This window comes from Bos mutus, chromosome 11, assembly GCF_027580195.1.
Source record: "Bos mutus isolate GX-2022 chromosome 11, NWIPB_WYAK_1.1, whole genome shotgun sequence".
In the NCBI taxonomy this organism is placed as follows: domain Eukaryota; kingdom Metazoa; phylum Chordata; class Mammalia; order Artiodactyla; family Bovidae; genus Bos; species Bos mutus.
This window is the reverse complement of record NC_091627.1, coordinates 80,292,883-80,538,819: the sequence shown is the minus strand read 5'-3', so window position 1 is coordinate 80,538,819 and position 245,937 is coordinate 80,292,883. Positions and strand designations below refer to the sequence as shown.

At 39.9% G+C, this 245,937-nt stretch overlaps 4 protein-coding genes, 3 non-coding genes and 1 pseudogene across 8 annotated transcripts; 4 read left to right on the top strand and 4 right to left on the bottom strand.

The window, feature by feature from the left end:
- Nucleotides 1-3,606: 3,606 nt before the first annotated feature.
- DYNC2LI1 (dynein cytoplasmic 2 light intermediate chain 1) lies at nucleotides 3,607-41,736 on the top strand. 2 transcript variants are annotated; one of them, XM_070379658.1, is made up of 13 exons: nucleotides 3,607-3,750; nucleotides 5,511-5,628; nucleotides 16,328-16,362; nucleotides 17,568-17,637; nucleotides 19,783-19,871; nucleotides 25,483-25,669; nucleotides 26,866-26,934; nucleotides 27,526-27,603; nucleotides 31,185-31,261; nucleotides 31,848-31,918; nucleotides 35,689-35,786; nucleotides 36,421-36,513; nucleotides 41,441-41,736. In XM_070379658.1, the coding sequence occupies exons 1-13, from the start codon at nucleotides 3,743-3,745 to the stop codon at nucleotides 41,501-41,503; spliced, it is 1,056 nt and encodes a 351-aa protein (XP_070235759.1). In that variant the 5' UTR covers nucleotides 3,607-3,742; the 3' UTR covers nucleotides 41,504-41,736. The 2 variants fall into 2 exon arrangements, with proteins under 2 accessions (XP_070235759.1, XP_070235758.1); XM_070379657.1 differs by having other exon boundaries at nucleotides 25,465-25,669.
- An 8,398-nt stretch (nucleotides 41,737-50,134) lies between these two features.
- ABCG5 (ATP binding cassette subfamily G member 5) lies at nucleotides 50,135-81,044 on the bottom strand. The gene is made up of 13 exons (XM_005910380.2): nucleotides 80,908-81,044; nucleotides 80,113-80,234; nucleotides 71,041-71,177; nucleotides 70,849-70,947; nucleotides 66,233-66,365; nucleotides 64,370-64,509; nucleotides 63,255-63,384; nucleotides 62,575-62,788; nucleotides 62,287-62,492; nucleotides 61,321-61,459; nucleotides 57,117-57,302; nucleotides 51,313-51,425; nucleotides 50,135-50,502 (listed from the first exon to the last, which is right to left on the bottom strand). Exons 1-13 carry the CDS (start codon nucleotides 81,042-81,044, stop codon nucleotides 50,309-50,311), a joined length of 1,950 nt encoding a protein of 649 aa, XP_005910442.1. The 3' UTR covers nucleotides 50,135-50,308.
- A 379-nt stretch (nucleotides 81,045-81,423) lies between these two features.
- On the top strand, nucleotides 81,424-99,316 carry ABCG8 (ATP binding cassette subfamily G member 8). Its single transcript, XM_070380164.1, has 13 exons — nucleotides 81,424-81,486; nucleotides 86,753-86,854; nucleotides 87,734-87,884; nucleotides 91,935-92,173; nucleotides 92,634-92,766; nucleotides 92,858-93,127; nucleotides 94,687-94,849; nucleotides 94,937-95,014; nucleotides 95,867-96,066; nucleotides 96,484-96,560; nucleotides 97,219-97,486; nucleotides 98,538-98,665; nucleotides 98,750-99,316. Exons 1-13 carry the CDS (start codon nucleotides 81,424-81,426, stop codon nucleotides 98,885-98,887), a joined length of 2,010 nt encoding a protein of 669 aa, XP_070236265.1. The 3' UTR covers nucleotides 98,888-99,316.
- Nucleotides 99,317-101,564: 2,248 nt separating this feature from the next.
- Nucleotides 101,565-101,636, bottom strand: TRNAY-GUA (transfer RNA tyrosine (anticodon GUA)). The gene has a single exon. It is a non-coding gene; the product is annotated as a tRNA-Tyr (tRNA).
- An 8,379-nt stretch (nucleotides 101,637-110,015) lies between these two features.
- LRPPRC (leucine rich pentatricopeptide repeat containing) lies at nucleotides 110,016-209,443 on the bottom strand. Its single transcript, XM_070379656.1, has 38 exons — nucleotides 209,248-209,443; nucleotides 197,501-197,700; nucleotides 196,045-196,167; nucleotides 192,089-192,210; nucleotides 191,925-191,983; nucleotides 191,172-191,258; nucleotides 190,378-190,504; nucleotides 189,699-189,843; nucleotides 189,240-189,385; nucleotides 188,885-188,990; nucleotides 188,696-188,803; nucleotides 181,247-181,365; nucleotides 179,691-179,784; nucleotides 176,446-176,512; nucleotides 170,158-170,185; nucleotides 167,603-167,660; nucleotides 166,410-166,516; nucleotides 166,110-166,187; nucleotides 165,735-165,779; nucleotides 165,286-165,390; nucleotides 164,181-164,311; nucleotides 163,389-163,474; nucleotides 161,760-161,967; nucleotides 154,124-154,248; nucleotides 153,501-153,607; nucleotides 142,343-142,411; nucleotides 141,449-141,539; nucleotides 135,361-135,503; nucleotides 135,119-135,224; nucleotides 130,396-130,522; nucleotides 124,667-124,755; nucleotides 120,852-121,056; nucleotides 118,922-119,061; nucleotides 118,677-118,792; nucleotides 116,177-116,251; nucleotides 114,912-114,996; nucleotides 112,280-112,422; nucleotides 110,016-110,174 (listed from the first exon to the last, which is right to left on the bottom strand). The coding sequence occupies exons 1-38, from the start codon at nucleotides 209,394-209,396 to the stop codon at nucleotides 110,118-110,120; spliced, it is 4,176 nt and encodes a 1,391-aa protein (XP_070235757.1). The 5' UTR covers nucleotides 209,397-209,443; the 3' UTR covers nucleotides 110,016-110,117.
- On the top strand, nucleotides 132,197-133,931 carry LOC102285455 (heterogeneous nuclear ribonucleoprotein A1-like; annotated as a pseudogene).
- Nucleotides 144,506-144,592, top strand: LOC138990045 (small nucleolar RNA SNORD35). Its single transcript, XR_011466219.1, has one exon. It is a non-coding gene; the product is annotated as a small nucleolar RNA SNORD35 (small nucleolar RNA).
- Nucleotides 209,444-225,161: 15,718 nt separating the features above from the next.
- TRNAS-GGA (transfer RNA serine (anticodon GGA)) lies at nucleotides 225,162-225,234 on the bottom strand. The gene has a single exon. It is a non-coding gene; the product is annotated as a tRNA-Ser (tRNA).
- Between the last annotated feature and the right edge of the window lie 20,703 nt (nucleotides 225,235-245,937).

Genomic DNA, 245,937 nt, shown 5'->3' with positions numbered 1-245,937 from the left:
AAAATTCCAGAGAAGGATTCTGATTAGCTCAACTCATGTTTAACTTTAAACACTCATATTAGGAGAGTGCTTAATTATTAAAACTCTATATAGTGGAAGCTTATGCAGCCATCAAAGCTGTGTTTATTATGCATTTTTGAAAAATTGATACAGGAAAATACATGTTGAAATCAGAATGTTAATTATACAGTAAAACGTCAGCTCTATGAGCAAAAGAGATTGGAATGAAAAACATCAAAATGTTGTTGTTACTTCTGGCATTTGCTTATTATACCCTCTTGTTTTTTCTGTATAGTATTTTTTTCTACAAAAAGTTTATGTAACTTTGAAAAAAAGGAAAATATATTAAAACTCTGTCACTTTCTGGGCTATTGTTAATAGCCTCCATACATGACTTCCAGACTCTGAAGCATCCTTCACACAGCTACAAAAAATTATCTCACTGAACTAAGGTCTAGTCATGTTGTTGTTATTGTTCAGTACTAAGTCACATCCAACTCTTTGTGACCCCATGGACTACAGCCTCACTGTCTATCACTGTCTCCCGAAGTTTGCTCAAGTTCAAGTCCATTGAGTCGGTGTTGCTTTCCAACCATCTCATCCTCTACTGCCCTCTTCTCCTTTTGCCTTCAATCTTTCCCAGCACAAGGGTCTTTCCAGCTTTCAAACTGTGGTGCTGGAGAAGACTCTTGAGAGTCCCTTAGATAGCAAGGAAATCAAACTGGTCTTAAAAGAAAGCAACCCTGAATACTCATTGGAAAGTCTGATGCTGAAGCTCCACTACTTTGGCCACCTGATACAAACAGCCAACTGGTTGGAAAAGTCTAGTCATGGCACACCCCTATTTGAAATCTTATTTGGTTTCTCATAACCAACACAGTAAAATCCAGATTGCAAGATCTTTCATGGTAGCCCAATCTACCTGCCTAGCTTACTCTCCCACCTTAGCCCCACCAGACACCTCTACCCCAAACTATTCACAGGTCACTGAATATACTCTGCCCACACCTTTACCTTTCATATAATTGCTCATTTCATTCAGCAAGCAGCATGAAATTATCTCCTCCTCCATCACCACCACTGAAATCTGTGAGTCTTCTTGGGCTGATCCAGAAGAGCAGTTCTAATCTTTGTATACTCTTGAACAATTTTCATCTACCCTAGAAAGTCACTTTATTTGTCCCCTAATGGCACAAAGTGAAGAACAACTATAGAGCCTCTTGATGAAAGTGAAAGAGGAGAGTGAAAAAGTTGGCTTAAAGCTCAACATTCAGAAAACTAAGATCATGGCATTCGGTCTCATCACTTCATGGCAAATGGATGGGGAAACAGTGGCTGACTTTATTTTTGGGGGTTCCAAAATCACTGCAGATGGTGATTGCAGCCATGAAATTAAAAGACGCTTACTCCTTGGAAGGAAAGTTATGATCAACCTAGACTGCATATTAAAAAGCAGAGCCATTACTTCGTCAACAAAGGTCTGTCTAGTCAAGGCTATGGTTTTTCCAGTAGTCATGTATGGATGTGAGAGTTGGACTATAAAGAAAGCTGAGCACAGAAGAATTGATGCTTTTGAACTGTGGTGTTGGAGAAGACTCTTGAGAGTCCCTTGGACTGCAAGGAGATCAAACCAGTCCATCCTAAAGGAAATCAGTCCTGGGTGTTCATGGAAGGACTGATGTTGAAGCTGAAACTCCAATACTTTGGCCACCTGATGCGGAGAGCTAACTCATTTGAAAAGGCCCTGATGTTGGGAAGGATTGAAGGCAGGAGGAGAAAGGGATAACAGAGGATGAGATGGTTAGATGGCATCACTGACTCAATGGACATGAGTTTGGGTAAACTCCAGGAGTTGGTGATGGACAGGGAGGCCTGGCATGCTGGGTTCATGGGGTTGCAGAGTCGGACATGACTGAGCGACTGAACTGAACTGAACTGATGAAGTCTCAGGAGGCAAAAAGATAGAAAACAGAATTCATCTTAATTAAATCAAGGTGAATCAAGTGACTCACTCCTGAATCAATGCTGGTGATTAGGGCCCAGCCAGATAACCTTCACCTGGTTACCATACTCACTTCCTCAACCACCTGTCCCGGTTATGCAAACCATTATAACTAACTTGCTAATACTGTGCCTCGTCCACAGAAAACATTTGGAAAAATGTTAGCTGCCGTTATTGTTATCCATAGCAATAGGGCTTCCCAACTAACATGCAAAAGGCATATAAAGTTCCAGAACCCCAGCCATCATGATTTATCACAATTTGTCCCACATCAGTTTGTGAGTTTATAGATGGGCTAGCTCCAGCATTTATAATAGATACTGACTCCATGATGCATCAGCCTCCCTTGCTATCATCCTTTCTCTGTTGAACTCCCCTCCATTACTTCCCTTCCTATGTGTAACTGTAGTCTTCTGTGTCTCCAAAATGCACCTAAATATTGGGAGAAGTTTGTCCCCAAAGATTTTATCAGAAGTTAATGCCTTTTATTTCCATCTGTTTTATTTCCTTGTGTTTCTTCAAAGCTGCCAATCAGCCACTTACCTTACCATAACAGATATTAAGCACTTAAAACAATGTTTCAGACACACTGTAAGTTATGTTTTACATATATTTATCTCATTTAAAAGTCATAATTTTTTTTCCTGCTTTACCGGATTGGAAGCAAAGTCTCAGAGAAATTGAGTAATTTATCCCTAGTGGCAACTTAATGTGGCTGAGTCAGGACTTCAAACTATCTTACTCCAAAATTCATATTCTTGAACATCACGCAATAGAGACTAAGCAAATGACAGAACTGTAGAGGGAAATTTCTCCTTCCAACAGTCAGCATTCGAGACAGATTTAGGCCTCGTCACTTGTTCTTATGTAAATCGTACCTCTCTGCAATAGTTTATATCTTTGGCTTCCTTTAATTAGTTTGTGTGTCATATAGCAATGTTAATAACTCAGAGTTTGTTATTAACTTGGATATAAGTAAATGAAGTATTACAGAGATGCATTTGCTTTACTAACTTATTCATAAACAATGTGCTGGGCTTCCCTGGTGCTCAGATGGTAAAGAATCCACCTGCCATGTAGGAGGCCTGGGTTTGATCCCTGAGTCAGGAAGATCCCGTGGAGAAGGGAATAGCTACCCATTCCAGTTTTCTTGCCTGGAGAATTCCATGGACAGAGGAGGCTGGCAGGCTAGAGTCCGTGGGGTCGCAAAGAGTCCAACACGACTAAGCGACTAATATTTTCTCTCACTTTCAAACGATGTACTATTCTACAAAATCTGAAACAACCAAACAAACAGAAGGCTGGAAAATACTAAAATCTTTGTCTCTAGTAAATCACTAGAAAACAGCTCAGGAGATTGTTTCTTCCTCCACTCCCAAATCACTGTTATTGGGGAGAGAAAAGTAATTAAAGACAGAGACCCCGGCATATAAATAGTCGGTACTCAGGAGAATAGTTTTTAAATAAAAGAACATTTTCGGCCCAGAGTTTTTTAAGTCCCAGATTTACTGCCACGAGTCTCCTCTCCCATCCAAAACGGCTGAAGCTGAGACGAGACAAGAACGCTGAAAACTACCTTTCCCATGATGCCTCTACCCTGCACGCAACCCATGATTGTGACGTAGCTACCATGGCAACGCAATACCCTGCTTCAATCCGGCCTCTCTCCGAGTTCGCCGTGCGGCTGATTGTAGGCTGGGCCTCACGCGGCGACCAGGACACTGGGGCGGCCAAGCCACGATGCCCAGGTATCCCTGCAACCCTGCTTGGGCCTGGTTTATGCAACCCTCGAGAGCCTCCCTTCTTTCTCAACTCAGCCTGGATGGGGTGGAGGCGGGGAGCGGCGGTGGAGGGAGAGGCCGCTGCCAGTACATGTGGGGAGAGGAGTTACAGCGAGTCCCATTGTAGGGTTGTCCTGTTTGCAGTTCCTGTCTGGTTGGTCAAGGTACTATCCTTGAGAGTATGGATTCTGCCAAAAGCAAGTAGAAAAGTTCCAGAGGTGGAAAAGTTAAGAGATGTTGAAAGATGATTCAACTTTAATCATTGTTTAATGTTTAATCAAGAGTTTTTGGGGGGGCCGGGAATATTCTAGGAACAGGATTTCAGGCGGTGAGCCAGACCACAAACCCACTTCCTCAGGGACCTCCTGTCCGGGTGCAGGGGTTTACGACAAAGATAAAAGAGGGGAAACTAGTGAAGACACTGAAAAATGTAAGGTCACATTTTAAGGGGAGGGGGTGGGATTTTAATCACCTATCAGATACATTTTAACTCTTCTCTGATGTTTATTTTAGTTACTTGTTCTCAAGATCATGCCTAAAACTTCCCTGAACGACTTGTAAGGACATCAGGAGAGTAGGGTACTGGAGTCCATCACAGAGCGAGATTTCTGGGCTTTTTTTTTTCCCCCATCTCTGTTGAGTTTATGAACCTTAAGCTTCCCATCACGGTAAATGGTTACAACCCTCTTTCTCTTTACTGTTGGGAACTTCCAAAGGAGATAATCACATTATGAAGAAATGGGTGTAATTGAAGAGCAAACAGGCCCAGACTGAGTTCTTAGGGGCTCACCTGTGAAGTAAATGTGTGAATTTTAGTGCAGACCCCCTTTTCCTTTCCAGATTCTTGAAAAATAATAATTATAAACACTCACTAATTTTAGGTGATTATAATATAGGCCAGGCCCTAACCTAAATGAATTATCACATTTTACAATCATGGCAATCCTATGAAGTTGGTGTTGTTTTTTAGTCAGTAGTTAGACGAGAAGAAACAAAAGTGAGCCTGGGGACTAGCACAGAAATGTGAGTATATTAGGTGCTCAATAAATATTTCTTGAATGAAGGATCCAGAGAGGTTAGGTAATTTACTCAAGTTGGCATACTCTATGCAGAAAGTAGTAGATTCAGGTGGATAAAACATGAAATCTTACTCATATTTTTTAGTTCAGTACTCCATAATTTATTTAGGCTTTACTTAAAAAATCTTATCTGTGTAGAGAGGTGAATGAAAGGATGATTTTCAAAAGGAATTTTAGGTGATTTTCTCCCTTCTTTATATTTTAAAAAAGGAATCTGGAGCCAAAAAATGTATAATTTTAAAAAACTAAAACTATTTCAGGTAGCAGAGGTTATGTGGTAAACTGGTTTTACATGTTTCCGCCTTTTCCTAGATGGTGGTGGTTTTCCAGTTGTATGTTTCCAAAAGGCATTGAACCTTCATGCATGTCTGAGAAGCTAACACATATAGCTTTCAGCCCTGGCCGGGAGTCCCCAAATAAGACAACTTCAGATCTTGGCAATAAAGGCTCTGTTTATCATTTCTTCTTCCATCTAGTACACAGAAAATGACTAATCCTGCAAAGTTTTACCAGCTCATTGTCCTCCCCACAAATGATATTGATTTGTTTTATAAATCTGATTAAAATGAAATTTCTCTGGGCTGGAAAGAAACTTTTGTAAGGATTCTTTTTGTTTTTCTGAATTTTGGTTATCTTTCTCTCACATAGTGAAACTCTCTGGGAAATTGCAAAAGCTGAAGTGGAAAAACGGGGAAGTAGTGAAAATGAAGGTGATGGAGCTGAAATTGGAGAAAAGTCTGTTTTCTTCATTGGCAGTAAAAATGGGGTAATGCATTTTTTCGTACTTTTTTCACCACAAGCATTGTGATGATTTAATAGCCAATGGTAACATTTATTTTATTACTTTGGTAAAAATTTAGGTATTTCAACTCTTTAACCAGATGACCAAGCTCCAGCCTGCTGGTTACTTTAAATCTGGTTGGGCCCTGCTCATGGAAGGATGGGAACTAACACACCCAACCTGCCTTTTCTTGTCAAGTGGTGTCCTGACCTGGGCCACAGGAGCCCAGAGGAAGGGGTACTTGTTTCTGACTAGACAGCCCAGAGGAGTCATCTTTTCCCAGTTTGCACAAAAGCACCGTAAATACTATTCTAATGGTCATATTTATAGATAACTTGTATAGCTAAAACAAGCATATATAAAAAACATGAACCATATAGAGTATAATACATTTACTTTCACTTATCTTAAACTAGTGTCACAGAAATGGAAAGAACCCTGAAAATAGTCTGGTCTTCTGCAATAGGGATTCTTACCCTGGGATCCATGGAATTACTTTTTGGGGTCCATGAGCTCCCTAGAAATGTATGCAGAATTGTGTGTGTGCACTGGTGTTTTTTTATGGGGAATTAGGTTTCCCCAGGGTTCTAGTACCTTATCAAAAGGTTGAGAGCCATTCCAGACAGTGGTTGTATAGTCTAGGTTTGAATATTTCCAACGATGGGGATGCTGTCTTTCACAAGGCAGCCTGTCTTAGGGAACCTCTCACTGATCTTTCACTTTGGAGGAAGCAAGCTGCCATGTCGTGTGCAGGTGCAGTCCACGTGGCAAAGAACTGAAGCCTGTGGCCAAGAGCCAGCAAGGAACTGATTGCCTCTTGCCAGCAACCATGTTAAGGAGCTTGGAAAATGATTCTCCAGTTCAGCTGAGCCAAGAGATAACTTTTGTCCCAAATGACGTCTTGACTACAACTTTATGAAAATTCTTAAGCCAGAGCCATCCAACTAAGGTACTCTCAGATTCCAGACTCTGAGAAACTGGGTGAAATAATGGCTGTTGTTTTAAAACTTGATAAGTTTGGGAGTAATTTACTATGTAGCAATAGATAACTAACGCACATAAAAGCTACAGGAAATTCCCTGGCAGTCCAGTGGTTGCGACTTTCTGCTTTCCCTGCCAACAGGATGAGTTAATCCCTAGTCTGGAAATTGGCATCCTGCAGTCCGCATGGCTATGGCCAAAAAAAAAAAAAAGGTACATATAAAGACTAAGCAAGTGAAAAACAAAGAAGTTTTAAACTTTGGGGAAAAGTTATTTGAGAAAGGAAAAAAGTATACTTCTGCACTTGGCATGGCAGAAAAATAAAATACACTTAACATTTTTTTTTAAAGATTATCCAAAAGATTATCCAATGGTGTGTAAAGCAAAATAACAAGCCTCTGTACACAGTTCAGAATCTCTCCTCAAAGCCACCATTTTCATATCTTTTACTGTTTCTTCTATAATTGTACTTCTTTACTTCTGAATAATGTGCTTATGGGCTATTTCCATAAACACAATGTTAGACATTACCTGTTGAGTCTCTGATAGCAGACTATTTACTTCCACATCTCTCACACTTGCACTTCTAGTAATGTTGTAGTTATCATTTTGAGCTAAATCAGTATTTAGGGTTAACTTAAGTATCCCTTTCACAAGTAGCTGTATGGCTACTGTCCCTCCCTAACCTTGGGGATTCCCTTTGCATCTTTGTGTTGGAGCTCCAGTTCCTGGATCCTGTGTCTTCTTTTTTCTTGGTTTACTCAAATATGTCTTTGTGGAGTATGTTCTTTTGTAGTTTTCTGGGAAAGTATACATGGGAAGTAAAATTTTTGAGACCTTGCACATCTGAAATATCTTTGTTTCACCCTGACTTTGGATTGAAAGTTTATCTAGGTATAGAATTCTGGGTTGGAATGAGTCACTTAACCTCTAACCCTAGTTTCTGTGTGAGTCTGTTATTATCTCTTTTAGGAGTGACTGAAAATTCAAACTGAGTTAGACACTATCTTGAACAGTTGGTATCCCCTACGCATTGTACTTGATCCGTACTACTCTTGTGATGTGTGCCGTTAGATACCATATGGTCAGGCTGCAATCTCCAGTATACTGTCACAAGTTTCATGTGTTCATTTATTTTCATCCAAATGCATTTGTTTATGCTGTCACCCGCTGCATATTTGTCAGTTACCATACAAATACACAAAGTGTGCTGCGGTTTTCCTCCTCTTTTTGTTCTTTACAGTGATATATTGCACTCACTCATGCCACAGGCTTTGGTAATATATATGAGGTCATTTTGGTTTTTTGTGATGATATTGTACTTATTATTACTTGCACAGTTTTGCATCTGTGGCTGTAATGTATTATTCTAAGGCCTTGTCTCAGCTGCTTTGTTCAGTGAATTACATGGACCCTCTTCCATAATTCTCTTAAATTTTTTTTCTTAATGGTATCTCCGTTTATCTGGACCTTTCTCTCTTGTTTTCTCTAATCTCATTTGATTGTCAAGTTTTTAGGCATGATCTTCTGATCCTCCTGACATATGTTTCACCTCTTATCAAGGTATAGTCATTTTGTGTAAACTATTATATACAGAATGGATCAACAAGATCCTACCGTATCACACAGGAACTATATTCAGTGTCCCATGATAAACCATAATGGAAAAGGAAAAAAATAAACGTCGCAGAAAAATTTTTTTCAAAGGGTTAATCATGCTAGTATTCTTAGACTGTGGCTCAGAAAACTTTATCACTGACTAGTCTTTCACTTCCCAGAGCTTATTTTCTCACCCTAAACCTCAATCTCTAGGTGGCAGGAAAGAGGAAAGGAAGCTATCTAGACCTCCATGTTTTTGCTTTTCCAGTTCTCCATTGTCTAAGATCTGGTTATCATCAGATCCTTTCCATGGTTCTGTAAGGGATAGAAAATAGTAGGCACACATCTTCTACACACATTTTATCAATTATGTTCCCCTTTTCTGCTGATCCTGAAGATGACAACTGATCCATAGCATTCCAGGAAAGTGTTGGCAGTTGAGATAAAATCTGTTTGTCATTTCTTCCTCTAGTAATGTCAGTTATCTCCACACAGATGAGCAGAAGTCAGCCAAAATCCATGGGTTGATGTGTGCACAGGTTTAGCAAACCCTTAAGATCAACAGAGAGATAATTTCACATAGAATACCACATTATATCTTTTGAGAAATTTAAGTATTGTGTACCATAAGGGGCGGAGAAGGCAATGGCATCCCACTCCAGTACTCTTGCCTGGAGAATCCCATGGACAGAGGAGCCTGGTAGGCTGAAGTCCATGGGGTCGCTAAGAGTCGGACATGACTGAGTGACTTCACTCTCACTTTTCACTTTCATGCATTGGAGAAGGAAATGGCAACCCACTCCAGTTTTCTTGCCTGGAGGATCCCAGGGACGGTGGAGCCTGGTGGGCTGCCGTCTATGGGGTCGCATAGGGTCGGACACGACTGAAGCAACTTAGCAGCAGCAGCAGCAGTACCATAAGGGGAAGTTAGTTAAGAAGAATGTTGACTATAACATTAATGTTCTCACTGAGACTTGATTGGAAAATACCCAGGTGAAAGAATTTTACATATAAAATAAGTTATTATTGTTTTTATCACCTAATATTAGGATAATTACATTTTGAAAATAATATTTAGACATTTTATGCAAACTCATGGTCATGGAACCATTGAGTTTGAAGTTAATGAGCTAAATTTATACTTAGCTAATACCATATTTCAACATTCAGAAAACTAAGATAATGGCATCTGATCCATGGCAAATAGATGGGGAAAAAGTGGAAGCAGTGACAGATTTTATTTTCTTGGGCTCCAAAATCACTACAGATGGTGACAGCAGCCATTGAAATTAAAAGACACTTGCTCCTTGGAAGGAAAGCTATGATAAACTTAACATATTAAAAAGCAAAGATGTCACTTTGCCTACAAAGGTCTGTATAGTCAAAGCTATGGTTTTTCCGATAGTTGTGAGAGTTGGACCATAAAGAATGCTGAGCACCAAAGAATTGATGCTTTCAAACTGTGGTACTGGAGAAGATCTTGAGAGTCCTATGTATGGCAAGGAGATCCAACCAGTCAATCCTAAAGGAAATCAACCCTGAATATTCATTGGAAGGACTGATGCTGAAGCTCTAATACTTTGCCCGTGTGATGTGAAGAGCCAGCTCAGGGAAAAGACCCTGATGCTGGGAAAGATTGAGGCCAGGAGGAAAAGAGGGCAACAGAGGATGAGATGGTTGGATGGCATCACAACTCGATGGACATGAGTTTGAGCAAACTCCAAGAGATAGTGAAGGACAGGGAAGCCTGGTACACTGCAGTCCATGGGGTCACAAGGTTGGACATGACTTAGCAACTGAACAACAATACCATATTTAGTGTGAATTGATCTAGGAAAAATTATAGTAGTAAATATAATTTAAAACATTTTAACTATATTTTTATTTCATAATTTGACAATATTAAGGTCTTCTACCTCAACTAAGTATAAAAGCCAGGATCCATTTAAATAAGTCAGCATCTAAGTCAATAAGGCATTATCTTAAATAATATTCATTTTTTAAATTCAGTTACTTCACTTTTAGGAATTTCATTTAAGGAATGATTGAATTGTGGTAGCTCAGATGGTAAAGAATCTGCCTGCAGTGCAGGAGATCAGGTTCAATCTCTGGGTCGGGAAGATCCCCTGGAGAAGGGAATAGCAGCCCACTCCAGTATTCTTGCCTGGAGAATTCCATGGAGAGGAGCCTGGTGGGCTACAGTCTGTGGGGTCGCAAAGAGTCATTCATGACTGAGTGAACACACTCAATGATGTTTGTCACAGGGTTTCAAAGGGTTATTTATTGTTCTGGAAAATAAAGGGGAAGAGGACAGCATATCCATCAGAACACTTTAGTAGCAAGAGACCGTGTCCCACTCGCTGTAAGTTTCTGTTGTATAGCCAGGGATGCAAAAAGGGTTTGGAAGTAGCCATACAGAGCAGGAACAGATGTATCATATCTTCATGCAGCTCTGCTTGGATTACAAAGTTCTGGCCAGAGACACAGAACTGCTGGTGACACTGTCTAAAAAGGTCATGACTTGCAGATCCAAGATGCTGATATTCATCCTATTTGGGGTTTATATTACAGACCTTCCTTGACTTATGGTGGGCTTACATCCCCATAAATATTGTCAGTCAAAAAGTGCATTTAACACATCTGACCTAACCGACATTATAGCTTAGCCTACGTGCTTGTGTGCTAAGCCACTTCAGTCATGTCCAACTTTTGCAACCCCGTGGACTGTAGCCCACGAGGCTACTCTGTCCATGGGATTCTCCAGTCAAGAATACTGGAGTGAGTTGCCATGCCCTTCTCCAGGGAATCTTCCTGATAGCTTAGCCTGCTGCTGCTACTGCTGCTAAGTCGCTTCAGTCGTGTCTGACTCTGTGCAACCCCATAGACGGCAGCCCACGAGGCTCCCCCGTCCCTGGGATTCTCCAGGCAAGAACACTGGAGTGGGTTACCATTTCTTTCTCCAATGCATGAAAGTGAAAAGTGAAAGTGAAGTCACCGAGTCTTGTCCGACTCTTAGCGACCTCATGGACTGCAGCCCACCAGGCTCCTCCATCCATGGGATTTTCCAGGCAAGAGTGCTGGAGTGTGGTGCCATTGCCTTCCTTAAATGTGCTCAGAATATTTACGGCAGCCTACAGTTGAGCCAAGTTACCTAGCACACAGCCTATTTTATAATAAAGTGTTGAATATCTTGTGCAGTTAGTTTATTGCATAACATACTGAAAGTGAAAAACAATGGTTGTAAGTGTACTGCTTGTTCCCCTCATAATCGAGGGGCTGACTGGGAGCTGCAGCTCACTGCTGCTGCCCACCATCACAGGAAGAGTTCATTAGTACGTATCGCTAGCCCTGGAAAAGGACAGTTTCTACTGAGTGTATATCAATTTTGCACTTTCATGAAGTCAAAAAATCATAAATGGAACTATCCTAAGTTGGGGACTATCTTATTTTATGATATATATAATCTTACATGTATATAATAGAGATAGTTGTTGTATATATGATACTATTTTATTTTTGTGCTTCATGTGTCTACCTAAGGGCATGTTAAAGGCATGATAACAGAAGTTAGTCAGGAACTAACTTCTGTGTCAATGAGGCTACATCTTTACCAGGCGGCGTCAGTGCCCAGGTAGCCAGAGCACCCTTCTGTGTCTGCCGTGTGTCCCAGAAGGATACATGGACTTTGGAGGCCTCTCAGTAAAGCTGAAAAAAGTAAAGTTCTGAAAAAAGTGCTTAGAGAATGTGTTGTTTGTGCATGTGATTTTGGAAGTGGTACAGTTTCCAGTAGTGAAATGATTCAAGATAGAACCCCGAAAGTGACATGTGGCAGAAGTGGAGTGAAGGAAAGAGTCTCTGGAGGCAAAGGGCACCTGGAGGTCGGGGTCATAGGTGGGTTGCCCATGCCCATGTAGGGGTGAGGTGAACAAGACTAATGACAGTAGCTGAGAGGGGAAGGTAGACTGAGGAAGAGATAACCAAGAGGGTGGGCTGATACAAGCCTCTTAAGATTCCTGCAAGAGGAGAGAAGTAGAGTAGTTGCCTCTAGGTGGCACTGGAGAGCAGGGAGGGCCCTGAAGTGTGTGGGGGTGATGAAGAATAAATAGCCTTCTTTAATAGGACCGCAGAGGAAGTGTTCAAGAGATAGTCATGTGTTAGTGCAGGCCAACAAACAGAGTTCTGAAGAAGAAGTTGAGGATTCAGGGCAGCTGGATTTTAGAAAGGAGGAGATTATTATGCCCGATGAAGGGGGATATGTAGAGGATTATGGAATTAGAGTTGCAAGGATGACAAGTCAGAGGGAGGCTGGACTTCTGCTGTGATGGATGTAACGGAAGGGAATGTGGGTTCATTCTGATAGTCACTCAGTGAACTTGTACTGTGTCAGTGCTTCTTGGACTCGGAAACCCAGGAGTCTGTGGATGCCTTCTCAAACGGCCACAGTTTACTAGTGAATTTTTAAAGTTTGGATTGTTATTTTAATGATAATCTAAAAGCTGATTTCAGTGCCCCGAGTTGAGTTTATTTTTATTTGAAATTCCACCAGGTACTCTTATACATTAATATGAAATTATAGTAAAAATAATTTAAATCACTGCTGTGGAACCATGAGAATTTGAGAAGATTGGCTAGATATTCTCTAAGATTCCTACTTCTAAAATACAGTAATTCTGTATACTTTCCTGCACATTGAATACATTTATTTTTAGGTGTCATAGTCCTCATTATTTAAAAAAGTTAAAAATACACTACACGTGATACATGTAAAGTGTAGGATAATTAGAAAATCCTTATTTTCTTTAGAAAATAAATTACCTTTAAAGTTATCACCTGAAAACATTCACAGTTGACATGTGATGTCTCTCTGGATTTCTGTTTGTTTCTCTATCTGTGTGTGTGTGTATATGCATCTCAAGGAAGAGATGATTTTTAACTGAAAATAGGGTCATGGTAATCTATTATGCATGTCTTATCGTGTCAATGTGTCTCAGTTCAATTCAGTTCAGTTCAGTCGCTCAGTTGTGTCCGAGTCTTCACGACCTCATGGACCACAGCATGCCAGACTTCCCTCTCCATCACCAACTCCTGGAGTTTACTCAAACTCATCTCCATTGAGTTGGTGATGCCATCCAACCATCTCATCCTCTGTTGTCCCCTTCTCCTCCTGCTTTCAATCTTTCCCAGCATCAGGGTCTTTTCAGATAAGTCAGTTCTTTGCATCAGGTGGCCAAAGTATTGGAGTTTCAGCTTCAACATCATTCCTTCCAATGAACAGTCAGAACTGATTGCCTTTAGGGTGGACTGGTTGATCTCCTTGCAGTCCAAGGGACTCTCAAGAGTCTTCTCCAACACCACAGTTCAAAGCCATCAATTCTTCGGCACTCAGCTTTCCTTATAGTCCAACTCTCACATCCATACATGACCACTGGAAAAACAGTAGCCTTGACTAGACAGACCTTTGTTGGCAAAGTAATGTCTCTGCTTTTTAATATGCTGTGTAGGTTGGTCATAACTTTTCTTCCAAGGAGCAAGCATCTTTTAATTTCATGGCTGCAGTCACCATCTGCAGTGATTTTGGAGCCCAGAAAAATAAAGGCTGACACTGTTTCCACTGTTTCCCCATCTATTCGCCATGAAGTGATAGAACCAGATGCCACGATCATCGTTTTCTGAATGTTGAGCTTTAAGCCAACTTTTTCACTCTCCCCTTTCACTTTCATCAAGAGGCTTTTGAGTTCCTCTTCACTTTCTGCCATAAGGGTGGTGTCATCTGCATATCTGAGGCTATTGATATTTCTCCTGGCAATCTTGATTCCAGCTTGTACTTCATCCAGCCCAGCGTTTCTCATGATGTACTCTGCATATAAGTTAAATGAGCAGGGTGACAATATACAGCCTTGACATACTCCTTTTTCTATTTGGAACCAGTCTGTTGTTCCATGTCCAGTTCTAACTGTTGCTTCCTGACCTGCATACAGATTTCTCAAGAGACAGGTCAGGTGGTCTGGTATTCCCATCTCTTTCAGAATTTTCCACAGTTTCTTGTGATCCACACAGTCAAAGGCTTTGGCATAGTCAATAAAGCAGAAATAGATGTTTTTCTGGAACTCTCTTGCTTTTTCCATGATCCAGCGGATGTTGGCAATTTGATCTCTGGTTCCTCTGCCTTTTCTAAAACCAGCTTGAACATCAGGAAGTTCACGGCTCATGTATTGCTGGAGCCTGGCTTGGAGAATTTTGAGCATTACTTTACTAGCGTGTGAGATGAGTGCAATCGTGCAGTAGTTTGAGCATTCTTTGGCATTTCCTTTCTTTGGGTTTGGAATGAAAACTGACCTTTTCCAGTCCTGTGGCCCCTGCTGAGTTTTCCAAATGTGCTGGCATATTGAGTGCAGCACTTTCACAGCATCATCTTTTAGGATTTGAAATAGCTCAACTGGAATTCCATCACCTCCACTAGCTTTGTTCATAGTGATGCTTCCTAAGGCCCATTTGACTTCACATTCCAGGATGTCTGGCTCTAGGTGAGTGATCACACCATCGTGATTATCTGGGTCATGAAGATCTTTTCTGTACAGTTCTTCTGTGTATTCTTGCCACCTCTTAATATCTTCTGCTTCTTTTAGGTCCATACCATTTCTGTCCTTTATTGAGCCCATCTTTGCATGAAATGTTCCCTTGGTATTTCTAATTTTCTTGAAGAGAGCTCTAGTCTTCCCCATTTTATTGTTTTCGTCTGTTTCTTTATATTGATCACTGAGAAAGGCTTTCTTATCTCTCCATGCTATTCTTTGGAACTCTGCATTCAAATGGGTATATCTTTCCTTTGCTTCTCTTCACAGCTATTTGTAAGGCCTCCTCAGACAGCCATTTTGCTTTTTTGCATTTCTTTTTCTTGGGGATGGTCTTGATCCCTGTCTCCTGTACAATGTCACAAACTTCCATCCATAGTTCATCAGGCACTCTATCTATCAGATCTAGGCCCTTAAATCTATTTCTCACTTCCCCTGTATAATCGTTAAGGGATTTGATTTAGGTCAGTATGTCTATTCCTACATTATACCTGTGATCTGCGTGTTATTCATTATATTGATGGTCATAATTTAGTCAGTCCCCTATTTGGAAAATTTAGATTGTTTCTGATCTTTCACTTTGATATAACACCTACCAATAAGTATCTTTCAATTATGTATTTTAGTGCTATTCCAATGATTTATTTATAAATCTTACTACCAAAAAAGTCATTCAGTTTAATCATAGCCCAGATGTAATTTGGAGTCACAATTTATCTTTTTGGGGGTAAGTATTGTAGGTTCCTTGGCTTTAAAAAACACATATATAGTGAAATAATCTGTGTTTTTGGTAGTCCAGAGTTTTCTAAACTGCTTTCTTTGAATCCTAAAGGTCTCCTCTGGTAAACTTTCCCTGATGCTCTTTTATTTATATTCCTGTAAAAGATTGTCTTAAAAAAGTAAAGCTTCACTGTTTAAAAAAAAAAACAGTGACTTAAACCACTAGATCAGTCCCTGGCTCAGATGTGAGGTTAAGTTTCATGATTAGTGGCTGACATGGGACCAGAACCTCTATTTTCTGACTCCTAAAAAGAAATTTAAAGTACATCTTCTAGAAATAAGACAAACCAAAAAAAGTATTCTAACCGGTATCTGGATTGCTTACTTGGAATATGTCTTCAACATGTCCTATATTTGTGTGTTATCCTTTTTTATTTCCACTTCAACAAATTGGAATTAAAACATTTTAGAAGACACTAGTCATCAGCTTAACCAGTAATTAGCATTAACGAGTAGAGAGAAAATTTAAGACAGCTGCCAAGTTGACCACTAAAATGAGGTTTGATTTTCTAGTATTTGTCATCTCTGGTACTTTATAATTATAATAATAGCAGTGTAGTTACACTCTGATGGAAAGTTGACAGTTAACTTTTTCCACTTATCAAACTTAGGAGCAATTCTGAAAGTTTCTAGTTTCCAGGTAATTTATCATTCAAGTGATTAAAAGCTATTTTGGGCCACAATTATGAACAATAATAAAATTTTACATGTGGATGACATTAACACAGTATTCTTTCTTTTTGAATTTCTAGGGAAAGACTACTATTATTCTAAGGTGTCTTGACAGGTAAGTGTTATATTAAACTTTAGAATACATTTTTGCTTATTCTTATTTTAAGGCTGCTGCTGCTAAGTCGCTTCAGTCATGTCCGACTCTGTGCGACCCCATAGACGGCAGCCCACCAGGCTCCCCTGTCCCTGGGATTCTCCAGGCAAGAACACTGGAGTGGGTTGCCATTTCCTTCTCCAATGCATGAAAGTGAAAAGTGAAAGTGAAGTCGCTCAGTCGTGTCCTACTCTTAGCGACCCCATGGACTGCAGCCCACCAGGCTCCTCCGTCCATGGGATTTGCAAGTTAGAATATAAAAGACATATTTCCATTTTGTGACCTAAACAAAATATTCTAATTCTTATGAATCCATATTATGGCTTTTACAGTCTTCCTTTAAAGATGAAACCAACAATAAGCAGAAAAAAATTGTATAGGATTAATAATGGATTTCCTTATTTGAGGGAAGAAATTAGCATAATTACTCAATCTGTAAAAGCTAGTACTTACTTGTTTTGGCTATGCTAGTCTGTATTTAAACTTTTTAATTTTATCTAGTTCATGATCGTTTGAACATTATAATCTTTGAATTGCTCATGGGTATGCTTCTGAAGCACATTATTGGTCATCAAACTGTACATGTTGCCATTTGTTTTATGTACTTCTTAGCCTTCTTTACCATGGAAGCATGCCAGCAGGTTACAGTACATGTTTCAGGAAGTTTTGGTAAGGAAAGTCTTGTTGGTTTGCAGCTCTCATTAGCTAAATGATGCCCAGGTTTGAGCTATGATTTCGGTTGAGAACTGTATAAAAAATCTTTTATTGACGTCTCCATTAAATTGAAAGTCATTACGTTCCCAGCTCCTCACATTGAGGCTGAGCATAAACCTATTCTCTTTGCTTCCCACGTGGCCTGGATGCAGAGAGCGTATGCCCTGACGCAGCCACCAACACGGCCAGCTCCTTCTCTGCTCCCCGAATGGTGTCACTAGGCGCTGCCACTAAACGCAAGTGCCATTCCTCACCTCTGCAGTTGCTACTGAAGTCTGTTAAGATGCTTTTTTGAAGGCTTATTTAATTTTTGTATAAATTCTTAATCATTTTTATCTCAATGTGTTACACACAGCGTAACTTCTCTGCTAATAAAGTTCTTAAGAAGCAAAAATAAGGTAAGATGATAGCTTAAGAAAATGATGGTAATAATACTTGTCTTCACTGTACAGGGATGAGCCACCAAAACCAACCTTAGCTTTGGAATATACGTACGGAAGAAGAACAAAAGGACATAACATAGTGAGTGTCTTTTTGGTGATGTTCTTCTACACGTGTATGGAGAAGTAAGGATGCTGACATTGTTCTACATTTTCCATCTTTTCCACAATCAATAAACACATCCAGGAGTATACTTCCTAGCTATGTAATACTTTTAAAGTCAAATGCAACTGAGCACAGAGGAAGCCACCCAAACTGTGAAAATATTTCGGCCTTCTCATTTGTTATGTCTTAAGATGCTTGAATAGGATTACTCTGTAACTTCAGTGTACAGGCTTTGGGCACATTTTCTCCTTTCAAATGAGAATAACATTGTGAGTTATCTTGTCTCCTGAAAAAATCTGCTAAAAATATACATTTGACCTGTTGGATATTTATGAAAATATACTACTTAAAATCCAAATTATTAGCATTTTTACAAATACATCTTAAAATTGGTAATCCTATTTGAGACCACAGGCCCTAACTGGCCATAATCCTATTTTCACTTGTGTTAGTTTATCTATAGAGGATAGTTAGAAATTGTTCAGGATAGAGGGAGAACTTATAGTGTATATTAGGAGAATAAAAAATTCTAAGTAGAATTCTCTTTTGGTGTTCCCATAAGGAAGAGGTCATTTCTTAAAGTTAGGTGTATGGAGAACAATCTAGAATAAAGAAGGTCCCATAACTCCCATAACACAGGCAAATTTTTATAGGTTGATCCAGTCTAAGTGTTTGATCATTAGACAGTGTATAGAGAGTTTAAATGGTCTGTTGCTGCTTCCTGGATTCACCAGTGCAACTTGGTTATTAAAACCATGAAATTGAAAAGAAAAAACAATATATTGAGATGTGGGAGAACTTTGTTTTTGTGAATCAAAACAAAGTGAATAAATCAAATCAATTCAAATAAAATCAAAACAATTGTGAATACATTTTTGCATGGGTGATAAGCCTAGAAATACCTCACCCTCGTTGTGGGAGACTCTGAGTCAACTTTCATAAGCTTAACTTTTGAGAAAAGCTCTAAAAGCTTTTCTTCATCCAGTTGTGAATCAAGGGAGATTGTCCACTGAAAACTTATTTCTCCCCCCAAACATTAGAGATTCAAATACCAACTGCAAAACAGTTTCAATGGTTGAGATGATAACCTGTCAAAAAGCAAAATATATTTATCTAAAACTGCTGTAATGACCATTTGCCTCTTCCAAGTTCATGGTATTGGGTACATGAAAACTCATGTGGTTTGTTTTTCACCTGCTTGTTTCTGCTAAACTTTATGCTCTCAAGTTGGGCTTTTCTGTATTCATTCTAGAAGATTCATATCTTTCTCAGATTGAAGGTCTCCTAAGAGTTCTAAATGGAAGAACTTTATCAGCTCCTCACACAATCATATCTTGAAGGCTCTCAGTATCTGGCCGGAAGGAGAAATGCCATCAGCTAGCCAGCAATCTAGGACAGTTGTCATGGAATAGATGGTCTTTTTTCCAAGCTACTGGACTACTGCCCAGCCCTTTTAGTCCTCCTATAGTTTGAATTCTCTGAAAAGGGAAGCAGTTGCAGAGAGTCCGTGTCCCCCACCTACCGCTTGTATTGCCAGTGCCAGCCTGTCACTGTCCCCAGGGATGTCAGGCCCAGACCAGCTGCTTATACTTCTGCCCAGTCGATCCTGATCTGCAGGTTGGACTCCTGTCTGTTCTCCCCGTTTCCTCTGGTCTTGTCTTTATGTCTGATTTATTGTGTGAGCTTCTGTCTTCTCCCTCAATTAGGATGTTTTCCCGTTCAGTTGTTTTATTTCTACCTAAAATTATAACTTTTTTCACAAAGATAATTCCAAATGTGTTCAATTTGTTAATTTTATTTCTAATGTGAGTGTTTGCTACCTGTGATATTTATAGAGTTGGGGTGCTGTTTAATGTCTTCTATTAAATTAGGGTAGAATCAGGGCATTTAGTACCCGTGTATATTCTTAATGTTTCATCTTTGTTCTTTGGAATAGATGTTTTAGTGTATTTTGAGGGATGGGATCAATAAAGGAGAAAATTTTGACTGCCATAAATGGTCTTGAGGACTGTAATATCTTGTATCCATAATTATTACTAGCTGGTGCTAATGAACTATAAGAACTATTTAAAATGTAAAAACATCAAAGAATATTAATATGAAAAAACCTGTTTTTTTCAGCCTAAAGATATTGCTCACTTTTGGGAGCTAGGTGGAGGAACATCTTTACTGGATTTAATCAGCATACCAATCACAAGTGACACCTTACGGTAAGTGGGGCCAGTGAGGAATAGCAGTTAGTAAGTATCCAGTGGAGGCCACAGGATGAACATGAGTTTTTTGTGAATCAGAATTGCAGGGACAGTTTTATGTTGCTGAAGGTTTACCTTAACTTCCTTTCTATGTGCCTAAACTGTAGTGCTCTCAGAGATTTTGAAAGAACCAAGGTTCTGGTTCCAAATCAGGAAAAGAGTATGTCAAGGCTGTATATTGTCACCCTGCTTATTTAACTTATATGCAGAGTACATCATGAGAAACGCTGGACTGGATGAAGCACAAGCTTGGAATCAAGATTGTCAGGAGAAATATCAATAGGGAGAAATAACCTCAGATATGCAGATGACACCACAAGTGAAGAAGAAGTAAAGAGCCTCTTGATGTAAGTGAAAGAGGAGAGTGGAAGAGTTGGCTTAAAACTCAACTCTTAGAAAACTAAGATCGTGGCACCTGGTCCCATCACTTCATGGCAAATTGATAGGGAAACAGTGGAAACAGTGACAGACTGTTTTTCTGGGCTCCAAAATCACTCAGATGGTGACTGCAGCCATGAAATTAAAAGACGCTTGCTCCTTGGAAGGAAAGTTATGACCAACCTACACGGCATATTAAAAAGCAGAGATGTTACTTTGCCAACAAAGGTCTGTCTAGTCAAAGCTATGGTATTTCCAATAGTCATATATGGATGTGAGAGTTGGACTATAAAGAAAGCTGAGTGCCAAAGAATTAGTGCTTTTGAACTGTGGTGTTGGAGAAGACTCTTGAGAGTCCCTTGGACTGCAAGGAGATCAAACCAGTCCATCCTAAAGGAAATCAGTCCTGAATATTCATTGGAAGGACTGATGATGAAGCTGAAACTCCAATACTTTGGCCACCTGATGCGAAGAACTGACTCATCTGAAAAGACCCTGATGCTGGGAAAGATTGAAGGTGGGAGAAGAAGGGGATGACAGAGGATGAGATGGTTGGATGGCATCACCTACTCAATGGACATGAGTTTGAGTAAACTCTGGGAGTTGGTGATGGACAGGGATGCCTGGCATGCTGCAGTCTGTGGGGTCACAAAGAGTTGGATATGACTGAGCGACTGAACTGAACTGAACTGAAGGTTCTGGCCTGTGCTGAAATGAGATAGTTGGCATCCGACTAGTAACATATTTTGCAAGCCTACAAACAAACAAAATATGTCAAATAACACTTGGGCAATATATTCACTTGGCAAAAAAAAATACTTCAAAAAATAAATTTGAAAACTCAATTCTTTTGAATACCCATCCAAGCATGAGCTAATTCAGCCCCTGAGTTTTTCCTGCAACTGGATATTATGTTTCCTTTAAATTTAATGGCTTCCTTGGTGGCTCAGGTGCCTGCAATACAGGAGGCTTGGATTCAGTCCCTGGGTCAGGAAGATCCCCTGGAGAAGGGAATGGCTACCCACTCCAGTATTCTTTCTTGCCTGGAGAATTCCACGGACAGAGGAACCTGGCAGGCTACAATCCATGGGGTCACAAAGAGTCGGACATGACTGAGTGACTAACACACACTTGAATTTAATACTAATTTAATACTGATGTTAATATCACTGAGGGGCTTCCCAGGTGGCGCTTGTGGTAAAGAACCCACCTGCCAGTGTAGGAGACACAAGAGACTCGGATTAGATCCCTGGGTCAAGAAAATCCCCTGGAGAAGGGCATGGCAACCCACTCCGGTGTTCTCGCCTGGAGAATCCCCATGGACAGGGTAGCCTGGAGGGCTACAGCTCATAGAGTCACAAAGAGTTGGACACAACTGAAGCGACTTAGCACGCACACACACCAGTAAAGCCTCATGCAATGAAAGTTTGTGAGTTAGAAGAGGAAGAAGTGTCTGTTTGCTGACCTTAAAGAAAAAGAACCTGGGGGAAAACCTCAAGCTCTTTGGTGGTGTTTTCCTGAGAATGATTCCCACATGTTGGCCAAATCAGATGTGGAAAATTGTGACATTTCTCACAATGTTCCTGGGAACCCATCTTCGCCAAAGAAAACAGACTTAAAAAATCTGAAATATCTTACTGTTGTCAGAGTTTAAAACAGACCATTGCTGCTGGACCAGATACAAAGGGCTTGACAATAATTTGTCAAATTTCAACCATTAAGATCTTTAGAATTTTTTCTTGTTAACAGGATAATTGTTTTTCCGTAACTAGCTAGTAATGTTGGCTTTCTTCGTCCAGTGATTTTTTTTTTCTTTTAAAGAAATAAACTTTAGTGTCTTTTACTTATCACAAAAATCTTTTATGATCATAAGGAAAACTTGGAAAAATAGCGAAACGTACATGAAAAGTAAAAGCATCTGTGATCACATGAAAAAAGGACTATTCTCAACATACGGAGGTATTTCTTTCAGTGTTTTCAGGGTTGTCAATATACTTTGTACAGGTATGAGATATTGTGTATACACATTTAGATCTTGCTTTTTCACTTAAAACCACCATTTCCCCCGACATTATTTTTTTAGAATCATGGGATTTTTACAGCTGTGTAGTTCTCATTTGTCCTTCTTTAACAGAGACAAATAATTGAAGCTGCCTGGGAATTAGGGCAACTCATGGTGGTGTGGCTGAGAGGAGATGACAGGGGCGGGGAGCAGCTGAAGGAACAAGAGCTGCCGGCCAGCCTGGCAGACAGGAGTAAAAAGGCTGGGAGCAGCTCTTCCCAGACTGTGAGCTGGCTCCGGTTCTGGCCCTGTTGTCACATCACCTTTCTGTATTACCTCACTTCCCTTCTCTAGACCTTATGGGCTTGTAGAAATTCTGGTTTCTGCAGGAAGCCAAATCTTTCCACAGTTTCACTGCCTCTCTTTGTGAGTTCCTGGTCTTCTTTCCATGGAATCCCAGAGCAGCTGGAGCCTGCCTTAGGAGAGAAGAGGGGTCAGGGTGATGATGAACAGAGGGCAGGGGCGCCACAGGCCTGGGTCCAAAGCAGCTTGCTGAGTGCTTGACAAATTCATGGAAAACATTTCACTCCTCGTTAGTCGCAAATCTCAGAGTGTTTTGTGACTGGAATTAATTCGACATGTAATTCCCTTGAGTTGGACAGAGCCCAGCCACCTTACCAAATGCTGTTAGATACTGTTTTTCTTTAAAATGACTGTTCATAGAATAATTATAGATGCATTGAACATTTCCATAGACCTTAGATAATTGGTAAGAGAGCATTTCCTGTGGTCCACTTCCCTGTTTTCAGAGGTAGTGTGTTATAAAAAAATTTTTTAGCTGTCATTTTCTATGAAGGCAAAAGTAACACAAGTATTTGGAGTGCAGTGGAAACATAAATTTTAACCTTAGAAAAAAGTTGAATAATCCATTTTCCCTTTGGTTAAAACAAAGTTATTTTCATTTGGAAAAAATGATACACTTTATATATATTTTACCACAATAAAAAAAAAAGCTAAACTATGGTCTTTTTTTTTTAACATTAACTCATGCTAAAACTCTGAAAATAAAATTATTTTCCTTTATATGTATATATATATATATACACACACACACACATTATAATTAAGAAAAGCTGTTTCTGAGCTTATTCAAATGAAAGATATGGTTGGCTAGACAATTTAATGGCATAATAACTTTATAGAAAATCTTAGGTAATGTCTGAAAAGACTACTTTCTGGATTTAGACCTATAGTATAGAATTTAGCTATTGTTTTGCTTTACACAAAATAGCTGATTTGCTCAAACTAAACAAAATAATTGTTGTTTAGTCACTAATTTGTCCAACTCTTCTGCAACCCCATGGACTGCAGCCTGCCAGGCACCTCTTTTCATGGGATTTCCCAGGCAAGAATACTGGAGTGGGTTGCCATTTCCTTTTCCAGGGGATCTTCCCGGCCCAGGGATTGAACCTGCATCTCCTGCCTTGACAGGCGGATTCTTTAGCACTGAGTCACCAGGAAAGCCCATATAACTTGACTATATTATAGCCAGCCTATATTATAATTCCTTGCTATTTCTGCTAGCAGAATGTTTGCTCTGTTGATCAAAGATATATTGGCCCATGATTATGGCTATTCAGACTTATTATAACCATGTTCTGTAATACTTCTAGATTTATGTTTGTTTTTTATTGTAAAATAACATAAAATTCACCATTTTAGCCATTTTTAAGTATACAGTTAAGTGACATTCAGTATTATTCATATTGTTTTGGCACCATCACCCCCACCCCTCTCCAGAGCGTTTCATCTTCCCAGATTGAACCTGTACCCATTAAACAATAACTTCCTACTTCCCCCTCTTCCAGCCCTTGGCAACTACCATTCTAGTTTCTGTCTCTATGATTTGACTACTCTCGCTACCTCATGTAAATGAAATCATCCTTTTGGGTCTAGTTTATTTCACTCAGCATAATGTCTTCAAGATTCATCCATGTTGTAACATATGTCAAAATTTCCTTCCTTTTTAAGGCTGAATAATATTTCATTGTATTCATTTACCACATTTTGTTCAGCTGTTAACCCACTGATGAACATTTGGGTCATTTCCACTCTTGCAATCGTGAATAACGCTGCTATGGACATTGGTGTACAAATACCTGTTTGAGTCCCTGATGTCAAAACACCCAGAAGTGGAATTGCTGGATCCTCCTATAATTTTTTGAGGAACAACTGTGCTGCTTTCCACACTGTCTACTCTGCTGTTTTATATTCCCATTGGCAGTGCCCCAGGGTTTCAATTTCTCTCTATTCTTTCCAACACTTATTATTTTCTGGATTTTTAAAATTTTTTATTGTAGCTATCCTAATGGGCAAGAAGTGGTATCTCATTGTGGTTTTGATTTGCATATCTCTAATGATAATACTGAACATCTTTTCCTGTGTTTATTGGCCGTATGTATGTCTTTAAATACAGAAATATGTATATGAGTTCTTTGCCCATTTTTAAATTGGGTTGTTTGTTGTTGCTGAGTTTAGAGTTATGTTTGATATACATGAACATGAGCATGTGTGCGTATGGTCATGGTGGTGGAGTGTGTGGTGGCCTGGAGTGAGGCAGCAAGGCCTTTCAGAGAGGTAGCAGGGTACAAGCAGAAAACCATGTGGCTCTGGGTCTAAATACCAGCTCTACAGTTCACTAGCTCTATGAGTCTGTGCCTCAGATTTCTAATCCGTAGAAATGCCATCGTAACATTTTCCAGGAAGTCTTGTTGGGTTAGGAGGAAATAAGCTAGGTAGACTCCAGGCAGGGTCCATCAGTAAATGTTTTCTTCTGCCTCACCACATTGTTGTATTGTTGCTGCTGCTGTGATGATTATTTTTGCTTTCCTTCTGTGGGACACACAGCACAACTGAATCTAAACATGGCACTGTTGGATCCAATTGCACATTATGTGACCTGGGTTGTTATTAGTTCAAACAAGAAGTTTGGTTGTAACACTTAAATACCGCTAGGGAAAAGCACTGGAATAAATAAGGCTATAATTTTGGCATATTTTTCTTAGAAAATTGCTATGTTTTTTTTCTTATAGTGTTACTCTTAGAAAATACATTTCAGTATAGTAGGGTTTCAAATGGTAATTATTTTGAGTCTTTTTTTTTTTTTGAAAGATATTTTTATTTCTTTAGGACGTTTTCTATTGTCCTTGTTTTGGATCTTTCAAAACCTAATGACCTTTGGCCCACCATGGAAAATCTGTTGCAAGCCACAAAACTTAACATAGATAAAGTGATCATGAAACTGGGGAAGAAGAATTCTAAAGCAGCTTCTGAAATGAGACAGAAAATGTGGAGCAATATGCAGAAGGACCATCCCGTGAGTTGCTGCTGGGATTATTCTTGGAATTCTTAGCCCCACACATAGTTAAAGATAACATCACAAACAATTTCTTTAGATTTTTATGCATGAGTTGAAATTCACTTGATGTGGATGAACCTGTTCACTGGAAAATTACAGCAATTTAATAAAACCTCAGAGCAAAACAAGGAAAAAGATTTCATATGTCTTCTCGTTAGACATCTACCGTGATTGTTATGGCATATTACACCAATCAAAAGGAACAGAGTTTTAAAGTAGTAGTTTGATACTGATTTTATAATCTCTGTGAAGTGAAGATACAAAACCAGGTTGTACAAATGTCACCTAGCAAAGACCAGAAAAGGATACAGTTTTAAGCAAGGAATAGAGTTTCAACAGCCTTTACTGTCATTCTATACATTCATTAATTGTCTGTCACATAATCAGTATCTTTTTATCATCTGATAATTAAATTATCAAGTTGCAATATGGTAACACAAGTCTTTTATGTACAATCAGGAATGTCATCATCTAAAAAACTAAGAAAGGTATTTTATATTGCCCAAAGTTTATATAAGTGTTTTACAAGAGGAATATCAAACAAAACTGATAGTTATGGTTCCTGTATATGCAGTATAAATGTTATTATGCTGCTGCTGCTGCTAAAGCGCTTCAGTTGTGTCTGACTCTGTGCGACCCCATAGACGGCAGCCCACCAGGCTCCCCCATCCCTGAGATTCTCCTGGCAAGAACACTGGAGTGGGTTGCCATTTCCTTGTCCAATGCATGAAAGTGAAAAGTGAAAGTGAAGGCACTCAGTCGTGTCTGACTCTTAGCGACCCCATGACTGCAGCCCTCCAGGCTCCTCCATCCATGGGATTTTCCAGGCATGAGTACTGGAGTGGAGTGCCATTGCCTTCTCCAAATGTTATTATAACAAACAGTTAATACAAATAACTAAAAAAAAACAGGAAGGCAACATATAAGAAAATAAAAGAACAGAACATGAAGAATAAATATGGTAGCTTAGGGAACTGTCATTTCTAGTTTTATGCTTGAGAAATGTAGCTTCAAAGATTAAATACTGGAGCAACCTCTGTCAAGCCGACAATGTTAACACTGTGGGCAGATTTAAACTGACCTAAGTCATAGAAATTGCTGAATACATAGTAGTAAACAATTACAGTGAATCAATGAAATATGTTTGTTAACAGGATCGTGAATTACTTGACCCATTTCCAATTCCTCTGGTCATAATCGGAAGTAAATACGATATTTTTCAGGTGAGCTTTTCCACTTCTAGTTGAGCTTGTGGTACACACTTGTCTAGCCTTTATAGGAGAGAAACAAAAGTAATAATGAAATGAGAAAAATGACTAGGGGCAGGGGAGAAGTCAAGGAGTCACACATCTTAAAGATTTTGGAAAAGGGAAAGAGAAAATAGGTGAAGAACAGTAAATACAGTGGAATAATGGGGATAAGGCAGAAGATTTAGAAACTGAATCCAGTCCAGTCACCAAGGGACAGGACTTATGTCCCAACTTTTAAATTGAAGAAAGTAGAAAATTGGTTTCTTCTTATCTTTGCTTGTCAGAGAATCCTTGGGGTATTCCACTTGATAAAATGTATGCTTGTATCTAAATTCTACTGGGCTAAGCGTTTAAACAAGGAAAGATCTGACAGTGTAGCTCTAGAAGGCTGCAGCTATTGCTCAGCTTCTACAGAACCAAATGCCAAAGTAATGGAATCCTACTCAAGGTACATTTCAAAAAATAAAGAAGAAAGAATCTATTTCTGTATTTAATAACTTGTACTTTTCTGCTACAGATACTAGTTCTCTTAACTTTTTTCTTTTTAATAACATACGTCTTTAGGATTTTGACTCTGAGAAGAGGAAGGTAATATGCAAGACACTTCGATTTGTTGCACATTATTACGGAGCATCATTAATGGTTTGTATGTTTCCTATCCTTTGGGTTTGGACAGTAACAAATTTGGAAAGATTACCAACTTGGTGCAGAATAATGAATGCCGATGCTTTTACTAATGCTTGTCATTCTCTCCTTTCCATTACCATTGCCCTCAAAGCCTCTTGTTACAGAGCGTTCATAATTTATTTCTGGAACACACTGCTAGATAGCCTACCATTTGCTTGAAGTGAAAGTTCTACGTTTTTAATAGCCATAAATCCCCATCTGTCTTAGAGATAAATTGGTTATTTATCTATTCATCTTTTAGTTTTCCATTAAGAATTAGAATCTATATTCACTTAAAAAAGACTAACAATTTTTTTTTTTTTTTCAAAAAACCTTTAAAAATGCTATTTGTTGTAGAGGTTAAAAATAATGAACTTGGGAGTCATGCTGCCTGGATTCAAATCTCAGGGCAACCATTTACTAGATAAGGGGTCTCAGATAAGTCACTTAACCTCACTGAAGCCTTAGTCTCCTCCAGGGTAAAATGAACAAAAATAGTCCTACCTTCATAGGGTTGTTGTGAGGGTTAGTAGCAGGAATATACCTGAAACCGTGAAACCCTTAGCACAGGGCCTGACACAAATCTCAATAAAGGCTGGTTCTTGTAACTGTTAGCATTATCTCTTCCACAGCAGGACCAAATGTTGCTAGATATCCTCTAATGCAATAAAATATAAAAGCATGTTTATTTCTTTAAAAATTCCTCCCATTTGAACGCTCTCTTTTGCCCTCTAAAGCAAAGTGCTCAGAGGAACCTGTAGACATGGCCTAGTCCCCAGCTTTCATGGCTAATATATTAAGACTGAAAGTAACAAGTATGATCTGTATTTAAAATTCTTATACTTTCCAGAATACTCCAAATACATTTTATTATGTATTTTCTTAAAAATCATCACCTTTTATGTGTGTACTGTATCTACCTACTTGCATATTAGGTTGACAAAGTATTTTGGAAATATTCTTTTCTAAAAAATATTTTTCATATTTTTTTCCATTATGGTTTATTACAGGATAGTGAATATAGTTCCCTGTACTGTACAATAGGACCTTGTTTATCCATTCTGTATATAATAGTTTGCATCTGCTATTTCCAAACTCGCAATCCAACTTTCCCTCACCCTCTCTACTCTGCCTTGGCAACCACGGAAATATTCTTTACTGTTTTGAAAAGATATGGAGAATTCAAACTAGCTTACTCATTCAGGGTACAGAAGCAAAGATCATGGATCTTATAGTTTCTTACTTTCGCTTCTAGATAAAGCTCCACATTTACTTCTGTTTAGTTAGCTGAGGAAAATCCCTCTCTTTGTTTAGAAACAGATTACATTTTGATGATCCATCAGTGCCCAGTCTGGTCTTATCAGTAAGAATGTAATAACAGATGAAGTCAGATCAACCCAGGCCACAGCAGACCTGCAATTAATCATGGCTCTCAAGACCCTAGAAGTCCAGGGACTGAGGAAAGGATCTGAGAATCTTTCATCTCAGCTGTCAGTAAATCAGAGGTTGGCTTTAGAAAAGCACTCTGGACCACCATGGAAACCATACAGCTTTTCTAGCTTCCCAAATCAAGGAGAGCGGCCAGAGCTAACAAGGCCCCACCTTTCAGTTTCACTTCCACTCTGACTCTCGAGTCCAGACTTTGGTACTTTCTGCTTTCCAAGGTTCAATGATATGCAGCAGTTTTGTTTTGTTTTGTTTTTAAACATAGTTTATCCTTTATAATTCAGTCAAGAATACTAATTCAGTAATATGAGCAATCTGATCAAGTTAATTAAAAAGAGAAAAACATTGGTAAGTAGGACCAGATTCAGTGGAGAGACCCCAGGATGGATGGTAGGGAACTTAAAATTATGATATATGAGGAACAGCATAAAATGATATTCTGGCATTTGGAATGTGATAACAGTCTTTAAATATTTGAAGGACTGATCCATGGGAAAGGGGTTAAATGTATGCTTTCTTAGAGTCAAGAACAAGGAATCAATGGGGTTTAATTCAAATTAAGAAATTTCTAATACTGCCATTATCTGAAAATGGAATGAGAATTCCCAGGCATTGAGTTCATAAGTAGAACTCTACATATATTTGTGGAGGATATTTTCGAGGCAACTGATGCAGCAGATAGGGGTAGGGATGGGGTTGAATTAGAAAAACTTCTCATGTCCTCCCAGCCCTGCAGTCCTATGAAATACACTTGTGATGAGGTTTTTTTTCCTCACCATATAGGGAACATAATAGAGAATACAATGATGATGATAAAAAGTTGTGTTTTTAAAATTCAACTGAAGTTTTCATATTAGAATATTGTCTCAATAGAAGCATAAAATAGTTTCAATTTTTAAAATGTATCAAATCTTATATAGTCACATGAGTGTTCTCCCTTGAATAGCTTCCCCCTGGGAAGTTAAGTGTTCGTCGCTCAGTCCGACTCTTTGGGATCTCATGGACTGTAGCCCGCCAGGTTCCTCTGTCTGTGGAATTTTCCAGACAAGAATACTGGAGTGGGTTGCCATTCCCTTCTCCAGAGGATCTTCCCAATCCAGGAATTGAACCCAGGTCTTCTACATTGCAGGCAGATTCTTTACCTTCTGAGCTACCAGGGAGGCCCTTTCCCTGGGAGCCTGTTCTTAATCTGAAAAGTGAAAGTGAAACTCAGTTGTGTCTGAATCTTTGCGACCCCCCATGGACTGTGGAATTCTCCAGGCCAGAATACTGGAGTGAATAGTCTTTCCCTTCTCCAGGGTATCTTCCCAACCTAGGGATAAAACCCAGGTCTTGAACGAATCTTATTCTGAACACTGATCTTTTTACCTTATAATTACATTTCATTTTGGTTCAAGATTGTTTTTCCTACTTTCATACATCTTAGTCATTCTGAATTGGCTGGGTGACCTTTGTATTTCCAAACATTCAAAATTAGTCTTAAAAGGTTTTGTAGGGTAGCCATATGTCCTGGTTTTCATTTGATTTCTCAGCTTAATGATTAATAGCACCCATGCAGTTTCATTCTTCTAAAATATTCTGGTTATGATCACTTGGTTATAGACCACCACTGAGAATAGTCAGTAGCCTACTTTGCAAACTTTAAAGGCAAATCTGAAGAGAAGTTTTAAAGTTGTTTTAGTGAGTATCAGTATTGTTAGACTAGTCTGCAGCTCCCACATTAACTGCTTTGAGGACAACAGTATGCGTTTGGATGGAAAAGTTATTTATGATACATACCTCCTATTTTTTAACCAACCAGATTGCATTTTGGTAATGATTACAGTCCATTTGTGGGAGTAGCTGAAATGATCAGTGCATAAACACAAGTACATACAATAAATATATCGTGCACTCATGAAATTTGAAGAGTGAGTTAAAACAAATTTATCGAGATTTCTTTCTTTTCCTTTATTCGGGTTTTGTTTTGTTTACTCAAACAGATTGTGTTGGGCAAATAAATAGTAATTCTCTCTGCAGTCTGTACTTGTTGAAAGCCATGTTTATTTTACCTCTTTCTGTGATTTGAAAGCTGAGCATGTAATTTATTGTCCTGATTTTTTTCTTTTTAGTTTACCAGTAAATCAGAAGCTCTATTACTAAAAATACGTGGAGTTATTAACCAATTGGCATTTGGCATCAACAAAAGGTAGCATTAAAATATTTTTTAATATCTTTTTACTTTTTATTTTGGTATTCTCTCATCTGATTATTGTTCTCACAAGTCTCTTGTTTCTTGACTGGGAAAAATGCCTCAGATGACTGTTATTAGATAATTTCATATTATCTCTTGCTTCTTATATTATTTAAATATTTATCATATTTTACAACTAAAATGTTATATAGTAGTTGGAAACTAGAATAAAATAATCATACTATTATGCTTATTTCCTTGATCCTGTTACTTCCTTTCCCCTTATTTTAGTAGCTCTCCCACTGTTATCACTATTTTATATTAGAAATGGAATTGATCATTTTAGTAAGTATTTTTCTTAACCTTGCTATCTTTCTTGGTTTTGATTTGAGGTAATTTGGGTCTTTTTTTCTCCTATAATATCTTTATTAGAGCTATACTTTATTTTTTGAATTGGTTAAGTTAATAATCATTCACTTATTTTGAGAAATGCTCTCATAGGGGCTAGATATAAAACTTGGCTCTTGTATTTACAGTAGGGAATGGCAGGATATTTGATTGCTGAACTAAATTAGATTCTTTTTTCTTCTTATCCATGTAGCAAATCAATATGTGTGGATCAGAATAAACCTCTGTTTATCACAGCAGGATTGGATTCTTTAAGTCAGATAGGTTGGTGAACTTATTAAGATTGTTCCATTTGTTTTAATTGCTTATTGATTTTATCCTACTGCCTGTTCACTTCATCTCCAACATCTCCTAACCCTAACCACAGTTTCTGGTTTCATTATTATTGTCGTCATGTCTTGTGTATTTATTTGTATACATTGTATTGATGCAGAATGCATCACATTGACATATTTGTGATGAAAGGGATGTTGGCATATGAGCGACTGATTTCTGATCTCTATACCACTAAAAAAAAATTGCATGTACTTTCTTTCCCTCACTGATTTCCAGGTACTTTTAAATTTTAGCTCCTTGGGTTTAGAAGAAAATCAGAAGGATAGAGTAGTCAGGAAATTCAAAGCTATATATTATAAGCAATGATGAAAAATATAAGAAATTCAAGTGTTGGAATAACTCAAAAGAACACAGTTGCATTAACTAGGTATGCCTTAATTTTTTGTTATGTAAATACTTCATCTAATGGGATGTTGATATGTTTCCTATACTTATCCCTAGACTCACGAAGCAGAAGAAATTTCAAGAGTTTATGTGGTCAAGCTCCCTGTCTTCTCACAGAAGTAATCTCATTGTAGAGATTTTGGGGCCTAGCAACTCTGTACTCTGGGGTTGGCATAGTTTGGTTTTAACACCAATGGACAGTGGTTTTCTTTTTTCCCACCCCTCATTACTCTTACATGCTGAAGTTGACTTCAGATGTAGAGATCTTTGTCATGGGATTATAGATGAATTGGAATGAAAAGAACAGAGGTGTTAATGAGTGATTATAAAGACTGATTTTTATAATTATAATTATTATAATTGCCAACTTAATTTCATTAGCAGTGAGAATCACTGTGTGTAATGATAGAAATGCTGATGGAAATCTTTTGCCCCTGTAAGTAGTCAGAGGTCAGAAAAAGGTCGAAAAATACTGAATTTAAAAAATCATGGAGCTTGGACCTCATCAAAGTTAAAAACTTTTGCTCTTAAAAGCCCATGTGAAAAGAATAAAAAGATATGCTACAATCTGGGAGAAATTTCGAACTACATGCTTTACAAAGGACTAGTATCTTGAATATATAACAGTAAAAAAAAATCCAATTCGAAAATATGTAAAAGATATGGCCAGATATTTTCATTACGGATATACAATAATGGCAAATAAGCACATGAAAAGATATTTAATACATTTTTTTACATGAAGGAAATGCAAATTGAAACTACATTGAGATATTACCACACACTTACCAGAATAGTTAAAATATAGTGGTAACACCAGGTGCTGGTGAGAGGATGTGGAGAAATTGGATCACTCATACATTGCTGGCAGGAATGTAAAATAGACACTCTTTTTCTTTTGAATTTTTTATTTTGTATTCTGGAGGAAGGCATGACAACCCCCTCCAGTATTCTTTCTTGGAAAATCACGTAGACAGAGGAGCCTGGTGGGCTGCAGTCCATGGGGTCACAACGAGTTGGACATGACTGAAGTGACTTAACATACATTAACTGCCTTTTGTATTGGAGCATAGCTGATTAACAGTGTTGTGGCAGTTTCAGGTGAACAGCAAAGGGACTCAGCCATACATGTGTCCATTCTCCCTCAAGCCCCACTCCCACCCAGGCTGCCACATGACATTGAGCAGAGTTCCACGTACTAGACCATAGGTCCTTTTGGTTATCCATTTTAGATATAGCAGTGTGTACATGACCTTCCCAAACTCCCCAACTCTCCCCTTCCCCCAGCAATCATAAGTTCATTCTCTAAGTCTGTGAGTCTTTCTGTTTTGTAAGTTCATTTGCATTATTTCTTTTTAGATTCCACAGATAAGGGATATCATACAATATTTCTCCCTCTCTGACTTACTTTACTCAGAATGACGACACTCTCTAGGTCCATCCATGTTGCTGCAGATGGCATTATTTCATTCTTTTTAATGGCTGAGTAGTATTCCATTGTAAATATATATACACCACATCTTTATCCATCCCTCTGTTGATGGACATTAGGTTGCTTCCATGTCTGGGCTTTTGTAAACAGTGCTGCAGTGAACACTGGGGTGCATGTATCCTTTCAGATCATGTTTTTCTCCAGATAAATGCCCAGGAGCAGGACTGCAGGGTCATATGATAGCTTTTTTTTAGTTTTTTAAGGAACCTCCATAGCAGCTGGTCAACCACTCTTGAAAACAGTTTGATGGTTTCTTATAGAACTAATCGTGTAGCTACCATATGACCTAGAAATTGCACTATTTGACATTTATTTGAGAGAAATGAAAATGTATGTTCACATAAAAATCTGTACATAGATGTTCATGATATGTTTATTTGTAATAGCCCAAAAGTGGAAACAACCCAGACATCATTCAACAGGTAAATGGATAAACTGTGGTATATCCATACCATGGAATACTTACTACTCAGCAATGAAAAGGAACAAACTATTGATATATACAGCAACTTGGTTTACTCTCCAGAGAATTATACTGAATTTTAAAGCCGATCAGAAAATGTTACGTACAGTTCTATTTATATAAAATTCTGGAATGAAGAAATTTTAGAAATGTAGGAAAGATTAATGGTTGTCAGAGGTTAGGGACAGAACTGTAGGCGGGGAGGGAGGGAGGGAGAGGGATTGAGAAGGAGGTGGGTTTGGTTATAGAAGAGCAACACGAGGGATCTTCCTGGGAATGAAACTGTTCAGTGTCTTGACTGTGGTCGGGGATACATGAGCCTACAAAGGTGATAAACTTGTGTACAGCTTAACACACACACACACAAGTGAGGACAAGGAGGAAATTTGGGAAATCTGGGTAAGAGTGGTGGGTGTGATCACTATCTTAGCCACCAAAGTCGTAAGGAGGCCCTGAAAGATAGAGTGAAACAGTGAGCAATGTAGATGCTAGCATAGAAAGAATGAGAAATCTCAGACTATGCATTGAAAATGTCCAAGAAGTGGCAGCATATTTTCAAATTTTTCACATTAATTTTTAAGTTATACAGGCAGTACATATATGATCAAGTTTAATATTCCATTTTCTATACATGTGAATGTGGTACAGAAAAAAGACGACTTGTTTTAATACAGTTGTATTATTCTGTGTCATCTTGAAGTTTTCCTTTTTTACTCAATACACCTTAGTGCTTTCTCCATATTAACGCGGCACATAGGTCTGTCTGGAACTTTGGCTGCTGGAGAGTGTTCCAGAGCATGGCTACGCATAGGAATTTAGTTCACTGTACCTCTATTGATGGACATTTCAGCTGAGGCCATTTTTTCACTAATACAAATAATGCGGCTCTGTGAAATCCTTAATGTGTGTATGCAGGTATTTCTAAGATAAACACTCAAACTAGAATTTCTGGTTAATAGGATGTAATCTTTTTTTGTATTTTAATAGTATTTACTGGTGCCATATTACCCTCCAGTATAGCTGTCATAATTTGCATTCTATTCAACAGCACATAAGAACATCTGTTTCCTTAAACATTCACAAACACATGAGAATGTCATATTTTCTATTTTTCCTGAGCATCTACTTAAGTGCATGGAAAGAGAATTACAATTTACTCATTACTCTGGCTCCTCTCCCTCTGGTACTAGAATCTGTCCCAGTGGCCTTGTTACACTGGGTTGAGGTAAATTTTAATGGTGATTATAGAAGAAAAGGAAATGAGTGATCTAAGATTTAAGTATCATCTGTTTTATTGATAGTAATAGTTTATAATGTTTTAGTCAATGCAGTCATTTGAATTAAAACTTCCAATTCTAGGACCCCCTCCTCTTCCTGATAATGACATTGGAAAGCTTCATGCCCGTTCACCAATGGAACTGTGGAAAAAAGTGTATGAAAAGCTCTTTCCACCAAAGGTATCTATTTCTCATTCTTTTAAAGCAAGAATTTTCAGCACTATTCAACAGTTGGGCTTCCCCTTGTAGCTCAGCTGGTAAAGTATCCGCCTGCAATGCGGGAGACCTGGGTTTGATCCCTGGGCTGGGAAGATCCCCTGGAGAAGGGAAAGGCTACCCACTCCAGTATTCTAGCCTGGAGAATTCTATGAACCGAATAGTCCATGGGGTTGCAAAGAGTCAGACATGACTGAGCGACTTTCGCCTTTTCGCTTTTGCTGTTATTCATCAGTTATTGGGAAATGTTCAAACTGGCCTATTATAGTAACTTTGTTTTCTACTTACTCAAATCAGTTAAACACTTGCTTAAAATCTACTGTCTGTCTGACCCCGTGGGGCTGAAACAATGGGTAAGACACTTTTCTCACTCTGCTTCCAAACAGAGCTCTTTCTGGTTGGTAGAGAAGGGAGAAACAGTATCCAAGAGGGAGAGAGAACCTGGGGAATTTGAATTGGCCTTCAGTGTTGATGAAGGCTCAAAAGATCAGCCTTCACTGGCTGCCCAAGAAACAGGAACTTGGCTTGTGAGGTAGATGATGGTCATTGAAGGTTTTTGGTTATGAGCATGAAGTGACTTAACAAATTGTGATTTCAGAGTATCAACACACTAAAAGATGTCAAGGACCCTGCAAAAGACCCTCAATATGCTGAAAGTGAAGTTGATGAGATGAGAATTCAGAAGGATCAGGTATTATCCTCAACATTTATTTCATCTTGAGTTTTATCACAGAAATATACTTAGAATTCCATAAATTTTTCTCAACTTATTTACTTAACTTTTTCCTTTCAAAATTATTTAAATAGTATATCTTCACTATTTATATATATATAAATTCTGATATGCATAAAGAAGGAACTAAAGATCACATAACATTCTACCACCCAGAGATGACTTAGTGTTCACATATGCTTTTTGGACTTGCCAGTATACTTTATGTGGAAGATGGGTAGTGATTCTTACCTTGCTGTTGGGAAGACACTTCCATAATATTCTTTTATTTGTGGGATTATTAGAAGGTTTTGTTTTTTATTAGGACATTTAGATATATCCATACTTTTCTTGGTGGCTCAGACGGTAAAGAATCTGCCTGCAATGTGGCAGACCTAGGTTCAATCCCTGGGTTGGGAAGATCCCCTGGAGGAGGGCGTGGCAACTGATTCCAGTATTCTTGCCTGAAGAATCCCCATGGACAGAGGAACCTGGCAGGTACAGTCCATGGGATTACAAAGAGATGGACATGACTGAGCGACTAAGCACAGCAGCACACATACTTTTCTCATATCAGAAAGATTAAGGACTGCCTAATCTGAAAGCACATACTTGACAAAACCCAGGAACTCTCAGGAAAGTGATTAAAAGTGGAGACTGCTTTCCATATATGTGCCAGATAGCACCATTTGTGATACACAGCCTGATATAAGAATGTAAGAGTTGGTAAATTTTTATCATGATCCAATATTGAGATTTTCCTGGATCTCCTTTTAGTTTGATAAAGCGAGTCATTGTGAGGAATATAACCTTATATAGTAAGCACAGTAAATGAAACGCCCTGACCACCTCTCAGGTGGGATTTGTAGAGCTGTATAACTGTTGCTAGGATAAGCTGAACACAACCACCCACTGTGAGCAGGGACCAGGGCCTTTTTTTTTCTCAGCAGTCGCCTTTTACCTTCTGGGGCCCTAGAATAAGTAAGCAAAACATTTTAAGTACAGAAGACTTCTGAAAAACATGTCATGAATACTTAGAGGGTATTATAGCTGTAGCAAAATGAGAGGCATGTTGCAGGAACACTAAAATGACTTCATGTAACCCTTACTGTGTTTTGCAGCTTGGCTATAGAGATTAGTTGGAAGTCATCTCTGAATTAATATTTATCTAGGAGTTAGTGACTAACTGCCATTGTTGATAAGATTATCTGTTTATGTTATACAGTGATCCCTTTTATATATTTATTATTAAAGGGCAGGAGTATTTCTGAGCATCTTAAGGTTTCACATTCAAATCCATCATCCCTAACTGACCTAAAACCATATGAGTTTTGAGTAGAACTGGAAAGCAGCCCCACAATACCTGTATCGTTCTTCCCTTGTACCTCACTAATTACCACATTCTCTGGACAAACTTTTTTTTAGACTCACTTGAAAAGTTATAATGTCCGAATTTTGCCTCTGAAGCAGTTTCATTCATGGTCTTTTAGTAGATGAATTGATTTTAGTTTGCACATGTAGTACCCACCTCTGCTTTAAAAGTCATGCTAATGATTAGCAGTTGATACTCAATTATTTTATACATGTTCACTTCCAAATTTTGACATTCTAATATCCACAACTTTATATATTCTTTCACGTTCTTCCAAAGCCGTTTCAGGGGCTTACATTGTTTCCAGCTGTCTACTGATAAACACAGAAGCTGATTTATGTGTGAGAAAACTCTCTGTAGATTAATTTTGAAAAACCCCTATCTCCTACTAAACATTTAACAATACATTTTCATTTTTTATATGGGCAAGATAGTCAATGCCACTTTTATTAACATAGCCTACAAAAGAATTCATCTGCCGTAGGTGAAAATCTAGTCTACAGCTCTTTCTAAAAACACTGCCTTCTTGATCTTTTAATGATTATTGCTATGCTAACATTTTTCAGTGAAAACAGCATTATAATCTTTAGATTTGATTTGCCTATTAGAAGAAGAAGAATAGCCATCTAAAAGGAATGTCTCATTCAAGGCTTTCCATAATCACACAAAATTACGTCCCTACCTAAAAGCAGCTGGTAACTACTTGACGTCTGTACTGTGTGCTGTGTGTCTGCCCTTCAACGCAAACAGTTACTGATTCTTGTCCTTCCTAGGAAGAAAGATGACATCCTATTTCACTGAAAATAATCCAGTGGCATATGAGTGGAGGGCTGGCCCTCGGTCTGTCTGAGTCCAGACGTGATCCTCCATATGACTCCCTCCCATCCCCAAGTCTCATTATTAGTGGCTTAAATAATCAGGCATCAAACAAAAAGTGTGGTACCCTTAAGCTTTGGCAATGAAATCAGAGCACGCCACTTCTAAGATAGGCTAATTCATGAGTCCCGTTCTGAGCCTTTAAAAAAGCCCAAGTCATGTAGAATCATCAGGCAAGAAAGATGTGTCCCTTTAAACCACACTTTACTTAAACCATACTTCTGTTACATTATCCTGCCAGTGAAAGGGGAGGCACTGAGACACAGTATCCCATAATGCTTTAAGTTCTTGATAGTAGAACATGTCATTTATGATCACTGTCCAGAATCCCTTTTGCTCCCAGTCCCCACTGATGCATGAAGATCCTCACAGGGACTGAAATTAGTCCCCCTGGTTTGAGGATCAACGTTAAGACCCCTTTTCACCTTTTCTGCAGACTAAATGTCTTTCCTAATTAGCTCTCTTTTGTCAGATTTGACATGGGCACCAGAAAATAGTTCCTTGGTATTTACTATTTTTTAAAAGTCTTCCAGTTTTAAAGCACTCCTGATTTTAAGGGAGTCAAGTATAGAAAGCACTTGCTGAATCCTTCTACCTCTTTTCTATATTTTTATTGTCAAAGCAAAAAAAAAATGGAAAAGGTTTGGGTAAACAGTTATTTTTAAGGTCTTCTTGGTTCAACCATACATATACATTTTGAATCCCTGTTTTCAAAAAACTCTTTATAATCCCTAGGCTTATAATTTAAACACAGACACACATTGATTGATTTACATTGATTGATTTACATGTTGGGGGGAAATGTTTTTTACTGTCCTCTATTGAAGATGGTGTTTTAAGCATTATATATATTTATATTTGAAAACTTTAGAAGCTTTTAAGAAGCAGGGTAGAAACCCTTTTTGGTTTTGCTTTCTCTTTTAAAGTGACTTCTCTAGAGTGGCCATGAAGAACTGTAGTGCAAAGAGAGCCCTCTTAGTTGCTGTTCCTTTAAAACATCATCACATAATGCTGAGGTCGCATGAAAGCAGTACTAAAGATCTAGTGAACACAGTGAGTTCTGTATCACGCCAGTTACTCTCCATCCTCCTCCTGGTGTAGCTGGGGGACCAGCCCAGTTCTGTCACTTTACAGCTTACAGAAGGGAGAAACTACGAGCACAGCATCTCAGAGCAATGCCCTCACCATTACCATTGGTAAAAAAAAAAAAATAATTCAGCACTTCCAATTAAAGGCAAAGTTTGTGGTAACTGATTATTGTTTATTCTTTATGAGCTAACAATCCTTGAAACCATAAGTTACAGGTAAGATAACTGGTGAACTGAGTTAATGTCATTAAAATTAAACCAAGCTATAAAGACTACTTTGGAGTTAATACTATGGAAAAAATTTTCTTCAAAGTCATTATAGTGTTTTGAAACTTTCAACATTTAAATTTTAATGACTTAGAATATATGTACGAAAGAGATCATCTGCCATTTTTCTGAAAATGAGAGTGCAGTTTTCTTTTCCTGGCAACTATGAACTTCAGTTACATTAGGCAAAGGGCAGGGATTGCCTTATCTTGCAGAGTAACCACTTTTTGCTTATCTGAAACAATGATACACTTTGTACACTTAGACACTGAACAACATGGAAGAAGCCAAAAGCCAATCCCCTTAGATGGTCCCTTTTGCATGTTAGTTGTCTCATGCAGGTTTTCCCACCTCCACTCAAGTTTATCTTTGTTTTATGAATTGTAAAAGTAACATATACTCAATGGTGAAAAAAACCAAGACACAGAAGTATATAATATAGAAAATGGGAGTGTCCTGCCCTCTCTCCACCTAGCTGCCTTTCTCATTTGGCACATACAGCACTATTATTTTTGTTGGCTGCCTACAAAGTCAGGTGTCAATGAGCACTGAGGTATTTAATCAGTCCTTACCGTGAGATATCTAAGCCATTTCCGATTGCATGCCAGTAGACAGTGCAGTGAATATCCTTCTGCTCTTCTCTATTGTACTATATGATGGATGTCTAAAGGTATAATCACTGGGTCAAAGGATATGTACATTTTAAATATTGATACTTTGCTAACTTCAACCACAATTTGACAAGAGTTGAACAGCAAATGTTTAAAAATAAGATCATTTTTGTATTCTTAAAGCATCCATGAATGTGAAAGTCATTCAGTCATGTCTGACTCTTTGTGACCCCATGGACTATACAGTGCATGGAATTCCTCAAGCCAGCATACTGCAGTGGGTAGCTGTTCCTTCTTCAAGGGATCTCCCAATCCAGGAATCAAACCCAGGTCTCCCGCATTGCAGGCATATTCTGTACCAGCTGAGTCACCAGGGGAGCCCAAAGCATGCATATAACAATGCCTAATTTTGTTACTTGAAAAACAATGTGTATGCACTATTTAGAATATAATTTTGTCTAAAATTTTAATTCATCTCCAAGTGCTACTTAGGCTACATAGATACTCTGAAGACTACATTTCTAGAAGATACATCCCGAGTATAGTCATTTATAAAGTAGTTGTCAAGAAATTTTGAGAGTGATAATACTTTTATAAAGGATACACTGTTAAGGCAAAAATGCTAAGGCAGTTTTAAGGCTCCTAGGTTAAATTTTAAAGTTTTTTACTAGTAAAACATGTTTTTGTTTTAGGAACTGGAACAGTACAAAAGAAGTTCTTCCAAGTCTTGGAAACAAATTGAGCTTGATTCCTGAACCTAATTCAACTGTAATGTAACCTCTTTCTTCTTTTCCAAATACAAGTAATATTTTATTAGTTAATATTACAGTAATAAGGGGGGAAAGTTTAGATGTGTAATTTATTAAAGGAAAAGTGGAATTGTTTGTCTTAGTGCAACTCCTGAGATATTTTTAAGTCTCTTAAAAAAATTGTATAATTACATGTAATATTTTTTAAATAAAAAGAATCTTTTGGGACCTACCTTTAACCTGTTTTTAAGTAGTGTATACTTGGTTCAGCATCTATAAGTTTCTGCTCATGTTTTCAGGAATATGAAATTGGGAGCATTTAGTAACAGTTGTAGGTATAAGGTTAAGCATTTATATTAGACACGTCCTTCTCTAAGGCATTCTCAGCTATGTCTGGTAGGAAAGTGGAATTGGGGTCACTTTCACAGGTATCATCATTTTACTCTAATGGTGAGGCATGAGAAGCATCTAAAGTATTTATTTAAAAGGCACATACCTGAGGAGCAGTTAGGATGGTGGTGTGGTAGGATGTGAAGCTCCCCTTTTCCCACAAATGCAAAAATACATCTACATGTGGAAGGGTTCTTACAGAATATCTACTGAACACTGGCAGAATACCTCAGACTGCTGAAAGAGCAAGAAAGTCTCCAGGTAACCGGATAGGAAAAAAGATTAAAAAGAAAATGAGAAAGGAATGGGCTGAGACCTGCACCCCTGGGAGGGAGCTGTGGAAGAGGAAGGGTTCCTGCACCCTGGGAAGCCCCTTCACCAGCGAGATCTGCCGGGACGGAAGGGGAGCTTCAGGGCCTCAAAGGAGAATGCAGCAGCCCAGAGTAGAAGAAAAACTGTACAGATGGTCATGGTGGCAACCTGAAACACCAGTCTGCCAGTGTGGGCAAGGAAGGTGTTAGAACTCAGGCTTTCAGAGATCGGACCTGGAGAGAGGACTAAGATTAGCTGTGCAGAAACAGCCTGGGAGATGGTGTTGGAATCTAGTGTGACCACAACTGAGGGTGTACATGGAGGAAGCCCAGGCCATCTTAGAGGCCAGGTGTCATTGGAGGTGGGATCCACCACTGTAGCCTTTTTCTTTGTGCACAAACTTACAGAGGGCAGGACCCCACCTGCACTGGTTCCAGTGTTGGTGACAAACTACCACCACCTCCCTTGCAAACTCTAGCAATGATCATGAACTGCCTCCACTCCCGCTGCATGCTCCAGGGGCGCATCTGAGCCACCACCACCACCAAGACCCTCAGGACTGGGCACCGGCTGCTGCATCTGCACACTCCCTATCAAGGTGATAACCACCAGCACATGCTGAGGAAAGACACAACAGGCATCCACACACTAAATACAGCCCTCATACCAAATATAGTAAATCCACACAAGCTAGACAAGGACACGCCAACATAAATAGCCCTTCAAGCAACAGTAGATGATTGTTTCTTCTAAACTCAGAGTAAAAGAAGTACAAGTAAAATGAAAACATAGAGGAACCACTCCCAGGTAAAAGACAAGAGAATTCTCCTGAAAGAATAAATAATGAAACAGGCCTCTGCAGACTAATAGACACCAATTTGAAAAAGGAGATAATGAAAATACTAGAGGCAGTAAGAGAAAAACAGAAAAAGAGTTACAAGGGAACTCCTATAAGGTTATTAGCTGATTTCTGTACAGAAATATTGCAGGCCAAAATCAAAGCTACAGTGAACTATCATCTCATACTGGTCAGAATGGCCATCATCAAGAAGTCTACAAGCAATAAATGCTGGAGAGGATGTGGAGAAAAGGGAACTCTCTTTCACTGTTGGTGGGAATTTAAATTGATAACAACTACTGTGGAGTACAGTATGGAGATCTCTTTAAAAACTAGACCAAAACTACCACACAACCCAGCAATCCCACTACTGGGCATAAACCCTGAGGAAACCATAATTGAAAAAGACACACGTACCCCAGTGTTCATTCCTGCGCTATTTACAATACCTAGGACATGGAAGAAATCTCGATGTCCATCGACAGATGAATGGTTAATGAAGTTGTGGTACATATACACGATGGAATATTACCTTGCTATGAAAAGGAACACATTTGACTCAGTTCTAGTGAGGTGGATGAACCTAGAGTCTATTATACAAAGCGAAGTAAGAGAAAGACAGATACTGTATATTAACACATACATATGGAATCTAGACAAGATAGTATCTATGATCCTACTTGCAGGGCAGCAAAGGAGACACAGACATAAAGAACAGACTTTTGGATACATTGAGGGAAGGAGAGGGTGGGATAATCTGAGAGAATAGCATTAAAACATACACATTTCATATGTAAAACAAATAGCCAGTGGGAGTTTGATGTATGATGCAGGAAACCCAAAGCCCATGCTCTGTGACAACCTAGAGGGATGGGGTGGGGAGGGAGGTGGGAGGGGAGGGTTCAAGAGGGAAGGGACATATGTATACCTATGGCTGATTCTCGATGATGTATGGCAAAAACCATCACAGTATTGTAAAGTAATTATCCTCCAATTAAAAAACTATTGCAGGCCAGAGGGGCATGGCAAGATACATTCAAATACTGAAAGAGAAAAATCTGTAATCTAAAATACTCTGCTCAGCAAGATTATTATTTAAAATAGAAGGAAAGAATTTCTCAGACAAGCAAAAACTAAAAGAATTATAGCAATACTAAGCCTATCTTAAAGGAAATACTGAAAGGTCTTCTCTAAATAGAAAAGAAGTAAGAATCTGTAGGAAAGAGAAAATCACAGTTGGAAAGTAAATCACTTAAATAATCCGGTACACAATTTAAAAAATCTATGAAAGTAATGATAACCACAATGAACAGCAAAAGGATGAACATGAAGATATAAAAGAGGACATCAAAATCATAAAATGTGGGGAAGGAGAGTAAGAACATATAGTTTTGTTTTCCCCTAGAATGTGTTTGAGTCTGTACGACTACCAGTCCAAAGCAAGTAGATATAGAAAGGGATTAACGTACTTGAAGAACGGGGTAGCCACAAATTAGAAACATACAACAGATTCATAAAATATGAAAAAGCAGAGCACATAAGTATAATACAAAAGAAATAAAAGGAAAAAGGGAAAAGAAGAAATATAGTCAATAATAAAACAAAGTTTAAAATGGCAATAAATACATAGCTTGAATACATATGTGTCAATAATTACCTTAAATGGCAATGGACTAAATGCTTCAATCAAATGGCACAGGGTGGCAAATTGAATAAAAAACATGAGCCTACAATATGCTGCCTATAAGAGTCCCACTTCAGGGCAACAAACACACATAGATTGAAAGTGAAGGGATGGGGAAAGATTTCATGCAAATGGAAAAGACAAGAAAACAGGGGTCTCAATACTCATATCAAAATAGACTTTAAAACAAGGGCCACAAAGAAAAAGAAGGACACTAGATAATGATAACAGGATCAGTACAAGAGGACTGTACACTTGTCAGCCTAGATGCCCCTAATGCAGGAGTACCCTCATACATAAATACTAACGGACAGTGGGAGAGATAGACAGGAATACAATAAGTAGGACGCTTCAACACCTCACTCATACCAATGGACAGATCTTCTAGACAGAATAAGTAACAGATCATAAGTGATACAATAGAACAGTTAGACTTAATTGACATTATCCGGACATTACATCCAAAAAACCCCACAGAATACACATGTCCCCCGCATTGTAGACAGACGCTTTAGCGTCTGAGCCACTGGGGAGGTCAGTCTCCCAAAGCAATAGAAATAAAAACAAAAGTAAACAAACGGGACCTAATCAAAGTTACAAGCTTTTGAACAGTAAAAGAAACCACAAACAAAATGAAAAAACAGCCTACAGGATGGTAGAAAAATTTGCAAAAGATATAACCAACAAGGGCCTAATTTCCAAAATATATAAACAACTCACACAACTGAACAACAACAACAAAAACAAACTAATCAAAAAAATGGGCAGAAAATATAGACATTTCTCCAAAGAAGAAAAATAGATGGCAAACAGGCACATATATAGATACTTAGTTCAGTTCAGTCGCTCAGTTGTGTCCGACTCTTTGCGACCCCATGGACTGCAGCACGCCAGGCTTCCCTGTTCATCACCAACTCGCAGAGCTTGCTCAAACTCAGTTCCATTGAGTCGGTGAAGCCATCCAACCATCTCATCCTCTGTCGTCCACTTCTCTTCCCGCCTTCAATCTTTCCCAGCATCTGGTCTTTTCACATGAGTCAGTTGTTTGCATCAGGTGGCCAAAGTATTGGAGATTCAGCTTCAACATCAGTCCTTCTGATGAATATTCAGGACTGATTTCCTTTAGGATGGACTGGTTGGAGATCTCCTCGCAGTCCAAGGGACTCTCAAGAGTCCTCTCCAACACCACAGTTCAAAAGCACCAATTCTTTGGTGCTCAGCTTTATTTATAGTCCAACTCTCACATCCACATATGACTACTGGAAAAACCATAGCTTTGACTAGATGGACCTTTGTTGGCAAAGTAATACCTCTGTTTTTTAATATACTGTCATAACTTTTCTTCCAAGGAGCAAGCGTCTTTTAATTTCATGGCTGCAGTCACCATCTGTAGCGATTTTGGAGCTCCCCCAAAATAAAGTCTGTCACTGTTTCCACTGTTTCCCTATCTATTTGCATGAAGTGATGGGACCAGATGCCATGATTTTAGTTTTCTGAATGTTGAGTTTTAAGCCAACTTGTTCACTCTTCTCTTTCCCTTTCATCAAGAGGCTCTTTGGTTTTTCTTCGCTTTCTGCCATAAGTGTGATGTCATCTGCATATATCTGAGGTTATTGATATTTCTCCCAGCAATCTTGATTCCAGCTTGTGCTTCATCCAGCCCAGCATTTCTCATGATGCACTCTGCATATAAGTTAAGTAAGCAGGGTCACAATATACAGCTTTGACATACTCCTTCCCTGATTTGGAACCCGTCTGTTGTTCCATGTCCAGTTCTAACTGTTGCCTCTTGACCTGCATACAGATTTCTCAGGAGGCAGGTCAGGTGGTTTGGTATTCCCGTCTCTTTCAGAATTTCCCACAGTGTTGTGATCCACACAATCAAAGGCTTTGGCATAGTCAGTAAAGCAAAAATAGATGATTTTCTTGCTTTTTCAGTGATCCAATGGATGTTAGCAATTTGATCTCTGGTTCCTCTGCCTCTTTTAAATCCAGCTTGAACATCTGGAAGTTCACAGTTCATGTACTGTTAAAGTCTGGCTTGGAGCATTTTGAGCATTACTTTACTAGCGTGTGAGATGAATGCAATTGTGCAGTAATTTGAGCATTCTTTGGCATTGCCTTTCTTTGGGATTGGAATGAAAACTGACCTTTTCCAGTCCTGTGGCCCCTGCTGAGTTTTCCAAATTTGCTGGCATATTGAGTGCAGCACTTTGACAGTATCATCTTTTAGGATTTGAAATAGCTCAACTGGAATTCCATCACCTCCACTAGCTTTGTTCATAGTGATGTTTCCTAAGGCCCACTTGACTTCACATTCCAGGATGTCCGGCTCTAGGTGAGTGATCACACCATTGTGATTATCTGGGTCATGAAGATCTTTTCTGTACAGTTCTTCTGTGTATTCTTGATACCTGTTCTTAATCTCTTCTGCTTCTGTTAGGTCCATACCATTTCTGTCCTTTTATGAACCCATCTTTGCATGAAATATTCCTTGGTATCTCTAATTTTTCTTGAAGAGATCACTAGCCTTTCTCATTCTATTGTTTTCCTCTATTTCTTTGCACTGATCACTGAGGAAGGTTTTCTTATCTCTCCTTGCTATTCTTTGGAACTCTGCATTCAAATGGATCTATCTGTCCTTTTCTCCTTTGCTTTTCACTTCTCTTCTTTTCACAGCTATTTGTAAGATGCTCAATATTACAAATAATAGATGTTCAGTATTGCTAGTTATTAGAGAAATGCAAATAAAAACAAAGAAGTAACATTTCACACTGATCAGAATAACCATCATTAAAAAGTCTACAAATAACAAATGCTGGAGAGGGTGTGGAGAACAGGGAAACTTCCTACACTGTTGGTGGGAATGTAAGTTGGTGCAGCCATTGTGGAGACCAGTATAGAGGTTCCTCAGAAAACTAAAAACCGAATTCCCATATGATTCAGCAATCCCATCCCTGAGCATATACCCAGACAAAACTATGATTAGGAAGATACATGCACCATATCTAATATATATATGTATACACACACACACACAACTGAATCACTTTGCTGTACAACAGAAACTAACAACATTGTAAGTCATCTATACTTCAGTCAAAAAAAAAAAAAATTGGGGCTTCCCTGGTAGGCCAGTGGTTAAGAATTTGCCACACAATGCAGGGGACATAGGTTCCAGATCCCGCATGCTGCAGAGCAACTCCATCTGTGTGCCACAGCTCCTGAGCCCACATGCCCTAGAGCCCCTACTCCACACCACAGTGGAGAGAGCCCCTGCTCACCACAACTGGGGTAAGCCCATGTGCAGCAGCGAAGACCCACCCCAGCCAAAAAATGAAATAAATCTTTTTTAAAAAAATAAAATACATTCCTGAATCCCCACAGCCAGAGATCCTCAATCCATGGGTCTGGAATGCGGCTTAGTAATCCGCATTTTTCATCAGTACCTCTGGTGATTCTGACATACTTAGATAAGTACAACTTTTTGAAGAACAGACAAATTTAAGGAAATATTCTATCAATAAGCAGGCCAAAACTGTATGAGTTGGTAATAACCAAGATCATTTCCAAGGTGGGATAGCCTTTAAGAAGCCTTCTAACTTCTGGAGATGTATCTGCTAGCCAAGTTCAGTTGGAGTAAGCATAACTGCTGTCATTAAACAGGAAAGTAAGTTATCCCATATTCTTCCATTTCCACTATAAAATATGTTAACTTTTCTATGCCATGCACCCAGCTTTAAATAAACATTTACTAACCTTAAGAACACAAAGATTGATGAGTGGTATCGGAGTGGATAGCAAACTACCCTGTTACAGCAATGAAATACAAGTTCCTAAACTAGTGACAGTCAGTGCGTATGGTTCCCGTCCTCTGGAAAACAGAATTTTCACCATGTCTCCAAGGAACTACAGTCATAGAAACAGGCGCCTTTCTTGAGTGCTGCAAAGAAAGAGCTCCCTGTAACACTGAATGTTATGATCTCAGAAATATTACTGACTTGGTGGAAACAGGATTTTGGATTATTTAATTTGATTTTCTTACACATCACTGTCCATTTTTAACTTGAGAAACTGTCACATGTTGAAAGTCATTGTGTTTTTCTAAGATAGTATCACTAACATTTAATAGCTTGAAGTCACATGCTATGTCAATTTTCCAAATGTTTCTGAGCTAGAATGAAATTCCATCTGCATATGAATAGTAGAAAAATGTTTCCACTTAGATTGTACACCCATATCTTTAGTAAGTTGAAATCAGTGATTTCAAAAGAGGTTCCTGTGGGACTCTCTTTGAACTGCTTTAATAGATTATCATCTCCAGAACTGTCTATAACTGATGTGACATATATAATCTGTAAGGCATTATGTAACTATTATACCATAATCATCAGTGTCAAAGACCTTTTATAAAAATTGACAATACTATTTTGGTAATTTACCAATGTCTCCAGATTCTTGAATACTGTTCTGAGAAATAGAATTTTACCATGGTTTCCTTAATAAAATGATCTTTCTCACTATAATGTGAGATGTTTCAAATACTATAATTTATCATTCTTTACAAGTTAGGTCACAGTAACAGAACAAGTTCATGTACTCTCTAAGATAGTCTCATTCAAAGTTACCATGGTAACATGGAGACAGTTTCATTTCAGACTTGGACATGAATTACTTGAAGATCAGAAAGATAATCCATCATTTAGTCCAGAACCCACTTTTAATAATCTATATACATCATTTGATCCTTAAAAATACGTACTGATCAGCATTCTTTTAATTCCAGAACATGAATCCCTAGCATGTAACCCTGCTTTTCTTAGTGTAAATGTTGTGTCAGTTGAGCATCTTTTCTATGTGGACTTTAAATAACAGCTGCTCTCTAACCTTAAAAAGGTCATTTCTCAGTTCATGCATACACTTTACCTAGTAACATTTAATTTTGTAAGTAAACTAAGTTGACAGTGAAAAATAGCAAACTATTTTTGTCTAATGTGCTGTTTTCAGTTCAGCCCATTCCTGCCACTTTTCATGTTTAACCCTCAATAAAATCAGTGGATGCTCTGTGTCAAGGGCCTTCACTCAGCATCTATCCAACATCCTCTCCATGTGACTAGGTAACTTATCTGGACTTGGACACATAAATGTGGGTTTGGAAATGATAAACCATTCTCACCCAATTCTGTGATGCTTTGCTTCAGTGAAACAACTTTTTCTGTTACTTACAGCTGATAATATTCAAATATTTTCTTTTTTACCAAGTCCTTTGTCAAATGTAAGCATAATCTTTGACCTATTTTTTCTGTGTCTAGAACAAAGACAAATAGTCACACTAGTCTCCCATAACTTTATGAATTATTATTTACATCTTTGAACCTGCTCCGTCACAATTTCCAAATAACACAAGTCCCTCCAAGTTAGAATAGCATTCCAGGCCTGCATGGATCCAGTGGGCACAGATGGAGTCTTAATGGTTAAAAGACTTACAGTTGTACTACTGAGAATCATGTGGCATTCTTACTTCAGAAATTCAAAGCAGTCATGTATATCTAGGAGCTTAAGTTCCATTTTGTAGCAGTGTCCTTTACTATCTGCTAATGAGATAATCCCTTATTTTAAACACAATTATTCCTAGGATGACAAGAGCTGGGATAAATGAATACAAAATGAGAAAGTTTGCTGTGAATCTGGATGTTGCACCTGGGCAGTTTCTCTCAATGAACTGAGCTCCTTGAGTGATGGTACACATTGGGTTAGCTGACACAGAGGCGTTTGAGTTGCCTGCCAGGGAAAAGATCGACAATGTCAGATATGGTACTTCCAAGATAATTGAATCCACATGTGTTTACCAAATGCCCACTAAATGCTTAGTATTCTGCTAAGTACCCTTCTTCATAAAGATACAGGACTTTTTAGAGAGCCCAGAATTCATTATTAGATGAAGCAATAGTGAGTGTTGGGAGCCCTGAAGATGGAAATGGGTTTGTTCCCACTTTGGGTATATATTCATTACCCAAATGAATGAATAATACTGATAAAAATTATGATCACTTAGCACTGAGTATCCCAAGGTTACTAATGTTATCACCTAGAGAGATTTAAAACAACTATGACATTCTGCCTTGTTCTTTCGTTGTCTTCACAGAGTGGCCTGGGATTTCCAAAGGCCAGGAGGGCCTTGCTGTATTCCCACTGCCCTCTCGCAGGATTAGGGAACATTTGTGCCAAAAATGGCTTCACTCAGCTACATACTCTGTACATTTGGGGAGGACAGGAGGCCACTGCAGCCTGTTTCAAGCTAGGTATAGGAACTGATTCCATCCAGAATATATTAGAGTTTACTTCAGTGTATGTTAAATCCGTCATTTTCTAAAAACATCAGAATGCCCCTAAGCTGCTGACCTTGGACAAGTGGTTAGCTTGATGAATGCTTACTATTTTAAAAATCAGAGAAAATGTTAGACTCTTCAAAACAAAGTTTTAAATCTATTTTACAATTACACTAGTTTTTTACTTAAAAAATACATTTCCCTCAAGAAATTGTGTTTTCAAATGAATATGTAAAAATAAATTCCAAAATAGAATACTTACCACAAGTGAAATTCTGTCCATAGAACTCATTGACTACGAGAATCTCAGAGCAATATTTTTGGAATGTAAAATAACCGAGGATTTTAAAAGGAATGGGCATTTCTTGTATGTTTCTTAAGAAAAGACAAAAAGAAAGAAAGAAAAACTTCAGTAGGCTTTGGTAACAGTCCTACCAAAAGAAAGGCAACTCTTATGTTTCACAAAAGGAATGTATATAGGTTTTCATCTCTCATGATAAAAATTATGCTTACTACAAAAAGTTCAAACAACACTGAGAAGTACAGAGAAATACCACTGCCCGGAAATAACTGCTGTTAACATTTTAGTGATATATGTAATACATATATTTATGACATTTTACATAAATGGAATCAAACTACTAATCCTCTTTCCTAACCTGCTTTTTCAAACAAACATGTATCTCAGATAGCCTTTCAAGTCAGTAAGCATAACACTGCATCATTTTTAATCACAGCTTGGTGGTCCACTATAGAAGAAACATTAATGTAACACACCCCTGATGATGGACTGGTATTTAATGTTACTGTTAGGCACCATTGATATAAACATAAAAGAAAATAACATCACATTAGAGGAGGATGTTTGTGATTAAATAGATTTGAGCATGCTAGAGTATGAAGTGAGAACTGAACCGTAACCCAAGGGATGGAGAGAACCAGCAGACACTCATTGTGAAACCTGTTTCAGGAGAAACCTCATGCCGGCCTTGTGCCCTTCTCGGTTCACTCTATAGCTTCTATCAGTCAACAAATATGTATTAAATTCTTTCTGTTTGCAAGGCACTAATTCAGGGTGCTTAAAAATCAAATCCCTTATGATTATACAGTGGAAGTGAGAAATAGATTTAAGGGCCTAGATCTGATAGATAGAGTGCCTGATGAACTATGGAATGAGGTTCCTGACATTGTACAGGAGACAGGGATCAAGACCATTCCCATAGAAAAGAAATGCAAAAAAGCAAAATGGCTGTCTGGGGAGGCCTTACAAATAGCTGTGAAAAGAAGAGAAGCGAAAAGCAAAGGAGAAAAGGAAAGATATAAACATCTGAATGCAGAATTCCAAAGAATAGCAAGAAGAGATAAGAAAGCCTTCTTCAGCGATCAATGCAAAGAAATAGAGGAAAACAACAGAATGGGAAAGACTAGAGATCTCTTCAAGAAAATCAGAGATACCAAAGGAACATTTCATGCAAAGATGAGCTCGATAAAGGACAGAAATGGTATGGACCTAACAGAAGCAGAAGATATTAAGAAGAGATGGCAAGAATACACAGAAGAACTGTACAAAAAAGATCTTCATGACCCAGATAATCACAATGGTGATCACTGACCTAGAGCCAGACATCCTGGAATGTGAAGTCAAGTGGGCCTTAGAAAGCATCACTACGAACAAAGCTAGTGGAGGTGATGGAATTCCAGTTGAGCTATTCCAAATCCTGTAAGATGATGCTGTGAAAGTGCTGCACTCAATATGCCAGCACATTTGGAAAACTCAGCAGTGGCCACAGGACTGGGAAAGGTCAGTTTTCATTCCAATCCCAAAGAAAGGCAATGCCAAAGAATGCTCAAACTACCACACAATTTGCAGTCATCTCACACACTAGCAAAGCAATGCTCAAAATTCTCCAACCCAGGCTTTAGCAATATGTGAACTGTGAACTTCCAGATGTTCAAGCTGGTTTTAGAAAAGGCAGAGGAACCAGAGATCAAATTGCCAACATCCGCTGGGTCATAGAAAAAGCAAGAGAGTTCCAGAAAAACATCTATTTCTGCTTTATTGACTATGCCAAAGCCTTTGACTGTGTGGATCACAATAAACTGTGGAAAATTCTGAAAGAGATGGGAATACCAGACCACCTGATCTGCCTCTTGAGAAATTTGTATGCAGGTCAGGAAGCAACAGTTAGAACTGGACATGGAACAGAGTGGTTCCAAATAGGAAAAGGAGTTTGTCAAGGCTGTATATCGTCACCCTGTTTATTTAACTTAGATGCAGAGTACATCATGAGAAACACTGGACTGGAAGAAACACAAGCTGGAATCAAGATTGCCAGGAGAAATATCAATAGCCTCAGATATGCAGATGACACCACCCTTATGGCAGAAAGTGAAGAGGAACTCAAGAGCCTCTTGATGAAAGTGAAAGTGGAGAGTGAAAAAGTTGGCTTAAAGCTCAACATTCAGAAAACGAAGATCATGGCATCCGGTCCCACCACTTCATGGGAAATAGATGGGGAAACAGTGGAAACAGTGTCAGACTTTATTTTTCTGGGCTCCAAAATCACTGCAGATGGTGACTGCAGCCATGAAATTAAAAGACACTTACTCCTTGGAAGGAAAGTTATGACCAACCTAGATGGCATATTCAAAAGCAGAGACATTACTTTGCCAACAAAGGTCTGTCTAGTCAAGGCTATTGTTTTTCCTGTGGTCATGTATGGATGTGAGAGTTGGACTGTGAAGAAGGCTGAGCGCCGAAGAATTGATGCTTTTGAACTGTGGTGTTGGAGAAGACTCTTGAGAGTCCCTTGGACTGCAAGGAGATCCAACCAGTCCATTCTGTAGGAGATCAGCCCTGGGATTTCTTTGGAAGGAATGATGCTAAAGCTGAAACTCCAGTACTTTGGCCACCTCATGCAAAGAGTTGACTCATTGGAAAAGACTCTGATGCTGGGAGGGATTGGGGGCAGGAGGAGAAGGGGATGACAGAGGATGAGATGGCTGGATGGCATCACTGACTCGATGGACGTGAGTCTGGGTGAACTCCGGGAGTTGGTGATGGACAGGGAGGCCTGGCGTGCTGTGATTCATGGGGTCGCAAAGAGTCGGACACGACTGAGCGACTGATCTGATCTGAAGGAATCCAAAAGAAGTACCTACCCCTAAGGATTCATAATGGAGTTGGGAGACAGAGATTCTATAGCCTTAAGACTATAAAAATACACAGCAGTGAACCATTTGTGCTTAGAAAGTATAAAAAAATAGTACCAAGTGTCCATGATATTCTTGTATTTAGTATTTACGGTTTCACCAAGTGATCCCCAAACTCCATGACTTTCAGATATTGACAATGTTCTGAGGCATGAAATTGACTTAGCCACATTGAGAGGCAGCTGATTGGAAAGGATAGATGGGAGTCTGGGGAAAAGGAAGAACCCTAGGGCAGCAGAACAGTGTGAGCACAGGCCTGTGCGACTGGGCTAGAAAGGCTCGAGTGGAGGGTCTGATCTGGGAGCAGTGGGAGGCGAGTTGAGAACGGCAGCCATGACCAGCTGTTTTCAGGGCCTTGTAGGGGCTTGCCGTTGAAGGACCATGAAAACGATCACATGTCAATCAGTGTTTTAAGAGTATTAATGCGGCACCAGCAAGTAGGATGGACCAGAATAAGGACACAGGAGGAACAGCAATAAAGGGAGCAGGCTACAGCGGAAGTTCAAGGATGAGATGACAAAGGCCTGGGACAGGATGAAGAAGACAGGAGAAGACGGCTGCCCAGCTGGCTGGAGTGTGAGGAGGCAGGAACCACGTGTCTCTGTCCTGTACTGCACCCCACAGGGCAAACACAAAGGCCCCACATGCATTTGGGACTTGACAGCGGGGAAGAAAACCAGTGTGATCTGGTCACCGATCCAGTGTACAGGTAAGTCCTAGAAGAGAGTAGTCATTCATTTATTTACTCAGTCCAAATATTTTTTGCAAACCTAATTGGTTAAAGGCCTTGGGCCAGACACTGAGAGAAGCTGTAACGCTTCTCTCAAGATGCTGACAGTGTATCTGAGGAAGACTGCAACATGAGCAGTGAGACCTAATAAAGGGGCCTGTCAGAGACCGCTTGTCCTGTGCCAAGGCAACGGCAGGCAGGCTTTGTGCAGGCGCAGAGGGGGACAAATCGATCAGTGAAAGACACAGGAGGAAAACCAGGCAGTGACACAGAAGTCCTCACAATATGTCCAAGGGGGAGGAACCATAGACCCAAATTGATTGACGTGGGACCTTCCACACAGGGGAAAAAAGCATGCATACCTTACTCTTTCACAACAGTATGAGCTTATTTTAATTAAAGATTACATAAGAGTCTAGCAAAATACACAACAAAATTTAACTCTGGGCTGTGATACTTCAGGTAAATAACTTACTTAGTATGTTTCTACATTGTGTATATTTTTTCCCCAAAGAACCTGCATTCTTTTGTTAAGAAAAACAAAGCTCTTTCCACTTGAGTTTAAAGGAAGAGGGAGCCAAAAGTGCAAATGTTGTAGGCAGTCAGTCAGGAAAGATGAGTTGAAGGAAAAATATAAACTCGATGACTAAGACGTTGATGTGGCCTTCAGGAGTAGTTTTACCCCAATGATGGGAGTGGAACCCAGGTGAGGCCTTGGGATATTGAGGTTTTGCAAAGAACCCAAGAGCATTTTGGTAATGTTGGCCACTGCCTCCCTCCCTCTTCCTATAAACCAAACACATAACGATTCAAATAAGAAAGAGGAAATGCTGCTGAAGGTTGGGTCTGTAACCTGCGGGCTTGATTTCATGCCATTGGGGTAACTGGATCCTGTGCATTTTTCATAGATGCGAACAAGCCACTTAAGCCACATAGGCAAATATAATGTCATGGTGTCACTGCACAAAAATATCTCCTTAACTGGCCAAAACCTAGCTCACTTTGCTTAATGGTATCTCACCTTTTATAAGTCACTACAGTTCATGAAGTGTTTCCACACCGATGACCTCATGAGTCTCATGTTCCCTTGAGACAGAGGGGGCTGAGATCATTATCTCTATCTTATAAACGAAACTAATTAAGATGGAAAAGCGACTTGCCAATGGTCACTTGGCAGCTGAATGGTTGGAGGAAGACTGACTTCAGGGAGCCACATGCTTCCTGAGAGGCTTTTTACAGTGTGAGCAGAACAAAGTCAAGTCTGAGCTTAGTTTTCTTACCTGAACATCGATTGCTCTGAGTTAAATAAGTAAACAAAGAAATATGATTACATGTAATAGCTGCTCAGTAGCTTATTTGATTGGTTTTTAAGTCAAAGAAATAGCCGTCTTCACATTTTTCTCAGGGACCCATAGTTTGCTTGCTAGATCCAACTCACATCACCCACCAGGAACCACTTTCACCCTCCTAAAATTTTCCACCCTTCTTACTACTACTTTTTTAAAACATATGTATGTGTGCAAGTATATTTTTTCCTGGTTATAAAATAATGCTGTCCATTATAGAAAGTTCACAAAAGAGAGAAAAATACAAAGAAAAATTAAAATGAATGTCACCCAGAGATAATTACTGTTAACATTTGGCGCATGTCCTTCTGGTCCTGATACTTTCTTCAGCAGTCTCTTACTTTCTCTTACCTCTTTTCTTATCTGACTATTCTAACTTCCTTGAAATACCTGGGAATTGAGAGCTGGACTAGAAACTCAACAGTGCCAGGGGAAGAAATGGACTAAATGCATACTAGTTAGCCTGTAATAGACTGTGCTTCTGGAGCATAGCTTGGTTTTTCTCCTTTTGCTGTAATGTCTTATGACATATGAATCATATTGATAACACACCTAAATCATCATTTCCTGAATCTCACTCTGAAGACGTTTTATTGAATAAACTGTAAACAGTTCAGAGTCTAAGCAATATTGATTAGTAAGCGCTATAAACACTCTGGACTGTGAGGTGATAGAGTATCACCACGCTCCTCTGGAATGCCTTACAATCATCATCATTAGGTGATCATTAACATCAAACTACACCAGTCTAAATCGGTTGGTATTGTTAGGTCTTACCTCACGAAGCCAGAGCCCATAAGCACCCCAGCAATGGAGAGCAGGGCCACCACGCTGTTGACCACATTTGGGTTTTGGATCACGCCAAGTAGCACAAGGCTTAGAAATTCACCAATTAAGTGGGGGGCCAAGAGAGCAACAGAGAAATATGCAAATCTGGCAGCCTCGGGGTATAAGGCCAGAGTCCTGGAAAAACATAAGGTCTTTAGTTCCTCTCCGAGGGTTATAAGAAAAACTGCACAGTTGCCTTCTAGGAATAAATCCATGGTAGTTAGTGGGTGGGAAGAGTCTGCAGGGCAAGCCAAACCCCACCTTTGAAAGGCCTTTTTGGAACACAGCATTTGAGGCCATTTTGTCCTGAGAACTGTTCTGTTGGCCCCAAGTCAACTGAGCCCTGTTTTCCTTTTTTACAGCTCCTCCGCTCTCCCAGAAAAATACCAACACTTAGAGGATGGTCACAACTCGCTGCAGTAAGTAGGGCTGAGGTGTCCAGGCTTCTCCATAAGCAGCCACATTCCGCCTGGCCAGCACTGCTCCCGCCCTAATGCCAAGGACACACAAAACCTGGTTCTCAGCCCCTCCTTCTGGGCGCCTCATTCCTATATCCTGGGGTTATTGCCAGTATGAGAATCCTTCTCCGCTTTTCTGGGGAGGGAATTAGCCCTCCCCAGGCCCGTTCCATTCCATTCTTGTCTTATTCTACCAAACCCTTCCACTGATTCGACCTTCATGTTCTTGTAAACAAGCTACCCTTATAACCCCTTATATTCCTTTCACCAAATAACATTTCCCTGGTGACAGCATGTGCTCCACAGCCCTCAGACATGGCTGCTCTTTCTTCCGTTTGTAAAGTAAGGAGGAGGAGTTAGCCTGTCTTAACATCCACCCCTCCCTACCACTCATCAAGGTCATCTGCCTTTCCTCCTAGACAAATCACGAACTTTGCTTATGCTATCACTTCTCTGCCCCAGTGCAGTCCTCTGTGACTTTTAAGGCATCGTCTCACCTTTCATACTTTCAGAGCTTCTGGACCAGGGTCAGTTTTACACTCCTGTCCATCATTATTATCCTCAAGGTCTTTAATCTTGATAATTCATCAACACCAGTGCCTCCTAATTAGGTAAGCTGATCGATTCCAGTGACTCCACCCATTTAATCTTGATCACTCACCAGGTCTTGTATTTAAATGTTACTTGTTACTTAAAACTGTTCTATGTTAACCTGATTTCCCTGTCTCTGGTCTAATCTGGAAACGATCTGTGAACTATCCAATTTTTCTATAGTTTCATCTACTCTCAATCTAGTGTTTTTTCTCAATGGTCTTACTTAACATGTCATAAAATAACCATTCCTTGAGTCTGCTAACCTTTTAAGCAACTTCCCCCTCTTCATTCTATTCTATACCACCAAGCTTCTCAAACAGCATCTCCTTCCGTCTCACTCCTTCTTCCCTTGTAAACCTGCCTTGCACCCCCACCACTCTGCTAAAGCTCTTTTTTGGAAGAGCACCAATACCTCCTTAATCTTTTGATACATCTCCTTGAACATCTGCAGCACTGACAGGTTTATTATATGCCCTTGAAACTCTCTCCTCTCTTGGTGTCTCTGATGCTGCCTGATCCTGCTTCTCCTTCCACCTCTGACCACCTCTCTGCCTCTCTCACTGAGTCACTTGCCTCTTCCACTCTCTGAATGTTCCTCTTAAGATATTATACTCAGACTGCTTCCTCCCTTTCTAACATTCTCTCATAAAGAATCCATTTCCAGGTCTTGACTCTTACTCCTCTTGCCTTTATTTTTTTCTACACCAACCTGTCACCCAAACCTCAGACTGACATCTCCAGTTGGGTGTCTTGTAGCATCTCAAATGCAATGTGTTCAAAACCAAATCAGTTCTCTTTCCTGCAAACTCGATAAGGAGGCTGTCACCTTCCCATGGTCCCAGGCTGAAAATGCAGGCATCATCCGTGATTTTATTTACCCCTCAACAAATCCATTTCATTTGAGTTCATTCAATTCTACTTTCCCAACATCTCAAAGTGATCCCCCCCACTTTCTGTTGCCACTGATACTGTCTTTACCAGGGCTTCTGCCCTTCCCAAACAGTTGCCACGGCTCCTCACTGGGCTGGCCAGTGTCCTGCCCTAACTCCAGTCTGCAACCAAAGTGATGTGGACCTCGCCCTCCCGAGTCAAACAGATATGAGTCACTCCCTGAGGTTTGAAATCCTCCACTATGTCCCAATATCTAATCCGCCTCAGCCCCTTAGCCTGGCATTCAGCACCTCGCCTACCAGGCTCCAGGGCCATCAGTCATATTTTCCACTACTCCTTCCAACTCTCCTTTCCCCACAGCACAACTGAACCTTTTCTCTGAAAAGGTCTCGTGTGTTTTGCTTCTAAACTTATGTTCCTTCTCTCTCTTCCCCTGGAATACCCTTGCTCCTTTTCCATCTGTTCAAATGTTGCTCATCTCTCCAGTTCTCCTTTATAAAGCCTCCAAGAGGCCCTCTTCCTGCCCAACCAAATGGACCCTTGTTCTCCTTCGGGTAATTCCCTGGGATAAGGATGGGGAAGAGACATATCCCATTGGTGCCTCAGCTTCCTAGTCTTCAAACAAAAATAATGAATAATGCCATCTTTACAGAATGGTGACCAGGATTACATGAAATGATATATTTAAACCTCTTAGTGCCCGACATAAAAGCAAGCACTCAATATGTTAGTCATCATTATTGTCATTATATGCCTCAACACAGTGTTTTTTTTATAATAATAATATTTTATTAATATTGCTTATATTAATCTTACGTTTTCTTGAATTAAAGTCATGTGGAGATTTGCTTATGTCCACAATCCATCATCTGAAACACTTTAGGGGCAGATGTGTTTTGGAATGCAGCAATTTACAGATTTGCAGAAGGTATCATACTGCATAGACCATGCTTGCCAAAGTGGGATTCAGGACTTCAACTGCATTCAAGCACATTAGTATTTCCAGGAAACAGAAGTGTTACTGTTAGGAAAGTACAAAGAACCTTATGTTGGTTCCGATCAGATTTTGCTACTGAGTGAGTTCAGGTCTGATATGCTGCTAAGAGTCAAAAAAACTCCAGCTTTCAGTCCCCACAAAGAGTCAGACGTGACTGAGGATGCACACATGGGTTGGGCCTGTAGTTTACATCACAGATCAGAGATTCAGCGTGTTCCTGAGTGTCAGAGGATAAAGAGGCCTCATCAGGACCAGCAAGGAGGGCCACGAGGTCCCTGCCACACCCTGGCCGTGAGAGTCTACCCTCCTGCTCACCAGAACCAGCAGTTTTGCCTCTGTCCACCCCCAGGTTGACACCGACATCTAAGAGCCTGCAGCAAGCCTTTTCAACTCCTCATCTTAGAGCTCAAACTAACCAGGCTGTTGCTTACCTTCTACCTGTATTTCACTTGATTCATAGTAATTATTCACATGGCATATCATGGGTGTCTCTACTAATAGGAGCACAGCACAGGAATGCAGCGGCCTGAAGAAAGACAATGTCTCCAGGACCGCCTGAAGCCCTCTCTTGGGATGACAAGCTGAGCACCTTTCACTGCTGGAGTCACAGAATACCACGTGATTCCCCCATCTTAGGGGAAAGCCACAGGGATTAAGGAAGATACATCTCTCTGTCACACCAAATCAACAAATGACTCTCTACATACTTTCAGATTACATCTGTTAAAAGTTCTATGAAATAAAAAGCATCATCTACAAACCATCCATCAAAAGCATCAGGGATGCTTCATGGTTTTTCGAAGCCCTCTTCCCATAGTCACTCTTGATTCCTCAAGCCCCCATCACCCCCAACCAACTGCAATGCCCCAGGTCTATCACTGAAATCTCAGGCAGCATTGCTGCTCCAGCTCACAGCGGCCTGGGCAGCCTGGTCCCAGCTACTCCCAAGCCCTCTGCTTGGGTCAGTGAATGTGGGACAGGCTATTCCCTGGTATGTGTAGTCTTACTGGTCTGCTCTCAGATCCCATGTGGCCCCAGTGGGGTTCTTGTATTTGCCCTGAAGGACGGAACGTTGTACAAGACTTTGGTGGGCAAAGACAGACCCTCCAGGGCGGAGAGCGGTTTATCCCTGGCCTCCCGCTCCACTGGTCCCACTGGCCACGGGAGGCATGACCTGGGAGAACCGAAGGCCTCGGGACACCCTCTTCCTTACCAGTAGCACACACTGCAGCATACGAGGGTGGCAGTGACGCTGAAGGGAAGCACGTGCAGCATGTAGGCCAGTAGCATCTGCCACTTGTGGTACAGGCCATCCTGGCTCTCCTGGTCACTGACGGCACGCAGCACAGGAACTGGGCACAGAAGGCAGGTTTCAGAAGAGCCGGTCACCACACAGCTGGTGGAGGGGGCGTGGAAGGGCAGGGGACGGTGCTAGCCCAGGCTGAACTTGAGGTCTATCAGCACTGGGTGGTGAGGACCAGCTGGGGCCCCCCAGTGATGGAGAGAAGGGACTGCCATCCATAGAGCTATGGACACCCCTCTCCCCCTGAAACATACATTCTATGCGAACTATAGTAGGATTACAGTAGGATCATTTATTTCCGTGTCTCTAAAGTAGAGGAGGGGTGTCACCAATTCAAAAATACACATGCAAAAGAGACACTAATGAGTGACGTGAGGCACTGTGTCCTCTTTTTGTGCAGGGCCTTGGCACAGAACATCAAGAACCTAGGTATTGCTTCTGGACTCCCACTGAGTTTGAAAACTATATGCTGGCTGTCCTAAATTAGGCTCCATAAAGCACGTTAACAGTGCAAAGTTGGCCAGGCATCCTGGCCCCGGTGAGCTGCGCTTCCTCATGGCTAAGATTGGATACCAGGGCTGACCTAAAACCACCACCATCAGGTGCCCCATCAACTCCTCATAACTTCCTGTTTCACCTGGATCCTCAGAGACCCTCAAGGAGATCCACATGGTGACCTAATTCTCACTGAGGTGTTAGCAATTCACAAGTTACCTTTTCCCAGAGAAAGAACCTGGAGAGGGCCAGGTTGAGCTCAGAGGAATACCCTTATGTTGGTGCAGTCTCGCAAGATGTCAGCTGGAGAAAGGAGATATTCAGGGAGAGAGAAGCCCCCACGCGCACTCTGGGGGCACGCCTCCTGGGCAAGGCACTCACACAGGGTCACAGCATTGAGCATGCCTGTGTACGGCATGGCACCCACAAACTGGTACAGGAGACCCACACGATCCTGGACGGCACCCTTCAGCACATCCTTCCCCAGTCGTAGAAGGAAGAAAATGACGAATAGACCCATGATCAGATTCTGAGTAAGACGCATCGTCACCGCCAGCTTATTTCTCAGTAAGTTTCTCATCACTCTCCTGAAAGCCAAACAACTCTGTTTCAATTGCTTTTCTTTTACGGGTGGATGTCTACCCATCTGAAACAGGGTGAGGCTCTTACCTCAAGAGAACACACAGTTTAGAGAGGGCTCCAGGAGAATCTCTGGTTTTGAAAGGAATCTTTGGTAATGTTTTCAGATGTTTTGTTCTTTCAATAGCCTCCATGGTTTTGTGATACATTGCTGATTCTCTGTAGGCAACTTCAATCATCTGGACTCTTCTGTAGGTTTCTATTTCTCGTTCTTTGCTTTGGGTATCCACTGATGTCAGGTCCACTGAAATTTTTTTGCCACACAAAAAAACACGTGCTTTTAAATGCATATATATACATAATGGCTAATGCATGTTTCATCATTGATTTAGGAGTTCTAGCCATAATACTTAATCTCATCAAAATAATACCTGTTGTTAATGCCCATCTATAAAAATCTTTTTCAATATTTTAAAGCTATCAGCAGGGCCATGAGGATCCCCATAGGCCTGTCTGGGAGAATCCAGATGTTCAGTTAGTTTTCCTTTGATCAAGTAGAAGGGCACCATTTCAAGAGAGATCCCCCACCTCATTCTGACAGGTCATCTATGGCAAGTTAATTGACTCGACCAAATTAATATTTTGAAGAGTAAAAATGCCAGAACAAAAGCAGAAATAAAATCCACTTGTACAGGTGTCATTTAAGCAGGAAGATGAGATGAGAAGGTTTTAAAAACATTTATGATCAGGAATGTGAAAGAAAAACTTACTATAAAAATCAAAAGGGTTTGAATGTTCAGGACAAGGGTAACCACAGCCACTGAAGAAATCAAGCATTTCCACCGGTGTCCCACAGAAAACCAGCTCTCCGCAGCTCAGGATGGCGATTTTGTCAAAGAGCTGATTGAACGACAGACAGTCTCAGTGTGTAATCAGGTAACTTCATCCTTATGGAAAACAAGCCTCAAGCAGTCAGTCCTCTGAGTGTCTCAGCCATTCATGAGTACTCTTACTGCGGCCATCGGAGCCACTCAAAATGCATCCCTACTCTTTCCAGCCTGGCTTGCCACTGTGGATCCTGCAGCCTCCCAGCTTGCACCCAGCATCATGTCTAGGATAGAAAGCAATTCATGGACCTGGCCAGACAACCAGGGTTTGAGTCCCAACCGTGCCCCTAAGTGAGAGACCTTGGACAAAGTTTTTTTTTAAATCTCAGATCTTCATCTATAAAAGTCAAATAAGAGCTCCCTAAAAGGATCCTGAGAGATTAAGGTGAGATTTTTGGATAGGAAATCTGTATGATTTAGAGGAAAAACACAGACTTGAAAGCCAACTATTAGTAGAACACGAAGGCCAGTTCCAGCTTTTTATTAACTGTGATGTTGGCTCCATTATGTATCATTTCTAAGTCTCACTCTTTCCCTCTGTAAAGTGAAAATACTGGTATCCACCTCAAAGGGTTGTGGTGTGGATTAAATGAGCTAGTGCATAGAAGTGTCTGGAACATGGTAGTTGTTTCAGCACCTTATGGTAGGTGCCAACCTCTGCCCTTCCCAAATCCAGAGCTATTGGCTTCAGTTGCTCTGGTTTAGTTAGATCCCTGCTAGTGGTAAAGAACCTGCCTGCCAATGAAGGTAGATGTAAGAGACACAGGTTCGATCCCTGGGTTGGGAAGATCTCCTGGAGGAGGGAACAGCAACACACTCCAGTATACTTGCCTGGAGAATCCCATGGACAGAGGAGCCTGGCGGGCTACAGTCCATGGGGTTGCAAAGAGTCGGACACGACTGAAGTGACTTAGCACACACGCATGCAGGTAGATCTCAGCCCAGCACACATATACCCACCCCTGACGAGTTGAGCTGGAACGAGACATCGCCCTCACCTGGAAGAGCTCAGAGCGGGGCTGGTGGATGGTGAGGATCACAATGCGGTCCCTGCGAGCCAGCTCTGCTAGGAGGACGACGATCTGATTTGCAGTCATGCAGTCCAGACCTGTGGTTGGCTCATCAAACAGCATGACCTCTGCAGGCAAAGAAAGGCCAAGCATCTGAGTCACTGCCAAGCCTGCATTCTGTGCTCTAGATTCAGAAAGTTGAATAGTTTCTTACTGAGCTGTCTTGTCCCATCCAAACAAATGCAGCCAGAGCCCAAGAGAAAACAACTGATCTGGGAGGGCCCAGCTCCCAACTCCTGAGCACATTTCAGCCTCAATCCTTGCAGGGACAAGGCAGCAACCAGATCAGTCCTCTCACATGGTACTATGGACCATTTTGGCTCCATCTGAGGTTAGGGTACCCCAGAAACCATAGACGGCAGCCCACCAGGCTCCCCTTGATTCTCCAGGCAATAACACTGGAGTGGGTTGCCATTTCCTTCTCCAGTGCATGAAAGCGAAAAGTGAAAGGGAAGTCGCTCAGTCGTGTCTGACTTTTAGCGACCCTATAGACTGCAGCCCACCAGGCTCCTCCGTCCATGGGATTTTCCAGGCAAGAGTACTGGAGTGGGGTACCATTGCCTTCTCTGAAAGGCTGAGAAGAGGCTGGTTAAAAGAACAAAATCTCAAAATTATAGTAAGTAAAGTCAGTCAGAGGAAGACAGATACTATGCGGTAGCACTTATACGTGGAATCTAAAATATGACACAAATGCATTAATCTACGAAACAGACCCACAGATACAGAGAACAGACTGGTGGTTGCCAAGGGGGGAGGGATGTAGGAAGGGATGGATTGGGAGTTTGGGATTAGCAGATGCAAAGTATTATATATAGCATGGATAAACAAGGTCCACCTGTATAATACAGGGAACTGTATTCAATATCCTGTGATAAATCATAATGGAAAAGAATACAAAGAAGAATGTATATATGTAATACTGAACCATTTTGAGGTACAGCATAAATTAACATTGTAAAGCAACTATATTTGAATAAAATAAATTTTAAAAAAGACACAATCTCACTTCATGTCTGCTGCTGCTAAGTCACTTCAGTCGTGTCCGACTCTGCACTTTCCAATACCAACTGGGTTTTCGCACTGCAAAAAAACTCTGACCCACGAAACAAAGTCCAAGATGGGGCAGGGATTTGAGTTCTTTAGAGGGTTTAACTGTAGCTTATTTCTACCCAAGAAGTATGGGGGCTCTTAAGAACATCCCTCTTATTTGCTCTGAAGAGCAGGCAGTCTTGATCTACCCCAATGCAAAGAAAGTATGCAGATCTATTATGTCTTCTTCCAAGTGCACAGAAGTGACAGTTTCCCCAGGTATTGGGGAAAATGACCAAGGCAGGAAGGAAAGATGGCCACCTCATCTTGGTGGCCCTTCCTCCAGTATACATACTTTCTCATATATCACTCAAAGTTCTGTTTTAATTCCTACCATTTCATAAATACTTCTAGTCATACCCAAACTCACTGCCTCTCCAGAGCAGACAGAGTGGCACTACCCTAGTAAGAAGCGAGGATGGATAGGGCAGGGTCCATATTCAAGGAAGACCTTAACTGAACATCAACACAGAAGCAGTGCTTCCAAGTCTATGAGCTGTTTTATACTTGGATGATGGAATCACCTTAGGAAATATATAGCATTTCCAAAGAAACTGGCTCCCCACTTTGAAAAACCTCAGTGGCTTCAGTTCAACACAACCCACTTTCCAAATGGAAACTTGTGAAGAAAGGGCTGAAAATGTCTGTAGACATGTGAAAGATGCCAGGCAGCAGCCAGTAGCAGTTCTGGGTCCCACTTACTGGGATCCTGGAGGAGCTGGGCTGCAATGGAGACTCGGCGCCTCTCACCATGGGAAATTCCCCCAAAGCTGTAGTTGCCAATCAGTTGATCTGCCACGTGGCTCAAACTCAGCTCCGTCATGACTGCCTCCACCTGTAAGACACAATGTCCAGGAAGGCTGGTCACTGCTGGGTTGCTGTTCCAATTCATAGGCTGAAGATGGCAGGGGAGAGGCAACACACTTCTCTTGAGTGCTTGGGCCACTTTTAGACTCACCACATCCTAGGAAAAGCACCCGTAATACAGAAGAATCCAATTTGGTTTAAATCACAATGGGTTTCCCTGGTGGCTCATTGGTAAAGAATTCACCTGCCAAGCAGGAGACATGGGTTCAATCCCTGAGTTGGGAAGATCCCCTGGAGAAGGAAATGGCAACCCACTCCAGTATCCTTGCCTTGGAAATCCCATGGACAGAGAAGCCTGGTAAGCTACAGTCCATGGGATCTCAAAGAGTCAGACATGACTTACCAACTAAACAACAACAAATTGGATTAAAATAAATGATATGAATTTGTTTTCCCTGAAAGACCTTAGAGCAACAAAAACTGCTTCTACTAGTTTCAGGGAAATTCAGTAGGAAGCAATGGAGATTTTGTTGAACTCCTGTTTTCAGATGCTACAGTTAGTCCAGCCCGTAAGAAAACTCCCAAAGGCGTAGTTACGATATAGCTTAATTTTTTAATCTTTGGTTTTTGAAACTTTATTATAATAAATGTTTCATATGTTTAAGAAAAGATTCAATTTCGTTTGAACTAAACCTCACTTTTCCTCTGTAACCCAAATAAGTCCTGGAGTCCCATGTGATCCAATTGCACTGTGGTTTTGGATCAAATATAATCCAGCTATCAAAAATAATTAAAAACAAAGCCAATCTTTATTTGAATCTCTTTAAGGACTTCAAAAGGGACCTAGTTTATAATCTGCAGCCACAAGGACTTTAAAAGGGACCTAGTTTATAATCTCCAGCCACACTTTAAAAAATTCCTTTTTCCCAATTCTTGTCACCCTGCTTATCTTATATCCTACAGCTCCCTGAAACCCTCTCCTTATTCAACTCAAAATAATAACCAGTAAAAAAAATTCTTTACTGACTCTCAAATCAAGAAGGTTGACCTTTTCCTTCCCTCTCCCTCTTTTCTTCCTCAGCTTATCCCTTCTCCAGAGACCCTTCAAAAATCTCTATTTCTGGCTCCCCCTTGATTGAGTACCCTTCTCTGTATTAGACCCTGGGGAAAGCAGATAGAAAGAGACTGAGAATACTTATATATAAGGCAATGAGTTTTGTTCCCATATATCTCTAATGAGATTGTGTTTCTTTTACAATGAAAAAATAAACAAAATACCACATTAAAAAATAACAACAACAAACTAAACTGGAGTAAGGGAGGGAATAACTTATGGAACAAAGTTCCAGAGGATACAGGGAGTCGGAGCAATGCACGAAGCTTTCACCAAAAGACAAGACACATCTGAAACAGATACAAAGGAATAATGAGGTGGTTAAAAATGCGTAAGTAAGCCAGAATGATCTATACTGGAAAAAAGAAGGTGTTTTCTTGCCATCAGAGTGGAAGGATCCTGGAACTGAGTTTCACTTGACATGGCAGGGTTTACATGTGCACCAGCCAGGGCAAATTTCTGAGCATCACTTTCATCTGCTCTGCAACAGCAAGAAAGGAGTAAAGCTTGCCCCTCCTGGCTCAGAAGGGATGGAGAGAGGAGACTTTTACTAAATCTGTTTCATATGTCTCTGGCTAGAAGCCTCTCCCATGTTTTGCAAACTGCACTGAGAACAGAATAATTCTCAGAGTTTTGAAGGGACCACGAGGATCATTGGGCTCATCAATCCTCTCCGTGCTATGTGATTTCACATAAACTGATTCATTCTTCGTATCAGCTCCAGGAAAGATGCATCAATACTCTATTACAGGGAAGAAAAGTCCATAGACTGCCAAAGGTCACAGCATTAACAAATGGCAGAGCTGGGACTGAAAGCAAGCCATGTGGCTTCTCAAGTGGTCCAAGAAGTATAAGGGCAGCACAGTCTGCCCACATCAATCACGGCTTTAAGCTTGGATTCGCAGAGGACAGAGGCGGATCTGTTGCACTTTCTGCTCTGTCTAGCCAAAGCTATGGTTTTTCCAGTGGTCATGTATGGATGTGAGAGTTGGACTATAAAGAAAGCTGAGCACCGAAGAATTGATCTTTTGAACAGCGGTGTTGGAGAAGACTCTTGAGAGTCCCTTGGACTGCAAGGAGATCAAACCAGTCAATGCTAATGGAAATCAGTCCTGAATATTCACTGGAAGGACTGATGCTGAAGCTGAAACTCCAATACTTGGGCCACCTGATGCGAAGAACTGACTCATTGGAAAAGACCCTGATGCTGGGAAAGATTGAAGGCAGGAGGAGAAGGGGATGACTGATGATGAGATGGTTGAGTGGCATCACCAACTTGATGGACATGAGTTTGAGCAAGCTCTGGGAGTTGGTGATGGACAGGGAAGCCTGGCATGTTGCAGTCCATGGGGTCGCAAAGAGTCGGACACGACTGAGTGACTGAACTGACTGACTGCTCTGTTTATCATAGATACTTCCTTCTCCCTAAACTACTTTGTCAGGATTTTACATCCTGTAGACTGTATCTGCTCAGAAAGTACCCTCAAGCAGGGAGAATAATATGATAGGAAATTCTGAAGGACATTTAGGGGCTGCAAGTGCCAGGAAGAGGGACCATTCACAGGAAGTGAATTTGCCATCGACCAATTTCGGATACCCTTGAATTTTCTGAGTATTTGTGCAAATATATGCATTTTCAGGATGGAAAGCTCAGTGGCTTTTTCAGATTCTCTCCCTGGGATATGTGATGTAAATGGATCACCATCTCAAAAGAACCTGCTTATGACTTCCTTTCTCCAACTCAAATACCAATGAGATCTTCTCCTACCCGTTTTAGAGAAAAAAATACTAAAGCAGGGAGACAAGCCTGCAGAGGGCTCATCTGCCACTGTCAGGGGGGGCTAAGTCATGGGAACATGCCTGTACCTCCCTGTGGAATGAACTCTAACCTCCATCTTTTCAGACCACAGTGGGGCCCAGGGAGGCATGACGGAGCCAGAGAACCTGGTTCGTGTCCCAGTTCTGCCGGTCTGAGGTGCTGGATCTCAGTCTCCTTGGGGATCAGTTTCTTGAGCTTAAAGACAGAAGTAATGCCTCCTTCATAGAGCTGATGCCAGAATGAAATCAGATACTGTGTGTGAACAAGGTCTGATGGATGTCAGCCAAGGGTGAGAGTACAGAGTATAAGATGGGAGAATTGCAGGAACTTTACAATGCCTTCTGAGCACTCCAATGTTCCAGGGAGGAACAGGGCTAGCCCTCACTCTGTGGGGCTGATGGCTCTTCTTGAAGGTTCCTCTGGTGTGAAAGCTATGCGCCAGGACATCCAGGACAGCGTGTCTTCTGACTGTGAAACAGAAGAATGCCCTTTCCTGACCCAGCATTATAACAGCAGGCCTGCTGGTACTCCAGACACCATTCAGACCTAGGTCCACTCACCACTCCCTGTCTGAGAGTCCAACACTTGGGTCAAGAGGAGTAACTCCCTGACAACAGGTTCAAAGGGGTCTGATAAAAATGGAGTGACTGCTGCCCTTCAGCTGAGATGGAGAATCCCTCAGAGCCTCAGTGGCATTGAAGAAAGACCAGCTTTGGCCACTGAAGTACAGATGTAATGTGTGTGCCCAGGAGGAACCTCGTTGAGCCTCAGGGTGGTGAAGTCTCTGAGGCAGATGTCATGGGCAGGAACCTCTTTCCCAGGGAACTGTGCCTGCTCTGCAGGTGGTACACGGGTCTGTTCTTGGTTCCCTGTGTGTTTCCAGTCCAGACAGAAATGAGACAATATTTTTAGGTGAGGTCCCTGCAAGTTTACCTACAACTACTTCCAAACTGGGTCCACTTAAGGAAACATTGGAACCTAGGAAGAGCTGACAATTCACCAGCTGAATCCAGTTTAGATGAAGCACATTCAAGATGTCTCAAAGAAAGCTGAGAAAAATCTCAACAGGACTGCAGGGCAGTGAATGAGGAAAACAATCATATCCGTTCAAATAGAGAGCTCCCAGGACAGCACCATCCAATAAAAATATAATGCAAGCCACACTCAGAATTTAAACATTTTACTGGCCATATTTAGACAGTGAAAATAAACAAGAGAAATGAATTTTAAGTGGTATAATTTCTTTATCCCTATACAACCAAAACAATACCACTGTGACCAATATTCAACATTTTAAAAATTACTAATGAGATATTTTATGCTCTGTGATTCCAGACTAATTTTCTAAAATCTGGTGTATATTTTACACTCATAGCACATCTCAATTAGGTCTAGTCATGTTTCAAGTCTCCCAAAGCCACATGACTAAAGCCACATTTCAAGTGCCACATTTGAAGCCCCATTAAGTGCCCCAAAGCCATAGTGGACAGAGCAGCTCTAGACTCTTAGTGAAGACTGATGGGGAGGAACGGGCAAATGGAGGGACGAGGGGGTATGAGGCCACAGTGAGGCACCCACCTTCTTCTGGAAGAAGCTCTGGGAACCGCGGCGGATGGCCAGGAGCGCCGTGTAGTTCAGCGTCTCGCGGACGGTGAGGTTGCTCAGCAGAGTGTCGCTCTGCGGCGAGGGACCTGTCAGCATCTTCCAAGGCGCCCCCCCCCCCGCCCCCACCACCTCCCAACTCCTGTGGGCGGGCCAGGATGCGGGCACCTGCAGGACGTAGGAGAAGCAGTCCTGGAACTGCTCCCTGTGCAGCTCCTGGCCGTTCACGAACACCTCCCCAAGCAAGGTCCCTGTGCGCCGCAGCCTCCCAGACATGGCGTCCAGCAGCGTGGTTTTCCCTGAGCCTGGGAGGCGACAAGAGAGGGCCTGGAGGAGGCCATGCACGAGGCCTCACAGGAACTTCCCAAGACCCTCGGTGAACCCGTTGTCCGGCCCTGACTTGCTCTCCCTTTGGCTTCATGGGCCAGACTCCTGGCTGGAATGAGTCCTTCCAGCTTGTCCCCTTTCAATGAGAGGGGATGAGCTGTTTCTCTCCTCCAGGTCTGAGCTGGAGGAGCTCTGTCTGCCCCTTTATTCTCTTTTAAAGCTGCTTGAGGCTGAAAAAGAAAACACAGGATCAGACTCAAATGAAAACCATGGCTCTTGGAAGCATTTGGATTCTAGGGCATTTGAATTTCTTTTTGTTTGTGACTCCCTGGGATCCTCTGCTGGTTCCTGGATGTAAAGGACTTGGCCCAGAGCCTCGCTAGTGTGGTTGAGTACCAGCAGCATCAGCACCATCTGAGAGCTTAGAAATGCAGAATCTCAGGCTCCAACTCCTAGCTCAGATTCTGCATTTTAACAAGATGCCTGGGTAGTTCTCATGCATATTGGAGTGTGAGAAGCACTAGCTTAGTGAGTCCTTCAGTAAAAACCAAGTTGGCCTCAGCCTACACTGAGAGCCTTGAGCATAATCCAGCAGGTTGTTGCTAAGAACTTTCCCACGAGATGGGATGAACTAACTTCCCTGTACTGGAGTGATTGGAAGGTGAGGTTTCTCCTGGTTTGCTTTGTCTAGGGTTAGAGTGATCTCTTAGAGTAAGACACCAGCTGGCCCTTCCCATTCTTGTTGGACACAAGCTTACATGGGCCCAGTTAATAGGGACAGGAAGAGGAGTCACCAGGCCTTTCCTGAGTAAGGCTGTTAAGAAGTTAGAATCAGTAAGAGAGGAAATTATCAGGAGGCTCTGGGCTCTCTGAGAAGATGGCAAGAGAATTCTACTGAGGATGTGATGACTTGTGCAAAACAAACGAAAGGATCTTTTGCTCAAATATTTTAAAGACACTGCTGGTTGCTTTGAGGGGTGCAAAGATGAAAAGCCAAGCTCCCGGAGCAGTGGTTTTCTTATCTGACCCACGACTGACAAAGCTCAGAATCAGCCCCAGTGTGTTCAGGTAGAGGTCAGCGTGGGGAAGGGAGCAGAGTGATTGAAAAGAAACAAAATGTGACTTCACTGGGGTTGTCTTACAAAACGTGCCCTCAAGTTTCTCAGTCACAATATTAAGCTTTGTCTGTGGTTCTTCTAACTAGGAGTTCCCTCAGCCTTACATTTCTAGCATCCCATCTCAACTCTAATAGACCCTCCAACAGCCTAAAGCCCCGATTCCAGTTCCACCACTACCTCAGAACTAGCCTTCTTGGGGCTGGTTTCTGTGTGTTGTTTGACCTCTCAGCTGCATTTGATACTGTTGCTTGCCCTTTTCTGTAAATCTCTCTCTTGGCTCGAGTGCCACCTCATCCTCTTGGCTCGAGTGCCACCTCATCCTCTTGGTTTAATCCTGTCAGTCTGGCTGCTCCTTCTCAGCCTCCAATGTGACCTTCAGGGTTCCTCTCATGTCACACATCCTCAGCGAGCAATGGTGAGCAACTACTTGCTTCTCAGCATGTGAGGGAACTGCTTCAGGTGGAGCTTCTCCAGCTCCATTCAAGCCTTCAGATGACTGCAGCCCCAGCTGACATCTGACTACAACCTCATGAGAGACTGCAGACAGAAGTATCCAACCGAGGCATACCAAATTTCTGACTTGTAGAAACACTGAGAGATAATACCTGATTTTTATTATTTTAAGTCACTTAGTTTGGGTATTTTTTAAACATGAAAATAGGTAACTAATACTGTCTTTTGTTTAAACATGTGTTAAATATTTATTAACTCATTTCTGGGGGTACCAGGAGGATAACAAAGCTCAAGCATAAAAGGGTATGAGAAACTAGTATGCATACTCAGGGAAGAAAAGAAGATTGGAGTAAATTGCAAAGTTACATGGTTAATGCCTTAGGATGTGACACCAAATGTCCAGGTAACAAAAGAAAAATAGATAAACTGGACTTCATGAAAATTTTAAACCTATGTTTTTCAACAAAGACATTATTCATAGTGTATTAAGGTAGTCCACAGAATGACAGAAAAATATTTGCAGATCTTATATCTGATAAGGGATTAATATTACAGAGAGAACTTCTAAAATTCAACAACAAACAAACCAACCACCTGATTCAAGACTGGGTAAAGGACTTAGGGAAACAGAAATCAAAACTACTGTGAGATATCCCTTCACACCTAATAGCTACTATCAAAACAAACAAACAAAACAGAAAATAACAAGTGTTGGCTAAGAAGTGGGAAAATTGGAACGCTTGTGCACTGTGGCTGGGAATATAAGATGGTACAGCCACTGTGGAAAACAGTATGGTGGTTTCTATAAAAACTGAAAATAGAATATGATCTAGCAATTCCACTTCTGGGTATATACCCTAAAGAACAGAAAAACGGGGTCTTGAAGAAAGATTTGTACACCCTTTTTCACAGCAGCATTATTCATGATAACTAAAATGTGGAAGGAAAGTGTCCATTAATGGATGAATTGATAAGCAAACTATGGGCTGTACATATAATGGAATATTATTCAATCTTAAAAATTAAAGAGATTCTGCAATATGCTGCAACATGGATGAACACTGCAAAGACTATGGTAACTGAAATAAGCTAGTCACAAGAAGATAAATATTGTATGATTCCACATATTTGAGGTACTTAGAGTAGTATGGGACATAAGTACACTTTCATAAGGACGGAAACTGTAGTGATGGTTGCCAGGACTGAGAGAAGGGCAGAAAGGGAGCTATTCTTTAATGGGAATATAGGTTCCATTTTACAAGATGCAAACTTGTGGGGATAGATGTCAGTGATGTTTGCACAACTCTGTGAATGCATTTAATACCACTGAACTGTATACTTAAAAATGGTTAACATGGTACACAAAAAAATCCTCAAAATGGCTTAACAACTTATGTATGAGATATGACACCATAAAATTCCTAGAAGAGAATATAGGCAAAACATTCCCTAACATAGATTATAATAATGTTTTCTTAGGTCAGTTTCCCAAGGCAAAAGAAAAGCAAAAAGAAACAAATAAACCTAATCAAACTTATAAGCTTTTTCATGGCAAAAGAAACCATAAACAAAATGAAAAGACAATCTATTGACTAGGAGAAAATATTTGCAAACATGTGACCAACCAGGGCTTAATTTGAAAATATACAAACAGCTCATACAGCCCAATTAAAAAATATAAAAATAAAAATAAAAAATGGGTGGAATACCTAAATAAACATTTCTCCAAAGAAAACATACGGATGGCCAACAGGCACATGAAAAGATGCTCAGCATAACTAATTTCTAAAGAAATGCAACTCACAGCTACAATGAGATATCACCTCACACTAGTCAGAATGGCCATCATGAAAAAGTCTATGCAATACATTGACGATCGAGGGCGTGTGGCAAAAAGGGAACCATCCTACAATGTTGGTGGGAATGCAAATTGCTACAGCTATAACAGAAAACAGTTATGGAAGCTCATTTAAAAACTAATAACAGCTATCACAAAATCCAGCAATCCCACCCTTGGGCATATGTCCAGAAAAGATGAAAACTCTAGTTCAGTAAGATATACACATCTCAGTGTTCACAGTGCACTATTTATAGTGACAAAGACATGGAAGCAACCTATGTGTCCACAGACAGATGAATGGATAAAATGAGGTATGTATACATATTGATATATGTTTGTATATATCTATGTATACACACACACAGGAATATTACTCAGCCATAAAAAAGAATGAAATAATGCCATCTGCAGCAATAGGAACTGAGAGATTATCATACTAATTAAACCAGAATTAAATACAGAATTAAGTCAGACAGAAAAAGACAAATATCATGTGATACCACTAATATGTGGAATCTTGAAAAATGATACAAGTGAACTTATTTACAAAATAGATAACAAACTCACAGACATAGAAAATTGAACTTACGGTTACCAAAGGGGAAATGGGGTAAGGGAGGGATACATTTAGGATCTGCAATTAAACATACACTCTACTTATATAAAGTATGTAAATAACAAGAATGTACTGTATGGCATAAGAAACTATACTCAGTATCTTATACTAGCCTACAATGAAAAAGAATCTGAAAAAGAACATATATATAATTGAATCTCCTTGCTTCACACTTGAAACTAACACAACATTGTCAACTGTACTTCAATAAAAAATTGACAAATAAAATGGTTAAAATGGCAAAGTTTATATTACACATATTTTACCACAATAAAGAAAAGGAAAAAAAAATAAAGGTTAATACCCTACAGGGCAATAAAACCATGACCTTCGGGATTATCTCTTCTAGAAGGACAAAAGTCATCTGTAACTAGACTTCTGCAAAGGAGCATGCAGCCTAGAGTCTAAGAATTACATGATAGATAATAATGAGTTCAATAAAATTACCTTCCCCCAGAGAGTGGCTGACTATAGGCAGGCTTGCATTAGACCATTCTCTAGTGAGACTGTGAACACCTAAGTCATCTTCTGCCTCACTAGTAAAGATTTGATAAAAATACCGCTTTAGATAAGACACCAATGAAATCATGTTATGAAACACTAAAAATAATTCATAGAATTAATTCATTTGCTTAATCATTTATTCAGCAAATACTTATTAAACACCTACTATGTGGCAAGCCCTGTCCTAGATATTGAGGATCCATCAGGGGAAAAAAAAAGACCAAGCTCCCACCCTCATGGAACTTGAAGTCTACCAAGAATTCATGTTCAGCACAAAAGGATGAACAGTCATAAAACCATGGTAAGCAATCATCAGAAACCAGCCCGTGAGCCCCTGGAACAGGGGGCCCCACCCTGTTCTGCTGAGATGTGTATGAAGCGTGATACTGGCCTGTGGGACACATTTCCAAGAAGTGGGTTCAATCCTTGTTGTGCTACATGCCACCCCTTTTATCCTACACAGAGAAGGCAGCAAGTGACACAATATTATGGGAATAACTCAGCTTTTCTCTTTAAAGAAGTATAATTATCAAAAGGAAAATTAGGATGACCCTGGGTGTTATGGTACATGCACACAATTAGAAATGGTTAAAAATTGAAAAAAGAAAATGAAAGGAGGGACTTTCCTAGTGGTCCAGTAGTTAGGACTCTGCATTTTTCAATGCTGAGGGCACGGGTTCAATCCCTCATGGGGAACTAAGATCCCATGAGCTATGTGGCATGGGCCAAGAAAAAACGAAATGAAAGGAAATCTCAGGAACATGTAACCCTTCTCATCAATGAATTCCTTTTCACCTCATCTTAACAGCACTCCTGCCACCATCCAGTTGTTCTCCCCACCCCTTGACTGTAGCAGGAGAGTGGCTGTGGATGTAACCCCCCGAGTCGAAAGAGGCTGACCACACTTAACTTCTATCACAGAATTACACTGCCCACCTCTATCGAAAACAGCAATGCCAAGTGGAGAGTAGCTGAAAGTGTCAACAATTTGCAAGCAAGAACCCAATCAAAACAGGGTCCTGGGAAGCAAATTTGTCAGAATCTTTCAACCTTAAAATGTGCAGTGTAGTGGACCCTGTGATGTGCCACATGGATGCCCTCTTCAGGGCCAACGCACCCTTTCCCCCACAGCTGTGCATCCTCAGCTGTGACCCTCACAGAGCGTTGCCCCAGCCCCAAAGAGCTGCACCCTCCCCTGCAATGACTGGCTGATGCAGGGAAAGAGGAGGGGAAGAAGAAGGTAGAGAACAGGCATGCAAATAGCCTCAGTGGAACCTGTAATATTTAGGGTGTTGTTTTTTTCCAAAAAAAAAAAAATGATCTGAAGTAAATATGGTATAAAGTTAAGATTTCATAAAGCTAGCTGTTAAGACAGGAATATTATTAACTATCTTGTCTGTGTGTTTAAGTGAAGTGAGTGAAAGTCGCTCAGTCATGTCTGACTCTTTGCAACCCCATGGAATAGTCTAATAGAATTCTCCAGGCCAGAATACTGGAGTGGGTAGCCTTTCCCCTCTCCAGGGGATCTCCCCAATCTGTGTGTTTAAAATACATCATAATTTTTAAAAGACCAGTACACATGGGGGGTAAACGGCATCCTTGTGCTTATTCAATTCCTATTCCCGTCTCCAGGAAGGGAAACTGGGTTTACTGAGCACCTCTATATACCAAGCACTATGTTAGGTGCTTTTCTCTGAAACAGGAATTAACTTACATGTTCAGCAGGATGTCATCTTTTTCAAGGATCTTTCAAAAGATTCTTTAAACCTTTAGATGGTTCTCTGAAGACCTATAAGACCTTCTAGAACTAACACCAAAAAAGATGTCCTTTTCATCATAGAGGATTGGAATGCAAAATTAGAAAGTCAGGAGATACCTGGAGTAAGAGGCAAGTTTGGCCTTGGAGTACAAAATGAAGCAGGGCAAAGGCTAACAGAGTTTTGCAAAGAGAATGAAATGATCATACCAAATACCCTCTTCCAACAACACAAAAGATGACTCTACACGTGGACACCACCAGATGGTCAATACTGAAATCAGATTGATTATATTCTTTGTTTGTAGCCAAAGATGGAAAAGCTCCTTACAGTCAGCAAAAATAAGACCAGGAGCTGATTGTGGCTGAGATCATGAGTTCCTAATTGCAAAATTCAGGCTTAAAGAAAGTAGGGAGAAACACTAGACCATTATTAAGGTATGACTAAAATCAAATCCCTTATGATCATACAGTGGAAGTGACAAATAGATTCAAGGGATTAGATCTGGTAGACAGAGTGCCTGATGAACTACGGACGGAGATTCATAACATTGTACAGGAGTTGGTGACCAAAACCACCTCCAAGAAAAAAAGAAATGCAAGAAGGCAAAGTGGTTGTCTGAGGAGGCCTTACAAAGAGCTAAAAAAGAAGAGAAGGTAAAGGCAAAGGAGAAAGGGAAAGATATACCCAACTGAATGCAGAGTTCCAGAGAATAGCAAGGAGAGATAAAAAGCCTTCTTAAGTGAACAATGCAAAGAAATAGAGGAAAACAATAGACTAGGAAAGACTAGAGATCTCTTCAAGAAAACTGGAGATACCAAGGGAACATTTCATGCAAAGATGGGCACAATAAAGGACAGAAATGGCAAGGACCTAACAGAAGCAGAAGAGATTAAGAAGGGGTGGCAAGAATACACAGAAGAACTATAAAAAGGTCTTTATGACACAGATAACCACTATGGTGTGGTCACTTACCTAGAGCCAAACATCCTTAAATGTGAAGTCATAAGGGCCTTAGGAAGCAATACTACAAACCAAGCTAGTGGAGGTGATGGAATTCCAGCTGAGTTATTTCAAATTCTAAAAGATGATGCTGTTAAAGTGCTGCACAACAAACTTGGAAAACTCAGCACTAGCCATAGGACAAGAAAAGGTCAGTTTTCATTCTAATCCAAAAGAAAGGCAATGCCAAAGAATGTTCAAACTACTGCACAATTGCACTCATTTCACATTCTAGCAAGGTAATGCTTGAGAGCCTACAAGCTAGGCTTTGGCAGTATGTGAACTGAGAACTTTCAGATGTATAAGCTGGGTTTAGAAAAGTAAGAGGAACTAGAGATACAATTGCCAACATTTGTTGGGTCATACAAAAAGCAAGGGAATTCCAAAAAACATCTACTTCTGCTTCATTGACTATGCTAAAGCCTTTGACTATGTGGATCACAACAAACTATGGAAAATTCTGAAAGAGATGGGAATACCAGACCACCTTTCCCGCCTCTGAGAAAATGTATGCAGGTCAAGAGGCAACAGTTAGAACCTTACATGGAAGAACTGGGCAATTAAAAATTGAGAAAGGAGTATATTGTCACCCTGCTTGTTTAACTTACTTGAGAGTATATCATGCAAAATGCCAGGCTGGATAACTCACAAGCTGGAATAAAGATTTCTGGGAGAAATGTCAACAACTTCAGATATGCAAATGAGACCACTCTAATGGCAGAAAGTGAAGAGAAACTAAAGAGCCTCTTGAGGAGGGTGAAAGAGAAGAGTGAGAAATCTGGCTTAAAACTCAACTTTCAAAAAACTGAGATCATGGTACCTGGTCCCATCACTTCATGGCAAATAGATGGGGAAAAACGGAAACAGTGAAAAACTTTATTTTCTTGGGCTCAAAAATCACTGCAGATGGTGACTACAGCCATGCAATTAAAAGACACTTGCTCCTTGGAAGAAAAGTTATGACAAACCTAGACAGCATATTAAAAAGCAGAGACATCACTTTGCTGGCACAGGTCAAAGCTATGGTTTTTCCAGTATTCGTGTATGGATGTGAGAGTTGGACCATAAAGAAGACTGAGGGTTGAAGAATTGATGCTTTTGAACTGTGGTGCTGGAGAAGACTCTTAAGGGTTCCTTGGACAGCAAGGAGAACAAACCAGTCTATCCTAAAGGAGATCAACTCTGAATATCCACTGAAAGGACTGAAGCTGAAGCTCCAATCCTTTGGTCACCTGATGCAAAGAGCCTACTCATTGGAAAAGACCTTGATGCTAGGAAAGACTGAGGACAGGAGGAAAAGGGGGCGATAGTGGATGAGATGGTTGGGTGGCATCACTGACTCATGAACATGAGTGTGAGCAAACTCCAGGAGATAATGAAGGAAAGGGCAGCTTGGAGTGCTGCAGTCCGTGGGATCACAAAGAGCCGGACGTGACTTAGCAACTAAACAACAACAACCAGGTTCTATTCATAGTCAGACATGCCATCAGATTTCATTCTAATGTCAGACTTCTGGCCATCCTGCTACAACTTAAACCCGTCTCCTTAGTGTGGTGTTCAAAACAAGCCAAAGCCTCTTCTGAGTCCTCATGGAAAATGTAGGGAACTCCCTCCTCAGCTTACCTGAGCTCCCTAAGATGCACATGATCTGCCCGCTCTCGACGTACAAGGAGACATCTTTGAGGATCTGCCTGGTCCACTTCTGTCGGCGAGATGCGATGTCCCACCAGGGCCCCACATGGTGGCTTTAAAGGAAACCACACAGGGGAAAGGCAGCATAGAAGATTCCAGACCCTTGTCCCCCAGCACCAGCCCCAGATCTGCTCAGCCCAAATTCTCTCTGGACAGGCTCCTAAGAGTGGCTTAGCCTCAGTGTCCTCTGCAGAACGTGGCAGGTAGTGACAGAAGATCACCTCTGTAAAGACTTTTCTGGCAGCTGCTCTGAATGCCAACTCTCTTTGACTGGATGACAGATGGCAAACAGGACACTGTTTATTCCTTCAATTGACCCTGCGTTCCTTCACCTGGTTTCATTACACCTCGTATTCCCAGTAGACCCATTTCCCAAGCCCTCACCATCTGAATAGGGCAGGTTATAGACCAGGGAGCCACAAGGGGAAGGGGCAAGGGGCAAAATGCAGGGGCAGGAGGCAGAGCACAGCTTCCAGTCTTAGCTTCCAGTCCCGCTGTGGGCCTGGAAGAGGAGGGGCCATTCACACTGGCTCCTAAGTTCCCTCCGGCAGCCCTTCCCCTCTACTCTCTCCACCTCCACCCACTAAAGACAAAGCCTGAGCCTCCGTGCATGCCTCCCATTAGGTGAGGAAAGCCAGCAGAGGGCAGAGGCCCATTCCCCTCAGGCCACAGCTGCCCCTGACCACAGCTCAAAGCTCCTGGCAGATGAAAGAGGCACCTCCTTACCTGACACTGTACGAGGCATGGAAAATGCCCAGGCTGTGTCGAGGCTTTGCAGGAACCTCCTCTAGGGAGCACTGAGAGCTTCTGTTTACTTGGAGTTCTGAGGACTCCCCAAGAGTCAAAAAGGGGAGTTCGCCCATGGCCAACAAGCAGCAGAGACTGGTGGATTTTCTGGCCTGACCCTCCCTGGAGTGGCCTCCGCCAAAGAGCTAGTGGCAGACTGTCCTGCCTGCTTCTCACCTGGCCCTGGAGCCCCTCCTCAGGACTTCCCAGCGGCGGGCCTGGGCTTGGTCGTGGATGCCATTATCTGATGTACCTTTAGCCAGTGTGTGTCTGTGTGTTATCTCAGCAGCGGGCAGAGCACACAGCCCGTGTTTGTGGGAGGGCTTGCCAGAGAGGAATGCTGGGAGCCAGACCAGAGGTTGCCCGGCTCTGGGAAGCAGACAACATTGGCCCTGGTCGGCAGCAGCTAAGCCCAAAGGAAACTGCAGAGTCAAAGCGCAGACACTGCAGGGCCCCATGGCAGAGGAGGCCCCAAAGAAGACAGGGCTAGAGAGAAGCACTGCTCCGCAGGATGACTTGGTGAGTGATGGTGGGTCACAAGCATCCTGGTGGGTAGGGGGTGAATCAGACTCTTCTCTCCTCCTAAGGAACTTTCAGTCCTAACTCACCGCCAGGTCCACAAGCAGCAGGACTCTGCTTCCTGGGCACCAAAGGGCTGAGGGAAGTGGGGTCAGGGGTTGGTGGGGGCCTCTGAGGTCACATCCTGCCTGAAAGTGGCTCCTGCAGGGAAATGATGTCGTGTTTGTGACTTGGGCCGATCTGGCTCTTTTCTAAATGCGGCTCCATCACAGAAGGGCTTCCCTGGTGGCTCAGTCAGTAAAGAGTCTGCCTGCAATGTGGGAAAGCTGGGTTCAATCCCTGGATTGGGAAGATCCCCTGGAGAAGGAAATCGCAACCCACTCCAGTATTCCTGCCTGGAGAATTCCATGGACGGAGGAGCCTGGTGGGCTACATGGGGTCACAAAAAGTCGAATACGACTAAGTGACTGACACTTTCACTTTTTCCAACACAGAAATGTGCTCACATGGCCTGGGGACACTGCAGTGTCTCCTCTGTCCCCGTGGCTATCAAGTTCAGAGACTCAGTGGCAACTAACTGATGAGACAGGGTGGCAGAGAACCTTGTGAGAACATCAGATCGTATGCCCCAGATACAGCTACAGCAGGCAGTCGTAAGACCCTGGGGAGAGCTGGAAGAACAGAGGACCGCAGGGACCAATAGGTTTCTGTCCAGGGTTTCTGTCCTCATTTAACATGAGAAATGTTTGCCTTAAAAAAAAAAAAAAAAAAATGGCCTTTGACTGAAATCAGGATGTGGGCAGGGTTTGAAGCAAGAGGTGAAATCAGAACACAGAGAGGAAGCAGGTCCCCTACCTTCCAGCCCCAGCCGACCCCGCTGTTTGATCAGTCTTCGATTGCCTGCGAAGGGGTGAGGGGTGGAGACAGAAGGACTGAAGGACTGAGGACTCCACACCACAGGAAGGGCCTCAGGCCACCCAGACTGGCCTTGAGCTGCTAGCACCTGACTTCAGCCAGGCCCCAGGAACCCACCCTCGCAGTCAGCTCTCAGCCACAGCAGGTAACCCCTGTGCTCTGGGAATACCCCAGGGAGCCAACGTCTGCCAGGAAAGGATTCCCCCGTGACTGCAGTGTGTACAGCCTGAATAGGAGACAAAATCTCCAATGATTTTGAAAATGACACTTTCTAGATGGTCTGATAATTCAGACACCACAGCTTGGGATGCAAAGAACTGCCCGAATATGACATCCAGGAAGGGGTGCGGGCCCTGCCATTTCCAACTTCCTTTCCTTCACTCCTGTTCCTCAAGGTGCCAAGTGACAGTCTAACGTTTATGGTGCCCAGAACAAGAGGCCGAGGGCTATGCGTCTTTGTTGTTGTTCAGTCTCTCAGTTGTGGCCAACTCTTTGCAACCCCATGGACTGCAGCATGCGAGGCTTCCCTGTCCTTCACCATCTCCTGGAGCTTCCTCAAACTCATGTCCATTGAGTCGGTGATTCCATCCAACTATCTCATACTCTATCGCCCTCTTCTCCTCCTGCCTCAATCTTTTGGGTCTTTTCCAGTGGAACTGTATCCTGTGCCTAGATACTTAAAAATTATCAGTCAAGTTAAAAGCTATTAAATAAAATAGTTTCTATCCTCCTAAGTTGACATACCTTCTTCACAACATGGAAGACCAGATGTAAACCCCGAAATTCTAGGACTTGTGGCTTCCAACACAAGCCACAGCCTGTCTCCCTTCTCTGCCCATGCTCAGCACCACACATGATCTCACACACCCATGCACGACCACCCCACCCTGCCCACCCACGTCACATCCACCCCTCCACAGACAAATGCCCCTCTGACCTGGGGTGCCCCAAGGGATGGGCCGAGGACAAGGTTCACACAGCCCTGGGAGAGGGCCTGAGGCCATCTGGGAATTTGGGGGTAGTGAGTACCCAGAGTGGCAAGTGCCCTCGGCCCACAGACTTCTCAGTCCATGGGCCAAAGCCTGGCCAGAGGAGGACAAGAGGGGCCCAGGCCTCAGTGCAGAGTCTTCAGCACATCACTGCTTTCCCAGGGCACAGCCTCTGCATCTGAGAACAAGGAACTTGGGCTCTGCGCTCCCTGAGTTTCCTTCTACTCTGTGCTTCTGACTCAGGAATTTGATCAGAAGTTAATACAAGGAGAAATTACAATGTAGCCCAGCAGGAGCTGAGCTGGTTACCTACAAATAAACCTGCTTTTGCTTTTTTCCATGTCACCTGTCAGAAATTCAAGTGATGATCTGACAGTCATACTGATTAAGGTGTCAGCCGAATAGATATTTAAGCATTTGAAAAATACAGAGGGTTTGTCAAAACCTCAGGAAGAGTCTAACAAATCCTTCCTAGGAGCCAAGGAAAATATTTCAAAATGGAACAGAGGCAGCCCCCGCCCAGCCACGAGTTCTCTTCTGAGCGTTGAGCTGCCTGTGGTGGCTGGGGCCCCGGGCTGGTCTGTGCCTGCCTACTGTGCCCAGGATGAAGAGGGGTTGGAGGAACCCAGGAGCAGGTAGCACACGCCTCTCTCCTTTCTTTTGTCTTCTCATCCTGATGCCTCTTTCCCCAGGGCCCCATCACCCTTCACCTTCTCCAAGCTCCAGCCTGGAGAGTGGAACCCCTAGGTTTAAGATCACCACCACAACGTGCTCCAGACTCCAAAATGTCCAACCCTTTCTCAGCAACTCTTCCACTTCCAAAATCTAACCTGGTGAGCTTCTGGCCCAGGTGTTCGTTGCAGAGCTAACTCATTCCTTATACCAACTAACATCCCTCCTGCAGACATTTACCTTTTAAAAACAAGCAAGTAGGGACTTCCCTGGCGGTCCAGTGGCTAAGACTCTGCACTCCGAATTCAGGGGTGCAGGTCTGATCCCTGGTCAGAGAGCTAAGATCCCACATGCCTTGAGGTCAAAAAAATCCGAAACATGAAACAGAAGCAATATTGTCCAATAAAGACTTTTTAAAATGCTCCACATTTAAAAAATCTGTAAAAGAAAAAAAAGCAGAATGCATGTTAGCCCAAGTGAGTCTCTCAATAATGGATCAACTTTCAGATGGTTTAACCAAATAAAATGGGAAAACTAGGCGGTGGGAATGCTAGCGGCAGAGGTGGGGAAGGAGAGTCAGGGCTGACCTGCCAGAACGCAGAGCTGCCCTTGACCTCCCCAGGAGTTCCATTCTCCATCTCCGAGGGCACAACCCCCTCACCTCCTCACCTCCAGCTCCTCCAGCTGGGAGGACTCTGGACTTCCCCTAATGGACACCCTCTCTCAGCTTTAAAACATATTTTGAAATATTTCAGACAAAGCAGTTTAAAGAACAGTGAACTCCCATACCCATCATAAACTTACCAATAGCTTTGAAAGTCATCCCCCTGCCCCTAACCTGCCCAGGACCTTCTCTCCCCACCTCAGAGACCTCTCCCTGCTGTATTCCTTCCTATACCCCAAAGACTTAGCTGTTTATCTTCCAATGTTTTTCTGTATAATATGCGACCTTGACCTCACTGGTTCAAACATTAAACAAGGTAAGTAGATCTGGTTGGCTGTTTCCACACTCTCCCAGAACTCTGGGGTCCACTCACAGTGGGCTTGCAACTCACCATCACCATATATATTTCCCTCACCTCCACTGGGCTCAATGTCACTTTTAAGGGCCCCTTACCTCCACCATTGCAGGGGTGCTTAAAAGACTGTTGGGTATCATTTTCACGTTAAGTCCCAAGCTATGTTGTGTTCACGTAAGGTACACGTGGGCACTGTGTGTGCAGTGAAAATACACCTTGATCAGGCATGTCAAGGACATCATGCCTCTGTATCTGGCCTGTGTTGCTCCACCCTCAGTGTCTCGTCCGCTAAACTCTAAGCTTCCCAAAGACTGTCTTTTGCACAGTCACACCCCAAATTCCAAGCCTAAAGCACGTTATGGGCCTCCTCGTGTTTGCTGGATGCTTGATTGACTGATTGAAGGAATATATCAGTGGGGGAATAGCAGCCCTGAGGGGAGAAGATCGGAATCAACAGGAACTGGTTAATGAATGCATACTTTCCCTGCACTACCTCGAGGAAACAGAAATTGAATGCATTTTTAAAAAGCGAAAATTTTTTAAGGCAAGTTTTCCTTGTTTGGGCCTCAGCTATTTAAATGATTGAACTGATAAAACAGAAGGAATTCAGATCTGCAGATGGTGAGTACCATTCATGTTATCAGCTGATACTATGAAACACTGATTTACTTGATGTATATTCAAATAAAGCGGGCTTCCCTGGTAGCTCAGTTGGTAAAGAATCCGCCTGCAATGCAGGAGGCCCTGGTTCAATTTCTAGTCAGGAAGATCCCCTGGAAAAGAGATAGGCTACCCACTCCAGTATTCATGGGCTTCCTTGGTGGCTCACACAGTAAAGAATCCACCTGCAATGCAGTAGACCTGGGTTCGATCCCTGGGTTGGGAAGATCCCCTGGAGGAGGGCATGGCAACCCACTCCAGTATTTTTGCCTGGAGAACCCCATGGACAGAGGAGCCTGGTGGGCTACAGTGTGTGGGGTCACAAAGAGTCGGATACGACGGAGCGACTAAGCACAGCACAGGTAAAGCAGCCATGTTTATGTGAACACAACATGACTTGCGACTTACATAAAATAACATCATCGGCAAGATGACGACAATGAAGAGGATGATGGTAACAGTGATGACAGGGACTTACTCCAAAATCTCCCAACAGCATTTTGAAGAGCTTTGTTGTGCAAAATCCTTATCAAGATGCAACTTTTCTAAGAGCAATGTCTTCACAAGTATGGAGCACTAGCTTGTTGACAGCTGTTTTCCTCTCACATGCTAGGTACAGAAAGTCTGTTTGGGATGAGATACTGAGCCAGACTCAGGAAAGGGAGAGTTAAACGGCCTTTCCCGAACACAGAGGCTCACAAAGCTCTCTCCAGTCCAGGGTCTGGGTCTTGTTCATGACAGGTTACTTGGATCAGGTTCCAGCAGCCTGCGGCTGAGCTTCTCTGGGTCAGGAGCTGGAGGGAAGCCCCATAATTTTCTCTGCAGGGAAGAGAAGCCCTGCCCTCATGGGTGCTCCTGTTTTCTCAGAGCCCTTGGGCTCCTCCTGCCTAAATCCATCTTTTGCCCACTTGGGATCCCATCCGCACTAGCTCCTGCTCTCACCTCTCCAGATCGACTCCCTCCCAAGTCCTCCTTCTAAAGAAGCTCCTCAGCTGTCATGTCTCCCAGCAGGGCCTCCAGGACAGCGTGTTCTCCTCCGAAAGTGACAACAGCCTGTACTTCACCTACAGTGGCCAGCCCAACACCTTGGAAGTCCGAGATCTCAGCTACCAGGTAGAGTCACAGCTGAGGACAGGTGGGAGGAGCAGAGAGGGCCAAACAATTCCCCAAGCAGAAGGGAAGGGTGAGTCCCAACTGGGGACCCTCTGCCCCTAAGGACAGAGTTCAGGCTACACTGAGGCCTCATGTGTTGGGTGCAAACACTACGGAGATTTCCCTCAACTACACATGTTGGAGCTGAGGTTGACGGCCATGAAAAAGAGAATGAGACCTTTGTTAAAACATAAAGCCAACCATGTGACTCTGTGTGAAAAAAAATCTCTAAACTTATTTTTAAACTTTATATTTTGAAATAATTTTAGACTTCTGAAAAAGCTGCAAAAATAGTGCAGAGTTCTTATATACCCTTTGTCCACCTTCCCCTAACGTTAACATCTTGCTTTCCCATAGCACAGTGATCAAAACTGAGACATTAACCACCCTATAATACTATTACCCAATCTACAGACTTGTATAAGATGTTATGGAAAAGCCCAAATGAAAGTTTCAGCCAATCTAATAACAGTACACGTTATAGGTCTGCAGTGAGGACTGAATGAGATGAGGGACATAATAAACAGATGAACACAATGCCTTGCACACAGTAAACACTTGATAAATTATTAGTAAATCACTGTTGAGTGAAAACATCATTTTGCCCCACGTCGTGTTTTTATTTCTGTTCTGCTATTATAAATGCTTCCCACCTGTTCTCTTCAGACTTGGAAATGGCAGCTTCAGGTTCTCAGCATGGTGGAGCCCGCCTCCATATCTGACAGAGCCTGGGTGGCGGACCCCCCTCAGGCCTGTTGTGTTTTGGGAGGAGGATTTCTCTTGGAGGGAGCTGAACAGAAGGTGAAGCTTTCTGAGGAACCTTTCTATGTCTCCCCACAGGTGGATATGGCCTCCCAGGTACCTTGGTTTAAGCAGCTGGCTCACTTCAAGATGCCCTGGACATCTCACAAGGACTCCTGTGAGCAGGGTATTCAGAACCTGAGCTTCAAAATGAGGAGTGGACAGATGCTGGCCGTCATAGGGAGCTCAGGTACCACTAGGGGCAAATAGTGGGGCAATGGGTTCTCTCTCTCCTGGGATGCAGGGCAGTCCCTCCAACAAATGGACGCTCCTCACAGAACTTTGCTGAGCAACAGAACAATACAGCAGAGTTGTGAGAGCACAAGTTCCAGGTCTGACAGAGCTGGGTTCAAATCTCAGCTCCTCTATTTACTAGCTTTCATGAATCACAAACAGGCTTCTTGCAGCTGCAGCCAGAGCTCTGATCCTTCATTAATATAGGATGAAGGCATCAGGCAGCTTTGGAATTGAATGCTCTTTCCAGGGCACTCCTCCACCACAAGGAACACTCATTCATTGTCCTCCCCCGCCATCAGATTCCTATTTCAGTCAGACTGTGGGTAGGCACAGCCCCTGCCACAACTCATGTCTTGGATACCCCGAGTCTTAGTTCAACCATCGGCAAAAATTCAGATTTCTGAAGTGCTTCAAAAAGTTCAGAGTGTAGAACGAGCTGGAAGGGGGCCTGGAGAACAGAGTTCTGTTCCCCACACAGCATTCTACCTTTCCTTCTCCTGATCACGATGAAAACATCTTTAGAGGAGGTCTTCCTGCCCCGGCATCATTCCCCCTTCATTTAACAGGTGAGACCAAAGTTTAGAAAAGAGGAATGATTTACCTAAGGACATATATTTAATGCAGAATAAGAACTAGAACTCTGGTCTTCTGGTTCTCAGATGTTTAAAAAAAAAAATCAGCAGATTAAATTGTAAAGATCTTATTGGTTTTATTCAACAGTTCATGAATTGGGCAGCATCCCATCTGGCAGAAAGTATTGTGTGGACCGGAAAGTTTATTTGTATTTTTCCATAAGATGTTGGCTCCAGCCCAATAGCTTTGGTGTGCGTGCTAAGTTGTTTCAGTCATGTCTGACTCTTTTTGCAACCCTATGAACCACAGCCCGCCAGGCTCCTCTGTCCATTGGGTTCTCCAGGCAAGAATACTGGAGTGGGTTGCCATGCCCTCCTCCAGGGGATCTTCCTGACCCAGGGATCAAACCCTCGTCTCTCATGTCTCCTGCACTGGCAGGGGGGTTCTTTACCACTAGTGCCACCTGGGAAGCCAAAAGCTCTGGAGAGCTGTACAAATTGAAAGACCTTTACAGGCAGAACAAAGTAGGACGAGGAAGTTATTCTAGCAAAGGGCTGATTGTTTTAGGCAAGGTCACCTTTCTCTGGGGGACAGTAGGGGTCTATCCGAGAAGGCAATGGCACCCCACTCCAGTACTCTTGCCTGGAAAATCCTATGGACGGAGGAGCCTGGTGGGCTGCAGTCCATGGGGTCGCTAAGAGTCGGACACGACTGAGCGACTTCACTTTCACTTTTCACTTTCACGCATTGGAGAAGGAAATGGCAACCCACTCCAATGTTCTTGCCTGGAGAATCCCAGGGACGGGGGAGCCTGGTGGGCTTCTGTCTAAGGGGTCACACAGAGTCGGACACGACTGAAGCAACTTAGCAGCAGCAGCAGCAGCAGCAACAGCAGGGGTCTATCAGTGCTGACTAAGCAATTTCAGATGGGCTAGTTTAAGATTCTATTCCCAGGAGAGATTGAAACTATAATTAAATTACGTATTACATCTCAGTCTGGGGACATGGGGCTTAGCACAAGTTGACTCCACTTGGGGTTTGTTGTTTATTTTTTAAACACAGATCAAAGGCATTTCTCCCTTACACAGTGTCAGAGGGAGCACTTTATACCTTCCAATTAATCATTTCCAGAAGTAGAGATTACTCAACTTTTTGACCATCTGCTCCAAAGTTTTAGTCTTCTGCTGGGGAAGTTCTGTTTACTGTCTAACCAGAGATCAAATGAGAGGATATGTGCCAATGAACTTTGTCACCGAAACAACACCCACAGGTCAAGTCCTGCCAACTGCTGGTCCTGGCCCTGCAATTCTGATCTAACAAGAAAAATGCGGAAACTTCATGGGCCAGTTTTGTTTGTTAACACCTGGTAGCTTTTCTGGTTACACCTGCTTTTTCTTCATGAACTGGGGATCTAGGGAACACAAGGGCTTAACTAGGCACTTCAAGCTAAGAGTCATCACAGTTAATCCTGACCACCACAGCTAGAATCCCTGATTTGTGGTTGAAGAAAGGTAAGTCAGGAGAGGCCAAGCAGGAATCACACACAGAGTGTGTGATTTTCGATTCTAGGCTAGTGTTTAGCTACAGGTTTACTTGGCTGAAATTATTTAAATGATTTTTTAGAAAGGTTATCAATTATACCACCTATGACTTATATTCTGCCATGCAATTCTCCAGGCAAGAATACTGGAGTGGATTGCCATTCCCTTCTCCAGGGGATCTTCCCGACCCAGGAATCGAACCCACGTCTCCTGTATTGCAGGCAGATTCTTTACCGTCTGATCCAGGAGGGAAGCATACTCTGCTCACCAAAATTATAATAGCAAAATAAAATTAATTCAAACAGCCCCAGGCATTTAAGCTTCTATAGAATCAGCAGTGGTGCTTTTCCAATGAATGAATTTACTGAGTTGGCAGAGTCTTGAATGCCTGTGGGTGTTTTCTCCTGATTCACGGAGGATCTCCCCAAACATACCCTGACAACCTCCGCTGGAAAGACCACCCACACCTCTCACAGTTTTGTTCAGGAAACGTGCTCTTTCTGCCCCCCGATTGGGAATCCTAAGGTCCCTGTGTTGGGAAAGTCCCCTGTGCTTCCAGAGCCTGGATCCAGTGGTATCCAGGCTGAGCCAGGAGTAAGGCCAGAACCCTCCCTCTGGCTTCCCCCCGGCTATTTTGTGCCTCCTAAGTTCTCTTGAATGAGGTGCACCCAGGAGGCAGTCGACAGATCCCTTTCTATGCTGAAAACCTCTGGTCCGTAAGCAGAAGGATGACTGAAGAGGCTACTCAATTTTGCTTTTATGCACAAATAAAAGGGGACATGGGGCTGTGGGCAGGGGGCTGCTTGCAGAAGGCCTGGGAATGTGGCAAGGAAGAGTCGTTACATCTGTGCATTGGCGCTTTCCCTGTTTAAAAACTACTTGGAAATTTTTTACTCCAAAAGGAATTTACAATAAAGAAACCAAAACCCTGCCTAGGGGAATTGGACTGAGCTGTTCTTGGCAGCTTTGTTTAAGAACGCCTTCCCAGACCCTAAGCCCTATTAAATGGCCATCAAAGAGTCTCACAGAATCTCATGGAACCTGATCCAATCGGACACTTCCCCAAATTGATAGCAATTTCTATGTCATTCAGAAGTGGATGGCATTAATTTGTATGTAATAGATCTATTTTTTAAAGAGAAAGTGAAAAGTAATACTGATAAAAATAAAAGTATAGAGAAATTCAGAACTACTGTGCTATAGTTTAAAAATCATTTCCACATCTATTACTTCTCTCTTTTTTTCTCCCTTTCTGAAAACAGATTTCAGTTTTGCATTTTTAAAAGATACCTTATTATTTCTCCAAAACTAGTCTTTCCCACAATGCCAGCTTCTGAGCCAAATGATGGGGAATGATGAAATGTTGCTGGCAGGTTTGCCAGGCAAAAATAGTTAAGCTTCCTAGTACAATTAACACCAGCCCTGCTTGGGGGAGGGGACATACACTCTGGGCACAGGCAGTCCTGTGACAACCAGGACTCCAGCCTTCTATCACGTAGCCACAGGCTGGCCTGACCTGAACACCCCAGATTCCTAAGGATGTTCAAGTTGGCTGCTCCATGCAGGTTAAAGGGCTGTGCCACCTTCCCTAGGGAAGGACAGAGCAGAACATGGTGGCTGGAGGGTGCGTGGGCAGCAGAAGCTTCCAACCTGGTCCCTGCAGAAGTCCGTTCTTGGGAATATATTTTCTCTTTAATATTTATCTGTTTGGCTGGGTTAGGGTCAGGGGAGGTTGTGAGGGTGGCAAGAGTGGGGAATGTTCCTAGTTCTGGATCAGGATTTAGTTCCCAGACCAGGGATTGAACCTGGGTCCCTTGCATGGGAAGGCAGATTCTTAACCACTGGACCACCAGGGAAGCCCCTCAGGGATATTTCTGGTGGTTTCTCAGGTTGTGGGCGAGCCTCTTTGCTGGATGTGATCACTGGGCGAGGCCCTGGCGGCAAGATTAAGTCAGGCCAAATCTGGATCAATGGGCAGCCCAGCACAGCGCAGCTGGTGAGGAAGTGTGTGGCCCACGTTCGCCAGCATGACCAGCTGCTCCCCAACCTCACCGTCCGGGAGACCCTGGCTTTTGTTGCCCAGCTGCGTCTGCCCAGAAACTTCTCCCAGGCCCAGCGCGACAAAAGGGTAACTAATTAATCCCAGTGACCCCAAGAAGCTATGACATCCTTCCCCTGCCCTTCCTTCCCTCCCTGCCTCAGGGTCCAGCCATTCCAGGCCAACTGTGAGCAAGCCGGCTCACCATCTGTCCATCAGAAAAAATCCACCAAATGCTCAGACCTGCCTTCCTTCCCCCGTTGTCCCATCTTAGCCCCAAATGTGGGATAAATATTTGCTTACTTGTTTTCCGGTTCTCCGTGCTGGCGGGGAGCCGGGACATGGCCACAGTCCCAGCAAGTGGTGCCTTGCTCAGCAGTGGGAGCTGCTCCCGATGCGTGGAAAGAATCCGGGAACAAACATTGCATCAGGGAAATGTAGGCCAGAGCCTTAAACTCAGGGGTCTTTACTTTGGAGCCCAATCTGCCTGGCCCGGAGCAGGCCCGCGCAGCCTCTCTAAAGCCCCGGGACCGCCCTCCCTCTCACCCAGGTGGACGACGTGATCGCGGAGCTGCGGCTGCGGCAATGCGCCAACACGCGCGTGGGCAACATCTACGTGCGGGGCGTGTCGGGGGGCGAGCGGCGCAGAGTCAGCATCGGAGTGCAGCTGCTGTGGAACCCAGGTGAGGCAGGAGGGGCCCGCGTGAGCCGCCTGGCTTAATCTGGTCCAACTGGAGTCCTGCCCATTAAACCAGGCTTCTCTGTGTTGGGAAGGAATCCTTATCCTGGATGAACCCACGTCTGGGCTCGACAGCTTCACGGCCCACAACCTGGTGAAAACACTGTCTAGGCTGGCCAAAGGCAACAGGCTGGTGCTCCTCTCCATCCACCAGCCGCGCTCCGATATCTTCGGGCTGTTTGATTTGGTCCTCCTGATGACGTCTGGCACCACCATCTACCTGGGGGCAGCCCAGCACATGGTTCAGTATTTCACCGCAGTCGGCCACCCCTGTCCGCGGTACAGCAACCCTGCTGACTACTATGGTGAGTCAGCCAGGCCAGAGGCATGGAACAGGGCTCCCCTCGACCCCAACCCTGCCAGGAGAGAAACTCTCAGGGGCTTCAGGGGAATAGGACCAAGGATGGAGGCAGGGGAGGAAATGAGATGTATTACAGGCTTCAGTTTACCCAGCATCAAATGCTACGAATGGCACACCCTTGTGCACATGTCTATTAAGAACCTCCTGAGAGCTCCAAACCAGAGGACATATAATCCAAGAGAGTTTGGATCAGTTTCTGGAATTATGGTCTTTATTCAGGTTCTGTAGGGAGAACAGGAAATTTGGAGTTGGAAGCCACTAGGAAATCTTAAAGCTGTGCCCTGGTTCCCCCACAAAGGCAGGGAACCCAGAGGCTGTGGATGGGAGACCCAAAGCACAGACCAGTTCAGTGCCTTTTGGGGGGTCTTGACCTGTGAGTCTCTAGATATGAAAATTGCTGTCAGCACCAGAGATGCCTTCCTGCTTGGGGTCCTGAGACCTCAGCACATGGCCCTCAATTCTTGCGGGGACAGATGCCTTTCCAGGTGCCCACCTTGAAAGCAGACCCTGGGTCCTGAGTGCTGAGCAGTGCCATAGCTGCTGGACAGGCTGCATGGCTGTACCAGGGCCAGGAGAGCAGCAGCTGTGGTTTGTCCCAAACATAGATCACCTGGAGCCCAGCCTTCCTCCCAGGATGGCCTGGTATAGCAAGGGCCTTCCCAATACACATGTGGGTAAGGACCAGTTCCTTGAGGGCAGACACTGCAGAGGGTGTCCCTTTGACCCTTGCGGCCCTGCCAGGCCATGGTCATCTTCGTCCTTACAGATGAGAAGACTGGAGTTTTGCAGTCAGGTGCAGAAATGGGCCTCTCACCTCCCGTGCCCAGGAGGGAACACCCTTCTCCCAGTATCCACCCTCCAACCCTCTAAGAGGCCACTCTTTCTGGCCCACCAGCTCTCGCCCTCTGCACTCACTCACACTGTGAACTCCCCGGGAGGTCATCCATCTCCCTGTGCTCAGATATCAGCTTGGCTTCCTGCCAGTGTGTCATCCTCTGGTCGGTCATCCCCAGATAAGGGGGCAGAGGGCATCTGCCAGCCTGGCCACTGAAAGCAACATACTGTAACCCTAGAGAGAAGTTGCCAGAAATCAGGTGCCCACATCTGGAAAAACAAATCTTTTTCTTAATTTTATATTATTATGCCTCACAGATACAATTTTATATTATTCATGCCTCACAAATCCGAGGGCACGGCCTGGCAGTGCCCAGAGAATCTGACACTTGAAGTTATGGCCCTACACAGTGAGGGGACCCTTCATGATTTACAAGGCCCCTCTGAGATGTTTTCCTGCCTTGAGATGTGTCATGAAAATGGGGAAAGGAAAGAGGCAGAGAGGTGAAGAGTGAGTCCCCCTGGGCATCTCTCTGCCTCTGTTCTGATCACTTTGTGGTCCATTCTCAGAGGGTGGGGAGCGTGTCCCAGGGTCCCCTCTGACAGCATCGGGGCTATGAGCACCTGTGGGACCCAGGTCACCCATGGCCCCGCTCTCGATGCTTACAGTGGACTTGACCAGCATTGACAGACGAAGCAAAGAGCAGGAAGTGGCCACCAGGGAGACGGCTCGGTCCCTTGCGGCCTTGTTTAAAGAAAAAGTGCGTGGCTTTGATGACTTTCTATGGACAGCGGAGTCAAGGGAGCAGGGTGTGGGCACTTGTGTGCAGAGGTAAGGCAATGGGTGACCCGGTGGGGAGAGCACCCTGCAGAAAGTGGCCGTCCCTACACCCCCATGACACTCTCTATCTCCTGACAGCCCGGCTCCTGACACCAACCTATTCCAGGCTCCCACTAAGCTGCCTGGCCCCCTACAGCAGTTTGCCATACTGATCCGGTAATTATTTGCCATTTCATCACCCCCTTAGCCCCCAAAAGTCTTAGTTGTATCAAATTAAGTCCTTTAGAGCTAAAGTGAATTTGAAGGAGGAATTTAATTTGAAGAGGTAGGGTCATTTGAAAAAATCAGCACCAGCCCTCCATGTGATACAGAGAACTCCTGTTCCTTTGATTCTTTAAACAAAATCAACATTTCCTTGCTAGCCAGATGCTCGTAGAAGTCACCCAGAATCATTGTAAAAAATTTAATTGATACAGGAGACCCTCAAGTGGACAAGGGAAATTTCCCTGCTATGTGAGCCCTCACAGAAAACCAGATCTGAGTGTTTGGTGTGAGTCCAGGATGTTTCCATGCACATAAATATTTTAATATATAAATGATATCATGCTAAGTCGCTTTGGTTGTGTCTGACTCTTTGTGACCCTGTGGACTGTAGCCTGTCAGGCTTCTCTGTCCATGGGATTTTCTAGGCAAGAATACTAGAGTGGGTTGCCATTTCCTCCTCTAAGGCATCTTCCTGACCCAGGGATAGAAGTCTTATATCTTATGTCTCCTTGTACATACATTGTTACACTTCTGATTGGCTATTTCCTCAGGATGACTTCTTTAAACAAAATTGCAAGGGGATACAGTGTTGGTAAAAGTCACAATCATTTCCTGAGTACCGACTGTGAGACAGATGCGCTCATCAGTCACCTCACTTGACCCACACAGTAACCGTGAGGTGGGCACCACTCTTCCCATTTTACAGAGGAGAAAAATGAGGCTTACGGAGATTACAGGACGTGGCCAAGGTCACAGTGCTGGGGTCCGGTGTTCCCTTGGCACCTCTTTCTTCTGTTTTTTAAGTCGTCAGATTTCCAACGACTTCCGAGACCTGCCAACCCTCCTCATCCATGGGGCGGAGGCCTGCCTGATGTCCCTGATCATCGGGTTCCTCTACTACGGCCACGGGGCTATCCAGCTCTCCTTGACGGACACGGCGGCCCTCTTGTTCATGATCGGAGCTCTTGTCCCTTTCAACGTGATCCTGGATGTCATCTCCAAATGTGAGTGTGGTCTGCTCTCTGTGACCCACATGCAGGGCCGTGTCAGCCACGCTCTGAACTGGATCAGGGCTGGCCTGAGTTCCGCATAGCTCCTGGAGGAGACAGGTCTGCTGAACAATTTCACCATGACTGCTAAATAAAAGCTGAGGGTTGTTTTTAAACTTCATATATTAATATCAGTATTTGCAAATGAGAACAAATTACCTAGGAGTCTGAGGCTTTTCTCTCCTACCAGGAGTTATATTGACAGCAATGCATAAGTCACAGAATTATAAACATCTAAATTAGGATCAAAAATTGCCTTTTTTTTTAATATATGACATTGAGGCAATAAAACTAGTTTTAATTGTACAAAGAGAGACTCAAACAGCAACACTGTAATTTCATTTTTTCATTCTCCTTTTCTCCCCTTTTTAGGTCACTCAGAGAGGGCACTGCTTTACTATGAACTAGAAGATGGGCTGTACACGGCGGGGCCATATTTCTTTGCCAAGGTGACTGGTCAGGCTTCAGAGTGAGTGCCACATGGAACAGTGGGCAGAAGAATCTTCTCCACATTATACAGATGTTACAGGGAAGCATTTTGCTCAGCGGTGGGGCTGAGCATCATCTGTGGTTGCAGATGCCAGAATCCTTAGGAGAGTTTCCAGAGACTTGATGAGTCTCTGATAAATTTTTCAAACATTTATCAGAAGGCTAGGACCATGGACCAGGAATGACAATTTTCTGGCCACCAGAAACCTAACAGAGAAGAGGAGGGAAACACAACTAGCATACTTCACCTCTCCAGTCTCTCCACGTCCCTGGAAAGCAGGTTGGAAGGTTTGACGGTCCTCATTTCAAAGAAGTGGAGGCTCAGAGAAGTTAAGTGGCTGCCTCCAGGCCACACAGCTACCATGTCTGGGTAGGCAGAGTAGGGATTTGAAACCAGGTCTCCAGAGCTCTGAACTGCCCCAGAGGGAGCATACAGCATCTGCAGGGGGAAGTCAGCAGTGAGTTCATGCTTGTGGGTCCCACACACCTGTGCCCACTAACCCTCCAGTGGCAACCCCAGTCACCATCAGGAGGGAAGGCTGGGGACATTGGGGGCTGCTGCCTTTGAACACTGAAAGATCAGCAGCAAATAAAGGCGCTGGCTCACATCCTTTGCAGATCCTGGGGGAGTTTCCTGAGCACTGTGTCTACATCATCATCTATGGAATGCCCATCTACTGGCTGGCCAACCTGCGCCCAGGCCTCGAGCCCTTCCTGCTGCACTTCCTGCTGGTGTGGCTGGTGGTCTTCTGCTGCCGGGTCATGGCCCTGGCCGCCGCTGCCCTGCTCCCCACCTTTCACATGTCCTCCTTCTTCGGCAACGCTCTCTACAACTCCTTCTACCTCACTGGGGGCTTCATGATAAGCTTGGACAATCTGTGGACAGGTGAGGTCAGCTCTTCTCACCTGCTCAAGCTTTTTGAGGCCTTCTGTGACTAGATCAGTCTGCTTTCCTCTGGCGTTGTGAGCTCATTACTTCAGTCCAACTCAGAGTTGGGAGCAGATTCAAAGGAAGGGCTCCATGGTGGGGTGGGGCAGATGGCATCTTCTCATACAGCCCGGCTGACATCCAAGGGCCACTTTTGACTCTCCCTCCCTACATCACCAGTGAGCCAAATCACTTCTTCCACCCATGTCTTTTTGAAATGTCCTCTTGCGTCATCCCCTGCCCTGGCTCCTATCAGCTGATCTTGGGCCAACTGTGATAGGCTGGTGTCTATGACCCTGGTTCCTCATCTGAACCCTCACCCCTGCAGCGCTAGCTCCCTAAGGTACGGAGCCAGTCACTGCTTTGTCCCAGTGGGCCCGGGGCTGCTCATTCCTGGCTGCCTCCACCCGACTCTTCTGAAGCCCCCAGTACACTCCACGCCCTCACAGCTGAGCCTGTGGATCACCGCTCTTCACCTTCCATGGGCCTTTCCTGATGAGCTGGGCAGGGTTCACTGCTTCCTCCTCCTGCCTGAGCCAGGATGCCTCCATGGGGTCAGGGTACAGACTCAGTCATCTCTGTAATCTCTGGTGTGGGGCTGCTGGGACTCCAGAGTCCATAGGTTCTGTGAAGCTGAGCACGTGCTGGACCTAATCAATTACTCTGTGGAGTTACTATAGGTCAAGCACGTGCTGGACACCTGATGAAATTACTCTGTGGAGTTACTATAGGTCAAGCACATGCTGGACACCTAGTGAAATTACTCTCTGGAGTAGTTACTGTAGGTCAAGTGCACGGTGATCCTGCAGCCACTCAGCCGCTCTGTCCCAGCAGTCCATGTCTCCAGCTTCCCCTCTGCCCTTTCACCCTTTTGTTCTCTCCCCCGCTCTCAGCTCCCTCAGGGGACTTGCTGCCCCTGGGTCAGAGCCACCACGGCATCTCTGCAGACTCACTTCCTAGGAGGCAGGTGGTTAGACCCTTTGAATAATATGACTCTCACTCTCTCCAGTGCCTGCGTTGATTTCCAAGGTGTCCTTCCTCCGATGGTGTTTTGAAGGGCTGATGAAGATCCAGTTTAGTGGGCACGCTTATTACATGGAAGCTGGCAACATCACCATCCGTATCCCGGGAGACATGGTAAGTAGCCCAGGCCTTGACTGTACGTAGACAGCAGCCCTCTGAGCGTGTTCTTAATGAGCTCACTGATGTCTCTGTCCGCAGATCCTCAATTCCATGGGCCTGAACTCTTATCCACTCTACGCCATCTACTTCTTTGTCATTGGCATCAGTTGTGGCTTCGTGATCCTGTACTATCTGTCCTTAAGGTTCATCAAACAGAAATCAAGTCAGGACTGGTGATTCACACCCAGACTCCTGCCTGCTTGTGGGGGACTCAAGAAGGCCATTCAGCTGCACTCCCTTCCTCCCAAGGAGCCCCTTCCCAGGCACAGGGAGGACCCAGACAAAACTCCGCTACAACCGGTCCACACTGCTGCAGTGGCACAGGCTGGCCACAGGATGGCAGTAGAATAAAGACAGTCAAAAGGGATTTCTGATCACCAGCTGGAGCTTGAGTTTACTGGGAACCTGGAAACCATACCTGGGGGACACCTACAATGTCATTAATTTATTTCCTTTTGATGTATATATTTGTATAGGCAACTAATACAAGATGGGAGCAAATTAGGTGTGAATCGAGGAGTTAGGCCACGTGGAAACAGTAACGTAATAGCTAGCGGAGTATTTGGCCTCATCTTCCAGGGTCCCCAAACTCTGAGCCATTCTCAATACAGGAAATGACCTAAAACATACCAGCGAGATGCCATCTCTTCTTTTTGTGTGAGGTCTTGTGCTCCAAAAGCTAAACTGAACAATTAAATATTTATTGAGCAATTGCTCTGCGCCAGATCCACATTTTTTATGTGGATCACGTTATTCAGTTCTCTGTTAAAACAACCCTTTGTGGCAGGCAGTATCCCATTTTATAGATGAAGAAACAGAGGCACAGACTGTCTACTAAGTAAGGTCACAGGCCTAATATATGGGGGAGTCACGTGAGGTCAGAAAGGCCTATAGGAGGTGGCGGGCAGAAGGCAAGTCCTGGGCCACTGTAAGGCTAGGAAGCCCAGGAAGTCTCCAGAAGATGAAGAGGTTTATGGACACTGTGGCAGCTCAGCCAGGCCTCTCACGGTACATCTCACCTCTCTGGCTGAGTCTCAGACCAGTCTGGAACCTTTTGCAGTGACTGGTATGGCCCTGGTCATGTGTTTCCTGTCTGAGCTTTGAGGACCAGCTGACCCAAAACAGGTACACAGAAAGTAAGGAGGAAATTATCCTCAAAGGAAAACCAGAGTGTGAAACAATAAGAAGGGGCAAGGTAGATGGTTAGGAGGCAAACAGTGAATGTTCTCCTCGGGTTTCCTAGACTATCCCTACTTGAAGTGTGAACCCTGGGCAGCAGCATGGGTCCTGCCTGGGAGCTGGTTAGACTGTCGGTATCTCAGGCACCAGCCAGACCCACTGAATCAGAATCTGTATTTTGGAAAGATCGCCCGGGCTTCCCTGATAGGCCAGTGGCTAAGAATCCTCCTGCCAATGCAGGGGACTCGGGTTCGATTCCTGGTTCAGGAAGCTCCCGCATGCTGAGGGGCAGCTAAGCCCATGCGCCACAACTGCGGAGCCCACATGCTGCAACTACCGAAGACCATGCACCTAGAGCCCGTGCTCTGCAAGAGAGAAGGCCCTGCAGTGAGAAAGCCTGCGCACTCCCAACAGAAAGCAGTCCCTGCGTGCTGCAACTAAAGAAAGCCCACATGCAGAAATGAAGATCCAGTGCAGCCACAAGGAAATTAAGAAATACCTATATCCCCGGCCAAAAGTAAATAAATAGATCCCCAGGTGATCTGTATGTACATCCAGGCTTGAGCAGTCCCTAGCACACTTCCCTGATATAAGACATCCATCCAACTTGGGATATTCATGTTACACTGTAACACTTGACACGCGTCACTGTAACACCACACATGTGTCACTGTTACGTTGCCACCATCCCAAGGGCGGACCCCACTCAAGACTCATTTACTGTCCTGACAATGCCTGCATAGCAAAAGGAGCCAGGGCAGGACCAAGCATTGGATCTAGGCGTCAATTCACTTTGGTCTCTTTTAGTTTAGAATAATCCTCAACTTTCCTTAACTCCCATGACCTTGACACATGAGTGTTTTGTAGAATATCTCTAGATTTGGTTTGTCTGAAACGTTTTTATGATTAAATCCAGGTCATGCCCCTTTGGCGGGAGTATCACAGAGGACTGTGCCCTTCTCGTTGCATCCTCTCGGTGGCATGTGATTTCAGTTTGTCCTGAACTGATGTTAACTTTGACCACCTGATCAAAGGAGTATTTGCCAGGCTTCACATGGTCAACAGTTTCCCCTCCTTTTGTAATTATTAATAAGCATTTGTAGGTAGGTATTTTAAAACTGCTCCTCAAATTTTCCATTAATTCATTTTAAAATTTATATCAGTATAAACCTGTGATTTTCTATTTTATTCAGTGGGCTGTAATCTTTTACTATCATTCTTAATTTAGATGTGCAAACTGTCCCTGACGTGGCCATGAGAGCCTCTTCAAGCTGGCTCCTGCCTCCTTTTGATAAGTCCTCCTCATTCTCTGAACACTTTTGCAACTGTTTCAGACTCATCTTGTACTTTCCCACCCCACCACCCCTCAATCATGGAAGCAGACATTTCTCTAAAGAATCTTGGTTCCTTTCAGGGGAAAATGCCATTTAGAAGCCATTAGAAGCCAAGATATGAGTGATAAGTACGCTCATTGCCATTGGGGTGTCACTGTTTCCAGGCCCTCAGTGGGAATATATACATTTGCACGTGTACACACCAGTGAACCAGTGAAGTTGCTCAGTCGTGTCCAACTCTTTGCAACCCCATGGACTGTAGCCTACCAGGCTCCTCCATCCATGGAATTTTCCAGGCAAGAGTACTGGGAATGGGTTGCCATTTCTTTCTCTAGGGGATTTTCCCAACCCAGGGATCGAACCCAGGTCTCCCGCATTACAGGCAGACGCTTTACCGTCTGAGCCACCCGGGAAGCCTCTGTCCAAATTTTTATGTATATTAATATTTTTCTCCCGCACCGATACATCCAATTCCAATCTACCACCACAGAGTGGATTCTTCTTCTCTTTTCACAATTGTAACTCCCTCCTCCCATTGTAGGAAACCTGGCTTTCACTAACCTTAATATTTTCGCTTATTTTGTTCATCTCCTGTATATAACAAATCTCCCAACTACACCATACTCCTTCGCCTGTGTGGATACCCTGCTAAGACTCTGACTCCCAAATCAAGCTGTCTCCAAGTCAGCAGAGATGCCCTTCTCACCCTACTCTGGCCCATCACACATCTCTCCCACCCCCATTCACAGCCCATAGCCCCCAACACCCAGGCTGTGGTCACCTAGTGGCTTTTCACCTAGTGGCTTTAGGCCTGAATGGAGAAGGGGGAAGACCACGGGATTTTTTCTTTAACTCCCCAGTGATTCCAGCATGTAGGGAGAGTTGACGGTCACCAAGGTACATCATGTGATTTCATTCTGCAAAAGGTTTTAGTAACTCAGTGGGCTATGGTGTGCAGGACTGCGGGGTCACGGAACAAGGGGCAAGGTGCCAAGGCAGGAGAGATGCAGAAACTCCAGCAGGACCTTTTTTTTCTCTCTCTGTATCCTGGAGCTTTACTAAATACCAGTGTGCATGTACCCCCTCAGAGATTCGTTCCACTGGTCTGTTTTTAAAAATGCTCCTCAGGGGATGGGAGGCCAGGGAGAAGAACCACGGTTCTCGAGGCATGCACACAGTTCAGTGAGCCCTCCCTGCTCTAAAAGGGTAGAGATCTGCTTCTGTGTAATTATTAAAAGCAGGGGTTGTGACGAGAACATAGAAAACATTCCTGAACATAAAGAAAAGCAATATTTTCTTAGGTCAGCCTCCCAAGGCAAAAGAAATAAAAACAAAAATTAAAAAATGGGACCCAGTCAAACTTAAAAGCTTTTGGACAACAAAGGAAACCATCAACAGAAGGAAAAAACAACTTACGGGAGAAAATATTTGCAAATGATACTATCGACAGGGTGTTAATATCCAAAATACACATTTTTTTTTCCAAAATACACAAACAGTTTATACAACTCACCAGCAATTTAAAAAAAAAAAAGCAAAAATTGGGCTGAAGATATGCAGATGGGCAACAGGCACATGAAAATATGCTCAGTATCACTAGTTTTTAGGAAAATGCAAATAAATACAATGAGGTAGCACCTCACATCAGTCAGAATGGCTATTATCAAAAAGTCTACAAATTATAAATGCTGGAGAGCTTGTGGAGAAAAGGGAACCTCCTACACTTGTTCATGGGAATGTAAATTGGCGTAGCCACTATGGAAAAGTGTGGTGCAGTGTGGAGGTTTCTCAAAAAACTAAAAATAGAGCTACAGGATGATCCACCAGTCCCACTCCTGAGCATATATCAAGAAAAGATAAAACTCTAATCTGAAAAGGTAGATCCACTCCAATGTTCACAGCAGCACTGTTTACAACACTGAAGACATGGAAATAACTGAAGTGCCCATCAACAGACGACTGGTTTAAGAATATGTGGTGTATATACACACATACACTAAACAGAATGTTCAGTTCAGTTCAGTTCAGTTCAGTCGTTCAGTCGTGTCTGACTCTTTGCGACCCCATGAATCGCGGCACGCCAGGCCTCCCTGTCCATCACCCACTCCCGGAGTTCATTCAGACTCACGTCCATCGAGTCAGTGATGCCATCCAGCCATCTCATCCTCTGTTGTCCCCTTCTCCTCCTGCCCCCAATCCCTCCCGGCATCAGGGTCTTTTCCAATGAGTCAGCTCTTCGCATGAAGTGGCCAAACTATTTCACTCAGCCATAAATAAGAATGAAATACATGTGTGCGAGGAAACTGTCGACCGAAACCGGCTGGCTCAGCCAGGCATGATAATAACCACTTGCATGAGTTGTCTCACAACAAGAGGTCCTGATAAAAAATATTAGTGCTACGACGAAAAACTGAGGAGAATTCAGGAGGGGCCAAAAGGAGGGAGGAGATGCCAGCCCATAATATGTCCTGCCAACCTCCCAGAAACCCTCACTCTGGAATCCATCATGGCTGAGAGATACATACACTACCAGGAAGAACCCCAAGGCCCAGGACCAAATGTAGGCACAGGAATGATGATTGGCCAAGACAGCCTGGAAGGCTAACCCCATCACTGTCAAACCTGACACTGAGTCACGCGGCAGAGCTGTTCTCTTTCCCTGCTGTTCTTCACATAGGTGCCGCTTTCCAACCAAGTCTTTTGCTCGGTCAGTCCGTGTGACTCCTCAGTTTACTTCCTGGTGTTAAACAAGAGTCCACTCTCTGGCCTTGGACAGAGCCCCACTCCAGTACCATCTGCAGCAATGGATGGACTTAAGAGAATATCATACTAAGTCAAGTCAGGCAGGCAGACAAATATTATGTGATATCACACACGTGGAACCTAAAAAATAATACAAATGACTTTATATACAAAACAGAAGCAGACTCATAGACATAGAACACAAACTTACAGTTACCAAAGGGGAAGGCTGGCGGAATATAAATTGGGAGTATGGGACTATAAAGAAAGCTGAGCACCGAAGAATTGCTGCTTTTGAACTGTGGTGTTGGAGAAGACTCTTGACAGTCCCTTGGACTGCAAGGAGATCCAACCAGTCCATCCTAAAGGAGATCAGTCCTGAATATTCATTGGAAGCACTGATGCTGAAGCTGAGACTCTAATACCTTGGCCACCTGATGCGAAGAACTGACTCATTTGAAAAGACCCTGATACTGGGAAAGATTGAAGGTGGGAGGAGAAGGGGACAATGGAGGATGAGATGGTTGGATGGCATCACTGACTCAATGGACATGAGTTTGAATAAATTCCCAGAGTTGGTGATGGACAGGGAGGCCTGGTGTGTTGCGATCCATGGGGTCTCGAAGAGTCGGATGTGACTGAGTGACTGAACTGAACTGAACTGAATTTATGGGATTAGCAGATACAAACTAGTACACATAAAATAGAGACGCAACAAGAATTTACTATACAGACCAGGGAACTATACTTGTTATAACTTACAATCCAGGTTCGATCCCTGGGTCGGGAAGATCCCTTGGAGAAGGAAATGGCAACCCACTCCAGTACTCTTGCCTGAAAAACTCCATCGCCTGTCGCCTGAGGACCCTGGTAGGCGACAGTCCATGGAGTCGCAGAGTTGGACACGACTGAGCAACTTCACGACGACGAATAACTTACAATGGAAAATAAACTTAAAATGTATACATGCAACTGAATCACTTTGCTGTACACCTGAAACTAACATAATATTGTAAATCAGCTATAATTAAAAAAAAAAGCAGGGTTGCAATCTTTCCCCTTTAAGGGTCAGATAGCAAATAGTTGTCTCTGTGGGCCATACAGTCTGTCGCAACTGCTTAAACTGGCTGTCACAGTGCGAAGGCGCCACAGACATCTCTGAAGTCTGGGTGGTGTGGCTGTGTTCCAGTGAAACATTATTTACAAAAACAGGCGGCGTGCAGATTTGACCTGAGGCTGTAGTTTGCAGACCTTTGATCAAAAGGTAAAGCGTTTGAAATTTGCATTTTTAAGCCCTCTGATTTCAACTTGTGCTATTGACAGGGAAATTTTAATTAAGCAGAAAATAATTACCTTTATATTGACTCAAATGTTTCCTGATGAGATTTTTTAAAACTGCTTTCGTTCCTATAAAGAAAGATTATTTAAGATGCAATCATTCCCTCGGTCAAGCTGATCTCCTCGGTCAGGCTCATAGAAGCAGATCTTGCATTTGTTTCTTTCCTTCCGCTTTCTTCTTGTTTTGATCCCAGATTAAACAGCTAGCAGCAGTGATCTTTAAATCTGTACCAAATCCAAGTGTGAACTACAAACCTGGGGCTAGGGGGTTCTGCTGAGATGTAAATTAGTCACTGGGCAGAGTTTAGCACAGCTGCCCTGGGCCCCTCTCCTTCAGCCCCAGTCAGGGAGCTGGAGCACCAAGCAGGCTCTGAAGGAGAGAGCAAGGGCCTGGGATGCTGGTATGCAGGAGTAAGGAAGCATCTTGCTGGCTGATCTCTGCTTATTTACATCCAATTCTCATGCCTGAAAGCATCCTGATTTGCAAACAGTCTAAACTAGGTAATTCAAATCTCAAATCATCTGTCATCTGTGTTGATAAAATGACTGGTTCTTCTAAAGTGGCCAGGGTATGGAGCCTGTCTTTATCCCATAGTCTGCCTGGGTAGGGCAGGAGGCAGGCAGATGGAGCACAGCCCATTTTCTGGTGGCAGCCTGGAAGTAGCCGTGCGTGTGGTTGTTAGCAGCTAATAATTAAAACAATCGTGTTTTAAGCACTGGGTTGAGACTTTTAAATACTTACCAACTCAAAGACTGGATAATACTTCTCAGCTTTCCAGGTGATGGTGCTCACAGTTATGGTTGTTTCATGTTTCCCCAAACTGCTAAAAAGCCCCATCATGGTCCCATGTTAAAAACGCAGCTCTTTGTGTTTGAGTCCACTCCTGCACTGTGCTTGTGCTCAGCTTGAGGTTGTCTGATTTCATCACACATCTGTGAGCTGTCTTCCTCCTGGCAGCCAACCTTGAAATGCTTACCTGCGGGCACACAGGGTTTGCGACAATTCCTCGGGCGTCAACCCCAAGATCCTAGTTCCGAGCTAAAGGTGGTGCCTCTATCTCCTATGAAAAGGTGTATGAGGAAGAATGCCCACCCCCCAGCACACAGAAACAATAAAAGCAACATGCCTTGGAAAGGGGGACAAGTGAGGTACCCGTTGATTTCATTCAATGATGCTTACTGGGCACCTACCACTGCCAGAATGGTGGGGCCACAGAACACCAGGAGAGCTCAAGTTCTTGGGGGAGAAAAACCACAAGTAAATGATTGAGAGAATCTCAGCAAGTGCAGGGCAGTGGCAGGGTTGGTGAGATCTGTTATTGATCTCTTGAAGATCCAGAGTCAGGGCAGTGGCAGGGTTGGTGAGATCTGTTATTGATCTCTTGAAGATCCAGAGTCCAAACTCACGTGCAGGGTGGTAGATCTGAAGCTGGTTAAGTGTGTTTGCTCTACTTGGACCTGATGACATTGCTTTTCTTCATGCAAAAAAACCCGATAAGTGCCTATTTCAACTTGCTAATACAGCCATTTTCCTTATTAATACTAAAGCTGCATAATGTGGGCTATGTAAAAGTCCGCAGGCCTGCAAACAGGGTATGTTTCGGATGGAAACACTCACATGTATGATTGCACAATAGCAAAGAGATAAATGACCATGATTTTGTAACCCCCTGCTGCTGTTAGCTTGACCATACTTCAGGAATGTTGCTTTCACTTATAGAAACTACACAAAGGTTGGTTTGTCAAAAAGACAAATATTAAATGAAAACTGTTTGCTTGAAGACATGAGAAAAAGTGTGCAGAGGACACACACTGCACAGACTGAAGAAATAAAATGTTCCAGGAAGATTCATTTGCAATATAAAGCTTAGTAATTTATTGCAACTTGAAAATTTGCTGATTATGCCAGACACTGGGGATTAGATTAAATGGAAGAAAATACCTTTATAGTGCAAGCTATCCAGTCTGGAACACTTGTATTGATGTGAAAGGTTTTAAAAATATATTCTTAAAGTTTAGAGATTCTGATTTGATTTTTAACTGAGTCTAAGATTGCATCTTTTGTTGTTGTTGTTGTTGTTGTTTTGGTATTCTCATAGTAATAAGTACACGTCTGTCTGGAGTCCTGGCCATATATCGCTGATTCCGGGCAAATTAACTTCTGTAAGCACCTCACTGTGGGTATCAGGCAGGAGGGGCGTGTGACACATGGGAGAACCCACAAAACTGACCACTGACAACTGGGGAATGCACTAGGCTAGGATACAGAGACAGGAGACAAAGCACTGACCCTCAGGGAGTTCACAGCCTGTGTGACTGGCTTCTGCTCTGCTTTCAAGCAGCTGCGGGGGTCTGGAGAGCAGGGAGGCGGGCAGGGACACTGAAGCATCCTCAGAAAGCACTCACAAACAAGGCACAGGAGAGGGAAGGCAGGAAGACAGGTGTGCGCGCAGCCCTGGGGGAGTGGAGCCCACTCCGCTACACAGCTTTAAAATGCTTTGTCTGACACTTAAAGTCCCCCTTGTTTTGTCATTTACCACATCCAACTCTAATTCTCACCAACCATGGACCTCGGAGATCTCAAGTATCTGCGCATCCTTAAGAGAGATAAGCAGTGACTTCATACGCACAAGCTGTGCACCATTTGACAAGCAAATTCTGGCCACAACAGAGGCCACCACACAATTTTTAATTAAAAATTTTAAGACTCAAGTCCTTGAAATGGCTTAAAGTGGTTATATAAAAATTTGATAGGATAAAAATGAACAAGCCCACAGGTTGCTCAAATACAATTTATTCAAAGCAATTCACATTAAAATATTAGGTTTAAATACACATACAACTGTATTATAAAACACTACACTTTTCCAAGGTTTATGACATTTACTTTTTAGAATCACCTGTATGCTTCTAATTTGAGTCTAAAAGATACCACTGAGTGTTGCTATAATTGTATTTATATTCCCATTTATTTCAACTGTGCTAATAGATATTTAGAAAGTATTCATAAGCTCATCTAGAATACACATGGTTATATGTTAAATGTTTACATTTAAAAGGGGAAGCCAATACAGTGCTACAGATACATGACTTGATAGTTCTTTAATATATGAAATATATTTAATGGTTCAGCTTGCTAGAAATGTTATTAAGCAGGAAAAGCTCATCAAGCGGTTTATATCTACCTCCTCTGCACTAGACCCACATTCTACCAGAGTCCTTATACAAGGCTGGCTGGGAGTCACTTCACGTAAATGAGATTGTACTCTTGAGTTTCTGTAAAAATGACTGGGAAGTTCAGATTTTGCCCCAAGGTTGTTCCTCATCTTAGAGATCTATGTCAATGATTATTAATAAAATTTAGCTCAACTAACCTATGATTGGCATAACTCCAAAATACAGAGCCTGTTTCAGTGGAATCCCAAATGAGTGAGGCTCATGGCAAATCAGGTATCATCAAAACAGCACGCGTAGGTCCTGCACCAGAAAAGTGCACAAAGGGAAGCTTAGGACTGCGTTCTGGAGGCTGGGACTCGGCACTGACCGAGCCCCATTCCTCAGGTCTGATTCTACAGAGCAGAGATGAAGAAAAGTATGGCTGCTGCCACCGTAACATTATTCCTTGGCTTCCCTCTGTCAACCCTTTCTTATGACACCTGCAGGCCCCAGATGCAGGACGGTTGGTCCCCAAAACACACAAGTTAGCAGCATAAACAGCGTGGGGCTGGCTTATTTCCCACCAAGGCAAGGTCCCCCTTCTTGTACATGGTGGGAACCAAGCAACCTCATGGAAACCAAAACAGTAGCTAATCACTGATTTCAAATGAACAAGGAATACACCAAATGGGGATAAGTCCAATTAAAGCATTCTCAACTTTTAAATAATACCATAATCCCCAAGTAGGTCAACATTACATAGTAAGATGACAGACTATCTTGACCACCCCGCCTTAGATTCTTTTATAGTAATGACTTACAGTGTAGATATTAACAGGCATGAAGGCCTACTTGAGGACAACTTTGGTAAAACTGAATACAAACCAAGATTTCACTCCTTCATATACTTATTTACATATTCACTGGGTGTGCCATGAAGTAACAAGTCCAGTGCAGGGTAGAGCTTATGCTGATGAAGACCTGAAACCGGGATGAACGGAATGTATTGCTCTACTTCATGATCAAACTCATGACTCAGATGCAGATCTGGAGACTTCAGTGAACAGAGGTCTGTGGGAGCCACTGTGGTAGAAGGGAAGGCTTGGAGGGAGCACCCTGAACCAGCAAGTCTCTTTCAGTCTTAGCATCTCACTGGAAATGACAAGCGATGGATTTGATTAAACGTCAGATGCCTCTGGCGCCAACATTTTACAAACTGGAAAGTATGCGGGGTGTGTAAGTAAAGAATTTCATAGAATATTAAGCACCAGAGAGCCCACTGAGCATCATTTTGTCTGGCTCCAAAATTTTTCAGATAAACAATACTGACAAGCAAGTCAACTAAAGGGACAAAATAGCAGAGGATCTGAAAAGTCAATGGGGAGAAGAACCCTCAAAAACTATGGCCTCATACACCAGGAGCTTCAAAGAAAATGCCATAGATTCACAGTGTAGGCAAAACCCAAAAATGTCCAGTGACTTAATATACACAGTTATGGTCAGTAAGATGGTGAACATTATCAACATTATGAATAAATAAAAGTACATAAACAAAGTCACTTTTTATTTGTTTATTTTGTCCTCTAAAACACATTTAAAAAATAATATTTAGACACAGAATCACAAATACACATAAAATAAAATAGTGCTGGCTTGCTTCACAAATGGGTTTCCTTTGACTCCTTTAGCTGCTTTGCATAAAATTCAAAGCTCTCCTGTAGACAAGAAAAAAGGGAGGGAAGTTACAGATAAGAGTTACCAGCAAGAGATGATGGCACAAAACTTGGAAATCATAAAGTACTGCCAACTGGCAGGACAGACTGCTGGGCCCATGACAGCTGCCGTCCCCTCAAGGCTTCAGCACTCTGCTTTGTTTCATGAAATCACCTATCCAATAGCCTCCAAGTCAGAGTCAAAGCACCAAGAGCCCCTGCTCTGTGTGTGCAGGTGTTAACACTTGGGAGACTCTGCAGTCTCCCTTGGGAAGGTTAAGAGGTTTGAAATAAACATGTTTTAGCCACTTCCAGTTCAGTGAAACAGTAAAAAGGAATTCTGCACATATGATTTCTCTTATTAAACAGCCAAGTAAAACAAAATTTCCCAGGCAACCTACTGAATGGGAGAAAATATTTGCAAAGGTATTTATCTGATGGGGGTTAACTGTCATACAAAAAATTTATATAACTCAATAGCAACAATGGAACTGAACAGACATGTTTCCAAAAATGCACTACAGATGGCCAAGAGGTGCATGAAAAGCTGCTCAACATCACCAATCAGGGAAATGCAAACAAAAACACCCTGAGATGCATCTCCCTTCATATCTGTTAGAATGGCTACTGTCAAAATATGACTAGAAATAACAAGTGTTGGTGAAGACATGGAGAAAAAGGAGCCCGTGTGCACTGCTGGTGGGAACATACATGGTGTAGCCACTAAGTAAAACTATGGCAGCTCCTCAAGAAATCCAAACGAAAACTAACATATGATCTAGCAATTCCACTTCTGGGTGTTTATCCAAAAAAATGAAAACATTTATTAAAAAAGATATATGCTCCCCGCATATTCACTGCAGAGTTAACAGGAGCCAAGACAAGGAAACAACCTCAACACCCATTGATGGATCAATGAATAAAGAAAATGTCGCACACACAGACACAGGAATATTATTCTGCCATAAAAAGAATGCAATCTTGCCACTTGCAGCAACAAGCAAGGATGGACCCCGAGAGTACTGTACTAAGTGAAGTAAGCCAGACAGAAAAAGATAAACACTGTGTGATCTCACTTATATCTAGAATCTGAAAAACACAAAGCTCATGGATACAGAGAATAGATTAGTGGTTGCCTAAAGGTTGCCTGCGGAGAAGGCAATGGCACCCCACTCCAGTACTCTTGCCTGGAAAATCCCATGGACAGAGGAGCTGGTGGGCTGCAGTCCATGGGGTCGCTAAGAGTCAGACACGACTGAGCGACTTCACTTTCACTTTTTACTTTCATGCATTGGAGAAGGAAATGGCAACCCACTCCAGTGTTCTTCCCTGGAGAATCCCAGGGACGGGGGAGCCTGGTGGGCTGCCATCTATGGGGTCCCACAGAGTCGGACACAACTAAAGTGACTTAGCAGCAGCCACAAAGGTTGCCTGAGGCAGGAAGGGGTGAGGGTTGGGGAGGATGAAGATGGGTAAGCCATGGGGAGATAATATACATATATATATAGTTAATAATACTGTACTGCACATTCTACAGCAGCTAAGAGAGCAGATCTTGAAAGTTTTCACACACACAAATTTTTGAGTATGTATGGTAGCCACTGTTAACTGGACTTACTGTGGTGATCATTCTGTAATATCTACAAATATCAAATTATTTTGTACACTTGAAATTAATATAATGCTATGTCAATTATACTTCAATTAAAAATCCTAGATAAAGAAATAAAAACCAACTTATTTAAAAATGGAAATGAACAAGTAATTAACTGTGACATAATATGCTTAGCTATTGAAATACAGGCCATTAAATCCTATTTCAAGTTGAAATGAAGAGAGAACTGCCCCAAGGACATTTGATAAATTCATACCTACAGCTGAAGGTCTGAGAGTGACCTTGTATTTTAAACCCTGGTCTCAGAGGGCTATGTTCTGCGGCAGCCAGACCCGTAGCATAACTTTAGTTCCTGAAGCCCTCCCTGGAGGGTCCTTCACAGAGATCTAATCCTCATGTAATTAAGTATTCACCTTATTTTTCACACATTATTATGAAGCATACACAAATCTGTAGAGGTATTTTTCCCCCCTCTTAATTAAGAAACACTCACAGGAGGTTCAGTGAAAGGGACAGACTCTCCAGCATTCTTCAGCAGAACTGCGTAACGCTTTAGAAACAGATCATTCAATTTTACATTCTTTGCAGTCAAACTTTCATATAGTGCTTTAGCAGATGCAACATCATTGTCGAAGACTAGAAAAAAAAGATATTAATCATAGATAAAGTCAACCTATCTTCTTGTTTTTCCCAAACACTTAGACATTCATCGATACCTGGATCCCTTTATCCTAAAGGAAACCAATACTTAACTACCTTCAACAAAAAACCATATCCAGGATCTACAATCCAGTCTTCCTTCCCCACACCTCTCACTCAGCATTACCCACTGTGAAAGAGAAGGCATGACAACCCAGCTATTTTAAAAGACCCATGCTAGTTCAACTGACCACAGACAGAAGTCTCCAATCACAGAGTAAGCGCATACCATTCAATCTTCTTCTGTTTAAAACCACACTTTGAAATCGGCTAATTCAGTGACTTTTGTGATGAGGGGCATGTGAAATAAGTAATGTGGAGGTCTGTATCTACATCAAGATCAGCTGCTAAACAACACCAGAAGACTTTCAGTATATTCTCCTATTCTAAAATATGCAAATGAGGCATACAGTTAGCTAGTGATCCCCCCAGATTCATATACATTATTAATATACATTAAAAAACTACATACATCTGTGTAACAAGCTACACTAATATTTCATGTAATTGGATGATGCAGCAGCCTAGGAGCTAAGTTTACCTGGCTCTCTACTTGTGGCTGACATGCAAATATTTTTAAGTTCACTGTTGAAATTATACAGGCTCTGCTAAGAATTGTTAGTGATCTGACTCTTTGATCTTGCATTAGATTGTTAACATCTACCCTACACTGATGCTGAATAATTAACCCCAACTCTACCAGCACCAAGGTGAGCCTCCAGGATGAAGTGGGATGTTCAGGGATCAATCAAGGATCTCCCTAAGGGACTGAGGATGACTGTACACCTCTCACTGAAGCTGAACAGATCTTTAGCTTGGGTGAAGTCAGTTTCCTCTGTGTGAATCCTTTGTTCCCGTCCCTAAGAGACCAAAGCCTTCTCTTTCCACTGCCAAGTGCTCAACCCAAGCTCTAGCATCTTCTAGGGAGCTACTCCCAAAACTCTATCTTCTCTTTCCTTACTTCCTGATCTCCCTGCTCTTCTCCCTCCCAACTATCACGCAATTTAGTAGTAACTTCATGCTGTTTTACACTTCATCTTACATTTACTAATACCTGCCAATGCTAAAGCTGAAACTCCAGTACTTTAGCCACCTCATGTGAAGAGTTGACTCATTGGAAAAGACTCTGATGCTGGGAGGGATTGGGGGCAGGAGGAGAAGGGGACGACAGAGGATGAGATGGCTGGATAGCATCACTGACTCGATGGACGTGAGTCTCAGTGAACTCCGGGAGTGGGTGATGGACAGGGAGGCCTGGCGTGCTGCGATTCATGGGGTCGCAAAGAGTCAGACACGACTGAGCGACTGAACTGAACTGAACCTTAAAAAAGTTTATGATTATAGCACTATTTCGAAATATATCATGTTCCGCTCATAAGGGGAACATGATATAAAAATGGAAAATTCTGATTGCTAAGTCTGGTGTCCTGCCAACAATCAAGTCCACAAAGCAACTCTTTATTTACCCTTTGGCTCAAGTGAACAAATCAGCGGGTCTCAGATGGACAGCTGATCATAACTTACAAATGCTGACATTCATCTTAATTACTGAGGAAACTTTAGACTAGTTCCCTTCCACATGTGGTCGCCTGGCAACCAGGGAAGAAAACTGTTTAAAAGACTACAATTTCAAAGCTGTGACTTCAGGTAAAACCTCGGGGCCCACTTTTTAATTAAGGTGTTTGCTATTTCCAAAAGGAGGTAGGTAGGCCACTGAAGGAGCAAACAGGCAAGTGAAGTCTTAAACATATAGCCATTTTACGCTGTATTTCAGGTGGCAGGCCCCTGGAGGGGCAGGATTGGTTCCCAGAATGTACACCCAAGTGGACTTCAAAGTCTTTCCAGGAACCTGGATTGTAACTCAACAAAGCAGGGCCTCACAAAAGATGCTCAGAGATGGTTTATAAGAATAATTTCAGATTTTTTTTTTTTTTTTTAAATACAGGGTTTCTTTTTTTTCTTTTTTGGCTGTGCTGGGTCTTTGCTGATGCATGGGCTTTTTTCTAGTCATGGCGAGCAGAGGCTACTCTCCAGGGGTGGTGCGCAAGCTTCTCACTGCAGTGGCTTCTCGTGTTGCAGAGCACCAGCTCTAGGGCACATGGGGCTTCAGTAGCTACAGCTCCTGGGCTCTAGAGCACAGGCTCAACAGCTGTGGCACACAGGTTTAATTCCCATGGCATGCGGGGATCTTCCCAGATCTAGGATCAAACCCACGTCTTCTGCATTGGCTGGCAAATCATTTACCACTGAGCCACCAGGGAACCCCCTTAAATATAGTTTTAAAACGTATCCTAAGGCTAAATAAATTATTTATACCATAAGCAATTATCTGATACTCAGGATTACTGCTTTTGAGCTGAAGACTTGTTGACTATACTACAAATATTTAAATCACTTAAATAATGCAGTTACATGAGACTTATTACCATAGCTTTTCATGAGGCAAGTGTATGCTTCTTCCTTGTCAATTAATTCAGGAATCAATTCTAACAAAGACTTCATAACTGGTGCCTAGGAAATTAAATATAAGTAACATCACCACAACTCAAAAGAACAGTGAAATATGACACTGATATATGGACATTATATCATAAAAACTTAACAATAATACAGTAGAACTGCCTACTCAATTTAATGGACTATTTCCCTTTTGTATCTCTTAGTATAGTCAGCCCCTCTGTTACCTGTGGGTTCCAAGTCTGTGGATTTAACCAACCCTGGACCAAAAATATTCAGAAGAAAAAAAAAATTCTAGAAAGTCCAAAAATGCAAATGTTGAATTTGCTGGGTGCCAGCAAATATTTACATAGCATTTACATTGTATTAGGTATTGTCAGTAATCTAGGGATGATTTAACATTTACAGGTAATGAGTGGTAGATTATATGTAAATATACAGCATTCTATATAATCTCATAGAAAGGAAAAAAAGGGCAACTCAGTACTTCCTAAATGATGCTTGCTGTAACTAAATACATGAGTCAGAGAGAAAAGTGCAATTAGGTAAATATTTTTCTTTTGAAAAGTGTGTTTATGTGAAAATTAAGGAAAATTAGTTTCCAGAGTTGGAAACAACCTAAATGTTTCACATAAAACAAACATTACAATTGGCGCTCAGTTTAGAACTTTATAATGTGCCCAATAACCTAAAAACAGGGTTTCTGGGGCCCACTCACAGGTAAAATCGAATCTAAAAGGACAGTTTTGAAATATGCTTTTATTCTTTTTCTTTTTTTAAAATAAACATCAATAAGACTTGGTTCTGTTTCATACACACACACACACACACACACACTTTTAGTATAAATAAGCTAAAGAGCTCCTCCACCTCGCGGTTTCTCCCTGAGTGACCTGACAGGAGGCACTCTGGAGCAGGCAGCTCCCTCAGGCTCTGCGCTCTTGAAACTCACCCAGCGACCCAAGCAATGGGATTTGTATCTTACATTCCTAAGGGTCCTTTCTTGGGGCTCAATGCACTGCATGAACCTGTTTTGCATTTCCAATACAACCAAGGAGCCAGAATTGACTTTGCATCAATATAAAAAGTAAACAAGTTCAGGCCAGCAAGTGTTCAATCTCTATAGCATTTTTAGAAAAGGTCCTGAATCAAAAAGCTCTTCTATGGTACTCAATACCTTTGAGCAAGACTAGCTCATAGCATTATTGCCTTGGCAGCAAGTACAGCACCTTACCTTTCCTGATCTCTGAGAATTCCTAATACAGAACACCAAGAGAATCGGGATTTGTTCAGCGATTGCACCACACCTCTAAAAATTGAAACATTATTCAGTAAGTGACGGTTTTGATAAACAAGGGGACCAAGGTGAATATTTCCAATTAAGAAAGTTCACAATAATATAGTAATGTATCATTACTAACAGGAAGGCCTAATAGTCAACCAATTGTTTCAAAGCAAAAAAAGAAAACAAGTGCAAGCTCTGCCAAGCTTTTGTGAATGTTGTCCTCGGCACCGCAAGTATAAAGTTTGTTTAAAAAGAAAAGGGAAAAATTAAACTAATGCTTCAACAACCACAGAATAAGGTTTAGGACTGCAAAGAAAGAGGGAAAAAAGAAACACTATGCCTCTCCAATTATACTGCCAAGCATTCACAAGTGAGCTAGGGATCATAAGGTTAATTATACATTTAATAAGGTGTCAGGGAGATAACTGCTCGTTTCTTTATAAAAATTAAAATGTACAAAGCAAGTTCTCTTTAAAGTATAATTACCTACACTTATGCATACAAAAGGACTGATTTCAATCTCTCTATTTTATAAAAGGCTTTCATTGCAACAGACAGCCAGTGCTTGAGAAAGAGACAAAAGTTAAACTCAAAAAAAAAAAAGTTTATATGACAGACCAGCTAAATCAAGTGTCTATCCCATCTTAGATGCTATAGTAAAATCAAATATGGCAAGACAATATTTTAGTTTACATTCATCGCAGATGTCATTCTCTTAAGTTTCCAAAAGCACATTGCTCTTTCAAAGCTTTAAAACATTGTCAATACTAAAACGACTAGTATAAAAAGAACTTTGGGGACACACAGAACATTTACACTATAAACGGATGCTTTCGACATCTGTGAACAAGGCATTCTTCACTACAGTAAGAATAATCTTTAACTGTTTGGCAGGCAGGTAAAGAATGGGTGAAGGGCTTACCATCTGAAACCACAGTCTATTGAAGGAACAAACATGCAAAGACGATGCTGTTGCAGCAGCACTTGGCTGCCATAAAGCGCTCTGGACAGGCTGCTGCGGGCACATGCAGCTCTGAGGGCGGCCATCACATCCCCAGTGCCTCCCACCCTGGGCTACTAAGTAGAGCCTTGATGACCATGGCTCAGAAAAAGCTTGTAAATGAAATACCAAGTGCATCTTTCTAAAGAGCTATTGTAATAATGTGTCACAGCTGAATGAATACTCAGCTAGACATGCATATACCTGAGTAGGTACACTTAGGTATGTACCATACAAAGATAAAACATGAGAATTTACTCTTTTCAAGATAAAGCTTTTAACACAGAAGGCAAGAAGATAGAACAATGAAAAGATTCTTGAATCCCCATTATAAATTGCCATTTCTGTTTCAAAAAAAATTTTTTTAAGGGGAAAAAAAAAAGTAAACAAGAAAATTCTCAAATAATTCGAATTTCTGTCTCTCCAGGAACAAAAGGAAAAAAAGCCTTAGAGGCAGTGCCAATTTATACTTTTCACAAAACTGTTAACACAGAGAAATTTCTTAGGAATTCCTTTTACAAATGGCTTGGATTCCACTCTCGAACTGGATGACCCTTCAGGATCACAAGCAGGTGAGTTCACTTTCTCCTTCCCTATCTGCTACCTAAGATGTGTCACAGCTAGCAAAAACACAAGTGAATGTAATACTATTTACTATCAGAAATTGGTCCCAGGCCTCAATTTGACACAGGGAGTCTACACAAACACAGCCGTTGGCGGGATCACGGTGACTGTTTGACTGCCACCTGCTGGGAAGGGGCTCCCTGGCGGTGCCTGTTTGTGTACATTACCAGTGGCAGCTCCGATCACCCACCGTTCTGTCGGCACTTGGCGCGGCTTTATATTTAGTGCTGTTAAAATGGCATGAATGCAGTTGTCTCCTTCCCTGAAGATTGCTAATTTAACTGAGAGTGCGGGCCACAGAGACCTGCATTTGTCATTTAATGTGTCTGTGACACACAAGTGAATAGAAAGCAAATTTGACTCTTAATAAATCTTGAATAAGGCACCAAGAGTGTTTGAGTATTCAAGAGAAGCAGTACTTGCAAAGCAAACATTTCCTACTTTTTGTTTGCAAACTGTGTTGCCATGGTGACGCACAGTATTTAGAGCGCTAGAGAAATTAAACTAGGAAATCAAAGGAACTGTTTTGCAATACCTATCTGCGCTGAAACATTTGTCTTTAAATCATTTTGGCAAAAGATGTCTCTTTCCACCCCCATTTAACTCTAAAGACATTTCCAGTCCAATGTGGCATCTTTAAAACCAGCAAGCTGTAACATACAATCCAGTCCTTGTCAGGTAACCTTGATTCACACTGAATTTAAACGTGCTAGCAGTGCTGCACTTCACTTCCGGTCTTCCACCACATACCCAACCCTAGTAATTTCTCAGCTGACTTCACACAAGTCACAAAGCCTCACTGCTCCACGTGTGGTGGGTCATTACCTGCAGGAGAGCTCTGGCATCATCCACCTTGCCTGAATCCACAAGCTGAAGGAAAAGATCAGTTACAGGTTTGTAAACTGCAAACTGATTGGCCAATCTCTCCGCCATGATGCTTACTGAAAAAAAAAAAAGGACAAGAAAAATCTTTCATTTAAACAATGGTATAACTCACTCACCAAAGACAGTCAGTCCAGACAGGCTAGAGAAAGTGCTTCTTTGCTCTCCGACCAGAAGAGCTCACTTACTCTTTTCAAGTGCTGGTTCCAACTGTCCCTCTATGACTTTTCGGAATAAGTATGCCAAGCCAAAGTACTGAGGGTCCACGGTTTGGTTCTCTGAAGTAAGCATATTTTCAATGCTTTCTATTGCAACATCTATGTTATTACTGTAAAAGAAAGTAAAATAAATTATAAAGAAATATTTGCTTTTATATTAACATCACAGGCAGTTTCAGTACAGGTAATTTAGTATTTACACATGCAAGCACTTTAGGGGAAAAAAAGACAATATATTTATAATTAACCAGATAAAAAACATTATACAAGTTGAACCAAATTACATTTACGTGACAAAGGCAATCACGGGGTGCTTTATGCTGCGACAAACAACTGAAGCAGCTGCTTATTTTAAAACACTGCTCTAGAGAAAAGAACAACCAACTATATACAGAAGAATTAAAGACAGTAATTTAAAAAATTACTGTATTTCAAAGTTTTGTTTTTGCAGCTGTTTGGATATGAAATGAAATCTTTTATACTTTATACTTTGGCGTTATAATCTATAACTGGTCACTACTGCATGAAGTAATAAAGATAATGTTAATCTCAGGATTCTTAAAATTGCTGATGATGTCTGCAAAAGGTACATTTTCAGGTCTCTCAACCCACAGTCACAACAATTTGTTCTTTTCAGGTGATATACAACATTCGAAAAATATTCAATTTATATCAAAGTTCTCTGAACAAAGTATCTTCATACTTCATTCTTAAAAAATTAATTACATGGCCTTATTAAACAACTTATGATGAAAAGTATCTTTATGACTAACTTTTTGGTTAAGGTGCTCTTTAACTGATACTTTACAGTTTATGGTATGGTACTCCAAATCCAAATAATCAATTTTATGTTGGAATTATCACCTGAAACAAGAATTCTCTTAAAATGAACCCCATTACAATAAATTTTTCTTAAGGGTTTTAGTTAGAGAATTATTTAATAGTCAATTATATTTGATAGTTAATAAAAACATCTCCACATCATATAAAACTCTGATTATTTAACATTTAACATTTAATGTAACATTTAAAATTCATCCAGATCTTTCTTAAATAATTTTCTGGAATTTTCTAACTTAAAATAATAATCACATTTTCTTACTAAAGGTAAAGTTAAAAGTTCTATATGGGGAAACAGTTTTAAAACGGGGAAAAACCAAATAACTTCTGTCCAAAGAAAGAGGAAAAAACAAAAACCCCATAAAAGCCAATAAGACATTTCAGTATCACAAGCCATTACCTGTATGTAAGAGTAATTGCTAACGAATATTTTTTTCCCTAAAAGCATGCAGAATGTCAATTTCATAGTTACCCACATGAATCTTTAACTTCACCAGTGAGGCTAATAAAAATCAAGTTCTTATTTATTTCTAGAATAGTGATTCTCAATAAGCAATCTAGAAATGGTGGTAAGAGAATCACCTGTAAATACCTCCCTCTGTGTGGGTGTGTGTTGACAGGGGTGGATGAACAGGAGAGTGGACAAAAGAGAAAGGTGTGTTTTTAACGAGCTTGCTGGGCCCCCCATTTCATGATGTTCTGGCAGAGTGTCACTGTCAAGTGTTGCTGACATTCGAATGAACTTATTTTTCACTTTCGTAAAGAAGTGTTTCAACAAGGGCCTGGCATGTATGAGTGAGGAAAGTTACCAACTGTGGGGCAAATTTTATGAATTTGAAAATTTTGATCAATGTTGTTTACGATTTAATTTACAGCTAAAACATATTTTGTAACACAAAATTATTCCCTGACAATTATAAAATAGGCAGCAACTGACACACTATTTTCTCTACAGTTGACACGGTTTCTAATAGCCTGCCTAGTTTTTAAAAGGTGGTATTTGAGATAATGTTCCTTCCAGTGTGTACAGTGAAAGAAAATAAAGTTTGAAGATACTCACTTCTTTATTTGTGCTAAAGCAATGTTATTGATGAAAACCATACGAGAAAGTCCAATTGAATCCTCGAGTCCATTTACCAACTTCTGAATGTCCTGTACGCTTTCTGTATCACCCTTCAGGGCACATGCCTGAATAAGGCGGGTCACTGCTAATCGAGATGGTATCTGGTCCAGATCTAAGGCTGTTTTTAGTGTTGTCAGAGCATCTATAATAGAAAAGCAGGCGACAGTTTTTCTTATATGAAATGTACTGACAATACAGTTTGAGAACTAGCTTTTAAATATGAGCACCCAATGACTATACACAAAAAGCTATTAATACTTTTATTCTATATTAAATATTAATACTCTATGTGAAATTTGAAAAAAAAAAAATTTGACTATATCATAGACCAGAGAAATGTCTTCTTTAAGTCACACAGAAAATGCAAATGTTACTGATAGAAAGCAGCTTCCATTCAGGGATAACATTTAGTGACAAATTTCAAGGAAGTTGACAAGTTTAGAGAAATATAAATAAGGAAGAATTTAAAAAATTACAGACTTTCCAAAACTATGTAACTTTTACCCGCATTCACACTTCCCCAGATTTTATTACACTCCAAAGATTCATGATTATCAAAAATCTTCTAATATCCCAAAGATTCTTTCTTGAAAACAGTATCTCTTTCTAATCCAAAAAGGTTTGATCATACAAGATGAACAGCCAACCTGGAACATTCAGCTCACACAGAGACAAATTTATTTTACATGATTAAATACCATGCGGATATTTTCTTGCACTGATTTTTCAGAGAAAAGAAACCTTATCAGGTTCCCAGGGAGACTCTCCAAGGGAGTTTGTTTTTTTAATATCAAACTTACAAGTATTTGATTATGGATAAATATGGAATATCCTTCTGAGTTACTCACTTAAGTGCCAGAGTAGCAAAATAATTAAACTAAATACGTGGTGGACTGGAGGGAACATGTAATACTTAACATAACAATCACTGCTACCGAAGAAAACTTCATGGCTCTCTAGCAATTAAGGCAATGCAACCTACACAAAACTAAGACTCTCAAAGCAGCTTTCCAAATAAGAACAGTCCATCATTAACAGAAGAATAGGGAAACGGTAATAATTAAACACACTATTAAAAGTGACACGATCAAAGACATCACAAATTTATATTTATTACTGAATAAAAAATTTATTGTTACTCCAAATCTATACTTTAAATCAGTGATTCTTAAATGGGGAAAGGGAAAAAAAGGTTAAAAGGTATATTCAGTAAAATTTTACAGATACATATGAACACACAGGAAATAAAAAATTTTATCTATAGAAAATAGGCTTGATAAAATCTTCTTAACTGGTGGTCATACACAGATAATCAACTTTGGAATATTCATATTAGCCAGCAATACTGTCAGCTAAGAGGGCTCTTCCTACAAGTAGATCAAATAACAGTTACGATAATCATGTTGATGATAGTAACTAGCATTTATCAAGTTTTTATTACGTGTGTTGAGCACTTTCTACACTCCAGACACAGATCAAGCAGTCACACTCACAACTAACCTTCTGAGGTACCGAATTTATATGTGGGAAACTAAGGTACGGATAAATAATTTCCTTCGTTTTTTTAAGGTCATACTGTTAGACACCAACCCAAGAACTTAACCACACTGGAGCTTGCATCTACAGATGCGCATGTGTGTCAAAGAGTGAAGGCTCGAGAACAGATCACCATATGTCTACCCAAAGGAAGCAGGAGACCTTGGAACTGAAATCATATTCCCATACAGAATTTGCCTTCTGTACAATTCATGACTTCTGAGACATCAAAAGTGGTTCCCATGCACACCCTCTGCCCCGAGTAATACTCATTATATTGCCAAGTTCTGATGTATCAGCTATTAATATTCCACAACAGCATAAGCTAGTTAAATTAGATTAAGACTGAATTGGCTTTATTCTTCTTCCTGCTTTAGATGGAATTGAAAAAAAGAAACCTGAAATTTTTTTTTTTTTAATTGGGAGCTATAGTCAGCCATGGACCACAACTAAGGTAATATGGATAGTGCCAACACCATCCTGCCCTTGACAGTGACCATTGGAGGTTATCAGTCGGTGGGAGGCACGGAAAGCGGGCTCATGACTTCTGCTCTCAATCAGTCTCCAACTGAATAGATGAAAACAGATGTGAAATTATATCAGTTTCTTGTTGTTTTCACAGGATAACCTAACATACAAGTAGGGTAGCAGTCAATTAAACATTGATCAGATTCTGCTCAAAAAGCAACCTCTTGAAATTAAAAAAAGTATTTTATCCTGATCTCTATGTCTACAGAAATATAAGCTTTTTACAAAAATGAGCTTATTGATATGGGGAGAAAATTTAATTTTTTGATGTTTTAAAATTGTTTATCAGGGACTTCCCTGATGGTCCAGTAGTTAAGACTCCACACTCCCACTGCAGCAGGCATGGGGTTCAATCCCTGGTTGGGAACTTAAGAGTCCAAATGCTGTGTGTAATGGCCAAAAAATAAAATAAAAATACAAAAAGTAGAAAAAACTTGTTTATCATTTCTGCGTTTAAAAGCAACTTGCCCAAAAGCCTTTGCTACTGAAAATGAAAGCTTTTAAAGTTTTAATAGCAAACCTTACAACACTCCATTATGACTAAAGGCTGGGCTGTTTAATGCGCTGGTCCTGCCTATAGAATACTGAAGCAGCAATTCTGCAAAGGCAGAAATCATCGCTTACATACTCAGTCCTCACTAATTAGGAAGACATCTATATAGTCTAATACATCTAGGCATTACAGGTAACATTAAAGCTGCACAATTAGACAGCAACTTTCAGAGATGTGAAATTCTATTATAAGCATGCAAGTGAAGAATAACACCATTCTCACAGACTGAAGAGAAAACTAGGTAATATATATATTCAACAGTTAAAAAGCTGTTTCAACCTTCCTTAAAGAGTTCCTAAGTAGGTTTTGCTACATCGGCAAAAACTGTGGTTTTTGGCTAAAATTCAAACATAAAATTAAATATGAACAGATGCTTATCTAAATTAAGAGAATCATCATTTTTCCCCCTTGGGAGCTCATTCATAAGCCCATCCCATCCATATCCATCCCTTTGCAAACCCATAAATAGCCTCTGCCAAGCAAATGGCCCCATGTCCCAATCCTCCCCAAAGTCATCTCCAATTTCTCTGGTGTTATCCTCTTAATATTCATTTAAAAACTCCAAACTCCAAATAAACATGGTATCTTACTGCTGTTGGTATTATGAACTATTAAAAAAGTATTAGATTAAGTTTTAAAAATCAATATTATAATCATTTGGTGCACAATCCCACACATTTAACACTCAATTTAACTCATTTGCTATCTCACACACAACCAACACAATATGCAAGAAACAACTGCTGGGAATTGTTTCAGATGCTCTAAAGTATGTTAATTTCCAAAGCAAAAAATGACTTGTGCTGTGAATTTTAACGCACTTGAAAGCCTGTACTTTCTCTCGTTCTGGAACACAAATTTTGCATGTCTGAAGAGCTGTGATTCATCTTAAGAAAACCCATCTTGTGTTAAATGGAATGGAAACTGGACTAAGTGGTCAAATGACAAGTACATTCACATTCAAGCTGTATTATAAATGCATGTACAGTAATTTACGTCTCTCAGCTACCACAAAAGGCTCTTGATAAGCAGGTAATTTGCTAAATGGACTCCTTTATCCAAGTATTCGAAGGGCGTTACAAGAAAAATCTGCAGAGGCATTAATGTGACGTAAAGGTCAAGCATTGTGACATACCTTTCAAATAATCCCGCCTAACTTGCGTTATGATGAGGAGGCTGTTGGCAGCATCGTTCAGTGTGAAGCCCTTGATGTGGGTCTCAGCGCTAAAAGAAGCAGACATTTAGAAAGGAATTACTGACATGCTTCTGATACGATAATAAATGGTTGAGCACCAAGGTGAAATTATAAAAACTACTGTTCGTATGTTAAAAATATTGCTGCAAAATATCGACCTGGAGACAGCTTTTGTGTTATCCTGTCAATGGTTATAGAAGGATAATTTTTTTTTGCATTCTGACAGATGACAAAGTTGGAAATGAGCAACAAAAGAAACAAAGTACAAGATTTTTTTTAAACAATCGGTTCAGATTCTTGAATGCTGACATATTAGATGACTAAAATAACTGCATGCCCTGCATTGTTCTACTGTATCCTAAGCGGGATACTTTTTCCTTTTTTTCCGACACTCACCGTAATTTATAACATGTAAAACTAGTCTTTCGGCAACAAAAATGAACATTTATTTTCAGCACTTTATATTTTAAATATAAACTAAAGCGTATTATTAGCACCATCTCATTCAGTTGATTAATTTTCAAATTTCTGTCATCTAGATACATAGTTTTTAAAGGTGAACCTACTGCAGAACTAAAACCACGGTTACAGTAAAATGTAAGATTTCACATAATCTTGTCCCAGCCTTAAATTTGAAATCCCCCAACTTTTTAAAACTCAAGGGCAAAAACTTGCTTTACTTATGACTAAAACCTACATGATTTAATAAAAAGAAGGAAAAAAAAACCCTAGCCAGAGATGATCTGTTTGCTACACAGTGTGTGTATCACCTGTATTGAAATTTCAGCTTCCTTAATGCCCCTGGGGTTCATCTCCTGATCAGGAAATCTCCAAAGGTCAGAAGGAGCAAAAGCAATTGCTGCCATTTGCCTTCTCAAGCTCAGTGATGGTCTGGCTGCTAACAACCTTGGCCTGCCGACACGAACATCTAAGCTGAGCAGATTGCGAGAAAAGCAGGGTCACTGCTAAATTATTCTCATCAATCCCAAGAAAATCCTCCAGAACACCGTGATGTGCCCATCCTCTCAGTCACTTCCAGCCTCTGGGGATCCCCCCTGCAGTTCCCGGGTGCAGGATTTTCTTATTCCCCCGACGATCCTCTTAATCCCACCAAAGCACCCACTGCTCAGTTCGACTTGTTTCCTTTGTCCCATCTGTCAAAGCTCTTAAGTCAACAACTCGTGCATGAGACTATAAACTGCAGACAATAAAGGATTTACGTTCTCAATCTCTAGCACGATTAAATAAACAAGGAGACACTATTAAAATTAACCTCACTTCTTATGCCAACATTATTACATGTATTATACGATACTTACGTGAAAATATTAACTAAAATTCATTAAAACCACAAGGTAACAAAACTTCTGACACCACTTGATGTCAAACCTTTTGAAAATCTCAAAACACAGAATATTTTTCTTTTAATAATTTCTTCCTATCTCAAGAAGGTATGTATTCAATACAAATTTGAAATTGGGGATAAACAGGAAGAAAACTCTCCCCAGGTCTATTATATGCTGAATACATACACGTTTTACATATAGAAACTGACCAATCACAACCAAAATGTTTCAAACTGACAAAGGGAGAAAACTACAAAGCATACTGATAACTTTGCAACGGATTCACTAATAGAACAAAATAAGAGAAGTTTACTTCTGATTCTTAATTATGATCTTTCCTTTCGGAAAAAAAATCTAGTAGAGATGTCAGATCAAACTTACTGTGATGATGAGAATATTTCTTATTCATGTCACCCAATAGGGTAGCCACAAGTAACATGTGGCTACCTGGCTACTGTGGTGGAGAAATGGAAACTTTAATTATATTTAATTTCAGTAATTTAAATTTAAGTGGGCAGTTATAGCTAGTGGCTACTGGATTGGACAGCACAGAACTATAGATATTTTAATTTTTAGAGCTGCCAAAATAAAGGAAAAAAAATCACAGAGAGAAAAGGGTATCAATCTTTTAACTCACAATCAACTGCAAAAGTTAATCTGTCTTAACCAAAGAAGATAATATTATAGGGAAAGTTTCATCTTAGAGATTTCAAAGCAATGACTGGTCTATGGATTGTACTTACATAACATGCACGTGGGGCATTAGGCAGTGATCAGAATTTATCTTACTTTGGATAACAAAAACTGGCCAATCCAGTAAAAAGCATCAGTGATTGATTTAACATTATTTTTAGACAGAATAAATAAGCTAGTAGGAACAAAAGAAAATAAAGTGCTATTCTCCAAAGATAAAGCAGAGCTATCACCACATGATTCTCAAATTTCATAACTATACAGTTCAGTGTTAACAAAGATTTAAAATAACAGTTTATATAACCCTTACTGATTTATGAATAAGTAGTTCCCCTCCTCTGAAAAAATTCACTATACCTAAATTTTTTTTTGGAACACGAAGAAATGTATTTCTAACTAAAAATGAAAGAACATCATTCTTTCAAAAATTTTAAAGGCATCTGTTACTTTTGAGGTTTCATTACTTGTTGGGAAGGTTAAATAACCTTCTTAATAAAACTGAAGAAATCTCATTAGTAAGTAGTCAAGTGAATCTGTAACACATTAGAGACAGCAAAGGTATAGCAAAAACAATGACTGCATTAGTTCAACGGGGAAACAACCGTTCTTAAGAATGAACAAGTGGCATCATGTAGGGAACTATAAGAGACTGCTATTTATGGAGTAATGTGAGAGTAATAGTGCCAGAAAAATACTAGGGGTACAGCCACTTGCTACAGTAGCTCATTTGGCCAGACCATATTAAAGTAATGATGGCTCTAAAAAAAAAAAGCAACAATTCTGTTTCATTCTGATCACTGATGCAGAGCTGGAAGTGGAAAAGATGACCTAGTGGAATGTTGGTAATAAACCAGGAAACCAATGGAGGGAAGTTACAGGACATTCCTTTGGTAACAAAGAACTGGAACTCTAACTTCCACTTCTGAATTCCCAGTCCAGAGGTATTTTCAAAACTACCCAATGCAGATCTAACCCAAGATACAATCCTTACAATTATTCATAGTTAGATACAACATTTTATTGGTTCAAGGAAAAGGATGTGCGCAGATTCCTAGATTAAGTGCCTCTGGGCATTCGAAAGCTTTGCACCTAGGATTCTCTTTTGCTCACACAACTACATGGGGAAGCCATCTACAAAACACTCCCCAAACGGTAACACAGCAAAGATGAAAGTGACCTCAGTAGTACAGCAAGGGTTCGTGAAGATGCAGAGAGGGACGGGAGGAAAGAAGATAAGCCTACATTTTACAGGCTGTGGACGTAAGTGGAAATAGATGGGATGTGCTTATGACCACCTTCTAGGTCAACAGCTTTCACACTTGTTTGATGGAGATTCTCAGTCAGACATGGTAAAAAAATGATGTGTTACACCACAAACCAGCACACTAATATACTACACACATATAACAGAGAGCAAATGTTCACAAAATATCTTTACTACATGGAGTGCTTTGGTGTTTTCTATTCATTAAAAAAGATGTTGATTCTGCCCCATTGAATAAAATTCATCATCTACTAACTGGTTACAAATACAATCTGAAAAACGATTCTAGACCAGGGGACTTCAGTAAGAGTATGCACACTGTGAGAATGCTCTAGGCGATGCAAGAAAAGGCTTGTGTCTACTTTTAAATCTTATCCTCTGAAAAATTTCTATTTTTGGACTATGTTTTATAATATATTTACATATCATACAGTAGTGCAGCTCACTGAGAATGGTATGTGATCAAAATGTTTAAGACACAAGATTCTTGAATCAGCTGCGATGTCTAGTAAAATGCAGATTCTTGGGCCCTACCCTAGATCAGGCGAGTCAGAACTTCTGGGGTGGGCGGAGAGGAACCTGTGCTACCAGAATGTGAGGTTCACCGTTCAAGAAGCAGCCAAGTTACAATGAAAGAATTATATAATCTGTGCTTTGAGGAAGTATTTCAGAGGTCTTTGTGGCCAACCTCACGATTATAAGACTTTTGAAAAAGTTTTCTTTGTTTCCATCTCCTCAGATAATCTCAACTCAAAACTCTCAATATCCAATTCTCAACACAAAATGTCCCCCTTTTTTTCCTGCTGTCCCTTCCTCCCAAATCCCTGTTGCCTCAAAAATACCTTTGATAATTAAGCATAGTGTTTAGTCAATACTTTTTTGAGAACAGTAACTTTTGGAAAAAATCTGCACCTCCTGGATGACTTCAATGGTTGTAGATGACAGGATGCTGTTCAATGTCAAATTTTTCAAGTCACTAATTGAGGATACACTGAGTATTCCTGAGATAGATAATTTAATTACTAACAGCAACTGAGTAAACACACAAATGAGACATAATGCATTAAGAATCTAACCTTAAGTCTTAGTGTGGCTGTTCAATATCAAATATACAAATGACTCAAGATCATAGATAAATATGATGCATGGGTATATCCACATACGTAGCACTTATATGTACATATTATGAATGTATATATATACACATGGCATGTGTATATATACAGAGATATAGATGTATTTCCATACACAAGTACAATCACACACAACATATTTTTCAAAATAGAATATCAAAACATAAACAGTAAATATGGCCCTATGGTGCCTAACTTTAACATAACACTAATATTAACATCAGGTTTTCCAGTGAACTCCAAGAATGGCAAACATCCGTCTTCTATTCAGGATTCTAATATTCCAAAAGTGCTGCAACTTAAAGATTTTGAAGGCCAAAAATTAGCCAGGAAACATCATTTCAAAACTTGCAATATACTAGGAACACACTGACTTTTGCCATTGAAAAATAAAGCTATTGACTCATTAACAGGACAGGTCTACATACCAGAGCAGGTAACCTTGATCCACTCCTTTCTAGGCCCTTCCTCATTATTTACTTAATTTCTGAAGTTAATTCCTTGGGAATAAGACAACTGAGTCAGTTAACTAACACATCAGGGAAGAAAGCTTTACTTTTCTGATTTAAAAAGTATTTTACTCTAAGGAACTAGCCAGAGAGACAAAACCATTACCACTTACACACCACAAAACAGGTTACAAAACAAGAAGGGACAGAGAAAAGGTATTTAAAATGTGCTGAGTACCATATATTTTTTCCTACTTCACCCTATGTCTTTCAATGCCTAGAAGAATTAATGTAAGATTTATTATCATTTCATTACAGAGAAGAAAAACTGAGGTTCAGAAATAGGAACAAATTTTCCAAAGGGCTTTCAAGTACAATTCAAAGCCTTGCGTAAGTTCAAAACCCTTGATGCCTTCATATATTAGGCTGCTTCCACCATAAAAGGTACACAGATCGAGCTGCTGAACAAGAAATAAAACAGATACCTATAAAACAAAACAGAACCCTCCTCCCAGAAAAACCAAACTACTTTTCTGTATATGAATAGCATACATGAGTTGCGAGGTTCTATACGGTAAAAATAAAATAAACTGCAGTGTGCAGGACAAATAAAAGTTCTATCTTTTGTAGTTTAAAAACCCCCTTAAAATTAAAAAACCATTTATATAATTCCTATGGGTAGTTGAAGACAATTAAGCAACTGTTACTATAATACATTAGAAAAATCCTAATTATAGGTTTTTCTTTTTTGAGTGTGAAGTTTAATAAATGAACTGATACTTACAAATCTTTCACTTGCATTGCTTGCGTAGAATTATCCTTCATCAAAAGTAAGTTTATAAGCCTGGCATAAGCTTCATTGTCAAACACAATGTTTTGCTTTTTTGCTGTCAGGAAAATATTAAATGCATCTATGAAGGAAAACAAAAAATGAGATGACATTATTCTGAAATGGCAAAAAGGAGGGGGAAAGCCCTGAAGCAAAGCCCCAAACTCCCTATTTCTGCTTCTTTTAATACTCACCCAGTACACCACTCTAAGAGATACATACTGACCAAATAAGCAGATGGTATCACTGTTCCAATCTTTAAAAAAGTAAGGGACAGTTTTGGAAACTACTACTTAATTCCAGTGGATGGTAATACAAAGGGCTTCCTTTTACAATGATTTTTTCATACTAGCTCTCTAAAGTCAATAAATTATTTTCATGGCAGTAAAAACAGAACACAGCTCTTCTGAATTTGTTTGTCAAAAGATCCCAGTTTCAAAATAAACTGTAAAATGTGTGTTAAAGTCCAAATAAACCAGGGGTATAATTTAGATTGAGGGGAGCAAAAGATTCACTTTAAAGCAATCTTTAATCTATAAGTGGGTGGTTACTACGGTTAACATTTCAACACAATAGCATTAAAGTGAATATAGCCTATAATTCTAAAATTAGGAGATCAAATTATTTGGCTACGACAGGACTTATACAAAAACATACAATTTTCAAATATACAGATATCTAACAAGTAAACTAAGCAACATTTGTTTGACTGATTAACAGTTTTATTTCACTTGTTCACAATAACTGTCAGTGAATGAAAAGATGTTACCAAAAGAGAAGTAACTACACTTTTCAGTCACTTACTTTTCTGAAATAAAATTGCCTGGCTATAAACACCCAACTGAAACTATAATCCACACTCTGTTGTGTATAAACAAGTCACAAAAAAGGTGGGGCATAACGGAACTATCACTCAAGACCTTTTATGGATATAAAGCTCCATGTAAAGAAATACAGAACACATAACTAGGAATGAACATGATATTAAAGCTCAGAAGAATATTCTGTGCTACTTTAGACATTTCTTAACAAGCAGGAAAAAAAAAAAAGAAAGCCCAAGCAGAAATTATGCTTGTGTTTACAAGTTATGGGAGCATGAACTAACCCTTCAATTAAACTGAAGAGACAATACCAAAACCTTAACCTTTCAAGTTAAATTCTGAGAAAACAAGAGAAAAAGATATGACACTAATATTTGCATCTTAACTAAGAAAAGACAGACTTTATCATTCAGTATATAATGCATATATTTTTCTTTAAAGGTAGCTTAGAAATTATGATGTATTGTAATTACTGGCTACAATAGGTTCACTACTTTGCTAAGTGAAAATTTACAGTAAGTACAGTCTGAGTACTTAAGATCAACAATGTAATACAGAAAAGCTTACTAGTTGTTTTCTAAAATTGTAGTCTTGAATTCAGTTTTCAAAGTACATTTTGCCAAGCATTTCTATACAAAAGTAACTAAAACCTCTTGAATTAACAGAATGAAACCAACTAGATAAATGCATATGGTATATTAAAACTAAAGCAGGGGTATATCTTTATATTTATAATGCATTATATTTAGTTAACTGGTTAGATGTTTTTACTTAAATAAAAACAACTAAAAAAAGGCAATATATGGAGTTTTGGAATCTTAAAATAGGAAGTATACACTAAATGTACATTCATTTCAGTTAAATCAAAATTCTATTAGAATATTTAAACAGTATCGATAATAATGAACTTTAGGTTTAAGAGATACATGGCAAAAGACTCAAGGATGTATTAGACTGAATATGCAGCCAAAGAAAGTAACTCAGAAAGAATAAAGTTATTCTGCAGGATTGAGAAAGCTTAAAAGTTTAGCTTAATTCCTACTTCAGACACTGTATATCTGTGTCACAAAACCTGTCACAAAATTTCTAGTTAAGAAATTAAGAGTGAGATATGTTCGTTATGTTCCTCCTTTCTGCCCATGGACGCCGCCCCGAAAGCATCATTGAAGTCTCCCCCTCTCCACTGCCATCATGTCTAAGTCAGAGTCTCCCAAAGAGCCCGAACAGCTATGGAAGCTCTTCGTTGGAGGACTGAGCTTTGAAACAACTGATGAGAGTCTGGGGAGCCATTCTGAGCAATGGGGAACGCTCACAGATTGTGGTAATGAGGGATCCAAACACCAAGTGCTCCAGAAGCTTTGGGTTTGTCACATACGCCACGGTGGGAGGTGGATGTGGCCAGGAATGCAAGGCCACACAAGGTGGACGGAAGAGTTGTGGAACCAGAGGGCCGTCTCAAGAGAAGATTCTCAAAGACCTGGTGCCCACTAAACTGTGAAAAAGATTTTTGTTGGTGGCATTAAAGAGGACACTGAAGAACATCACCTGAGGGGTTATTTTGAACGGTATGGGAAAACTGAAATGACTGAAATCGTGACTGACTGAGGCAGTGGCAAAAAGAGAGGCTTTGCTTTTGTAACCTTTGATGACCATGACTCCGTAGATAAGATGGTCATTCAGAAATACACACTGTGAATGGCCACTACTGTGAAGTGAGCCCTCTCTAACCAAGACATGGCTAGTGCTTCATCCAGCCAGAGAGGTCGAAGTGGTTCTGGAAACTTTGGTGGAGGTCGTGGAGGAAACCTCAGTGGTCAAGGTGGCTTTGGTGCAGCCATCGTGGTGGCAGATATGGTGGCAGTGGGGATGGTTATAATGGATTTGGTAATGATGGAAGCAATTTTGGAGGTGGCGGAAGCTACAGTGATTTTGGCAATTACAACAATCTTTACATTTAGGACCCATGAAAGGAGGAAATTTTGGAGGCAGAAGTTCTGGCCCGTATGGTGGTGGAGGCCAATACTTTGCCAAACCACAAAATCAAGGTGGCTATGGTGGCTCCAGCAGCAGCAGTAGCTATGGCAGTGGCAGAAGGTTCTAATTACTGCCAGAAAACAAGGCTTAGCAGGAGAGGAGAGCCAGAAAAGTGACAGGGAAGCTACAGGTTACAACAGATTTGTGAACTCAGCCAAGCACGGTGGTGGCAGGGCCTAGCTGCTACAAAGAAGACATGTTTTAGACAATACTCATGTGTATGGGCAAAAAACTTGAGAACTGTACTTGTGACTAATTGTGTAACAGGTTATTTTAGTTTCTGTTTTGTGGAAAGTATAAAGCATTCCAACAAAGGGTTTTTAATGTAGATTTTTTTTTTTCCCACCCATGCTGTTGATTGCTAAATGCAATAGTCTGTTCATGATGCTGAATAAACGTCTTTTTTTTTTAAGGTGCTGTGTAAAGTTAGTCTACTCTGAAGCCATTTTGGTAAACTACTCCAACAGTGTGAAGTTAGAATTCCTTCAGGGTGATGTCAGGTTCCATTTGAAATTTATTTACAACCTGCTTTGGTGGAGAAGCTATTGTCTTCAGAACCTTGGTGTAGTTGAACTGACAGTTATTTTGTTGTGACCTGGAGTTCACCGTTAAAAGGGTCACCCTTGCCAAGTCATGGAGTTCTTTTTTGGTTATTAATGATTGTTGGCATATCCTATGCAATATATTTAAATTGAATTATGGTACCGATACAGTTATAGATGGGAATGAAGCTTGTGTATCATCTATTATCACGTGTATTCAATAAAAAATTTAATACCCTCTTGGGAAGAAAAAAAGTTAAGAGGTTCTATAAATTTCTAAACTGATGGCTTTCTATGGAAGAGAACTCAAAACTGTCAATACTAGAATGAAAACAAATCTGCTGCATAATGGTTAAATTATCATAAAGCATACTTGGAAATCTAGATAAAAACTGGAGAAATTAGAGATAACAGAAGCATTCTACAGAGAAAACTTAAGTGAAGAAAATGGAAGTAGTGCATGATCTGGGAAGAGTATGATGAAGTCTAAATGAAAACATCTAGAATGTGAAAGGCAAGCTTGTAACAGAGGGTTCAAGATAGTCATAGAAATTTTAAAGTAGTCTTAAGAGAGGTAGGCACACCTTCTGGAAATATTACCACTGAAAAAAGGGAAGAGCAAGAAACGGGTCTCATATCCAGCCTACAACCTTGAGATGTTAAGCAGAGATACTGTATGAAGCGTGAAGTCCTAACCGTTTTTTGCTTTCACATAAAATCAAAACATGTAACAAATACATTTGCCAAAAAATTTATGATCACGTTATTTTCAAAGTGCAATTTTGATAAAATAACATCTATTTTAGTTTTCATTATGAAAAATTTCAAGTGTACAGAAAAATATAAGGAATAGTATAATGACCCCTGCCATATACTCATTGCCTACATCTAATAAGCAACATGTTTCCTGATCTGTTTAACCTTTAAACACATGGCTCCTGACTTAAATATTTTATGGCTTACAGCTTAAGTATTTTAAAATGAATTACAGAAATCTTCAGTTTTTTCATTTCTCAATACTTCACTACTGATCTCAAAACTCAATGACATCTATAAATCATAAGCTGTTATTCTATCTAATATAAACATGAGAGTGATTCCTTAATTACCTACTACTGAGTCGACATTTAAATTTTCCCAATTGTACCAAAATGTCTTTGTTAAGTGAAAGAAAATAACTAATATATACAGAGAATTCCATCTCTTCCTAAATCACTACTGACTTGCTGGGCTTAGATCCCACGCTGCTATCTAAACGAAGACCCCAGGGCACGTGTTTACCTTTGTTTCTCCTCGTGCGGCAGGCATTCAACAGCTCTTTCTGGAGATTAACTTCTACAGGTGAGGGTAATGAAGTTGGGGAATCTTTTTCTTCCTCATACCACAACTTAAAAATAAAATTATTCAGTTAAAGAAAAAGTGGTAAATACAGCAACCATTTTCAATGTAAAGCTGGGTTAATCTATAACCTAAATTTACATCGACGACAAAATCTATTATGCTTGTAGTTAAAAACAAATTACCTCGGGTACATCAAATGGAACCTCTTGATTATTGTTCCTAAGGATTTCTGCTAATAACCTTAATGTCTTCTCACGAGGAATAATATTTTCTTCTTGCATTTTATTCCAGACAGCATCAGCTTTTTGCCAGTCACCATTTACTTCTGTAAAAATAAATAGAAACTAATGAACATACTAAACAAAATTCATGAAAATATTGAAAACTTTTTATTTGCTGCTAAAGCAAGTATTCCAAACACTGCCTCCAGGGAAAGGACCAGGGTATTGCGGACCAAAAGTGAGAAGACTTCTCTCTGTACACCCTTTTGTACCTTTTGAAGTTTAAACCACAGAAAGTCCTTACCTATTAAAACACAAGAAAAGAAAAACCACACTTCATTAAAAACTTCTCAACTACGAGCAGTAGACTCTGGAAAGATGATAGGATGCACATACACAGTCCAGTACACAGCTACAATGACTGAAAACGTACAAAGGTATGAGCTTTGTCAAAAGCGACAAATCAACAAAGTTTTTTGCTTAGTTCAATAGGGAGAATCCTGTCTCTTCTGTCGACCTTAAGAACTTCTGTCAGTGTGTAATAGATTTCTCATGTCAACAGACTTAAGTAAGATTATAGGGGGAGAGGAAGGTTATTGGAAAGAAACTGGCAGATTTCCTTCATAATGAAATATCTAGTTTCTTCTGTGTGATAACCTAGTTTTCACAAATAGCAAAAACTTTAAGAATCAAGACTTCATTTTTAAACATTCTATGAATTTTGAAAAAAGAGAAAGTCATTTAAGTTTCTGCCTGTGAAAAATTAGAGCAAAATATGAAAAAACTTATGACACTAAGTTCAATACACCTGTTACAAAGAAATACTGTTTTAAAAGTGGCCTTTTGAAAATATGAATAAGAAATATATCAATGGTGTATGGTCAGCTGCAGGAAGAGGGTTTGTTTCAGGACACGAATGTTTCAGAAAACATAAGAATGTTTGTTTCTCAAAAATATCAAAATACTAAAACACATTAAATTTTCCTAGATTTCCTCCCACCCTAAAATTGAAAAGCTAATAAGCTTTTTGATAACGGACTCTTCAAAGTAAAAAAAACTCAAAGAACAAAAACAAAACACATTCACACTCCATCAGAAACGTCCAGTAAAGAAAAAGAAAACAAGTAGAAAATTTCCTAGGAGTCATACATAGATGGCAGCCCAAGGTTTCATACGGAATATACTAAAAGGTGAACCAAACAGTAGAAATTAACCTAAAGTTCAGAGTGATTTTATATACACTTTGATAATAAAATTAGCCTAACATAAAATCCTTACTAAATTTACAATCAATTTTCAAAGCAAGATTCTCATAAGCTAATTATGCTTTTCCTTCATTAAGATGTTTTCATGTAATATAAAATTCAACAGTAATTTTTCAAGTATGTTAATATATAAAACTTTATATATATAAAGGTTATCAAATACACTTTAATTAAATAAAAACAAAAACCCAAGCCCCCAAATCTTTAATTCTGTAGAAAGGGAAAGGTGGACCACTTCTGTTTCATGCCAAAGGGTACTATGGACTGTGGAGGACACAGGGAAAGTTTCCACACATTGGGGACAGAACTGCTTAGGCACTTTTTTTAAGCTAATAATTATTATTTCGGATAGTGAAGAGATGGATGCGGTTCCATGCTTTCAGACTGGAAGGAGTATGGGAAGATAATTCACTTTGGTAGAACAGGCTACAACAGAGAGGCACCTGTTCAAATGGACTAACAGCTTACAAGAAAATATTTCAGAACACAGATGAGAACTAGACAGCATATACAGCACGAAACTGAGATATACACACTTTCTATCTTGGAAATGTACCTGGATTACAGAATATAGAACAAAAATTTGAGGCAACCAAACTAGTCAGTGCCAAAATCGGTAGCCATGCTCTCACCAAGACACACAAAGGCTAAGGCTTTCATAATATACCCCGGGGGCTTTAAATTCCTTTAACCAAAACAACAACAATCATACTTGTTATCTGAAAAATCAAACAGCCCACAGACTTGGCTGTAACCAGGGAATGGGCACTGCCTCAGTAATTCCATCACTTTCCTGGAACTCATGGTTCCTTCTTTAAAGAACAAAAGCACTGATGTACTAAATGATCTGAGAACTCTTAAACTATAAAAACCAAGGAATTTTTGACACTATCAGTGAATTTTACAGGAACATAGCTGTGGGACTTCAATGTGGGGCCATCTGACTAGCATGTAACAACAGTTGGCACTTCACACACGGTTCCTATAGTGTTAAACTGAGACAAAGATTTCTAGAGTTCAGAGTTTTAATTATAAAGATATTGGCAAGTTTTTATGTATTACTGACAGGATGGGGTAGTTTCTAAATTTCCCATGTGTCAATCACCAGATTACGGTCTCTAAATATCATTCCTCTCTAAAATAAGGTTTGGACAGGAATTACGCCACATAAGCCGGGATGGTCCTGCTTGGCCTAAATATACGGACCTATCAAAGACTAATGCAGTATGTCAAATGACACAGGGAGCTGATGTAAAGAGGTTCCCAGTGGCCAAAGACAGGACAATTTGGGCACCAAAAAGAATAATGACTGCAAGGAAATGAAACACAAATATACCAAAGAGTTCATAAACTCATTAAAAAAATGTTTAATGACCAACTTAGGAGGTTCCAGGGATACCAGCACTTAAAACTGGTTAACTAAAAGGAGAAAAGCAAGCATGTATCTTTTCCTATGAATTTATTTCATATTAACAAAATAAGCTACAGAACACAGCGCACAAAACATGTAGAGCATTAAACAATCAAAATAATAATAGGTGTATATGCAAAAAAATACACGGATACAAATGTAGAGAGAGTGATTTGGAAGGATGGCCATGGACACATTAACTCAGGTATTGTGTGGACACAACATTTGACGTTTTGCTTTGTATACTACTGTACTGGCTGGGCCCTTCAGTAATTCAGAATACATTCATGTTGTGTGTGTGATAATGGAGGAGGGAAGACTATACAGCATGAAAAAGAAATGTCAATGGTCATAAGTAAAGAAAATAGCACATAAATAACATCTTAGGATAAACACTCAGGGCGGTTTTCCTGTTTTCTTTTTCCTCCCAGTTGTGCCATGCAGCACATGGGATCTTAGTTCCCTGAATAGAGATCAAACCCAGGTCCCCTGCAGCGGAAGCATGGAGTCACAGCCACTGGGACCACTAGGGAAATCCCATAAGCGTTCATGTTTTAAATGCTGGGGTTTTAAAAATAGATTCAAAGAACTTTTATTGCAAAATTATGAATGTAAGGCAGCTCAAGTTTTGGCGAGAGTACTTTACATATACAAAGAATAAATTCTCTTCTTTGTATATGTAAAGAAACTGAAGTGTTTTGAATATAATAAAACTGTAAGAAGAAAAAACTGTCCTTTAGAAATAAGAGAATATTCCTTATTAGTAATGTTAAAATAATAATATATATGCAGGTGAGGGAGTTGTTTCATTCATGTAATGTTTGTTGCAGGGCTTAGGAGCTAATTTCACAAGACTATCACAGTGGGAAGTCAAAATACCTTAGAAAGGAGAGAACTAAAGTTTGAATTATGGCAGATTCCTATAACAGATCACCTTTGAACATCATATTATTAAGTAGAAAAGGAAAGCTGGTTTAGTAGAGCTAGTATTTACAGGAATGAAGAGAGTTACATTTTTATTCCTTAACCTCCATTATAGTTCCATGGAGGCTGGGTGTTACAGAACCATGGAGCAATGTATCTCTGTCTTGTGCATGTTTCTGTAGTGTGCTGTAATTCACAACAAAGTAAGTGTGTACATGTGTGTGAAAGGTACTATTTTAAAATAAAACAAGCAAAACTGCCCTTTAACAAATACTCCGAAATAATAAAATGAACTCCTTTCAAGGGCTAAAATTATATTATGAAAAAGAATGAGTTCATAAAAAATTCCAATACACTGAACAAACTGTTTTCTCAGAAATCCAGTCTGGACTTTTCATGTGTTACAGGGCCACATTTCGTATATCATTCCATACTACATGTTCCTTTTCAAATAAATTGTGCTTTATAAATTATTCAACATATTTAAGTAGTGGTCCAAGTTAGAGGGCAAAAAAGGGGCAGGGGGCACATGCAGGAGGAGACAGCTTGCTTCTTCTTTCAGAAAGGGAAGGTTTAGGGTTACCACAACCACATTATTGATTCATAACATGACAGAAGCTGGGTTAAAAAGTATACACTTCCCTATGATGATTCCTCTGGATTCCAGTCCCATGAGAGGCCACTGTCATGCTATCTCACCCTCAGAGGCTCCTCGGCTGAGCAGAGGAGAGCTTCTCAGACTATTGGCTCAAATACAGAGCTGGGAGGGGGTGTCCATCAGAACAGACAGAGGGATTAAAGAAAACGCTAATAAACCTCAGAGTTTACTGGTAAGAGTTCCTGCTTATCCCTAAAGGAAATTTTAAGATGAACTTAAAACTTGTTTTTCCTTTTCTTCCTTTTGCTGACAATAGCAAAAGGTCAGCTCCAGAGGGAGAAAGAAGCCTGTAAAGCCGGCCGCCTCTCATCTTCCCTGGACGCACCTCCTGTGTCCTTGCAGCTGTTCTTTCAGCCCAAGGGATCGGCAGTCCCAGCTCAGGTCCAGCTCTTCTGAAGAACGCCAGTTTTCTATCTGCAGTGCCTACCTCAATGCTAGCACTGTGGGCTTCAGAGATATTTCTGAGTCAAAGACTTCTATGGGGATGACTTTAAAGGTTGAAAACTCATTTAGATGTATCACTTCGGTATTTTTAGTTTGCAAAAAATTAGAACTTATGAAAGAAAGAATTCTCTCAAAGTAAGAAAAAGCAGGGGGAGTGGGGAGAATTAGCACTTTAATACAGGTTATAAACTACTATTTAAGGATTAAATGCCTAAAACCCAAGTTTTAAAATTCTATACATTCAACAACAACCTCAGTGTTGGATGCCAGAATCTGATCATCATTCAAGGGAAAAGTTTTAAGAATTACATGTGAACTGTATGTCAATGTAACCAACGAATGAAATGTAAGATTTCCAGCATATTTAATATACACCATCAAGATGTAAGACAAAGCCTCCAATGATGATAAATACGAGTTCAAAAAGACAAATGAATCAGCTTATTCACTGCTGTCTATGTTTGGTGAAGGAAAAAGAAGAATAAATCAAGATCAAATATCTTATGTAGGAAAGGAAGGAAGAAAGGTCACCGACTATTCCATCGTTTCTCTCCACAAAATACCTTAAGAGACTACACAGTTCCAGATGTGTAAACTTGCATAAACATACTAGACAACTCCTTAACAGCAGAGACCCCAAGTTTCAGAAATGACCGTCACTTTCAACCCTTAGTGCAAATACAAATTCAGCTTAGGGAAACAATTAAGGTTGTGAACAAAGATTAAGGTATAAAGACGACTAATGTAGTGTTTTATAAGATGGAAAACTAAAATCTAGTCACACGTCTAGCAGTCGGAGACAAGTTGAGTAAACTCTAATATATCTGTTCAATATAGTCACTGGCGGATGATAAAGTGCAGAAAAAGGTTGGTAATATAGAACTGAGTCAAAACTATCTTACAATACAATCACATTTTGAAAAGGAATTTTTTACAATGAGTCTGTATATAAACATGCATTTTTCTGGAAAAATATCTAGACACATGAATATGTCAATGATTACTTATAGAAGTGACTGATAAATTTACTAAAGAATTTAAATTAAAAGAAAAAAAGAATAGTTTCTCCTCAAAAACTCCCATTAAATTCTGTGGCTCTGATGAAGAGTTTACTCACTTTCTCATTATTGCAGTAAGAATGTCAGGGAAGACCGTAGGATGTCTAGTGAAACAACACAACATTTTGTGATATAAATTCAATCTAGCCTCTACTTGAGCCTCTGTGGAAGACTCCACAAGTGAAAACCCCCAGGAGCTTCCTCAGGGCCTGATGTTCCTTTCCAGGCACTGCCTTCCACAGAATAAATGTCTCAAAATACAAACATGAGAAAGAGTCATATTACTTACTATATAGTTTTAGCAGACTGTAGTATAGCTGGTCTCTATCACATTCAAATAGCTTCTGTGTCAGCTCCACTAATTTTTCTAGAGTTTCAACCTTAAAAATAAGATTAACAGAGGGATCTAGATTGTATAAAGGATGCATTTTATAGTTGACAAGTCACAGGTGAATAATCCTTCAAATCAGCTTTACCCAAAGGGCAGGCTAACTTTACTTCAAAGGTTAAAGGACTGAGCACAAGAATGTAACTGTACTTAATGCCACTAACTATACATGTTAAGAATGATTAAAATGATAAATGTGATGCCATATGTATTTTATCACAATTAAAAACAATTTTAAACTAAAGAGCTAAAGGATTCTTTGGAGACAAGAATACATATGAATGACTCTCTAGTTGTGAAAACCTCCACGGAGGAGCATTTTGGAAAATTCAAAGATACTGAGGGTGGAGGACTCAGTGAGTACATCTATATCTGTTAACAGGAATATTCTCCACCCCAACTTTATACTCCTCTTTCCCTGTGGCTTTTTCTTGGCACGATGTGAGAGGCATCTGGGCTGGAGTAAAGTAGAAACTCCACTGGGCTCCCATCAAGCATTTCCTCTGGTCACTAACGACTGAAGCAGGTTTCAACTGCCAAGGCAACGTCAGCCCTGCTCAAACCAACAAGCAGAATGAAGCCAGCTGAAATCTTCAGAGCCCATGTTATTATTTTTAGGGATTCTGTAGACCTCAGGAACCAGAATTAAGTGATTGCTTATTTGGAAAATCACCAAGGTAACCAAAGGTAACCAAAGCTACATCTCATGAAATCCCCAAATGCTCACAGGACATGGAGGACATTTGCTTTCTACTCACAGTTTTGGGTGAGGGAGACCAGAAATTAAACACAAACCTGATTATTTGCAATACATCTATCACAAAACCACTGAAGTCTTGTAGGCCGAGCTCTAATGCCTGGAGTCTGTAAAATAAAATAATCATACAGCACACAAGGTAAGGCTTTAGCCAAATGTTAATTTTCCCTCAATGACAGTTTTCCTTCTAATGACCCTGGCTGCCTCCTTCCCAAATGTATATACTAAAAGAAATCTATAACTTAATCCCACAGTTATCAAGGACCTTTAGGATTAGAACAACCTATACTTAACCAATGTCTAGCAGATTCGGGTTATTTCAAAATGCTACTCTGTAGGTCAATTTTAATTCCATAAATCTATAATTATTAAAAATGGCTAAGCGTTCTGTAGTTGAAAAAGAAAGAAACCTTGAAATGATGGACTAAATCAACTCCAAAATATATCAAATTAGACACACACACACACACACTTTATAGAGATCCCAAGAGATTCAGAAAGCAAAAATTATTAATACGTTTCATAGACTTAATAATTATCACAATGATAAACCCATGGCTTTTACAGAAACATGCCTTGTAAAACTTAGTGATGAAAGTATTCTGATTACCACACATGCCTGCCTAGTATCGAAAACTAAATGTTTCAAGAGCTAGGTACTAAAAACAATCCAAGTACTCAGTTAGTTCATAGTCTTAGCTTATTTCAATAATTGAGATGTATGTTATAGCCTCAATTAGGAATAACTAATAATTAGTCAATAATTCTAGTTTCAAAACAATTACTTTACAATTTTGGATACTAAAATAAAAGACAAACCACTTCACATTTAATTTCAAGGATCTATCACTCTACCCATAGCATCTTCATCATCTATGAGGGCGTCCCTATGAAAACACTACATTATTTAATACATGATCACAGTATTATGACAAGAAAACAACATACCCTGGCAGCTCCAGTCCAGAGGACATGCCTTTACTGCTTTGTTCACTCAGTTTTGTGGACTACACCAAGCAACCCTCAAATCTGATCTCTTATTTCTAAGTCCTCATTATGTTTTATTTCTTAATATTGTACAATGTTAAATTAAAAGCTGATGCAAGAACCAACATCTCAGGGCTTTGGTAGAACGACAAAAAAATTGGTATAGAAGTTTGTAAATTAAGTGTTCTCATTCTAACCGTGCAAGTACCCAGATTTTGGGTTACAAGAAATAAATGTGGAATAAATTAACTGTTGATATATATATATTCTCAAACATCACTAATTTTACTTTCACATCCAATTTCTACTCAAGGATGTTCTCACATTATCTGTTCTGTTTCACGTGCATTACACTGAAAACGAAGCCAACATCAAATGTACACAAAAAGCCCTTGAAAAAAATACTAGATAATCCTCTTTAGAACATGGCAAAATGTAAGGGCTACATTCACTAACAACTTTCAATATTACTGCTCATCCAAATGGCAATGATCTAAATAGCACAACTTTCATGGCAAACTCTTCCTTTTTGTGGCCGATTAATCTGCCTGTCACTGGCAGGACAACTGACTTATATGGCAGATATTCCTATGCTTCATTATGAAATTAAGGACTGTTTTCCCAAATCAATCTCAATCATCAAAAGAACATCTAGGTCAGATTAACTAAATCTCCTAGGCTTCTGTAACAGTCTACATTTCTGGCTTATCTCTTAACATCTTATTGAATTTTAAACACTGTAAGTTGAAAAAAAAAAAAAAAAAAAGAAAATGTAATAAAAACATGGAGAATAGAATTCCAATTGGGATGCTAAATATAACTTATCCAAAACTAGTTAATGCTTAATTAAAACAATGAACTCATCTTTAATTTTTCCTGTTTTTCCTATGCACAATCTATTTAATAGACAGTGAGGATAAAGTAATTATTGTAATTTCAAAAACAAACAGCATGTTTGTTTCCACCTGGGTTACTGTGCTTCAAAACACACTTTGTGCAGCTGCAATTCAGAACCAGGTTCACTTGTATTAGAAAAAAGTAATCCCAATTTAAAAAATAATTTTCATTAATTTCGTTACATCACTGATATAAATTTGCTTTTTTCATAACAGGCTTCTATGTATATTAGTAGAAACAGATATTAAGTATAATATTGATACTTATCATTTTGAAGTGAAAACAGATGAATATTCTTCTACTTCAAACTCCACCTCAGCAAATGATGTCTATTTCACGATGCTCTTCAGATGCCCACCCTGGGCAGTGCTGAGAAGGCCACTTGGCACAACTGATGCTGGAAGCAGGGCTTCCTGGGAACCCTACTCAACGGCCCCCTGCGTCCTGGACACCCCGGGCTGCCCATGGCTCCCTTCCCTGTGGGGCCTGACCAGGAACTGTCCCCCATCCCCCCAGAAAAAAAAAAAAAAAAAAAAAAAAAGACAAACTCCCCTCAAAGGAAATCATTTTAAATTTAACTAAAATAGTGATTTTTACCTGTTCTGAGTTTTGTTACCATTACTGCTAGAAATGGAAAATGGAAAACCACCACTCTGGCTGCACGTCCTCTAGCTGAAGTAGTAGGAGGACAATCAAATGCACGAGGAGGAAGGGACAAACAAAACCAGTAAGAACCAACTATCTATCCCCAGAGCCAAAACAGCAAGGAGTAAAAGGGCATCATGGTAAGTATTAAACCTTTCAACAAATGTCCTTTCTCTACACTCTCCAGAGACAGGCTTAAAGACCATGTCTAGTAAGGAGGAAAATATGGCTGAGCAAGTCAAACCAACCATCTATCATTAACTAAATATGATCCCAGTGTTACAGAAGATACTAAGTAACTCGTGAGAGAGAGGGAGTATAAACTGGCACGAGAACTGACATCTCCCGAAATTTGGGGGACGGACGCGGAGGAACTGGAGAAGGAAATGGCAACCCACTCCAGTATTCTTGCCTGGGAAATCCCATGGACAGAGGAGCCTGGCGGGCTGCAATCCCCTGAGTTGCAAAAGTTGAACACGACTGAGCACACATACGCACACAGTGGGGGAGCTAGCTCTAAAATCCCTTCTTTATATGTGAGATCCATTTTGGCTTATTAAGGAAGGCAAATTAGAATAAAGCCCTGAATCTGATCTGTTAAAGAACAAAGGAAGGAGGAACAAAGGTTGGGAGACTGCTATAATCCAAAATTTTGGTCCTAAAGGCAAAGTCATAAAAAGAAGGGATATGCCCCCTGAGAAGATAGCAAATTTACTCTGGCTGAAATGTTATGGAAGAGAAACAGCAGAGAAAGAGAGAAGGAAAATTCAAGAAAGAGAAATTCTGGAGAAATTTTAAGTTGTTTTGGTGATTCAGATATTAAAGGTTGAGAGATCATGGAGGCTGAACTGAATACATGAAAAAGAAAGTGAAAGTGAAGTTCACTCATGTCTGACTCTTTGAGATCCCATGGACTGTAGTCCACTAGGCTTCTCTGTCCATAGAATTCCCCAGGAAAGAATACTGGAGTGGACTGCCATTCCCTAGTCCAAGGGATTTTCCTGAGCCAGGGATCGTACCCAAGTCTCCTGCATAGAAGGCAGATTCTGTACCATCTGAGCCATCAAGAAAGCCCCATACTGAATACATAAATACATCAAATCAACAGGTCCAACACCTTAAACTTAATGAAACATTATATCTTACCTTAATTTTTTAAAAAGAGAGATCATGGAAGCAGAGGCAGAAATGGTGTAAGTGTACCAACAGAAAATCTGAAATTTCCAAGTCCATGACAACTACTAACTAAATAACCTCCACACTCACACCCTGAACTGAAGTTTCACCACCCTAATTACTCCTCAGAGTTGTTCTGTGAGGCTCACAGGAAGATGCACATGAAAATCATTTGAGAAGTGTTAAAATGTTACTAATATTGGTTATACTACTTAGCTTGTAATCTAGGTTTGAACCTTAAGAGATGAGGTTAGAAAGAAACGCTAAGTAAGTTTAAAGTAGACTCTTACTCATATTTGTGTTTGTATCCTGAGAACTTAGCTGTAATTACTTTGCTGCTCAAAGAGTTAAGAATAAAACTGATATAATTCTCTACAGAAACTTTTAATATGGTTATTTAACATTTCATGTCATTATTTAACTTTCTGTACTTGTTTGTACCATCTCTCCCTGGACTTAAGCTGCAATCTTAAAAAGATAAAATGAATCATCTAAACAGTGTTAATTTATTTAAATGACCCACAACACTTCTTTCCTGGGAGGCGAATGAACTTGACTAAAAGAATGAAGTCATTTTCTCTAAACAAAGAAATACCACCCTATTTTATCATAATATGTAGCAAAAGAAGTATAGGACTAAAATACTAGAACTCAGGAGGCCTGGGTTTTAGTCCAATCTTTGCTACTATGAACCATAAAAGAGGTATCATCTATAAATACACAACAAAATTTTTGTCTTTATGCATCAGGGGCCTTAAAAATAATAACATATGATCCACTTCTGAGAAATGATCCTAAGTAAATAATCTGAAAAACAAATAGGCTAGGAGGTAAAGATGTGAATTATGATGACTACTTACAATAGTGAAAAATGTTCTCAAAAGAGCAATGGGCAAATAATCTTATACAAAAGAATGATGTAGTCATTAAAAATGCTTTAGAACAGTTCTTACTGACGTTCAGAGAATGCAGAGAGAGCAATGTAGGGTGAAGAAAGTATTATGTAAGCTATATGATTCAATTTCAAGTATATACAAAAGAAATATGCATTGAATAAAGGACAGAAAACCTACAAAGATGACTAGATGAGTAGAGGCACTGATAGTGAGTCTTAATAAACTTGGTGTATTTTAAACAGTAACACATGTTAAGCTTTACTTGAATCTATACACAAGCGGAGGGTTTCCCTGATAACTCAGCTGGTAAAGAATCCGCCTGCAATGCAGGAGACCCCAGTTTGATTCCTGGGTTAGGAAGATCCCCTAGAGAAGGGATAGGCTACCCACTCCAGTATTCATGGGCTTCCCTGGTGGTTCAAGACGGTAAAGAATCCATCTGCAATGTGGGAGACCTGTGATCCCTGGGTCGAGAGGATCCCCTGGAGAAGGGAATCCAACCCACTCCAGTATTGTTGCCTGGAGAATCCCCATGGACAGAGGAACCTCGTGGGCTACAGTCCATGGAGGCTGCAAAGAACTGGACACGACTGAAATGAGTAAGCACAACACAGCATCCACAGGGGGAACAATCAGGCTGCCCATCATCACTGGGAGACAAAACACAACACACAAAGTGTATTTATCTGATATTGAAGTTTACAAAAATAATTTGTGAACATTTCCCCAGTTGCACATTTCATTCCAGAATGTGCCAGAAGAATACTGGAAGGAACAAGGGACAGTCAGCCTACAGAGGATGAGACTGAAGATGAGAGAAAAGGGTTTGACTTCAACACAAGAAAGAACATCACAGAGAAAGCAGAGCATAAAGCTAACATTCAGTGTTTAACACTGTCCCAGACACTCTAGATGTGGTCTTAGCAGCGTTGTCTGATAAAGCCTTAAGAGAAAGAACAAGGATAAAGAAGAGAAGTCCTGTCCTGCTCTGGGGCCTTTGCACAGGTAGTGTCCTCTAAGTGAGATGTTTTTGCTTCCACTCATTACCTGCCTTGCTCCTAGTTCATCCTTTAGTTCTCATCCCAAACATAACTTCCTCAAAAAGATCTATCTAGTCTTGAAATAGATACTTTTATAGCACGTTCTGTTACAATAAAACAATTATTGCACTTTCATCTTTCTAAAGTCTATCTTTAGGACAGACTGTAAGATGTGATCCATAACTGTTTACTGAAGGAAGGAAGGGAAGAGAGAAATGGAGGGGAAATTGATCACACTGGGAAGCCACGCAAATTTTAGAAACCATGCAAATTTTGCCCACCACCTTAGTTAAAGGACTTGACCCAGTTTTAAGTTATGAAATCTGCCAATGCCAACTTTATAAGGGTTCATGATGGGAGGTGCTGTTGTCAGACCTCAATGTATCTCAAGTCAGAGCTTAGATGCTCTTATGCCTCTGTTAATTCATCATTGTTGTTTGGTTGCTCAGTCATGTCCAGCTCTTTGCGATCCTATGGACCACAGCCTGCCAGGCTCCTCTGTCCACGAGATTTCCCAGGCAAAAATACAGGAGTGGATTGTCATTTCGTTCTCCAGTGGATCTCCCCATGTCTCCTGCTTGGCAGGCAGATTCTTTACCACTGAGCCACCTGAGAAGCCCTTAATTCACCGTAAGTCAGTTCAGTAGCTCAGATGTGTCCGACTCTTTGCAACCCCATGGACTGCAGCATGCCAGGCTTCCCTGTCCATCACCAACTCCCAGAGCTTGCTCAAACTCATGTCCATCAAGTCGGTGATGCCATCCAACCATCTCATCCTCTGTTGTCCCCTTCTCCTCCTGCCTTCAATCTTTGCCAGTCTCCTCCATACTTTCTGCTAATTAAGGTCACTAGCATTGAGATATCTACTATTACGTATCATTTAAAATGACTGAGTAAAGTGTCCTGAAAATCCCCACAACCACTATCCTAATTCAGATCCTATTAATCTTACTGTCCCAAACCTCCTTTCATCGATCACACATCCTTCTACTAGTATAAACTTCTTCCTAACATTGCTGAGAGTTCACTGTCTTCTGAATGAACTCCAGCCTGCTTATTCAGATACTGAAGGGTCTCTGCGAACAACCTACCTTTACAAGGTATTTCTTTTAAATCCTATACCCCAGGATGAAAGATTTATTTAGGAAATCAGGAAAAAAATAAAACTGGCTTTGTTTGCAGATGACAAGATCTTATCTGTAGAAAATACTAAAGACTCCACCAAAAAAACTATTACAACTGATCAATGGATTCAGTAAAGTTGCAGGATACAAAATCAACATAAAGAAGTCAGTTTGACTGCTATCCACTAGGAACAAAATATCTGAAAAAAAAATTGAAACAATCCTAATTCACAAGATTATCAAAATGATTTTAAAAAACCAAACAAACCCTAGGAATAAATTTAACCAAGGCTATGAAAGATCTGTACATTGAAAATTATAAGACTTAAGTCAGACACACAACACACACACACACACTCATGCACACAGAAGTCCTGCCATTTGCGACAACACAGACGGACCATGAAGGCATCATGCTAAGGAACGTAAGTCAGAAAAAGGGGAAGACTTTATGATTATCACTTATATGTGAAATCTAAAAAACCCAAACTCCTAAAACCAGGGCATAAAATGGTGGTTGCCAGGGTCTTGGGGGTGGGGGAAACAGGGAGATGCTGGTCAAACAGTACAAACTCCCAGTTCTAAAATGAGTAAGTTCTGGGGATCTAACATACAACACTGCAATTAAATCTAATAATACAGCTTATGTACACACACACTCTCATGTATTTGAATGTTGCTAAGAACAGATCTTAAATGTTCTCACCATAGAAAGGGTAATTATTACATGAGGTAACAGAGCTGTTAAATAACACTACCATGGTAATCATTGTGTAATATATAAGCATATCAAATCAACAGGGTGTACACCTTAAAGTTATACAATGTTAAGTGTTACTAATATCTCAATGAAGTTGGAGGAAAAAAGGAACTATTTAGAGATTTCCCTTTTCTACTTCTTTGCTCTACCTCTTAATACCTTTAACACACTTCCAACCCCATCAAACTCCCAAATGTGAAGAGTGCTACCACATCCATCAATCCGCACCTTAAACTCCGTTATCAGTAAAGTCACCTTATTTCCTACATTAAGAATAAGTTTCTCTCTTGAACTCTCAAAACCATTTATATTTTTCTTATAGCAGTTAACAATTATCAGTCTAATACAGATGTTATCTTCATGTATTAATCTTATGTTCAAGAAGCTTCACATTAATTCCTTGAGAATCAATCTAGGTCTGATTTACTTTTCTCTCCCTTAGCCTTTCTTGTAGAGGAAAACAACACTCTTTCTGAATATATATAGAATAAGAACATATATATATCCTCATTACTGAAAACTCAAGAAAATACAGAAAAGTATATAGCAAAATACCAGCTATAATTCCACTCTCCTGCAATAAACAATGGTTAGAAATATAAAACTATGTTAAAACATAATACATTTATGATATATGTAAACCAACTCATTTTAAAAACACAGGTCATATAACACACCAAATCTTGTCTTGGTCTTCATTTAAGGAGAGCATAAAATATGACTGGTTGACTGGCTTATCTTATCTCCCACAGTGCTTAGGATACAAAGAAGCTTTATTGCATATTTTGCTTTGGAAATTCAACCCTAGTGAATCTACCCTTGGATAACACACTGTTGCATTTTGGGGAATGATAAAAATGTTGTTCAGTATTTATTATGTTCTTTCATATGCTGGTACTGTCCTCATTTATTAATATTCATTACTTTTAAGATTTTCAATAATCCTTAGAAAATCACAAAGGAGAACTCCAGGCCTTGAATTTTAACAATCAAAATATCGAGTTCCCCCTCCTACACTGCTGGTGAGAATGTAAACTGGTACAGTAACTATGGAGAACAGTATGGAGGTTCCTTAGAAAGATAAAAACCGAGTTACCGAATGACCCTGCAATCCCACTCTTGAGTATGTATCTGAAGAAAAACATGATCCGAATGGATACGTGCACGGGTGTTCATTGCAGCGCTGCTTACAATAGCTAAGACATGGACGCAACCTAAATGTCCATCAACAGAGGAACAGATAGAGAAGATGTGGACCATACATACAATGGAATACTACTCAGTGATTAAAAAGAATGAAAACTGCCATTTGCAGCAACATGGATGGACCTAGACAGTGCCATATTCGGTGAAGTCAGTCAGTCAGAGGAGGAGAAAGATGGTACGACATCCCTTATATGTGGGATCTAAAAAGAAATGATATAAATGAACTCACAAAACAGAAACAGACTCACAGACTCCAAGAACAAGCTTATGGTTGCTGTTGGGGGTGGGTGGGGGGGAAGAATGGGGAAAAGGGATAGTTAGGGAATTTGGGATGGACATGTACACACAACTATATTTAAAACGGATAACCAGCAAGGACCTACTGAATACCACATGGAACTCTGCCACTCTGTTAAGTGGCAGCCTGGATGGGAGGGGGAATTTGAGGGAGAATGGATATATGTGTATATATATATATATATGGCTGAGTCCCTTTACTGTTCATCTGAAACTCTGATAACACTGTTTGTTAATTGGCTATACTCTAACACAAAATAAAAAGTTAAAAAAAAAAATTCAAGTTCTTACTTTAATTCAACTCCAACTAACCATTAACAAAAACAACTAAAAATGTGCCTCAAATATTTCCATATATTGCATACCTTGCCGTCCTACCCTAGGGTACTGCAAAAGGATTCTGTAAAGCTATTCTCTATCCTTTAAGCAGTTCTATACACTTTCACTATAAAATTCTGCCATCAGTATACAGCCATTCCTAAATGATTACACTCAACTAACTGTTGTACACTGGCAAAACCTTAATTAATTAAGAGGTAGCCTCCTTCTCTTGCCTGTTCACGTGACAAGAATGTACCTTACACTAAAGCATAATTTTGTGAATTACGTGGGGTGAAGAAGACAACAGAGTCTTTACCTTTAAGGGGCAAAGAGGATTAATATTATTGATTACTATCATAATCCAAGAAACATGCAAGCTGCTTTACATACTAAATTATGTGATTCAATCTTAAAGAAAGATACTATATTCCATTTTATAGATGAGAAAGCTTAAAAAGGTTTAGTAACTTATTCTTTATCACAATAGGAAGTAAATGACAAAAGGAGAACCCACTCTTAAGCCTTTTGCTCTTCCTATTATGTCTTGCTTATTACACAAAGAGAGGCACCTGCTTTCCTGCTGTAGAACTTCTAATCGCTATTGTCTGAATACCTGAGTTTTATTTCTGCTCTGATCGGTGCCTTACTATATTGATAACATGCATACAGAGGAGCAGAACTCAACAGGCAAACAGCTCCCCTCATCTTCAGATACCTACGCTGTGCACTTTCAAGTGAGAGAATTTATACCATTTCCCAGAAAATACAAATGAACTACTAGAGCTACAAAGGCACCTGTCCGAGACAGTACACCTTACTTCCCTCTGCTAGAAGGACAGACTGGATTAAAGAGGAAAAAAGAAGAAAGTTCTGAATTAATTTCACAGTCCTTTTTCATGCTAGACGTTTCTCTTCTTTGAAAAATGTCAAGAGAAACTAGTAATTTTCTGGGTTGTGTGCCTGTATTTTCAAACCCATTATACGCAGTCATCAACATAAAAGCAAGGAGGCCAAAGCCTACGTCTATGTCTCGTCCATCGTGGGCACTTTTGGGAAAAGACATGGGTAGCAAGCAGTAAGGTCTATCTGAGAGAAACATGATGACTGATATATTTACAAGTTTATTTTACACACATTAAGCAATATCTAAGATGATGTGTCCGTCTTCTATGAAATGACTTTTTAGGGGACACAGGACTGTTTTAATAGTGAAATTAATCACAATTTGGACAGACTTCATAGTTGCCCTTTGACTTATCAATTTCAGTAAGCAAAATTTCAATCAAGCCTAGATAAAATATACTAATCCTAAATAGCCCAGGTTTGTCACCTACCATTTCCCATAAGCTGCTTACCATAGTGAAAAAAAAAAGAAGAAATTTTAAATTAAATGCCAAACAGTTGCAGACAGCACTTGTTTGGCTGATTAACTTGTAGACAAGCATTACAAATAAATCTGAGCATGGTCTGCAGCAAATTAAATTCCACTGCTTTTAAGAACAAAGAATTCCTTGGCAAAGAGGATTAGCAACTTTACACCCAGGAATGCCAGTTTAATTTAATTGTTCCACAATCCAAGATTTAATATGCAAATGTCATTTTGATATATAACAGTGAATTTAACAAAGTGAAGAAACAAATTCAATATACAACCAGGCTGCCTTTTCTGAACTGTAATTACATACAATAAAGAAGCTGGCCGAGTCTCCCCCCAACCCTACATTATTGGGACTGAATTATATTAACATGAATCAAAAAAAGTGTAATTAAAGGTTAAAATTTTAAAACATATTCTAATTAAGAGTCTAAATAGCTGTACAATTACAATACTATAGTTAACATCATACCTCAATGATCTTCTTGGCCTCTTTGTAATTTCCCGTTTGTAGGAAGGCAAAGAAGAGATCATAGAGCATAGTCATTTCACCCTGTTCTTGGCTCACAAAGTCCATTGCTAGAGAGGAAAGAAGAAAATATATTAGAAGAAAAAATATAGAGTAACACAGTATCACTTGAAGAATTCTGAACAAATATCAGAAAACTTTAAAATAAATATTCAGAATAACTTAAAGCTGATAGCTATATGAAACAATTTTCTGTCACATTCTTTACCTAACAGCATATATTTATGACATTAAGCACCTATGACTAGTTTCAAAGAGAACTGGTGAGATTAAGGATGAAAATCCCCACAGAGACAGCTCATCAACAAGTGGGGCAAAAGAAAAACCACAAAGGGCGACTTTTCAAAATGAACAGTTACTAAAAACAAGGACATCTGTAATGTTAAAAAATTTACCTGATATTCTTCTCTTCAACTCAGAAGCGCAACAAAAGAAAAGTTTCTCTGGATATGCTTGTCTTTCTGTTAAATTTTCTCCTCACAGCAACACATTAAGATTACACAAGCAAGAAAGAGGAGGGAAAAAAAAAAAGACTAACAGCCCTAAGATATCAGAAGGTGACTAACCTTTCTGAATTAGCTCAGTCTCGCCTTTCTCTATCAGCTTACACAAGACATCATGAATCCTTGGCAGGATTTTATACTTTTCATAGCAGTCAATGGTGCTTTCAAGAGCAGCAGGTAAGTCATCCCTTGGAAACAACAAAATATTAACAATGAAAAAAATCTATCTAATTAATCTGAGAGATACACAATGACCAGTCAAAAAGTACACAGGCAGCTTTTACTTAAGTAGACTACCACAAAGCCAAAATGGAAAAACAAACAAACAAAGAAGAAATAATCCTTATATAAAAATCAATGTTCAGAGTACAGACATCATTAGTGGCTCCTTGCTTTCTCTGCTTCACCTTTTATTATTTCACTTGCTAAATGGCACTTTTTAGAGAGTCCAAAAGATGAAGGCATTTCGTCATATTATACAGAAGTTGCTATAAGAATGCATTATTTCTAAAAACAAGGACTACTGTCAAATATTTTTTCCAACCACTTAAGTTTATGGTTCTCAATTTCAGATTTGGGAAACTTTACTAAATGTGCATCAACGGTCATCAAGAACTTTTCAAGCACGTTCACCATTCTCATCATAATTTTCAAACTGTTGCCTCTCCAGATAAGGAGGAAATAACTTCAGGACTCACAGTAGGTGTGTAATTAATTAGAGTAAAAAGATATTTTCATTAAGTTATTTATTAAATAAGAGTATGGAAATATATTCTGCTGTTGCTGCTGCTAAGTCGCTTCAGTCGTGTCCGACTCTGTGCAACCCCAAAGACGACAGCCCACCAGGCTCCACCCTCCCCGGGATTCTCCCGGCAAGAACACTGGAGTGGGTTGCCACTTCCTTCTCCAATGCATGGAAGTGAAAAGTGAAAGTGAAGTCACTCAGTCTTCGACTTAGCGACCCCATGGACTGCAGCCTACCAGGCTCCTCTGTCCATGGGATTTTCCAGGCAAGAGTACTGGAGTGGGGTGCCATTGCCTTCTCCGGAAATATATTCTGTGGGTCCTCAAAACGTCTTTTATCCTTTGGGAAACAACAGTATAAGAAGTTATTAAGACCTTGGGAAAGCTGTTTAGATAATGTGATCCATGTCTACCTGCCACTTTCCTTTATTTTTCAATAGATGAGGAAATTAGGGCATCTAGAGATTGACTGATGAGCCTAAGGCCACTAGGAAGACACTGCCATCAGGTCACTGGACTCCCCCTTTCAGAGTACATCTAATTACACATTATGCTCTATTAAAAAGCAATGTTGTTCCTTTAACCTAATAAGGTGATATAACTTGGAATAATAAATTTAAAAGATTATTTAAAAGAAAGTATGAACTGTACTTAGAAAACAAACAAACAAACACAGTTACAGGTATGGACCAAAAAGTACAGCTAGTGATAATCTTTGTGGAGAAAACATATTTCTCTCACACGTACAACAGTTTTCGAAAGGAAGAAAAGCCTTTTAAAATTTTCCGCTGAAGCCCTAACATTTTGGTTCATTTTGGTTCATTATACAAATGTTATGTTGCCCTAGATTGAATTACTATTTTATTCAGATTAAGATTTTAAACTGTACTAAGAAGTACAATACCATGAAGAAGCGTTAATTTCACTACAATAATACTGACACAGTGAAAAGGAGCCAATCGGAATGGAACTCCACCTCATCCCCTTACTGAGCCCTGTTTACAGCGCATCTTCTGGTACCCCACGGAGTCATTTGAATTTTTGTCATTTGGGGTGAAGACTAAATTATAGGTTAATTTCAAAACTGCAAGTAGATGTTGCAGGCTAGATTACTGTCATACAAGGGAAATGCTACAGAAGCTACCACATATGATATAAAGCTTTATATAATCAGTATTTTCCTTTGCTTCAGATACAAGTTAAGTTATTACGTTTCCACAATTCCAGTTAAGGGAAAAACTACCAAAATATTTTCAAAAGAAAAACTAACACATAACAGATTTTTAAAAGGCAGGATGATTTGCTTTTTCAGGTCAATTCCCAAACTGGAATAGTATTGTATCTCAATTGTATTTTCCCTACATTAGGTCAAAGCCATCAATAAATGAATGAATAACTGTCCGGTCAATCAAGGAGACACACTAATAGTCTTTGGTCTCCAAATATATGCTTCTGAAGATTACACATGCTCAGAACAAAAACAGAAAAGGATGGCAAAATGGAAATAATTCATATATATATGTTAGTAATTTTAAATAACAATGTCACTGATCCCAGGTTGCCAACAAAATGAATTAAAAATCTGTAATGAAACATTTCATACCTACTGATGATAGAAGTAACTAATGACTAGTCATTTCTTTTCAATTCCTATTTACATTCTGACTTGCATTTGGCTGGTTCATGTAACTTTAAGAAAGAGACAAAAATGTCCATTCCTCATATAATTTGATGTCATCATTAATCTTTCCTATTTAAGCCTGAAAATTCTGGTTATGGAAATGAAAAATATGAGAAAGTATCTAAAACTGACATTGCTACAATAGTTGTATACTCATAGGACTTTTGAATTTCAACCCTAATTGACAAGTACTACACATAGCTTGGCTATAACAATGTGACACATTTCAAGAAGTGGTGATAAAAAGTAGATTATCTCAACAGTTGAACTCAAGGATCTTTGGGTCTCCTCTCAGTGGGAATACTCTAACGTGAGGTTCTATGAACTGGAGCTTAGTGGGTTCATCATCTCAAATGTTTCACACCAGCAGAGAAAACCATCACATGACTACTACTTGTTATTAGGCGGGATTACATCAGTAAGTGCAGCAAAATATCAAATGGAAAAAGGCTGAAACCGCTTTACACCCAAAACGTGGGGGAAGGTTCAATTAATCAGTGTAATTCTATATCCTAAAACAACTTTGCTTTCCTCTGTATGCTTTAAAACACTAGAACTGATTTAAAACTCTACTCTAAATAGAAATAAAAATTTAGCCACTGCTATCAGAAACCTCAAATAATACTAAGTGAAAACCAACTCTAACATACTATTATCTCTAAGAAAAATCCACTATGATATTTTCAATGACTAGATACCCCTCAAAGTATTTCAATGATATACATAATCTTCATAAATAAAATATATGCTAATAAAAAGTAAGCAATCATTTAAAAGTATTTGTGACTGATGCAAATTAACTCAATATGACTTTAATCAAAATTCTACAAGCCGATGAAATAAAAGCAGAATCGAAGAAAGATTTTATAACAATACCAGAAAACAAAGCCCTCCTAACTCAAATTTCTTTATAAATAAACTAGAAATCACAAATGGGTTTCGTACAAACTGGAACTGTTAGAACAAGAGCAACCAGTGATAACTATCTATTTACCTATCGATAGCTTTAAACTTAGTCTGCTTACCCATAACTTCCAATTCAGAAAGTATACTTAATTTAATCAAATTTTTAAATGACAAATATTGATTTTTTTTAATTGGAATAAAGTGCTTCAACATTAGGCATAAAGTGCTGGTGAAGTGGCAATTTACCTAAAGAGCTTACTGACTGAAAAGCTCTCAAAATCTGAAATCACTAGAGAAAAGAAGGTCGTTGAGGGGGGAAAAAAGTTCAAAACAAGGGAGAGGGGGAAAAAACACCTTAACACTCTTAAACACCGACTATTCTATAAATCTTAAGCAGATGTTCAGTGTGGAAAGAAATCATTCCAGGAGAAACCACAGACTTTGCAAAAATTATTCCGTTAAGAGAACCAGTCCCTGAAAGAGCTAAATGTTTTTTTTTTCTGTTCATCATCTATAAATGAGGAATCTTCAAGGAGACTGGTGTTGCAATTACAACTAATCCTCCCCAAAAAATTAACTGTGTTGAAGGCTTTGTAATTTCCCTAGGTACAATTTAGCTGTCATTTACTTTAAAATTTACTCAAACACGCGTTCGGAACAGCACTAACTTCACATGTCAAGTGCTTTCCAGCCAATTGAGTCTAAACTGGAAGTCGGTGTTAAACAACTGAATGATTAGACAAGATAGCTCATTTCCCTGCTCTTTTGTTCAGAATAAAATGCCACATTTACATTATCAGGCTCAACAGGATTTTCTGACAGAGGGAGAAAAAACCCTACTGAACACTGTCCGTACTAAGCACATGAAGCCTGTCATTTACCAATCATCCTTCAAAAAGCAATAGCCATGAATGTAACTTAATTACGACCCAATGATCCTTGACGAAAAATCATCTTATCACTGTCCTGTTCCCCTAGGGCAAATGAACCACTTTTGTCCTTTGGCACGGATGATGCTAAATTCTTAAGTGCAATAATGGAGTAAAAGAGCCAAACCTCCTTAATTTCCTTTCCGCACATAAAGAGTTTTACTCTAGAAGGCACGCATTCCCATAAATAATGAAAGTATCCAGTACAAATGAAGATGCCAAAATTAAAGGGGAGTGTATATGACAATAACCACCATCCTAAAAAAGTGTATTTCCCACTTCTGCAACACACTGAGTGTTACAATATGTGAGTTTTAAAATGTACTGGCATAGGTTCATCGTACAGAAACTGTGACCTTTATGAAGAACTCAAGATTAACACAGCAAGAATTCTGGGAGGATTATATGCACAAGTCCATGATTCACTTAAATGAAATGCATGTGGGTATATACAGCTTATAGCACAAATCAGCACAGAAAAATCCTTAATGGAAAGCAGAAATTAAAGTTTCTTTGATCATTTGCACTAAATAATCCAGTTAAACAGCTTCAAATATTTTTCATATGCAATGAAACCAAAATGGATCAGCTATACAAGAATTTTTGTGAATCTGAAACTGCATCATACAAATTCTTAGGCTTTTAAGACTAATGGCCAGATTTCATTAATTTTATTTCCTTTACCATAGCATAAAGACTAATCAAAAGCTCTTTTAACCTACTTTAAAACATTTTTCTTTCTTTCTTAATATGGAGTATCCAGGTCATCTTTCTGAATTCAGAATGATTTCAATTAAAAAAATATTTAAGTAGTTACAAAGGAAAATGTTAAATGTTCATGTGGACTACATGTAGACATGTGGCTTATAGAACCCCAATGTAAACGAAACACATGAAAATTTTGTTCAATTTAGCATGCTTCTTTTCTGTTCAGTACAAGCATTACTTTGATAATACAAATCAGATTAAACAACTTCTTCAAAATTTTGCAAACCCGTCATTATTTTGGATTTCCCTGAGCAAACGAATAAAACCAAATGCATTATTTTTCATAACAATAAGGATTTTATACACTATCCAGTAACAAACAGATACAATTACATTTCTCCTGTGTTTTAGCCAATGCTGGAAAAATCAGTTCAAAATTAAAACCTACTGAATCTTAAAGATCACCTTTCTAAGGAACTCAACCTCACAGATTTGTTCCAGAATTACAGTATGTAAGTGACAGCCTTCTTCACAGTCTGGCAATGATTTTCCAAAAAGGAAAGGATGAAGATTTTGTACCATGCTTTGAAATGTTTCTCTTAATTTTACCTCAAGTTTGAATAAAAGGCTCATTATCCAGATGAGCTTATACCTGCTGAGGCCAGTTACATGATATTATTGAAGACCAAACATATTTAATCAAGTCAAATATATGTAGACTTTTGGGGAGGCCAGTGTAGTTAATCCTAGTACTGCACTTGTCATGATTCTGAGTAATTAGCTATCTTCCATCATTTGGGAAAACACAATTGAAAACAAGTTTCAAAATCAATGTTTTCCTCCAACTTAGCCCTGACTAGGAGTGTGTTATTACTGTTCTCTGCAAAACATGAAATTTCCTTTATCTCCTTAATTTCTTCTTTCTGACTCTAAAATAGAGTCGACAGAAAGTTTTTATCATGACAGATGAAACTGAAAGATCTTGTCAGGGAAAAAGCCTCTGCAAAGCACAGACAGCAAAAAAAAAAAAAAAAAAAACAAAGTTAGGCAAATAAAAATAGAAGGTAACAATTTCTCTTTATATCTGAAAGCAGTAAAAAAAAAAAATCATAAAAGGTACTAATTTACATTTCTCTAGCCCAATTAACAGGGACAGTCAAATTTAACTGAGACAAACAAATCTCTGTACTATTAAATCAGAAGCACAGAGTATGCTCCATGTTAACATCTGAATCCCATGCTTTTTCCATTTTCCTTTGGGGGAAGTTCTCCTTGGTTCATGAGCCCCATCTGCAGACCTTTCTCGGAAAACTTTTCATCTTCTGTCTCACGATATTTCTGTTTGTAAGATACTTCTCTACCATGGCCTCATTTTCATTGTTAATTATTTTATTTTTGCCCACTGATGGAGGAGAGCCTAATTCTTCTGGGCACTGGGCCCATTTCTTTCAAACCCCTATGCAGAGCTCCACATGCAATCTGCAGAGATGCGTCTTTTGAGATCATCAAAAAAATTCTTGGAGGAAGCATATTAATTACAGGATTTCTATATAAAGTTGGCTGTGAACACCAGAACTCAATAACACAGTAATTGTTTGAATCACTATTCTTTAAAAAGATGTAATGCTGAGATTGTGGAGGTAAAGACTTAGCCAAATCAGCTAAGTTGATAAACTGTTTTTTGATTGGATGTCAAAGAAAGTATTTCACAAAACATTTGTGTGTATGAACCTGTGTACACATATATACATATGTATAAACATAACATAGTTAGATGTTTTTTATTCCACACCTTCAATTCAATATTAAATCATTCATTATATTCAATTAATTGTGCTCTTAGTAAATAAAGAAAAACTACCAGAAATTTGGGAAGAATGTGAGTACACTAAGATTTATCATTTACTCTTCTCCTGGCATTGATACAGCAACATCCAAACTAAATGAGAAAACCTCAATCACAAAATAAGCAAATTAGAAAACTGCGCTAAGTCATGGAAGGGAATGGCAATGGGGTAAGATCTGAGAAATTTTTAAAAACAGAAAAGAAAAACAAATGCTAGAGGAAAAGAAGGTAATAAAGGATGCTTTATTATCTTACTGAAATGTTTCACTCTGTACTAGAACATAGGTTGACTTTATGATTTACACTTGAAAAAAATACCTTAAATTGGGCACCAACATGAACATTCCAAACACAGACATTTTCAAACTCAGTAAACCTTACCCTATTAACAAAATTCATCTTCTTGCCACAAGACACAGAGACATCTTCTACAATAACTTACCAAAGCTACAGTAACTCCTGTGTTGGTATATGCAGTTAAAACACTACACGGAAAAAAGGATCCCTCAAGAGACACTGCCACATCACAACATGAACAACAGTGATGAAGCATAACCAAAAGCCCTTGAGAATCCTTTCTTTTATTTATTAATAATTAACACTTATAAGGCTCAAAACTGGGGAAAACTACATTTGGTTTCATGTAGCATCATCACATGCCCCACCAAAAAAAAAACCCGACATAGATCATTCCACTGAGAAGTAATCCATAGGACCACAGGATTGTTGGCAATTTTAAAGGTCACCTACACCATAGACATTCTCTTATTCGGTGGTAAATAAGGCTTCCGCAACATCACAGAGAATTTACAAAATAAAATCCCTGTATGATTAGATTCATTATTTCAATGCCAACATTCAAAACTGAAAATTCAATTAACTTACTTTTCCAGATATAGGGTGACCAATGGGGAACTTAAGGTGGTAGATGGTTTCGCTAACCCTAGGGTCACGATGGCTTCGTGCAACTGTTTTACTGTTTCAGTTTCACCTCGTAAAGCTGCGCCATTTAGGATGTGGAAAAAGGACAAGACTGTTGCATCTTTGATAAGAACATCCTTCTCTTTCATCTCCTTTAGAATGTTAATAGCATCTACAATGAAGTAGCACAAAAGACCCTTAGGTAATTTCATGTAGGGAAAACAAACTGCTATTAAAACAGCATTTCAAGCCCAGCAGGAATGTAAATTCTAGTGTATAATGCCGATTTCAAGTTAATTACTACTTGCATTTCTAAACGAGACTACAATTATAAATCCACAATAGCATGGTTTTATCATTTCCCTGCAACTTTGACTACAAATTATAGATAGGGACTGTGTGCCCACTCTGCACCACATAACCCTGTACGGTCTGCCCTATAGCTGTAAGATCCTCCTAAATGGATGCTTTTATCGTTCAGAGCTAACATCTGCTAAATCACACCATTGTTTCTTCAGCAGATGGCTTGTCAGGAGGCCAGATAATAAAGATGTGTTTACACTGTATATACAGCCAGACTAATGGTCTGATACCGATAGGGCCTGTTTGCTATGTCGATACTAATTAGCCAAGCAGAGCCAATGAAAGCTTTCCAAAAGACTGCATGTTAATACATTAGATTCATTAAGCTTCATTAGGAAGGCAGAAACAAACATTTTAGGATATGGAATAAGTGCATTTTTATAATGTTGTTATTAATTACTGCACACACAAAATGTTTTGACCACTTTATAGAAAGTGATTTTAAAAAGGAGGCTAATCTTCATAAAGGATTGTCTGTGTTAGAAAAATTTCCTAGGGAAAAATTCAACGATTAGGTCAAATACTTTCTCCATACATTTTTCTCTATAATGATTTAAAAACAAAAAATCTTCTCTAGGAGTAAAAGGAAGACAGGGAGGTTTTTTTTTAAAGTTTCAAAATAAAGCCAAATGAGAAAGTTAAGAAATAAATAGTTAAGAATAAATTATTAAGTATAATTATATTAGGCTTAGCATTATCCCAACTATAAGAAAGTTAGAGGATACACATCAACTATATAATCAGTTAGGCTCTCCCTGCAAACTTCTATATGAAACCTTATTGAAGTATACATTTTGTGAATGTTGTTAGAAGTGAAGACAAAGATGCCTGCAAAATTCATATTCTTAAATAAAGGTTATATTTACAGGATTTATGTTCAGCCTTCCAATGTTCTTAAGCAAAAACAAAGCCATTAGTGCAGGCATATAGGCAAATTGTGCCATAAGTCATGATCTTCAAACTCAATCCAAACAGCAATGCTAATAAAAACTAGCTGCAGAAATGCAAAAAGCACTGAGCTGTGCAAATGTAAATGACAAGCTTGCCAATCCATTAAAACTAATGGCCTACACTGTCCATGCAGCTCTGGTTGGATTCACATGCAAATTTGTATGCAAAGTGTTCAAGCACTTTGCAGGATGGACATGATATACCATTAGTATCAATTCACATGTTATTCCAGTGGCAAGATACTCGCATCACACATTTCCTTTATGTGCTGATGCTTACCTTGGAGCTTGCCATGTTTTCCCAATACTTTAACGAGCCTTACATACTTGCCGGTGTCAAGGACAGCAGAAGAATCTAAACGGTCACTAAAAATGAAAGCCATATTTATATAATGTTAGAAGCTGTTTAACTGTTAATAGCAGTGCAGTATCTACTTGATCACTTTTCTAAAAATCTCAGAATCTGAATTTTTATTAACACTGGCTTCAACCTTTTAGTTCAGGTTATTTTGGGGGCCCTATACAATCTACATGCAATTATATTCAAAGAAGTAAAAATGTAATATTACATGTATACTACATCTTTCCATCTGCAAATGATACAAATAAGGAACGCTTCTGTTGCATGGCACTTAAGGTGATTCTCACTTTGTTGCAAATATTGAAATACTCCCAAGAGACATTTTTATTTGGTAAATCTATCAGTGGGAAGCCAAGGATACCTGAGAAATGGACAGAATTCTGTTTACACTATAGTACAAAAAGGGGAATATTTAACAAGCCTTATATAATAGTTACAACATCACTGTTGTGATATGCAGTTGTATAATCAAGAGGAAAAAAATCTTGGCTTCAAGGAATAGAATGTCTTATCACACTTAAACAAAGACTCCTTGCTGAAAACAAGCCATAATTAATCAAAGAGTATTACAGTATGAAATTTCAAAAGCACTCACAAAAGAGAATTTTTAAACTTTACATTATATGAGAGTGGTATTCACTCTACATGAGCCATCAAGGACTATATAACAGCACAAATGCTGATGATTTGTTTCAGTGCCAGGGTACTCACAATTCTCGTTTCAGGTTCAATGCATCTTCTGCATTATCATGTCGACAGCACAAATTTATTAAAGCTGCATAGCCACCGACAACCATATCTGATTCATATTTTGCCTTCAATTCAAGAGCTTTTTGCATGTTCTAAAATAAAGGAAGGAAATGAAAAAGGAGAAATTAATATAAAAGTGTAAAATTTCTAGCTTCCATGTTCAGAGTGTAGAAAAAGTTAACACTACTTTTAAAATAAATGGATACACATTATTAACTTCATCTTGCTCCCTGGTATTTTTAATCCACCTTCTAAAAAGCAGGAAAGATATATATGAAGGATTCAAAAGATTTGTTATCTGTGCTGCAAAACTGATCACTATGCTAAATTTGATGTTTTAGGTTTGGGTACTGTATTATGAAAAAAGACTTTCAGATTAAATATGTACCAGGTGAGTTCAATTTCCATGCACAGAAATATATATTTCTGTTCCTCAGTCTGTAATGTGCAGGAAATATTTTAGAATTTAATAGCGCCATATTATAACCTTAAAGTTAGCTGTATTTTTTCCCCCTAAAAACACAGGCATACGACCAAATGACACTGAACTAGAAACTGAAAAAGTCTAGTGATATACCCCAATTGCAGACACACACTAAAATGAACACAAAGTACAGCTGGACGCCTGCTGAAAAAAGGCAAGAGACCCTTTATCTCAGAAAGAGCTTTTTTCCAGCAGGAAAATGGAATTTCAATCCCTGCATTAACAACCCTAGTAATATTTGACTTGCAAATGACTACTGCATGTATCAGTTGCTTGACAATCTAGATATGAGAGACCGGAGCCATGGCTTGAAAGGACATTTGGCATGTATGATAAACCTATCACGGCTGTTACTATCATTCACTTTGCAGATTATCGTAAACAAACTACGGCAACCCGAAAACATGCCATTCAAGGTGTAGCTGAAGTTAGTTAACCTCTCATTTAATTGCATTCTTCACAGACATGATGTACAATAATCAATTGTAAAAATAATAAATTTCATATTGGGCTTTGCTTACTTTTATCTGTAAAGTTTTTTTTACCTTAGTAGCACATTTAAAATATTTAAACAAACGTTACCTCTTCTGAACATAGCATTAATATGAGCTGCTTTAGGATATCACCTATAGGTTGATTTTCAGCTTTTAGCTTTTCAAGCTTAGACTCCAAATCAGATGATGAAGGCTGCGAGGTAGAAATGGGAAGAAAAAAGAAAGAAAGAAATTTACTACAAAAAAAATGCACCCTTTGTCACTCTTCTCTTTAAACTGCCCTTTCCTAAATGTCATAAATGCTATCAAGGATATTCAGGTGGGGACCTGGGATGGGCTCGAGGGGTTTATAAAGCTCCTGATATTATAATGCAGATTTCTTAGATATAATTTCTGGTAAATGGCTTTTACCAACTTCTTAGAACTATGCTAGAGGCAAAAATGTTAGGAACCACCGGTTTTAAAAGGACATAGTCTAGAACTCTCATTAAATGAGGTTATTACAGCATGTAGAATCTACTCAAAGAACATACTTACTTTTCTAGAGTCTGTCTTCTCTCTTTCAACCAATATATTAACATCCTAAAATCAGGATTTAAATTAAGATTAGAAAACATATGGAAAATATACTAGCAAATGTCAAAAGCAAATTTTGGAAGTCTCATTTCATGTTTCCATTTTCCAAAATTTTCCTGAAATTCTCTTCAGACTTTTTAACCACTGTAAAAAACACTTTTAAATACATTCTTCAATATATAAATAGCATTCACCAATAATCAACAAAAAGCCTTGTTTTAAAGGCTATCATTTAAATAAACTTTTGGCCAAAAGCAATATATTTAAATAAAACTTTGACATGCCTCTATATATAAATTAAGCATTTTAAGAAGTTGATTATTATTTCACACACACCTTAATCAATTCAGGAACATGGTAGCTATCCAGCAGATTACGAATGCCTCTGTAGATGTTTTCAGGAATTTTTACATTCTGTGCAAAGGGGAGGGAGGAGGGAAAAAAAAAAAAAACACACAAGTTTTAGACAACCAAACTGAAATTTGTCTAGCAGAAATTATCTCGGACATAATTTAAGTCTCCAACTCATGTATGTCATTGAGAAGTGGTCTGGTTGTACTTAAAAGCAGCAATTTCAAATCTAATAGATACATGTCAGACAGGACAGGCATTATATAGCAAAAAATGAAATGGTACCATCTCCTTCAGCTGATGGAAGTATTGTCTCAAACGCTCCTCCTTGGCCTGTACCTCTGAGTCACTCATGCTGTCAATCAAGTTATAAAGAAAATAGCCAACAGCTTCTGTGGAAAAAAACAAGAGAAAGCATTCCACTAAAATTACTGAGACTGTCATGTTATCAAGATTAATTTATAAGAAATCATTTTGGTGTGAGATGTCACCCTGATGAGAGGCTCTGAAATGGCAACAATGATCACTGAGGCATAGAGATTATGTGGTTTGGGAGCACACATCTAACTGGTGAGTGAAAGGAATATTAATTATTTTCAGACCGAGTGACAGCTTTTCGGTACTGAATCTTACTTCAATCTATTTTTTTCTACCACTCTGTGACAGAAGTGGTCCTGCCCAAGGCCTTACCCCTTTCCTGTCCAAATCACAAATAGTGAGAATAAACAAATGCCTCCTATATATTTCTATATTAATTTTTGGTGGGCAATATTTAGGGAAACATAAAATTAGAGGATTGGTAAATGTTGAGTATAGAAAGTTAAATAATTTTAATAAGATGTAATATTCCTGTGGAGAGCTGCCTATTAGCCAATGAAAAACCGAGATTAACAAAGATGTTTCATAACAACAGTAATTTTCCTATGCATCCAAGCATAAAATGTATAGGGCCATGTGTTAATACACAGGATAGAAAAATACGAACTTTCAAGAAAGATACCATATGGTTTTGTGTGTGTGTGTTTTAACAGAAAACCACATATGCTAGGCTTTATTACATGAAAACAAAAATCATTAAATGTCAAAATAATGTATTTTGGGTAATAAATAGTGGAAAAATCTACAAGACCTCTTTATTATTTTATATGTCTAAATTATACCTGCAAAACATTAAAGTCACATAAACACTAAAGATTACTGATTTTTCAGGCTATTTTGATGGATGCTATAAGAAGCATTTCCTCAATATCTGAAAAGAAAAACCCTCCCAACCCTGTCTTTAGAAAAACAATTATGGTAATACCAAACACCTCACAGATCTCAAAATGATGAGGTTATCAATGTAAAGATTTATAAACAAATGCTTTCAAATTTCACTTTCAAAAACAAAATGTTTACTGCTGTAATCCTTCTAGCCCATCATTACACAGAAGAATGGATTTGTGGATAAGTTACAATCATCAAAATTGAAACGCTACCCGTTGGTCCTGGGGGCTCCTGGCAATAACGTCCATCCTTGTACAACAGTTCTGTTATCTGGTAAGACAGAAAATGCATGCATTGCAGCAACAGAAGCAAACTGAACAAACACAATCTGAAATTGAATTCTTGAAATAATAAAGCCTCTCCCCAGTAAGGTATTACTCTATGTCACAGTAATTCAACACCACCCCCACTTGCCAAGGAGATTGTTTCGTTTTTAAATAACAGGTTAGTCTTTTAGAACAAAAACAAAACAAACCCATGTTGAAGGAAAACTGCAGTATTTCATGATACATCACTAAGAAAACCTCTAAACTGTTCTGGTTACATATTGTTTTAAATAAACTGTTACTGTAGAAAACAGCTTATAGGAAGTATCAACCAATGTTATTTGTCATTGTATTGTTTTTGGTCTTGCTGAAATTCAACCAGTTTCCTCCTTTTAAATGAAGTTTTACAGCAGTAAGAAAGTAAAATATCCTGAAACACTAAATACTTTTTTAAAAAGTTTTTCAACATTTTGCCAGTCATTTTAATGGCGTTAAAACAAAATGGAGGCTTTCCTGGTGGCTCAGATGATAAAGAATCCGTCTGCTATGCAGGAGACCTAGGTTCAATCCCTGGGTCAGGAGGATTCCCTGGAGAAAAGGGAATGGCAACTCACTCCAGGATTCTTTCCTAGGGAATTCCATGGACACAGGAGCCTGGCAGGCTGCAGTCCACAGGGTCGCAAAGAGTCGGACAGGGCTGAGCAACTAACACTTACTTACTTAAAACAGAAGGGGGTCAAAAGTTGTAATATGTTTGTTCTCATTGATTCTTATCAACTGAATACACAGAAACTACAAGACTTACTCTTCAACATTAACTCTACCCACAAAATTTCAATTAAAAAAACCCAAACCTATTTGATGACAAAAACAATTACAAAACCTATGATACTGAATGTAACTTTTGAACACAGTATTTTGACTATGTATCAACAGGCTGAAGATAGTAGAAAGGAAGCATAGGTTTCTGAAGTGATATAAGCTACAAATTCTCAACTACTTCATGTGTATACTACAACTGAACTTATTTGCTCTTTAGATAGTGTCTGCTCAGTTGCTAAGTCATGTCCGACTCTTTGTGACCCCACGGACTGTAGCCATCAAGCTCCTCTGTCCAGGAGATTCTCTAGGCAAGAATACTGGAGTGGGTTGCCATTTCCTTCTTCAAGATAGTGTTTGGCCACAGCACAAGTATTAACAACTAAAACTACAGTTACTTCTCTAACTATGTATTTTCTAATATGGAAAATTAGGTAAACCTGATCATATCCCACTTCACTCAACAATGAAAGCATGATGTGATAACAGCAATCCAAAGGACAGTAAGGTAGAAACTATTTAAAAGCAAAGCAAAACAATCCTATTTACAATTTTTTTTTAACCAACCCAGACATGTAGAAGATAAGACAATAAATTCTACCAGAAGTTGTAGCCATACATTAGACATATGACAGCCACATTAAAACCTAATTTAAAAGACACATTTAATAAGCCAATGAAAAAGTCTTTATAGCCAAAAAAATTGCTTATAAATATCTTAACCACCTATTATAACTTACATAGTATGAACGGCCGTTTAATACTAAAAACAGAACTGAATGAAAATAAGATTTTAAGAAATATTTAAAATGGGAATTCCCATCAATAATGTGCATTCTGATTGTGTTGTTGTTTATTAGCCAAGTCATGTCTGACTCTTTTGCGACCCCATGGACCTTAGCCCAACCAGAATCCTCTGTCCATGGGATTTTCCAGGGAAGAAAACTGGAGTGGGTTGCCATTTCCTTCTCCAGGGGATCTTCCCAACCCAGGGATCAAACTTACACCTCCTGCATTACAGGCAGATATCTTGTAATTCAACATAAGGATTGTTGTACTTCCTGCATAAAAGCAGTTAACTTCTTAAAAAGATAGCAGTTTAAAAACTGATGTATCATTCACATATAGATATACATATAGATACACCTGACGCTCCTATGTGGCACTAGTGGTAAAGAACACCCTGCCAATGTACGAGACGTTAAGAGAAATGGGTTTGATCCCTGGGCCAGGAAGATCCCTTGGAGGAGGGCATGGCAACCCACTCCAGTATTCTTGCCTGGAGAATCCCTTGGACAGAGGAGCCTAGCAGGCTATAGTCCATAGGGTCGCAAAGAGTCAGATACAACTGAAGCAACTTAGCACATATATAGATATATACACAAATATGTATAACATATATAACATGCATATATTTTTAAAAATAATTATTAAATACGTATGATCACTGCCATAATGTTAACAGTTGTTTTTTAGAAAAGTTGAAAACTTAAGAATTTAGGACTAACTCAAGGTCACTTCAACAATAAATTTCATGATCCAGGAAGGTAGTTTTAAAACTAAAACTACCATTTCAAGATTCTAAATTCATTAACTTAGAGTGATGTATGATAAATGCATGAAGCTATTATAACTTGCTTTTTATTTATCACACTATGATTTGCAGTATTAGGAATACTTACCTTGCTCCAAAGATTTATATTCATAGACCTGCAGGGGGCAGCAAAGGATTGAAAATAAACCCAGAGGTTTAAAAAACATTAAAATATACTAGCAATCATTATATGCAATACATACAGATCAAAGCCTTTAAAAAAAAAAACAAAACGTTTCCAAAATCAAAGTTAATTTTCAGGGCAAGATAATTTAGAAAGACTGATTCACTTATTTTGAACCCTCAAAATAAAGAGTGGTTTGGACACGAACCACTAAGAACCATCTCTAAACCTTGGGGTTCCAGTTTCATGGAGCAGGTATCTGCATGGTCTCTAAGGATCTCCCCGAGACTGCTTATTACTTGTAATGGTAAAGGCAGTAACTACACAGTGGAGACACTGAACCAGTATCTTCACTGAGTGATCAAACTTAACATCACTAATGAGGTGCTGACGGACACATTTTAGATTTAATTTCCCTGAGAAAAACAGAACAACATTCCTGTGGTATTCCAGTCAGAAACGTAACATGAAATTAAACATGAGGAAGCATCATGAGGAACATTCTAGAAAATAACTGGCCTGTTTTCTCCAAATCTATTAGTATCATAAAAGACAAAGGCTGAAGAACTGTCCCAGATTAGAGAAAATTAAAGAGAAAAGATGACTAACATCTATTCCTTGACTGGATTCTGCATAGTGAGTGAAGTCGCTCAGTTGTATCCGATTCTTTGCAACTCCATGGACTGTAGCTTACCACGCGCCTCCGTCCATGGAATTTTCCAGGCAAGAGTACTGGAGTGGGTTGCCATTTCCTCCTCCAGGGGAATCTTCCCAACCCAGGAATCAAACCCAGGTCTCCCGCATTGCAGGCAGATGCTTTACCATCTGAGCCATCAGGGGTTCTGTATAGGAGGAAGGAAAATAAGGGCCCCTCCAAAAAAAGAGTGAAAATACTTGACAGAACTGGTATATGAGCTCTGTTAGATAAAAATATTCCATCAACGTTAAATATCCTGAGTTTGTCGACTGTGATGTGGTTGTATAAGGGAATATCCTTGTTCTGTGGCACTGTGTATCTGTCACGTGCCTGCCTCTTTGTGACCCCATGAACTGTAGCCTGCCAGGCTCCTCTGTCCATGGGATTCTCCAGGCAAGAATACTGGAGTGGGTTGCCATTTCCTTCTCCAGGGGATCTTCCCGACCCAGAGATCGAACCCATGTCTCTTCCATCTCCTGAACTGGCAGGTGGATTCTTTACCACTGAACCACCTGGTTGTGTAAGGGAATATCCTTGTTCTGTGAAATTATATACTGACATATTTAAAGATAAAGCATCATGACATATGCAACCTAAGCACAAACAGCTCCAAAAAATTAACATTTATGTGTATGTGTGTGTGTGCATGCGTGTGTGTGTAAAGAAACGGAAAGTATAATGGTAATTTCACAAAATGCTAAAAGTTAATAAATGGGGTATGTAAGAGATCTCTATACTACGCTTATAATTTTCTATAAATCTGAAATTATTTCAGGAAAGCAAAAAGAACAGCTCACTCAAATTGTGACTGTTAAAAGGACAAACTATTGATAAAATTGGGTAACCAATGAACACTAGGTCTTAGACTATTTGTAATCTTTGTAAACTTAATGTCTATAAGCTTTGTATATTTAATTCAAACACGGAATCTACTTTCAGCAGATTAGTTATGTGTTTTAATGATAATATTACAATGCAAACATAATGTATATATTTACTATAATTATGTATATTATACTTACATTGTAAAAATACCCACAAAACTTACAGACCTCTTAAAATCGGCACCTACAAAAATTCACAGGCCTCTTTAAACTTGAGATTGAGCAGTTTAGAGTGAACTGTTTTGGTACAGTGAGTTAATAAGGCACTTGTTTTTACTTTAAAAACATTCCAAAGGAACTACTGACACACGACAACTAGGATGGACCCGGGGGCATTACGCCACCTGGAAAAAGGCAATCTCAATATACGATTTATGTAATTTTTTTCCATTTATGTAACTTCTGCAAACTAAAATTATAAAAACTGAGAACAAATCAGTGGTTGTCACAGATTAAGGACGGTGAACGGAAGCCTAAGAGGCAGTGGCAGGGAGGTGGGGAATTTGTAGTGATGGCATAGTTCTGTATCTTCACTGCAGTAATGGTTACTCAAGTCTATGTATGCGATAAACTGTCAGAACTACACACGTACATTGTACGAACGTAAAATTCCCAGTTTTGGTAATGCACTGTAGTTATGTAAGATGCAACCATTGGGGGAAAATGGGAGAGTACATATAGACCGTTTGTGTCTTATCCTTGCAACTTTCTGTGACTCTAAAATTATTTCAAAACAAAAAGTAAAACATGTCCCATGCCCTGCCAGAATCCTCTGCCTTATGATAAAATCATTCCTCCTACTAAAACACATTGAGAAAAAGTTTTTAAAAAGATGAACCTATATTTGTAAGTGGAGAAAAATGTTTACAAAGCCCTGCATTGCACACATATTCTTTTTCATTATAGTTTATCACAGGACACCGAATACAGTTCCCTGTGCTTACAGTAGGACCTTACTGTTTATACAGTAGTTACCATCTGCTACTCCCCAACTCCTGATTTATTCCTCTCCCCCTTTTCCCCTTTGGTAAATCATAACACCCTTATGATAGATAGCGAAGAACTAAAGAGCCTCTTGATGAAAGTCAAAGAAGAGAGTGAAAAAATTGGCTTAAAGCTCAACATTCAGAAAACTAAGATCATGACATCTGGTCCCATCACTTCATGGGAAATAGATGGGGAAACAGTGCAAACAGTGGCAGACTTTATTTTTTTGGGTTCCAAAATCACTGCAGATGGTGACTGCAGCCATGAAATTAAGACACTTGCTCCTTGGAAGGAAAGTTATGACCAACCTAGACAGCATATTAAAAAGCAGAGACATTACTTTGCCAACAAAGGTCCGTCTAGTCAAGGCTATGGTTTTTCCAGTAATCATATACAGAGCTGAGAGTTGGACTATAAGGAAAGCTGAGTGCTGAAGAATTGATACTTTTGAACAGTGGTGTTGGAAAAGACTCTTTTGAGAGTCCCTTGGATGGCAAGGAGATCAAACCAGTCCACCCAAAAGGAGATCAGTCAGAGATCAAACCAGTCCACCCTAAAGGAGATCAGTCCTGGGTATTCACTGGAAGGACTGATGATGAAGCTGAAACTCCAACACTTTGGCCACCTGATGTGAACAGCTGACTCATTTGAAAACCTTGATGCTGGTAAAGATTGAGGGCAAGAGGAGAAGGGGACGACAGAGGTTGAGATGGTTGGATGGCATCACCGACTCAATGGACATGGGTTTGGGTGGACTCTGGGAGTTGGTAATGGACAGGGAGGCCTGGCGTGCTGCAGTTCATGGGGTCGCAAAGAGTCGGACACGACTCAGCGACTGAACTGAACTGAAGGGAAACATGGATGTGCATTTCCATATTGGAATGCAGTTTTTGCCAAATTCAGACTTAAATTGAAGAAAGTGGGGAAAACCACTAGACCATTCAGGTATGTCCTAAATCAAATCCCTTATAGATTATACAGTGGAAGTGAGAAATAGATTTAAGGGACTAGATCTGATAGACAAGAGTGTCTAATGAACTATAGACGGAGGTTCATGACATTATACAGCAGGCAGGGATCAAGACCATCCCAATGGAAAAGAAATGCAAAAAAGCAAAATGGCTGTCCGGGGAGGCCTTACAAATAGCTGTGAAAAGAAGAGAAGCAAAAGGCAAAGGAGAAAAGGAAAGACACAAGCATCTGACTGCAGAGTTCCAAAGAATAGCAAGGAGAGATAAGAAAGCCTTCCTCAGCGATCAATGCAAAGAAATAGAGGAAAACAACAGAATGGGAAAGACTAGAGATCTCTTCAAGAAAATCAGAGATACCAAGGGAACATTTCATGCAAAGATGGGCTTGATAAAGGACAGAAATGGTATGGACCTAATAGAAGCAGAAGAGGTGGCAAGAATACACAGAAGAACTGTACAAAAAAGAGCTTCACGACCCAGATAATCATGATGGTGTGGTCACTGACCTAGAGCCAGACATCCTGGAATGTGAAGTCAAGAGGGCCTTAGCAAGCATCACTACAAACAAAGCTAGTGGAGGTGATGGAATTCCAGTGGAGGTTTTCAAATCCTGAAAGATGATGTTTCCCACAGGACTAGGTAAAATGACTAAGATATCTCACTTAATGTTCTGTAATTTACTGCATTTCTGTTAAATATGAATAATTATTTCTGGTAAAGTGTAACTCCTAAGTAACTTTAAGTGAATCTCTTATGTGCTAATCCTTAAGGAGCTGCAGGGCTCTACTGGTGATATCTATCAGTTCTGTTTTCAGAACAGCTTTCAGTCAGTCAATTCTAAAGTTGCTAGATTCTTAGAACTCACACATGGACTGGAATAGTTCACATTTCCAATAATCTCAAAACACATGGGCTAGCAGATAAAGTATCAGGACCAGGGAGAGCTACCTTAATAGCAGGGCTCAACTAATTTAGTGGGAATACTACTAGACTAAAAGCTGCTCAAGTCCTACCTACGAAGCATAGAATCCAAGAGATGTGGGTTGGATCTCTGGGTTAGAAGATCCTCAGGAGGAAGAAACAGCAACCCACACCAGTATTTTCACCTGGAAAATGTCATGAATAGAGCAGCCTAATGGGCTACAGTCCGTGGGGTCAAAAAGAGTATGACACGACAGAGCACACACACACACAAACACACACAAAGCATAGAAGCATGCACTAAGAAAACTTGTTTCAAGTAATTTAATTCAAGATCATCTCAGAACAAAGCTCAGAAATATTTAGAGGAATTAAAAAAAAAAAATCCACATTCCCCACCATAAAATTCACAACTAGCATCCAGTCAGAAATTGTCAACAAGCACAAATGTATGATGCATAGTAAGAACAAAACTTATTTAACAAAATTAGGAGGCAAGGACAGCAAAACATCTGTCATTAACATCTCCATACAGAGAAGAAGGAAGAAAGAAGCATGAGCATATTAAGGACACACGGCATATATTTAAAAAATAAAAAACCCCAAATGAAAAATACAATGTCTGAGATTCAAATACATTCTAGATGTATCTTTGCCTTAGCCAAAGCTCTGCACAGTACAAGTTAGTCTACCTTCTTCAGAATAAAAGACAAGCTCCTTCATGTTTTTTAAAATATTTTACAATCTGATCCTAATCAATGTCTCCAATCTCAACAATAAATACTTGCTGAATAAAAGGGAATGCTCAAAAACAGAGGCAGAAACACAGAATAAATAAGGCCTCAGTAATTGATTCAACAGTGTTGATTATGTGCCAGGTTAATATCTATGTGCTGAACATAGGGCAATAAACATGGAGTTTATGTCCTAATAATCAAAACAGCTGTCACAAAATCTTTTGTCACAAAATAAGAGCAAAATATAAAAAATAAAAAAATATGGCATGCCCTTAGAGGCTTTCATTTTTCCAAACTACCACAAACCAGAAGCAACCTACACGTCCATTGACAGATGAATGGATAAAGATGTGGTACGCCCTATACACACACATACATGCAATGAAATATTATTTAGCCACTGAACAGAATGAAATATTGCCATTTGCGGCAACATGGATGGACCTGGAGATTATACTAAGTAAAGTAAGTCAGAGAGAGAAAAACAAGTATCATATGATCTTGTGAAATGTTAAAAAAAAAAAAAAAAGATACAAATGAACTTATTTACAAAACAGAAACAGATTCAAAGAGAATGAATTTATGGTTGGTTACCAGCATGGGAGAGGGGAGGGAGAAATAGATTGGGAGTTTGAGAATGATATGTACAAACCGTTATATTTAAAATAAATAACCAACGAAGACCTACAGTTAAAAAAAAAAGTCATCTTGTAATTAAATGCTCAAAGCATAAATCAAATATGCATGCAAATTTGTCTATACCTCCTACTCACCATTTTCAGAGTACTTTCTTTTTTGAAACAAAACCTTTACCTGATCAGTATGCATTTCTAGGAAATGTTTGATATAAAAGGCAGCCTAAACTCAATTCAACTACTTAGTAAGAATAAAACAGACCCAAACAAGCAAACAAACAAAAAACAGATAAGATTATTTCAGGTAACTAATATATTACAAGATAAGCATATCTGTTTCTTTCCTCGAATAGTAGGTAAAAAAGACAGAAGAAATCAAGTCCATATTTAGACAAAGACCATATAAGATAATCATCTTACCTTCTAAAGCCTAGAATGAGGCTGCCTCTCAATGAAGCAAATGAGAAAGGCAATGTATTTGATTCCACTGCAAAAGAAAATTATCATCATAAAATTCCAGACCAAAACCAAAAACTTGCATTATCAACATATTTGGAAACACATTTATACCAATATCTTTCAGTTTTCATTTGGGAAGTATTATTTTAAAAATGGAAAAATTTTGATACAAAGTTAATTAGAAAATTGCAGTAATACATATTGGCAATATAAGCTATCTTTTTAAAATATTTTACCTCATTTACATAAATCTATACAACTAATGAATTTATAAATATTCTTCTGTATAACTACATTAACTAACCTAACAGTGTACTCAAAGTCAGCCTGGTACATATACCAAGACTGTATGTTATCGGACAACATGGCACTATGAAGGGAGAGAGTGTCACCACCTTTTAAAAACAGAAGATGCGGGGGGGAGGGGATGCTCCTTCCTGAGAGTTGTGTAGGATTATGTTGAACCATTCACATTTCCTCATTCTACTTTTCACTATGATCTATAATCTGCATTCATGCAAGAGTGACAACCTAAAGCCATAATAACCTCTTGATCTCTGTTAAATAACTGATTTATATTGATCTTTCACTTTTCTGATGATTTTATTTCCTCTACTATTCATTTTGGCATTTAACAGGCACGTTTCAGTGAAACCTCGCATGTTTCAATGCTGACAGTCTAAGCCTAATTTGCCTTAGTGTAAGAATCAGGCTTTAATGCATAAAACCTGACGCCCCACATAACCCTTGTCATAACAAGCATGGGACAGAATCATGGCGGGCATCTCCTGAAGTTATTTTATATAAAATAAATACATAAAATGGTGCCATGTTATAAGTAATTGTTTTCATCTTTTCAGTACATTATGTAAAGTGGCTACAAAAGATTCAAGAGGAACAGAATTATAACAGGTAGGAACCCACTGTGGAGGCAAATTCTGAAGACAGAATTAATAAATAGTTTAGATACCTGGTTAAGATTTTTTAAAAATTCATGGGAAAAGTCACCATAAGTTTTAATATTATTTGTTCATCTCTCTAAATATGAAAAAAAAAGTTAACCCACACACATAAGGAGAATTACTCGAGACCAACTGTCAGATCCCTTGAACACGAAGCCCAAGTTTCTCAGTGGTTTCATGTGACATTAACTCTAAAACCTGTCTCTGAAATGACCTGAATTTAGTTGCTCCAGGAATTTGAAAGTGGATGCACCACATGCTTTTGGGTAACCCTGAATTTCGCTTGATCACGTTATTTTCCATGCCTACAAACTCAAATGGAGAAATGGTTCTTACTATTCCACAAACTTGATCAAGATTAGCTATTTCATAAGTCAGGGGGTTGGAATATACAGCATGGTGACTACAGTTGGTAATACTGTATTTCATATGTGAAAGTTGCCAAGAGATCTTCAGTCCTCATCACAAGAAAAAAAAATTTCGTAACCATGTATGGGGATGGATGTTAACTAGATTTATTCTGGTGATCACTTTCCAATACATACAAATATTGAATTACTATATTATAATGCCTGAAACTAATATTTTATGTCAATTACACCTCAATTTAAAAAAAAGACAATCCATTTACTTTTCGCTACTACTTGCTATTCCTTATAGTAACCAAAAGTGCCTCTCTACAAGCAGCCTACAGCAAATACCAGCAATTACAGAACTAACCACTCTTCAAAGACCTGTAATTCAAGGGAAAGGGAGGACACTCATGGAGTGAGCTGAAATCTTCTGTAGTCTTTAAGTTCATGGCAATTTTCTTTTTCACATTTAATAAACAACCTCTTGAAAAGTTATTTCTAAACTATTCAAATTAGTATTTTACAGATTATTATCAAGCTTTTATTAATTAAAAAGGTCACCAGAAACATTTCAGCCAGCTGGAAGACTGCTGACAGAAAGCATCTAGTTTCCGTAGCAACAAACAAGTCTGAAAAAAATCAAGAGGTTGACAATGAAGTGGAATGGATGGTATGATAAAGGGAAAGGCATCTCTCTTGTATTCACCTTATGTGCCCAGATTCCTGTTAATGCTTCTGTTTTCAACTTGTCAGTATGAAAAATCTATATATTATACAGAGTGGAAGGCAAAATCAATACACTCGGATAGCAGCCTGCATTAATACCCAACCTTACACTCAAATAACTACACCTCTAACAATCACCATTTTTCATACTGACATTTCACCTTTCCCTTTACAATAATACCATAAAATAAAATAAATCCAATTTGGGCATATTTTGAATTAGAGGCTCTATTTTAAATAATGTAGACACAGGTACTATGTACCAACAATCTGGTTTTCACAAAGCTTCCATTTATACAGTTTGAATACATGTTAATCAAAGCTTAGCTTTTAACATTTTAGTGGGCTGGATATTGATGTTTGTATGTTTGTTTTTAAATGGTGCCTTTTCACAAGACCTGAAACACTGTCAAGTTAATGCCATAGATAATGTTAAAATTTTTTAATTAAAAAATGTCTAATTTATTAAAATTAAAATGTCTGATAGTAAAAAAATAATAATAATAATAAGGTTAAAGTTACATGATCTTGGTCTGACTCAGTCACCAACTTTGGCCAAATCATTTAACCTCTCTAAGCCTCTCTTCATCTACCAGTGTATGACTTTTATTAATATGTGATGAACACTGTAAAGCACCCTACCATTTATAAGTGTTTAGTAAACATTTGCTGTGTTTCATTAATGAGGACTGGGGAGCTGGCTTCACATAACTGAGGGCCATAATAAGCATTAGTTTAGAAAACACTTTCAAAAACCACATCTCAGAGGATTTTCACAACTCCCACAAGGTAGAGAGACAGGCAATACAATCCCATTTCATGAAATTGAAACAAAAGAATGGTAGAGAGATTTGTTTCTGATCCCATAATCAGCAGTTTATTATAAATAAGATCCAAGCCTTTCAGGTCCCCATTCCAACCTAACACCATGTTACTTCCAAGGTTCTTTACGTTTTAAAACTATTTCCAAATTATTTTTAAGTTTCAATTCATAAACCGTCTTATCAGGATAATTTTCAAAAAAACTTATAAAAACTTCCTCCCTTTCATGGAAATTACTCTGAACTACCCGAGGCAGGGAGTGAGGGCATGGACTACCCTGTATGTTCTCAAAAGTCACAGAAATTAACACCCGCCAAGTTTACTCCTTATGTTGCATACTTACTAAATGATAAAATATAATCTAAGTTTCCATTTACTGCTTTACTTCTCAATTCAGCTTGAGAAAACACATTATCATCATGTGGACATCCGTTTTCCTAGGGATAAAGCATATTTCAATGATAATATACCCCAGCTTAAAATATTCAAATTTCCTATTTTTCCATTTCTTTATATCAGAAACTCTAATGATCTTTTATTTTAAAAGATCATTTTCTAAAATACAAATAAATTGAATAACCAAACTTTAGCAAAAGCTATGAATGGAGTTTCAACATCCTAAATTAAATGTTTATCTTTAAATTTACATAATCTGTTACTATTAGAGTGCCTTCCTTCTAGGGAGAGTTTACTACTGAAGACATTAGAACTACTCTCTCATTTACAACAATGTACTAATCCAAAACGAAGAATGTATTGATCCAAGATGATATTTTAAGGCATATAATGAGGTACAGGTCAAATTTATTTTTATTTAACTCCAAATGGGTAATTACTTGTCTCAATATCATATTTAATAATTTAAGTAAATGAGTTGAAATTCACCTGAACATATTTACTGAACCACTTTATAATAACAGCACAATATTAAAAATCAACTAACCAATAATAAGAAATAAAGATAAATTATGGTACATCTATACAATAAGACATTCAATCATAAAAAATAATTTGTGGAATTACATACTATAATGTAAAGGTGCCAAGTGAGAAGAGTAGGTTTTGGGGAAATATGTGGGGAAACTACCTTTTTAAGTGCATTTTTTAACAGTTAAATATGGATAGCACAGTCTCAAAATACACTGTTAAGGACTCAGGGAAGAAAGCTAAAGACACTCAAGACATAAACTGTATCTTTAAGAGGACTGTAATTATGAAATTATTTAAAAGAAAAGACACGCTAACAATATAGAAAAATAAAGGCATTATGTGAATAACCACCTAAGAAACAGGTCTTCTGAGCAAAACATTACATCTTAAAGTATGTGTACTCTACAGAGTTGTTCCTAATTGCCCAGTGCTTTATTCTGAAAATCAAAGTGCAACCATTTGCTGAGCCAGTGCACTATCCAAGTCAATTTTTCACAGGCCCTTTTATAAATGTCTTGCTTATTCTGGTGGGGACAGGAAGTATCTGGTAGGAAAATAAAGCTTTGGGGTCAAACAAAAAATTATTCAAAAAAAAACCGGAATAGTAAATTTATTAAGAGTTTATTATGAAAATTCATAGAGAAGTAAAAGTACTACTCAAAACATAGGTACAGCTACATTGTAGAGTGGGGTTAGAGTGAAATTGTTTTATTTAAATTGTGTGTGATATTGGCACGTTCTCTCTTCAACACAAGACAAATGTTATTTTCCCTTTTAAAGTTTTTTTTAAAGTTTAACAACCTTACAGGTGTTACACTCACCAATATTTTTTTACAAAGCTTTAGAAAGTTATATACCAACATGACCATTTTAGTACTCGGCTCAGTGACTTTTTCCTTGGTTACCACAAAACACTAGGGAGGGAAGATGCTCTCTTCAATTATGAAATTAGAGCCACACTGTGCTCACCTGCAGAACAGCACGAACTGACTTTATACTATCAAAGCTCGGAAACACGTAATTAACGTACGTCTCCTGATCAGGAGTCACTCCCATCTCATGCATTCCTTTCAGGACTTCCACTATACCTGTAAGATCAAATTTAAGAACACAGAGATGAAGAACTGAGAATACATTAACAAAAGATCAAAGTTCAGTTCATCTATTTGAATTTTAATGCAGGAAAAGTACTCAGCATTTTGTTTGTCTGAAAGAGAAAGAACAAAACTGGGTGATAAGATGCTAAATGAAAAAAATTAAACTGCTCCTTCCTACATCTCTCCCTATTAATTCATAAGAAAAATGAAAACAATTAAGCCAGATGCTTAATAATTTCCAGTATCCCAACTGAACAGAGATCATAAAACATCACTGCTATCACACAGCATTGATGGATCTACAAAATAAAACTTGACATGAATAAATATCAGAGACAAGGGATTAGAGGAGTGGGGTGAGAAGAGATCTGTTTAAGACAAAAGTTTTTAAGTTAAGCACGTATGTAAAGAATTCCTTGTGAATTCTTATTAATAACTACCCTGTGAATTCTTATTTAATAACACAAGAAAGAATAATTGATTCTAATGAGCTAGTCTCATTGTATTTTACACTATAAAAGTCTAGTAAATTGTTCGTTCTTTCATTTCCCCCATTCATAAAAACATCTTTTATTAACTTCTCAAAAGGACAGTTCATGTTTTCCAAAGCTATGGTTAGCTTCAAATAGTACAAACATTTTTTTAAATCAGACAATTCTAGAATATTGTCAAACTATTCAGGTGCTACCTACTTTGACAGAAGCAATAGTTTAAGAAAGACCTCATTTATTTTTCTCTTTAGAATTTACTTCTTTAGCTTTATTACTTTCACATTGTTAAAACTTCCCCTAAAAAAAATCCCTGTTTTTGATTTATGGTATTATCTACATAAAAACTATATTTCTTTAAGTTTCTTATGTAATAGATTCTAGTACCAAAACTTGACTATAAATTCTCACTGAATACAGACTTGCATATAGAGACAAGTCTGACTACATTATGAATATTGCACATTTTTTAGATAAAATTCAGATTATGGATCAAAACCTTTTAAATTTAAACAGTTCATTATATTTAAAATTACCCAGTATTTTCAAAACCTTAATTAAATGTATTTTTCACTATGTAAAAACAACACAGGAAAAAAACCCCAAAAGACAAAGCAAGTGCTTACATATAGATTAAAGAGAACATGCATGTCAAGTTGGTCCATACAGCACACACAAGCCTAAACAATAATTGCAAGAAAAATCTGAAGCTATTCCTCCAACAACTCCCTGGGAATTAGTACTAACAACCTTTATATCTATCATAAAAATAGCAAGTCACACTGGGCTCTTCTTCATACGCAAAAATTACTAAGCACTTGGCGCAGTACATAGCTGCTTTACAATTACTAGTAATAGACCTGTGCTAATCTAATGTCCTCAAAGTATCTTCTGGCCAGTAATGACTGCTTTCATGACCACGGTTTAAAGTAAATTTCTAAATTTCAGGTACGACATTACAGTGAAGTGACAAAACAAAAGCAAGGTTTGCAGTTTAAAGAGACTTAGCTTTCAACTCTGGTCCTGGCACTTAATGGCAGAGTAACTGTGAGTAACTCCACTTTCAGTTCAGTTCAGTTCAGTCGTTCAGTCGTGTCCGACTCTTTGCAACCCCATGAATCACAGCACTCAAGGCCTCCCTGTCCATCACCAATTCCCAGAGTTCACCCAAACTCATGTCCACTGAGCTGGTGATGCCATCCAGCCACCTCATCCTCTGTGGTCCACTTCTCCTCCTGCCCCCAATCCCTCCCAGCATCAGAGTCTTTTCCAGTGAGTCAACTCTTCGCATGAGGTGGCCAAAGTACTGGAGTTTCAGCTTCAGCATCAGTCCTTCCAATGAACACCCAGGACTGATCTCCTTTAGGATGGACTGGTTGGATCTCCTTACAGTCCAAGGGACTCTCAAGAGTCTTCTCCAACACCACAGTTCAAAGGCATCAATTCTTCAGAGCTCAGCCTTCTTCACAGTCCAACTCTCACATCCATACATGACCACTGGAAAAACCACAGCCTTGACTAGACGGACCTTTGTTGGCAAAGTAACGTCTCTGCTTTTGAATATGCTGTCTAGGTTGGTCATAACTTTCCTTCCAAGGAGTAAGTGTCTTTTAATTTCATGGCTGCAATCACCATCTGCAGTGATTTTGGAACCCAAAAAAATAAAGTCTGCCACTGTTTCCACTGTTTCCCCATCTATTTCCCATGAAGTGATGGGACCAGATGCCATGATCTTAGTTTTTTATTTCTGCTTTATTGACTATGCCAAAGCCTTTGACTGTGTGGATCACAATCAACTGTGGAAAATTCTGAAAGAGATGGGAATACCAGACCACCTGACCTGCCTCTTGAGAAATGTGTATGCAGGTCAGGAAGCAACAGTTAGAACTGGACATGGAACAACAGACTGGTTCCAAATAGGAAAAGGAGTATGTCAAGGCTGTATATTGTCACCCTGCTTATTTAACTTATATGCAGGGTCCATCATGAGAAACGCTGGGCTGGAAGAAGCACAAGCTGGAATCAAGAGTGCTGGGAGAAATATCAATAACCTCAGATACGCAGATGATACCATCCTTATGGCAGAAAGTGAAGAGGAACTAAAAAGCCTCTTGATGAAAGTCAAAGAGGAGAGTGAGAAAGTTGGCTTAAAGCTCAACATTCAGAAAAACTCCACTTTACTGGGCAACAATTTCTTAGCTTACACACTAGAAATGGCAATATACCCAACCTGTGCCTTCTAGACATTTTAACATATAACAACAATTTAACATGTAACATTTGACTTGATCCTTCTACCCACCATCCATGTAATAAGGCAATACATCAAGGCACTCAATAAACAGAACAATTTTCTGACCTGTAAGAGTCCATGCCTATTAAATGGATGGAAGCAAAGTATCAAAACTGCAAATATTACCCACAGGTATGGAACAAATTCCTGTGGTCTAGGCCTACAGGAAGATGGAGGACATCTGAAAAAACATACTGAACAAAAAGAATCCCAGTATTGCAACTCAGTTTAAACTGATCAGTATATAAAGTTCTATATTAAGAAGGCTTTCATCTCAGCCTACTCAGGGGAAGAGTATAGATTTCTCTACTTAAATAAAGTTGGAAATGCCTCCAGGAGTCCAATAATCTTAATTTTAACAAAAGTGTTAAAGTAAGCATTTTCTTCAATGTCAAAGACATGTCCTAAAATAGAAACACTGTTTACTAACTGCAGGCAGGTGCTTGAAACACTACAAAAAAGGAAAAGCCTACACTTTCCCCTCCAATCAATCAGAAGGACCTAAGATCCAAGTCCTTTTGGACTCAGGAATGATAATAAAGCTCCGTATTATACTTCTCAGGGTGGTCACTAAAACTAAAATCTGTGTGAAACCCTAAAAATACTAAACAAATGTTAATAGTAACAACAACTAAAATATTTTTAGCTGTCTTAAAATACTCTAATAGCATAAAATAACTGTTTCATTTTCTTGCAAACAGGTCAACAAACTAACTACAGACCGAAGATTCCTATACAAACACTTCTCATCATCAATGCCTCAAATATATTTTAATCTCTTAATTCTTCAATCTTCTAATAATGCTTTTAAGGTCAGGAAGAGTGCATTCTGCCTGTTTAGATGACCTGCATTGGTAGCATTTTTAACTTATGTATCTTTCCAACTGAAACTAAGGCAGTTTTATGAAAACCTGGATTCCCATCATTGCTCAGATGAGTTCAGTCAAGGATATTCACTTCAGTAACTATAGTCGGACAGGAAGATGCAAACACTTCTCAGTAAGAAAGGTGACTGATCTGACACACCTACATGTATCTTCCTCAAAAATACAATCCACATTTTAAAAAAATATTCATATATTAACTTAGATAAACAAGGATCCCAAACCTCTGTGAACTTAGAAAATCTAAACGATCTAGTAAACAGTATTTCAAATGTAAGCACCATAAAGTTTATGAATCAAAAGGAAAGTCTCCATTCAAAAGTTTTAAAGGAATTAAAGTACTTCAAACTACTGGGAAAGATACATGGGTTTTCTGAACAAATCCCACTGACTAGGGTTGTTTATGCCACATGATTTTAGACTACCCAGAGAACTCACTTTACAAGGAGGGAATTTCTTATTTTTTTAAAAGTACCCCCTAAAATAAGGATTCTTTTTTATTCTACTTGTTTGACTTAGTATGAACAGAATGCCAGATTTCTAATTTATATCCACTGAAAACTTTGATACAGTTCCATGTATTCTGGCATCAAGTATTACTGCTCAAAGTCTAGAAAACTTATTACCTTAGTGATCTTTAAAAACAAAAAAACTGAACAAGGTTTGAAGCTTCTAATCCAATTCTGAGATTATAGAGAAAATACTATGTTTTAAAAAAAAGAAAAAAAAAAACAGGAAATTAATGTGTGATATAGTATTGTTAACTAAAGTACAGATTTTGTTCAAATTAAAAAAAAAAAAAACTTACTGTAAGCCATTTGGGGAAAAAAAGTAAACTGCTTCCGATAAAACCAGACACAGATGCATCTCCATTTGTTTAGATTTTCAACAGAAAGCATTTTACTAGAAAAATAAAAAGTACCTTCTACTCAACCATTTTACTCAACTGGTATTTAGGCTTTCATACCAGCCTTTCCTTTCATATTTTACCTTTTATATTCTTATTTTCAGGTTTCTAAAAATATACCAAGGCATGTAGATCCTTAATCATTCTGCATTATTTCCTCTCACTTGGGCCAGTCCACTAAAATTCTAAGAGAGGATTTTTCCATTTGTGCCACAGAGAAACACCAGCAAGAAAAGCCATGAGGAAGTCGCTATAAGAATCTTTTTTAGGGCTTGGTGATGGCCAAATCTGCAGCCAGAAAAATTCTATTCAATAAACGTTTGATCATGCTACAGTTGAAAACTTGGTTCAGTCTGATCTGAGCTCTGAATACCTTTCTTTGATTTCCTAGTTTTATTTTTTCCTTATGAAAAATACTCCTCTACATCCTCCATCTCTGTAGCCATTACTTTCTTCTATTTATTTCTACCAGTTTACATATGACATTCCCCAAAAGATAAAGTCACTGCACTATTAAGAATGTTACTTCTTTATCTTACAGGGTGCTGGAGAATTGATGGTTTTCAACTGTGGTGCTGGAGAAGACTCTTGAGAGTCCCTTGGACTGCAAGGAGATCAAACTAGTCAATCCTAAAAGAAATCAGTCCTGAATATTCATTGGAGGAACTAAAGCTCCAATACTTTGGCCAACTGATGCAAAGAACTGACTCACTGGAAAGACCCTGATGTTGGGAAAGATTGACAGGAGGAGGAGAAGGGGACAACGGAGGTTGAGACGGTTGGATGGCATCACTGACTTGATGGACGTGAGTCTGAGCAAGATCCGGGAGTTGGTGATGGACTGGAAAGCCTGGCGTGCTGCAGTCCATGGGGTCGCAAAGAGTTGGACCCGACTGAGCGACTGAATTGAACGAAACTATATAAAATATGTACAGTCATTGACCTGTTACATGAAGAAAAGTCTGTAGAACACATACTTTGTTTTCAGGACTATTTGCAAGAGAGAAATGAGTTTTTAAAAACTATAAACCAGCTGACAATCTCTTGTACTCTCAGGCTAACTTCCTCAGTTTTCCTATTTTCCCAGTTAAAAATCTTCATTGATTAAAATAACTGGTACCACTTTTTTAAAATGTCCTTAATTCAAAAATCAATACCTAATTTTTAACCAACAGCTAAGAATTTTTAGAAAACAAATACAGTATATTTACCAATGTCTAAATATGCAGTTGTTAAGGTATTAGCAATGAGTATTTACAATAGGAGGACAGAAACTGTGTTCTAATCCAAGCACCACTGACGACTACATGTAGAACCTAAGACCATTCACTGACTCTCTGGGCTCTCAGTTCCTTCATTAATATAATGGGAGCTTCCAAAAAGGTACCTTTGATCCAAACAGTCTAAGAAAAGAGGGCCGGGAGACAAGAGTCCACTTTTCTACCAGTCTGAGATACAACTATGGAAAGAAATTACCTGAATTCTTCTTTCATGTTTACTAAGTAGTAAAATGTAGTAAACAATTCAAGTCTACATACTGTGATAGGTTGAGGAAAAAAAACTGACCTGATGAACCAACAAAGGTTTCAACGGGAGTACTCAAAGTATTTTCATATCTGTGTACAATGGACAATACTAATATGCCCAAGGGATTTTCATGGAATGATGCAGATTTTCTGTGGTTCAAAAAGACTAGGTTAAAGGTTACCTCTTGGAGCTTTCAGAACTGGAGGATACGCAAAGAGTTAATCAACTAACATATTGTTTTCCCAAAGATTTTTCTAAAAAGGATTTAGATACTTTTAGAGCCAGAAACAATTAGGGAAGACTTGTTTCACTATTTCCTTGAAACCAGAAGACAGCTATATATTTAAAACAAAATTGCAACATCAAAGTCTGCTAAAAGCACTTTTTTGTTGTTTGTGCACTTTGTTTGTCACCCAATGTCATACTAACAACCCTGCATCTCATTCTAAAGCACATTATACAGCAAGATAAAATGAAAAAGACCATTTTTTGTTTCCCCAAGGGGGAAGTACTTCTGTTAAAAGCATCTTTTTATGAGACTACTCTTTCTGAATTACCAATAATGCAAACCAAGGAATTAGATACTGTGCTCTAAAATTTAATATTTGTTCAATTCTTATTCATATCCTATAGACATCCCATGTGTACAGGGAAAAGCATGCTAAATGCTTAAACGTACTTAAGAACCTGGAAGATTGAACATTTCTGTCCTTCAATCAGTAGGCTGTCAGGCCATGAGCACTTATTTTGCAATAAAAGTTCTCTTGCCTTTCCTATTATTTTAACAGCTCAGTAAAGGAAAAATAGACTGGTCCAGAAAGAAAACGGTCTAGTTGTATGGTATATAACATTGACTTTAATAAGGCTAGATAAACTAATTTCAAACACTACATGTATGTAAAACCAAGAACTAAAGCGTTTTTTGAAGAACTTAAAAATGATGAACTATTTAAAGCCACAATCACAAGTTTGAAAAAAAAAAAAAAAAATCACAAGTTTGAATACCAAGATTAGAGATGAAATAAGAAATGAAATTAAGATGAAAGAAATCCATTATGTTTGTCTTTTAAGCTTTTACCTAATACTTTACCATGGCTTAAACCAATTCTATTTCCCCATAAGGTTTAATAAGTATGTTTCCTCAAATAATTCAATTAAATGTGTACAGAAACTGTTATACTGGATATCTGAACCACTATATCTGTAAAAGGTAAAACCAAACCTTGAACATTTTTCTCCTTCTGATGTCCAACTAGCAATGGCCAAAAATAATGAGTTCTAATAGGAAAACCTTCTTCCTTCAAAGCCTTCATCAGCACTTTTGCCAAATCTGAAAGAGATACCATAAAATATATCAAAGCTACCTCAGCAAAACTTGCTTATGTGAGTTCTAATTATGAGAATACAGTACCGAATTTTTGAGCCACTAAAGCACACTGGAGTGTGAACTGCAAAGGCGACGTGTGCAGCTGGGCTTCCTTTAGCTTCTTACAGTAGTCTCTAAGCTGCTCTGGAGGCTAGAAAAGAAAGGCACTACACGTCAGTTCAATCTGCAAATATCCTACCATTTGACCTTCTGCCTTTGAGACAAAAGCAAAGTGTGAACCCCTCATCCTCTTTCTGCCCAAAACTCTTCCAACACAAAAACAAAGCTTTCTTACTATTTATATTAATAGTTGATCTAGTCTCATGTTCTTCTATTTTAAACAATCGTATTTCACTGCCGATTACACTGTCTACAAAGTAAAAATGGACTATTTGAATACCGTATTCACAGTCACACAATGTCGTAAAAAGAAACTGCCAAAGTCATTCAGACTGCTTTCCCTTGATATAGGACATGCTAATAAAATCTGCAATGCCGTATCTTCCAATTTTTCAGTGACTAAAAGCAAAATGAGGTTCATTGTATCTGGAAAAAAACAAAGACATCTTTTGTTACTGATTTAAACAAAATCTGTTACTGATTTCCCATTCATATCAACATCAAAAGACAAACTTATGAACTGCAAGTACCAAAAAGGATTTATCTGCCTAAATAATAAATACTTCCAAATCAAAATACTCCCATGTATTCATTAACTCAATTTTTTCAGTTTATTAAAGCTTTAGAAGAATTGTATGTTCATCTACCACAATACCCTATTGCTAGAGAATGTCCATTCCGTCATGTAAAAATACTTTTATTTTTAGAAAAATTATGAAAATAAAAACTTTAAAACTACCTGGAATATATCTTCTTTCATATGTAATTTTTTCCAAAATTTCTGGGACATATTGAGGATACCCAGCTTTACTGAAACTCAAGATAATTTGCAATAAATCACGATCCATAAGATAAAGATCAGACTTCTCCACTTTCTCCAGGGTCTAAAGGAAGGTCCAGAAATTAAAAGAACAAATGAGATGCAAAATTTTTTAAACTGAATCTAAATAAATTAAAATACCAAGATTTTAAAATTTTATATATATGGTACAGTGGTAAAGAACCTGCCTGCCAATGCAGGAGACTCAAAGAGGCATGGGTTCAATCCCTGGGTCAGGAAGATCCCCTAGAGTAGGAAATGGCAACTTGCTCTAGTATTCTTGCCTGGAAAATCCCATGGACAGAGGACCCTATCAGGCTACAGTCCATGGAGTTACAAAGAGTCAGAAACGACTGAGAGACTGAGGACACACACCATCTAAAGGTTTAAGACTTCTTTTGTAAAACAGAAAATATTCTGTTTCAGCAATAATTGTTACATCAGCAGCAAAGTACTGAACTACAGTAAGAATTCTCCTTCAAGACTACCTATAAGAGATATCATTAAAAACAGATATACACTATACTTTTCCATATCACACAAAATTCAAGAGTTTATACAAATGATTTAAAAGTATGTTTATTTATGTAAGTCACACCTGTTTAACATGGTCAATATCACCCTTCTCGGCATATGCATTCAATAGTGCTAGGTATGTGTCTGGACCAGGCTCAATTCCAGCCTCTTTCATTACTGTGAGAATATTTTCTGCATTCTCCATATCTCTGTACATTAATTCAAAGAAAATAAAACAGATTACTATAATACTGCCAAATGTCATATCATTTAATCTACAATATATTACCTCTGCTTATTAAAAATTCTTAATTCTTAAGTACAAAGATTTAGAATAACATCAGAAAAGGAAAAATACATATTAGATATATATTATAAAAATGTATATGTATTAACATGTATTAAAAATACATATTAAACTAGTAATAGGTTTCCAAAATAATAAGGATCCTTAACATCTCAAATTTTTATAGCTAACTTTCCCAAAACCAAATTAAACCAATAATTACAGACATTAAAGAATGTGCCCTCTTCCATTGGGTATGTTATGACTCAAATCTATCTTTTTAGGAAAGAATAACATCTAGTAAAATATTCTTCAAAAATAAAAATATTTTCTAGGGCACTAGCAAAACAGTTAATAAACTTTACAAAATCAGTTACTTTGGATCAAGTTCAGTTTTTAAAACTGAAAACCTTCAAATAAAAATTTAATCAAACAGATAATTTAAGAATAACTTATATTAAGATGTGCATATTCTACCACATAGACTCAAAAGAGTTTTTTTAGAGTTAAACATAGTTTTAAGAATTTTCTACAATAGCTTCCTATAAATTAAACCTCACTTGAGAGTAAATCCCTAGGCTGAGCATTACCCAGATCTTGCATGCCCCGTGACAAGAGCACTGAATACTGCCTCTGTGACTGGAAGATCCTTAGTTTTCATAAATCCAAGAATCGTGCTGCAACAAAAGAGAAATAAAAATACTTCTTGGAAATACATGAAAAACACTTTTTACAATATGTGCACACAAAAATCCCACTCCCTGAAGTTGTATCAATAGTTTTCAAGTACATTTGTTAAAGATAGAGGGTAAATTTTAAAAATCTGATTGTTTCTTCTGTACTACTAATTAAGCTTCAAAAAGCATAAAGTTTAACAAGATTCATTTCATTAAAAATGAGATTGTACATTTCAATTTATTCCTTATTTCCTAAACCCTCCATCCAAAAGTAGGAATAAACTATCCATGAACAATGTCACAACTGATTTTATATAAAACGTGTGAAATAAAGAGAATATTATCAGTTTTATAAATGAATACAATGTAAATGGTTACCAACATTTGTTTTTGGAAACAGCAATTTAACGAACAAAAAAAGTAAAACCAGCTTTTAACCCAACAATTTTAAATTTCTGCTCCAGTAAATTATATTTAATTAAAATAGTAATCTTCAATTAATTAGCTTTCCCCTTTTACACAATTTAGTATTTTATCTAAGTCATATGACCAAATTCGCTAGGCTAAAATCCTTCTAAAATAATTTTCTAATTAAAAAAAAAAATGACTATATTCTAGATCTACAAGACGTACATATTTGTTTGCTTAAACATGCATTTATAATACCTGGCACCTTCAATATCTCCCATATTACAATAAGCAGCAATCAACCTTTGGTATGTCACCTGTCAAAGAAATGGGCCAGTAAATACTTTTTAATAATTTTTTTTCTTGGTTAAAAATAAAAGTTGATATGACCAATAAACACATCTGTAATAGCAACTACTTACTCGATTTGGTTGAACGTTTCCTTTTTCCATTTTTGCCAAGAAGTCAGTTGGTGAAAATTTATGCTCATTTTGAAGGTAGACTTTAAGCAAAGCATTATAGTGACTTACATCATACACAGTACCTACAAGTGAAATTTATATAAAATTTTTAGAAAAGTCATACCCTTTATCACAACTAAAATATGTGCACTTAAATGTAACAAAAAGGGTAAAATGATCAATTCAGAATTTTACCCCATATTTAGACCCATCCATGTAGAAATCCTGTCAGAACAGAGTAAACTAAGTATACAAGAGTAACTATTGAATTAAGGGACAGTTACATGCAACCATCTATTCAAGTATTAAAAGGCCTCTTACTTATGAAGCATAGTATTCCCTTCCAATCAGAAATTGCTTCCTCTAGTGCGCATTTTCCTCTAATTTTCCTCTAGAAAAAATAGTTCCTCTAGTATGTTGGAAAAGCTGAAAATACTGCTCAAAATCCAGGTAAGTGACATCTACTGTGGTTTTTCAGGAAGATTTTATGGTCAAGATAAAAGTTAACGTAACTCTGCTGCTAAGTCGCTTCAGTCGTGTCCGACTCTGCGACCCCACAGACGGTAGCCCGCCAGGCCCCGCCATCCCTGGGATTCTCCAGGCAAGAACAGTGGAGTGGGTTGCCATTTCCTTCTCCAATGCATGAAAGTGAAAGTGAAAGTGAAGTCGCTCAGTAAGTGTCTGACTCTTCGTGACCCCATGGACTGTAGCCCACCAGGCTCCTCCGTCCATGGGATTTTCCAGGCAAGAGTACCGGAGTAGGGTGCCATCACCTTCTCCGACAAAACTCTACTAGGTTTCATTTCTTTATTTCTGTCACAATAACATAGTTCTGCAGATGACAAAAATATTTCTGTGAATTTCATTAAAAATGTTATCTGCATACTTACTATTACGTCTAGTTAATTTCATGGGTCATTTCTCGAAGAGAATTTTTTAAAAAAAATAAATACTGTTATCTTTCATAGAGTGAATTGAGAAAGTCTTTAACTGTCTAAAATTTACATTAAAAACTCAAAGTTTAGGGACATCATCCTAAAGCATCCTACTTTAACAATAAAAAGCTATAAAACAGCTTGTCCTTATGTATCTTACCATATACCTGTATACCTTTAATACTATCTCATGGCTCTGGCTGTACTGTCCATTACTTTTAATGTTACAATATCATGTTCTTGTTCAATCTCATTATGTAATAATTTTACAAATTATCATCAACTTACTTTGTTCAAACTCAAAAGAATATTCTAAAACATTACTATTTTAGATAGAAGCCAGGTTTCTTGCTAGATTAGCACTCACTCATCCACTGGTGTGATCTGGACAATTATTTTCTCCTCCATGGACTGCCTTGTGCTTGCCCACAGTAAAGGTCTGACACTTTTCTGTCATTTCACAAGCCTTTTATGTGCAGTTATGTTTATTAGCTTGGCATTCTACTGTTCAAGAAAAACATAGAGACCTGAAGATGTCATTATATAGCTCCCTTCATCAAGATTATGTAATTGTATTAAATGTGGACCTGCCCTAATACTAAAAAACATGTTTGTGCTTTTTTGTGCAGAGCAGTTTTTATCCCTACCTTTGTCTCTAAATCAGAGCTCTAGTAGTCAAAGTTTTTTGCAGTTTCAAATAAATTAATAGGCTTTGTAAGAAAACAGTTTTATTAAAAAAAAAAATTACATCTATCCTTTTCCAAAATGTGATTATTATCTTAGAGAATTTTTCTTAAGTTAAGATTTGACTGACTGACGAGAGTGGACCTGGGTGTCTGGGAACACCGGTCCAAGCCTTTCACAATAAACTTTACTGAGCCTTTCAAAACTGAACCATGTCAAAGTCTCACTATTTAATGAAGTAGAATTTAAATTTTTTTGAAGTTCATTTTCCACAATTTCAATTACTATTACTTTAGTACCCAACATATGCAAAACACTGGAAGGTTCATGATGAAGATTCAAATATGAATAAGATCATCAGCCGCCTAGAGAAGAGTATCTATTAATGTTAAAAAGACAAATTGACAACTCTAATGCAGGCAACCGATGAGATACAAATTGGGACTGCAAGTAAAAGTCTAGATTGGAGGGATTTAAATTATAGCTTGAAAAATGGATTGCTTTCAAGAGTAAGAAACAAAGAACACTCCAAAAGAGATGAAACGACTTGAACAAAAAAACTTAAGGAGACATATATTATCAGAATGGGGCCAAGAATACACCAGAAGTAATTCTATTTTAAAAAATTTAACATGTGGCAAAACTGAAATGAGAGCCTACCATTTCCAGTGTTTCCTCCAGAATCCCCTGTACTCTGGAAAACTCAGTTCCAGTCTCAGCTCTTTCACAGCTCGTTTTGTAACTTTGGACATGTTATCTAAGCTAAAAAAAAGTCTCTTATAGCTTGGGACTTCCCTGGTGATGCAGTGGTTAAGACGCCGTATTTTCAAGGCAACGGGCGTAGGCTCTATCCCTGGTCGAGGAACTAAGATGCCACATGCTGTGTGACAAGACTTTTACAGCTTTAAAGTCTGCGAACAAGTCACAGGTGCAACCTACCAGGTTTCTAACAATGTTAATTCAACAACTACTTAACAAGTATAGTGAGTTCAAAGCACTGGTCTACTGGCAAAGAGAAGAAGATACTATGAATTTTAGTCTCACAAAGGATATACGGTGTAGAGGAAAGGTATTTGTGAGAAGCTCAATTAGAAAACACTACATGTCTTTCTATTGAGGTATTAAATGTCGTACTACTGTGTAAGGGCTCTTTTCTATTTGAGAATATAACCCATTCTCACAAGTACTTCTAGTTCAACATGCGTCTTTAAATTATGTGACTGACATATAGACATATATAGTTTGTGAAGATTTTCTTAAATTAGGAATGAACATTGAATTTTATCAAATTATCTTTTACACGATTTTATTTTTTGAATAGGTACTATGTTCACAGTCCCAAATTGAAAACGTATAAAAAGATATTGGAATTCCCAGGCAAGAATACTGGAGTAGGTGGCCATTTCCTCCTCCAGGGGATCATTCCCACTCAGGGATCAAATCCAGGTCTCCTAATTGCCAGGCGGATTCTTTACCACTGAGCCACCTGGGAAGCCAGAGTAATCAACTATAGTTTAATTTTAAAAGAAAAAAGTAGAGTAAAAATTATAGCTAGTGTATACTACCCTTCCAGAAACATTTTATCATATGCACAGACACATATAAACATTTTTCTTCAGAATGGTAGCCAACTATACATCCTGTTCTTCATCTTAATTTTTAACTATATTTTGGAGAACACACCACATTAGTATATGAAGAACTCCATTTTTTTTTAATGGTTGCACCATATTCCATTTTATAGACTCACTAATTTATTTAACCAATGCCCCTAGTGAGGGACATTAGAGTTGGTTCCAAATTCTTACCATTGCAAACAAGCTACAATGAAGAATATCCTTTTGCACATGTGAGTATATCTATCTAAATTCTAACAAATGGTCTATGTTGTATACCTGAAGTTAAAATAATTTGTAAATCAAGTATACCTCAAAAGACATTTTTAAAAAATAAAACATATTAAAACACTGAAATGCTTGATATGTCAATAAATTTTAACAAACAGAACTACTTGGTCAAACAGTATGTGCATTTGTATCTTTGACAGACCAACTGTCTTTCTATTTTGTTCTTTTTAACTTACCTGTAAAGTATTACTTGTTATAAAAAATTACTTTATTCTTAATGCCCCTAGATGTCACTATAACTCACCAAATAAGTCGTATCACACAAGAAAAATATGAATCAAGTAAACCCCTTCATAAAACTGAATGACATTTATGCACAGAAATTCTTTTTTTACTACAAGAAAAAAATATCCACACCCTTTATACACATCATATATTCAAACAATCATACCCAATTTCTGAAGTTCATCCCATATCTTATGAGCAAATTCTGTTCTCTCAGAGAGCTTTAGTTCAGGCAAGAGAGACCCACAGCTGCGCAGTAGTAGCAAGGCTTGATTACCACCCGGGCTACCTATGAAAACAGGTTGATGGTTAATGTTTAACACCATACCCAGTATCATACAGATAAACCTAAACTGAAATCTGTAAATACTTAAAAATGTCCTGCCTCACTAAAGATAATACTAAAAGGGTCCTAATCAGAAAAATCCTATCTCAATCATCAGGTATCATTTAAAATGTTAGTAAAAGTTTTAAAAATTGGTCTGCTTTCTTAGGGAAGCTAAGGTTAGAGATCTATACAATCTGTAAGACTACAGAGTACATAAATACAAAGGAGCTAATTTATATGCACTACTTCTTACAACTGAAAGGCTACGGTTCTCAGTATCTTATGCAAATAGTACAAAGCAGCCCAATTAAAATCCATGAATATTCAATTTAGGTTTACAATCCCTTACAAACACTAACTTCCTTCTCCCTTAAGCCACATGTCCCTGAAAGCTGATTTCAAAACAAAAATAAACCACTTATTGCCAAAATTCTGTTCATATAAAGTATCCAGAATAAGCAAACCTTTAAGAAAGTACGCTAGCGGTTGTCTAGGGCTAGAAGGGATGCGGGTTTGAGGGCTGATGTTTAGCGGTGTAGAGGTTTCTTTTGGGGGTGATAGAAATGTTCTAAAATTGACTGCTGTGATAGCCATGTAACTCAATAAATCAAAGGCAGAAAATGATAAAAACTGTCTTTAAATGCCAGTTATTACTGAAACTTCTTTGGTATTCCTCATCATTAGATTCTATAGCTTCTTAATGTGACTGAAATCATGGATGAGCTTTAGAAAGCTGGTGAACGGTCTCAAAACTATACACAAAATTATACGTGTGGCTTGCGTGCAGGATTTTGTGTGAGCCTGTGTGGTCAGGTTTTCTTTCGGGGGTGGGTGGGAGGGGGGCTGAGGGCCTGTAAGTTTCTATCATATTATCAAAGTTACATAAGTGACTCGAATGTTAACAGCTAAGTGAAAATGAAAGTGAAATAATGATTATCAGTCTTCAGTCTTTCTGAAAATTTTCATATGTGACCATCTTAGGGAAAGCAGACACTATGCAAGAGAAGATAAAAACTAGTATCTTCCAAGAAAATTTACCACTGAAAGTGATTCTTTTATAAACTGTGGGAAAAGACAATTTTTATTTGCTGATTTTGAAATAAACATGCAAAACAAAATGTTTCACTCAAAACTTTGCTCTGTTGAGTTGGGGGGAAAAAAAAATCACAACCATAACATAAAATCACAAATAGAAAATGACAAAATTTAAAGTACCAAATAATGTGCTCTGTAATGAGCTTACCATCAAACCAGAATTTAAGTTCAACTTTTTGAATAGATAATCTTGAAATACCTGAATGACAGGTGTTATCAAAGACTTTTTGTAGAAGAGTCTTAGGGATGCGGCCAGTTCTTCGGACAGAATTATCTAGCCTCATTAAAGCCCAATCAAATTGGCTGGCATTCCTTCTATGAGAAGAGGTGGGCTCCTCCTGAAGATCATTCTTTTTTTCAGCAGCAATGGAATGTAGCCTAGCTTGGCTCAGTAGACCTCTACAAAATGAAACACAATTAGTAATAAACTATGTCAACTACTATCCACATAGGTCATCTTTGTGAGTAAAATTTATACAAAGCTTTTTTATTAGTTACTAAATACCTAAATTCATAGCATAATAGCAAAAATGTCCAGAAGTATAAATTGGTAGGGAAGAAAGTTTTGACCTTTGCTTTAAATAAAATCACAAGCACATAAATTGTATACAAAGTAACCTCTTGAATAACTGTCTGACAATGTCTCTTGATAACCTCCCACATGGAATCATCTCAAACTAAGACAATATGGTATGTTTTTAAATCTCCCTTATCCAAAACCAAGTTAATGAAGAAAAATGAAGATTATGCTACAAAGCTCTTCTAACCTCTACAAATGAACAAGAGATCTAAAATATACCTAAAATTCTGAAGAATTCTAAAGCACTGAACATTTTCTAGGTGCAGATATTGAATTATTAATAAGACCCATTTCCAAGATAAAAGTATGTAGTTTTTTATCATTAATGACAAAAGTATTCCCCATCTTTCTAAATAAATCTAAAACATTTAAGTAAAAAAAAAAAAGTTAATAAATTAAGGCCAGACTAGCTTATGTGTTTACAAAAAGCAAACAACCCTTAAACCATTTATTTTAATAAAGCAGGTCCAACATGCAGGCCAAAACATGAAATCAGAGGCATTTCACACTGTAGAAACACAGGCTGTACCTGACTTACAAACATGAAACAGAAATAATCCTTATGTGTGAAGGAAGCCCTGTCATGTATCTTTGAATGAGAGCTTCCCATACAGTCAAATCTCACATAAAATCATCTAATTTGCAGAGATTTACACATTTACCCCCAAATATCTTAGACTTTTCAGAAGTAGTCAGTAAGTGTAACTAAAGAATACACACTAAGCAAATATTAACTAAGTAATAATGTAAAAACACTCTACTTATTTTTTTAATTTAAATGTATTTATTTTAATTAGAGGCTAATTACATTATTGTATTGGTTTTGCCATACATCAAAAAACACTCTACTTGTTAATTCAAGAAAGCCCTTACGATAACAATCAAGTTTTTTTTTAACATGTCACATTTTTTTTTTTTTTTTAACCACAGTCAATTAGAGGATGAGATGGTTGGATGGCATCACCAACTCAATGGACATGAGTTTGAGCAAGCTCTGGGAGTTGGTGATGGACAGGGAAGCTTGGTGTGCTCCAGTCCATGGGGTTGCAAAGAGTCAGACACAACTGAGCAACTGAACTGAACAGTCAATTACCAAAGTAAATACATACTCATGAGTTTAAAAATAAAATTGTTCACTTCTTATGTTATTAACCTGAAAAACCAATCACAAAACTTAATGTTACATAATGTTAAAGAAAGTAACACCAGTAGTTTCACAAGTTTATGCATAACACAGGCAGTAATCGATACCCAACTAGAAATTCTACCACTGGGACCCGGGACAAGACACAACCACTCTGGCCATCAATGATTCCACCAATGTAAAACAGCAGACTGGAAAACAACGGAAAAAATCAGAATACTAACTAAAAACAATGTCATCTTGCTTAATTAGGAAATCTAATGATCAGCACTTGTAGATGGCTAATTGATTAAAGTTAGTTAAATGAACTGTATTAATACTAGATTTTTACCTATGAACCACAGAAGATACACTGCTACATATTGCTACATATATTTATCCCTTACTTTCAAAAGTTTTATTGGCTGTTTTATCTACGAGATCAGTTATTAATAACCTATCCCCATGTTAGTCAGGCAAACACAAAATATTTTAAATCACCCAGAACAATGTGTCAGGTTCAGGTGAGTGTAAAATACTGCTCACCAATGAAAGCTAAATAAGAGATTTCAAAATCATAGTGAAGGGACTTCCTTGGTGGTTCAGTGGCTAAGACTCTGTGTTCCCAAAGCAGGGAACATGGGTTCGTTCCCTGGTCAGGGAAACTAGATCCCACATGCTGCAACTAAGATCGAAGACCCTGTCTGTGTGTCCCAAGTAGCCAAATAAATAAAAATAAATCTTTTAAAAATCGGGGCTTTCCCTGGTGGTCCAGTGGCTAACACTCCGTGCTCCCAAGGCAGGGGGCCTGGGTTTGATCCCTGGTCAGGGATCTAGATCCCACATGCCACAGTTAAAGACCCAGAGTGCTGCAACTAAGACCTGGAGCAGCCAAATAAATAAAAATAAACAGTTCTTAAAAATTGTAGTGAAGTGTAGTATTTGTCAATTTTTTTTTATACAACCCAAATCTGATAACTGTTGAGGAGCATAAAAATAAAATCTCTACTCAAAATGCAGTTTTAACATGTAGCATCAAACAAACAAAATTCAGGCAGAAAACAGAGATGTTAATAAACCAGCACAGCAGACTGAACATTCTAAAGCTATTTTTTTTCTCACAAATCTTTAACGCTGTCAAATCTCTTTCACGTGTAAGTGTGTTTAGCTGTATTTAGTTAAGTCAAAATATGACTCTACTATAAAATAAACTGAGGAGAAGGGTTACATATTTAAACCAAAGGATTCTTCATTATTCAAAAGGATTCTCCAGTGTTTCCTCGTAGGACTGCGTTTTTTATCTTTTTTTATTTGAGTCACAATTTATTTTCAAATTCACTTGAACACACCCTGAAAGAAAAAGAATTCTGTAGCTAGGGCTTCCAGGTGGTGCAGTGGTAAAGAACCTGTATGCAATGCAGAAGATGCAAGAGACACGGGTTCGATCCCTGGGCTGGGAAGATCCCCTGGAGGAGGAAATGGTAATCCACTCCAGTATTCTTGCCTGGAAAATTCCATGGAGAGAGAAGCCTGGCAGTCCATCATGGGGTCACAAACAGTCAGACATGACTGTGCAACTGGGCACGCATGCAGTCTAGAACAACAGGTATGTTGTAACAGAAAGGAAAGAACACGTGCAGGGATTAAGGTGGGTCCACGGCAAGGCAGGAACCTACACATCTGGCCTGCACCAGCTGAAATGCCCTGCTCCAAATCCTGATGACCCAGTGACATAAACACATAAGGGAAAAGCATTTCATCATGCCACTCATGTCATATATGGCTCCTTTATATTTTTTAAGTTAAAACTTCTCAGGTTCCTCCTGAGACTCCAGCACTCACTACTAACATCCAGGTTACCACTGAATTTTCTGACAAAATCTGGCACTTAAAAAGTAATTTTTCTCAGGTTTTTTTTTTTTTTGCCTTTGTTTTTTACTAATTGCTGCTAGTGATTTTTGACCCTTTAGTGCAAAAACAATGATTTTATAGTTGAGCAACCATATTTCAAAAACGTACAAGGGCTAGATTATTATTAGACTGATTACTATTAGCCTATTATATATAGGCTTCCATTGGACTCCCCTATTAAGCCTGTCACTTTTTAAAATACCTTACTTTTTCACAGAATTTTTAAGTTTACAGAAAAACTGTTCAGAAAGTACAGAGTTACCATATATTATATCCTTTTTCCCCTTGACCCGATTTCCTCTATCGGCATTCTGTATTCGTGTGATATATTTGTTACAAATGATGACCAATAGTTTACAACAGGGTTCACTCTGTGTGTGTACATATCCATGCTATGGGTTTTGACAATTACATGACATGCATTACAGAACCACAAAATAGTTCCACTGCATTACAAATGCCCTGTGTCTAACCTGCTCCTTCTCTCCCCCTCCTCCTGAACAAGCAAGCAACCACTTTTCACTGGTCCTGTTTTGCCTTTTCTGAAATGTGGATAGTCTTTTCCAGATTGGCTTCTTTCACCTAGCAACATACATTTAAGATTCCTCTGTGTGTTTTCATGGCTTGATAGTTCATTTCTTTTTACCGTTGAGTAACATTTCCTTGTACGGCTATACCACCATTTGTTCTCAGTTCACCTACAGAAGGACACATTAAGTTGCTTTCAATTTGGGGCCACTATATTGGGCTTCCCTGGTGGTTCAGACAGTAAAGAATCTGCCTGCAATGCAGGAGACCAGGGTTTGATCCCTGGATCGGGAAGATCCCCTTGAGAACGGAATGGCTACCCAACTCCAGTATTCTTGCCTGGAAAATCCCAAGGACAGAGAACCCTGGCCGGCTACAGTCCATGGGGTCCCAGGATTGGGCACAACTTCCACTTTCACGAACAAAGCTACTGTAAACATTTGTGTGCAGGTTTTGTGTGGACAGGAATCGAATCCTGGTCTCCTGATTGCAGACGGATTCTTTATCATCTGAGCCACCAGGGAAGCCAAGTAAGTATTAATAAACCTGATAATCAATTAAATTTAAAAAAAAAAAACAAACAAAACTCACCAGTCATGTTAAGTTCTACTAATGAAGTAAACAAGGGACTTTCAAGAAAGAATAACAGCACAGTTCTACTTTGGATTAAATGTACCAAGATGACACTCAAATTTCTGAACTAAGGATGAAAAAAAAACAGCCATACAGACAGCAGAGGATGAGTATTCTCAGCAAACGAGAGTAGTAGATAGACCAAGCAAGTCAACAACAGATGGAATGATACTGGAGAGGAAGGCTGATCTAGACATGGAAGATGAGTATTCTCAGCAAATTAGAACAGTCGGCAGACCAAGCAAGTGAACAATAGATGGAATGATACTGGAGAGGCAGGCTGGGCTAGACATGGAGGACTGTGAAAGTAAGGGGTCTGGATTTTATTCTAGGTACAGATGTCATCTCAAGTACAAAACTGTATCAGAACTCTACTGAAGGTTTTTAGGGTTCTGATACAGGGGTTGTGGTATGATCTACGTCTGTTTTGAAAAGATCAGTCTAGCTGTGGAGGAGAATAAATTAGAGGGCAATAAGAATAAACAGATACCATTTTAGGATGCTGTTACAGTAGTCCAGGTGAGAGACGGACAGAAACTTAGGGTGGGCAGTGGAGATGGGAAAGAAGCACATACCACTGACACCCCCATCTAATTTCGCTACATATTCCAGGCAACAAGTCTTGCCAGTACAATTTGTTAATTTTCACTCCCATGTAAGAGAAAAATTCAGGTATTAATAAAAGTACCCTGCTGCTGCTGCTAAGTCGCTTCAGTTGTGTCCAACTCTGTGCGACCCCACAGATGGCAGCCAACCAGGCTCCCCCATCCCTGGGATTCTCCAGGCAAGAACACTGGAGTGGGTTGCCATTTCCTTCTCCAAAGCATGAAAGTGAAAAGTGAAAGTCAAGTCTAGAGAGACTTAATTTATCCTCTGCCTATTATGTATCAATTTTAGAGACAAAAACAGAAGGCTTCATGGCATAGTAGAAACACCAGCTTTAAGAGCATGGGCTTGAGTCCTGCAGACTGACCTGAATTCAGGCTCTGAATTCTAAGATGTGTAACTTTGACCAAGTTATCACAACTCTAAGCCTGTAAAATTTCAGAGATAATAGCATTTACCAAACAGGAATCAATGTAAAAAGACAAAATTAATGCAATGTTTCCCAAAATGTTGCACTTCTGTTAACAGAATGTTCCATTGGTATCCAATGTTTTTGGATACCAAGTAGACAAAGACCTAATTCTGCAGCTTTATTTACTTAAGTAAGTATTCTGAAATAACTATTGCATCAAGCTCTTTATTTTTCTAATATTCTTGCTGAAAACAAAATTAAGTTATAGCAAGGAGATCAAACCAGTCAATCCTAAAGGAAATCAACCCTGAATGTTCACTGGAAGGACCGATGCTGAAGTGAAGCTCCAATACTTTGGCCATCTGATGTGAAGAGCAGACTTATCAGAAAAGACCTTGATGCTGGGAAAGACTGAAGGCAGGAGAAGAGGACAACAGAGGATGAGATGGTTGGATGGCATCACCGACTCGATGAACATGAGTTTGAGCAAGCTCTGGACAATAATGAAGGACAGGGAGGCCTGGCGTGCTGCAGTTCATGCGGTCAAAAAGAGTCGGACACAATTTAGTGACTGAACAACAACTCAATTTATCTGACTGATCTTTTAAAAAAATCTTTTGTAAAGCTGTCACAATGAACTTTTTCCCTGCACTATTTTCTCCCTGAATTTTGCAAGACCTCATTTCTCCAGAAAGTCTTGCCCAGTTAAGCTGTTCCCCCAAACACTGCTTTGTTTTATGGTAAGTAACAGAATTTTAGAATAAAAAAGTCACTTGCAGCCCTTCTACACTTGATAACAGTCTCCTGGCTTGAAATGCCAATGCCATTCCTATCCACCTACTCAGATGTCCCCTCCATCTCTGGCTCCTCCAGTCCAGAGGCAGGTCTCCTTTGTCTCAGCTTTGATAGGAAGTGATAAATCAGTCAACCAGGCTGGGACCTACAATGTGATGTGGAGCAAGATACTCTGCAGAATCTATAGCAGAGTGGGATAGATTATTCTCCATATTTACTCCAGAGTTTACATTCTGAGATCTTATCATGTGCTTACTTTCTTGTGATCGCCTTTAATTCCTCAACTTATAATGTATTAGGCATTGCCTTAAAAAAAATCTTTTTATGTCCATAAGCAATCCCTTCAGTACCTAAACCACAACATATTCAGAACATGTGGGAACTGAGAATCACAGCATCTGGGGATGAATCCCAGCTGTGGAGATTCTAGATAAATTTCTTCACCCTTCTAAGCCGCAGTTTCCTAATTTGTAATAGAACAAAGCACAGAAGATAAAATGCATATGTGATATAGTCACACACACACAACTTGACAATGGTAAAGGTCTACACCAAAGGTATTATCCTTTACCTCATCTCCAACTCGATTCTTCCTAACATCCTTGCCAAGCTCCTGTTCTCTCAGAAAAGAAATCTATCTTCTCTTCAGTTCTGCACCACCTAGTTGAGGCCCCATTAACCCTGATCTGCAGTATAAACATTGTTCCTCACTGGTCTATCCATTCCCAGTCCCTATCTCTCCCAGAGTCTATGGAAACTGTCAAGACCTGTACCTCTCAAAACCCTCCAATGGCTTCCAACCAACTTTCTAATCAACTGACTGGCCTTTGCAGTGTCAACTTCCATTACATCCCACCCCACAGAGACATAGAGGATAAAAGTACAACCTCCCAATTTCTTCCTCTGTTAACACTGACTACTCATTACCAGTGTCCTCTTAAACACGAGCAATACCCTACCACCAAACAAATGACTCTCACCAAACATATTGCAAACATTTCAAACATGACTCTCTTGTCTCTGAAATGCCACATTATTACATTCCTCTCTTATGGACAGCACATATATCAATATAATAAGCCACACATGCCTACCATTGTCCTCTTTAACTGATAAAAGGAGTAGAGGCTGAATCGCAACTCCAAGGAACCGAGACAGACTTTTGACATTTGCTGAAACAGTTTTTTTTAATGAGAGGTAAACAAGGAAAACCTTTCTTTCCTTTCGATTTTAGAAGTCACAACAGTCTGTCGTAAGGCAGTATGTGCTCTTCACCCTTAAGACAATGCTCAATTCAGACCTGCCACCCAAACTGATTTAGCTCAAAGCTTACCCTTCCTCTGATAAGCACATAAGGACTGATGAATAAATTCTATAATTTCACTCAATAATCCTCATCTGTCCTTCTCAGACTTTCCTGGAAATCAAGATCAAGGTGAATTTGTGGCGATCCAATGGATTACATGAATGGGAGTACCCCTTCAAACTCCTCTGCCTCTCACAAACATTCCTTCCTCAATGTCTAAGATTTTCATTGATTTACTCAACAAACATTTGACATCTACTATATGCCACAAAGTTAAAGACACCAGGGGAAACAAAAAGAGTAAGACAAAAAAAAAAAAGACAAAGCCCCTGCTTTCAAGGAGCTTACAATGAAGTCTGCAATGCTAGTGGGTACAAACCCAACAGTGTTAACTGATGCTTTAGTAATTCCGCACAAGACAGTGGTCAATAGTGAGAAGCCAGCAACAGAGATTTAACAGAGGAGACATATTTCAAGAGTGAAATCACCATCAGAGGCAGAGAGGTGGAACGTGGCCCATCAGAGCCTTGCTGGTTCCCAGGCCAGCAGCACCTTTATCATCCGGGGGCTTGTTACAAATGCAGAATCTGTCTCCTGCCTATCTATACCTACAAAACCAGAATCCACATTTTCACAAGACCCCCCGAGAATTCCTGCATTCGAGTTTCAGAAGCCCTGCTGTCAAGGACTTTGAAGCAGAGTCTGGATGGCATGGGAATGAACTCACAAGAAGGGCAGCTCCACAGGCATCTCCAGATCACGAAGCACCTTACCCTGGAACCACCACCAGGGAGCCACCACCGTGTCCTATTTTAAGCAGGACAATGACATGATCAAATTATCACGGGAACTACAGAATAATGTGGGGAGAAGGCGGGGACTTATTCCAAATGAAGCAGATCTAATAGAACATCATCATTTCTGCAATCAATACACAGGGGTAGAGGTGGAGACTGGAGAAGGCGATGGCACCCCACTCCAGTACTCTTGCCTGGAAAACCCCATGGGCGGAGGAGCCTGGTAGGCTGCAGTCCATGGGGATGCGAAGAGTCAGACACGACTGAGAGACTTCACTTTCACTTTTCATTTTCACGCATTGGAGAAGGAAATGGCAAGCCACTCCAGTGTTCTTGCCTGGAGAATCCCAGGGACGGGGGAGCCTGGTGGGCTGCCGTCTATGGGGACGCACAGAGTCGGACATGACTGAAGTGACTTAGCAGCAGCAGAAGAGGCGGGGACAGGGAGGTGTCAAGGAAACGTGAATGAAAAATCTTTTAGCAAACTGACAGAAATAGCAAAGTTCACTAAAACAGGAAAACACAAGAGGAACAGATACAATAGGAAAGATGAATCCAGTTTGATATGCTTTTTTTAAATTTTCTAAATTGAAATACAGTTGACTTACAAGGGTGTATTAGTTTCTGGTGTAAAGTGATGAATCCAGTTTGAGATGTATGGGTTTGAAGTACCTATAGTTCAACTGGTTGAGGTACCTAGTGGCAGTCCATACCCAGGAGAGGAACTGTTAACATCACCACGTAGGGAAGTATGGCCTGATGCAATAAAAGCGGAAGAAGTCACCCAAGGGAATGAAAAAAAAATGAGAAAACCAAAGGACTAAGGACAAATCCCTCCATCCCTCAATGCTCCCCTCCCCCGTCAAGGCATCAGCATTTAAGAGATGAACAGAGGAAAAAGGATATGGCAAAGCAAGTGAGAAAAAATTTAAAGAGAAAAAAAAATCAAGGAAAAGAGGTGTCATCAATTTTTATCAAAAAAAAAAAAGGGGGGGGTGGGGATTTCATTAAGGGGAAAATGGGAGACTAATGCCAGAGGTCGAGGCCTTAGAGAGGATTTGGTTAAGAAGTCCCTTTGAAAAATTAGATGAAATAACCTTATATCTCACATATATCCAATTTCAAAAGATATAAACACCCACATATCTCAATGGTTCTTTGTGGGTGATAGAATTAAGGGTGATATTTAACTTACTGCCTCCCCCTACCCTATATTTTGCAACTGTTCCTCAAGGCACACAAATTCTAAAACTTAAATACACATAATAAAGTTAAATAAAGTGATGACAGCTTTTCCTAGTGGTGCGACTACAGTGAGTCAAAGAGTGAATTCGAAGTTAGCAAATGAAAGAGAAGTACAGACAGGAAGAAGAGATTGGGAAGCATGAGAGGTTAAGTCTATTTTCGGGAAGGTTTTGCTTTTCAGGTAGGAAAAAGGTGGGCATGCTTACAGGCTGTGGGTTGGAAACTGTATAAAAGTATTCTAAATCCAAGAGAACAAGAAAACAAATACTTCTTTAGTGGCTTGCTATGAGCTGAGCACAAAGTGGTGAACAAGACCGAGTTCTGCTCTTCTGCAACTCACTTCCTACTAAGGAAATAAACAGCAAGCAGATAAAAATCAGACAAGTGAGACTTGCTGTGATAAACTAAAATAGAGTCATTTTTTAGACTGAGTGTTGAGTCTTCTCTTAATGGCAAGAAATGAGTTTTACAAAGAAGGGGGTAAAAGGCCTTGTTACCTCTACAAACAATGAGCTGAGGATCAAAAAAGGTTGGTAAAGGAATTCCCTGGTGGTCCAGTGGTCCGCTTACACTGACAGGGTCTGGATTCTGGATTTTTTTTTTTTTAAGGTAAGGTAATGCTGCAAGGAAATGGATCCCAGGTCTGACAAAGGCCCAGACCAACACCCTTGCTACTAGACTGTTCTCTCCACTGTTTTCCTCAACTACAACAGTGAAGATGAACTGTAGCCTCCACCATCCTCTGGTCTCAAGAGGATGCTAAGAACTAGAAAAATGTAAATAATGGTCATAACTTTCTCAAAGTACCTCGTTGAAAGCCAAGAGATGTAGTTCTGTGAAAGCAGGCACAACTTTTAAAGGTTAACTGTTCAGGCCTAATGAGAAAATCCAGGTAGGCTCCAAGTTAGAAGTGCACTATATTTCAAAGATGTGTAAGAAATCATAAGGCATTTCCTCCATACAATTCTACACACAGAGTTGGTTTCCAACCTGATTCACAAAGATCCGTGCAATCACAGGAAACTGAGGCCTGTAAATGTTAACTTGTCCAGTGGCATAATACAGATCAGCCTGCAGTCCAGCCCTGGCCTACTCCAGAACCTCAGCTCTTAGTCCTTATGCTGTCTCCCAAAGTACCTTTATTTATATAAACACTAGTCTTTCAAAATCAGTTTTGCTTCAATTATAAAACCCCAGTGCCCATCTACCCTCCTCAGGTGATTAGAATAGTAGTCATGTTAACACTTCCATCAAGCTTCCATATCCTCTCCTTGGCAAAGTCTATACCAAACTAACCTTCAGATAAACCTCAATCCATGAGGGTATTTATTCACAAATTTGACACTCACTGAGAACTCTACTTGCCTTTGCACCCCCAGTTCCCACGGAGTGCCTAGAACGTGTCCGCTCATTCATTCACTGACACGGAGCCTACCGTGAAAACTCCCAAACCATCTCACATCCCCGTAAACGCTGAGGTGAACACCACTCAAAACGCAGGCAAAACCCCTAAGGTGTCATAATTAAACTTCCACCTTTAAGCTATCCCTAGCTCACCCAGAATTCCCAACCTACCCTCCTTCCCAAAAACAAAGCTCTCGAAAACTAAGTCCCAGCTGGTGCAATACGGCTTGCACCTGGATCAGCATCCAACCTACTCAATGATTAAGCAGTAACACCTGACCCCCGGCAGCAGCCTTCAAAGCCCCCCTCAGCTTCCTAGGCTGTCCGTAACCCGAGAGCAAACAGACCAAGTCCGAAACGCAAAGGTTATAACCCATGCCGGAAGCATGCCATGCCCGTGACCTTCTGAACGCGATCAAGCCCGCCACCCAAACTCCGCCCCTCGGAGATGGGGAGTGCGGTAGGAGACCCGGGGACGCCAGGCCCAGGAGCCGGGAGTAGGGTGTGGACAGAGTACAGGCAGGACCCGGCCCTCGCCCCCGGAGGGACCCGGGGGTACCGCCGATCTGCATACAGGAAGGCCGGGGGAAGCGGCCGGGAACTCACCCGGCAACAGGCCTGGCTCGAGCGGCGCGCAGACAGAGAGCTGCGTGAGGCCGGCCCGGGCCGCCTGCGAGGAGGCGCAGGGAGAGCGGGAGGTAAGGGGCCGCTGTGGCGCGGAGGAGCCAGCGGGCCGATCTCAGCAGAGCTGCCATGGCTCGGTCGTCCCCAAAGCAGGATGCACGCCGAGCGAGAAGGACAGGAGGGGCACGTGACCGTAGGTTGCCCGGCGCGGAAGAGACCAACGACTGGACGGGCTAGACGTAGGGGGAAGCATCTGTTGTTATAAATCAGGAGATGGAAAACCTTGCTTTTCCCAGGACATACCGTCCCCACGAGATATTTGTATAATAAAATAGCTTGATTTATAATTTCAGGGGGCGTCTCTTTCGGTCCTATTTCCTTCATGTCGGCATGTTCAGTCCTTCCACCCCTAAACGTTTCAGTTGGTAGAGTCGGAAAAGGTCGACTCCGCCCAGGTTAGCGCAAAGGCTCGCGGCTGGGCCAACTAGCCAGAATCCCCGGGAATTCTCCAGAAGGGCCGATTATGACGATCCAGGAGTGTGGGACAATTCTCCGCACGCTGCGGATTTTGCGGCCGTCTGTTACGGCTCCAAGCACAGGTTGCCACGCCTACCGAAAGAAACGTTCTTTACGCTCCAAGTGTGGGACGGGAAAACGTTAAGGACCTTTGCACTGTGCTGGAAGTGAACGCATTATATTCCCCAACTCCCACCCGCCCCTTCCTTCAGTAAATGCACTAGCATCGGAGGTAAGATCACAGTATAATTGAGTTTTGGAAGGAAAAAAAAAAAAAAGAGTCCTGCGCCAAATCTGGGTCCCCCAGCCTTACGACCTTGAAGGGTCCCCTGCGCACATAAATAAACTTAAAGATATTTTGTGTATTGTATATGTAAACTTTGGTTACAAGTTTCCAAGTTACCCAGAGGTATCCACTCAAACAACTCTTTTAAAACAGTACTATGCTATCATGCAATCTTAGTTTGTAAAAACACTTAGGTGACAGTCAAGTTATGTATTTTCCAACACAATTCGGAATAGCTTTCTCAGCAAAGTTTTGCCCTTTTCAGTATCTGTTGGGGAAATAGGAATATTTGGGAAGCCAAGAACTAGCTTCAGGTGTAACCAGCTGTCCCCACGCCTTCTTCACCTAGCTGCATTCTAAGCATCCCCAACTGAATGCTCAGGAATTTTCTCCGAAAACCCTGGAGGGTCATTTCCCGTCAGCACACGAGCTCCTTGAAAGCAGGAACTGTGTGACATTTTCCAGTAGTGGAAGCGCCTACCTGATGTGAAGCATTAATCATTGAATAAATGTGTTTGGAGGTATTCTAGCTCATTTCTCCTTTGAGAGTGAGAACAAGAAGATCCAAAAAAGAATAAGTTAAATGATTTACTCTGGGTTATACTACACTGGAATGTGAAGTCAAGTGGGCCTTAGAAAGCATCACTACAAACAAAGCTAGGGGAGGTGATGGAATTCCAGTTGAGCTATTTCAAATCCTAAAAGATGATGCTGTGAGAGTGCTGCACTCAATATGCCAACAAATTTGGAAAACTCAGCAGTGGCCATGGACTGGAAAAGGTCAGTTTTCATTCTAATGCCAAAGAATGCTCAAACTACCGCACAACTGCACTCATCTCACATGCTAGCAAAGTAATGCTCAAAATTCTCCAACCCAGGCTTCAGCAATATGTGAACGTGAACTTCCAGATGTTCAAGCTGGTTTTAGAAAAGGCAGAGGAACCAGAGATCAAATTGCCAACATCCACTGGATCATTGAAAAAGCAACAGAGTTCCAGAAAAACATCTATTTCTGCTTTATTGACTATGCCAAAGCCTTTGACTGTGTGGATCACAATAAACTGTGGAAAATTCTGAAAGAAATGGGAATTCTAGACCACCTGACCTGCCTCTTGAGAAATCTGTATGCAAGTCAGGAAGCAACAGTTAGAACTGGACATGGAACAACAGTCTGGTTCCAAATAGGAAAAGGAGTACATCAAGGCTGTATATTGTCACCCTGCTTATTTAACTTATATGCAGAGTCCGTCATGAGAAATGCTGGGCTGCATGAAGCACAAGCTGGAATCAAGATTGCCGGGAGAAATACCAATAACCTCAGATATGCAGATGACACCACCCTTATGGCAGAAAGTGAAGAAGAACTAAAGAGCCTCTTGATGAAAGTGAAAGTGGATAGTGAAAATGTTGGCTTAAAACTCAACATTCAGAAAATGAAGATCATGGCATCTGGTCCCATCACTTCATGGGAAATCAATGGGGAAACAGTGGCTGACTTTATTTTTTGAGGCTCCAAAATCACTGCAGATGGTGACTGCAGCCATGAAATTAAAAGACACTTACTCCTTGGAAGGAAAGTTATGACCAACCTAGACAGCATATTCAAAAGCAGAGACATTACTTTGTCAACAAAGGTCCATCTAGTCAAGGCTATAGTTTTTCTAGTGGTCATGTATGGATGTGAGAGTTGGACTGTAAAGAAAGCTGGGTGCCCAAGAATTTATGCTTTTGAACTGTGGTATTGGAGAAGACTCTTGAGAGTCCCTTGGACTACTAGGAGATCCAACCAGTCCATCCTAAAGGAGATCAGTCCTGGATGTTCATTGGAAGGACTAATGTTGAAGCTGAAACGCCAATACTTTGGCCACCTGATGCGAAGAGCTGACTTATTGGAAAAGACCCTGATGCTGGGAAAGATTGAGGGCAGGAAGAGAAGGGGCCGACAAAGGATGAGATGGTTGGATGGCATCACTGACTCAATGGACATGAGTTTGGGTAAACTCTGGGAGTTGGTGATGGACAGGGAGGCCTGGTGTGCTGCAGTCCATGGGGTCACAGTCAGACACAACTGAGTGACTGAACTGATGCTACTAGGCATTAGCATATGATTTATTTACTCACTCATTGAACACATATTCAGTGCCAGGCACAGTTTGAGATGTGGACATAGCAGAGAACAATAGAGACCAAGTTTGGACTTTGATTTGATTCGCTCCAAAGTTTAGTTTTGAAAGACAGAGGAAGACTGATGTGAAATAAATATGGGTAAAGGAATTAAGGGTGGTATGCTTAACCCCCTCGGAGAACAGTGAGGATGGTGAGGATGAGAAGAAAGAGTGAAGAGGTAGTGGAGGGGATGGTGGGCTTGAGGATCTGAGAGGCAGCTGGGGCCCTGATCATGCAATGGTGTAAGTGGCCATAAGGACTTTGATTTTTATTCAGAAAGAGGTAGGAAACCTTGGAAAGTTTAGGGTGTTGTGATATGAATCCATTTGCATTTTTAAAGGATCACACACATTGCTGTTTGAAAAGGTGATTTTAAGGGAATAAGGATAAATGAAAGGGAGACCAGTGAGGAGGCTCTTGCAATAATGCAGAGTAGAGATGGTAGTGGCTTGGACTAGGGGTTGGCAGGTCAGATAATAAGAGTCAAATTCTCACTCTATTTAAATAATGGAACCAAGAGGGTTTACTGATGGATTGACTGTGGGATGTAAGTAAAAAATGACCCCAATATTTTTGGCCTGAATAATTAGAAAGATGGAGATGACACTGATTAAGGAGAGGACTGAGGGAAAAACAGATTTAAAAGTTGAAATCAGAGTTGAAGTAAGTCAGAAAGAGAAAGACAAATACTGTATATTAACACTTATATATGGAATTTGGAAAGACGGTACCAATGATCCTACCTGCAGGGCTGCAAAGGAGACACAGATGTAAAGAACAGGCTTTTGGACTCAGCGGGAGAAGGCGAGGGTGGGATGATTTGAGAGAACAACATTGAGACATGTACATTACCATATGTAAAATACATGACCAGTGCAAGTTTGATGCATGAAGCAGGGCACCCAAAGCCATCCTCTGGGACAACCCAGAGGGATAGAGTGGGGAGGGAGATGGGAGGGGGGTTCAGGATGGAGGGGGAACACATGTATATCTGTGGCCAATTCATGTTGATGTATGGCAAAACCATCACAATATTGTAAAGTAATTATTCTCCAATCAGATTGATGTTTTCTAAATATTAAAATCAAAAGTAATCTTCTTGAGGTGCCTGTTAGACATCTAAATGTCAAGTTTGAGTAGGGGTTTGGCTGTTTGACATACAAGTCTGGAGTTGAGAGCTAGAGATACACTTGGAGTCTAAAGTCTATATCTAATATTTGAAGCCATAGAAATGGATTAAAGCACCTAGGAAGAAAAATATGGATAGATAAAAGATGCAGTCAAAGGTCTGAGACTTGTGACATTTCAGTATTTAGAGAATGCAAAGATGAAAATCCAGCACAGGAGACTGAGAGAGAATAGCCAGAGAAGTAGAAGAAGAACTGAGTGATGAGTTCACGAATAACAGAGAGAAGTCTTGCAATCATGGGAATTATCAGCCATGTAAAATGTGGCTGTTCTGGTAAAATGAGCACTCATCCTTGACCATAGGGTTTCTCAACTTAGAGGTCCGTGGTGATGTTTAGAAGAGCTATTTTTGTAACATGTTGAGTCAAACGATTGTATGAAGTGAGTTTAAGAATACATGAAGGATGAGGAAGTGAAGATTTAAATTCAATTTTAAGAGGAAGTGAAGATTTAAATTAAAGACTTTAAGATTTTAAATTAAAAATTTAAAAATTAAGTTTCATAATAATTAACCACATTCAAGTACTCCATAGTCACATATTAGCTATCATTTTCATCATCATAGAAAATTCTACTGGACAGTGCTCCAGTAAGGTGTGAAAAATTGATAATATATAAGAGGGAGAAAGAGTACATTGAATATGCAAGATGAGATGGAATCCAATACAAAAGTGAAGGGATCAACTTTAGGTAAGAATCCAGACAGTCCAGCCATTGTCACAGAAGGAAAGACAAGGCATATGGCTGCAGAATCAGGGAGGCTGGTAGAGGTAGTGGTGAAAATGGATGGATATTCTCTTCTACTTGCTTTTAGCTCCAAAACCCTTAGTCCCCAACCAGCATTCTCTCTATTCTTGTGCGAGTTGTCCTCTTGAAGTGTGAGGCAATACTGATGAAATTTGTCTAGGCATTCACTTATTCAATCATGAATGTATCCACTGTTTAATAAATACCTAAGTTCTATGAGGCAGCAAGTTAAGTGCTAGAAAATATAGGATGGGCAAAAGCAGGCATGGTCCCTACAGTTATGGAGGTTACATTCTAAGAGGCAAGGCAGGTGTTAATCAAATAATCACACTCAAGGAGTTACACACTGAAATGGGTTCTGAAGAAAGAGACATGTTTCCTTGAGAGAATGTGCCTCATTTGGAAATTTTTAAATTTTCCTTTAAAAAGGATCTTTATGTGGAGATCTGAAGCATGAGTAGTTGTTAATGCACGCAAGATATGTGCACACATGTTGTGTGTGTAAGTGAGAATGAGTGATTTTTCCTTGTTTACCAGTTCAGACTTCCCAAGTTGTTCTCAGATTTCTTTAGTCTCTAGAAGCTGTGGAAGAGAAGTCCAGGTGGATCATCCTTGTTTTCTCCCTTAGCTTATTCTGAACTATGAAATACATTCGACTGTTAGTTAGAGGATGAGATGATTTGAGAGAGTAGCATGGAAACATATACATTACCATACAGAAAATAGATGGCCAGTGGAAATTTGCTGTATGACGCAGCAAACCCAAAGCCTCTGGTGCTTTGTGATAACCTAGAGGGGTGGGATGGGGTGGGAGATGGGAGGGAGGTCCCAAAGGGAGGCGACATATGTATACCTATAACCAGCCAGTTCATGTTGATGTATGGCAGAAATCATCACAGTATTGTAATTATCCTCTAATTAAAAATAAAATTTAAGGAAAAAAGAAAATTAGGGGTCCCCATCCCCAGTTAATAGAATTGCCTTGGAACAGAATCTTAACAGTTTGAAAAATTACTTAACTGTTTTTTGTGTGTGTAAAAAAAAAAAAAAGTGTAAAACTGGTGATATCTACTCTTTCCTCCCAGGATTTTTGGGGAATGTTAGAACTTGCATAGGAAACTGAAAAATTATTGTTGCTTTTCATAATCAAGTCTAAACCTCATGAATTTGGGTTCTTCTCCAGTCTCTCCTTGGGGTCCAGTTTATGACACCAGCATCTTTACTGCCTAATAATCTATAGCCATTGTCCCAAATTCCTATCTCAGTTTATTCAGTTGTTAAATGCTTAGTGTAAGCAGATCACGGGGCAATTTATATCTCAGGGCAAAAAAATTATCTGTCCTACACGTGATGAGCTTAATTTATAGGAGAAGATAAAACACATACTGTACATAGATAACCACCACATTAGGCAGTGTGGTGAAAAGAATGAAGAAGAGGTGAGCCAAATGACAGCCAGGCAGGAGAACAGAAGAAGGATTCATACTGGGAACGTCATTTCAGCCCTTGGAGCCTGGGTAGGATGTGAAATAGTAGACACGGTGGCGAGAGGACTTCTAGGCAGGGGAAACAGCAAAAATAAAGAGCTCTCCTTTCTGTACATACATCCCTCCTTAAACTGCAGAGGATGTTTTTGGGCACAGAGGTCTGCTCAGAGCCTGCTGAATAAAGGAGAGGATCATTAAACCAACAGTGTTTATGCTTCTGTGGCTATGACCAATGATAAGAAAATTCATTTTATAAATGACCCGAATACATGCATAACCAAAAAATTTCATAAAATAATAACTAACCTTGCTACATGTGATGCTGTTAGATATCTACTAATCTATCTTCTTCTGTTTCATTTTAAAAATTTTGTTGTCTTTTGATGTGGGCCATTTTTAAAGTCTTATTGAATCTGTTTCTGTATTGCTTCTGTTTTATGGTTTGGTTTTTTTGGCCATGAGCCATGTGGGATCTTAGCTCCTCAAGGAGGGATCAGCCTACCCCTCCTCCATTGGAAGGCAAAGTCTTAACCACTGGCCACCAGGGAATCCCTCTATTTTATGTTTTTAAATCCTGATTGGTCCTAATTCAAACCAGCTATAAGAAGACATTTTTCAGACACTTGAGGTATAGTGCATAATTCAAGAATTGTTGCTTTTTTAGTGTAGTAGTGGAATCTGTTTTTATGTAAGAAAATATTTATATATTTTTTAAAGATAATATGCTGGCACACGTGCTTCAGTCATGTCTGACTCTTTGCCACCCCATGGACTGTAGCCCACCAGGCTCCTCTGTCCACAGGATTCTCCAGGCAAGAGTACTGGAGTGGGTCGCCATGCCCTCCTCCAGGGGATCTTCCCGACCCAGGGATTGAACCCATGTCTCTTTCATCTCCTACATTGGCAGGAGGCTTCTTTACCACTAGCGCCACCTGGGAAGCCACATGCTGGCATATGTAGAAGTGAATTAACATTCTGTTTGGAATGTTCTCGAAAATACCTCCCAAGGAGTAAAAGTTGGAACAGCAGGACATAAGAAGCAGGTGTGAACATCTTGCTGTTGTTAAATCTGGGTGATGGGTGTATGGGAGTTCATTTTACTATTTTCTCTACTTTGTAGATGGCACTGTGTTCATAAAGAAAAAGATCTTAAATTCTGGTTATATTTTTATTTCATTATTCACTTGTATCATGAGTTGGCGGAGAAGGCGATGGCACCCCACTCCAGTACTCTTGCCTGGAAAATCCCATGGATGGAGGAGCCTGGTAGGCTGCAGTCCATGCGGTCTCGAAGAGTCGGACACTTACTGAGCGACTTCACTTTCGCTTTTCACTTTCATGCATTGGAGAAGGAAATGGCAGCCCACTCCAGTGTTCTTGCCTGGAGAATCCCAGGGACGGGGGAGCCTGGTGGGCTGCCGTCTATGGGGTCACACAGAGTCGGACACGGCTGAAGCGACTTAACAACAACAACAACATCATGAGTTGGAGTTTGAAAAACACTGTACTCAACCATGTCAATATAAATGCAAGGTAGACAACAGGAGACAGACAGATGTATCAGGCTGTACCTCTTGAGCTGGAGATTTGTTCACGGGAACAGCAGGTGATTGACTTCTCCAACAAATAGTTGCTCCAACATCAAAACTACCTGTTGTTGCTAAGTCATTTTACACAAAATATGAAATATCTGAGATTGTCGCCAATACAATCTAAGGTAATGATTTTCATTTAAGACCAAAGTTTAAAAAAAAAAAGTATCTTCAAAATTCTGAGCTGAAAGTATGGTACTCAATTCCTTGAATGGAAAATTTACAAGGGAGTGGACATTAATCTCCTTACACTTAGGTCAAATTAACCTTTTCTTGGCCTCATATAATTTATGTGGAATCACAAAGAATCAAAAAATGGAACTGATCATTCATAATTATTTGTTGGCCTTTTTAGAGACTCCTTCAATCTTCACACAAATACATTCAAACTAGCACAAGCAAAGAAACAAGTGATTGCCTTCAGTTTAAAAGCCTGTTTCGGTTAAAAGCCTTAACATATTTTAAGCAGCAGATTTAATGTTTAGTTATTGTATTTTCTCTTAAGGCAACTTGTCTGATGAATCAAGGGCTAAATCCATCTGTGACTACATTCTTCATATCCAAATTTATTCATTTATGTAATTCCCAATTATTCAAAAAATATTCTGCTCAGACCTTTATTTGCACACAGCCCGAGATTCTCATTATAAGGGGAGGTCCAATTTGTCGCTGTTACACCCTTCGGCAACAGTTCTGTCAAACAATAGTTCTTTCCTAAGCATATAAACCAGGAAGACAGATGCAGGGTCACTTCCTATAAGAAAGTAACCACCACTGGCAACAAGGGGTTATTGCTGGTGTTTTCCCAGTGTTACCATGTGTGACGGCTGAAAGTTTATGTGTTTCCCATAGGGCGGATAGTGTCTGGATAAATCAATATAGCATAGTGGTCAAACATAATTGTCATTTCAATGTACTCTGCAACTGAGTCCCTTCAAGACAGAGAGCAGTTATCATCCTTGTATTAGCTGAACATGAACTTTATGAAGTCTTTATTAATAGTCATTGTTAATTCCTAAAATGTAACATGGGTCTCTTAAATTTCCTGTATAACTGTTTTTGTTTGTTTTTAAGGAACTAGAAAATATAATTTCTAAGAGCAAGGGGTATTGAGATATTTTTTTTTTTTAGCATGTGTCTAAAGGTTGGAAAATAATTTCTTTTGCAAGTTGAACACTTTTATGCAACCAACCTTCTAATAATTTCAGCTTAATCTGAAGAGGGAAACTACTAGAGTTAACTTGTGCTTAGCAGAGAATTTATGGATTTTTCATTGCATTAAGGTGCAAAGATATTGATATGGTTGTTGTTCTTGGCTACCCATTTTGCTTTCCAGGCCTGACCAGGAAGAATGAAGGTCGCCTGGAAATGTGATACAGCAAGCAAGATGTAGAAATAATGTGTGTCCTGGGGTTGTCTCCCACTGGAGAGTGAGTGTTTTCAGTTGAGTGTGGAACAGTTGAATGATGTTAGATTAAAGTACTTTTAAAAATTATATGTGGGAAGAAAGATACTTGTGTGTCACTGCATGTTTAGAAGGAAGATACTGGCAGCATTTTTTGTTGTTTCCCAATGTTTTCCCTACTTTCAAACTTCTGATTTCCAATATCACCCCCACTAGTGGTAAACAGATCTGCACATGAGCCAAGCCTAGAATATGAGAGAATCCCATCCTTTGGGCTATGGCGACAGGGACCCAAACTAAGGTAGTTGGCATAATTCATTGAATTTACTAACTGCAAATGGTAGGAAGGACATCTTATCCTGGAGTTATCAGCCATGAAAATGGGAAGCAGCAATTGCTGGTGGTCATTCTCCCTGCCCCACAAAGCCACCTGTATGTAGAAGGAGAGAATGAGAACAACACAGAGAAGCAGAGCCAAGGTCCGGAGAGAAATCTGATGACTTCACTGGTGTTTCTGAATCCAGTTGTGCTTGAAGCCACATTTACCCCTGGACTTCCCAGGTACATAAGCCAATAAATCACCTTTGTCCTTAAGCTGGTTTGAAAGAGGATTTTGCTGTTGCACTGGAAAAAGGCCCACTTAATACATACTGAGTTTGGATGGGATCATTATCCACTATGCTATGCTATGCTGTGCTAAGTCACTTCAGTCGTGTCCGACTCTGTGCAACCCCATAGACGGCAGCCCACCAGGTTCCCCCGTCCCTGGGATTCTCCAGGCAAGAACACTGGAGTGGGTTGCCATTTCCTCCTCCAATGCATGAAAGTGAAAAGCGAAAGTGAAGTCGCTCAGTCATGTCCGACTCTTAGCGACCCCATGGACTGCAGCCTACCAGGCTCCTCCATCCATGGGATTTTCCAGGCAAGAGTACTGGAGTGGGGTGCCATTGCCTTCTCCGATTATCCACTATAGTTTTAGGTTTAATTCTTTAATAGCATGCTTCCTATAAGCATCAATAATTAGACTTTTTAAATTATTTTTAATGTTTTAATTCATTCTCTGTGTTCTCACTTTTCATTTTGTTGATTATAATTTCATTACATTAAAAGAAAATAATGCCCTGTAATTAAAGATAATGCCCTGAATTTAAAGATAATGCCCTGAGATTAAAACATAACCAAGCTATACTCCAAAGTTTCAACAAAAGGGAAGTCAAAAAATGAATTAAAAAAAAAAATCAGATATAATCCAAATTGAAACTAACACACCAAAAATATTCCACAGCAAAATAGTGCAAGAAGTTGAAGAGAAACACCCTAGAACAAAGGTGAAATGGTCTGCTGATCAAGTGGCTTGTACATAAGACACTGAAAGAAGAGAAATCTCCATGCTACACTTCTCCCACCATCTCCCCAAATATAATTAACTGCACTAGGGAGCTTAGTTTCTTTAACTTCTACAGACTCCACATTTTACATAAACTCCCCAGGTAATTCTGATGTGCACAAATTTTAAATTCATTGTGTGAAATACATACTTTAACTCATCCAACATTCTTAACGGTTCTGTAAGATGGGATCTATTAGTAACTACATTTTATAAAAGAGAAACTGAGGCATAGAAAAGTTAATTTGCCCAAAATCACACAGCTGTTTGGAGAAGGAAATGGCCGCCCAATCCAATATTCTTACCTGGAGAATCCCATGGACAGAGGAGCCTGGCAGGCTACAGTCCATGAGGTTGCAAAGAGTCAGACATGACTGAGCGATTGTCTCACCACTGAGCCTATCTCACTCTATGTCACTCACTCACAGAGCTGTTAATAGTAAGTGGTTGAGTCAGGTTTGAAACTCAGGCGAGTGGGTTCCAAAGCCAGGGTGTATCTAACCACTACCCTACACTGTTTTAAAACAATAATCACAATGCAGAGACACAGCAGCAGTGGCAGGCAGGCCAGTAGAAGAATATGTCTGGGTTCATTTGGGGTCTTTTGCTACTCTGCCCCCCAGGAGCTCTTCCACCCCAGCCAACACTGATTTCTCTCATTTCTGAACTTATATTCAACTTAAAATCAGTATCGCACAATTTGGCATTTAATCATGCCCCTTTCATTCTGTTAGTCTGGCCTTCTCAACTGGATGAGAAATTTAGATCTCAGGTCTAGTTTTTCATCTCCCCTTGCTTGTGGCACCTAGTACAGGGCATCAGAAAGTTATTTGTTGCCAGATTTGGAAATGCTAAATTGACTTTAGAAACCTGTGAATTTTAGACTCACTTAGGACTGAATTCATGAGACTGACATTTCATTTTATCGGTCCCTACCCATTTGCAGTTTTAGATGTATAACCAGAGATTTCCTTCCTTGAGTCACACCAGATATTCTTTTGTTGATCCACACTGTTCAAAGCCCCCATTTATTTTGCTAATCACATCGGTGTGGGAACGTTCCCTTCCTGCAGCTGAGAGCAGTTCTTGAAAGATTTTCTTTTTAAGAAAGCTTCCAGCAAGCTCTTTCGTTTTTGACTTTTGTTTGCTTCCTAGAAATGCCCATGCTGGGACAAAATTACTTTATCCAGATGCCAGTGATTGAAAAGACATTCTAATTATCTGCCGATGGTAAATCATAAAACTTGTTTGGAAACCCTTTGTCAAGCCTGTGAACCTTCAGAGGAAATCATGTTTTACCTGGGACCGCTAAAATAAGCATGGTATTTGGAAATGCCGTAGGCTTGATTGCATTGAATTATAAATTGAATCATTACTAAATTTCACCTCTGAGAGGTTTTCAGTGATTGTTTTATTCAGCTTTGCTGACTACCCTGCCCATAGCAACTCTGGCAATGATTCCCCTAGCGGCATGATGGGGCTGCCCAGCTGCAGAAATTCATGACGGCTGCATTTGCCTGCAGAGTTTGGAAAGATCTAAGGTCTTTGGAGACCAGAAATGTGTTTTTTCCTTGTCTTAACTGGCAGTATGAGCCTCTGGCATTTCAAAGTGCAAGTCATTAGTGTCCACTGGGGTGATGTTAATCTATCTGTGTTTCAGTCCCAGGACATTTTCCAGTTGCTCCTGCCACAATGATCTCTGCCATCTCAGTGCCTTTGATGCCCCTCGTGAATTCAGGAAGCTCTGCAGTGCCAGCAGGGCTTCACAAAACCCAGTTGCTCCCCAATCCTCTTTCTCTTCCACCTCTCTGTCATCTTCGAAGAAATCTCAAAGCTTATTTAAAAGGTGGGGCTTCTGCCAGGCATTTTCAAACTTGAATTGAGAGAAACCTGTTATTGTTAGGAGTTTTTTTTACACATCTCAATAGGAAGAAGACTTTGTTTTATTTTGAATTTAGGGCTTGAGTCACATAGTCTGGGGAACTTAAGCCAACATTGATCACATTCAGGAGAAATAGAAGACTAGTGTATGAAGAGGAGGCAGACATGAGAATTGCCAGAAAGCAAGCAAAAACAGGGCCCTTGAATGGTTGGAAGGGACTCTGGAAAGCCAGAGTACCCAGGTGATGCTGGAAGTGGGTGTGTGCCGTTGGAATTGGCAGGACAGCCTATCCTCCTCCATCTTTCCGGAAAGACTCAGCTGAACCCCTGCTGTCTGAGCTACGGTTTGGGGGAGGGCTGAAAAGGGGCAGGGGCGTTTCTTTTATCAGATTGTTCCGAACTTCCTAGTGGGTTAATGTGACATGGAGCCAAACCACACCGAAGAGCCTATTTACTGTTGTTAAGAGCCTTGGCCTTTTATTTAATCATCAGAAAAAAACCAAGGCTGTAGGTGCTGGTAAAGTGCCAGATTAATTATTCAGAAAGAAGGGCCTGGGATTGGACCAAATGTTGTCTCATTAGCATGCAGTGTCCATGCTGGAGTCTGGTTAGACAACCAGGAGAGGTCTATGGGAGGGAAACAGGAGAAAAACAAAAAATTACCTTTCCCTGTGTTGTGCTGTGGAATATCACACTGTAGAATGCCCAGTATAGGGTACTCTCCAGCAATGTGCTTTGGGCCAGGCCTTGTTCAGGAATATGCAAGACAATTATTCTGCCAGCCTCCTGAATCTCTGCCCATAAACTTGGCTTTCTTTCCTCTTACAATCCACTGTGTCTAAGGACCACCCTCCCACTTTTCTTCAGATCTCACCTCCTCTGGCCTACTCAAAGACTTCAATCCTGAAATTTTCTCTTCTTTTTCCTGTGCCGTTAATTTCCCCTCTCTACTAAATGATTCCCATCAGCATGCATTCTAATATATTTTTCATCTTGAAAAAAAAAACACCTCAAGACTACTTCTCCCTCCAGCTTCTCTCTCTCTCTCTTTTTTTTTTTCCCTTTACAGTAAAATTCCTGAAGAGTTGCCTATACTATTTTTTTTTCCCCTTTACTCCATTCATTCTGGAACTTCTTCATATCAGGTTTTGTTCCCACCATTTCACTTACCAGTATGGTTGAGTAGCCAAATCCAGGGGTGACTGTTCCTGCAAAGTCTTATTTTACTGGATTTCCTCCTTTTTCCAGCCTCTAAACAATGCAGTGTCCTGGGCCTCAGATTCCTTGACTCTACCTTGTCAATCCCCTCCAGTCTCGTGGCTCTGTATACCAATCTTTAGGATGATGACACCCAAACTCATATCTCACCTCTCTCTGAGGTCCAGTCTCCAATTTCCCCTTGGATGTTTAAAAGATGTCACAAACCTCACACGTCTAAAGCAGAACTCTTCATGCCCTGTTCTCTCTGACCCAAATTGCTTCTCCCACAGTCTTCCCTGTCTCATAGCTGTTCCATTCTTCTAATTCCTCAATGCAAAATCCTAAATATCATATTTTTCCTCCCCTCTCTCTCATACGATGCCTCCAGCCTATCAGCAAGTTCTGTCAGCTCCACATCATGTCATACTGCACTTCCAAACACTTGCTGCTGTCTGCCTCATCACCTCTCACAATTATCAGCTCTCACCCAGACTGCTAAAATAGTCTGCTAACCACTCAGCCACAGTATGTTTTCTACATAGCAACCAAAGAAATATTTTTAAAACATAATTGAATAATTTAATTCCCCTAATCAAAACTCTTTATGGCTTCTCCATTACACTGAGAACAAAAATCCAAAGTCCTTACTCTGGTCACATGAGCTCCTCTCTGATGTGGCCCCTGCTTGTTTTCACAGCTTCACCAACTTGCTGTCTGTCGGTGCCTGTTTCCCCTCAAACCAGCCTGCCTGTGATGCCTCCAATGTGTGTAGTTTGTCTCTCAGATGTTGTAGTCCAGGTTTCATTTATAGTAACAGCATACCACGTATGGAGAGCCTACTACAGGCAAGCCAATACCTAAGGCATTTTACATACATAATTTTTAAATTCTAACCATAGGTGTTATTATTATCTCCTCTTTACGAATAAAGAAACTGAGGCTCAGAGAGGTTAGGTAATTTGCCTAGGGTAGCAGAGCCAGACAGTAGTTGAACTGGGATTCACGTCCAGGTGTGTCTGGTTTTAAAGTCTAAACTCTTCCCACTGCATTCTGCTACTTCTTTGTGATCACAATAAACTAGCGTGGATTTAACGCCCTCAGTAAAATGTTACTTTGAGGGGTGTGTTGTGTGTGTGTATGCTCATCTCCTGATATTCATTATAAAGTTAACTTAAAGCTTTTCAAAGAAGTTGCTAAGGAAATTGATCCTGTTTTAAACTCCTTGGATTCCTAGAAAAGGTGTGTGTGTGTGTGTGTGTGTGTGATGGGGATACAGCATCTTCCCACCTGAGGGATGGAGCCTGCAGGGCCGGGGAACAAGCCCCAGGGTATCAGCTGCAGTGAAGGCTCTCTTTTGTCTCCAAATGCTAATAGTTCTGGATTCAAAATCTTTTCTCTCTTTGACTGGACCCAGAGATAATAAAAAACTTACAGCATATAATTTGGCATTTTACTGGTATGGTAGGCTCACAAAAATTTTGTTCTCCCTGACAAGGCTCAGATAATTCTATCAAAATAAATCTCTGAAGGAAAAAAGCTTTCTTTTAAAGTCTATGAGAAGCCTTTTCAAGAACAAAAATAACACTTAAAATGGATATTCTATGTATCTTCTTTTTCTTCTCTTTTTCAGAAGAAATTCTACCCTTTCTGATAAGAGAAAATAAAAACGTCAGGGGGGGGGAAATGTCAAAATTTGGCAATTGTAGAGAGTGGAAATTTCCTCCAACACTGTACTTTGAATTTTAAAGAGTTTTGGGCACCGGTTGTGCAGGAGTCAGATTTTCACAACTACACGTATCCTTCTTCAGTGCCCACGTACATGAGTTCTGCACTCAGTCATCAGACGTTGACTGAGAACATGACTGTGTTAGGGGTCTCCAAAGAAAGAACCAATAGGGTGTGTATATATATGAAAGTGAAGTCGCTCAGTCGTGTCCAACTCTTTGCGACCCCATGGACTGTAGCTTACCAGGCTCCTCCGTCCATGGGATTCTCCAGGCAAGAGTACTGGAGTGGGTTGCCATTTCCTTCTCCAAAGGATCTTCCTGACCCAGGGATTGAACCTGGGTCTCCTGCATTCCAGGCAGACGCTTTAACCTCTGAGCCACCAGGGAAGCCCTGTATATATATATATATACACACACACACATATATATAGTTGTTTAGTTACTAAGTTGTGTCTGACTCTTTGTGACCCCATGGACTGTAGCCTGCCAGGCTTCTGTGTCCACAGGAATATACACATATATATTCTTGCCTGGGAAGTATATGAGTCAGCAACAACAACAACAAAGGAGACAATATTAGAGGATTTGGCTCACAGGATTATGGAAGGCAAGAATTCCCCAAATCTGCCATCCACAAGCTAGAGGACCAGGGAAACTTGTGGGATAATTCAGTCTGAGTCTGAAGGCTTGAGAATCAGGAGTGTTGATGTACAAGGGCAGGAAAAGATGAATGTCCCAGCTCAGATAGAGAGCTACTTTGCCCTTCTTCCACATTTTTTGTTCTATTCAGGCCCTTAATGGAATGGATCATTCCCTCCTACACTGATGAAATCAATTTCTTTACTTAGTCTACCCATTCAAATGCTAATCTCATCTGGAAATACTCACAAACAGACCTAGAAATATCTAACCAGCTATCTGGGCATCCTTCAGCCCAGTCAAATTGACACATAAAATTAACCATCACAGTAGCTATTTCAAGAGCCACATAATTTAACATCTCCTCTAATGGTCTCTCTGATGTCTACTCTCTCAAGTTTTGTGGATACTTCTCTGTCCAAAATGTGCTTGATGAGAGATGGCCAGTATCTTGCAGCTCGACCTCACAGGAAGGGTGAGTAGACAAACTGAAATTTGTATGATTTCGGTAAAGTCACATTTACCATATGTTCAACATTGAGCTGGGTAGTGTGATGGCTACAGTGGGGAGGAAGAAGAGAGTAAACACTCACTTATTGAGAGCCTATTGTGTGCCAAATAATTTATAATGTGTATATAATTTAATGATATATAGGTTAAGCATTTTTCTTCATGGTTGAAGAAGAAATGAGGCTTTAAAAGGTTAAGTACCTCAATTCAAGCTAGGGAATGAGAGAGTGAGAATTGAGATTGAGAATTGTCTGATACTAAAACACATGCCCATTTTATTGTACTACATTGGCATAGGCACAACTAAAGTTGAGGTTCCCTTCTAAATGTGCTATGATCCAAGATGAAATACCAAATTTTTCAAATAACAAATTCTGAAGGAATTTGGAGAAGAGGAAAGTGAAAGTGAAAGTTGCTCAGTCATGTCTGATTCTTTGCAACCCCATGGACTGTAGCCTGCCAGGCTCTTCTGTCCATGGAATTCTCCAGGCCAGAATACTGGAGTGGGTAGCCATTCCCTTCTCCAGAGGAGCTTCACAACCCAGGTCTCCTGCATTGCAGGTATATTCTTCACTGTCTCAGCCACCAGGGAAGCCTGGAGAAGAGGAAGAAATAGGTAATCGGATTATCAAAGAAGATCACATGGAGGAGACAGTGTAGGAGCTGAACCTTGAAATCTGGGTAGAGTTCATATGAGAAAGTAGGAAATTCAGAGGGGAGTTACAGCCAGGGAATCAGAATGAACTGAGAACTAGAGGAGATTGATAGTCACATGTGAGGAGTGAAAAGGCAATTGCTGTCTGCTGCTGAGAGTGTATGCTGAAAGGAGATCAGGCTAGGCAAGTATTGTGACCAGGTTGTAGAGTACTTTCAAAGCCAGGTAGAGTTTTAACTAGAGAGGTATGAGGGAGAGAGTGGATAGCCAGTTTGCCTTCCAGAGGGGGGTCTTTTATAATCAGTTGATACATGGTAGAACTTTCAGTGTACATAAATACTACATTGAAATATAAGCCATAATTTTGTTCTTCAATATTGTAAAAATTAAAATTGCTCTTAAAATAGAAGATAAATACAACCATGACCATTTTGACATAGTGTACAGAAGGACCTTCAATTCATCATCATCAGTGTCTCAGAAATAGGAGAAACAGTTATGTCTACTTATGGCTCAGATGGTAAAGAATCTGCCTGCAATGCAGGAGACCTGGGTTCAGTCTTTGGGTTGGGAAGATCCCTTGGAGAAGGGAATGGCAACCCATTCCAGTATTCTTGCCTGGAGAATCCCATGGACAGAGAAGCCTGGCACATTACAGTCCACGGGATTGCAAAGAGCCAGAGACAAGTGAGCGACTAAGCAAAGCGAAACACTGGTTGTCAGCACCATGGACAGCGACGCTGTAGCCGCATCATCTCCAGGCAGAGGAATTTAGCATTGGTGAAGTACATCTGTCGTACTAAACCAGTGAGTGGAATACAGTCTTTCAGGAATTTCAGAGATGAATCTTTCTGCCAAGCTTCTCTTTCTTTAGACTCCCACCTGGGAGAGGAGAGCCCCACGTGTGCTCTCTATAGAAACTTGATGTGTAGATGTGTACAGATGTACAGAAAACTCAAAGCTTTCAGAAAATGGAAACTAATTCTTTTCACAAAGATTAAGGACCCTGGAATAAGAAAATGGGTAGTGGCACTTTTTATACTTCTGAACTCAGTTTTCCTTTATTACCAAGACATGGAACTCAGTTATCCTTCCTATTCAGCTCCCTAAGACCAGTCAATCCTTTCTAGTCTGAGGCCCCCAGTTTGCCTCCTACTGAGGCCCAGAATAGAAAAGGACAAGAAAACTGCAGAAGCTGCGTGGCCTCATTCTAAGAGTGTATTTTGAGGTTATTTCTAGTTTCTTAATTCTTATCTGCAAACTTCTCAATCAGACTTAGCTTGAGGTTAAACATCTGAAGCTGGACTCAGGATAGTATTCTTTGCTTAAGAGAGGAAAAAAAGGAAGGAAAGCTAAGTGTAAATGGATTTAGTATCTATAAAAAGCATCTGAATCATAACTGCTCTTTTTTAAAGGGGCAATTCTGTCACTGAGGGACATTATCAGGTTTGCTCGTACTGGAGATGCTAGACTCTGATGGGACTTCTTCCTGACCTAACAGATCTTCAATGCATAAAACAGTCTTATTGTTCCAAGTCTTTACAATGACACCCATAGGGTCTTCTTCCATTCTTTTGCTCTGGGCTGACCTTATACTAATGCCTATCACCCACTGGACTTCTCTTGTCTAGTGCTTTGCCCACATCAGAACTTTAGGGCCTCCACACCATAGTTCTTACTGTCCCCTCTGCCTGCCATGCCCTAAACACTCCTCACCTTTGTCTCTTCTGAAGATTTTGCCTATTGTTTAAGCCCTTACTATTCAGAGGCTTTTCCTAAGCTCCCAACTAAATAAGGAGCCTTAAGGTCCCATTGTATCTAAAACACATAGCTTTGCATGTTGGTGCTTCATGCATCTGGATTCTCTCTCTTCCACTAGGTGGTAGATTCCTTGAGAGCAGGAACTGTGATTTATATTGTATGTACCACAAGCCTTCCTGGTAGCTTAGTTGGTAAAGAACCCGCCTGCAATTCAGGAGACCCCGGTTCAATTCCTAGATTGGGAAGATCCACCGGAGAAAGGAGAGGCTACCCACTCCGGTATTCTTGGGCTTCCCTGGTGGCTCAGCTGGTAAAGAATCTGCGTGCAATGTGAGAGACCTGGGATTGATCCCTGGGTTGGGAAGAGCCCCTGGAGAATGGAAAGGCTACCCACTCCAGTATTCTGGCCTGGAGAATTCCATGGACTGTATAGTCCATGGAGTTGCAAAGAGTTGGACACGACTGAGCAACTTTCACTTTCACCACAAGCCATCCATAGATATATCTCAAGTTTAATTATTTGGAAAAATTCTGTCAGGCTACACTTGTGTACCAGTCCTTAAATTAGACCTTCAAAATAGATTCTGAAGGCTGAGAACCTCTTAGAAGAGAAGGAAAAACAGACAGGACTTAAGTAGATTGCCACCAGTCACCTCCCCTTGCCTCTCTTGAATTCCTTTGTAGTAAAGAGAAAACAGTGTTGGCTTCCTCATTTAATCATTACTGTGATTTTTGAGACTCTTAAAAATTAACTTTACTTAATGCTTTTCTAAACTGCCACTTGACAACAGTGTACAGGTATTTTACATAACTGCTGTATACCAGAGGCATCTTCAATAGAATGTAGTGATCAAAATCCAGATCATAATAATTATATCCCGTCAGGGTTTCCATTATAAGCTCCTCTCCGGAAGGGTTTGTTACCCATTTGTTTAATTTGTATCAGGCTTCAGCCTGACATGCAAGTTCTCAGTCTGACTATAATGTAGGGAATCTTTTTTTTTTTGCCTCAAAATATACATTTTAATCAGTAGAGCAATTCTCTGTGCAGAATACTGAATTTCTTTGCTGGGGAAGCAGACTCAGTTATTTACACTTGACATTCCTATCAACACTAGGTATTCATATCATACCTGGAGCAACTCTGATGGTCAAGGCTGCAGCACTGCTCAAGGTCCCCTGTTAGCCATCCTGTGGATTGGGTGTCAATCCTGGACACAGTGATCCAAGGGCTCTCAGGAACATGAGTCACTCGTGAGTGTTTATTACCCTGAATTTAACTGTTAAAGAGAGGGGGAATGCAAGGCTTTCCTCAGCCAGGATGCCCAGCCTCCTGTTATCTGCTGACCTCAGCTAGCAGTGGATCCTCAGGAAAACTAAAGGCTCCCCAGGAATCAGTCTTATTCTCTTGCCTCTGGGTTTTGCCTCAGCTGTTGGAGACCCAAGTTTACTGTCCCTTCACCCCTCCTAATTCTGAGTAGGTTATACCTGCCAGGGTCAGGGGTTAAAGGAGAGAAGTACTTGCTCCTCACAGATCTATTCTGAATGGAGGACATTCCTGGTCTTCTTTCCCTCAAGTCCTATTCCTCTTGATATCCTCTTTGTTTTTAGACATATCTAGTGGGTTTTGCCTTCCTTATCTTTACATTGAATTTTCCTGGGGAACTTCTGTGAAATTAAAGCATAGATAAAGGCAGGGACTGGAAGAATAGAGGAAAGGTAAAACCGAAGGTGGTTCGTTTTGAGTCTCACAAGTTGGTTGTGGGAATTCCTCCTAGAAAACTTTCTATTTAGAAACTTCCTGCTTTGGGAATTCTACCAAAAGACTTGCTGTGTATTTCAGGCCAATTACTTATTTACTTTGTTTCCTTAGGTGTCAGGGGAGGGGGATTCATTATTTAATGCACTCAGCAAACATTTATTGAGCAAACAGGAAAAATACAAGCCCTATCCTTATGCTGCTCACAAGCTAACTGAAGTCATAAGCAGTGAAACAAGCACTGACAATATGAAAAAGGAAATATAGAGCCAGAGGGAAAAGTACAAAAACTCTGAACTTGGGGAAGGTTTAAAGTTGTTTTTCCAGAACATTTTTGCTGAGGCCCAAGAATGAGTAAAGGTTACCTGGCAAGAGAAAAAGTGCGATCCAGGCTGAGATTCCAAAACAGAGGGCCTGGTCTGCAGCGGCACCCCTCATGTGTTGGATACTCAGAGCAGATTCTTGTTAAATACTCCCTTCTGTATTCAACACAATTATTCAGTAATAACTGTAGATGAAACAAAGGAATAATAAAATTCATCACATGAACAAGATTTTTGTGACTCTGTATGGGGGCCAGATGCTAACTAGACTTTCTGTGGTGACCATTTAGAAATATATACATGTATTAAGTCATGTTGTAAACCTAAAATGAATGTTATGTATTAATTATACCTCAGTAGACACACACACACAGGAAAAATGGCCAGTGAAAAGTATACAAAGTGAAAGCCTTATATTGAATTATCATGTGTATAATCATGCCTGTAAAACTTTAAATGAAACAAAAATATATTATTATACAAAAAAGAAAAAGGTAATAAAATAGCACTTAAAATTTGACAAGTACTTTTCTTGAAAAAGAGGAAAAACTTATACCTACTTATTGGTCTGTAGCTGAATTAATGCTAATATTATAGTTTCTGGTTTTGAAATATAACTTCTGTGTCTTTGTCAATGAGTATATCAAATGGCTCTTCTTTGCACATTACCACTCAATAGTCAGTATAGCCAGATTTGTCAGCATTTCTTCACTTGTAGACGATCAGAAAAAAATTTTTTTCAATAATCTTATCTATTTATTTTTGGCTGTGCTGGGTGTTCGTTGCCGCACAGGCTGTTCTCTAGGTGTGGAGAGCAGGGGCTCCTCTCTAGGTATGGTGCACAGGCTTCTCACTGCAGTGGCTTCTCTTGTTGCACAGCACAGGCTCTGGGTGCCTGGGCTTCAGTAGCAGTGGCACGTGGGCTAAGTTGCTCCGGCCTTTGGAATCTTCCTGGACCAGGGACTGAACCTGTGTCCCCTGCATTGGCAGGCAGATTCTTAACCACTGGACCACCAAGAAACTCCTACAAACTTATTCTTGAGACAAATGTGCATGTACAAGTTGAATTCATACTCATGGGACACAACTGTGTAATTGAGCATTCCAGATTAAGTTTCATGAATAATAAAATCCTTGTCAAAAGAAAAGTATTAAAAATGGCTTAATATGAAGGTAGCGTGTTTTATTAAAATTCAACAGATTCCACAGCAATTATTTAGAAGTTAGACCTACTGAAGAGGCTTTGTATTTTATCAATGCCTTTCAGCCAAACACAACCAGAGACGTGACTGTATTGTAGGTGAAGAAGTTGGGTTTATCATTGCAGTGAAGATGTCTCAGTAAGAGGGTGTTGAAAAGAACCTATTTGAGGGAATTCCCTGGTGGTCCTGTGGTTAGGATTCAGGACTTTTACTGCTGGAACCCATGTTCCATCCCTGGTTGGGGAACTAAAATCCCTCAAGACACATGGCACAGCAAATGAAAACAACAAACCTTATTTGGTTTGGATGTAAGCTGTGGTTGGGTAACTTGGGGGAGGGTCTAAGGAAGCAGGGGCTCACTCTGGATCAGGTGCTGTTAGAAAGTGGAGCAGTTCTGTAATGGGGCATCTCAATAAATCTTATCTATAGGGACAGTTAATCATGTTAGCCAGGAGACTGGGAGAGATGGTGCTTCATGTCGTATAGAGACCTTGTCTGAAGTGGACATTCTGCAGGATCTTTATGTTTGACAGGAGAACAGTATGGCCTGGCTGTAGCAGATCAGTGTGTCAGATGTTGAGCCCACTTGGTCGTCTTTTCCTGGAAATCAGGGGCTGTTCCTTTTCCTCTTTGCCTCCCTGTAATCATCTAGAATTGCCAGTATACTGAAAGGTTTCAGAACACGCCACCCCTGAATCTTCCACTTTGGCATATTGATTATTTTGAGCTGGAGTCACTTGAGAAAACAGCAGATGCAGGCAGGGCTCTGTGACCGCTCCCTTTGTATCTAAAAGCAAGTCATAACATCACTCTTGAGAGAGACGTCCTCCCTGCACCAAGAAGAGAACATTCTCATCCCAGGAGACAGGGAGCCAGTGCCGAAACGGATCTATACAAACAAACTACTTAGATACCTCTCGTCTTCCGTTAGTTTCTCTCACATACTTCCTGGTCACTGTCCCACGATTCACTGGCCGTAGCCCATACCTCTTTGTCTTGTCATCTCTCCACAATGTATCATTTATTTGTTTAAAAGGTGCATAAGATTTCAGTTCTAACTGCTTCTGTGAGTCTTCATTTTACTTATAAAAAACTCCTGTGTGCACATAAAAAATGTTAAATAAAATATGTATGCATTCCTCCTGTTAATCTGTCTTAGGTCAGTTTAGTTCTTAGGCCTAGCCACAGAACTAAGGAGGAGGATAGAATGGAGTTTTTCTTCAATGTTTTTTATCTTATTCCTTAAAAATTGATTTTCAAACAATACCTGGGTAGGGGCCTGTGAACTTATGTTTTAATATGGGCCTTAGGGAATTCTTGCCAGGAATTTTGGGAAATATTGATCTCTTCCTTTTCCTTAAAAGGGAAGCTTCATAGTAGATAATTTAATAAAGCTTAAGGGTACCTGGTTAGTATTTGGAGGAAAGAATACAACTGGATCATTCTGTATAGCATGATGAAGTTTGGATGAATGCCTTGATAGCTCTATACAGGAGTTAGATTATATTCAAAAATTTTACATATATACATGCATATATGCATAGGCTATGCTGGGTCTTCGTTGCTGTGTGTGGACTTTCTCAAGTTGTGTCGGGCAGGAGACAGGGGGAATGGGTCTCTGCTTTCTCTTTCAATCAGAACTGTTCCAACAGAATTGGTGTTAAGTGTTGGTACTCCAAATGAGATTTCCTTTCTAACAAAGAAGTCTGTTGTTAAAATGTTTGAAAAACTGGCCTTGGTTGTCACAGACCAGAGTACCTGGACTATATTGTTTTGGCCTCCATATGTTTATTTTTAAAAAAATAAAATTCATCAATATTGAGAGGCATTAAAAAAAAAAAAGCAGCTTGCAGAAAAACATTGTTGTACTTACTATACTAATACATTGTAAGAACATACCATAACCCAGTGCGATGTCCCCTTTATGAGAACTTTATGGGACCAAATGCTTGTGTCTCAGAACTATAAATTCTGTGCTACTATTGAGCAAATGGTGAAACACGTGTTATTCTGTTTTCCTTTTTGCACTGGCCACAGGAAATCTTAGAGCCAGATTCTGTGTTCAACCTTATTTTTAGCACCGCCCCCCCCACCTCTACCCTTTGCCTAGATTTTCTCCTTTAATTTTTTCACTGTATATCTTAGTGAGATGTCTTAAGTTCATTTTTTAATAAGGAGAGGTGGAAATCTTCCCAGCCCAGGGATCAAATCCACATCTCTTATGTCTTCTGCATTGGCAGGCAGGTTCTTTACCACTAGCACCACCCTGGAAGCCCAGATAAATAAATAAGTAAGTAGTAAATAGGAAGTGATTAACATTTGAGTGATAGTGGAAACTGAGGCAGTGAATGGGATCACCCAGGGAGGGCACAATATGAGAATGGACCAGGGTCAAGGATCGAATCCATAGAACAGCAAATTTCTGTGGTTGGCTGAGGAACGGGAAACCAAAGAAAGCAAGCTAGCAAAGGAGAGCATTCAGGAAAGAGGAAGTGCTCAGTGATGTCTGAGAGTAAAAGAGTAAGATAAAAACTGACAAAAGATAATTGAATTTAACAAGCCAGGAAGTTAACAGTAGTACATAAGTGTTAGTTGCTCAGTCGTGCCCGACTCTTTTCGACCCCATGGACTGCAGCCCACCAGGTTCCTCTGTCCATGAGATTTTCCAGGCAAGGATACTGGAGTGGGTAGCCATTTCCTTCTCCAGGGGATCTTCCCAACCCAGGGATCGAATCCAGGTCTCCTGCACTGCAGGGAGATTCTTTACCGACTGAGCTACAAGGGAAGCCCACAGTTTATCTTAGTTTTTAAAAATAAAGGGTGTTAGTTGCTCAGTTGTGCCCAACTCTTTGTGACCCCATGGGGTATAGCCCACCAGGCTCCCCTTTTCACCCCCAAACTAAAGCTACTGAGAAAAATATGCTCATGAAATGAATGAAAAACAGATCCTAATATTTCAAACAAGCTAAAAGAAAAATTCAAAACTGATAGAAGATATAAAAGAATGACAATTTAGAATCCAAAATTCCAAAATCAGGAAATTTTGGAAATGAGGTGATAAACCCAGGAAATTTTTCAAATTAAAGGGAAATTTTTATTTCAGAAATAAAGACTAAATTAGGAAAACACAAAAGAGAATAATAAGCACAATAGATAACTAAGTGAAGAGAAAGAGAGAGTGAAAAGGAAGAAAGATTTTTAAAAAGATACAGGCCACAACAAAGGAAAGAGCCGAACATGTTTCTTAGGGGAGAGAGAGAGAATGGAATAGGAGGATCAGGGCAGTTAGAATTCTTCGAGTACACGTTGTTTTCTATATTTGACTTTGAAACCACATGACTGTGTTGCATAGTTATAAAACAAAGTTTTAAAAAGCAATCCTGAGTGTAAAAATAGAACAAAGTGAAGTCACTCACTCATGTCTGACTCTTTGTGACCCCATGGACTGTAACCTACCAGGCTTCTCCGTCCATGGGATTTTCCAGGCAAGAATACTGCAGTGGGTTGCCATTTCCTTCTCCAGGGGATCTTCCCGACCCAGGGATTGAACCCAGGTTCTCCTGCAATGCAAGCAGACGCTTTACCCTCACACACATATACCATAGCCTGATTTAATCTCTAAAGATTTCAGTGTTCTTCAGTAATTCCAGCCAAAGTTCTTCCAGGTTCAGTCTTGTTTGTTCCTATGAAAAGTCATGAAAGACTTAGTATCCTCACAATAGACTTTTTCATTGGAAGGGAATTAGTAGAACTTTTAAAATGATCCTTCACATCTCCTATAGCACCTGTTGGTAGGAATACTCTTGCTGGAGGAGCAATATAGAGCTCGGAGGCAGCTGATTTGGGAACTTGCCTGATTTATTTTTCCCGCCTACTTTTATTGGGTTAGTAATCATCATTAGTTGTACATCAATAGTCATAAATTAATAAATAAATTCATTTTTAAGAAGAAAGAATAATATTACAAAAAAAATAAAGATGATTATAGACCCTGGTAGAGAGATTATTGTATATGGCCAATACTAGTCTCAAACTTAAAGTGGAATTTATGGAATTAGTTTTTAAAGCACAGTGGTTCTAACACCTCTGGAGTTGATTCTTGGCTCTTATTAGCTAAGAGACCTTGGGGGAAGTCATCAGAGACCTCCATCTCACAAGTGAAACCTCTTCTGTTATGGCTGGGGCCTCTAGGAAGCAGATTCTGAGAAGCAGTTTGGCAGTCAGTTTATTTATTAGGGAGTCCTCTTGTGATTAGTCCTTATAGAAGGGAGAAGAAGAATTAGGATTGGATAAGGGAGAAATTGGGCTGTAATACTCTCCCAACAAAGGCCTTAGCCAACCCCACAGGGAACGCCGGCATCAGGATGACCCTTGGAGTTGTCCCAAGTCAGGCTGATCTTTATACCGCCACCTTGATCAGAATTAATAGTTGCCAGCTGTCCCTGGAAGGAAGCATTGGAGGGGCAGTTTTCTCACTCAAGGCTAATAACTGAGGGCCAAATTCCAGCAGCATTCCAGCAGCTGGAGAAATAAGTCCTTCCTGAAGTGGGCCTGGACCATACATCACAGCATCACTAAAATCCCCAAAGGCTATGGAGGCTCAGCCAAAGTGAAGACTAGATCCCAAAGGATTATTGTCCCCTGCTGTCCGCTTCCCATGATTTATTAGTTCATGTTTGCCCATCTCAGTTTATTTCTGAGTACAGCAAACCTTTCACAGTAATTGCAATGCAAGAGGAAAAGGTGTTGTCTGGAAGAATAAGCTATCTGACTAGAGAGAAGGCAAAAGGGAAAGTTATACAAGAGTGACCCTGTTGTCGTGGCTGGTCGGCTTACAGTGGGAGGGAAGTCAGAATGGGTGATAGATCTACCAGAGGTCACAGAGAATGGCTGGTAAGCAGGTGCCGTATTAATTCTGAATCAGATTTAAAGGTCACGATGCGAGGTTCCTTTTCCATCCACTGTATGACTTCCTTAGATACGTTGAAAAATCACAGGAGGAGAAAGCTTGGTCATCCTCATTCTCCCCAGCTGCTCCTCTGGATCCCACTGTTCTCATCCAGGACCTCCAGTGCAAACCCAGAGAGGAGAATGAGGAAGAAAATATCTTTTAAAAGTGATGATAATATTCCCATTCTCTGCTCACCCTGGAGGCTTATTTTGAATATCACAGTGATTTAACTTGTTAGCAGTTTAATTCATTTTTAAAAGATTAACCAGACCAATTATTCATCAGATTTCACCATCTTTGTCAGCCTCAATAAGGGTCCTTTGTTAGAGTGATTAATGTGTGTTAATTGTAGCTTCTCTCAGAGCAATAATTCGATCGCACAGTATTTGCCGAATCTATGGAAATCTTGGAAATGCTTTGACAGCTGAACTATTCTTGGGAAATGAAAGTAAAGGAATATATGTAACTAACAAGAAGTGTTTTATAGCATATCATTAATATGGATTTTCCCTCTCTGCCAGACCTTGCTCAGCTTCAGAAGTCCACGAGGCTGCTTGCTGTGCATGTCAGTTTGCCATCCAGGAACAATCAGGAGGGAGAGCTCAGTTAACACAGGCGACTGGACTTTCTCCAGTTAGTGTCCTCAAACATGTGCTAATAATAATAATAATCGTTGCAAATGCACGCGGGTCACAGGGAAAGTTAATCAACTAGCCAGTGCCTATTGATAATCATCCAGTTAAGAGGGTGGATTCTGTGTTGATCGTTCTACCCAACGCTTCATCTTTATTCATTTACCTGGTGGCCACTGTCCATGTTAAGGATTGTATAATATCAGAAAGAAGTCTGTATGGGACTTCCCTGGTGGTCCAGTGGTTAGGACTCTGATTCCCAATGCAGGGGGTGCCAGTTGGCTCCTTGATTGGGGAACTAAATCCACATGCCCCATGGCATGTCCTAAAGTAAATAAATAAATTTTTTAAAGAAAAAATAGTATTTTTTTTTAAAAAGAAAGATGACTGTAGAACCTGGTAGAGAAATGAATTGTATATGGCCAATACTAGTCTCAGACTTAAAATGTATTTTAATGGAATTAGTTTTTAAAACACAGTGGTTCTAAGACCTTTGGAGTTGATTCTTAGCTCTTATTAGCTATGAGACCTTGGGGGGATTAGCAATGCCTGGCCTCCCAGGCTTCAGTTTCTTCATCTCTAAAATAGGTATAATAATATTCACCTGATAGTGAGTATTAAAATAAGGTATTACAAGTAAGACCCCACAGCCTGGACCGCAGCATCCAATAAATTATTTTTGAAAGAGCTATAAACCTGGATAACATACAAGGAGTACTGTATAGCAGCTGGAACTCTGTTCAGTGTTATATGGCAGCCTGGATGGGAGAGCAGTTGTGAGGACGATGGATACATGTATATACATGGCTGAGTCCCTTCGCTTTTGACCTGAAACTATCAGAACATTGCTTGTTAATCAGCTTATAAATAAAAAGTTTAAAAGAGTTGGGGGGGAAAAAAGCTATAAGCCTTTTTACTTTAAGAAAACCAAGCAACTGTTAGAACTGGACATGGAACAACAGACTGGTTCCAAATAGGAAAAGGAGTACGTCAAGGCTGTATATTGTCACCCTGCTTATTTAACTTATATGCAGAGTACATCATGAGAAACGCTAGACTGGAAGAAACAAAAGCTGGAATCAAGATTGCCAGGCAAAATATCAATAACCTCAGATATGCAGATGACACCACCCTTATGGCAGAAAGTGAAGAGGAACTCAAAAGCCTCTTGATGAAAGTGAAAGAGGAGAGTGAAAAAGTTGGCTTAAAGCTCAACATTCAGAAAACAAAGATCATGGCATCTGGTCCCATCACTTCTTGGGAAATAGATGGGGAAACAGTGGAAACAGTGGCTGACTTTATTTTTATGGGCTCTAAAATCACTGCAGGTGGTGATTGCAGCCATGAAATTAAAAGACACTTATTCCTTGGAAGAAAAGTTATGACTAACCTAGATAGCATATTCAAAAGCAGAGACATTACTTTGCCAACAAAGGTCTGTCTAGTCAAGGCTATGGTTTTTCTAGTGGTCATGTATGGATGTGAGAGTTGGACTGTGAAGAAGGCTGAGTGCCAAAGAATTGATGCTTTTAAACTGTGGTGTTGGAGAAAACTCTTGAGAGTCCCTTGGACTGCAAGGAGATCCAACCAGTTCTTTCTGAAGGAGGTCAGCCCTGGGATTTCTTTGGAAGGAATGATGCTAAAGCTGAAACTCCAGTACTTTGGCCACTTCATTTGAAGTGTTGACTCATTGGAAAAGACTCTGATGCTGGGAGGGATTGGGGGCAAGAGGAGAAGGGGACGACAGAGGATGAGATGGCTGGATGGCATCACTGACTCGATGGACACGAGTCTGGGTGAACTCCGGGAGTTGGTGATGGACAGGGAGGCCTGGCGTGCTGCGATTCATGGGGTCGCAAAGAGTCGGACACGACTGAGTGACTGAACTGAACTGAACTGAACTGATGGACATGAGAACAGGGATCTGATCTCACCATAATCCAGAGAGAGGTAGGAAAAGTGCTACTGTTGTTTTTCACAGAACCATGCCATTGCACAGGGATGGTGACATCAGCAAACACATCATATGTCCATCAACAAGCTTCTTAGTCAAGCACAAAGCGTGCTCTAAAGCCCACAGGCACTGATTCCCATTGCAGAACTTCTACTACAACCTGGGAGGCACCGAGGCCTCTTAATGAGTGGAGGGGTTGAGACTAGAATAACTAAGTCATTATTTGTTGACAGACAGTAGCGCCTCTGTTGGGATATATGCATCAGCCAGACATCACCTCCTTTAATTCATGTAGCAAGCCTAGGAGGTAAATATCACTATTGCCCCCACTTCACAGCTGAGGACACTGAGGCTCAGAGATAGTAAATAACTTGTTTGATAGGTTTAAACCCAGGTCTGTTCAACTGCAGTGTCTGTGTTTTAACCATACACAGTTCCGCCTCCTGCCAATCCCACTTGATAACATGCTGTTTTGAGGTTTCCCTGGTGGCTCAGTGGTAAAGAATCCACCTACCAACGCAGGAGACATGGGTTCAATCCCTGGTCTGGGAAGATCGTACATGCCAAGGAACAGCTAAGCCTGTGCGCCACAACTATTGAGCCTGTGTTCTAGAGCCCCGGAACTGCAACTACTGAGCCCACTCGTGGAAACTCCTGAACCCTGTGTGCCTAGAGCCTGTGCTCTGCAACAAGAGAAGCTGCTACAATGAGCCCCTGCTTGACACAACTGTGTGGATCACAACAAATTGGAAAATTCCTAAAGAGATGGGAATACCAGACCATCTTACTAAACATGTCTCCTGGGAACATGTATCTGGGTCAAGAAGCAACAATTAGAACTGGACATGGAACAACTGACTGGTTCCAAATTGGGAAAGGAATATGACAAGGAGATATATCGTCACCCCGCTTATTTAACTTATATGTACATCGTGCAAAATGCTGGGCTGGATGAATCACAAGCTGGGACAAGATTACCAGGAGAAATATCAACAACCTCAGATATGCAGATGACACTAATGGCAGAAAGTGAAGAGGAACTAAAGAAAAATCTGGCTTAAAAACTCAACATTCAAAAACTAAGATCATGGCATCCGGTCCCATAACTTTATGGCAAATAGATGGGGAAAAAGTGGAAGCTGTGACAGATTTTATTTTCTTAGATGGTGACTGCAGCTATGAAATTAAAAGATGCTTGCTCCTTGGAAGACATACCTAGGATATTAAAAAGCAGAGGCGTCACTTTGCCGACAAAGATCTGTGTAGTCAAAACTATGATTTTTCCAGTAGTCATATACGGATGTGAGAGTTGAACCATAAAGAAGGCTGAGCGCTGAAGAATTGATGCTTTCGAATTGTGGTGCTGTAGAAGACTCTTGAGAGTCCCTCAGACTGCAAGGAGATCAAACCGGTCAATCCTAAGGGAAATTAACCCTGGAAATTCATTGGAAGGACTGATACTGAAGCTCTGTTACTTTGGCCACCTGAGGCAAAGAGCTGACTCACTGGAAAAGACTCTGATGCTGGCAAAGATTGAGGGCAAGAGGAGAAGGAGATGGGAGAAGATGAGATTGTTAGATAGCATCACTGACTCAATGGACATGAATCTGTGCAAACTCCAGGAGGTAGTGAAGGACAGGGAAGCCTGGCATGCTGCAGTCCATGGGGTCGCAAAGAGCTGGACACAACCGAGCGACTGAACAACAGCAACAGCAGAACAGCTCATAGAATGACGAGGTTTAAGACTCGCTCAACTGAAGGTACCCCAGCCTAGAAGAAGGACCAAGAGAAAAGTCAATGGCCCTGAAGGTGCAGAAAGCCCAAGAAAAGCTTCCAAGTACTACACTTGCCTTCTTTTTCTTTTGATTGTCTCTCTCCATAGGGTGGCTTTTTTTTTTTAAGCATACTTTTCCAAGTTGTTACATTAACAAATTCGCACTGATTTCTTTATCCTTGTCATCTAAAGACCACCTTGTCAGCGGATGGTGAACTTTTCCTTTATGCCAGGCCTGCTGCACTGTCTAATGTCACAAGTGTCTGCTCGTATTAGCTCCCAGAGACTGGAGAGGGTTCCGCACGGGGCCTCTGCAGCAAGCTGATTTGACAGAATGAGTCCCCACGCTCGCTCATGGCACTTATCAGTTAGTCAGCCCTCCTCGAGGAGGAGAATTTAGAGTGCACCATATTCAGTTTCCAAATCAACTGCTGTCCCCTCAGGAAGCTGTGTGTTGCATTATTAAAAGAGTTGCCTTCAACCACAGCACCATACTTAAACATTCATCCACATTAAAAAAAAAAAAAAAAAGGCAGGCATGAGGAGGGGGCAGCACCACAGCGCCCCACAGCCTTCACTGTTAACTCTTTCTCCCCAGCTTTCAGTCTCCCCCTGATGAACAGTCCCGTAACCTTTATTGGTGAGCACGAACAGTGTGATTTTATGAATCTTACCTTTACATAAAGTGGGGTGCTTTTGCATTCCTTGGGCTGCTACTAATCCCTGAGCTCCCATAGCAAAGTCAAATCCCAAAAATGTAGCTGCCACAGAGGGTAACATCTTTGATTTATCTGTTACCTACCTCTCCCACGAGTTCACATGAAAAGCAAAGACGAACAGAGTTCTGAGTCAAAGATGAACAGAGCTGAAGCTCACTCTTTTCCTAATTATAACTTCATATATTTCTAATTTCTTTTAAAAAATAAAATTGATGTCCAGTTTACCTTTATTGTTCCAAACAAGAAATGGACAAGATTGCTGGAGAAAAGGAGGGATCCTTTCTAAAGCTGCATGTTGATATAAATATGAAAATGGATTACACTCTACTTCCAATTTCCAAACACATGTACTTCAATGAATATTAAATGGCAGGCCCCTATCATCATCATGACTTATTTACTCACCAGAGTTTTTATTAAAAAGGGACTGGAATTGCCTGTGGAGCGTGAAAGTCTCCTGTAATTGAGTTTAGAGTGGTAAATCCACTAAACAGGCCACGGCCCCAGAGACACCCCCGAAACCCACCTGTCAGCTGGTGTTAGATCACAGCTCCAACAAGGCATGGCTGCCTGCTCCTGCTAAACACTGATGTGGCCCAAAATGAAAAAAAAAGAGAAGTGATTTCCCCGGGGAGGAGGGAGGGCTGGGGGCAGATCGTGGGGGTTGGGAGGGCAGGAGGAAAACTCTCATCTAACAGCTGCCTGATGTCAGCTGGAATCATGATCTGAAACTCAGCTCGGGAGGGGCGCTGGCCAGGGCCTCACTCGGTAAGGTGTCATTTCCTTATTCCAGCACCCGTTTGGTCGGAGCGTAATGGAGTGGACAAGAAGCTTTTTCATCACGGATGAGCCAGGGAAATCAAAGCCCAGAGTTTCAGTGCAGACAAAGATACAACGAGCTTAGGACTGGCACAGAAAAGCGCACATCTGGAAATGGAGTCTGTCCAACTGAGCTCTGCTGGATCAGCAGGGAATGGGAGCAAGGCCATTTTAAGCCAAATAAATATTTATTTAGCTAATAAATATTTATTGTTTACTAGTGCTGATCAGTTGCTGAATGTATCAAAATAAGACACAGTCCTCACCCTGAAGGAACTTAAAACGTAGCTGGGAAAAACATGCAGATAAGTCAACTCTTACAATACCGTGTGTGTCTAGGGCTATGGGAGCAAAAAATATGTGCTTAAAACAATAAGTAAGAAGAAAGTGACATTCGAGTTGGGTGTTTCAGAATGAGTAAGATTTAGAAAGGCAAAGAGGAGTAGGGTACATGGGGAGGGCAGTAGGAATTAGAAACTCTTGCTGGATGGAGGAGATACATGGTCAGAAGGCACAAGTGGCTGTCTTACCGGGCTCCCAGAGACTTGATGTAGCTAGAGCTTCTCTCAGGACTATTGATGGATTGTATGCTGAGAGAGATGGGAGTAGAGAGAGAGAGAGAAGCCAGAGGGTCGGGACTTTTATCAGCCTGGCTAATAAGTTTATTGTGAAAGCTATGGGGAGCAATGGAATGGAATAATATTTTTTTAGAGGAATGAAGGAGATTTTAATTCTGTAATCTTAAAAGCAGGTATCAAATCCAGTGTTTCCATAGCAGTGTGTCAGAAAATATTATATCTGGGGTTGCACAGACGAGCAACCCTGGAGTTGCACAGGGAAGCGGCACTTTCCCTGGAGTTTCTGCTCCAGTCTGGTGTCAGTTCTGCTCAAATGTTTACTTTCAATAGAATAGTTTATTTATCATGAGACCTGAGACCTTCTTCTTTTCTAAGTTCTTAGTAGTCTACCATGCTCTTTCCACTTTCCAGGATATGAACCTCACAGGGTCCCTTTGACTCGACATTGTAGTTGATTCTACATTCACTCATCTTCCTTGGAATGGAAGAATTTTAATCAGGGGAGTGATGTGGTCAAGTTTACCTTTTAGAAAGACCAGTTTCCCTGTTGTGCAAAGCCTGAATTAGATGGGGGCAAGCCTGGAAATTGGAAGGCCATGAAGGAAGCAATACACACAGAAATCTTTGAGAGAGGAAGTGATGGTAGGCACAGGGTAGGTGGAAGAGACAGATTGAGAAATATAGAAGAGAATTAGCAGTACTTGGAAGACAACTGAAAATGGGAAATAAAGAGAGGAATTCAGAATGGCTTCAAGGCTTCTGGTTTGGGTTTAGAGTTGCTAGGTTTAGCAAATAAAAATGCATGGAATATTGGTACATATTGATAACCAAAAAAATGACTTCTTGTTTAATGGAAATTCAGATTTAACTGGGAATCCTGTATTTAATCTGGCAAACCTACTTAGATGGTTGGATAAATGTTGGGTCATTTATCAATCTGAGAATCAAAGGAGAAAAACAGACATACCTAGGAGAGGAGGCCAAGAAGATGATGCATGCGTGCTCAGTCACTCAGTCGTACCCAACTCTTCTGCTACCCCATGTGCTATAGCCCGCCAGGCTCCTCTGTCTGGGGGATTTCCCAGGCAAGAATACTGGAGTGGGTTGCCATTTCCTCCTCCAGGGCATCTTCCAGACCCAGGGATCAAACCTGCATCTCTTGTGTCTCCTGCATTGGCAGGTGGATTCTTTACCGCTGAACCACCTAGGAAGCCCCAAGAAGATGAGAAGCTGACTTCTATTTATATGGGTTTGGTTATCCCCCAAATCTTTCTGTCTTTCTTCTGCAAGGATTAGTATTAGCTGGACATGGCTACTCAGCTAGAGACTTTACTTGCTAGCTTCCCTTGCAGAAAGCAGCCATGTGACCACACTTTGACCAATAGGATGTGAGAAGTGATGTGTGTCTTGCTCTTAGAAGGTTTGGGCATGAACACTCTCGACTCCTTCCTCATTTCCACTGGCTGAAAGATACCAAAAGTGAAATAGCCACCTTGGGCAGAGATACTTTGAAGATGGCAGAGCCATCTAACTTGCTCTGGGCCATCCACCTCTGAATTATCATATGAGAGAGAAATAAACTTAGCCTGTACCTTAATTTTCAAGAGGCACTGTTCAATGAGCGGTTGGAAATACAGGTCTGAAGCTTAGAGAGAGGTGTGAGCTAGAGAGGGAGAATGGGGAGTGGTTAGTACAAAGGTAGTGAAAGAGACTTTGGGTTAGATTTCCCAGAAGAAACGTGTAATGTGAGAAGAATGAAGCACAAGAAAGTCAAGCACTGTTTTTTTTCTTTTGACATTTCTTTTTTTTGGAGACACAACTTTAAACTTACCCTCAAGTTAAAAAAGATCTTCCAGGAGTACTAGGGTGGATGTTCAAAGAGTTTTGTTTTCATTTCCAAAGATTTTCCTGTCTATCCAGCCATGCATTAATATTCAGGACTATTAAATGTGTTTGTATTTGGATTTATATTTCAGCACTGTGTGGGAGGCAGTATGTTCTCGTTTCCTGTGAGGATCTGGACATTTACACACGTCCGGGTGGCTAGACTCTGTGGTAGGGTCAGTATGCGTGTGAGTACTCAGTGCCCAGGGTGTGTTAGCACACATGTTTGTGTGTTCCCCTGTGTTCTGGCTTGTTGATGTGCCCTGTAGACATCTTAGCATGTTTGTAGGAGATACTGGTTATTTTGTTTACCTTAGTAGCCAGTCCCCAGAATTGCCAAGAAATTGAGGTGTAGATTCTTCTTACATAGAAATTTTCTGTCCGTTGTGGAGACTATAGAATATTTTTTAAAAGATCATTTCGATTGTCTTTTTTTTTTAAATAGACTTTATATTTTAGAGCAGTTTTAAGTTCACAGCAAATTTGAGCGAAAGGTGCAGGCATTTCCTGTACGTCACCTTCTCTCACACATACATAAGGTTCCCGTTATCAGCGTCCCCCACCATGGTGGTGCACTGGTTGCGGTTGCGTAATCTACGTTGACACATCATTATTACCCCAGGGCCATAGTGAACTTTAGGGTTCACTCTTGGTGTTATATATTCTATGGGTTTGGGCTAATGTACAGGGACTTGTACCCATCATTATAGCATCACACAGCGTGGCTGCACCATTCGGCATCCCCACCAGCAATGAATGAGCGTACCTGTTGTTCCACATCCTCGCCAGCATCTGATGGTGTCAGTGCTTGGGTTTTGGCCGTTCTAATAGGTGTGCAGTGCTGTCCTGTTGGTTTAAGTCATATTTGCAAATCCAAAATGTTTGAAGGAAGAGTCTCACAGAATTCTCTGTGGGTATTCCTTACCTATT

What these genes read in the sequence shown, in the direction of transcription:
- ABCG8 (XM_070380164.1), top strand. Translation starts at nt 81,424, where the DNA reads ATGGCAGAGGAGGCCCCAAAGAAGACAGGGCTAGAGAGAAGCACTGCT. An exon ending in CCTGGATGTCATCTCCAAAT is followed by an intron (nt 96,067 to 96,483) that starts GTGAGTGTGGTC and finishes TCCCCTTTTTAG; the next exon opens with GTCACTCAGAGAGGGCACTG. An exon ending in TCCGTATCCCGGGAGACATG is followed by an intron (nt 98,666 to 98,749) that starts GTAAGTAGCCCA and finishes CTCTGTCCGCAG; the next exon opens with ATCCTCAATTCCATGGGCCT.
- ABCG5 (XM_005910380.2), bottom strand. Translation starts at nt 81,044, where the DNA reads ATGGGCGAACTCCCCTTTTTGACTCTTGGGGAGTCCTCAGAACTCCAA. An exon ending in AAACCCTTTTGATTTTTATA is followed by an intron (nt 62,789 to 63,254) that starts GTAAGTTTTTCT and finishes AAAAAATTTCAG; the next exon opens with TGGACCTGACATCAGTGGAT. An exon ending in ATGGGCTCTGGCTTCGTGAG is followed by an intron (nt 51,426 to 57,116) that starts GTAAGACCTAAC and finishes TCTTTTCTTAAG; the next exon opens with AAACATACAAGAAATGCCCA.
- DYNC2LI1 (XM_070379657.1), top strand. An exon ending in GAACAAAAGGACATAACATA is followed by an intron (nt 17,638 to 19,782) that starts GTGAGTGTCTTT and finishes TGTTTTTTTCAG; the next exon opens with CCTAAAGATATTGCTCACTT. An exon ending in ATTACGGAGCATCATTAATG is followed by an intron (nt 27,604 to 31,184) that starts GTTTGTATGTTT and finishes TTTTCTTTTTAG; the next exon opens with TTTACCAGTAAATCAGAAGC.
- LRPPRC (XM_070379656.1), bottom strand. Translation starts at nt 209,396, where the DNA reads ATGGCAGCTCTGCTGAGATCGGCCCGCTGGCTCCTCCGCGCCACAGCG. An exon ending in GTCACCCTATATCTGGAAAA is followed by an intron (nt 154,249 to 161,759) that starts GTAAGTTAATTG and finishes GTTGTTTCCAAG; the next exon opens with GGATGACTTACCTGCTGCTC. An exon ending in GACTGAGCTAATTCAGAAAG is followed by an intron (nt 153,608 to 154,123) that starts GTTAGTCACCTT and finishes TTTCCTCTCTAG; the next exon opens with CAATGGACTTTGTGAGCCAA.